The sequence below is a fragment of the Enhydra lutris genome, unplaced genomic scaffold (assembly GCF_002288905.1).
Source record: "Enhydra lutris kenyoni isolate GAN:26980312 unplaced genomic scaffold, ASM228890v2 scaffoldscaffold24, whole genome shotgun sequence".
Lineage (NCBI taxonomy): Eukaryota > Metazoa > Chordata > Mammalia > Carnivora > Mustelidae > Enhydra > Enhydra lutris.
Genome location: NW_019154108.1, coordinates 16087834 through 16302425, shown reverse-complemented (window position 1 = coordinate 16302425; position 214592 = coordinate 16087834). Strand labels below are relative to the sequence as shown.

General features: G+C 38.9%; 1 protein-coding gene and 2 pseudogenes across 4 annotated transcripts; 2 read left to right on the top strand and 1 right to left on the bottom strand.

Annotated features, from left to right (window-relative positions):
* Nucleotides 1–36291: 36291 nt before the first annotated feature.
* Nucleotides 36292–192449, bottom strand: LOC111150650 (centrosomal protein 350). Of its 4 annotated transcripts, none has more exons than XM_022508136.1 (38): nt 192221–192449; nt 167140–167225; nt 165942–165988; nt 163935–164046; nt 162542–162701; nt 158099–158712; nt 153365–153478; nt 149419–149532; nt 145578–145724; nt 143627–144285; nt 142752–142873; nt 137625–138682; nt 135998–136148; nt 134371–134543; nt 125414–125600; nt 122589–122813; nt 122073–122253; nt 118625–118735; nt 118039–118179; nt 116156–116292; nt 115239–115361; nt 105676–105845; nt 102498–102694; nt 101502–101686; nt 100919–101006; nt 92641–92787; nt 89432–89589; nt 79918–80117; nt 74398–74609; nt 71414–71558; nt 66495–66655; nt 63503–63639; nt 60758–60840; nt 57564–59560; nt 56319–56726; nt 56071–56217; nt 52949–53071; nt 36292–40194 (listed from the first exon to the last, which is right to left on the bottom strand). In XM_022508136.1, the coding sequence occupies exons 2-38, from the start codon at nt 167210–167212 to the stop codon at nt 40030–40032; spliced, it is 9372 nt and encodes a 3123-aa protein (XP_022363844.1). In that variant the 5' UTR covers nt 167213–167225; nt 192221–192449; the 3' UTR covers nt 36292–40029. The 4 variants fall into 4 exon arrangements, with proteins under 4 accessions (XP_022363844.1, XP_022363845.1, XP_022363847.1 ...); XM_022508137.1 differs by having other exon boundaries at nt 122073–122236; nt 122593–122813; XM_022508139.1 differs by having other exon boundaries at nt 122073–122236; nt 122593–122813; nt 153365–153463.
* Nucleotides 75167–75831, top strand: LOC111150619 (annotated as a pseudogene).
* LOC111150618 lies at nt 129197–129447 on the top strand (annotated as a pseudogene).
* Nucleotides 192450–214592: the final 22143 nt, after the last annotated feature.

Below are 214592 nucleotides of genomic sequence, written 5' to 3'. Positions count from 1 at the left end.
AAGTATTAGACAGTAAACAAAACCAAGACTCTATGGTCACCACTTCCATTGTACTGGGGACAGGGACAGAGAGAGGATATACAAGTAAATATAGATCTAATGGTGGCAAATGCCAAGAAGCACTATACAACCGGGTGAGACTACAGTGACAGAGGAAGTGCTATTTTATTGCGTAGAGTGTGGTCAGGGATGGGTTTAACCCTAGATTTACAGGGCCAGGCTCAGAAGTACAAGTGGAGGCCCACATATCATAAGTCCACATATTTAAAAATTACAAACCAAGTGAAACTGGTATGCACAATTCCTATCCTTTCATTGTGACAATATACCTTCATCATAATCTGGAAGGCCAAGTTTAAGTTTAGAATTCCCGACTCCACCAAGATGTGTGCTGGAATAGGGTGGCTTAGGTGGTAACTGGTCCCTGGCCCTCGACCTTCCCCCTACTCTTTGCACTCCAGCTCTGTCCTATACTTCAAGGGGCCATGTGCCCACCCCTGTCATATCTGGGTCTATGTGTCTGAGCTTCATCCACATCTCCTGCAAATAGCTGTTTATTGGTTCCTCAAGAGGATGGAAAGGTCAATGCAGTCTCTAGAAGCTGGCCTGGTGCCACAGGGATGGAGAATTCTAGGGTCTTGGGTACCCACAGGAGGATCTAAGGAGGGGTGAGGAGCAGGAGCTTGGGGTGGGCGCATCCCCTTGGCACATGGGCTTCTTGCTCTGTGGAAAAGGGTATGGTTAGAAGAGGGCCAGAGAGCTCGGAACCCAAGGTAGGGGCTTCTCTTGCCCCCAATCATTGTCGTCGTTGTCTTTTTTTAAAGGTTTTGCTTATTTATTCATGAGAGACAGAAAGAGAGGCAGAAGCAGAGGGAGAAGCAGGCTCCCCACTGAGCAGGGAACCCAATGCAGGGCTTGATCCCAGGACCCTGGGATCATAACCTGAGCCAAAGGCAGACGCTTAACCTATTAAGCCACCCAGGCGCCATGTTGTCCCCAGTCTTAAGGCACTTCTCATGAGGTAACATTTGAGACAAATGAAGTATGAGAGGAAGCGTGTGGCAGTCTGAGGTAAAGGCATTGCAGGCAGAGATCTGCCTGGAATGAGAGAGGGCTTCTGCTCCCTTCCCATATTCATAGTCTCTGTGCCCAAGGTCTTGAACTCCATAAAGAAATTGTATGTTGACCAGTTGAGGTGTTAGGACCTCCCCAAACTCCCACAGCGAGTTTCAGATGGTGATGCTCCCCCCACCCCCAGCCAGTCCAGGGAGCTTCTGCTACCCCATTTCCCTCACTCCTAGCAGCTCTTAGGACTAGGCTTGGCCCAGGCTTATCAGGATAGGGTCCTAGGAGTCTTTTGATTCCTGGGGTTGGAAGTATTCCAGTGGCTGGATAGGGGGCCAGCAAAAGTCAAGTGCCTTCAAACGTCTCTTTTGTTCAATAGTGCTGTAGTTATCTTCCCTAGAGGCCTGAGAATTAGAGAGGCAATATTGGCTGACCATGCTGAGCACCTGGGAAAGACATCCCAGACGAGTACACAAAGATTTGCTTGTTCACATATCTGTTTCAGAGCATCGGAAGTAGAAAAGAATACAAACCATTTGAATGAAGTAGAGAAAGTTTCTTTTCAAGGGGGTTAAAGAAATTAAGACTGAGAGTTGTGATATCCTGGAACAGGGATTTCCAATTCTTTTAAGTCTCGGAAGGCTTTGTTCAAACAGAACCTTGAAAGGAAGCTTGAACAGATAAAAGCAAGCTAAAGGGACCTAGAGCGATATCCACTTTCCGAGGTCTGGGGGGCTTCTTGGGAGCCTCAGAGGCTCTCTAGGCCACCAACTGAAAACCGATGGTCTAGAATTGAAAGCAGAAAACATAAGGATCATAAGGGACTTCTGGGATAAAAAGATGGCAAAGAAGGGAATCTACTCAACAGTGGGATGTGGAGGGGGAGGGAAAAGCTGACGAAAACATTGAAAGTGGAGGGGCAGGGCTTAGGAATTCCTACCCAGATCCCCTGCTCCCCTTCTTACATACAAGCTATAGGAGAGTGAGCCAAAAGGAGCCAGACGAGAGAGTAAAATAATAGTGTTAGATAATACTTTGCACCTGCTATTCTAACACTTACAGATGTTACTCATTTAATTCTCACACCAGCCCTATGAGGTTGATAGTCTTATTATCCCATTGATACAGATGAGGAGACTGAGGTAGAAGGAGCCCTGTTGACTTTCCCCACTTGTGACTCATTCATGTATTATGTATGAATAAAAGAGAGGGAATTTGGGAGTTTGTCAACCAAAAGTAAGACAGATGGTCAGAGGAATGCAGCTTATACACAAATAGAGATGATTACGGTGAGCAACAGGATTGTTTGGTACATGTCAGCCAGTAGCCAACCATTAGATGACTTTCCACTCACTCATTTGCACCAAGGAGGAGAGAGGGTGTGTGCAGCTGGAAGACAAGGGCCCAGCAGCAAAGACCTCTATACTTTGTCCCTTCAAAACTCACCTCTTGGTCTTATAGATGAACTGGTCCATAGCCGGGGTTGGTTAGAATACCAGTTTGGAAAGCATACGGAGAGATACTGAGAGTCTGCGTCAGACAGCTATGGCAGAAAAGAGAAAGCACATTCAAAGTGTTTGTTAATGGAAGGGCTGCCTACAGAGGTGTGTGCAGGGTAAAAGGAACTGACAGGAGGTGCCAGGTCCCCAGTGACTGAAAACAGCAAGAAGTCCTTTGAGTGCCAAGGAACTTGGTGATGGAACCTGTGGGAGCTGGAGTCAAGGAAGGGGGCGACCCAACCAGAGCTGGAATTGCCAAATGCCACCACTGCCAGGAACGCAGGGAAGTGGGGAGGAGAGCGGGGAGGCAGCAGGAGAGTTTCATTTCTACCTCTTCCTCGTCTAGTCCTCCACCAGCGCCTCCCATTGGCCAAACCCAACCAGCCAGAGGTGAGGGTGCCCTGACTGTAGTCCATGGAAATTGGCTTCCAAGACAAAAGGCAGGTTGGAAGAAGGTGGGGAATAGAAATACCCTCATATAGGGTCCCTCAAGGTGAGCCCTTGGAGGCCTTAGAGATGAGAATGGAAAACAGGAAAATCCTTGACTATCCTTCTGCGTGTCTCTTAGGTGGGAGCAAAGGGCTGGAGATCCATCTGACCACTGGAGCGAGGGTAAGCCAGCAGAAGAGGGTGGCTAAGCTGTCCCTTCCCAGCTCCTTCTTCATACTGTTCATACACCCCAGTTGCTTTCTTCTTATCTGTAGAGGAGACAGAGGCCCAGAGAAGTTGAGAGACTTGGTTAAGGCCACACAGCAAGTACGGGTTCCTAACCCTCCCAGGAACTTTCCAGGTTTAATCTGAAACTGACCCCTGTACTCGCAGGGCAGGGAGGGACCGAAGACAGAGGCAGGCCACTCCAGCTTGGCAGGTGGCAGTTCTAACAAGCCGAGGGAACCTCTATATGAGGCCTGTGTCGGGCAGCAAAAAGACTAATGGTTTCCTGCACTGCCTGCCAAATCTTTAAAGTACATAAAAAGGCCTTTAACTCGATTCAGTCACATAAACCGTGTAGGTATTCTTAACACCACATCCCTATCTCCAGGCTCTGTCCTTGGAGCAGCCTCTAGGAGTGGGAGAGGCAAGCTGAACCCATAGTCCAAGGATAGGGGAGGGGGTGAGGAGCCTCCAAGAGCTGGGGTCCAGCTTACAGGTCAATTAGCAGTTTTCGTCTTTTTCCAGCATGGCTGCTGAAGTATTGAGAAGGCGATGTGTGTCAATGGCATATCCGGGGCAGAACCCCACGTTCATGTACAGCTTCCCTTGTCCTGGGTCGCACGATGGCAGTTCAGTAGGAACGCCCCCCCCCACCCCTCTCCCAGCACACAGAAGGACAGACTAAAGTAGAAAGGAGATAAAAGGCTATAAACTCACGGCCTTGCTGTTTGGGCTCTCTGGCTCATGTCAGGAGTGAGAGCTTCTGGGAACCTGCAAGTCATCAAAGGAGGCCCGAGGTCAAAGGCAAGAAGACCACATTGCTGGCATGGATGCTTCCCGGCGCTCCCCTGGGAAGGCTTCCGGGGACTTTGCCAACTGTGGGATGCTGTGCAATTTATCTGGGAGAACTGTAGGTTTCTGGAGGAGGTATCTTAATTGGAAATAGTTTCTGCCCCGACTTCAGGGTGTGTCCTGTATTTCCTGTATGATAGATAAAAACACGAAACTATAAAGCATAACTAACACCAGCCCGGAGAAGGGACGGAACTTATGAACTTCTTGGTTTATGACAAAAGCCTTCTCAGAATTTGCCCGAAGAGAAGATACATACGATGACGTCATACGTGTTGGAAGGTGTGCGCATTGCATGTGCATGTGGAGGGAGGGCTGGAGGAGCAGGTGTGAGTCGGAAGAGAGGAGTCCCCTGGGTTAGCTTGGGGACACCCTCCTTCTACAGAATCAAAAGAGTTCAGGAACTCTTTTGGAAGACGCTGGGGTGTGGCAGTTGAGCACTAGGTCTCTGGAATTAAAACACTTGCGTTTCGATCCTTGGCAACTGCCTCCAGTTCCCTGAGCTTCAGTTTCCTCATCTGTAAAATGGGCACAGAGACCACGTGAGGTGCAGAGCTCTTGTCTGTGAAAGTGGTGGTGATTGTCTTATTTGGCTGCGGTTCCACTCGTCCTCAGACTAGTTTCATTAGTCCAAGGGGTAAAAATTTCTCCCCCTCCCAAGATTTTATTCATCTGTTTGACAGAGAGAGAGCACAAGCTGGGGGAGCAGCAGGTAGAGGTAGAGGGAGAAGTGTCTCCCCACTGAACAAGGAGCTGGATGTGGGACTTGATTCCAGAACCCTGGGATCATGACCTGAGCTGAAGGCAGCCGCTTAGCTGACTGAGCCACCCGGGCGCCCAGGGTTAAAAATTTCTATGTTAAGATTCTGTTCTGATTTCCCAAGTGCTTTTTAAAAAAAATGAAATAATTGAGAGATGAATAGAGAAGCACAGAGTATTTTTAGGGCAGTAAAACTGCTCTGTGTGATACTGCAATGGTGAATCCAGGGTATTACACATTTTTGAAAAACCATAGAATGGCTTTATTCTCTCAGCCTGGCGGTTTCCAGAAGACTAGGGCTGTAGTTCTGTGCTTTCATCTTTGAGGTCGGAGGCAAAAGACAGGAAAGACTTCTCTCCTGACCCTAGTCTGAGAAGTCCTGGGGAAAAACTCTGGCCAGGCTTGAGCTATGTGCTCCTTCCCAGATCATTCACTATGAACAGGGAGATGGTGTATGGCCACTGCCTCATCCCAGACGTCTCCATTCCTCTAGGTAGTTGGGTGAGCACAGGAATTGGCAGCCCCCACCAGAACTACATGTCTGAAGTAAGACAGGAGCAGTTTCTCCCATGAAAAGAATTACTGTTATCTGGGAAAGAGGTCAGATGGGGCTGTGCGGGAAAAAAAACAGATGATGATCACCACCAGGAGGCAGAGGTGTAAGGATTGAATAGGAGAATGTGAGAGTCTCGCACAGTGCCTGGGACAGTAGGGTGCAACTAGCAGTTCTAAAAAATACGGAAGGCTGAGGTCTGAGTACGTCTGGGGTCACACTACCTATGTCAAGATGTATCATGAATGTACTGGAGATTTTCAGGTGTCCAGATAAACTTGACTCAAGCCAACTGGGTGCAAAAATGGGGAGAAACAAACGTAAAGAAGAAAGAATTTCTTGCAAGAATTTGCCTGGGCCACAGTAGGCTCTTAGTGCCTTTTGTATGAATTGCCCAAAATTGAGTGTTTTTATGGTCTCAGGTGACTGTATCAGAATCCAGATATTACATTCTTATTTTATGATGGCCTTGCTATCAGCAAACATCCCTAAAGATTTCTTGAGGCCGCACCCTCCATCTTTAGGGAGCCGACTTGCTCCGTGCTCTTGCCCGTGGTTCAGCCCTGGTTTCCACCCACCTGCCCAGCCTCTTGAGAGGGTTCATCTGTTAGACAGATGGGCTTTCTAGATGGGTTACGTCTGGGCACATAATCACTGCATCTCTCTGAGTCCCAAGTTCTGCCATTCGGTGGTCAGCCCTGTCTCATCGGCAGCTAGGCACTATGACTTCCAGTCTGAAATGGAAGTTTGGGGATACCTGTGTGGCTTGGTCAGTTAAGCATCTCTTGATCTCAGCTCAGGTCTTGATCTCAGGGTCATGAGTTCAAGCCCCATGTTGGTCTCCAAGCTGAGTGTGGCACCTACTTAAAAAAATATTAAAAAATAATAAGGGGCATCTGAGTAGCTCAGTTGGTTTGCTTTCAGCTCAGGTCATGATCTCATGGTCCTGGGCTGGAATCCTGCACTGGGGTCCCCTTCAGTGGGGAGTCCGCTTCTGCCTCTGCTTCTCCTACCTCCCTGTTCATGCTCTCTCTGTCTCTCAAATAAATAAAAATCTTTTAAAAATTAAAATAAAATGGAAGTTTGAATGTGTCATCTGCTACTGTACTTTCATAAAAACATAAAATGGTCCATCAGCCACTTTTTGGGCCTGAATTTTCCCAACTGACTGTCGTGGTCTTCTCTTCCCGACTTTGCCTTACCATCTGGAACAAAAGTTACCCAGCTTCCTGTCCTTTCTGGTGACATATTAATCTTGTCCTAAGAACTAATCATACTTGTGACTGTCTACCTTACCCAGTTCCTGGTGGTGGGAGATGAGAGGAGATGAAATCTCTCTTCTCCTCTCTCGTCTTTGCATATCCCGGTAGACACTCAGCTGTGGGCAAGAAGAAAGGTAATGGTTCCCGTTCCAGCAGCCGTGAGTCCTTGAGCATCCACTGCGTAACCAGCAGGGTGCTGGGTCCTCAAACATGGTGATGAACAGAGGTGGAGGTACCAATCAGCTGAGGAAGAAGCAGCTTCAGGCTCCTCACGTGCCCAGTCCACGTGAGTACTGCGAATCGCAGAAAGATCGCGAAGCAGGCAGAGGAAACCTGGTTACCACCAGGAAGCATTTCTCTGTCAGTATGTCTACTAAATTTTCTAAGTGAGCTCCTAGAAGGGATTTCCATCTCCTAAGCTCTAGGAGCTTGTGGCAATTCCAGTGCTCACTCTAATAAATATTTGTTTATAGTTAATTTTATATTTATAATTATGTATTTATTTTCTTAACGAGGGCTCCCTGCTTCAGATGATAAAATCTTCCACCCCACAAAACCTGAACCTGCCCCTGGTGATGAGCCCAAGACACGGTCCTTGCTTTCACATTTCCAGTTTATTTTATTTATTTATTTATTTATTTATTTATTTTTAAAAGATTTTATTTATTTATCTGACAGAGAGTCAGCGAGGGAGGGAACACAAGCCGGGGGAGTGGGAGAGGGAGAAGCAGGCTTCCCGCCGAGCAGGGAACCTGTTGTGCGGCCAGATCCCAGGAGCCTGGGGTCATGACCCGAGCCCAAAGCAGATGGTCAATGACCAAGCCACCCAGGCACTCCAAGTTAACAGTTTAGGAGAAGAAACGCTGACCAAAGAGTAATACCAATAAATCTATAATTTTAAAGCATAAAAAGCTCATGAAGGAGAGGTATGGAGTATCCAGGATAAAATAATACAGAAGATATCAGAGAAGCTTCCCTGAGCCGAGAGCTAAAGGGTGAGTTGAGAATGAGGCGGGGGTGGGGGGTTTAAGATTTTATTTATTTATTTATCAGAGAGAGAGAGCAAGCAGGGGGAGCAGAAGGCAGTGAGAGGGGCAGGCTTCCTGCTGAGCAAAGAGCCCGATGTGGGACTCTGATTCGAGGACCTTTGGATCATGACCTGAGCGCAAGGTAGACGCTTAACCAACAGAGCCACCCAGACGCCCTGGTGGGAAGGGGATTCTTAATGTTGCCACCGCTCTGTCTCTTACCAGAGTCCCATCGCCACAGCCTAGATCTGAAGCAGCGATGCTGGACAGAGGCAGAGAGGTGGTAGCAGACTTCTCCCCAGACTCTCTCCTCCGGACCCTTTCCCAGAGCGCCTCCTTCCCTGCTTGACACATTCCCAGTGACTTCCCCTCCACTTGGAAAATCCACACCTGTCACTTAGACCCCAATCTGCTGCCCCTGCTGCTCTGCCCCTCACTGGCCATGCCCCACGTCTGTGCGCACTGACATACTTACTTTTGTTAATTTTCTATCCAGCGTAATTAACATATTGCATGATGTTGGTTTCAGGGGTACAATATGGTGATCCACCAACTGTCCTTACTCAGCGCTCACCTGTCCTTATTCAGCGCTCACCAAGGTAAGCGTTCGTTTCATCCCCTATGGACCCCTACTATGGTAACCAGCACTTTGTTCTCTGTAGTTAAGAGTCTGTTTTTTGGGGCGCCTTGGTGGCTCGGTGGGTTAAAGCCTTTGCCTTCGGCTCAGGTCATGATCTCAGGGTCCTGGGATCGAGCCCCGCCTCGGGCTGTCTGCTCAGCGGGGAACCTGCCTCTCCTCCTCTCTCTGCCTGCCTCTCTGCCTACTTGTGATCTCTGTCAAATAAATAAATTTCAAAAATCTTCATAAAAATGTTCAACAATTTACATTTCTATGGTTTATATTTCAAAGGAGATCTCAAATTTAAACCAAAAAAAGAGTCTGTTTTTTGGTTTGTATCTTTTTTTTCATTCGTTTATTTCCTAAATTCAACATATAAGTGAAATCATATGGTATTTGTCTTTCTCTGACTGACTTTTTTACTTAGCATAATATCCTGCAGGCCCGTCTATGCTGTTGCAAATAGCAAGATCTCATTCTTTTTGTGGCTGAGTAATATTTCATTGTGTATATATACACCTTCATTATCCATTCATCTATCGATGGACACTTGGGTTGCTTCCGTGTCTTGGCTAGTGTAAAGAAGACTGCAATAAACATAGGGACGCATATATCTTTTCAAATTAGTGTTTTCATCTTCTTTGGGTAAATACTCAGTAGAAGAATTACTGTATCATGTGGTTATTCCATTTTTTATTTTTTTTAAGGGGTCTCCATACTGTTTTCCACAGTGGCTTCCCCAATTTGCATTCCCTTCAGCAATGCACAAGGGTTCCTTTTTTCCACCTCCTTGTCAAAACTCATTATTTCTTGTCTTTTTTATTTTAGTCATTCTGACAGGGTGAGTTAATATCTCATTGTGGTTTTGATCTGCATTTCCTGATGCTGAGGGATGTTGAGCATCTTTTCGTGTGTCTGTTGGCCATTTACATGTCTTCTTTGGAAAAAATGTTTATTCAGCTCCTTTGTCCGTTTTTTTAACTGGGTTGTTTGTATTTTTGGTGTTGATTTGTACAAGTTCTTTATATATTTTGGATATCAAACCCTTATAGGATACATCATTTACAAATATCTTCTTCCATTCAGCAGGTTGCCTTGTCATTTGTTGATGGTTTCCTTTGCCGTGCAAAAACTTTTTATTTTGGTGTAGTCCCAATAGTATAATAATTTTGCTTTGTTTCCCTTGTCTGAGAAGGCATATCTAGAAAAATGATTCTAGGCTGATGTCAAGGAAATTGCTGCCTATGTTTTTTCTTCTAGGAGTTTTATGGGTTTTAGGTCTCAAATTTAGGTCTTTAATCCTTTTTATTTTTCTGTATGATGTAAGAACGTGGTCTAGTGGGGCGCCTGGGTGGCTCAGTGGGTTAAGCCGCTGCCTTCGGCTCGGGTCATGGTCTCAGGGTCCTGGGATCGAGCCCCACATCGGGCTCTCTGCTCAGCAGGGAGCCTGCTTCCTCCTCTCTCTGCCTGCCTCTCTGCCTACTTGTGATCTCTCTGTCAAATAAATAAATAAAATCTTAAAAAAAAAAAAAAAAGAACGTGGTCTAGTTTCATTCTTTTGCAGTAGCTGTCCAATTTTCCCAACACCATTTGGTGAAGAGAGTGTCTTTTCCCTATCGTATATTCTTACCTCTTTTGTCATAGATTAATTGACCATATAGGCATGGGTTTATTTCTGGACTCTCTATCTTATTCTCTTGATCTATGTGTCTGTTTTTGTGCCAGTACCATACTGTTTCAATGACTACAGCTTTGCAGTTTATCTTGCAATCTGGGATTAGGATACTTTGGCTATTGGGGTCTTCTATGGTTCTGAATTTTAGGATTATTTGTTCTCATTCTGTGAAAAATGCTGACATTTTGATAGAGATTGCATTAAATCTGTAGATTGCTTTGGGAAGTAGGGACATTTTAACAATATTAGTTCTTTAGATCATGAGCACGGACTATCTTTTCATTTGTTTGTGTCCTCTTCAGTTTCTTTTGTCAGTATTTTACAGTTCCGGAGGTACAGGTCTTTCATATTCCTTTGGATTTTTATATTACGAAATATCCCTTTTTATTGTAGTAACACTCTTCAACCTTGAATTTTATTTTATCTGTACATCTTTAATATACTCTCTATTGTTTTCTCTTGCTTCCTGTTTACATAGTGTATCTTTTCCTATTCATTTACATTCACGTTATTTGTGCCCTCATACTTGAGGTGTTTCTTGAGACAGCATAGAGTTGGGTCTTGCTTTTTATTCATTCTCACAATATCTGCCTTTTAATTGGAGTGTTTAGCCTTCATTAACATACAATACAATAATGGGGTGCCTGGGTGCTCAATTGGTTAAGCTGCTGTCTTCGGCTCAGGACGTGGTCCTGGGATCGAGTCCTGCATCAGGCTCCTTGCTCGGCAGGGAGCCTGCTTCTCTCTCCGCCTCTGCCTGCCACTCTGCCTGCTTGTGTGCGTTCTCTCTCTCTCTATCTGACAAATAAATAAATAAATAGAATCTTTAAAAATATATATACAATATTGAGATGGTTGGATTTATATTTATTATTTTGTTATTTATTTTCTGTTTTTCCTTCCTTGTTTTTTCCTTTGAAAGAGAGAGGAACACACAAAGGAGGAAACTTTCTAGCCCTCTTTGGACTATTTAAATGTTTCCTAGGCTTTTTTTTTTTTCTTCTGACTTCTATTTAATTTTTTGAAAGGCTTTATTTATTTGTTTGTTTAGTTAGTTAGTTAGAGAGCACGAGCAGGGGGAGGGGCGGAGGGAGAGGGAAAGAGAGAATCTCAAGCCGACTCACGCTGAGCCTTGAGGGGCTCCGTCTTACCATCCTGAGATCATGACCTGAGCCAAAATCAGGAGTCGGATGCTTGACGGACTAAGCCACCCAGGCTCCCCTAGACTTCTATTTTAATTGACCTACTGGCTTTTTGGCTCTATCTCTGGAATTTTCGGTGGTTGCTTTAGGACACTGGTTGTTAATGGGGAGGTACTTGCCCCCCGGGGAACAGTTGGCAGTGTTTGGAGACAGTTTGGGTTATCATAGCTGGGGAGAGTGGTGCTACTGGTGGTTAGTGGGTTGAAACCAAGAATGCTGCTCAACATCCTCCGGTACTCAAGACACCCCTGCCGCACACACCCACACTCCCCCCACACACACGCACGCACTCACACGCACGCACTCACACACACGCACGCAGTCATACACATCAAGTGAAGAAGGATCTGACCGAAAAGGTCAACACTACCACTATTGAGAGACACTGGCTTTTCACAGTTCGCTTAGAATCAGTGTTGTACCACTGCATTTAAATGCAGAAACTTTGCCCCTATATAAGGCCTTCTGCCATCCTACTGCTCTTTTCCTTTATGCCAGGAGTGGACAAACATGCGGTGGGTGAGCCAGATCCTGCGTGGGGCCGATGTTTGTACGTAGTCTTACTGGAGCATAGCCAGGCCCTCAGCTCACGTCTGTGGCTGCTTTCTCACTACAGTGCAGAGCTGAGTCCCTGTGACGGATCCTGTGGCCTTCACATCCACCATTTACTCTCTTGCCCATTACAGGAAAAGTGTGCTGTCTTATGCTTCATATTATATTGTCATGTGCATTAGTTATACCTACTTACATTGTAAAGCCCACAAGAAAATATTTCTTAGCATCAAATAGTCATACCTATTTTAAAGGAATTAAGAGGAAAAAATAGACTTTTCTATTTGTTGAGATGGTTCCATTTCCAAAGCTCTTCGTTCCTTCTTGGAGATCGGAATGTCAGTCTGGTAATGTTTTCCTTCAGCAGGAAGAGTTTCATCATTTCTTGGAGTCTTGAAGCTCTGTTGTCAATGAATTTTCTTAATTTTATCTGAAATTGGCTTTGGCTTCATTCTTGAAGGATGTTTGCATTAGCTCTAGAATTACACTTTTTTTTTTCTTTTTAGCACTTTAAAGCTGTTTCCATGGCTTCTGATAACAGCCATTCATGTCAGTGTTCCCTTGTATGCCGCATGTTGTTTTTTTCTTTCTTTCTGCTTCTCTTTTTGCTTTTGAATGGTTTGATGTGTCTAGGCATAGTTTTCTTCATATTTACCCTACTTCAGGCTCACTGAGCTTCGTCAATCTATAAATTTATGTCTTTTACCACATTTGGGGAGGAATCAGTCATTATTTCTTCAATTATTATTATTTTTTTTAAAAAGATTTTATTTATTTATTTGAGAGAGAGAGATCACAAGTAGGCAGAGAGGCAGGCAGAGAGAGAGAGGAGGAAGCAGGCTCCCCGCTGAGCAGAGAGCCCGATGCAGGGCTCGATCCCAGGACCCTGGGACCATGACCTGAGCTGAAGGCAGAGGCTTTAACCCACTGAGCCACCCAGGCGCCCTTCAATTATTTTTTTGTTTCATTTTCTCATTCTTTTCCTTCTATGACTCCATTTGTAAGTATGTTAGACACGTGTTCTATGAGTTCCACAGGTATCTGAAGGTCTTTTCTGATTTTTTTAAAAAAAATTTTTTCTTTCCCTCTCTGTTAATTTCTATTGGTCTAACTTTGAGTTCACTGATCTTTTTTTCAGTCATCTCCATTCTATTGTGAAGCCCATTCCATAATTCTTTTTATTTCAGATATCGTAATTTTTAGTTTACTTCATAGGTTGTAATTTTTTGTTCTAGAATTGCCATTTAGTTATGTTTTATGATTTCTGTTTTTCCCTGAGATTCCTTAACTTTCTATTCGTTGCAAGCGTATTTTTCCTTGCATCACCGAACACAGACGTACGGCTGCTTCAAAGTCTTGTTTCCTGATTCCGGCATCGGAGTCATTCGTGGTTGTTTTCTGTTGAGAATGGGCCACATTTCCTTGCTTCTTCGTATGTCAAATAATTTTGGATTATCTCCTGAACATTGTGAATATTATGCTTTAGAGACTCTGGATTGCTTGGAGGAATACAAAGAGTTGATTTTTGGATTGGATTTGTTGGGCTTTAGCAAGCAATCCGCTCAGCTAGACACAAACTACAGACACTTTCCTTGGGAATCAGCTCAAAATCAGTTTAGTTCCTTTGCTACCATTTGAATGTCTCCATGAGTTTTGAAGGAGTTCCTTCCATCTTCATTCCCCTGAAAATTTTTCTTTTGTCTATTGTGTCCTACTTCGGAAAAAAAAAAAAAAATGGGTCATTTGTATGGCATTAGGGGACTGGCAGGAGGAGTAGAGACGATGGTTGCAGAGAAGAACGCAGTGCCCTTTGTTCCGGTTCTTCTGTCGTAGGTGGCCAGGACCAAAGGTTGACCTCAGCATAGTTTCTGGGCCAGAGCATGACGTTGCCCATAGACCTCTGACTGCCAGCGGTTAGTCTCAAAACCACCTCTGTCTGTGTTTACACTGAGAGATGTGCCTTCCCCCCTCCCCTCCTGCAGAGAGGGCCAGAACATACACAAGACCCCTGGCACGCAAAGGCTCTGAAATGCTGGCACTTTCCCTCCTCTTCCCTTTCCTGGAAGCAGACAGGTTTGTTGGCTCCCGGAAGGCCGTGTTACACGGTGGCGAAAAAACACGAGCTTGGCATCAAACAGACCTGATTTGGACTCACAGTTCCTCAGCTGACCTGTGTCTGACCTCCTGCTCTCTGGTCCCTGCTTTCCGCTTTCTGCTGGGAGAATGCCCTCTCTCTCTCATCACAAGGAGGCGTATTTAATTTTTTATAAAAATTCTCCAAACTCCCTCTACTACAAGTCCTAATCCAGCAGAGAGCTTTCCCAGGAAACCTAAGTTAGATTACTTCCTGTCACTCTGGGGAATCCCAGAGAGAGGACACCCAGCAAGTGGCAGGGCAGGACCTGCCAGATGACAGCTGTAGACATTAGGGCTGGAGGAGCTCCCCAGGGAGAGCAAGCCAAGACCCAGATGATTGCTTCCTTTGTCTGAGCTTTTCTTGGGACTGGGTGGAGGTGGAAGGAATTGTTCATGCTTGGGAAGGGAGTGATCTCAGAGAGCAGAGCTGTGGCGGCACAGACACCTCCCCTGCACTCATCTCCAGCCGTCGGGGGATCTCCACGTTCAGTGGTCCCCTATTACAGGACGGACCCCACCCATCAAGAAATACGGGGCTCCACAGGCCACAGAGCACTTCCCCACGTGCTCTTCCCTTGGAAGGAAGTGGGCGGGGCACGCGTGATTGAGATGCAGAAGCTAAAGAAACTGAGGCTCCAGCCAACCAAGAACGTTGCCTCAGGTTATAGGTCAAGGACATAACATATCTCGGGGCCCAATCTGGATCCAAGAGATCCTTCACAGTCTCAGCATCAGGAGCAGAAGAGAGCCAGTGGAGGCCAGTTCCTCACACATTCCAAGAGAAACCATTCCATGTCTTTCTCTCTCTCCTCAAACCTCCGACACACCTCCCTCTCCACACACCCTCATGTGAGACTTCACTCCGGTCATTTGGGTGACAAAGTAGACGCCATCAGACAGGAACTCCTTTCACCCGCTATCAGACTACAAACTATCTTGCACCTGTGCTTTCTTTGTTTTCCTTCCAGCTCATTCCTCCCTTCTCCTGTGCACCGGGTCAGGCTCCTTCTTATCGCTCTTGCAAGGACTTTGCCCTTGATCCCCACCCCCACCCCCTTGCAAACCCAACTCCTGTCTACCAGATTGATTCTTTTAGCAAACACACATGCTCTGGGGCTCCCGCTAAGACCAAGAAAACAAAACTCCTGGATGAACCCACACCCTTCTCCCGGTACCGGCCTACTTCCTTCCTTCTCTTCGCAACCAGACTTTACGACAGAGTTGTCTGTGTTCACCGGCCTACTTCCTCGCCCTGCCCTTTATTCCTCAACCCACTCCAGCCTAGTCTCTGACCTCACCACTCTGCTGAAACTGCTTCTTAGGGTTGACAACAAGCTCAGTGTTGCCCCATCCAGAGCTCACACCTGTCTTCCTCTTACTCCACCTCATGCAGCCTTTGGCACAGCTGATGGCTCCTTTCTCCTCCTCCGGAATGATTTTCTCTTTGGCCACATGAACTCATCTTCTGTGGCTGCAGTAACAAATCATCACAAACTTAGTTTCTTTTTTTTTTTTTTTAAGATTTTATTTCTTTATTTGACAGAGATCACAAGGAGGCAGAGAGGCAGGCAGAGAGAGAGGAAGGGAAGTAGGCTCCTTGCTGAGCAGAGAGCCCAATGTGGGGCTCGATCCCAGGACCCTGAGATCATGACCTGAGCCAAAGGCAGAGGCTTTAACCCACTGAGCCACTCAGGCGCCCCACAAACTTAGTGTCTTAAAACAATGCAGATGGATAAAGAAGATGGGTATATACACAATGGAGTACTAGGCAGTCGTCAGAAAGAACCAAATCTTGCCACTTGCAGTGATGTGGTTGGAACTGGAGGGTGTTACGCTAAGTGAAGTAAGTCGGTCAGAGAAAGACAATCATATGATCTCACTCGCATGTGGAATTTAAGAAACAAAACAGAGGATCATAGGGGAACAGAGGGAAAAAATAAAACAAGAGGAAATCAGATTGGGAGATAAACCGTAAGAGACTCTTAACCCTAGGAAACAAACTGAGGGTTGCTGGAGGGGAGATGGGTGGGGGGACGGGGTGACTGGGTGAAGGACATTAAGGAGGGCACGTGATGGAATGAGCGCTGGGTGTGACATGCGACTGATGAATCACTGAACTCTACCTCTGAAACTAATGATATGCTATATGTTAATTAATTGAATTTAAATAAAATTTGAAAAACGTGAAATTTACCTTGCAGTTCTGTAGGTCAGAAGCCCAACACAGGTCTCACTGGCTAAAGCAGGTTCTGGCAACGCTGTGGTCCTTGCTAGGGGTTCTAGGGGAGACCCCGTTCCCTTGCTCATTCAGGTTGGTGGCAGAATTCAGTACTTGCCGTTGTGGGACCTGGGTCCTACATCTTTGCTACCTGCCTGCCGAGGGCCGTTCCTGTGTTCTGGAATTGGCTTCTCCACCTTCAAAGCCTGCAAGCGTGGATGAAGTTTTTCTCATGTTTCAAATCTCTTACACCTCTTCTTCCATCTCTCCAACCCCCTCTCCTGTCTTCCATTTTATTTTGAAAGACCCTGGTGGTTAGATTGGGTCTACCCACACAATCCAGAATAATCTCTCCCCTCAAACTCTTTACCCTTAATTTCCATCTGCATCATTCCTTTCGCCACATCAGGTAATATAGTCACTGGTTCCATGCATTAGGGTGGGGGTGTCTTTGGGGTCCACGGTGAGGCCCACCGCACCAGTCTCCTGGGCTTCTCCCTTCCCAGCCCTCCCTCACTCTCCTTCCCTGGCGCCTCCTCCGCCCGTGCCCCCTGGATGCTAGGAGTCTGCGGCGTCAGCTCTCAGCTCCCCTTTTCTGCTACACATTGTCCGTAAGCAAGTCCATCCAGTCTTGTGGCTTTGAAACACCGTCCGCAAACCAATGCTTCTAATGCTGTGAAAGCCCCAGCTTCACTCTTGAGTTCAAGATTCATCTCTCTGACTCAACATTTCCACTTGAACTTGGGACTGCCATCTCAAACTGAAACTCTGGGTTTTTTGTTTTGTTTTGTTTTTTGTTTTACGAAGCCTGAGACTTGGCCACGCCACGGAAAGCATCACATTAGCTTCTAGCTGAGACCCCAGACCTCGGAGCTGTCATGCTGGCGTTCTGTGTTTCATTCACCCCCTAGTGACTTAGCCAGGCTCATTGACATGCTCTGCCCTTCTCTGTGGTTCAGAACCAGCCCCATGCGGGGTGCCCCCACCTTCCACCGGCGCCGCTTCAATTTCCTCCCCGCCGAGTCCAGCCTTATCTCTTACCCCTGACCTCGTCTCCACACTGCAGCTAGGGAAAGCTTGAAAAATATGGCCAGACTGAGTCACATCCCTACTTAAGGTCACCCAAAGTCTTCTCAACATAGTTACGATAGAATCTGTGGCCTAAAGCCCCGCTTCTCAAAGTGTGGTCCCCGGACCGGCAGCATTGGCCCAACCTGGGAGTGTGTTAGGAATGCAGAATTCCAGGCCCCGCCTCAGACCTTCAGAATCTGAATCTGTGCCGGTGGTGTGTGGGCATATTAACCTCTGAGAAGTGCACGATCAGGTCCTCCTCTGCTTTTCTAACTTCTGTCTCCTGTCATTCTTTCCCTTGCTCACTACCTTTAAGTGACACAGGTGTTCTCTTTCTCATATTACGTCCAGTGCATGACAAACTCAGGGCCCTGGCACTGGCCAATTTCGTTTCTTGGAATCACCTTTTTCCTGATTTGTTATACAGCTGGTTCCTCCTAATTATTCAGGTCTCAGTATTTGTTTCTGTTTTTTAAAGATTTTTTATTTAGTTTATTTATTTGAGAGAGAGCATGCAGGAAGAGAGGCAGGGGGAGAGAGAATTTGAAGCAGACCCACCCTACCCCTCACCCCCCACATTGGAGCACAAAGCCTGACCCCAGGCTGATCCCAGGCCCCTGAGATTATGACCTGAGCTGAGCCGAAATCAAGAGTCAGGGGCTCAGCTGGCAGAGCCATCCAGGCGCCCCTTCAGGTCTCAAGTTTAATGTCTCAGAGGGACCAGCCTGCTGTGAGCAGTTCACCCTCCCTACCTCCCATCATTAGCCGCTCACTGTCCATTTACACTGTTCGATTTCTTTCACTCCCCTTATCTCTGTCCACAAGGCTCTGTTTATTTCATTGCTTTCTTGTTAAGTATCTTCCTTCTCTCCCCCTCCCCTACCCCAAGAAGGTGGGAGGAATGAAGTTGGGGATCTTGTCGGTCTTGCTCAGTCCTGTTACCTGCAACAGTGCCTAGAACAGTACCTGCCCCAGAAACACTCTCTGAACCAACTGTCAGCAGATACCGAGCCCTCCCTCCTATCCCATTCCCTTCTGTGCTTATCTTTCCAGGGTTTCTGTCTCAATCCGAGCTCTGGCCCGATGACAGATCGGGTAGCCAGAGTACCTGCTTCTTGGAATTCTCTAGATCTCCACAGAAATGGCTCTGGCTCTTCCTCGTCACCAGTCCTGAAGTGAGGTTTTTTGCAACACTCAATCTGTTAACGATGTTGCGGACGCCCAAGTGCAAGTAATAATTACACTTACCGGACAGCACTCACTCACGCTTTGCCCAGCACTGCTCTCAGCACTTGGCCCATTCTGAATAAGCTCATGGTTTCCTGTTACTCCTTACTGCCTTTATCTCCATTGCCCAGACGCCGCAAAGAAGGCCCAGAGAGATTAACGAGCAGGCCCAGAGTTTCACAATCAGGGGTTGGTAGCGGCAACATCCTTTAGACCCAGCCTGGAGAGACCTCTTCCCTGGGCCCCCACGCTTTGGAGCCGGCCCTGCCCCAGGGCACAGGATCTGTGGGGCTGAGCAGAAAGCCCCACAGCTCCCTTGTACACCACGCTTGGGCACCTGGGACTGTGCAAATCCTGGTCCAAAGGGCCACAAATCTGTTTCCAGGGCCTCTTCCCCGGGTTCATCTTTCTGAGAGTGGACGGCACCCCCCAGTGAGCCCAGATGGTGGCCCAGTGGCAGGTTTTTGCAAAAGGCCTGGGCAGAGCTCGAAATGTGCAAGCCCAGGGTCCACGTGCTTTGGGGAAGGCCCCTCAGGAGGGACGGCAGAGCAGGGCCTGGGACAGAAGGGGCCGCTCTCCCCGCAGCTCCTCATCCAGACAGAAGGCTCTGTGGACTTTGAGGATGTGAAATCCCCGGGCCTCCCAGGTCTTCATGAAGGTTCCTGTGTCAAGGTGGGAGGAGAGAATGTATTTTACTTGATGGTGTGTTAGCTGGATTGAACGTTTTAAAATATTTTAAATATTTAGACATGTGCTCTGTGGCCTCCATCTGTCCTCACACGAATGTCAGGGGTGGGTCTGAGCAAACCCAGGCATTCTGGCTCAGGGCTTATGTCCCAAGCCGTGCCTGGGAAGCCTCTGTGCTCTGAGCCATGCACCTCCCCAGAGGTCGGGACCCTCAACTCCTGGGGAGGCTTTGCCCAATGGCCGTCCCATCCTGCTTTCCAGCTGCTGCTCCCAGGGGAGCTCACACAGAGGTCATCAGTGTATCCAGCAAACCCTGCGATGCTCTCTTGTGGTGCCCCCGAGGCTGAGGGCTTAGGGAGGCCTGCTCTGGCTGGTGCTGCCATATGCCTTGAGTTCACATCCCAGCTCCACGGTTTATAAGCTGTGTGATGTTGGGCAAATTACATCTCCCTTAGCCTAGTCTGTGTTCTACCTTCAAAGATGAAATGGGGAAGTACATACTTGGTAACATTTATCCCCGTCATCATACCTTTTTCACCCTCTGCTCTGAGACCCAGGGCTGTGGGAAGCTGCCCCAAACCAACCTCAAGCTCAGAGCTGGCAGGAACCAAAGGAAAGGGGCAGCAGCGACCCCTCATGGTTAAGTCCTGGGTTCTGGGCACCCTGAGCTGGGAGGGGGGTGGGGCAGGTTCCCCTGCATTGCCCCAAAGCAGGATTCTGCGGAATGTCAGGAGCCACTGCAGGCCAGAACCCTCAGACCCAGCCTCTCTGCCTTGGGAAATCTTCTTCCCTTTCAAATTCTTCCCCCTAGTGAGCCGCGACGGCCTGTGACCTTCCCTTCACGCATGCCGATTGATCGTTGCGCCACACACACTCAGACACACAGTCCAATCCATAGACATGCAAATTGCTTTAGATGAAGTAATTTTTAGTGGCTCGTTAGAGATCATTGTTTGACAAGAGTTCTTTTAACTCATTATGAAACCCTCAAGTAAGATGTTACTAAGGGTGCGGTTAGCGAGGAAAGCACCAGGGATTTCTACAGAATAGGATGTTGAACCTGGCATTCCTTCCTTCGCCCTCTTTGGGCAGATGCGGGGTCAGCATTCACAGGAACTGAACTTCTGTGATCCTAACCGGGGCGCAGACACTCTCTGAAGGACCCACACCAAGCGCTGGCTGCAGACCCATGTGGTTTTCTCTCTTTTCTGCACCAACACCTGGAAGTCGGGCTTCAGCGGTCTGTTTTCAGGAGATAGTAAGCACCCACATTCAGGCTCTGAGAGCTGAAGCCGGTGGGCGCCTGCCGACAGGTACAGCCCAGGGCTCTTGATTCCCTTACTGGGATTCCAGGCCTCACCACTGGCTAGCTGGGTGAAACTGGGCAAGTGAATTACCCTCCCTAGGCCTCAATCATCTCGTCTATTAGATGGATCCTCTAATAGTATCTGTTTCATAAGGTAATTTTCAGATTAAGTGAATTAACATACATTAATGCATGTAAACACTTGGGTGCAGAACACACTTAGAATGGTGACTGCAGGAGTAAATACTGAGTCTTGTTGCTTATCATTATTATTAATCATCCAAGGGGACGAGGCCGGAGCCTTGGGAAATGATGCCACCACATGATATTTTTAACAAACACCCCAGTGATACTGACGCTGACCTAAGCGTAAGTGTGATGAGGACATGAGCCCAGGCTGTGGGGTGTGCAGCCTTGCTAAAGGGTTTGGTTCTATTCTGAACAAACAGGTTGGTATTTAAAGATTTTAATTTTGGAGCATCTGTGTGGCTCAGTCGATGAAGCATCCAGCTCCTGTTTTGGGCATGATCTCAGGGTCACGGAATCAAGCCCCACGTCGGCTTGTGGTCAGTGAGGAGTCTGCTGGAGAGTCTCTCCCTCTCCCTGTTTCCCCTGCCCTCCGCTGCCCACAATCTCTCTCTCTCTCTCTCTCAAATCAATCAATCAATCAATACATCTTTAAAAAAAATTTTTTTTTAATTTTGCCATAGGCAGGTCTTTGCAGTCTTACATAGGATGCGGTGACCTGGGGCCCGAGTTTGCCCTCCCAGCCTTACATGGGAGGAGACGGAACTCATTCTGAGTCCTGAGGAAGGGACAATGTCCAGGTGAAGGGACAATGACCAGAAATAAACATAGGATATGGCTTAGGATAAACATAGCATGGATTTGGGAACCAGACAGACCCAGGCGAGTCCAGGTCGTGTCACTCGCAAGCCCTGTGTTTTCGGACAAGGTCCTTAGGTTTGAAACATCAGTTTTCTGACCGGTGACATGGGGCCGGCCTCCAAGGCGGTTGTGAGGGCCACAGCCGAGGATCCGTGCCAAGCGCGCAGCACACAGCGAGGAAGCCTGTGCGCGGTGATTCCGTCCTGTCTCTCGTCGGGACTTCCGTTGCGGAGTCCGAGAGGCAAACAGTGGCTGTGAGGGTCGGGGATGTTGGGGATGGGGAGAGGCATTCTGAAGGAGACCGGAGCAGTGCAGGCGTGAGAGGAAGAGAGAGCAGGCTCTGGGCCCACGGTGCCGGCGGGGAACGTGAGTGTGGTAGCGCACACGGTGCGGTGAATAAATAAATAAATAAAATCTTTTTTTTTTTCCAAGATTTTTATTAAGATTTTATTTATTATTTGACAGACAGAGATCACAAGTAGGCAGAGAGGCAAGGAAGCAGGCTCTCCGCTGAGCAGAGAGCCTGACGCGGGGCTCGATCCCAGCACTCTGGGATCATGACCCGAGCCGAAGGCAGAGGCCTTAAACCACTGAGCCACCCAGGCGCCCCCCAAAAAAGAAAGAAATCTTGCCAGGTGCAACAACGTGGATGGGCCTTGAAGGTCTGCTAGGGGAAATAAGGCACATAAAGAACAAAAAACACTGCCGGGATCGCACTTATCTGGGTACTTGGAAAAACAATGAACAAACAAAACAAAAAAAACCCCTCAGGGATACCGAGAACGGATCTATGGAAGCCTGCGGGGCGGGCGGGGGGAGGGGTGGGCAAACCGGGTGAAGGGGATTAAAGGGCACAAACTTCCGGTGATGTCATGGGATGTGAGGGACAGCCTGGTGCCTGCGGTGGATAATCTTGCACTGCCACTCGGAAAGTGAATCTTAAAATTTCCCATGGCAAGAAAAAACATTTTTGCTGACTTTTTATGGTGACTGATGGTAGCTAGACTCCCCGTGACAGTCATTTCCCGACATACACGAATGCCGGGTCCTTCTGTGGGGACACCTGAACTAACCCTCTGTCCTGCATCAGGCCTCAGTGAAAAAGAAACAGGGAAGCAGAAGAGAAAAGGTTGGGTCAGAAACACGATCCAAGGGTTTTGCCCACCGCTCTCTAATTTACATCACGTCTGAGGCTTTCTGGTTTTTTCTTTCCGGTTCATGAGACTTGTCCTGACTTCAGCGCGCGGCTCAGCCCTGGGAAAACTGACAGATTCCAGGGGCTGAACTTCTCAGACTGGGGGTGGGAGCCCGGGTTGTGGTGAGTTACCCCAAGTATTACTGCCTCCCCGTGAGGCCTCTCGGGGGACCGGGCCGTCTCTCCTGAGGCCTCCCCCTACTCACGTTCACACCTGCTCCCGTAACTGCCTCCCTAGGGGGGCCAAGGAACGGGCAAGGGGACTCATTTGCTAAATGAGGTTAAGAATGGCCCTGATGTGGTCTCGCCACGTCTCCTCCTAAGAACACTGCTGGGATCCAGTCAGCCCCCTTTCTGTTTCTACCTGTGCTTTCCCTCTGCATGAAACAGCCTCCCAGATCTCTCCAAATGCTCAGGACCCACCCTTCCCGAAAGGTCTCTTAGCACCACAGACCACAACGGTCTCCCCCTACCCCTTTGAATAACCTGAATTCACAAGTGCCATGGGTCCCAGCCTTCCTCTGGGTGCGTAGCCAAAGTCCCTCCTGCCCTTACCACCCTGCGCAGTCCCGCAGCCTCACTCCAAGCCAGCCGGCCCCTTGCTACCCACTCCTCTCGCGTCCAGCTCACACTCTAGTCCGTGTTACTGTCGTTCCAGGCAGTGGCCCCGAATTCGCGGTTCTACTTCAGCACTTGCCAGGTTCAAACCCGTTCTGCACCCAGGGGCCAGAATGAGCTTTTTAAAAGTGTAGACCTGACCTTGTCTCTCCCCTGGGTACCATTCTCCAAGGCGACACACCGCACCTTGAATAAATCCCAACCTGTCACCCTGGCCTGTGAGGCCCTTTGTCACGTAGGCTGACCTCAGCCCACTGTCCCGTGCTCAGCACTGTCCTGTGCTCCCTGGGCCACACACACCTAGTCCTCATTCGTGTCTTAGGGCCTTTGTGTGACTGTTCCCTCTGCCTGGAACACGCTTCCCTCAGATCTCCTCACACATGGCTCCTTTTCTCATCATCAGGTCTCAGCTCAAATGCTGGCTTCTTGGAAAAGGCCTTCCCTGACCTTGGACACGTGTCTCATGTTCATCTGTTCTAGAGTCTTCCCACAGACTTCCCAAAGACTACCCTCTTTTTGCATTGGTTTATTTATTTATTGTCTGTCTTCTCCAACAAGCACGTAAGCAGTTAGAATGGGGGCCTTGATTTCTTGTCTTGCGTTGGCATCCATAGCGGAGAGGACAGTGCCAGAAAATAGTAGCTATTTGTGGAATGGATGAATGGAGAATGGACCTAGCCTTGGTTATTGCCTTTACTTAAGTAAATGGTGCCCTTTACTTAATTTTTTAAAAGATTTATCTATCTATCTGAGGGAGAGAAAAAGAGAGACCATATGTGTTGGGGGAGGGGCAGAAGGAGAAGGAAAGAGAATCTCAAGCAGATTCTGCACCGAGCACGGAGCCCAACGTGGGACTCGATCTCGTGACCTTGAGATCATGACCTGAGTCAAAATCAAGAGTCAGGTTGCACCACCCAGGCTGGTGCCCTTTACCTATTAACATGTGTGTGTTTTGTCTCCACACCCTAATCATAAATCGCACAAGAGAACTCTGAAAACCTTCTGGCTAATGAATGAGCTCAAGAATGATGGTTTCTCTAGTGCTTTGAAAGCTAGAGAAATGGGTCCATTTGGGGGCTGCTGGGCATGTGGTTGTGCCCAGGGGCAAAGGGATGGAGAAGGTGAGCGCTCAAGGCACGTCTTGTCACCACAGAGCGCCTGGAAGGGTGTTGGCCTGATGATGCAACGGGCCAGCAGGGGTTACCCAGTTACACCTTTATTTAGTCACAGACTCATAATTTTTCCAAGAAAGTCAGCAGCTCAGGATACGGCACTGCTGGCTGTGAAATAAATAGCCGAATTCCCACTCTTTCTCTTTACCCCCGGGACCTGCCTTCAGAAGCCAAAAATTCTAGATACCTGCTTTCTGAGTCTCTAACAATCTGAGGGAGGGCACTGTTGTCAGCAACCTATGAAGGGAAGTTCGCTGAGGACTTATGGAAATAATTTCAAGTATTTTAAAAAGTAACATATTAAAGGGTTATATTTTGCATTTTAGAACAGGGTACTGGGAGCTGCCACACTATCCAGCCGTCGTGACCTGGAGAGTCCAGGAGGAGCTGACACTTCGGAGTCATCGGCCAACACTGACCTTGTCCGCCTCGGATTCCTTGTTAAAGAGAAGGGTAAGTCCCTGTTGTTGACTTAGTTTTAACCAAGTATTCTGTTCCTGCCAGTCAAGTGCATACTAGCTGCTGCAGTTCTTAGTAAAATTTGCTTTCTTTTTTTTTTTTTTTTAATTTTACTTACTTGTCACAGAGAGAGAAAAAGCACAAGCAGGGGGAGCAGCAGGCGGAGGGAGAGGGAGAAGTAGACTCCCTGCTGAGCAGGGAGCCTGACATGGGGCTCAATCCCAGGACCCCGGGATCATGACCTGAGCAGAAGGCAAACGCTTAACCAACCGAGCCACCCAGGTCTCCCTAAAATTTACTTTTCATACTGGTTATTTCATACATTGAGATTCATAGCTCTTTTTTTTTAAAAACCAAAATGGATCTTTTAAAAAAGTTTTTATTTAAGTTTCAGTCAACCTACAGTGTAATTTTAGTTTCAGGAGTACACTATAGTGACTCAACACTTCCACACAAGGCCTGGTGCTCACCACAAGGGCCCTCTTTCGACGCCATCACCTAGTCAACCCACGCCCCCACCCGCCGCCCCTCTGGTGACCATCAGTCTGTTCTCTATAGTTAAGTCCATTTCTTGGGTTGCCTCTCTCTTTTTCCCTGTGCTTGTTTGTTTTGTTTCTTAAATTCCACATATGACTGAAATCATGTGGTATTTGTCTTTGCCTGACTTGGTTCGCTCAGCATAATTCTCTCTAGATCCATCCGTCTCATTGTAAATGGCAAGATTTCATTGTTGATGATGGCTGAGTAATAATATTCCATTGTATATATCTACACCACATCTTCTTTCTCCGTTCATAGCAGTGACTTTGTGTCCATTCACTTTGCTCTTGGAAGAGCAAAACTCTGGAAGGGTTCAGCTTCTTCACCAGAAACCACCAAATTCTCCTCTCCTATTCTGGATCTCCGGAATAGAAATGGTTAAAATACGATTTAAGGCAGACTCTCTGCTGAGGCATATTTTGGGCAATGCTACTTCCAGGAAGTAGAATGAACAAGATAATGCTCTCAAAGGCCAGAAGCCAGGATTATCCACACCGCGTTTCCCAAGGAATTCATGAGTCAATGCCCCTTCTGTCCCCTCTTCTCTGAGGAAACTCAACCTGGAGACTTGACGTAGGAATCTGGAGTTTTCATTCCATTTTGCTCATCTAATTGTTTGAATTCGTTTTCTCAAAATAGTAGCAATCATACTGACAGACCGGTCAGGGAAGTTATTTAGATAATTATTATTTAAAAAAATATTTTGACTGTACTTAAATTAGGTCATCACACATGCCTCTTTGTGCTGTGGAAACTCAGAATCCTGGAATGTGTTTGGGGCTACAAGAATGGTTTTGAGTTTCCTGACCTGCATTCTTCAGCGGGGAAGACAAGTTGCATAAAATGTGTTTTTTAAATGGTACTCTTGTTCCAAAACAAAAGCACAAGAAAATGTGATATCTGCTTGCAAAAGGCGCCAGTATCATGGCAAAAATACATTTGGAAAGGTCATAGGGTCACAGTCCCAAGAGAAATGCTGGCCCCCAGGGTATATTTGCCCACAAGCCGACCCACCGAGGCCACCAGTAAGTGATTACCACACAGTGATTCCTCTCCCCACCACTAGCTACCAACCTTCAAACCACATCTTTAGCCCTTTAAAAAAAATTTAAACATTTTTTATTAACATATAATGTATTATTAGCCCCAGGGGTACAGGTCTGTGAGTTGCCAGGTTTACATACTTCACAACACTCACCATAGCACATACCTTCCCCAATGTCCATCACCCAACCACCCTCTCCGCCCCCACCCCCGCAACCCTCAGTTTGTTTTATGAGATTAAGAGTCTCTTATGGTTTGTCTAGACTTTTTTTTTAAATATGCAGAATTACTAAAGTATTCTTAATTATGTTAAATGCACCACTTAAATTATGCCTGGCAGCAAAACGTTTTAATTACTTTGAGTCTAGTTCTAACTTGAAATAGAAAATATTTAAGTTGAAAAGCTGTGACCCAAATTTAGCTTCCATAGAAAATAGTACTAGAATAGTTATGAAGTTATAAGAGGAAAGGGGTTATAATTCCATCTAAATATGCCTGGGTGGTTTCGTTGGTTAAGCGTTTGCCTTTGGCTCAGGTCATGATCCCAGGGTCCTGGGATCAAGTCCCGCTTCAAGCTCCCTGCTCAGCGGGGAGTCAGCTTCTCCATCTCCCTCTGCCCCCCACCCCTGCTGTGTTCTTTCTCTCTCTGTCTCAAATGTATAAATAAATTTTTAAAATATTTAAAAACTCAATATGCCTTCTTCACATTTAGCAGGAAGTAAATAAAGAGATGCTGAATTTATCCTTTTTGGCGAGGCTTTACTTCTTGGTGGAGGGAATGTTAATTTTATTTTCAAGGTGATAGTTGTGCATAGCAAAAAAGGCTATTAAGCAACACGTGTACACACAGAAAACACAAATAGTCTTCAGCGCCATTTCTCTCTTCTTCCAGAGGCCCCCTGGTTAATCAATTCATTTCGGCATCTTTGCTCTGATCTTGACTTCTGTATTCAAGAAAATACGCTAATTTTTAATCACTAGTTTTATACTTTAGCTGTTGACTTCCTGTAGAAGTCAGAGAAAGAGAACCAATGAATTGTGTGTGGAGAGAGAACAGGGGACAGAGGGCATGCCTGGGAGGTGTGAGAGATTGAGAAAGGAATTGGCTCTTGTGATTTATAGGGGCTGACAAGCAGAGCAGACTGGCAGCTGGAGACCAAGAGAAGACCTGATATTGTGGCTCAAGTCCAAAGTCAGTCTGGAGGCAGAATTTTCTCTCCCCCGTGGTACCTCATTCTTATTAAGACCTTCACCTGATTGAACGAGGCTCACCACACTTTGGACGTTATGAAGGGGGTAACCTGTTTTATTTAAAACCTACTGGCTTAAATATTAGTCTCATATAAAAATACCTTCATAGAGACATCTATACCGGTGTTTGATCAAATATCTGGATACTATGGCCTGGCTAAAATTAATCATCATGCTTCCGTAGAGGGTAGGTGTAGGGTTAGCTCTCTTGATACCTCCCTTCCCTTTCCTCATCCTCTCAATTAAGTGATATCACAGTATTTACATTATTGTAACTATAAATATTGTTCCTAGGTGAACCAGGGAGTACATTATAATTGTTTCTTACTCATGCAATGCTTTGCTTTTCCTCCTTTTTTCATTACTCATTCTTTGAACCTATCACTCCATCTTTTCCTCGCTCTCCTATGGCTTCTCAATAAAATTTCATGTTGTTAAAACTTATGCTATTTGTTCCCCTCTCTTCCACCTCCTTGCTTCCTGGGGACATTCCTACTGGAGCTCTCTGTACAACCCCCCTCACCCCGCCTCTGATCTGGACCGATGTCTCTCTAGGTGTGCCAGAGAGCCGTCATCCCGGGAATGCCTTCCAAGTCATCCTGGGGATTTCCTTCACAGGCTTCTGGGTGGAGCCCCTGTTTCTGGATCTCAAGACTTCATCTTTCAGGGTTTATGCTCCCCACCCCCACCCCGAGAAAGGATGCGTTCATATTCTACCCTTGATTCAGGATTTGGCCAAGTGTAGACTTCTGGATGAAAATGATTTTCATTTGATATTTGAAAATTCTGCTGTGTTTTCTTACAGTCTCCAATGTTTCCGTTTAGGAGAGCGATGACATTTTTATTTCTAGCCCTTTTCTTTGCCCGCAGAGTTCTGATATCTCCCCAGGATAGGCGTTGCTGGGGATTGTTTCTCGTGTAGAGCCCCTCATTGGCCTGTTTCCAATGGCAGACTCACATAGGTTAAGTTCTGAGTTCTTTGCTTTGTCTAATTTCTTCCTGTTTTCTGTGTTTTTGTTAGATTCCAATTAATTAGATGTTGGGTTTCCTGGGCTGGTTCTCTAACTTCATCTGTTTCTCTCCTATTTTTATGTACCTTTTTGTTTTACCTTTTAGAATGTTTCCTCAACTTTGCTTTCTAACGTTCTACTGAATTTTAAATTATGGCTGCTCTAGTGTAATATTCAAGAGCTTCGTCTGGTTCTCCAATTCATTACTCCTTTGGAGTGTCCTGTTCCTATTTCGGGGACATGATATTGTGGAGCTGTCTGAGGGTTTTCATTTTAATTATGGTTTTTGTGTCTTGTGATTCCTTCTGTGCCATGCGTTGTTTTACCAGAAGCCTTGTTTATTTTTTTTTTCTCTTCTATTCGGTCTGGCTCCTCTAGGTGGCTCTCCTCAAATTTCTGGAGATGGCTGGCTGTTTGTTCACATCTGGGTGATGCGCTAACATGTGGATGAGTAACTCAGAGGACACGTGTAGGACATTTGCCTCGTCAGCTTCCCTGGAAGGAGATCAGGGAGCAAACCAACTTCTTCTCTATAGGAATTCCCCATGTCAGTACCTAGAGGACTTTCCTCCAAAGCCATTCTATTTTTTCAAAGGAGGGTCCTCCAGTCTTCTTCCTGGAGGAGGGAGTCCTAGATAAGCCTAGATCTTTCCATTCAATCCACAGACTTCAATTTTTATTGTCAGTGTGTTGCCTGTGGTTGTGTTTTGTTGTGTCTGGAGCCCTCTAGTTCAGGGACACTCTGGTTCAGTTTCTCCAGAGAATAAATGATTTCCTGAGAGCATTTGAGAGGGGATTGGCAGTGATCCGCATGCTTTGGAAAGGTATGGGTACCATGGAGGTCTAGGTGTTCCTTTCAGAATTCAGCCAAGTTCTCTCTTTTCATCCCTGTTGGGGGAGGCGGTCATGCACAGCTTCTCACTTCCTACAGGGTCACATAAGAATGAGCCTTGGACCTGGCACACTTCCTTAACCAAGAGATAGGGGGCTCACAGCCTGTGCTGGGCTTATTAGCTCCTATGGGAATCCATTTCCCTCCTCCAGACTCCCAGTGTGTGCTCCTTTGTTCTGCTTAAGCACATGTGACCCTGGCCCTCAGGCCCAGCCCCAGCTGTATTTCAGACCCCATGGGGTGGGTGCTGGTAACTTCCTGGGGGCACAGCATGGGGTCTGTGCAGTCACACCTCCCCCTTGGGCTTTGGAGTGCACCTGTTGGCCACGGGGAACCCACGCATAGCAAGGGGCTGGCTCCTGTGCCCTTCCTGTCCTCTCTGGCTGTAGGGAGATGCTGTCCCACTTGAGCCTGGGGTGCTGTTGTCTGTGCCCAGTGACCTCATCTCATGTCCCTGTTCTCTTCACTGGGTGCCACTTACCTGTTTTTTAACCTTGGCCAAGTGAAGGCTGGCCAGCCAGTGAATGGGGGCCATGTGTGGTGCTCTGAGCAGGGCTGCTGAGAACACTTCCTGCCGTGGCACAGTAGGAGCAGCAGGAACAGAAGAACGTGTCCCCCAGTCCCCATCCCAGACTGATGCTGGCTCCCCGGTGTGTGCCGAGGCTCTTGAGGTAGGTTAGGAACACTCTGGCCTGCCAACAGAGGCAAATGCAGCCCCAGAATCTCCCTGTGAACCTTGATGCGTTGACGAGATGTGTTGGAGTGGAAGTACAGGAGAGGAGCCCTAGAAGGAGTAGGAAAACCATGCCTGGGTCCAACTCGCCTGCTTCCCAGGGCACAGACCACGTCCCAGGGAGGTCCAGGTGCACACAGGGAGCCCCCATGCAGGGAGCTGGGCCAGGTCTGAGTCACTTGCAGGCCTCAAGTAAGACTTCTTCCCTCTTAACACAAAAACCGATGGCATTGCTGAACCCAAACTGTTACAACGAGGTCCTTCCCTGAACATAAAACACAAAAACTAAAACACGGACATGGATAAAAGCCAGGGGAGTTAGTGTGTCTGTTTGCTAAAGGAGCACTGAAACCCAAATGTCCAAGATCGAATGGCACAGTTAAGGATGGGGCCAAGTCCCTGTGTCCCCACCAGTGCCGAGCAGGCCTATAGCCCTGTCAGGATAAGAAAGAGAAAAGGACTCAGACTTCTATGGAACTTTCAGATACTGGTGCTCGAAGGACAATAATGACAGGTCCCCCGTAGCGGTGATGGTTAATTGATGACACCAAGGAGTTTGGGGACAAACGTAGTGACCTGTGGCAGCTGGATTCACATGCGCTTATGGGTGAGGCCCTTTGGGTCATTTTGGGTGCCAGTGATCACAGTTCCCACCACGGCGTGTTCTCGACATCGGCATTTGGGCCACATTTGCCACACAGCGTCGCTGCCCTCTGAGGGTGTGTGCCCCTTCACGGCAAACCGCGGGACAGCCACTCCTTCCTGCCACCTAAGTTACCCAAACCCCGTTGGAATATTCCATATGAGAAGTACCACATACCAAGTGGAAAAAAAAACAACCCCGCACATTAATTCAGGTCTAGCTGCAGGTGGAAATAAGACATAGCACTTTGTTGCAATTTAACGACTCAGTTTGGCCCCTTAAAAATGCTTCCGGAACCTGGAGGCCAGCAGCGGGCTGCTACATGTTGAAGGCTGAGGTGCCACCCTTGGCCCCTCAGAACCTCACGTCACTGCTGTCCCCTGGGTGGTGATAACAAGTGCACACGAGAGACGGCGGTGCTATTACTGGTCTGGCCAGTGTCGTCTTCTCAGTCCCTGAGCAGGATACGGATCCAGACCAGTCTGCATTCCCACAGAACGGCCTACAGCATACCCTCACTGTGCCTCCACAGGGAGACCTCAACCCCTTTGCCAAGATCTGTACATCTTGTAGATCTGTAAAAACCCAGTTACTCCCAGAGGGGCTCGTCATCCGCTAGGTTGGGGACAGCCTCTCTGCTGGCCTCACTCAGGAACAAGTTGGCCAGGCGCCATGTAGGGTCATGGGTACTATGACACACGGAGGCTGGGCCATCCACCCTGGGAAGGCTCAGGACCTGCTCGTCAGCGGCAGCTCCAGGGGGCCCAGTAGGTCCCATAGGCCCATCAGCAGAAGCACATTCCTGACAAGATGAAACAAAAGTTAGCTTCCTAGACCGTTCCTACCAACGAAAAGACACTCAACGACTGGCAGGCCTATGTGGCTATTTCAAAACACACACACATATGGATATTCCTTTGGTCCCTTTGGTCAAGGTTACCCACGCTGTGGCTCCCTTGAGGGGGGCCTCTGACGACAGCAGGTCCCGGAGGCCGTGCAGCATACAGGGCCCTGCCATCAGGCCAGGGAGCCCACCAGCCTTATGAGAGGTTTCCTCCGCTCCTCCCCGTGTGGACTAGAACCTGTGATAACAAGAGCCTGCTGTCGCGGTGCGTTGGTCCCGTGGGTCTTTGACCCATAAATTACTTGAGGCAGCTGCCAGGCATCCTCCCCTCTCATGGCGACTTCTAGCCCAAAGTTGGGCCTGACTGAAAACAGGAAGCCTGACCACGGAAGCCTGACAGCTTGTGGGACCCTAAGACCTCAGCTGCCCCTCCTCATGTGGGTCCCCGCTAATCCCACAAATAAAACAGGACAGCTTCAACAAAGCTCCATCATTAAATAAAACTAGGACAACCAAGGTCAAGCCCATGTAGGCCACAGGGGGCCAGGCGACCCCATAAACAAGGAGCTGCTCTGCCAGAGGTGGCTAACCAGCTGGGGACCACCGCTCCCCCTCCCTTTGCGAAGCAGGGCCACAGCTCAAAGATGTCCCAGCCACAGAGCTCAAAGCTCAAAGCCGGGAGAGTCGTCTGCGTCACTGTGGCCGCCTCCTCCAAGGATGACCACTTGTCAGCTGAGACCAGAGAAGGCTATCCTGCCCAATGGGGCGAACTGCGTTATGATGGCCGCCCAGACAATCCCTGAGCAAGTCTCCACTACTAGTTCATAGACTCGTGGGCCGTTACAAACCAGGGAGCTGCATGCAAAGTCTCCCCCTGTGTAGGGACAGAGACTGTGGCAACAGCTTGTGGACTGAAAAAAACAAAAAACCAACCCTATTCACCACTCATATTAATGCCTATAACAATCTTTAAAAAAATGAAAAACAACAACAACAAAAACACAAATGGAACTTATGAGCTCACCTAACATGCTTGGCAAACCACCATGACCCCCGTTGGGTCCACACAGGATGGAACACGAAGTCTACCTCAGATACAAAAATGGACCAAATCACAATGGCTCAGCCCCCAAAACCGAAGGCCAAAGGCAGCAACAGAGTTGTTGTGTGTGACTCCTGCCCTGGATGCAGACTGAGGAATAGACTAAGCACGGCCACGCCAGGCGGGCTTGGGCCTCACACACACGGCAGATGGACCCCATTGGACCACGAGTCCCCAGCGATGGTATCCAGTGGTGCCCACCACGTGGTGCCATCTAGACACAGAGACAATCATTGCCGCATGTCCAGATGGTCAACAGAGTTCCCGTCTGATCACGACACCACAGTCACAGCCCAAAGCAAATACAGTGCTGGACTTGTTCCTGTGAGCGAGCTGGGGCCTTCGTGTTCCCTACCACCCCAGACAGACCGGGGGCAAACACCGCAGTGAACAGCTTAAGCAACAGCTATGCAAAGGCCATAAAAACCCCCAACTTACCAGGCGGTGCCTCCGCTTAAGAAAAGTCAGTGAGCAGGGGCGCCCGGCTGGCTCGGTGGCTTGAGTGGCCAACTCCTGATGTCAGCTCAGGTCCTGATCTCAGGGTCCTGAGATCCAGCCCCACATGGGGCTCCGCGCTCAGAGGGGAGTCTGCTTGAGATTCTCTCCCTCTGCCCCTCCCCCTCCTCGCTCTCTCTCTCTTAAATAAATAAATCTTAAAAAAAGAAAAAAAGAAAAGGCATTGTACAGTTGCCAGTAGGCTCTGACCCATGATGGGCAATACTTAGGGGTGGGCGGAAGGCCAGGCAGCTGCCCAGTGAGGCTGCTCTGGCAGAATCCCAACCTCGGTATAAGCGACAATTCTTTTCTCCCCCTGGGACACGCTCTCGAGATGTGACTTGTCACCTGGGCCACAGTGGTGTCAGGGTACGGCCTCTCAGTCCTAACCTGGGGGCAACAGGTGTCTCACAACAGGGGATGTCAGGGAAATGGGGGAAGAGACGAAAGAGCATCCCTCAGGTTCTCCCGGTCGTGCTGGGACCTCCGACTCAAGTGGGTGATATTAGATCTGTGAGTTCATTCAGACCGTGACTTCGCTCCCCGAGTTGGATGACTGGGAAGAAGACTCGGGCTTTGGATCCCAAGGAGGCAGGAGACAAGAGCATCTCCGACCTCGGGAGGCACGTGGGAACGTTGACCTGTCCTCTGTTCTCTCCCACGGAAGCCTCCGCGGTGCCCAGTGCCACCACGCAGCACCGGTGAGCAGCACGGCCGTGGGGGCAGGAGGCGGACTCAGACCGTGCTGCATTTGTCATCCCTGAACAAAGATCCTTTTGTCTCACGTTCCCATTTTAATGGCTTGGCTGGTACACGACCACTTGGACTGTCCTCTAGACCAACAAGAATCACCAAACTCACTGGCCCAGGTAGCGATGGGCACCGGAACAGCCTATCTGCTGGCAGGACAGGCTGGCTCTTGTGTCATCGCCAAGGCCTCTAGCTCTGGCTACAGCATTACGGGGGAAGGAGAAGCCCTGTGCTCGTTGGGGTGGTTATCAGACTCATTGTTCTAGCTCTTCGGTTGGCTTCGGCCCCGCGCTGGAAGTTTCTGGTTGAGGACCATCCTCCAGAGAGGCCTGGAGACTGAACGGGGGCTGGTTCTCCCAGGGACTCTGGTAAATGTCTCAAAATGACAGGAAGGCGCTGTGAACTCTGTTCATATGTGTCGTTCAGGGGCCCATGGTCCCAGCTCCACCTACACGTTTGAGGTAAACCATGGTCCTTCCGGATTCGATGCACTTTGCCGGACATTCCAGTGGCTGAGCAGGGTAGGTGGGGTGGGCTGTTGGGAAAGGCAATCATACAGCTTTTCACCTCCTGCACAGTCTCCTAGAAGTAGCCTTGGACCTGGCACACTTCCTTAACCAAGAGATAGGGTGCTCACAGCCTGTGCTGGGCTTATCAGCTCCTGTGGGAATCCATTTCCCTCCTCCAGACTCCCAGTGTGTCCTCCTTTGTTCTGCTTAAGCACATGTGACCCTGGCCCTCAGGCCCAGCCCCAGCTGTATTTCAGACCCCATGGGGTGGGTGCTGGTAACTTCCTGGGGGCACAGCATGGGGTCCATGCAGTCACACCTCCCCCTTGGGCTTTGGAGTGCACCTGTTGGCCACGGGGAACCCACGCATAGCAAGGGGCTGGCTCCTGTGCCCTTCCTGTCCTCTCTGGCTGTAGGGAGATGCTTTCCCCCTTGAACCTGGGGTGCTGTTGTCTGTGCCCAGTGACCTCATCTCATGTCCCTGTTCTCTTCACTGGGTGCCACTTACCTGTCTTTTAACCTTGGCCTCACGTAGGCCAAGAGTGAATGGTGGAACAGTCCCCCTGCTTCACACCTTCTTCTGTGGCAGTCACTGCCTTCGGTTTCTGAGCTTTTCTGGGATTTTGGAGAGCACTGGCTAGTTCAGCATTCACTTCAGCAGGCACTGCCCACTGCAGATCTCACCGCTGTGGGCCCACCATCATTAGCTCCGCTGTCTACCAGTGCCAGCTACCATTTGCACATATTTGGATTCAAGGGAAAAGATATTTGGGGTTTTCCCCGCAAGGTTCAACCTGTCATTACTGTTGTGTCTACTTAGCACCACAGTATCTGGCACACAATGGGCACTCATAGATCTATTCTAGGAGTCAGAAGGATGTCTTAGAATCTGTAGCAATCTGGGGGTCAGTCCTCTTTGAGAATTCTTTTAATATTCACAGCTCTGTGGGGGTTAAAAGCACACCAGGGTTGGCCACCAGGAGGCTCCTAGAGCTAGAGCAATTCAGGCAAGACCATGGCGGCTACTTCCACTCTGGAGGGCTAGAGAGATTCATTCCCAAGGGCCTACGTTTCCATCTTGGAAATTGATTTATTCTTCTAGATCTCTAGCTCCATTCTTTTCCAAGCTTGTATTTCTAGAAATAAATTATAGCCTCCACACCTAGTCATCGGATGGCTGCTTTTTTGTGGCCCACTTAATTGCATGTGACTTTTCTGTGTGTTATTTTGCAAGGGTGATCAGAATAAGTCATCTGGGGGAAACGTTGTTTGCCATGAATTGCAGGCAAGAAGCCCATCAAGAGCGAACACAGAGTTATAATTTGCCAGGGAGCCATTCTCTGACCCATCCCCACCTGCTGGGTTCTTTTTATTATATATTCTCAAACCCTGCGCGTGCTTCGCGTGCTTCGTTTGCAGCACTTAACTGCGATTCGTCATGTATTGTTTTCGAAATTCTGTTTTGATGACTCTTTCATTAGACTTTCAGCTCCACGGGATCAGGGGCCACGGCTGTGGCCTCCCACTTCCTCCCCAGCACTCGGCACAGTGCTGAGAACGTGAAGGTGTGCTCCCGGATCGCACACACGAGCGACGAACGTCCAGGCTGTTCGGGTGTCTGGGGCGACGGCCTTTCCGAGCGGAGGGGACGGCCTCTCCCCTCAGTTCCCCGGGCTCCGCGGCCCGAGCGCACGTGCTCTGCGAGCCGGCACGCAACTTCACGGGGACTGGCTTCTGATCTCAACTCGGAAGGTGAAAAAAACGGAGACGTAACACAAACTTAATTTATAAATCAGTTTATTTACAGATTTTTATCTCTTCTTAAAGTACATTTCAGTTAACAAATCTATTTACACAGGTATACACGGGAACTCATCCCAGTTATTTTACAGATCATACTTACAAACCACACCCCAAGTCTTCTGTGCAAAGCTGCACCGGATGGGACCATTGGCTGAAAACGGCCTGATGAGCAGCTATTTACACATACACAGTAAACGGGTTTGTTTTTCATGTCTGCACGGTACAGTACACACACGGAGGCCAGGCCTCCCAGAGAACGCTTTGCAATGTGTTTACCCAGAAGGCTTTGCAAAGTCCGGAAGGAAAAGCTATTAAACACAGATAGGTTAATTAAAATGACAGTACCTCCTTTACATCAGTTTACATTGTTTTCTTCACATTTTTATAATACAAAGATATTTTATTGAATTGCTGCACAACCAGTTCAAGATGATTTGTAAACATGTAAATTCCTACAATTTGCATTAAACGTCATTGTAGTTTCTATCATTTGCTCTTTGAATTAATGTTTTCTTCACTAGTATTCTTAAGGTAGTAAAAGAAGATGTTAAGTTTGAACTTCTTGCAGAAAAGTTACGAGTCTCTAATGCTGTGCGAGGACACACTTTATTCAAGTATTGCAAAAAGCTAAGGCCACTTTTTTCAAGACAAGAAAGTGAACAAAATTGTTTTTATCAATAGGCCACAACACTCTAATGAGCATGAAATCTCTTTTGAAAGATAATTTCTCAGAGACCAGTAGTCACAGAAGGAATTTTCTTTTCTTTTGGGTAAAAGAAAAACCAATTACCTTCCTTATTAACTACTTTTGAGCTCTTCCCACTTTTCCCTAGAATAAAAATTCCTGTTTAGACCTGAAGAGGGAATCTATACCCTGTACTTGTTTAACCCAGAGGTCAGCACCCTGGGTAGCACAAATTATTTTGGACTCAGAACGAAATCTGAAGCCTCTATGTTGGTTTACTACTAAATTCTGATAGTGCTATTCTAAAAGATATTACTGCTGATGCAAAGATCTTTTTCTTAGAGGAATTATGAAGAAAGTGAAAGAGGATGGGAGCGTGGGGAGAAGGAACAAAGATTAGAAAGGGAATATTTAGATTCTTGGTTAAGAGGCAGAGCTTGATTAAAAAGATCCCAATATGGAACGAGTAGCTGGGGATCCACAGTCACCAGTCCTAATGCTAACACTAAACATCTTTTCAATTCTATCCAATAGTTAAAAATAATAAGAAATCTGCTAATTATAGATTCCTCTGTTTGCTGCTACCAAACTACGGACAACCATTTCTAACAAGGAGTAAGACGGACCGACTGCTGCCTCTCAGCCAGAGCCCGGGATTCTAAAGACGGGAGATGGCAGGAGCATGTGATGGGGGCCAATATGTGGTCCCGGCTATATCCTCACTACGGAACCCCAAGTCTGGAGAGCCGACTCCACACACTTAAATCTTTTTTTTTTTTCCTTTTCTGGAATCATAATGTCATAAAGAGTAAAGATTAATCTTCTTATTAAAAATTGATTTAGGTCCAAATAATGAGAATGTAGAAAAACAACCTATATTCCTATTATATTATTTTCATATTCACTTATAAAAAATTTATAGCAGCTGTAAAGTTTCAGTATCATAAGGACAATGTAATCCTACAAACAGCCAGAGGGTGTAGACAAGATGTTTTTCTGTCTTCCAAATAACACGAACTAAAAAGAAGGGCCTTTGCTTTTCCTTGGCCAACGTGAAAACAACATCTCCACACTACTGGTTAATAACCCCAAGAAACCCTAGCTCCTCTTAGTCGATCTGCTCATTATGGCTACAAGACGAGAGCTCAACAGCAAAAGCCCAGAAGAAATGCCGACAATGCATCAATCTGCGCATTTCCCGAGACCCAATCACCACATTTCAGTGCTTTCCTTATTCGTCAAGAGCTATCATACCAGTCATTGTGCAAAATGCAAATATTCCAATGATTATTTCGGTAAGTTTCTCATAATGACAAGATGAAACCAAGGAGGAATGGAAGTGTGCATAGTGACACATCTGAGACGCAAAGGCGGGTTGGGAGGAAAGATGCAGAAATGAACGAACGTGCACACTTAAAGATTATACCATCTTTGGGGTTTTTCTAACATATTTTGAAGCTATAACATTCCAGGATATTTGCAAAAATGAATCCAGTGGATGGATGTCTTATTATATCATGCTTCTAACCAGGACCTTCAATATTAAGGCATTTACATTCACGCCTAAGATTATCCACATTCTTCTAGATTACTTGAAGAAGGACAGGACTGATTAAGAGAAACCAGTCAAGAAGGCAGGGTACTGAGGTCCCAGAGAGCATCACATATGCTCTAATGTAGCAGCTGGAGTCTCTGTATTTGTTTTCAGGTACAGGTAATAGTTGTGAGAAGCAATGGTGCAAGAGAGGCAGAACTGAATTTTACAGTGTCTTGAAATATCTTATTCCATTCCTGCTATGGCAGGTGATCTTGGAAAAGCTCATCTTCTTTTCACAGAATTAAACTGCCTTCTTCGATATGTGTATGGGTTTGTTAAAACGGTAGATTTCCTGTGCAAAAGACTGTGAACCACAGAAGCTTCAAGACGGAAGTTTTACTATTACAAGAAGAATCTTTCACTTCTGAATAGGGACACACATTTTCAACTTAATAATTTATCTCAGAATAAATTTTAAAATGTTCCATAGCGTAGAACAAGCACACAAACAATAGACAATATCTTTTTGTCTTTGGTGCACACACTCATTTCCTAAATCATTCAAGTAACAGCGTCTCTGACTTCTTGGGGAGAGATGGGAGTTGAAAGTTTGAAGGCCAAAATGAATTATTTCCACTTCTGCCATGCCTGGATGCCTGAGATGGTCCTGAGGATCTGTGACTCTAGGAGCAGCTGGTAGAGGTTCAGAAGGAGTAAGAAAAGTGCAGGGAGAGAAGAAGGGGTAGAAGAACCAGCCCTGCATCAGTCCTTTGGGTCCAGTCTTCAGTGGGGGGCATTCTTTGTTTTCATGCCCACACAGAGAAAACTAAAAACAATGCAAAGGTTTAAGATTCTTTAGATGGTGCCCAGAAAGCAAGGCTACCATTGACTGCTGTTAACTCGACAGTCCACTTGGTGCTTCCCAACTGCAAAAATGGAAGAAAATGGTCTTCAAAAAGAACTGAAAGGAATTCCAGAATGTGAAATAGGCACACGTTCTTAGACTTGCCTATTTGGAAGTGGTGAGGGGTTTAATACTGTTTAGAGACTATAATGTCCATTTATGACTTTCATGGTGTAGACCAGGGTTACTTTTCAAAAAATGGTAAGACGCAGAATTCTATATACCTCTCCTGCCCGACTTCAGACTCAACCAAGTGTTAGCCTCATCTCAGCTAAGTCTGGTGTTTTCAGCCCGCATCTGAGACCCAGCAGGGGTGGTAACAAGAGGTGGAGGATTATACTGTGTGTCAACATCAGGAGTGCAGCCCTGCCCACCGAAAATCACCAACTAATCCAGCGGACAGTCTCTAAAGGCAAAGGCTGTCCTACCAGATATACCGCATTGTCCCATGAACTCCAAACCAGTAGTCTTTAAGGAAAGGTAACAAGTCCAGAAGCGCTCTTGCTATGATGGAGATGGGGTGTGTATCAGGAGGCAGAAAGGCCCAGGACTCATGTTAGCACTCAGTGTTCGGTTTATTTGCAAGATGTCACACAAGTAGCATTCTCCCCTGTTTCTCAGTGATCTGATTCAGAACATCAATAGTATCTCTGATCAAGGTCTCAAAGATCCCGTCGGCTAGCTGCATCTTCACGCACAACTCATCCTCGTCGTAGTTCACCCACTGTGCCTCCTCCTCATGGAGCTCCTGGACCTAGAATTTAGAGAACAGGAAGGTTAGAAAATTACTGTCACATGAAAGCTAGGAAATTGACTGTATTGATATTATCATTGTATATTCATATTAATCATAGTCCCATCCCACTCCCATGAGAATACAGCCCAAGGCAATTAGTCAGAGAAAAAGGTAGTTTTGAAAAGACTTGGGACACCTGGGTGGCTCAGTCGGTTAAGCCGCTGCCTTCAGCTGGGGTCATGATCCCAGGGTCCTGGGATCAAGCCCCGCATTGGGCTCTTGCTGACTGGGGAGCCTGCTTCTCCCCTGCCTGACATTTCCCCTGCTTGTGCTGCCTCTCTTCTATCTCTCTCTTCCTCTCTGTCAAATAAATAAATAAATAAATAAATAAATAAATAAAGACTCAACTGACAAATAAAAGTGGCTTCAAATCTGTCAAAATGGAATCTGACAATATTCCAGCATTTTATAGATATTAAGGTTTACAAGTATGTTGTTGTCTATGACAATATAGGCAAACATGTAAAGATTTAAGGGGGAGAGAAGCATGTAAATTATTAGATATATGGATTTACAAATATAAAATGCATATATCCAAAGAAAATACTGAATGTGATTCTAGAGTATTATAAATAAATGAATGGAGTTTAAATATTCATTAGAGTATTTTAAAAATACATTATTATTTATGACTTTATTTATTTGCCCAAGATTTTTTGCTTGTTTATAATTTTTAAAGACTGCTCGTAAAAGACACATAAGAGATGTACAGTACACAATGAGACCGTGTGTGGCACAGAGGCCAGGAGCAGAAAGTGGACTGTAAACCCCGATCTAGTGAGGAATTCAGTGAAGTCAAACTGCAGCGACAGAGGGTCTCTAACCAGAAGTCTAACTTGACGAAAAAGCCACGTGACCACAAATGCCAGGCCTGCTCTGATCATAGTCTCATCTTGAAAAAGGTAGAGGAAGCAAAGACTGGAACTGTACTCTGCTTCCTGTTATGAGTAAATGAGAAAACTCTTGGGGGAGAGAGAGCCCATGGCCCTGGAGTCTGAGAGCAAGAGAAGGAAGAACAGCTTTGTTCGACAGGTGCCCCTGGCCAGGGATGACAAATATATGACACAGTGGCTGCCACATGCTCTCTTGTGGACGAGGGTGTTTGAAGGATTTGCCAAATAGCCATTTCCTTTGTCCCCTAATTTATGATCCATGAACAGATATGCCACCAAAAAGGGCTCCATGGTCAAATAAGTTTCAGAAAACCCCACCTGGGAGGTTCACCTTGTACATTAGCTTATTAAATAGAAGTCCACCAGTAAAGAAACTTGTTTAATTCAGAGTTTCTATATTTATTTGATCAAAGAATCATTCTGTATGGATGTGTAAGGAATGTTATTAACGTACCAAGGAACTGGTGATGCTCTCCTGAAGGAGGTTGTAAACAACAGCCTAATGCAACACTTCTCAAACTGGTTTTGAGGGAGAACCGTGTTCTGGGAAAGCTAACAGGGGTGTCCCCAAAAGCTTTACTATCCCCATGAATTTTGTCCAAAGTTGCCCAGCTTTCCGTTTTAGAGGTTTTCTCCGCCTTTAACATTAAACCTTTTCTTTGAGCAAATTCCTCCCCACTGACAAAATTCAGGAAGCACAGTCCTGACGAAATCGTTGGTGGTCTCACAGGAGAATACAGACTTGGGACAAGATCCGCGGTCTCAGCGTGCAGACGACGGGCCTCACTGCGCCGTGTGAGGTTTAGCAAAAGCTTTGCTCCGCCTTAGAGCAAGAACCACTTTTCTCTCAGCTGGTGAGGACCAACATCATGCTTTCCGTTTTGCTTTGGCCATCCAAAAGCACAAAGCCCCAACTTCGAACTGCAAATGTAGCAATCAAGGGGTTCTCACAGCCTGCAGATCTGCCTCCATTTTCTTCCATTCTGGCTCCTGGAGCCTCTTCTGTCTTATTACACATTTCCCTTGCTCTTACCCATGTATCATACACGTATGGTAAGTTAATATATAGTATGTAAATAAATTACATTAAAAAGTCTAATTTTAGACTAATGTAATTTTAGTCTAATGTAATTACATTACATTAAAAAGTCTAACTTCATTTTCTTTTATTTTGACAGGGTATGAGGCGGGCAGGAAAGAGAAATGTGGGAAACTAAACGTGGCCAGATTTCAGCAAGCATGGGGCAGGGTCTTCCACCATATCCTTGCAGATAAGATGGGGAAACAGAAATAGGTCAGTAAAATGGATTTGTGCTTTTTTGATTAAAGGACAAAATTACCACCAACCTGCAAGGAAGTTTCTGCCTGAAAGACTCAGGAGCTTTTTCCTCTGTGCTCCCAATCCATCTTGCTGGTATTTCATTATTTGGCAAAACTGTACTCTATGTTTCCCAGTGACAAGGACGGTGCAAAGAGAATGTGTTAAATACCTGGCCCATGGATTTTTCAGTGAGCGCTAAAAGCTGTCTTTGGCTGTAACCAGTTCATCATTTTTGGCCATGACTTGGATGAATTTTAGAGGTAACACAAGGTTGAGAGAGAGAACTATGTTGGAAGAACGCACTCAAAAATGTATTGGTATTTTGGACATTGGGGAGGGTATGTGCTATGGTGAGTGCTGTGAAGTGTGTAAACCTGGCGATTCACAGACCTGTACCCCTGGGGCTAATAATACATTATATGTTTATAAAAAAATAAAAAAAAAATTTTTTTTAATGTATTGGTAGCTTGGAACAAAGGGCCAAATTTAACAAGATGATGGAAGAAAAGAATAAGGTCCTGTATTTGGGCCCCCCAAATAACTACAAAAGCTCTCTGGTTTTGAGGTTTTCCCAAGTTTTTCTGAGTCTCATGAGACTCATGTAGTCAAAAAACAAATGTGATTATAAGCTGCATTAATGGAAAAAGAGAGGAGGCTATATGACTGCACTAATAAATCAGCACATGAAATATCACATGGTTAATTCTGAGCATGGTGTCTAAAGGGGGACACTGAAAAAAGTAAAGTTGAAAATGTTGAAGGAACTTAAAAATACTATCAGACAAGAGCAGAGAATACCAACATTTAACAGGGAAGGAAAGACTTAGGTAGAACATGAGAGCTGCCTCAAAGGCATGCAGAAAGAATTAAAATTATTATAAAACCCCAAAGCTGTAGAAGTAAGTTCTAATTAGTTACATGAAAACCTTTTTAGGCTTACTATGAGAAAGAACTTTCCAACAGTAAGCAGACACTCAAGAGCTATCTACCTAGCATCTTATCAGATCTTACATTGTAAAGGAGATTCAGTCATTAGCTGGATGCTTTCACTCCAGGATTTGTGGTTTTAAGTGCAATTCTACCTACAGGAGAGAGATTTTCCAAGGCTACTGTGTATAAAGGATATACAAAAGTTGGTCTAACTTCTTATTCATTCCACACATACACACTTTGAGGATGCACTGCTAAAAATAGTTCGACATATGCTTAGCTCGCCTAAGTTACAAATTCAAGGATGTCCTTGTGAAGCGGTAACGGGACAGTGAATGGGAACTGGAGTTGAAGGAAAGATTTCTTTTCTTGGCTAATGGAGGCCTTTCTGTCTAAAAAACATTCTTTAAATTTTACTCACCTCAAATAACGCCACAGACACATGGACAGTTAGACTGATTAGGGACCTTCCCGGTCTGAGCAAGGACAGCTCAATCATACATTTTCTTTCTCTCTCTCTGTGTTTAAGTAGGCTCCATGCCCAATGTGGAGCCCAGTGCAGGGCCTGAACTCACCACCCCAAGATCAAGACCTGAGCTGGGACCAAGAGTTCCCTAAATTATTCTGCACGTTCGTACGGAGGAAGCAACCGTGTATCACGAAACGCTGAACACAGTAGTCTATCGCGTCACAAGTGCTAAGGTTCCGTGGGAGGGCACCCGCCCACGGTGTGGACACCGCCCGCGCCGCCACAGGAACGAAGCTCCCGCAGCCCCTCCGTGCTTCTCTGCATCATCCCATTATCTCTAGCGAATTTTTCCTGTCAGCATATTTCTTTCAAGCTACAAGACCCCTACCTTGTCACCATGACCCTCTCCATCTTTCACTTTACCAAAAAAACCGCCTTTGAAATATCCACTTTTGTTCTCACTAATCTCTCATTCCCTCTTGAAAGCTACTGAAACCCAGCGCTGACCTCGCACATCCCAGATTACTCACATTAATGGTAAGATCAGTCAAGACCTACATATTGCTAAATGCCACGGTAAATCCTCAGTTCTTATTTTACCTGACCAATTAGCTATAGCCCATGCAGTTAATTCCTCCTCCTTCCTGGAAACGCTTTCACCTGGCTTCCAAGACCCCACACTCTCCGGGCTTTCTTCTACCTCACTGGCTGCTCCTTTCTCGTTTCCTTTGTTGGTTCCTCCTCATCTTCTGAATGCCTGAAACACTAGAGTGTGACAGGAATCAGCTGCTGGACCTCCTCTCTATTAGTCTGCATTCTCTTGGCCACGTGGCTTTGACTGCCACCTCCATGTCCATCATCCCCAAATTCCTATCTCCAGCTCAGGTCTCTGGCCTGAGCTCCAGACTCATACATCCAACTGCCTACTTGGTGTCTCCACTTGGATGTTTATCAGACACCTCAACTTTAGTATGTTCAAAACAGAACTCTTGATTTTCCTTTCCAACCTGTTCCTCTCAGTCTTTCTCAAATCAGCAAATGGAATTCTATCCTTCCAGTTGCCCCCACCAAACCAATGGAGTCGTTCTTACTACCTTTTTTTTTTTTTTTTTTTTAAGATTTTATTTATTTGACAGAGATCACAAGTAGGCAGAGAGGCAGGCAGGGGTGGCGGGGAAAACAGGCTCCCTGCTGAGCAGAGAGCGTGATTCTGGACTCAATCCCAGAACCCTAAGACCATGACCCGACCTGAAGGCAGAGGCTTAACCCACTGAGCCACCCAGGCGCCCGTCTTACTACCTTTCTGTCTCTTACATGCCACATTCAATTTATCAGCAGTTCCGTTGTTCTATTTTGAAAATATGTCGAGAATCTGACCACTTCTCACCACCTCAATACCACCAAACTGGTTCTGGCCACTTATCACTTGCCTGGATTATTACAATATCCCACTGATCTCCTTGCCCCCAGCTCTGCTACCATTCCTTCAGTCTATTCTCAACACAGCAGCCACAGAGATCCTGTTAAATGTATGTCACATCACGTCACTCTTCTGCTCAATTGTTAAATGTCTGCCAGTCTCATTCAGGGTAAAACCTATAGTCTTTACAAGGGCCTCTTAGACCCTACATGATCTGGCCCTCTGTGCGTGCGTGTGCGCGCACGCGCGCACACACACAAACACACACACACACACACCAATACCTCTGAAACATCAACTCCTACTATTTCTGACCCCCCACTCTGCTCCATACCCAGTGACTTTCCCCCAGCGATCACGGCCCTATTTATCATTCCCAGAATGTTCTTCCCCTGGATGAGCGCTTGGCTCACTTTGTTTCCCTCAGTCCTTTAAACAAGTGTCATCTTCTCAGCAAGACCTCCCCCAGCCATCCGTTCTAAAACTGCCACCCCCAATATTCCCTTATTGCCTCTATATATTTAACTTATTTTATGTCTCCCTCAGTACAATGAAAGCTCCTTGCATTTTGTCTGCTTTGTTTCACTCATGTATTCCCAGTGCCCAGAGTATCACACTTGGCACACAGCAGATGTATAGGAAATAACCGACTGGATTAATCTGAACTGGCCACAGGTGCTCCTGGGAGCTAAGAGGATCCTTTTCAATAATGCTTTAACAGGCAAATATGTGAAGAGTTTCCTCTAGTTCTTTCTTAACTGCTGTGAAGCACAGTATTTATGCATACACACATCAGAGTCCCTTTTCCAATTAAACTGTTTTTACATGATTTAATTCTGTGCTAATAATCTTTTCTTTTATCACACAGGACGCATGTTGATGGTGATGAACCAGCGTGATGAAAGAAAATACTGGAATTGGTTAGAAAATTGTACCAAAAAAACTTGACAATATGGCTGACATACTATATGACCTAATATAGAAAGATGGAGTCACAACATTCTAGGATTTAAATCTACTAATATTGTTCGGATCTTTAGGTAGAGGTGACAGTGTCTCCTTGCTCTGAATCAAAGTGCTTTTTTTTTTTTTTTTTTTTAAGATTTTTATTTATTTGGCAGAGAGAGATCACGAGTAGGTGCGGGGTGGGGAGAGAAAGCAGGCTCCCCGCTGAGCAGAGAGCCCGACGTGGGGCTCGATCCCAGGACCCTGGGACCATGACCTGAGCCGAAGGCAGAGGCTTAACCCACTTAGCCACCCAGGCGCCCCCAAAGTGCTTTTATTAGGAATGCTAGACCAGGCACAGGTGGCAGATTTAAACTACCATAGTTGAAGGGCACATACATTTTTAATAAAAAGATGGACTTTTCACAACTTAAACCCAATATCTTCATAGTTATATATCTCATAGCACAAAGTCAAATTTCTGACCCAAGTTCTAACTGACATAATTTAGACTCTGGCTGTTTGCAGGCAGGGAGGGTGGGGATCAAGTAAGAAAATGATTGTATATCAATACAAATGATTATATTAATAATACCTAGTACTTTTAAGAGCTTCCTATATGCCACTTAGGACACTGAGTACCTCATTTGGTCATTACAACTCTCTGAGGCCGCCACGCTACAGATGGGGAGACTGAGACAGAGAAGTGACTTACCTAAAGTCACATTGTTAATAAGTGGGAGAGACAAGTTTGAAACCTTACAAGAGGTCTGATTCCACAGATCTTGCTCTTAACTGCTAAGCCATGTTTTCTCATTTTAGTGGCATTAACATCCACGGGAACATGTGAAGTTCATTACATCCAAACATACTAAATGAGACTCAGGAAGTTTCAGGACCTTTAAAAGCTTAAGATTCTAAGCAAAATTACCAACAATCAAAGCTCTAGAAGAATAAAACCCATCAATTTTAAAAGAAAAGATGGCTTCATTTTACCTATAGTATTGGGCTGACCAAAATATTAACCTCTGTCTTCTGCTCTTTTAAATTATATCCAAATATTACTTAGAAATAAAATTTGAAAAACTCCTATAGTACATTGAAACAAACCACCACCACCAGCACCGGCAGCAAACAGTAGAGTAAGATAATGCAAAAAACCTCTTATATAAACACAGAAATACTGGATAAAATATAACAAAAAATATTGGTAATGCATAAAGAAATCTTGAGAAAAGAGGAAAATCTTAAGTACTGGGACAAATAGGAATTTTAAAAAGCAGCAATTGTTACATCTACTTAGTGGAGGAATTAAGAGCGATGAAAGAGAGAACAGGGCCAAAGGTATGTCCAGAAAAGTGCCACAAGGAACTGGAGACCTGGGGAGAGGAAACATTCTAAGAGACAATAGCTGAGATTTTTCCAGAATTCAGTAAAGATATGAATCCATAGATTTAATAAGCACAGTGAATCCAAAGCAGGAAAAAAAAGAAATCCACATCTAGACATATCCAGAGAAACTGTAAAATGAACACATAAGAATCTTCCAACAGAAACCAAGAAGAAAAGACAGATTCCCCGTAAAGGACTGTCGGCAGATTTCTCAAGACCAACAACAGATGTCAGATTACAATAAAAAAGTACCTTCAAATTGCTCAAGTAAAAGAACTATCATCCTAGAATTCAATATTTATGTAAACTGTAATCCAAGAGTAAGAGCAGAAATAAAGCATTTGCAGACAAAGACCTTATATTAAGTTAGTGAGATTAATGAACTAATTCCAAGTATGTACTTTAGGAAGAAAAAAACTGGACTAAATTAAAGAGGGGGATGCAGAAACCGGTTTCTGTCCTGTTTTCGAATTTTGAAATATTTCATGATTAAACATGCAAAAGAGTGCCTGCTTCGACAACACATATACTAAACATGCGAGATATTTAGAATAGCCAATAAACAGGTAAAAAATTAACCATGTTAATGACAAAATTAGAGCAGAATGAGCTCATTCTTTTGGTAAAGATTTAAAAATCAGTAAACAGCTAGTATTGGCAAAGGCGAGAACCTCCACTCTTGTACTGTGCTAGTAAGTATGTATAATCGGTACAACCCTTTTGGAGAAGAATTTGACCACACATACAAAAGCCTTAATATTCTGCATATACTTTTAATCAGCAATTCTATTTCTAGGAGTTTATCTTAAGGAAATCATTGGAAATAAGTACAAAGATCTCATGCTGCAAGGTGTTTATTACAACACTGTTTAAAAGAGCAAAAAAAATTATTGACTGGTTAAATAATGGTACAACCATTCAATGGATTACTGTATTTCTAGGAAAATAGAATGGTATAAAGTTATTAAAAGTGATATAAAATAGAGGACCATTTAGTGACAAGATAAAAAAAATGTTCATTTTATTAAGAAAAAAGAATCAGATCACAATAAAGAGATGATCTCATTTATTTAAAAAAATTCTTTGTCTAAATAAGACCATACATCACAATATTAAAAGTTATCTAGATGATGAGATTATGATTTTCTTTCGATTTATTAGTATTTTCTAAATTTTCTAAAATGATCTTGATTATTTTATAATAAACATGATTCTTCTTTTGTACTAAGGGAAGAATTTTTGGTTCACATGTTATAAAATATTGTTTTGAGGGGCGCCTTGGTGGCACAGTTGGTTAAGCGGCTGGCTCTTGGTTTCTGCTCAGGTCCGGTCCTGAGATCGAGCCCTGCCACAGGCTCAGCACTCAGCACGGAGTCTGCTTAAGTTTCTCTTTCCCTCTGCTTCTGGCCCACCTCCCATGCTGGCATGTGTGATGTGTGCTCTCTCTCTCTCTCTAAAATAAATAAATCTTTTAAAAGAACTGTTGTTTTGAATCTCAATCTCTCTGAAGTGCAAAAACATCAAGATCTCCAAATGCGAGGCTGGCTAAATCTAATTGTGGGAGGGAAGTTTATTTAGTATTTCTTAATAATTAACTCAAGGAGCTAACAGTACCATTTAGCTGCATATTAAGAAGAGTGGGGGAAAAACTCTTGAAACAAGTTATATAGGCCCAGTTCTCTCTGTAGGAAGGTGAAATGTATTTTATGACCAGCAAAGGGGATATTCATGTAATATATGCGTTCCTGTTTCCCAACTCCGAAATCTCTTGAATTGTTATACACAGATGTGACCCTCACCCAAGCTATAATAATCTTATACAATAAAAAGTAATTTTTTTAATTTGAGAATTTTCTGAGAACTGCTAGAGAGACAGATGTTACTGTTTAAGTGACCCTATCTGGCACCATTGGAAGCCTCTGCCGTCCAAAGACAGTATATTGTTTGGTACATCTAACACAGAGCCACAAACCAATTTGCTTACTGTTCACTTGTGAGATACATTACTTGTCACTTCTGATTAATAATTCAAGTTAGAAGATGCCTCCATATTACTGCCTCCCGCTCCGGTGTATTTAATCCTTTCACTATTAAGATGACATTTCTATAATCGTGTGAAGGCAAAGCTGTCTGTAACTAGCTCGAGGCCATGTGTAGTAGGCCCTCATTCTCCGTGTCATTTTCAAGGGGCACACGATGCTAGTTTCCTCATTTACTTTGACACATACTCAAAAGAAACTTAGCTAAGAAGGTTTGCTTTAAAAAACAGCCACCTTTGCCATATAAGCTATATCTAGCTTATAATTATATACATATATAATTATATAGAATATTCCATATTCTATATATATTCTATATTATAATACATATTCTAGCTGGTCTGTTTTCCACCACACACTTAGTTCTTTTGAAGCATCTACTTGGGGAGGTAGAGATATAGATATAGACATAGATACATTTTTAAAATTTATTTTTAAGATTTATTTATTTTTATTTGGGGCAGAGGGAGAGGGAAAGAGAGAATCTCAAGCCAACTCCCCACTGAGCAGGGAGCCTGACACGGAGCTCGATCCCACAACTCTGAGATCATGACCTGAGCTGCAATCAAGAGTCAGATGCTTGACCCAGGCAACCCACTCTCCCAGCATTTTTAAAACTGGAAATCTGATCTTGTAATTTTTCTTTCTTAAACTCCTTGTTTTTACAATAAGATCCAAAATCCTTAACATGGCTTACAAAGCAATGGAGAATACAGACTCTACCTCTCCAGTTTTATCTCATGTCACCTTCAACCACTAACATTTCAGCTCAAATATGCTCCTCCTCATTTCAGGGCTTGGCGAATGTGGTTTGCTCCCCCTTAACTGTTCTTCGATCTTAGAATTCAGGTGATGCTTATTCATCTTGAAGATCTCAGATCAAATGTCCTCAGGGAAGCCTGCCCTGACCATCCTCATTAGATCAGTTTCCTCTGGCTTATGCTTTTACAACAGCTCCCATTCCTCTATTTTTATCGTTAAATTTAGAATTACACACGTGTGTAAATTATGTATCAATGGCTAGTTTCTGGCAGCAAAAAGCCATGAAGGTAGGCTCTACTCCTGTCTTGCTTTCTACCGTCACATCAGTCCTTCATCAGCACAGTTCTCCACTCAAATGTGTACACTGAGATGATTTATAGAGGATGTAATCAGTTTAATTGATAGAGGGAAAAATGAATGTTTCTTTTTTTTTTTTTTTTTTAAAGATTTTATCTATTTATTTGACAGAGAGAGACTGACAAGAGAGGGAACACAAGCAGGGGGAGTGGGAGAGGGGGAAGCAGGCTTCCTGCCGAGCAGAGTACCTGATGCAAGGCTCGATCCCAGGGTCCTGGGATCATGACCTGAGCTGAAGGAAGAAGCTTAACAACCGAGCCACCCAGGCACCCCTCTCTTTGTTTTTTTTTTTTTAAAGATTTTATTTATTTATTTGACAGAGAGAGAGACACAGTGAGAGAGGGAACACAAGCAGGGGGAATGGGAGAGGGAGAAGCAGGCTTCCTGCTGAGCAGGGAGACTAACGTAGGGCTCAATCCCAGGACCCTGGGATCATGACCTGAGCCGAAGGCAGACGCTTAATGACTGTGCCCTAAATGAATGTTTCTTGACATAGTTTTTTCATCTTTTTTTTTTTTTAAGATTTTTATTTATTTGAGGGGCACCTGGGTGGTTCAGTTGGTTAAGTGTCTGCCTTTGGCTCAGGTCATGATCTCAGGGTCCTGGGATCAAGCCCCAGGTCCAGGTCTATGCCCAGCAGGAAGTCTGCTTCTCCCTCTCCTTCTGCTCCTCCCCTACCCACCACTTGTGCTCTCTCTCAAATAAATAAAATCTTTTTTTTTTTTTAAGATTTTATTTATGTATTTATTTATTTATTTGAATGACAGACAGAGCAGTAGCGGGGGGAGGGGCAGACAGAGAGGGGCAAGCTGACTCCCCACTGAGCAGGGAGCCCCAGGCGGGGCTAACTCTAGGATCCTGAGCTCATGACCTGAGCCAAAGGGAGACACTTAACCAACTGAGCCACCCAGGTGCCCCTGATATGCTTTCTTAATTACTAAAGAAGTGCTGGAAGTAAAATTATGGAAATTAACCATAACTCAAACTTTAAGCCACTGTTGAAATAGGAGAACAAGTTCCTATTCTTGAGACGCAAGGATCTACAAAGAACTAGTTGGTTAAAATCTTGGCTCTCATTTGCTGGACAAGTCATTTAATATCTTTGAGTCTAAACTTCCTCATTTAGAAAACAGAATAACAGGAGTACTTCCTACCTCATATAATTACTATGTTTTATAGTTTGCCACTCTTTTCATGCATGAAAAAAGCCTGAAAAGGAATGGCAAGCTATAAAACACTAAATAAATGTTTACCTAGTGTAGCTGTTACTGAGCAAATGAAGCAATGGGAAGGCATATACTTGGGGAAAACGGGTTAATTTAAGTATTACACTCGTTTTCATTACATGAATATAAATATAAACAAGACAGAAAGTCCAGAATGAAAATGTTCGGAGATAAAACCTGAATGAAGTAACGAGTTTCCTAAAGTTTGCAATTAGTTAATGATCTTTTATGGAAGAAAGACTTTTCTTCCTTTCCTTTTTCATTCTTTTTTGTTTGACACACAGTTTTCTTTTTTTTTTTAAAGGCTGAGCATGGAGCCTAATGCAGTGCTTGAATTTACAACCCTGAGATTAAGACCTGAGTTGAGATCAAGAGTCAGGTGCTTAACCCACCAAGCCAAAACACCTTGATATACATTTTTCTAATGCTAAAAAAATATATCGCAAAATGGAATAAAAACTATCCAGCTAAAGCTCTGGATAATAATGATGACAAAATGGTAACAACTAATATTTACTGAGTTATATACAAGGAACTCTTCTATACATCCATTTAATCCTCTTAATAATTGTACTGGCAGATTACAGACAGGGAAATGAGACATAAAGAGGTTAGACAATTTGTCCAAGATTATGCACCAGGTAGGTGTCAGAAAAGGGATTTAAACTCAGGCAATCTGGACCCAGAATCTACACTGGTATTTTTTTACTGAGAGAGAGAAGGTGAATGAGAAAGAGAGGGAGAGAGAATCTGAAGCGACTTCACACTAAGCACAGAGCCTAACACCGGGCTCGACCCCACAACTGCGAGGCCATGACCTGAGCAGAAAAACCAAGAGTTGGACGCTTACCCTACTGAGCTACCCAGGCGCTCCCTTCCCCTTCTTTTTAGACTCTAAATACATCTCGATTTTAGAAGAGATAATAAAAATAAAAATATTTCAGTTATATGCACTGACCAGGATATGATCCACTCGATCTCTTTTCTTTCTTCCAAATTTCATCATCTTCTGCCAATCTGTTTTGTGGTTTGGCTCCTTTTTAAGACTAAACAACTTGAGTACTTCTGTGGCTATGAAGTTCTGTGAAAATAAGAGGACGGAATGAAACACAAACAACCAAGTTCCTGGGAATTAGTGCTCATAATGGAGATTTATGCTAAGAATATGACATTTATAATTAAAAAATCACAACAAATTCTTCCATTTACTGTTCCACTTAGCATTTTGAAGACAAAAGCATTCCAAATGCTCACACTTTATTCACTTAAAGAATTTTTGTTTTTACACAACACACAAAAGTAAAACCCACCGATGAATCTGCAAAGAAAAATCACTTTAGAGTCCCCTCTACCCAAGAGCCCACCATCAGCTAACTTCAAGCTGGCAAAACTACTAAAGGAAGCATAAAATAAATCTCTGCACCTGAAAACATCCCATATAAATGTTGGAAACAATGCCATGTGAGCAAAGTACAGGCTTTGGCTAAGACAGTTTATTCTGAAGCACCATGACTGAGTATGTTGAATTAAAAAAATACTAATCAACACTTCAGTATAAAAAGCATGATAATTTTAGTATCAATATTTAAACTATCACCCTTAAAAAAAAACTTTACAAAATGCCATTTCAATATTGAAATTGGTGGGTAGCATCATTGTGTGTTAAAGATATATGCATTCTGATGACTGTTGATATATATATTCTGTATCTTATTTCAACTTATTTGTTCTCTGTTATTAACAAAATAATTTGGGTTTTTACTACTTTTTGTGGTTGTTCTGTTAAAAAACAATGTTCCTAATGGGGGAAAAGATACATTTATGATTCAGAATCATTTGAGAAGATTCTCGAACCAATGTGTCCCCAAACTCTACCACCCCTCTCTCAAGGATGTAGCAATTTTGGAGGGCTGAAAGAATGCAGGACACCAGTGTTTTGAAAAAGCTCCCCAGGAGGTTCTGATACTCTATTTCTCAAAGTTGAACATAATTTTAAAGTCTTTTTTTTTTTAATGAATCAAATTAATCCTTGAAAACTTTTTTTGGGGGGGTACTACTTATTTCAATTTAAGCTAGGGCCAGCAAACTTCGGTAAAGGGCCAGACTATAAAAATTTTAGGCTTTGTGGGCCATGTGGTCTCTGTCACAACTACTCAGCCCTGCTGTTATAGCAGGAAAGCAGCCACAGACAATATTTAAACAACTGGGTGTGGCTGTGGTCCAATAAAACTTCATTTATAGAAACAGGTGGTAGGCTGCATTTGGTCTGTGGGCCATAGCTTGCCGAACTTCGAAGTAAGCATACATTGTCTCTCATAAACATCTGTTGATGTTCTATGAGTACAAAATATTTTCAAAAGCTCTCTATAGTTAATACTGTATTGTATATTCGAAAGTTGCTGCAACAGCAGATCTTAAAATTTTTCATCACACAAAAAACTTTGAAACAATATGTGATGATGGATGTTAACTAGACTTGTTATGGTGACCTTTTCATAACAGATACAAATATCAAATCACTATGCAGTACAGCTGTATAACATGAGGTTATAAGTTAATTATATTTGAATAAAAAAAGACTAAATTGCTTAGGCAATGCTTCCACATTATATATCAGAATATTGTGTATGTTCTTTACTGTATTTTTTAAAAATATTTTTATTTTTATTTATTTGACAGACAGAGGTCCCAAGTAGGCAGGCAGACAGGCAGGCAGAAAGAGGGGAGGGGGAGAGGCAGGCTCCCTGCTGAGCAGAGAGCCTGATGCGGGGCTCGATCCCAGGACCCTGGGATCATGACCTGAGCCAAAGGCAGAGGCTTTAACCCACTGAGCCACCCAGGTGCCCCTACTATATTTTAATAGACCACATACACTCCTAGATGACTAAGAAAATCCAGCAGTAAGATGAGTACAGGGAAGCCCTGAACAACATGGGTTTGAACTGTGTGGGTCCACGTATACACGGATTTTTTTCAGTGAATACATAACAGTACCATAAATGTATTTTCTCTTCCTTAAGATTCTCTTAATAACATTTCTTTTCCCTAGTTTACTTTAAGAATACAGTATATAATATATATACAAAATATGTGTTAACTATGTTATTGGTAAGCTTTCTGGTAGGCTATTCTGGTAGCTAAAGATTTTCAGTTGAGTAGGGGGTTGGCATCCCTAACCACCGACGATGTTCAAGGATCAACTATAGTTGGAGGTATGCTAGCTATAGGGAAAATGAGCTTTCCGTGATCAAATAAAGTCTGGAAAACACAACTCCAAAGCTTTGCTACTCAGAGTCGTTCTAGGGTCAACAGCATTCGCATCACTCAGGAGCCTGTTAAAAACACAGAATCTCGGGTCCTACTCCAGACCTGCTGAGTAAGAATCCCCATTTTAACAAAATCCCCAGATGAGTCATATTCACATTACCATTTGAGAGGCACTACACTGGAAATATAACCTTTGATATATTAAAGAAACATGTGAACAGGCAGAGATTTCTACCAATGTGACTCTAAAGTCTTGTTGGGAGTCACTGTAACTTCAGGGCACTTAATCTTTTCAGGGACTTCTTAGAAACAAATACTATATTTTATATATCATATTACTATCCCACATATTTCAAAGCCACATCACTAATTCGAAACCTCCAAAATCAGAGATGAAAAGGTTAACATCTGTCTAGGGCTGGCATTTTTTGATATATGACATGTTTTCAGGTATATTCCTAGAATACCTATCTCTAAATTGCCAAAAATTTACCTAAAACTCCAATGAATCACAGTAAGTTATCTCCCTATTTCCCAATTTTTCTTAAGTATTATAAACTATGTATATATAGGAAATGACTGTTCAAATTATGCTTTGCAAAATCCTGAGGATTCAGGATTCCCTCTCCCCCATCCCTCCACTGCTTATGGATTCAATGAATCAACAAACATTTATTTAATACCTCCTATGCGACAGGCCTTGAGGACAGAGGGCGAATAATACAAAAGGGTACCTGCTTTTATGGCATTTATAGATCTGCATAAATGAAGAGCAAGTCAAACAAAGGAGATACTTTCTAGTTTGCAGTTTACCTTGATTTCATCAAGGTTATTTGGGTTTTTCACTCGTCGGAAATAACTGGAGTTGATCCTACATGGCTTCATCCAGACAGGCTGATTTAAGTTGGGATCCTCTGCAAATATTTCCTCAAAAATCTCTTTTGTTAAGTCAAAAACCGCCTTGATAGGGAAAAATAAAACAATACAAGATGGCTAAGAATCCAAATTTCAGACAATGGAGATAAATTTAAAAATTAAAATTACCCTTCCATGTTACATACCTGTTTGTAGACCCTTTTACTAGTGCTTTCTAAATCTAGACCCTTACTGGCACAGCCAAGCAGTTTTGTAGGAATGCTAATGCTATGAAGATCATGACCTAATTCTTTCCATTTCCAGAGTTCTTCTGCTGCATTATGTACAAGAATTTCTACTTCCTCTGTAGTATGCGGGACTGCCAATAGTGTTTCACATGGCTTCTGGGGAGGTCTTTTAGGTTCTGCCATTAAAGGTACAATTGTTTCTTCTGCCTTATTTTTGGGGATCTTGTGAGAAGAGCTCAAACCAAAGTCTTCATCAAACCAGTCTTGATCATCTCCTAACACGCTCAGGAACTCCCGGCTGATCTCAAGTTCGGCAAGTCTCTTCGCAAGTTCTTCCTGCCCACTGGCACCAAATACTGGACTCTCCTACAGAAATGGAACCATTCAAAGAGAGCACCATTTAGTGACCTCAGATCACTCATTTGGGTTTGTTTTTTTTTTAAAAGATAAACCAAATATATTATTTATATTTTATTACTTCTCTATAAGCAAAACATTATGGTGACTACTAATCAACAATTTAAGAAAAAACTATCCTATATCCCATAATTGTGCTTACATAAGACTTAAAATTGAAATTTATAAAATGTTTATTGTTTTTTTCTTTTTGAATCATCATTATTTTGTTTCTGAGGGACTCTTGTCTGTGGGGTATGGAAATCTTATAGGAAATTTCTCACCTTTTGTGATTATCTGGCTCAAGTTACTCAAAATCATTACTTTTGCTCAACTGTCCATGGGCAACCTAAGTAAGCTGATGGTCTGAGTATATGTCATAGTGGATATATTTCAGTTTTACCAGAATCAACATCACAACTGGTAATATCCACAGGGTAACTGAGTAACTAGGTAGACAAATAATTTCACAGAAAAAAAGGAACTGGATTGAGAACCACTAGGAAGCTCCATGGAATAAATCTGTTCAGTGAATCTGAAAGGGACTCTAACCTGTGGAGAGCACCTGAGGGTCACCAATACAGCATAAAGCTGCTAGTGTTTGTGACAACCCTATAGTGACCACTCATGACGTAACAGAGGACAATTATACTTCAGACAGAAAAACAGCAACAAGGCCTTTAAGAACTAGTACATGATTTTTATCTAGTACATAACACATCACAAAAGAACCTATCAGGAGCTACAGAATTAAAATGTGCTACAAAGATAAAGTTAATTGACATTCTGTCTAGATAAAATACTTACAGGTCTGGGGCATATATCTGGTGAAGAAATCTCTTCTTTTTCATCTTCCAATTCAGACCTTAAGAAGCAAGCTGGAACACTTGATGACTGTTCCTCAAGATTTGGGGATAGGGCTTGGGGTGGTACTTTCTTTTGATCATCATCAAGAAGCTCCTGATTGCTAAGCTGGATTTTCTCATCCCTAGCTTTTTTGATTTCTTGTAGTTGACTGACTGTGTCCTTCACAAAGACTGTTAGTAAACTGTCTGTCAGTAAACTGACTTTTTCTAGCTGTTGCTTTGACTTTTCCCCCTCACTTTGTGATGACCTCAGCTGGGCTTCCAATTGGTTCTTTTCTCTCGTTAAAAGATCCAGAAGCGGAGTAGAAAGCTTTTCTGACACCTCGGGATATAGGTTCTCTTCCTTTTCTGTAAAATGCTGTTGCTTCTTTAACTCTTCAGAAAAGTTATTATCTAAAATATCACCTTCTACAACAATGGAAGCCTTTTCTGTGGCAGGAGAAACAAGGTCTTTGTTTTCCTTTGAGGAGATCGGTGAATCCACCAAAGACTGCTGGTGAACATGGGTTTCAAGTACCCCAGAAATGTCCTGAATGTTGTCTGTTTCTATTTTAAGGCTTCTATCAAGTGAGGCTTCTATATCATGCATACTAGGTAGAGAGTTCTCATCAAAATACTTAACTGCTTCCTTTTCTCTATCAAACTTTGAATCCAATATATCTTTCTGTTCGTGATTATAGTACTGATACTGTCCATCTGAGTAAGACTCTTCATCTTCATTTATGTCTACATAGTCCTCAAAGTTTTCTGGAATGTGAGATATTTTTTGAGGAGGAGCAAAAATACCATGTTTCTCTTTGCACACAAAGTATACAATCCCGTCATACGTTCCATTGTTATTTCCTTCAGCTTTATCCAACTCCACTCCAGCCCAAAATCCTTTAGCAAAACTAGTCACACCTTTGAATCGAAGAGTTCCTGGCTGAACATTGCCAATCAACACCCTATCACCAATGTGGAAATTAAGTAACTCATCTGCCACAGAAACTGAAATGAAGGAAGGGGATTCCATAATTCCCTGCTCATGCTCTACATCACCGCGCTCCTTACTTTTCATAAGCTCAGTAGGGGACTTGAGTTCCAACAGCCTCTCTGAGTGGATACTGCTATGAACAGAAAGGCTTTTCTCACTGAGGCACTCACTGATTTCGTCATCACTGCCAAAGCTAATGGCTCTACTTGTAGAGTTCCCGGCTGGCTGTGATTTGTCTCTGTGAGACTGAGAGTCTTTCCTGAGTGACAACAAAGATGACACCTGGAAGTCATCTTTGTACAATTCAGCTGAAATGTCTTTCTTAAAAGAAGACACTTCAAAATCTTCAGAATATGATATTTCTTTAGGAGCAAAAAGATGTTCTAACAAAGACAAGTCCCTTTCCTTTATATTCTTTTGCTCTGGAATGTCTTTTTCTGATTGGATGTTCAAACTATGATCCATATCTGGATCGGACTCTTTCTCTTTCAACTCCTTTCTGTGAAGACTTTCAATGGCTAATCTAACCAAGTCTTTCTGAACATTTACAGAATCTAAAGGAAGATCTTTCCTTGAAAGAATTTCAGATGAATCTCCCTGTTCCAGGTCTAGTTTCAGTAAGACATCAGACTTCCCGGATTGTTTCGAACAGGCATCTTCAATCACAGGCGCCTCCAGTTTTGTATAGTCTACTTCTTGTATTTCTGATTTTTGACTAGAGTCTTCTTGGGCATCTGACACATCCAGAATTCTACTAGGGGCATTCAATTCTTTGAGAAGAGGTAATGAAGGTACATTTTCTAGAGAATCTCCAGATTCTGCTCTGGTTCTTCTTGATGATCTAAGGATTGGAGATGAAGTATGAAAATGCTCTTCTGTCTGTCTATCCAACTCAATCACTCTCTTTGCATATGCAGATAAAGACCTTTCTGATACCGATCTCTCAGAACCTGCCAATGCAGCATCTTAAAGGAAAAGAAAAAATCATTATCAAAATTATTTAATTATAATCTTTCAACATCTAGAACCAAAGGCTAAATAAAAGCCAAATCTTTATGAGGAAAAAACTCTGGTCAATAACTATAACCTGTTTTGGTTACTATAAAAGTAAGTTTTTCCTTTAAGAGAACATATTGTACCAACAATAACCAGAACATTTAGAATGACTGAAAATTTAAAGTTTGAGATAATTTCTTAAATGTCGTCTTAACTTATAAAGTGAAGAAAAATGGCTCTAAGTTTATGAAGACATTGATTTGCATGATCATCCTGAAATCATGCAAAACCAGAATTGTACGATGGATATTACATATATATTTCATATAGGAAAACAATGAAGGAAGGACAAATATACTTCTATATATACTTCGAGAAGAATGGATTTTCCTGGAGACTTCAACTAAGCTCTCAAATGTAAAAAAAAAAACACAAGAAAAAAGAAAACTATTTTTGCAAATACAGCATTTTTAAATAAAGATTTATTTATGTGGGGAGAAGAGCGAGAGAGAGAGTGAACTCAAGTTGGGGGAGGGGCAGAGAGAGAGAGATAATCCTTAAGCAGACTCCCTGCTGAGCACACAGCCCAATGTGGAGCTCAATCCCAGGCAGCCCAAAAATAGCATTTTAAGAGCTAAAATTGCAGAAGAAAAAAAAAAAAGATGTGATGCGCTAACAAACCAAGAATTAAAAGTTTTTAATTCAAATCCCTATTTTGTCATTGCCTGTAAGTAGGCTTTTTTATGCATCAGTTTTATTTTCTCATTGAATTGTACTTTATTTTCAGTAATTCTTACCTTTCTTTGGATTAAGTTGAAAAAAATATATATGACCACTTAACTCTGAACAACAGTATAGGCTAAAAAATATATACTCAGTTATAAAATCTGATTAATGTTGCCAATGATACACTTAGCCATTTTAGATTAATGTCTTTATGCTTCATTTTTTAATCACAAATTTGGGACAATAAAGACTTATTCACAAAATTTATATATAACAAATAAATCACTTTAAAATATCAAAGTAACTTAAAATTTCAATAATTATTATCTTTAAGAAATTTATTTTTCAATCAAAAAGCTGTAGAGGTAGAGTTGTGTAGGCACTTGGATAAATCCTTAGTCTACGTAGACAAAGCACAATTATTTTTTCTAATTACATACCAACGTGTTCAGCAATGGACTCCAATGATCCTCTGGAGCGTTCTGACTCTGTTAGTGATTTCCAGTTCTTTGCTGTTTCGGATCTGAAACAGAAAATTAATGAGTAGAAATGTACCGCTGATACTATAATAACTGGTAACAAAAAGCAGTCAAGTCTTAAACAACAGTTTCTCCTTCACAGGAGGTGCCCTGCTCTGTCACTTTCATTAAGCCTGTTTTTGGCCCTTAACACTCTAATTAGATAATCCTGCTTCTTTTAGTGAGACAGAGACCACCAGCGTGAACTTTCTTACTGCCAAACTTCCCATCTACAAATATATCTATATTCGTAGCCTTTCTTCCCGTCTGCAAGAAAGAAAAAGGGGTGTCTTTCACCCTTATTCAAAGCTGATTATTTGAATCTCTTTCTTCCTAAAATCTCACACAGTTCCACAGTCTCAATAATGGTACTCCTCAATTATACATTCTCTTTCCTATAATCTTTGATCCTTCAACCTGGAGACTTTTCACCCTTAGCTTGTAAGGATGCTATGAGCCTCAAAATTTTGACCCTCAATTCTTCATTCTTCCACATCCTGCTGTTGTCTTCTCTTATTAAGTTAACAGGAAGAGCTAGCTACCTTCTTCATTTTCTTGCTTTCTCTTTATTTGTGAAGTCATAGTATTTGCCTTCTACTTCTGTCTCTTTTATAATGCCTTTAAATGCTATTTTATCATGTTTGGTACTTGGATCCCTCTTATTCTCTCTGAATGCGTATCTCCTTTGGGTGATATTGTTATATTTGTGGTTTCAACCACCATCTTTAGCTGACCATCCCCATATATCTCACCCTGGTATCTTTCCTGGATAATTTCCCTTAGGTGAACTATGGGCACCTCACAATTAGTATTCTAAAACCAAAATCATAAGCTTCCCATAAAAGAACATCTGATTCTTCCATTTAGGTTGATGGAACTTTGACCCAACCAACTACTTAAGAGAAAACCTGGGAGTCATTCTACATTTCTCCTGCTTCACTATGTAGCACTTTAATTAGTCAAGTCTACTTCTTAAATGTTTCTTAAGAAATTTTAAGAATAAATTCTTTTTTTTTTTTTAAGTAAACTCTACCCCTAATATGGGGCTCAAACTTGCAACCCTGAGATGAAGAGTTGCATGCTCTACTCTCTGAGCTAGCCAAACGCCCCCTACTTATTAAATATTTCTAAACATATCTCCTATCTCTGTTCTTATAACCACTTTTTATTTGAGGCTTGGCTTAGATTCCTGTTCTCCTTGCTTCTAAGCTTACTCTTTCCTATCTTTCCTTCACAGAGTAGTTATAGTCAGAAAGATCTCTCTGTGTGATTGCATTATTTTCTTGTTAAAATCCTCCAATAGCCTAGTTAATAAAACTATAAAGCATGCAATAGTATATTATGTAGAAATCTAAAAATAAGATTTACAGTTTATAATATAATGGAAAAATATAAATAAAATCTAAGCATAAGACATATTGTTGACATTTGCAATTTTCAGGTAGTTGGGTATATAATTTAAACTTCTTTTTACTGCTTCCCTCAGTATTCTAATAATAATAATAACAAATAATAATAATAGTAACTAATACATAGTGTTAATTGTATGCTAAGCTCTGTTCTAAGTTAAGTCTTTTAACTCTCATAACAAGTTAATTAGTCATGTTATTATAGGGATATAAATCCCTATTAAAAAAACCCGAAGCACAGACAAATTAAGTAACTTGTCTGACAAAACTAAATAGCTAGCTGGTATTGGAACCAGGATTCAAACTCGGGTAATGTGAAATTAATTATATTGAGTCTACATTACTTCTGTAACAGACAAAAAAAATCCCTAAACATTTTCTTTAAAAACCTTCAAAGTCTTCACCTCTTCTGAAAAGTGCAGGAGAAATTACTAAGAGTGAGTGAGTTCAAGATTTCACAGTTTGGTTTTTATTTTTCCAGTCTCTTCTAACTTTAGCAACATCTTAATATGCTCAATTTCTATGATATGCCAAACTCCTTACTGCTTTTGGTCATTCATGCAAGCCTTTCTCTCTCAAATGCCCCAATCTGTCAGTCCCCACTGACTGTCTACCCCCTACTCACTGTTCAAAATTTATTTTAAATATAGCAACCTGACTTTTTTAATGCACTTTCTCATATACTCGAGCATCACTACTTAATATCTTCTGTATTTGCATTAACTCGTTGCATAATATTCTATCCCTGGAAAGAACCATAATTTACTGGGCTAGTCACCCATTTTTGGACATAAAGATTGCTTCCAATGTGTTACATTAAGATAAAGGATGTTATGATAAACATATTCATGCAAATAGAGACTTCTGATAGCCTGTATTTTCTCAAGCTAGGTATTCAGAAGTGGAATTACTGAGTCAAAAGTTACAAATTGTCTTTTACTTTTGAAACACTGGCAAACTGCTTTTTAAAAGGTCTATATCGACTTAAAATGCTACTACTAGCAACACTGGAGGATATTATTTTCATTGCAACCACCAGATTTCAGAATTCAAAATATATTTTTTAATTTGTACCTTATTATACATTTGATTTGTGATTTGTATCATACATAACATATCAGTGAAAATATTAACCAGTATTTTTACTTCTACAATTTCACAGTTACTTAAAAGATAGCTTTACTAAAAGTCTTTCTTTATGCTTTACACAAACTTCTCAAACAAGGCAGAATATAGGTAAGTTATCACAAATTTCTACCTGTGTAATGGAAGGGGCTTGATCTTGGGTTTTTCAGAAGCCGAGGAGAGCGTTTTAATCTGAGGCTTGGCTGTTGGTGATGTTTCCAAATCTCGGCTAAGCTCTGCTTCAGTTTTCTTAATGAATTCATCATATGACTAAGTTTAGAAAAATCAGAGGAGTCACTATACAGAATTTTAAAAAACTATTTTAAATTAGAAAATAGTACATTTTACAGTAAAATATTAAAATAGAGAAGATGTAATGTAAAAATCTTCCTCCCAGTTACCAGTGTCCTGGGGCACCTGGGTGGCTCAGAGGGTTAAGCCTCTGCCTTCAGCTCAGGTCATGGTCCCAGGGTCCTGGGATCGAGTCCCACATCGGGCTCTCTGCTCAACCAGTTACCAGTGTCCTAAATCAATCAGGAAATGACAGTCTCCACTCTACAGAAATTTAATACCTATGAACCAATAATTCAGGTTCTGCCACATTAAAAAACTTCTTTAGCTGATCAGGTAATTATTCTTTAAAGGCTGTCCTAATACTTCCATGTTATTTTTAAGTTTAGCCACAATGCTGAGTTAAATGGCACCTTTTTAGGAATACAAATCCAAAGAATACTTGGGAATACAAATCCTGAGGAAGAAGGAAGGGTGTGGTTAAGAATATGATAGCTCAGAATTACAAAAAATGTTACCAGCCATTCCTATCCATTATCACTAGTGTATAATCCTAATTTGGACGAAATCTAAGGGAAGCCCTTCATCTACTATATTTCTTAATTTTCTGGCCTAAAATCCCTACTTTTACATCATTATCTGAGACTACAGCTGTTCTCTTTAACACTGAATGTTCAGTACCAACTCAATGTGTTGGCCCCAAATAGGCTGTCAACAAATATTACGACTGAATGGATGTACAGATACTATTCAACTGCTACAGGTCCCTAAAACTTGGGCTAAAATCGCTACTTTTACAACTTGCACTATCCATATTACCTTCCTCTGAATTCTGATCTGAAAGCTATACGTACATGAATGTAGCTGATTTATTACATCTGTGATTAAATAAAATCTGAAGGATTTTATATGAAATGCTATCTATTATGTATTTCTCCATCATATACTATAATTCTAAAACCTAAATACAGAAATTTCTTTTCCCTGTAAACCATTTAATAAAATGGTGGATGACATGGATGCTATGGCTCTTCTCTAGAGGTCTTTCTGGCTGGCGTTTCCATTAATGAACATTTTTGAGCAACACCTTTCAATCTAAGTGTATTTCATTTAATTTTCAATGGCTCCTCATGACCTACATTAGTGCTTTTAAATCCTGGGCTCCACCCTAGACCAATTAATACCTCTGGGAGGGAGCCTGAATATTTGTATTTTTCAAAAAGCTCCTCAATTAATTCTAATGTGTGGTCAGGCTTGAAGACTGCTGACTGGAAGGCCAAACTCATCAGTCTGACTCTAAGGTCCTGAACATGATCTTCATTTTTAAATTTTACCAATCCTTTCCAACATGATCTGGCCAGTGTGGTCATTCTACCTTAGCCACTTTTCCTACTTCTAAACATCTGTGCAAGTTACAATCTGTGTTCCCATCTCTGTATCATATATTCGTGTAACTGTCTATTTTCTCCACAACTGTTAATAGCCTTATTTTCTATGTGGAAGATAGTGCAGTATAATGGTGAGGGTACAAAATTTAGAATTAGAGATATATTAAAATCCTAGCTTTACCATTTATGAGCTGCGTGTCCCTCAGTATCAGGGAAACTGAGGAAACTCAGTTTCCTCGTCTGTAAGACAGGGACAGTAAAGCCATACATTGTTGCTTGAGGATAAATGAAGAACATGTGTGAAGTAATTAGCTGAGTTCTTGGCATACAAATAGGCATTTAAATATCTGATGATTAAACTAATAAAGGTAGGAGGAACACATATTTGGTGTGACCACAACAAGGATCATTAAAAAGACAGAAATACTGTCTAAATTTAATAAAATTTAGTTAAATAAATAAATAAAATTTAACTAAATTTAATAAAAAGTTTTCTAACATGTAGAGAACCTAGAGTCTAACAATGAAACCAACTGCCTTGAAAATTTGAAATTTCCTATTACTGGAAGTGTTCAGGTAGAAGCTGAATGGTCTTCTCTGGTGATGCCATGAGAAATAATTCTTGTGAGGAGCAGAAGTTTATATCGATCCTATGATGAATGTAGCAGTTTAGGAACATGAGGCTGGCAGAAACTATGCAAGCAACAGGGAAGCAACCAGAGACAGGGACATTCAAGAGGCTACACAGAGAGGTCATGAGGATCCAAAGAGCATGAAGCAGTTGGAATGGAAAATGATAAGCAAGAAGATTTATAAAAAAAAGAATCAAAGGGTGACTGAATGGATAGGACAAAATAGAATAAGGAAGCTATGAAAACCAGGTTTCCAGCCTGGGGCAGAATCAGGGAAGGCTGCTAGAGCTTAGGAGAAGAGTCAAGTTTAGAATTTTCATTTTGGAGCCATTCAAATAGTACAAAGAGTCACGTTAATAAACTGTGTGGCATGAAATATCACTCTGCTTAAAAAACAAGTTGTTTTTAAAAAGGCAGTAACAATTACTGATTATTTTTTGTAATTTTTTTTTCAGTGTTCCAAGATTCATTGTTTATGCACCATACCCAGTGCTCCATGCAACACATGCCCTCCTTAATTACTTACCTGATGATTCTCTGCTTCAGAGTGCATGGACATCAATATTTCACAGGTCTATTTAGAAAAAAAACCTTTAACACTTGATTTTAATATTTACTTAATAATTGATATAATATTTATTATTTTAACATTTAATTTAATGTTTTAGATTGTCGCAGATTTTTTAGAAAGGTTAAAATGTGGCACCAAACTAATACTGAAAAATTCTAACCCATGACTTTATTAACAACATTAAAAACAGACTTCACATACACATTAGCCTTGATATCGAACCCCCTTCCTCCTGTGTCTCACCTCTAACTGTTTGATCAGACTGGCTTCTTGGGCTTTCAATCTTTCCTTCTGCCTTTTTCTCTGTTCCTTCTTTAGCTGGTCCACAACTGATTTCCTCTTCCGCAGCTCATCCTTTAGGGCTCTGATCCTACCCTCAATGTCACTTTGGTCGGATGTTGTTTCTGAAAGAGATACAAAATCTCTTATTTAGTTTTAACTTAAGAATAGTTAATTCCGGGCACCCGCATGGCTCAGTCATTTAAGTGTCTGACTCTTGCTTTTGGCTTAGGTCACGATCTCAGGGTCCTGGTACTGAACCCCACATCACGTTCCACATGCAGGGAGCCTGCATGAGATTCTCTCTCTTCCCCTCTGCCCCTGGCCCCTTGCTCCCTCTCTTTCGCTCTCAAATGAATAAATAAATCTTTAAAGAACGGAGAGTTAATTCAATAGCTATTAATATTATTCATGAAAAGCTGCAATGTGATATTAAACTTGGATAAAGTCAATCTAACATTTAAAATTAAGGAATTTGAGCTTTTGAAAAAAATTTATTAGTGATTTACATTTCCTCTCCTTTCCCCTAAATCTCTATTGGGCGGGAGGGGTGGGGTGGAGGGGGAGGTTTCCACCTATTTTTTTCACTTTCTAATTATACTATTTGAAATTGCAAATAAATCTCAAGGTACCCCATCTTGGTGAGATAAGCAACTAGAAGTTGAAAAATTTTTAGGTTAATAAAATTTGGACATTTTTTTAAGGAACTATTTCCTGATGACAAGATAATCATATTTATCTGTCTTTCCCCTTAGTTGTTAACAGTTTTTAAGTCATATTAAAATCAAACTGATTTTCTGTCTTTTGTTGTTTTTAAAGTAGGCTCCACTCCCAGCATGAACCCCAATGTGCGACCTGCACTCACAACCGTGAGATCAAGACCTGAGCTGAGATCAAGAGGCAGATACTTAAGTAACTGAGCCACCCAGACACCCTGAAATTCTGTCATTTTATTTTTTTTAAAGATTTATTTTAGAAAGAGAAAGAGTGTGTATGCGAGCAGGGGGAGGGCAGAAGGAGAGGGGGAGAGAGAATCCCAAGCAGACTTCCCACTGAGTGCAGAGCTTAACTGCAGGGCTCGATCTCATGACCCTGAGACCATGCTCAGGGCCAAAACCAAGAGTCAGAGGCTTAACCAACTGAGCCACCCAGGTGCCCTGAAATTTTGTCATTTTAAACTATGAATCATCAGATGATGTCTTAATGCCACATAAAAGGGAACAGAGAAATTAAAAAGAAATATACTCTGCTGTAACCTTTCTTTAGAAGCTCTTAAAATATTTAAAATAAATGAAATGAAGCTAGTTACATCTTATTTTCTTCCCAATAGTTCCCTATACACACAAAGTAGATGCCCAGTCATAGCAAAATCATGAAAAAGACATTTCATTATAAGTACCACACACATGCTATGAAAATCGTATCATTTAAAGCTGCTGCTTAGGGAAACCTTCTTGGGTCCCCTCCCTCCTCAGCAGCTTTGTACCATTACTTTGCTATCGCTCAGTAAACCTTGATTTACTGCCCACCAAAAATTTAAATAATTAAATAAACAAATACGCTGCTTATTTCACTACATATGGAAATTACATAGAAATACAAATGACTATTCCTCACACTTCCTCCTAAACTCACGCAATGGTATCAGTTTCACACATTAATGCTGAGTGAGACATTTAATAGCAACAGAAATACTATTGTATATAGGCCTGAAGACTCAGATGTACATTACAACACTAGACCATAAATAACCAGATGTTTCTCAGGTTCTTCACATTAAATTGCATAAGAACTAATTACAGAATTTACTTAAATGCAACAGGATTATAGTCTTTTTTGATAGTATGATCCAATATCTGGATTAGAGATAATGAAATCTAAGTTCCTGTCACTTCTCTGCCGTTGACTTAAGGTACCTCAGTAAAGTCACACCCATTTTATACCAGTGGTGGCATCATACTGAGCCTGCAGCATGGGCAAAGCTTATTATTTACTGATTAACACTCACAAAATAACGTAATAATAAAGGCCATTTTCAACTCTGGATCTACTACTGGTCATCAGTAAGGTGTCTGCCCCCTACCAATTTCAAGCATTGATGTGCAAATTAAATAAGATGAATACAGCACACAGCACCTCAACTACCACAAAAGCTCAATAAATGGTGGTAGGATTCATATTCACCTAAGACCAACATTTTATGTAGCTGTATTTTAGGTAATCTATTTTTTGGTCTGAAACCTAAAAATGGTGGTGGTGGGGAGAGAGCAACTATCTCCCTTTCTTTTTTTTTAATTTCTGAAAAAAATAATCAATTGGTTTCAGGCTTAAAAGGTTCTGAACACTTAGCAGCAGGCTTTGTAGAGATTCAATTGATGATTCTAGTATAACAACTGGGAGTAGGATTGCAGGCTGACCTAAAAATTAAAACCTTTCTAAAATGAGGTATAAACCCAAACCTTTTCATCTTCTAAAACTGTGCTTCTTTTAGCTTGATAAGCTTTTATGTGCTTCTGAAACTTGAGACATTACTCTGATAAAATTGTATACAGGACCATTATACTTCCACAGACTTAGTTTCAACTTTGCCCCCCTCCCAAAATGATTATTTTACTATATTTTAAAAACTGCATATGCCAGCAGTGATTATTCTAATAAAAACATTTATCATCTATGGTTGTGAAGATTTAACAGTGGATGATGAAAAACTTGGGAGTTTTTAGATGAAAGACTTTGGAAAATGTTTCTATTTTTAAGTACTAAAGAAACCAAAAGTATACAAATGAAGGGTAGAAATTAAATAAAAGTCTATGAGAGTGAATGGGACTATATTCTATATCTGCCCAAATATAGTATTACTGCATAGTACTTACCATTAGTAACATCTAAGAGAATCTCTACATGAATTTATTGCCTTTACGGAATTCTCTCCTACAGGGATTTTTTGGGTAGTGCGGGAGAGGGGAGGGGACAGGTAAATGACACTTCAATTTGTTTGAACACATCAAGATGGAGAGAATAATCTAATTGAAAAAATTATGTGGCCTGCATTAATTTGGCTTGTAACAAACTCTCCTTCACGTAAGTGAGAAAGGCATTACATAACTCCACTACATTAAGACTGACCACAAAAAATGCAAATAATGATGTCATCAGTAACAGGTAGATGACATCCATAGTTAAAAAATCTCAGAGTGGGGCACCTGGGTTGCTCAGTGGGTTAAAGCCTCTGCCTTCGGCTCAGGTCATGATCCCAGTGTCCTGGGATCGAGCCCCACATTGGGCTCTCTGCTCTGCAGGGAGCCTGCTTCCACCTCTCTCTCTGTCTGTCTCTCTGCCTACTTGTGATCTCTGTCTGTCAAATAAATAAATAAATAAAATCTTAAAAAAAAAATCTCAGAGCTATTTCTCTAAACCTATTCTTACTTGAATTATGTTTTATCAATAAAATAGTGTCTTATTAACATTATCACTAATCCTTGCCCTGTAACTCATGCAAGGATGGTTATGCTCTTATTCTATGGAACAAATGGAAAAGATTATCCAATATGGGAAGGAAACTTGGAGAAAGTCACCACTGAGTAATACAGCCAAGATAAGAATCCACGCTTCCAAGTATGAAGTTTATGTCTACTGACATGTTACTCCACTGGCTGTACATTTTCACCAGAGTATGTGAAACCAAATGTATAATATAATAATTTTCAACAAATAAATATAGTAGACAACATTCTTCAACTGGGTTGACCTAGTAATTCCATTTCTAAGAATTTATTCTTATTGAAATACACAACAAGAAAATATACATGAAGATGTTCATTAGAATACTGGCAATTTTGAGAAACTCTAAATGATCATCACTAGGGAAATGGTTAAATATGTTATGGTATATCTACTCTTTGAGATATTATGCAGTTATTCAAAGAAAAAGAGTGGTTTATAAATATGGGTGATGGAAAATCCCATGATTTACTATTGTTTGAAACACTGAAAACTGGTGGTATAGAAAAGGATCAAAGACCAAAATAAGAATAATATATTTCACTTTTTTTCTATTAAGTGTCTACTCTCAAATGCACACTAAAAATGGCTCAAAAGGCATTCACTCAATACAGTAGCAATCATCCTTGGAACCCTACATAAACTGAGCACTGAGCACTACATAAACATAGATATGTTTCCCAAGATCAAATCTTACAGACTGAAGTCTTACAGAATAGAAGCTGTTCATTCGTTCATAATCTAATACCACAGAGTTTTATAGGAGCAGAGAGGTTACAGGAAAACAGACAATGCTCCCTACTGCCATTTGCAGTCTAGTTTCTACCTTTCCTCCTTTGAAACTTAGACTATCCTGCACCACCTTCCTATCTCTCCTCATGGTCATCATTAATTCATTCAAGAAATATTTAATAAATACCTGCTATTTGCAATGCAAAGTACCTGCTAGGTTCTAGTGCCATAACTTTTAAAAATATATAGACTTGCCTTTCTAGGAGTCTATATGCTAGTAAGGGAGACCTGCTGGGTAAAGTCTGGTTATAATTTATATACTGTCTGGTATAACAAGTTGAAGCACAGAGCACTCTGGGAACACATAAGCAGTATCTGGCACATGGAAAAAAAATTCAACAAATGTCTGATGAATAAAAGGCTGCCCGTTAGCAACCCAAGAATGTAACAGTTTGTCGTATTTTGTATAATAAGGGAAATAATTAATTATCAATGAAAAGCAATGAAATTATGTGATTTAATCTTGGCAAGCAAAAAGCCTTTACAAATGCAACAAAAGATAACATTATTAACAGATGGATAGACAAAGCTTACTAAAGAGGAATTCAAATATAATATGAATAAAACTAATTCCTTGTTATTAGTCTTACCTGACTGTGTCATAGATAATGACTCATCTGACCAACTGTAACAGTGCTGATGGGACTTGACAGGTAGACGATACTGTCCTCCAGTCCTATGACTTCCTTTGCTAGACTCCTGCTTTGACACAGATGTGCAGCTTTTGGGAGGTGACTGTTCAAACAGAAAACCAAGTGTGAACTGTTTTGTGAGACATTTGTAAAATCTATTTAACATTCGAGAAACCAAGCAGTTAAAGATAATATTTACAAAGAGTTTTAAGTAATTCTGTGACAATAAAAAGTAAAAACAGTTTACAAATTATACAAAGGATAAGACCTCAACGTTTTTTAAAGTCACAGAAAAAAGCTATATAAAGAAGTATGCTTTTTAAAAATGTTTATAATAAAGTAGGAGTGGCTACTGTTTAAGTGATATTTATCATCTTTTTTTTAACTAAAAAAATTCTAAATATGGTACAGGTATTTTTTCAGCATAGTATTTTAATTTCCTTCAGATGTATTCCCAGAAGTGGAGCTGCTGGATCATATGGTAGTTCTCCATTGACAGATAATGGATAAAGAAAATGTGTACGTATACATGTGCATGCATGCACAGACACATACACAAACACAGACACACACACAGAGGAATACTATTCATCCATAAAGAAGGAAGGAAATCCTGCCATTTGCAACATGGATGGACTTTGAGGGCACTGTGCTAGAAGAAATAAATCAGACAGAAAAAGACAAATACCGTATGATCTCACTTATATGTAGAATCTAAAAAAAAAACAACCAAACTCACAGAAGAGGTCAGATTTGTGGTTACCCGAGGTGGGGGGAATTGGAAGAAGGTGGGAAAAGGTACAAACTTCTAGTTATAAGATACATAAGTCCTAGGGATGCAATGAACACTGTGATGACTAATGAATGTTGCTGTACAGTACATGTAAAAATTGCTAAGACAGGAGCTTAAACATTCTCATTATAAGGAAAAAGACTTTATTTTTTTTGGTTACTATATAAAGTAAGGGATATTAACGAAACTTATTGTAATAATCATTTCACAATATATGCATGTCAACCCATTATGCTGTACACCTTAAACTTAAACAGTGCTGTGTATCAATTATATCTCAATAAAACTGAAAAAAAAACCTTAAAAATACTAAATATGTACTAGTTTTGTGGAAAGGAGGAAAAAAGAGGGGAAAGAAGAGAAGAAAAGAGAGCATAAAGACTGTCCACAGAGCATATTACAAAGGATGTAATTTCTACCCTGACATCAGGTGGAAGTGAGAATGCCAACTTTGCCATCTAGCTATCACCACTTCTTATTTCTGTGAATCTGGGCAAGTTTCCTACCCTGCTGAGCTTTGGAGTGGGGCTTAACACAGTATCTACAGAATTGTGAGGATAATCCACATAAGGCATTTAGCATATTAGTTGACACTTGGTAAGTAGCAATCAACAAATAGTAGTTTTTATTATAAAAACCACTTTAAGACACGCTAGTTTTAATTCTTTGACATATTTTCTTGAGAGGAAAAAAATAATTTTTAGAGCTTGATCAGGCGATGGTTATTCTAAATCTTAATCACAATGCTAGGTAGGATCTAATCAATACACAGGAAGTAATAATAAGATTGTGTAAAAAACATAACTTTGTTGTGAATTCCATGCTACAATTATATATACAAGCCTATTTTCACAGAACTAAGAATTTGCTAACATAATTTAATTAGAAGCCTTTTATAATCTAAAACCTCTGTTTTCAGGTATGTGCCCAAGACATTGGAATATTTTGCAACATAGCACGAAAACAGCTTCTTTGTTAGATCGTTGTTTTAAAAAAATGGTTTTCCCTCAAATCTTACAGTTGCATAACACACATGATTCTGACTGATTTTTTAATGGGAAAATGCAATTCATTCTTCATATCCACAATAAATTGAAGGTTCTACCAAAGGATATTCCATTCTGCATGTAAGTGTATTCCTTTTTTTAGACATAGAGAGACCTTAACAAAGTTTTTCACATAATATTTAATAATATGTTAATTCCTTTATATACTTTATAAAATCAAATTTAAAAACAAAAACACTTAAAAAAAAGAAAAACACTTAAGTTTCTAGCTTAAATTTTTATCAGATAGATTTTTTTAATGATGTACAGAATTAAGGACAATGTAGAAAACCTTATTCTAATAGTGACTATTACTCTAATTTGGAGTCAATAACCATTTCAGATCTGCTTTAAAGAGATGAAACCACTACTTTTATTCTGATTTATAAGGGCAGTTATTAACTAAATTACAGATAGGCACAATGGTATGGTTTAAGATCTTATTGTTTCTATTATATGACAGAATAGATTTTAATAAGAACTTGTGTCATTCCAATATATTATCTTTAAATTTAAATTAAACGTAAATTATTATTTTTTTTAAAGTTTTATTTATTTAAGTAATCTCTATACCCTATGTGGGGCTTGAATTCCTGACTCCAAGATCAAGAGTCACATGTCCTACTGCTGAGCCAGCCAGGTGCTCCAACCTTAAATTATCTTTCAAAGATTTTAGAAGTTCCTGGGGTGCTTGGGTGGATCAGTTGGTTAAACGTCTGCCTTTGGCTCAGTTCATGATCCTGGGGTCCTGGAATGCAGCCCCGCATAGGGCTCCCTGCTCAGCATGGAGCCTACTTCTCCCTCTCCCTCTGCAGGAACCCAGTGCTTGTGCTCTCTTCTCTCGCTATCTCAAATAAATAAATAAATAAAAATCTTAAAAAGATTTTTTAGAAGTTCCTATCCCCTCAATATCAATAGACTTAATAATAAATAATTTTATAACTGCCACTAAAACTAAGATTCATATATTTATAAATCTTTAGAATTCAATGAAAATCTTTACTCCTGTTCAAATGTCATATACGGTATGTTACAGGTATGGGCGATAGTCAACACTATCATGAATTGCGTAAGTTTTAAGGAATAAATATATATTAACTTACATGTTTACTAGGAGAGGTAGAAGATTCCAGTTCCTGTGAAAAAACCATTTCTTCAGTAAGTACACTATGATCTGGGCTCCCTGGCTGCTCCTGAACTACAGACGCAGACGGAAGATAGCCCACAGCAGCGCTGCCCAGCTCTTCTGGAATAGAGCTTTCACTGTGTCGGTGAGAGTAGGAAGGTAGTGGAGATTCTGCTTCACTTGTTATTTCTACGGAGAGAGTAAAAAGGAGAAAAAGTCCACAACCTTGGTCAAAAGAAATGTTCAACTGTTATATTTTTATTTGCTTTTGCCTAATTCCACTTGCTGCACTTATAGTTTTTAATCCCATCACTTAATGAATCATATTAGTATAAAATCTGTTAGTCTAAGAATTTGGGCTGACGCAAACTGAGAGAAGGGCTTAGTTGAAAGGAGAGGGAATTGCTTTACATCTTTAAAAGTATCTTTAATGTCTGGCCTAACAGAAGACAGTTGGATTCTCGTATCTGCTTCTGTCTGCAATCTGGGACTATATGTTGTTTTGGTAGAAGCATATGCAGAAAATCTGGCCTCACAAAGAATACATGTAATTAGAAAGGAAAGAGTATTCCAATAGTCTTTACAGATAATTGTGGGGATTCTTTTTTGATGTTACACCGAAACTTGACACTTGGTACTTTCTTACATGTTAGAACGTGGAATCTGAAATCCTATCAATAAACTTTGTGATCTGTTATATTACAATCCTTTGGTCAACTTTCTACTTTCAATGGATTTTTTGACTCATGCATGATTTTCTATATCATCACTGGGCATCTGTAAAACACTGCTTCACTGAGTCATGATCTTCCCAGTGTTGACACACTTCATCATACAATATGAAAAGATGATTCTGGGCCAAAACTCAGACTTGTAGACGCCGAGCTGCTCCACCACTAACCATGAGCATGGAAGCCAGAGCCACATCTCCCACATGGCTCCTCTGGCCAGCTGGACACCTCAGATGGGAGCTGTGCCTAGACCTGCGCCAGCAGCTCAGCCGCTGGCAGCGGCTCCACCATCTGCTGCTCCACACCAGCAGCCAGGTCTCATGGCCCAGATGGCAACCGCTGCAGCTGGCGTGGCTGTGGGCTCTGCTGTCGGGCACACGATAGGTCACGCCATCAATGCGGGCTGCGGTGGAGGAAGCAATGCTGAGTCTCCAAGGCCTGCATCACTTACCAGGAGCCTCAGAGAACCCAGCCAGCATACCAGCAGCCGCAGTCTGGCCCATGCCACTAGGAGAGAAACAGTTTCTGGAGCGTGACCACAACCAGGGAGACCCTGCGTTTTGTGCAGGTTTCAGCGAGGAGCTGCAGCAGCGCAGATGTGCAAATGGATTAACCTAATCGAGAAGTTCAGACTGAAGATGCGGAACATCATCTCTCATGACCAAGTTAATTTAACATAAAAATATGATTAATAGGGCGCCTGGGTGGCTCAGTGGGTTAAGCCGCTGCCTTCGGCTCAGGTCATGATCTCAGGGTCCTGGGATCGAGTCCGCATCGGGTTCTCTGCTCAGCAGGGAGCCTGCTTCCCTCTCTCTCTCTCTGCCTGCTTCTCTGTCTACTTGTGATCTCTTTCTGTCAAATAAATAAATAAAATCTTTAAAAAATATATGATTAATAGTGGATATATAAAGTGTAAAACACCAGTTAAATCTCTCCTTCATCATTAAACACAGTTTTCTTCAGAATTGGAATGAAAAAGGGTATTCTTACTATACAGAAGTTCACGGAGACGGTCTGAGTTTAGGGCGGGGCAGATGTCTGTGTGCCTCCTTAAGTCACCTTTTGTAATGTTCTCGTTTGTGAAATAATTAGAAGAGTGGTTTTCTCCCCCCACCAAGAAGTTGATTCTAATTAATATCATCACCCATCATATCAGGAACATCTTTTAAGTATTGGAAAGCAGTCCAGTTCACAATGGGGAAAAAAACATTTCCAAAATCCTAAACTTTCACTTGAAATCTTAAATTTTATCACTTGCAATAAATACTGTCACTTGTGCTCCTTTCTTGAAGAGTCAGAGTTACTTCATTTATTTCTGAGAAATTGTTTGCCAAATACCTAAGTAGCCATGGCTTTTAGTTATTTAAGTACAAAGGGTACTCCATGAAAAAAAAGGCTAATTCAGCTTGCGACTCAAATCACTGCATTAAGTGCTTTTCTTCAAGGCAACCACTGTCCTTCGGCACAGGCAAGTGCTTTATGCGTATTTCCTATTTCGTCACACAAAATATTACAAAGATATATACTCAAAGGTTGAGATTCAACAAAATTAGTATTTGTAAACGCTTATTTAAGGACCTCCTTCTGTAAAACTGGCACGTTATCCGTAGTGCAAAGTGGAGAAGAATACAATGATTACCACCACCGCTTGGCACCACTGCCTTGATTCTCGCTAAGTCATCAGCAATTTCGCTATTGTATTTGCTACATCGGTGTAATGGCAACATAGTGAAAAAGGCAAACAACATGTCAGTATTATTATAAAAAGAGTACTAACCTCCCAGATCCTCTGAAAGGATTTCAGAGACCTCCCCAGACTTTCATGGGCCATACTTTAAGAAACACTGCTCTAGGATTCATGCCTGGGATTGGAACCACAGAATTGTAGGATATGTGTACCTCACTTCTATTCTTTTACTGATTGTTTTTACTTCTTATTTTTATTTACTTATTTTGAGAGTGAACATGAGCATGAGAGAGGGGAGGGGCAGAGATTCTTCAGCAGGCTCCACAGCTGGTGCAGAACCTGATGTATGGCTCCATCTTAACAATCCTGAGATCATGACCCAACCCAAAACCAAGAGCAGGAGGCTCAACCAACTGAACCACCCATGTGGCACTCAATTATTTTTAATGCCTCTTTTTTCAACCTGTTTTTCAAACTAGGTTTAATAATTAATATATCAGCAGTTCCTTGTCCTACCTACATACCAACAAGTTTGATGGGTATTGTGAAAGCGCTGAATGATGGCCCTCAAAAAGATATGTTCCTGTGTCACCCCCCAGGAACCTGTGAATGTAATCTTATTTTGAAAAGAGGTCCTTGCAGATATAATTAAGGATCTCATAATGAGGCCGGCCAGGGGGGGCATCTGACTCTTGATTTAGGTTCAGGTCATGATCCCTTGGGGGATCTATGTTTAGCTCCCAGTCTGCTTGGGATTCTCCCTCTGTAGTCCCCGCCACCTCCTGCTCACATGCTTATATGTACGTGTAATCTCTCTCTCTCTGAGATAAATAAAATCTTTTTAAAAACAGTGGAAGGATCTCATGATGAGATCAGCAGCTCAAAGAAGGAAGAACTGTCTCCTGGAACCTTCAGACGGTACACAGCACTGCCAACACCTGCTGTCGTACTTCTGGCCTCCAGAAGTGAGAGAATAAAACATTTTTTAAGCTATCAAATTTTGTAGTAATTTGTTACAGCAGCCCTAGGAAATGAACAGAGGTATCAAATAGTATTTCTTTATGGTTTTAATGCCCTAATTACTAAAAAAGTTGAACATCTGTTCAGATGTTTATTGATAATTTGGACTTCCTCATTTGTGAATTATCTGCTCTTTTGCCCATTTTTTAAAATGTGTCTGTCATTTTATTTTGATTCATAGCAGTTGCTTGCATATTCTTATTCTACTCCTTTGCCAGTCCTATGTGTTGCAAATATCTTCTTTTATTTTGTTGTTTTACTTTTTTTATGGTGTATTAATGAACATAAATTCTAAATTTATTGAAGTCGAATTATTGATCTTTCTCTTTATGGTTTTGCTTTGTATAACACATTAAAGAAATCTTTCCCTCCCCTTGATGTCATATATGATGTCACATATTCTGTGTCATATATGATGTCATATATGGCATATCTGATGTCATATATGAGGTCACATATGATGTCATATATTCCCTCCCCTTGATGACATATATGATGTCACATATTCTCTTACATGGTCCTCTAAAAAGTTCTTTGATTCTAATTTTTAGATTTAAGTCTTTAAAAAAAAAACAACCTTTTAGCTGAGTCTTTTTCTTTTCTTTTTTTTTAAAAAGATTTTATTTATTTATTTGACAGAGATCACAAGTAGGCAGAGAGGCAGGCAGAGAGAGAGAGAGAGAGGAGGAAGCAGGCTCCCTGCTGAGCAGAGAGCCTGATGAGAGGCTCGATCCCAGGACCCTGGGATCATGAGTGAGGCGAAGGCAGAAGCTTTAACCCACTGAGCCACCCAGGCGTCCCCTAGCTGAGTCTTTCTAAACTGTCAATGTAGGGATCCAATTCACTTTTCCCTGTCCCCAAAATTTTATGAGAGTCTCTTTTATCACTGTTCTGTAAAGTTACCTGTGTCAGAAGCCAACTTTCCATATATGCAAGGGTCTTTTTCTGGGCTGTTTCATAGTCTATTTGTCTATCTCTGTGCAAATGAACCTGTTTTAATTATATAATTTTACAAGTTTTGATATATAGTAAAATAAGTTCTCCATTAGCAGTGTCTTTGCTTTTTGGTCCTTTGTTCTTTCATATAAATTTTAAAATGAACTTGTCAAACTTATGAAGAACTCTTGCTGAGTTTCTGATATAAATTGTCTTGAATCTATAAATAAATTCAGGCAGAATTAACATCTTTATGACACTGACTCTGTGAGTATGGAAAAGCTTTCTATATATTTTGGTCCTCTCTAATGTCTCCTAATAAATTCTAAAGTTTTCTCCATAAAGATCTTGTATATTTTTAAGTTTATTCCTAATACTTCATATTTTTTATTTCTATGATAAATAGTATCTCTTTTAAAAATCAGATTTTCTAACCAATTTGTGCTGCTCTATAGACATGTAATTGAATTTTGTTTATAAATTTTATATCCAGCAACCATGCTAAACTCACTTGTTAATTCTAATAACTGACATGTAAATGCTGGATTTTCTATATGCACAGCTTTAACATCTGTAATAATGAGTTTTGCTTCCTCCTTTCACTCCTTAGGTAAAAATAAAAGCATCTTTGTCTTATTTCCAAATTCAAAGGGAAAGTTTTCTATGTTTTATCATTAAGTATGGTACCTTGTTGTAGGTTTGGTTTTCGTTTTTGTTAATAGATATCCTAGATCAGGTAAACAAAGTTCCCTTCCATTGCTACTTTATCTAAAATTTGTTTTATTACAAATGCTTTTTAGATTTTATCAAGTCCTTTTCCAAATCTATCGAGATGTCTTGTAATTTTTCTCCTTTAATCTGTTTAAGTAATTTGCACCACATGATCGATTTTTTAGAATGTGTTAAACCCTACTTGGTCATGGAATATACCTATTTCTTCTAAGTTTTCAAGTATATTAGCATAAAGTTATTCACAATGTTCTCATATTTGCAATGTTGGTGGCATTTGCAATTGTATCGCCTTCTTCACACTTAATCATTCACCTTTTAAAACATAATGAAGTAAATCTTCCAGTTATCTTAGGCTTTGGTTTGTAGTTAGAACAGAGTTAGTATTTATTACCTTTCTGTTCTGTTCTCTCATCCTCAAGTTCTTTCTTAGGAGTTTTCGGTTTTATTAATTCTTTGTCCCAGGCAGCCAAAGCTTGTTTTTCCATTTGACGGATTTCTGCTTCCTCTGCATCCAAACGTCGCTTCCACTCAAGCAGCTCCTCTGCATGTTGTCGCCGTTGCATTAGTTTTTGCTCTCGTTTTGTCAGAAACCTATGGTCACACCATGAAAAACAGTCAGAGAACAAATCTATGGACAGAAATCACTCTGAGAGCTCTACCACTCATTGCCTTATGAACAATCTGTGTAAAAACAGGACATTCATACTACTCCTTTCAAAAACTTTGAAATAACAGAAGCTTTGATGATGAGTCAACATATTCAGAAAACAAAAGAATTTATGTTTTACTTGTAACTGTTTGTAAAGACAAGTTCAGAAAAGAAAATCTTCAGAATATCTGGACAGCCGTGGCTGATAAAACATAACTTACATATTCACTTCTCATAGGTGATTCTTTTCATAACAGAAGATATAAGGAATTTATTCTGAAGGTTCAGACCAGAAACACACAAATCCAAACCCAAAACAACAAAGACCAAAACAATAAGAAAAACAAATCTCAAAGCCCCCAAACAAGCAAGCAAACAAAAAAGACATGTTCATGTCCCTTTCTGACTCTTACTTTCAAATTCAGTCTAGTTTTATTTCAGGTATCACTACACCACTTTTTGGTTCCCACTGCCTGATAGATGCAATGTGAGGTGATAATTGTGGAGAGAACACTGAGCACCACAAGTCAGAGGCCTTATGCATATAAACATAACTAATTATTTACTTAGGTAAGAGGATGCAACAAATGCCTCAAATTTCTCAGTGTAACCCAATCGCTGAAATTAAATAGTCCAATATATCTTAGCTGCAAAGGGTTAAGAGAAATTACTGATTTAGGAAAAAGTTATCTAAGTAGTTAAAAAGCTACTACTAAACTCTCCTCATTTATAGATGCCAAAGATAATTAAAAGGTGGGCTGCTCCTATTATTGGTCTTAGATCTGTGCTGGTGGCTAATCAACAAAAATGCATTCACACATCTAACAAACACTTAATAAAAGGCACAAAAACTGTCATTCCACTTCTTGAACAATCAGCATATCAAATTAATGTGGAAACAAAGATAATCTATGGGACATTTGACAAGAGGCCCCAGGTTGTTAAGAAAAAAAAAAGAAGAAAAGCAATCAAAACAAACAAAAAGAACAGGGCATGCTCTATCAAAGAGTGCACTGAAAAAGGTGCAAAGTTACCTGACCAACTGGTTGTAGATATACAGCTGGAATTTGGGATGAAGGTTGGGAAAACAGACACTGAGAGAGGCCCAGTGGTGAGACGTAAAGACAGAGAAGAAGTAGTGAACAGGAGAGCAGTGTCTACAAAATAAGGAGGAAGATTTTAAAACCAAGAGATCAAGAGGCAGAAAGAATGAGAAAGGGAAAGCAAAAGGGCTGAGTGGAGAACTTTTAATACACTTCCTGAATAATATTATACGCTACTCAGTTAAAGCGAGTGTTATGCTCTATGTGACATATAAAACATGTATGACTATAGATCTTACCGACGATTTCTGAATAAACATGCCTTTCTTCTCAGATGTTGCTTAACCATCATCTATAGTTTCAGGCAGATTTGCTTGTATGTGAGTAAAGTTATGAGAAGTACAATATGGAGCTAAATAAGCTTTCCCATAAGCTTTAACATAGACTACAACAATTACGGCTGTGAACCTAGTACATCCGCAATTCTATACATGTAGATCATCCTGAGCAAATGATTTCTATATCCATACCTGGTCATATATTTTAAGTCTGAAGTTAAATAAAAAGCACTATGTTTGCTTTACCTAGCCTTTACCATCATGATCTAGCTTGAAAATAATAATTTAGAAAATAAATTTAGAGTTAAAAACACCTTGTTCACCTCTACAGCATGAAATTTACTGCCCATAGGACCTACCAAAGGTATCTTGCTTTATATTTACAAAGGCCCACTTTAATAAGATTGAAATACAATATCCAGTCTATAAAATATTAGAATGCATAATTAAGAATAAACTAAGCTAGTCATAATAAACACTCCTGGTTAAAAAAAAAAATCATGCTATGGATAGCTCAAGCATAAGGTTAAAAGAAGAAAATTTCACATGCTAAAAGTTATAAGTAGAAAATTCTCTTCTTCTTAAATAGTAAATCAATCATTTATATATATATATAAATATAAGTATATATATTTGAGAGGATAAATAAGTCTACTAATAGTTTGAAAGGTTAGTTCTCTTTGACAGAGCACGCTCCTGTTCACATGCACACAACAATAACCTGTAGATCAAGGCAACATTTTTTGCCTTGGAAGGGCAAGGAATATCACTATGTCAAAGAAGTGAGAAAATCTAGGTATAAATCCATCTATTCATTTGGATTTTTAAAAGTTTATACAATCTTGCCTAAACATGTATCTTTAGATACACAGACTACTTCAACGTCTGTTTCCTCATATACAACTGAATATTTCACCTCCCCTTCATTTACTTATATACACACACTCACACATACATACACATTCATATTTGGATTGCCTTGATTTTCTGCACTGAAGTTCAAGGAAAAACAGTTTTGCCAAATTTTAGTAAGACACTGCAATCTTCCTTGCCATTCTTTATGAATGTATAACAAACTTATTTTGATGCTAATTATCAAAATACTACACAAAGACAAAGGTACTTGGCAAAAGGTCCAAAAAATCTATTCATAATATTCAAATATCACCCACCCTCTTAAGTATAGAACTGCTAAATGCATGCATGACCTAGTACAAAAAGTAGAATAGTATTGGAACATGTGAAATAAACTGTAAAAAAATTTACAATTTAAATTTATCCAGCCCAATATAGAGACTAATAATTTTCTCTACCAGAACAAGTACTGACCATTTATTTTTCATTTGTAAGGATTAAGCATATTCAAAAGCTAAGTTAGAAACGAACAACAAAAAAAATAGCTAACAGAAAAAGGAAAGAAAATAGGTTAAGAAATAGTGTGAGAAAAGTTCAACTTAAAACTTCTTTCCAGAAACACACCTTCCTTATTTATATATATTCTAGAAATAGTGTCCTTTAAAAGCTAAATAAAATAAAGTTGAAATAAAAGCAGCAGTACTTCACACTGGAGTTAACAATCCTTCAAGATGGTGCAGAAATAAAATTGGTGAATGATAGAGAAATAAATGCCTACTAACAGAAAACACTACTAACAGTGTTTCTTCTAATGGTAACAGAACACTGGACTGGGGTAGGAGTAGACATAATAGATTTAATCAAGTATGTAAATCACTGTGTTCTTACAATGTTTAATCTTAAGAAATTCATGAGTAATTAGTTTTCTTTTTAAAAAATTTATAAAAGAGAAAGAGAGAGTGAGAGCATGTGTACGCAGGGGGAGGAGCACAGGGAGAGGGACAAGCAGACTCTGCTGAGCACAGGGTCCAATGCAGGGCTCAATCTCACCATCCTGAGAGCATGACGTGAGCCAAAACCAAGAGTCAGATGCTTAACTGACAGAGCCACCCAGCCAACCCTGGTTCTCTTTTAAAGTCACACTTTCATACTCTAAACTTGAGCTGTGCAACTATTCAAGCCCAGTAATCAGTTACTCAACACTTTTCCAATTTGAACAGATCCTATTAAGTCATCACTGTAGTTTAAAAAAAAAACAAAACTATGAGTTTATAACAGTCTTGTACCCCTGAAACAATAATGTTATATGTTAATTAAAAAAACAAACAAACAACTATGAGGTTGAAAGCCAATATGCTAACTTAACTCAACTTCAACTTTGGCTGGCTGATGTCCAGAGAGCAGAACCCTAGTTCTGGTTGTGTGTATGACCTGGAACAAGTTACTTATCTCCATGGCCTCAATTTCTTCCTGTGAAACCAAGGGACTACACTAGATGACTTCTCTAAAAGCTCTTTTAGGTCCAACAGTTTATAATGCTTTCTTTCTCCATTCAAGTAGCTCCTCACGCTTTTTTTAAGTTCTTCAAAACACTGCTAGACCATGTGACATAAATGAGAACTTTTTTTTTCCATTGAGTTAGTATAATTGTAGATTGTGTTCCAACATTATTATAAAAACCATGCTATCATTTGAAGGAGCAAAATTATGATGTAAATTTTAAATGAAATTTTGAGGTGTAAAATAATTTGCCTCTGAAAGACATTAAACAAAAGAAAAACCTAACACTTTAAATCATTTTAAAATTCTTTCTGGACCCAAAATTAAATCTATTATTATGATAAATAAAAACGAAACATAGTTTTATCTCAGGGACATGAGATTGAGACCCATTTTGGGCTCCACGCTCAGGAGGGAGTCTTCTTGAGATTCTCTCCCTCTGCCCCTCCCTCTACTTGCATGTCTGCACACACATGCAGGCACTCTGTAAAAAATAAATAAATCTTTTAAAAAGAAGATGTAGTCTTGCAATTTTTCCGAAACAAAATTTATTCTATTACTTAAAATTGTCTAATAATTTGCTTATACTTAAAATACATAATAATTTGAATATATTTAAACAAAATCCTAACCTAGGAACTAAAGAAAATAAAAATCATTATCAGGTTATTAGGATTTATTCAGCTACCACCCTTAGACTAGAACCTTCTAAGAAATTATAGTTCTAATTTAAGGCAGGAGTGCCTGGATGGCTCAGTCATTAAGCATCCAACTCTTGATCTCCACTAGGTCTTGAGCTCAGGGTCACCAGTTCAAGCCCCATTTTGGGCTCCATACTAGGCATGGAGCCTACTAAAACAAAACAAAACAAACCCCCCCCCAAAAAACCAGGCAAATTTTAATTTAAGGCAACAGTATTTAGTACATTTTTTAAAAAAATTTATTTATTTGACAGAGAGAGAGAGATCACAAGTAGGCAGAGAGGCAGGCAGAGAGAGGGAGAAGCAGGCTCCCTGCTGAGCAGAGAGTCCAATGCAGGGGTCGATCCCAGGACCCTGAGATCACGACCTAAGCCGAAGGCAGAGGCTTAACCGACTGAGCCACCCAGGCGCCCCTACATTTTTTAAAATTCTAACGAAAATGTCTTCTTTAGTGGAACATCAAAAGTGTTCCTCTGCAAATCCTTAACTTTTTAAACTCAAATTAATGAAGATTTTATTTTTACTTATTTTTTTTTAAAGATTTTATTTATTTATTTGAGAGAGAGACAGTGAGAGAGAGCATGAGTGAGGAGAAGGTCAGAGAGAGAAGCAGACTCCCCATGGAACTAGGAGCCCGATGCAGGACTCAATCCTGGGACTCCAGGATCATGACCTGAGCCGAAGGCAATCGTCCAACCAACTGAGCCACCCAGGCGTCCCAAATTAATGAAGATTTTAATACTGACCAGACAATACCACAAATATTGTTAGACAGAGCTATGTCATATAATATCTGTTTAACTTTATGATTATTTAAAACCAAATAAATTAATCTGCTCATTTAGTGGTTTCTAAGCTAACTGGGAATATTTTTAAATATTTAAATTTTAAGTAAATAAAATACTTAAATATTTAAAATGAAAGTGTGAGAAGTTTTGTGACTTCATTTTTCCATGCTAACTTGGTCTGCAATGATCAAACCAAAATATATCTTATGTGTGTGGGATTTTTTTGTTTGTTTGTTTCTTCTTATGCTATAAAGTACTTACTAATTCAAAAGTATATCTAACTCAGAACACTCATCCATCGAAAACCGACTTGAAATATTCTTTTCAGTAAAAATTTCTTCCTCTTCTGAACTTCCTTAGCAATTAACTTATATATACTTCTCTACAGGATTGATATTTTCTCTTTTTTCCACCTAGAGCATAAGCTTTTTAAGAGCGAGGTTTATGTTTGATTCACCTTCGTATCTCTCAGAACCTAATATACTCACACATTTCCCAGTAAATAATTGCTAAGAATAAGTATATATTTAATAATATGGAAGAACAGCTGCTATTCAATAAAAGAGAAAATGCACTGTGTCCTATTTTAACCCTTGAAGATAACTCCACCCTTTCTGTGTTTCATTTGCCCAGTACAATATTTTCTTGAAACAGAACTGGCAAATTAACAGAAAAAGTCAATTGCACAGTGTTTTCTTCATGAATACATGTTTCAGGATTATAAAAAATGCACTTATATTATAAATAATGCCCCTCACCATAACAAATAAAATTCAGATTTCATTTATCAACAGTACCAAAAAGATAGGGCTATTCAGTCTATGGCTTTTGCAAATATATATTCATTATGACTAATCTTTTTCACAACTTAAACTTCTTTTCTTTTAAAGATTTTATTTATTTATTTGACAGAGACACAGCGAGAGAGGGACCACAAGCAGGGGAATGGGAGAGGGAGAAGCGGGCTTCCCACTAAGCAGGGAGCCTGATGCGGGGCTTGATCCCAGGACCCCCGGATCACAACCTGAGCCGAGGGCAGATGCCTAATGACTGAGCGTACCACAGGCGCCCCACAACTTCAATTTCTTTTGCTTTTCACTACAGTGAGAAAAGGAATTTATAGATGTCAGACCAATAAAAAGGTCAGGAAAAGCCACAGATCAGAAATACAAACTTAACAAAGGCATCGCTGTCTCAATGAAACATTAAAAAAGGAAATCTTTCACTGTAGCCAAGAAAAGTTTGATAGTTTCAGAAAAATATTTGTCACAGAATTAGAGTTCAGAGGGTTAACAATAAGCAATAACATATAATGAAAAAGTTCTTCCCCAAAGTTAGCTAACCTTCCTGAGGGAGGACTGCTTTCTGACAGGTGTTTTCTATCAATAAAATAGTAATCTCTTGGAAGACTGCTTTTGCAAATCTGCACAACAAATAATAGTGTCTACTATCAAAGGTTCAAATGATTTTGTTTTTAGGTATCTACTGTAGCAAATGACTATAAAATTAACTCTGTTTACAGACATTTATTTACTGACATTCCAATATAATTGAAGGAAATCTAATTGTGAAGTTTTGGTGACCTGAATGGTATTTAAAAACCAGTTTTCACAATGTTTTGTTCTAGACATTAAAAAGTATCACGTAACAATACTCTAAATTTATAGTGCATCGCTAATTTTGAAAAATACTCCAGTTTATCCTCAAATTTCAGCACCATCATAAAACATTAAAAATAATTCCTTTGCCACTGCTGTCCCCACCCCATCCCAACCCACAGACACAACTGCATTGCTTCAAACAACAAATCAAGTCACTGAATACTTCAAAGCCCATTTCTTTGATAAATTGCTTAAATGGTTCCTGTAGTAGCTGACAAAGGAAGGTAGAACAATAATACAAAAATCCCATGTGTTTAATATTTCAGATTCTGATGGGGCGCCTGGGTGGCTCAATGGGTTAAGCCGCTGCCTTCGGCTCAGGTCATGATCCCAGGTCCTGGGTTCAAGCCCCACATCGGGCTTTCTGCTCAGCAGGGAGCCTGCTTCCTCCTCTCTCTCTGCCTGCCTCTCTGCCTACTTGTGATTTCTCTCTGTCAAATAAATAAATAAAATCTTTAAAAAAAAATATTTCAGATTCTGAGAAAATAATTAATAAAAGTTGGAACAAAATCAATACATGTAAGTCAATTTGTTATTTAGAATTTTTAAAGCTTTAACCAAATCTGAAATAAGCACCACGTAAACTGACTAATCTCATAAACAGATTTAGGATTGGCAGTTTCTTCTACAAATGTGATTAAAATTACCAGGATATTATTCATAAAGACCAGCAATGAAGACCTTACTTGATGAGCAAGGGATCAACAAAGAAATTACCCTTGAAGTGGTCTTTCCTCCAATATTTACCATTCAAAGACATTTGGAGGCATATATAAAATGTCAAGTCAGTTATAAAAAATCACAAGAGATTATTCTGAATTCAAACATCCATGAAGCAAAACAGTGTGCCTATACAGACTATGGGGAAATTTTATCAGGAAAGGAAGAAAGCATCTTTAGTCTACATTTCAATAAACTCCTATATGAAAAAGCCTTATTTAGTTTATCCCATGAAATCACCCAAAAGGAATATTTACATGTTTATAAATATTTGGTTTTACCCCCTTGTATTTATTTTAAAAATTTGTATTTATTCTTTAAAACTTATTTTCATAACCAATTTAGGTATTTTAAAGTCATGAAATGCAATTTAACTAAGCAATGAAGGGCCAATGTATAACACTGTACCTACAGTAAGTAAGGCCTGATTTACAACTGCTTGACTGCTCAGAAACTAATTAAACCGTAAGTTAATGTCACATAAATATAGAGCATTATTAAATATGGTAATGTGTGACAAAGGATATCACACTACAACTGGGGTTCAAACTGTTAACAAAATAAAATAGCAGTCAACAAAAAATTTTAATGGTTTTCTAGGAGCGCCTGGGTGGCTCAGTCATTAAGCGTCTGCCTTCGGCTCAGGTCATGATCCCAGGGTCCTGGGATCAAGCCCCGCATCCAGCTCCCCGTTCAGCAGAAAACCTGCTTTCTCCTACTCCCACTCCCCTGCTAGTTTTCCCTCTCTTGCTGTGTCTCTTTCTGTCAAATAAATAAGTAAAATCTTCAAAAAATTTTTTTTAATTTAAAAAATTTTTTCATTAACATATAATGTATTATTTGCCCCAGGGGTATAGGTTTGTGACTCATCAGGCTTACACATTTCACAGCACTCACCACAGCACATACCCTCACCCCCCCATTTTTTTAATGGGTCTTTCATATTTAAAGAAGGTAATGGTTATAAAGTCAAGGATAGGGTTCACGAGCAGATACTTCACAAGCGTATTCAATAAAATGTATACTCTCCCATAAACGTAACTTTATATGGTCAACATTGACATAAAACTGAGCTACATTTAAGTAGAAGTAGCTTTCTTTAAAGGAGCCTCTAAAATAATAATACTTAGAAATGTTTTAGAAGAATGGTCAGCCACCAAATCATTTAACATCCTAGGAGAATTTCAGTTTTTCTGGTTTCAAATGAGCAATCCACACCTACTTATAGATTAAAACTTCTATTTCACCTAAGATTGAGAGTGGTCAGAGAGCCACAAGATGATATCTCAGGATATACCACTAACTGTTTCCCCAAGTCAGTAGACATATTCTCAGATTTCAGAGACGGTATCAATTTCACACTTACTTTAGCTTTTAATAAAAGAAAGATGGGAACATTGTCTTGGGTATATGTGCCATTACTATGTTGGTTTTTAAAGTAAGAAACCTGACTGTATTAAAGACAAGAAAATTTGTTTTATAATAAGATCTATAGTTAACTGACTTCCAGGTTGATTTAACAATTCTGTTAAAATGCTACTGAATTCATAAAATATTACATTGTATCAGTCTAATCTAATTAAGTACATTAAAAATATTTGTTGCTACAATATTCAACATGAACAGGAGATATTTATTTAAAAAAATTACTTTTCATCCATGCGGCTTCTCATTTTTTTCAATTTCTGCATAATGCTGCTAGTTTCACTGCTGGAAATTGAAATGGGGGAAGGACTACGGGTCTCCAAGTCAGTTGGGCCAGGACTGGTTGCCTTATTATCCTTTGTATCATCATCACTATGAGAGTCCTGCAAATAAAAGAGGGTAAAATTTTATAATTTTACTGGAATTTAAGATCTCAAAATAACTTTAAACATTGTTGTTTCAAAATTAAGTTTATCCTCAAGACCATATTTGTAAAATAGCTGCAATTAAGGAATTACTTAAAAGATAAAGTTATATCACACATTTAAAAATGGCTAAAATACAGATTTTGTTAAATATATATTACATATATTTATATATAATCACAAAGTTATCATTTCTTTTTTTATTTTATTTATTTATTTGAGAGAGCGAGAACACAAGCAGGGTGGGGGGAGCAAAGGGAGCGGGAGAAGCAGACTCCCTGCTGAGCAGGGAGCCTGACTCAGGGCTTGATCCCAGGATGCCAGGATCACCACCCGAGCCAAAGGCAGACACTTAACTGACTGAGCCACCCAGGTGCCCCCTCAAAGTATAATTTGTTTAAAAGACTGAAAAAAATAAAAAAATCTTCTGCTACTAGCAATCTAGTATTTGACTATCCTAATTTCTTTTAAATTGAACCACTCAAAAGGAATATAAACACCATACACACACACACACACACACACACACACACACACACAGATACAAGAATGAAGGGAACACATAAACTTATTTAAATAATACTGAGGGATGGATCTTTTTTCTTTCCGATTCTAATGGGGGAAACAGTATTTTCTCAAGTTAAAAGGTTGAATGAAAACATTCAGAACTATTGGTTTAATTGCCATATTGTTTCTCATGAGCAAAAAATAACATTAAATGCTTAATGTTACTGCTTAACATTAATGCTTGTCTTTCCCACAAATAGTCATTTAGTCTCATAACTTTTCAGGAAGATGAGTAGGGACAATCATGACCATTTTTATTTTGTGAACAATACACATAGCAGAGGTCTTCTCCTTCCCTTTCTGCCTCCTAAATGATTCAATCCTAAAGGCATTAGATGGAACAGAGCAAGGGAGGGGAGGTCTATGCAAAGGCAGAGGTGGACAAGGGGACCAAAAGTGGTGTGTTCCCAATGAAGTGAGATGAAGAGGGCATCTAGTACAGGAGGGTTATTATTCAAGGGGAACAATGAGGATGTCCGCAGGGGAGTGGTTCTACATGGCATGTCACAAGTCCAAACAGAGTGAGGTGGCATTCCCAGAGAGTACAGAAAGGGTAAGGAGAGTACCGAAAAAGGGAAAGGAGATGGCGGAATAGCTTGATTTGGGAATCAGAAACCAGGGGCGGTGAGGATATCCACATGAGGAAAGGGGTGGCAGTGGTTATGGGAGATGGGTTACACAGAAGAATGATCAAATCATTATTTATATTAAGGGAGATGTTAACCAGTTGTCTATCAGAGATGGAAGTTTCAAAAAAGAGAAAACGAGGGGGTAAGGGGATGGGGTAACTGGGTAACAGGTATTAAGGAGGGCACATGATCTGATGAGCACTGGGTATTATACACAACTAGCGAATCACTGAACACTACATAAAAAACTAATGATGTACTATATGTTTGCTAATTGAACTTAATAAAAAAAAGGAGAGAAAACTAGAATGGAACTTATGGTGCTGGACTGGAACTGGAAGGATGGGTATGAACTCATAATATTACATACTGTATGTATATGAAATAAACATACATGCAAAATGAATTTTTTATTACATCTACATAAACATATATATTGTCTACATTTGTTGCTCTTAGGAGGACCAAAACCCTAAGAGTAATGAGCATGCTTAGCACCTGATCTTGGTTTCTGAATAACTCTCCTCCTTAGAGATCAGCTGATTCCAAGTCTGGGGCAGGGAAGGTACGAGATGACCCTGAGATGTCTTTTTGCAGAAAACATGGAAATGCCTCAAAGACTGACGGAGACATGTCAAAAGCACACAAAAACTTGAAAAGGCTCCTAATGGTCTGACTTGGGACAAAGCGAGCACCAAAAAAATGATAGTAACAGATTTAACACTAAATAAAACAGGAATATATAAGTCCATACTAACATAAATAAAAGAATAAGTTTAATGAAGAATAGAAACTTACATATGTAGTCCCAAAATAACTCATGCAAAGTAATTATTATTTACAAAGGGAAAGAAAGTAACTTTATAGTGAAGTCTGACAGTCACCACCTTAATCAACATCATCAGTAATGGGATAAATCAAAATAGGGCACCACCTGATTGAATGCAGTGAGAATATAGTATCATGTCCGTGATACTCCAGCTAAAATGCACAATCTGAACTTAATGATGAGGAAATATCAGACAAATCCAAGTTGACAAACATTCTACAAAATAACTGGCATGTAATCTTCCAAAGTATCAAGATCATGAGAGTCAAGTAACTTTTCCAGACTGAAGGAGACTAGAGAGATATGAGAACTAAATGCAATATGTGATTGTGAACTTACCTTCTGATAAAAGCACATTATTGTGATAACTGGAGAACTGTCACACTCTCAACTCAGGAAGATAGAGTTCTTTGTACAGTGTTGGAAATTTTCTATAAATTTGAGATTGTTTCAAAATTTAAGTTGTATTTTAAAAATCAAGGCAGAAAATGCCAAGATTTATTTAACTATACAACTATCCAGTGTGGATTCTAACACTACACTGACACTTTACAGTATCTCAGAATAGATCCAAATTTTGCTTTTATCTGAATACCTCCTTTGACTCTTATATCATATTAATACTGTATAGCTAAAATTAAATACTAAAAGCAAAAACAGTCTTTCTCATTAATTATCAGGAATATATCTGGATTGACAAGCAAGAACAAGGCTCTCTGTCCCAAATGAGTTTATAAATGGAAAACATTTTTTCAGCTATTATATGAACCATGTGTCCCTTTCAAAACCTGAATATTCTGTGGGAAAAAAAAATAAAAACTCTCACTATACATAAAGGCACATACATAGAACTTTATTCTAGTTCACCTATCAACTATCACAGTCCTGGGATGAACATATCCATCAGATGAGAAAAGTGAGGCAGAATTAGGCATCAGCAAGCAACATGAGGCAGAAAACGAATAGTAATTTTGTGTAATTTACCAATTTATTCTCTCCTGCCGACTTTAACTTCTCCTGTAACTTTATGGTGGTCTGTCGGATCCTTTCTATCTCCTCCTGCTGTTTCAGAATCAGTTGTCTTTCCTTCCGAGCTGCCTTATTGGCTTCTTGAAGACGTTTAATTTCTGCCTAAGATTTAAAGAATTAGGAGAGTGGCTGAGATCTGGAGGATACAAGTTCCAAGGTAGCATTTTAAGAAAGCCCAATCATCACATACATCAAAAAATAAATAAATTAAAGTATTCAAAATAAAATAGTATCGAAAAATTCTGAAGTACTGAAGGAGGAAAAGTCTCATAACCCCAACATGTTAAAATAATTTAACATGATCCCTTAATTTAAATAATTATAATTACAATAGACTGATAATTTTCTATTCCCCTTTAAACTTAAGATACTTCATATTTTTCACATTTTTCCATAGTGCTACTTGGTCTTTACACTTATTTAATAGTTGCATAACAAGTAGTTAATATAACAATTATTACTGGTTAGATGAACAAATCAAAGAGGATAAACCCTATGATGGCCCTTAAAATCACTTAAAGATTGCTTTAAAAAAAGAATGGTCTCCACCAGAAACATTTAAGACTATACTGCACCAAAGTCTCTCCACACAGGGTATTGCTAAGTTTTCTGTCACTTATTAATTAAAAGATGATATACTTCACAGTTAATAATTGTTCAAATTTAAGAGACTGTCCCTTTTTTTCATAAATTTATTTTAATCTGTGTTCCTGTCAATAATGTAAGCTTAATAAAGACAGTAAAAATTAGTGACTTATATTTTAGTCATGTTTGATTTTTGTAAACTATTTGAAAATGCAGAGAAGTGCACAAAAATACCTAATTTCTAAAATCTCATACTAGTACAATAATTGTTAATACTCTGTCATATTTTATCCTAGTTTTTATTTTGTGAAGAAATAAAACATTACAGATAAAACCAGTATGCAATCTCATATCCTCAGAGGTAATCACTACCATGGTATATATCTTTCCAGCACATTCTTTTAAAATTCTTCTACAGTTATTTGTACTTAACCTGCAAAAAACACACTGTTTGGTTTGTATGTTTTTAAGTATTTTATAAATAATATCACACACATATATTTTCAACCTTGCCTTATTTACTGGACATTGCTCTTGACACCTCTCTGTGTTGACTTACATCTAACTGTTGTATAACATTAGAGGCACAGAATATTTCATGTATCCATTACCCCTATGTGTGGATAAAGTTGTTGTTCATTATTCCAAACAATGCTACAATGAACAACCTTATAGTTTTTGTCTTGGCACATGTATGATTTTCTCTAGAGCAGCAGTTCTTGAAGAGCGGACCATGGACACTAGAGGATTCCCAAGGTCCTTACAGGGGATTATCAGAGTCAAATAATCTTTATAATACTAAGACACTAAATTGCCTTCGTTCACTCTCTCATGAGAATACAATGGCATTGTATGCTTTTAAAGAAAATAACTATCTTCCAAAAAAAATTAGTATTTAGATTTTTGCAAATCTATTGTCTGGCTTGATTTTTTGAAACATTATGCATCAGTCATTTGGAAACTGTCAGTTCACTGAGTTATGCAGATCTTTCAAATGTTGCCATATTTCATTATACAGTATAAAAAAAATCACATTCTTTCACATCACCAGAGATCTCAAAAGAAAAGTTCTTTAGCTTTAGGTGTTGGACAGAAATTTTCCAAAATTTTGACTTGAAAGTCTGAATTTTGTCACTGGCAACAAATACTGTTACAGCTGTTTTCTATAAAGTAAGAGGGACAATTTGTTCATTTTTGAGAAAATGACTGTCAAGTATACGAATCTGAATAGTTTGTCTCTGAATAATTCTTTCAAGGAAAAATGATATTCCATGAAAAAAAATGGTTAGGTCAGCTTGCAACTCAACTGCCCAAAGGCCTTTCCTTGAGTTAATCATGGTCCTCTGGTTTTCTGGCCAAAGTGCCTATTTGTGGGCTTCCTATGTCATGCAGAGTATGACAATGAAAGTACTCAAAGGTCAACACTCAGCAAAATTAGTAATTTTTACTACTTATCAAGACATTCTTCAGTGAAACTAGTGCTTTTTTTTTTAAGTTTTTTTTTTTTTTTATTCATTTGACAGATAAGAGATCACAAGTAGGCAGAGAGGCAGGCAGAGAGAGAGGAGGAAGCAGGCTCCCCGCTGAGCAGAGAGCCCGATTCGGGGCTCGATCCCAGGACCCTGGGATCATGACCTGAGCCGAAGGCAGAGGCTTTAACCCACTGAGCCACCCAGGCGCCCCTGAAACTAGTGCTTTTTGTTTGTTTCACTGTGTGTGGCACTGAAAAATATGATGATTACTAGTATAGTTTGGGACCACTGCCCTGATTTGTACTAAGGCACTGGCAGTTGTACCCACCACTGTTTTTGTTTGTTTGTTTGTTTTAATTTTGTTTATTCGTTTGACAGACTGAGATCACAAGTAGGCAGAGAGGCAGGCAGAGAGAGAGGAAAGCAGGCTCCCAGCTGAGCAGAGCCTGATGCGGGACTTGATCCCAGGACCTGAGATCATGACCTGAGCCGAAGGCAGAGGCTTAACCCTCTGAGCCACCCAGGTGCCCCCCCCCCATTGTTTCTGTACCACTTAGTACAAATGTTGAACATGAAAAGGGCAAATTCATAACCCACTATTAGGAAAACAGTTTTGACCTTCGTGACCCCAGAGCTCCACAAAGCACATTTTCAAAAGCTGCTATTAGCTTGGGCCTGAGTTTCTGAACCAAATTAATGTATAAATCCACCCAATCCAAGCCTAGAAAAGAAACTGTTTCACGGCGATTCTTTTTTTTTTTTTTTTAAAGATTTTATTTATTTATTTGACAGAGAGAGAGAGATCACAAGTAGGCAGAGAGAGAGAGAGAGGAGGAAGCAGGCTCCCCGCCAAGCAGAGAGCCTGACGCGGGGCTTGATCCCAGGACCCTGAGACCATGACCTGAGCCGAAGGCAGAGGCTTTAACCCACTGAGCCACCCAGGCGCCCCTTCACGGGGATTCTTGAGGAAAGATATTTGCTTTTCTTTTCAGAAAGCTGTAAGTTTATACAAACTGTTCACTTTAAAACGGTTAGGGGTATACGTGGATTATACTTTAAAACGGTTGTTTTATGTTATGTGAAATTTATTTCAAAAAAACAAAAAAAGAATACGACATAGGAAAATATGTTCTCTCTTGTTTTGGATACAGCTGTGCAAAGACATGTGGCCAAAATGGTTACAGAATCTCACTACTGGTCAAAATAATTCTTATGATACAACTATAGTAAATATCTTAGTACATATATCCTTCCACGCCAGTGATTTTATTTCTGTAGGGTCACTTCCCAGGGGTAGACAGTTAGATCAGAGTGGTTTTTGCACATTTATTTAAAAAAATATTCTGAAGTACTATAGGGGTATCTGGGTGGCTTGGCTGGTCGGGTGGCCAACTCTTGATTTTGGCTCAGGTCATGATCTCAGTGTCCTGGGATCGAGCCCCACATCAGACTCTGCTCAGCAGGGAGCCTCCTTGAGGATTCTCTCTCTCTCTATCCTTACTCCTGTCCCCTCCTCAGCTCACATGCTCATTCACTGTCTCTCTAAAATAAAGAAATAAATCTTTAAAAATAATTTATGAGAATGGTAGCATACTGTACATATTCTTTTGCATCTTGCTTTTCTTCTTTTTTTTTTTTTTAAAGAATTTATTTATTTATTTGACAGACAGAGATCACAAGCAGGCAGAGAGAGACAGGACCCTGGGATCATGACCTGAGCTGAAGGCAGAGGCCTAACCCACTGAGCCACCCAGGCGCCCCTGCATCTTGCTTTTCTACAAAAACCAGTATTACAATTTTTGATAAAGATCTACTGCTGTAACTATTCAACACGATAGTCACAGTTCCATAGCCATTTAAATTAAAAGTAAAATTAAAATTTCAGTTTCTCAGTTGCACTAGCCATGTTTTAAGTATCAAAAACTATATGCGGCTCGTAACTACTGTATTGGAGAGCAAAAATACAGAATGTTAAAAATTTCAGAAATCTCTGTTCAACAGTGCTGATATGTAATGCATTCATTTCCTGCAGTGTTGTACTTGCTTGCAGGAATATGCTTTGTTTTATCTATTCTCTTAATGAAAGGATTAAGCTGTTTCCATTTTCCCCTGTGTATGTGTGAGAACTTCTCAACTATATACAAAGACACAGAACTGCGGACTCAGACTGTATGTGTTGTCAACATGACTAGATACAGTCAAACTGCTCCAAAGTGGTTACACCAGTCACCACTCCTACAGGTACACAGACCTTAGGTGACAAAACTGGAGACTTAAAAGGCTTCCAACTCAGTCTCCCCTTCAAACCATTTGCCTGTTCTTAAGCAGCACAGACAGAAGGCTAAGGAGCTACATACCAGAAACCTCTCAGCAGCAAAGGAGATATCCCCACAGTCTTTCATGCTGGTTTACCTGGCTTTCAACTGAAATTCCTGGAAGATTACAACCTAGGGTTGATGAGAAGCAGGAGGAGACTGAGGCCTACCAACTCTGCAACCCAATACTAATCCAGCTTAGTTCCTTAATGGATTTAAGTGAACCGCTGAGCACTCTTAACAGCACAGCAGAAGAAAAAACAAGTTCTCTCTGGGGGGAGATAACATCATCTGGAGCCTCTGCAGTTATTTATACAGTAGCCAGCATTTAATAAAAAATTACTCTTAAGAGATTCTTTTTTCTTTTTTAAAAGATTTTATTTATTTATTTGACAGAGATCACAAACAGGTAGAGAGGCAGGCAGAGAGAGAGAGGGGAAGCAGGCTCCATGATGAGCAGAGAGTCTGATGTGGGGCTCAATCCCAGGACCCTGGGATTATGACCTGAGCCAAAGACAGAGGTTTTAACCCATTGAGCCACCCAGGCGCCCACTCTTAAGAGATTCTTAATAATAGAGAACAAACTGAGGGCTGATGGAGGGAGGTGGGTGGGGGCGGGCTAGATGGGTGATAGCTATGAAAAGGGTACTTGTGCTGAGCATTGGGTGTTGTTATACGTAAGTGATGAATCACTTTCCTCCTGAAACCAATACTGCACTGGATGCTACTAACTAGAATTTAAATTTAAAAAATGAAGAAAAAAACTATTAGACATGCAAAGAAAAAGAATCATATGATAACAGAAAATAGGAGCAAACACACAGATGTCCAAATATCTAGTTACCAGACAAGAAAGCTGAAATGACTATGAATAATGTGATCAAAAATATGGGAAAAAACAGAGGGGCATGTGGGTGGCTCAGTGGATTAAAGCCTCTGCCTTTGGCTCAGGTCATGAACCCAGGGTCCTGGGATTGAGCCCCACATCAGACTCTCTGCTCAGCATGGAGCCTGCTTCCCCCTCTCTCTCTGCCTGCCTCTCTGCCTGCTTGTGATCTCTTTCTGTCAAATAAATAAATAAAAATCTAAAAAAAAAAACAAAAACAAAACACCAGAACAGAAATACTGAAGAAAAGGTAAACAGAGAATTAAAATCTATAAAAAAGATGGAGTGCCTAGGTGGCTCAGTCAGTTAACTGTGCAGACACTTGGTTTTGGCTCAGGTCAGATCCTGAGATCAAGCTCTGCATTGGGCTCCACGCTCAGTGCAGTCTGCTCAAGATTCTCTCTCTTCGTCTCCCTCTGCCCCTCCCCCCAACTCTTGCACTCTCTAAAAATAAAATCTTTTAAAAAGCTATCAAAAAGAAGAAAAGAGATATTATAGAACAAAAGAAAAACACATTAAGAACTCATTGGATGACTAACAAGACACATGACAGAGCAGAATATACAACTAATGAATTTGAAAACAGATCAACAGAAACTCTCTAAATTGAGAGCATGCGGGGGTTTTGTTTGTTTGTTTCTAGAGAGTGATATAAAACCAAAACAGAGCAGAAGAGAAATACAGTAAATGGTCAGAAGGTCTAACATATCTCTACTTGGAGTTTCTGAAGAAAAGCAGAGAGAGAGTGAGGCAAAACACATGAAAAGATTATTTTCAAAAACTTAAATACAACAAACAACAAATTCAAGATGCTTAGTAAATCCTAACAGTATGAGTAGGAAAAGAAATCACACCTAAGCACATCTGAAAAAAATCTACAAATTTTTAAAAATCATAAAACAGCCTTCAAAAAATTAAGACAACTGACCTCTCCATAAAAACACTGGAAACTAGTAGACAATAGAAAATATCTTTTAAAATGCTGAAAGAAAATAATTCTATGCCTAATAAAAATATCTTTCAAGGGACACCTGGGTGGCTTAGCTGGTTAAGCCTCTGCCTTCAGGTCAGGTCATGATCTCAGGGTCCTGGGATCGAGCCCTGTATAGAGCTCTCTGCTCAGCAGGGAGCCTGCTTCCCCCTCTCTCTCTGCCTGCCTCTCTACTTGTGGTCTCTCTAATACATAAATAAAATCTTTTTAAAAAATCTTTCAAAAATGAAGGTAAAACAAGTAAACTTTCAAAATAACAAAAACTAAATGGGCTATCAGCAGTCATGCAGTAAAATAGATTCATCAAAATCCAAAGGTTTGTTCTTCAAAGCACATTATCAAGAAAAGTGAAAACATGGGGTGCCTGGGTGGCTCTGTGAGGTAAGCATGGGACTCTTAATTTTGGCTCAGGTCATGATATCAAGATCATGAGATCAAGCCCCATATTGGGCTCCACAACTGACACAGAGCCTGTTTAAGATTCTACCTCCCCTCTCCACTCCCATCCCCTCACCAGCCCCTCTTTGCTCACTCTCTCTTTAAATAAATAAATAAATAAGAAAGTGAAAACACAACCACACAGAATGAGAGAAAATACTGGTAAATCTAGCTTTTAGTCTACTTTACAAACAGAAAGCTATTGTAATGTAAAAAGTTACTTATTTTAACTAAGAAATTTTTAAGTTATTTTGAAACCAATTTTCCTGGATAAAAAAGATACAACTTCTTTGAAAAAATTCCAAATTTCTATTTTATTTTTTAAAAATTATTATGAGAGAGTGAGAGAGGAGAGGGAAGGGCAGAGGTCAAGGGAGAGAATCACGAGCAAACTCTGCACTGCACGTTGAGTGGAGCCAAATGCGGGGCTGGATCTCACATCCCTGAGATCATGAACTGAGCCAAAATCGAGAGTCAGATGTTTGATCAACTGAACCACCCAGGTGCCCCCAAAATTCCAAATTTTTAAAGTTCATACAATCAGTGATGTTTCCTTGGGGTGAACGTATATTAAAACAAAACAAAACTACTTGAGCAATAATCCAATCTATAACTTAAATGATTATATTCCCACAGATCATCCAACATAGGGTCAGTAGCTTGCATGAGATCAATAAAGGAAAAGAAAACTAGAATCCACTGAATACTTACTAGGCACTGTGAAAACATTTTACACGTTACCTCATTTTAATCCTCATAACCACCATATGAAGTATTATCTTACTCCTACAGGTGAGGAAATTAAGTCTCAGAGAGTTACTTAAACTTGACCATTATATTACACAGCTGTAAGTGACAAAGCTAGAATTTAGATAACAGCTAACATTCATTGAGCATTTACCACCGTGCCAAAATCTACTGTAAATTTATTATATGTATTAACTAATTTATTCTTTCCAAAGATCCGACAAAGTATGTTATCATTATTATCCTTGGTTTAGAGAGAAACTGAGGCACAGAGAAATCAGGTAACTTGTCCAAGATTATGAAAATAATAATTGGTAGATTTAGGATTTTAACCCTGGCAATCTGATTCTGGAGCTTGAATTCTTAACCACTAAACCATGTTACCTCTCCCAGATTCCAACCTGAGGTGTTTGAGTTCACTCAGCCAAAATATTCATCAATTTGTAATGAGTATGTCCTAAAAATCTATTTGGGAAAAATACTGACTAAAAAATTAATCCAAAGAGACTCATTTACAAATAACTTAGTTTTTAAATATGCATTTCACACTATTTAACAAAGGAAGGCAGGTTCAACTCTACATTATATTAAGTTAGTAGTGACACAAATTAGAAATATAGCAGACTACCAAGAAAGCAATCTCTGTAACTACTGTAGTATAGGCAAAGACAGTGGCAAATATCACATAAATCACACTTAAGGTGATAATAAGAAAAAGAGGTCAGGCAAAATAATAGATTCCACCATCTAACTTGCCTTAGGAGAAATTCTCTTAAAGACTGTTTTTCTTCTAACATACCTTCTCTTGCTGCAACCTTAAAAGCAAACCACGCTGTTTCTTCCGAAGTGGGGGCATTTTATCATCTTCTCCTTTGTCTCGTAGATGTCTGCAAATATTTCACATTGAGACAGAGTTGATTAAATTTCTATTATAATGTCAAGAATTCTCTACCACTGAAAAGTCTCTGAAACAATTTAACATTTTCAAACATGGAAAACATGCAGCAAAGCCTACCCCATCAAATATTTTATTGCACATATAATATATGCAAACTCTAGACTGTGTCCTTTGAAGATACAATTGCTTTGAGAAATTTACAACACGGTAAAGGAATTAAGTATAAATAGTAATATGAGAGTCAGGTGATAAAAAAGAAATGCAAAGAGAATGTTATGAGAAGGAGGTCTGAACAGCAACAGGATTCAAAGACGACTGCCATATTTCTAGGTTAAGAAACTGGACTGGTGAAAAAAAAAAAAAAGAAACGGGATTGGTCAAATTAAATTAAATGAAGAAACAAAAACAGATTTAAAGACAAAGCATTTCCTTGGATAGAAGAAGAAATTGGAAAGCGAAAACTATGTTCACTGAAACAACTTACTTTTTCTGATGCTCTAGCCAGGCTAATTCAGCCTTAGTTTTCTCCTTCAAGGCCTTCTCACGGAGACGCAAGAGTGAAGACTGGTGAGCCGCCCTCATTTCCTCTTCTTTCATATACTGTCGAACCATCTCCATAGTAAATTTAGAAAAACTATCTTGTCCTCCTGAGAATGGCATGCTCAGCTCCTAAAGTGGAGATTGTATTTCAAGTTTATCATTACCTAAGCCTTTGGAACTTAAAATTAATTTTGTTAAAAGAGGCATGTGGGCGCCTGGGTGGCTCAGTGGGTTAAGCCTCTGCCTTCGGCTCAGGTCATGATCTCAGGGTCCTGGGATCGAGGCCCGCATCGGGCTCTCTGCTCAGCGGGGAGCCTGCTTTCTCCTCTCTCTCTCTATGCCTGCCTCTCTGCATACTTGTGATCTCTTTCTCTCTGTTTCAAATAAATAAATAAAATCTTTAAAAAAAAAAAAAAAAAGAGGCATGTACTTATAAAATATATGTATAAAAAAAGGATGCTGACCATGTCAGAGAACTCACTTCAAAAAAGGCACGAGAGGGAGTAACACTCATCAGCTAATTTATTCAGCCAATGAAGTTTTAACAAACAACTACATAAGCCAGGTATTGTCCCAGGGGTATAAAGTTGGGTAAGAACTGTCCCTGTTGTCCAGAAGGCTAACAATTTAGCAAGGTGATATGGACTTTTAAAATGGAATAAAATGTAAGAGTGAAGCAAATGAAACATTAGAGACATAACACTGGCTCTAATCCTGAAAGGCCTTCTCCATTACTCCAAGGAGTAAGTCTATGTTGTACTTTGTAAAGGAAGCAAAGCCAGATTCTATAGCAAAAATTAGTATAGCTATAAAATTGCTATCTTAGGAAAATCATTCTGGTAGATGACACCTGAGTTCAAGCACAAAACGTATGGTCCTATTTTTGAGAGAACATATCCACAGCTCTTTATGAAGTAATCACAAGTAAACTGAAGCACACCTTGGCAGAAGACAGTGTTGTCTTTTCTGGAGAGGTTTCATCATCAGAGTCATCATGATGGCCTCTCTTCTTTTCCATGTTAAACCTGCGATGACTCTCAGAAGGTAGTAAAGATCGAAATGATTTTTCTTCTATTTCGTCTTCTGTCATAGATTCATCGAATTTCAGGGAATATTCTGTTGCAACAGAAGTAGAATCTAAAAGAATTTGGAACAAGTAGATTTTATCATTGTAATGGTTTTCAGTAAGTATTCATTAATAGCCCTTGCTGTCTCTGTTATGGGACAATCTAATAAATTCAGGGAATTGATGGCTAACAATTAATAGGCATGGCAATAAAAATTCACTGAACTATCCAAAAATATGAGTACAAGATACATGGTAAAAGTGTAATACACTATATATAAATAGCTCTAACAAACCAATTAGAAAACTAATAATCCTATAGAAAAATGAGAAATAGTCATGATCAAATGCATCACAAAGAGAATATGAATGGTCAAAATAAAGTAAAAAAAAAAGTTTAACATTATTAGCAAAGAAATGCATATTAAAATTTTTTTAGAATTCATCAATACCATGGTAATTTAAAACATGATGGCTCTTGTGTGCCTCTGACATACACTCCTCACCTCCAATCCTTTTCTTATTTGGTCAGCCTTACCTTCCAGTACTATAAGACATTCCAGGTTCATTTTGTATTTTCCCTGTCCAGTCCTAGAATCAGTCATTTCTCCAAAGAGCTCTCATCTAATTTCTTTCATTAGAGAGTATTTAGAAACCACAATTATGGATACTGGTTATTCTTTTTTTTTTTTTTTTTAAGATTTTATTTATTTATTTGAGAGAGAAAGACCAGAGTGAGAGAGAGAGCATGAGCAAGGTGTGGAGGGTCAGAGGGAGAAGGAAAAGCAGGCTCTCAGCCAAGGAGGGAGCCTGATGCAGGGCTTGATCCTAGGACCCTGGGATCATGGCCTGAGCCAAAGGCAGATACTTAACCGACTGAGCCACGCAGGCACCCTGGCACTGGGTCACTCTTGTTACTACTAGAGCATCATGGTTTCTTCCCTCTGTCAGTGGCCAGAGCTAGATGAAGTATACATGTATACTAACCAATGTACAAACACACACACACAGTAGTTCCTGTATCCATCCATCCATCCAAAGATGGATTCAGACTGATGTCACTGACTCTAAACCAGCACCACAGGGTTCATTCCAGTCTTCCTTTCTTGTGTATCTAATATCCTTCTCCACCGAGAAACCTGGCTCTTACCAAACAACATCAATTTACTTATTTGTTCAACCCCAATACATACGTAAGAACTGTTTACCTGTACCCCTGTGAAAAGTTCATTTACCAATTAGAATACACTGTTTAATAAAAGAAATCAGACTTAAAAAAACACATACTGTATGATTCCAGTTACATTATTTTCGAATAGGCAAAGTGAAAGTCCAAGTACAGAAAGCCCATCAGGGGATGCTTGGGGCTGTCCTGAGGGAGGGCAGTTGAATGCAAAGGGTCATGGGAAAATGTGGGGGGTAATATATCCTAAATCTTGAGTCTGACTGTGTACACTATGTAGCCTTTTGCAGCTTGCTTCTTTTGCTTAGTAAAATTCACTTAAAATTCATCTGTTACGTTGCATGAATCAATAGCTTGTTCCTTTTAATCACTGAATAGTATTCCACTGTACAGATGAACCAGTTTGCTTATCCATTGCTTCTAGTTGTTAGCAATAATGAAAAATGGTGCTATGAACATTAGTGTATGGGCTTTTGTGAGGATCTATGTTTTCAATTCGTTTGCCTAGGCATGTGATTGATGGATTATTATAAGACACTGAAAATGTCTTACAAAGCAGCTGTACCATTTTGCATTCTCATCAGCAACGAATTCAAGTTCCCATTGCTCTGCATCTTTACCGCCACCACTTTGTTGTCAGCTTTTTGGATTTTAGCCATTCTAACAGGTATGTTGTAGTATATCATTGTGATTTTAATCTTCATTTCCCTAACACATGATATTGAACACCTTTCCTAAATCTACTTGCCATGTGCATAGTTCCTTTAATGAAGTGTCTGTTCAGATCTTATGCACATTTTTAAATAGGGTTGATGATTTTCTTGTTATAATTCTGGATATAAGTCCTTATGTGATTTACAAATATTTCTAACAGTCTCTGGATTCTCTTTTCAACTCTCTTAACAGTGTTTTTCACAGAGCAGTTTTTTAATTTAAACAAGCATAGCTTATCAATTTTTCTTTTTCAGAGATTGTAGTTCCAGTGTTGTGTTCTAAGAAGTCACTGCTAAACAAAAGATGAGTTGGCTTTTCTTCTACATACAGGTTTTTAAAATGGTGTCGTTTCTTTGGCTCTTGGTTGTCCTGTGGACTTTAGTTGCCTTAGCTCTCCAGACCCCTAACTTCACTTCTTCCACGAGAGAAGACTACTGGGCTCCACGGCACACAGCCTAGAGACTGCCTTCAGGAAGTAAGCTGGAACAGTCATAGTGCACCTCATCTGCTTTTCATCTCTCATGAATCAACAGCATTCACTGCCTGATGTTCAATGTCTTAAAAATAGTTATTTCATATGTTTTGTCTGATATTTGTTTTAGGAGGGAGGGTAAATCTGGTCCTGTTCCTCCATTGTGGTCAGAAGTAGAAGTTCAAGTAATTTAATTTTATATTGTTTAAAGAAGTGAAATATATCAAAAAGTCATAGCTTTCAGATTAGTCACTTGACAGTGATAAATCTGCAGTTATTGGAGCCAGGCACCATGACAAACAGCTTGAGAACAACATTAAGTCACGGATGGTTACTATCCTGAGACTCAAAGACACTTTCAATAAATTTGTCTTCACTATTTTAATTACAAGCACTATTATTAAGATAAAATTTTACAGAGATTAAATTCATCCTGTAGGAGAAAATTAACAGATAATTTCTTTGTTTTCCTGTATCCTTCATTTCTCTCATTATGTGGAAGTTGTCATCATGAAGTCATTATAGCTTTGAAATAGTTTCACCTAGATACACTTAATATCAGATTCAAATACATAAACACACACACACTACCATGGTCTAACTAGCTCAGTGACAAATATCTCAAAGGGTTCTGGAAGCCTCCCCAAATAAGTAACTATACATACACATGCAAGAAACATTACCTTTCTCATCAGGAAGAGACGGCACACTGTCACTTCGCAGAGAATCATCTACAGCAGTCTGAACCTGTTCATCAATAGAACTCTCCATCTTTTCACCATGAAGTTTCCTCTCATTTTCCTTAGAAGATGGAACTGAAGGGCTTTCTTGACGGCTGCTACCACTACTACTTCTGTTTATAGATATTATAGAAACAAACAAAAAAAAGTGATAAGGTTCGGAAATTCAAAGTAAATTTATTTGGCAAGGGGAATGTGCTTCATGATCAAGATATGAAATGATGAAAAGTAACATAAAACATAAAATGCAAAGTGGACAGAGATCTGAGAAGAAACTGTTGTAGAAAAGAGAATGGCTTCACTCTTAAATAGTCATGAAAAGCAAGCACTAATCCCAGGCTATCACTTCCCCTTTTCCTTTCATTTTAAAATCAAAATCAAGGAAAAGGGGCCTCTATTTGGCTGTTTGAACTTCCTTACTTTTCATCAACATCACAATTAATCACAATCAGCTTAATTCCAACTACTCTACTATAATCCTTCTTTCAAACTCAACCTACACTTGAAATCCCAAATCCAATGGATAATTTTTCTGCAATATTATATGGTCTTAATCTCTACCTCCTTTTTTAAAAGCTCCACTAGCTTTATAAAGCAAATGTAGTAAAATGTTAATATCAGTATGATGTGGATAAAAAATATTTAGGAACCTGTATTATTCTTGCAATATTTTTGTAAGCTTGAAATTATATAAAAATTAAATGTTAAGAAAAAGACTTTTCTTTCTTACACCCCTTTCTACCCTCACCAGCTTTTCTACCTCCTGAAACAGTTTTTCTGTTTCTTTCATGTCCTTTGAATTTTCCTGGCTTTCCTTAAAACGATGGTGATTCCCAGAGTTTTGTTGTTGGTCCCATTCTCTTTTTTGCTACATACTGTCCCTTGGCAATCTTATGCATCTCTGTAATTTCAACTACTATCATTCAGATTGAGCCTTAAATCTGTATCAACTAGTTCTGCCTTCCCCTGACTTTAGTTAGCCTCAAATTTCCAAATGCTTAGTGAATTTGTTTTCTTTTTTTCTTTTTTTTTATTGTGTTCAGTTAGCCAACATATAGTACACCATTAGTTTTCAATACAGTATTCAACGATTCATTAGTTGTATATAAGGTCAGTGTTTTCCTTCCTCCCCCTTTGCTTTCCTTAGTTTATTCATTCATTTAAATATACACAGAAAGAGAGAGAGCCAATTACAAGCCATGTCTTAAGATCCTCTCCATAAGCTATGTCCTCTTCTGAAATGCCTTTCCTTCCCTGCCTACCTATTTAAGACTGTTCTGCCTCCCTGATTTAAGACTCAGTTCAAGTATCATTTCTGTAAAGTGCTCAATTACTCTACTTAGCAATTATATGCCAATCATTCACTCAGTAAACATGCAGTAAACTGCCTATTGCATGCTAGGTATTTTGCTAAGTTCTGGGGACAGCAGTATAGTATGGTCCTCACTAGGATGGCTATAGTAAAAAAGAGAGACAATAACAAATGTTGGTGAGGATGTAAAAAAAAATTAAATTTTTAGTAGGAATGTGAAATGGAGCAGCTATTTCCAAAAAGTTAAACAGAGTTATTTTATGACCCAGCAATCTCTCTTCTAAGTGTATACCCAAAAGAAATGAAAATGTATGTCCACACAAAAACTTGTATATACAGGTATGTAGCAGCACTATTCATAATAGTAAAAAAATAGAAGCAATCCAATGTCAATCAACTGATGGTAAATAAAATGTGGAATATCCATACAAGAGAATATTATTTGGCCATATAAAGGAATAATATACTAATATGTGATAGATAAACCTTAAAAACATTATACTAAGTCAAAGAACCAGTCACAAAGGACCACACATTGTATGATGCCATTTATATGAAATGTCCAAAAGAGACAAATCCACAGAGAACAGATATACAAGGTAGATTAGTGGTTGCGAGAAGCTGGAGAAGAGAGAGCAAAAGAAATGACTAATGGGTATGGGCCTTCTTTTTGGGGTGATGAAAATGAAGACCTTAAAGAATTTCTAGTGTACTCCATAACTGACAAGTAAAGTAACAAGAGACAGAAGGTGGTAAAGGCTCAAACAGTTATATATGGAGTGCTATGGGAGAACGCAGAAGGGATATCTAAAGCAGACTAAGGGTAACACTGACTCGTGGAGGGGAGTAAAAGTAAATTAAATGAAATAGAGGGGGGAAGTTCTAGAAAGAAGGTATATCTTAGAGAAGTCCATGATGGCAAAGGAGTAAGAGACCTTAGTTTTGTCTGGTCCCAGGAATTCAGGTAGGTAGCTATTAAATCATTCTGAATACCTGCGAATTCAACTGAAGATCTAAGAAAAGAACAGCTACAAGTCCACAAACAGAAAAGCAACCACTTTCTGCAAGAATGATAAGACAGAAAAACTCACCTCAAAAAAGAGAACAAGAGGCAGTACTGAATTCCAGGGACCTAATCAGTATGGATATAAGTAAGACGTTGGAACTGGAGTTCAGAATAACAATTATAAAGATATGAGCTGGGCTTGAAAAGAGCATAGAGAACACTAGAGAATCCCTACCTGGAGAAATAAAAGAACTAAAATCTAATCAAGTTGAAACAGAAAAGACTATTAATGAGATGCAATAAAAAATGGAGGCTCGAGGCGCCTGGGTGGCTCAGTGGGTTAAAGCCTCTGCCTTTGGCTCAGGTGGTGATCCCAGGGTCCTGGGATCGAGCCCCACGTCAGGCTCTCTGCTCAGCGGGGAGCCTGCTTCCCTTCCTCTCCCTGCCTGCCTCTCTGCCTACTTATGATCTGTCTGTCAAATAAATAAATAAAACCTTTATAAAAAAATGGAGGATCTAACTGCTAGGATGAATTAGGCAGAAGAGAGAAATAGTAATATAGAAGACAAAATGATGGAGAATAAAGAAGCTGAGAAAAAGAGAGATAAACAACTATTGGATCACAAGGGGAGAATTTGAGACATAAGTGATAAGCAAAACAGCATCAGAATAATTGGGATTCCAGAAGAAGAGGAAAGAGAGAGAGTGGGGCAAAAGGTATACCAGAGCAAACTAGAGCACAGAACGTCCCTAATCTAGGGAAGGAAAAAGGCATTCAAGTTTAGGAGGCACATGAGAATCCCCCTCAGAATCAATAAAAAAGGTCAACACCTCAACATATAATAGTGAAACTTGCAAATCTCAGAGAAAAAGAGAAAATTCTGAAAGCAGCTCAGAACAAGAGGTTCGTTACCTACAAGGGTAGGTATTTGACTGGAAGCAGCCCTATCCACAGAGACCTGGCAGGACAGAAAAGTCTGGCGTGATAAACTCAGGGTGCTAAATGAGAAAAATACGCAGCTAAGAATACTTAATCCGTTAAGGCTGTCATTCAAAATAGAAGGAGAGATAAAAAGCTTCCAGAACAAACAGAAACTTAAAGATTTTGTGATCACTAAACCAGCCCTGAAAGAAATATTAAAGGAGATCCTTTAAGTGAAGAGAGAGCCCAAAAGTAACATAACCAGAAAGGAACAAAGAAAATATACAGAAACAGTGATTTTACAGGTAAGACAATGGCACTAAATTCGTATCTTTCAATAGTTACACTGTAAAGGGGCTAAATGCTCCAATCAAAAGACATGGGGGGAGGTGCCTGGGTGGCTCAGTGGGTTGGGCCTCTGCCTTCGGCCAGGGTTATGATCTCGGGGTCCTGGGATCGAGCCCCGCGTCAGGCTCTCTGCTCGGCGGGAAGCCTGCTTCCCCCCCTCTCTCTGCCTGCCTCTCTGCCTACTTGTGATCTCTCTCTCTGTCAAATAAATAAATAAAATATTAAAAAAAAAAAAAAGACAGAGGGTATCAGACTGGCTAAAAAAGCAAGACCCATCAATATGTGTCAATGAGAGACTCATTTTAGACTCAAGGACACCTCCAGATTGAAAGTGAGGAGCTGGAAAACCATGTATCGTGCTAATGGACATCAAAAGAAAGCTAGGGTAGCAATCCTTATATCAGACAAATTAGTTTTAAACCAAAGACTGTAATAAAAGATGAATAAGGACACTATATTATAATTAAAGGGTCTATCCAATAAGAAAATCTAACAATTGTAAATATTTATGCCTCTAACATAGGAGCAGCCAATTATATAAACCAATTTATAACAAAAAGAAATACATCAGTAATAATACAGTAATAGTAGGGGGACTTTAACACTCCACTCACTGGAATGGACAGATCATCTAAGTAGAAGATCAACAAGGAAACAAGGGCCTTGAATGACACACTGGACCAGATGGACTTCACAGATAATATTCCAAGGATTCCATCCTAAAGCAACAGAATATACATTCTTCTTGAGTAAACATGGAACATTCTCCAGAAAAGATCACATACTGGGTCACAAATCAGGTCTCAACCTGTACCAGAAGACTGAGATCATTCTTTGCATATTTTCAGACCACAATGCTTTGAAACTGGAACTTAATCACAAGAGGAAATTTGGAAAGAACTCAAACATGTGGAGGCTGAAGAGCATCCTACTAAAGAATAAATGGGTTAAAAAAAAAAGAAGAAGAAGAATGAGTGGGTCAACCAGGAAATTAAAGAACAATTTTTTTAGCAAAGGTGGTCCTAAGAGGGAAGTATATAGCAATACAAGCCTTTCTCAAACAAGAAAAGTCTCAAATATACAACCTAACCTTACACCTAATGGAGCTGGAGAAAGAACAGCCAATAAAGCCTAAGTCCAGCAGGAAAAGAGAATTAATAAAGATTAGAGCAGAAACCAATGAAATAGAAACCAAAAGAACAGGAGAACAGATCAATGAAAGCAGGAGCTGATTCTCTGAAAGAATTAATAAAATTGAAAAAAACCTTAGACTTATAAAAAAGAAAAGAGAAAGGACTCAAATAAATAAAATCATGAATGAAAGAGGAGAGATCACAACCAATACCGAAGAAACACAAACAATTAAGAACAGTTAAGAACAATTAAGAAGTAAGAACATACTATGAGCAATTACATGCCAACAAATTAGGCAATCTGGAAGAAATGGCTGCATCCCTAAAGACATATAAACTACCAAAACTGAAACAAGAAGAAAGAAAAAACCTCAACAGACCCATAACCAGCAATGAAATAGAAGCAATAATCAAAAATCTCCCAACAAACAAGAGTCCAGGGCCTGAAGGCTTCCCAGGGGAACTCTACCAAACATTTAAAGAAGAATTAATACCTATTCTTCTATTCAAACAACAGAAATGGAAGGAAAACTTCCCAACTCTTTCTTTGAGGCCAGCACTACCTTGATCCCCAAACCAGACAAAGACCCCCCCCAAAAAGGAGAATTACAGACCAAAATCCCTGATGAATGAGGATGCCAAAATTCTCACCAAGATACTAGCCAATAGGATCCAAAAGTACATTAAAAGGATTACACACCACAACCAAGTGGGATTTATTACTGGGTGGCACAGGTGGTTCAACATCCACAAATCAATTAACATGATATACTACATTAATTAAAAAAAAAAAGGAGGGGATAAGAACCATATGATCCTCTCAACAGATGCAGAAAAAGCATTTGACAAAGTATAGCAGTTTTTCTTGATTGAAACTTTTCACAGTGTAGGGACAGAAGGAACATACCTCAATATCATAAAAGCCATCTATGAAAAGCCCACAGCAAATATCATTCTCAGGGTGGAAAAACTGAGAGCTTTTCCCCTAAGGTCAGGAAAACAGCAGGGATGTCCACTATCACCACTGTTGTTCAACACAGTGCTAGAAGTCCTAGACTCAGCAATCAGACAACAAAAGAAATAAAAGGCATTTGAAGTGGCAAAGAAGAAGTCAAACCCTTACTCTTCGCACATGACATGATACTCTATGTGGAAAATCCAAGACTCCACCCCAAAATTGCTAAAACTCATACAGGAATTCAGCAAAGCGGCAGGATATAAAATCAATGCACAGAAGTCAGCTGCATTTCTATACACTAACCATGAAACAGAAGAAAGAGAAATTAAGGAGTTGATCCCATTTACAATTGTACCAAATACCAAGATACCTAGGAATAAATCTAACCAAAGAGGCAAAGGATCTGTACTCAGAAAACTAAAGAACACTCATGAAAGAAATTGAGGAAGACACAAAGAAATGGAAAAACCTGCTATGCTCATGGATTGGAAGAACAAATATTCTTAAAATGTCTATGCTACATAGAGCAATCTATATAATCAATGCAATCCCTATCAAAATACCATCATTTTTTTTTCACAGAGCTGGAACAAATAATCCTAAAATTTGTACGGAAGCAGAAAAGATAGCCAAAGCAATGTTGAAAAGGAAAGCCAAAGCTGGTGGCATCACAATGCCGGACTTCAAGCTCTATATCAAAGCTGTAATCATCAAGACAATGTGGTACTGGCACAAAAATAGATACATAGATCGGTGAAACAGAATACAGAACCCAGAAATAGACCCTCAACTTTATGATCAACTAATCCTAGAAAAAGTAGGAAAGAATATCCAATGGAAAAGGACAGTCTCTTCAACAAATGGTGTTGGAAAAACTGGATAGCCACATGTAGAAGAATGAAACTTGACCATTTCCTTACACTATACACAAAAATAGACTCAAAATGGATGAAAGACATAAATGTGAGATGTCAAAATCCTAAAGGAGAACATAGGCAGCAACTTCTGTGCAATATCTCAGCCACAGCAACTTCTTGCTAGACATGTTTCCAAAGGCAAGGGAAACAAAAGCAAAAATGAACTACTGGGATATCATCAAAATAAAAAATCGTTTGTACAGCAAAGGAAACAGTCAACAAAACCAAAAGACAACCAACAGAATGGGAGAAGATATTTGGAAGTGTTTATCAGATAAAGGGCTAGTATCCAAAATCTATAAAGAACTTATCAAACTCAACACCCATAGAACAAATAATCCAATCAAGGAATGGGCAGAAGACATAAACAGACATTTCTCCAAAGACAACTTACAAATGGCCAAGAGACACATGAAAAAAGGCTCAATATCACTCACCATCAGGGAAATATGAATCAAAACCACACTGAGATACAACCGTACAACTAAGAATGGCTAAAATCAACAAGTCAGGAAATGACAGATGTTGGCGAGAATGCGGTCAAAGGGGAATCCTAACCCTCTTATCTTACACTGTTAGTGGGAATATAAGCTGGTGCAGCCACTCTGGAAAACAGTATGGAGGGTCCTGAAAAAGTTGAAAATAGGGCTACCCTATGATCCAGCAATCACACTACTGGGTATTTACCCTAAAGACACAAATGTAGTGACCCAAAGGGGTATCTCCAACCCAATGTTTATAGCAACAACGTCCACAATAGCCAAACTATGGAAAGAGTCCAGATGTCTACTGACGGATGGATGGATAAAGATGTGGTATAATATATATACAATGGAATACTACGCAGCCATGAAAAACCAAAATCTTGTCATTTACAAAGACATGAATGGAAGGTGAGAAATAACTCAATCAGAGAAAGGCAATTATCATATGCTTTCTCTGACAGGATGAATTTGGGAGGCAGGGCAGGGAGCTGTGGGGGGAAGGAAGGGAAAAAAGAAGTAAGATGGGAAGAGGGAGGGAGACAAACCATGAGAGACTCTTAATCTCAGCAACTGAGGGTTGCTGGAGGTGATGGGGGTGGGAGGGATAAGATGGCTGGGTGAGGAACGCTGGGGAGGGTATGTGCTATGGTGAGTGCTGTGAATTGTGCAAGACTGATGATTCACAGACCTGTATTCCTGAAACAAACAGTACATTACATGTTAATTTAAAAAAGAAAGAAAATGTGGTATATACATACAATGGAACACTACAAGCCATCAAAAAAAAAAAAAGAAATCTTGCCATTTGCAATGACGTGGATGGAACTAGAGGGTACTATGCTAAGTGAAATAAGTCAATCAGAGAAAGACAATCATCATATGATCTCACTCATAAGTGAAATTTAAGAAACAAAACAGAGGATCAGAGAGGAAGAGAGGGAAAAATAAAACAAGATAAAATCAGAGAGGTGACAAACCATTAAAAGACTCTTAATCATAGAAAACAAACCAAGGGTTGCTGGAGGGGAGGTGGGCAGGAGGATGGGGTAACTGGGTGATGGACATTAAGGAGGGCATGTGATGTAATGAGCACTGGGTATTATATGAGTGATGAATCACTGAACTCTAAATCTGAAATAGTACATTGTATGTTAATTAATTGAATTTAAATTTTAAAAAAGAGAAGGTATATCATATGTAATGGCACAAAAGAGAGAGAGCATGGCTCTTTTTTTAGAGAATTACAATAGAGTAGTTGTAATTAGTAGAATAGGGTAAGAGGGGAAATGCCAAGAGAGAGGGCTAGAGATGGACCAAAGCTTCAATAATAAAGGAACTTTCATGCTGTACTGAGTGGCTCTAAAGGAATACTGAAGGTTTCAACAAGGTGAGTAACAAATTGGCTGCAAATTTTAGAAAAATCACTCTAGTTACCATGTGGTTAGTGAAGAGATTGGGGAATGGTTTGAGAAAACTATGAGGAATCCCCTATAATGACCCATCTGACAGCCTCAATGAACTGTGTGTCAGGAAGGTTAAATGAAAGTCGTATAGTTCCAGAGATATAATAGGTACTTAATGCCCCACACTAATGTTTTTTAGTCTCATGATTTAATTTTTTAAATGAGGTTTCACTTTGACAATGTAGGTATCCTACCATAAGAATGCTGGAAAAGGGGCTTCAAAAATCTTCTAATCCAAGGACAGAACCATAATTGAAAACTACAGATGTTAATACCATGCAAGAACCAATGACAAAGTATTCGATCCTCTTTTGTAATTATAAAAATTAGTACATACAGTAATGTCAAGAAATATGGATGTTATCAAAGCAATGCACAATAAACAAAGGCCTTGGAGCCAGATAAACCAAGGTTCAATTCCTTGGTACGCTACTATCTAAGTGACCTTGAGTGAGTTTCTTAGCAACTGCATGAACCTCTGTTCCCTTCTATAAAATGAGGTCGGTTATCTTAGAAGGTTGCTGTGAATATTAAATGCAGGAAAAAGAGGGGCACCTGGGTGGCTCAGGGGGATAAGCCTCTGCCTTCAGCTCAGGTCATGATCTCAGGGTCCTGGGATCGAGCCCTGCATCAGGCTCTCTGCTCAGCAGGGAGCCTGCTTCCCACCCCCGCCCACAACCTGCCTCTCTGCCTACTTGTGTTCGCTCTCTCTCTGTCAAATAAATAAAAAAAAAAAAAGAAAGAAAGAAACTGACACGGTGCTTGTAAAAGGCAGGCTCTCTAGGAATGGTAGTTACATTACTACATAGAACAATTATTTTATAAATCAGTTAATCAAATAAGGGAAGTGAGAACTTTGAAGGAAAGACACTATTTCATTTAAAGAAATGAGATTAAGAAGTAAAAAGAAAAAGCACTGTCTAAGCCATTCACCACACTTTACTAAATCAAAGTGTTTTCACCTTCGATCATGATTCTTGTATCTTGAAGACTCAGAATAACTATCGTATGAAGGGGAATACTTCTGATGTTTTGAATCAAGGGTCCCTTCTTTACTCTGAGAGGCTGAAACAGATTGACTTTTCCTGCAAAGAGAATAAAAACTGATTAAACATTTAAAGTCTCTCATAAGAGAAGGATTTTAAATGCCATTTAACATTGAGATAAAATCTTGAATAGAAATTATGAAATAGCTATGACAAAGTTTTTAAGAAAGGCATTCACTCATAGAAAAGAGTATCTTTTGCTCTGTGAGAAATAAACACAAATCACCCCAAGTATCAGTAAATGTGAATAGGGACTTAAAATCTATGAATTAGAGACAGTCCAAATGTGATGTAAAAAGAGACACACAAACATGATCACATCACCCAGGCTGCCTAAAAAACTGACTCTTCATTGTTCCAAGAATAAACTCCAAAATCCTCAAGGTCTGCAATGTCCTACCGTCATCTGATCCGTGCATCATCTCCTACCATTCTCCCCTTTGTTCTCTGCCTCGAGTCACATTCTTCCCTCATTTTCTCCTCTTACATTTATATGTACCGACCTGCCAATCTTTATCTGCTTTACATCACTGACTCCTTTCCATCCAGTGGATCTCACCATAAGCTTTCCTTCCCCAGGAAACCTTTCTCTAATGGCGCTGTACCCCCAGGCTATTCAAATTCCTTTGTTTTAGATCTCTGAGATGTACGTTCTTTTCTCTCATAACACATGTCTCAGTGTGTAAGTGTTCATTCACTTCAGTGAATATTTGATTACAGTATCTATCTTCCCCACCACACTGTATGCCCATAACTATACTCCTAGCGCCCACGACAGGGCCTGGGACATGGTGGATACTCATTGCATAGTTGCTGAATGACTGAGTATTAACCTATCCATTTCAGCTCTGGTCCTCAGCTGTTTCACAAAGTCTGGAGCATGCTGTCGTTGGTGGTCGTATAGCGTTGTCAGGGGAGCTCCGGAAGCAGTGATGGCATCTGAGATATGAGTTCGAGTCAACTCTGCCATCTAAATAAGAACACACACAAGGCAAAAGTAGATGTGAAAAAAAAAAATCACAGAAAACTGAGAAGGAGCATAGTGTCTTCGAAAGATCACTGGATTAAGAGCAAGTAAATTCCGCCATAAGAGGTAAAACACTGGGGGTAAGTCATTTAGATTCTTTAAGTCTCACAAAGCTTCCTTATAAAAATAAAAAGTTGGATGGACTACCTGATTTCTCAGTTTCATCTAGCTATAGCAACCTATAAATTAAAACAAAATCTCCAAGTAATATAATAAGCCATTATAAACCAAAAATAAATCTTCTATAAGAATCAACTCAATTTCTACTTCCTATATCTGTTTTGACCTACAATGGGAGGTATTTTCCCTATTCACCAGTACTGCAACTGCTGCCTCTATTATGCATTTGGTGTTCATTCAATCACTGCCTTGACAACTTGAAGTGTGTTTGAAATCTTTGTTAATGTTGTCTAAAATTTTCTTAAAAGAGTCTATGCACAATCCCATAGTACCCAACCCAGGAGGTTCCTGGTCTTTTAATATTAATAACAAAATCATTTCACAAACAATCCTAAATTGTACCTGCTAATATAAACTGAAACTAAAACTATGGACTATAATATCCCGTACACAGACAACAGTAAAACTATTTCTGGCTTTGTTCTTGGTACAGTAAAAGACAAGACACTAACATCACTGTAGGTAGAAAGGAACCATCTTCATACAAAGCAGATAAATGGTCTCCTGGGACCAAAGCTGGGGACAGAACGGATAGGTGTATGAAGAAACTTTGTAGTGACGGAAATACAGTTGCCTTCTGAACAACATGGGGATTAGTGGAGCCAATTCATTAAGCAGTCGAAATTTGTGGATAACTTCTAATTCCCCCAAAGCTGAACTACTAAATAGCCTATTGTTGATTAGCAGCCTTATCCATAACATAAACAGTTGATTAACACATATCTTATACATCATATGTACTTTATACTGTATTATAATAATAAAGTAGGCTAGGGGCACCTGGATGGCTCAGTCAGTTGGGTGTCTGCCTCCAAGGTCATGATCCCAGGGTCCTGGGATCGAGCCCCACATCAGGCTCCCTGCTCGACAGGAAGCCTGCTTCTCCCTTTCCCACTCCCCCTGCCTGTGTTCCTTCTCTCTGTCAAATAAATAAATAAAATAATAAAATCTTTTAAAAAATAAATAAAGTAGGCTAGAGAAAAAAAAATATTAAGAAAATCCTAAGGAAGAAAAGTTACATTTATAGTACTGTACTGTATTTGTCAAAAAAATTTTTGCATATAAGCAGACCCTCACAGTTCAAGCCCATGTTGTTCAAGAATCAACTGTATTCTATTTCTCAATTACGGTGGTGTTTATAGGGATGGACAGAGAGATAAAAAAAGACAGAAATATAGAGATATAGATATCTACATCTAATTAGATACCTATATATTTGTCAAAACTCATCAAACAATACACTTAAAATGGATATATTTTATAGTCTGTAAATTATACATCAATAAAATCAGTATATTTTTAAAAAGCCCACTCAAGGACAGACATTTAGAGTTCTCCATTTTTTCTGCCTCTGATCACTCACATGTAAAACCTACTGCCTCAAGTCAACAGCATTTGGCTCCCACTGAAAGTCACTAATCAAAAGTACATATTTGCTAGATGTTAGAAACTGCAAAGACCAAATCTACTCAGACTGACTAAAAGAAAAGGGTCTCTCAATGGCCTTACTTCACAGATTTGGCGAGCCACGTCTGTGTTGAGGCGAGCAGTGTCTGCTTGGTGAGTGGCTATTTTACAAGTTGCTTCCTGTAGGACCTCCGCTACTTCCCTTTGTGATTTGACCACCTGCTGTAAGGATTCTGCATGGACCTGAAAATAAAAGAAAGTAAAAAGAGAACTTCTGTTATGTCTCAGTCTCTCCCCACTCCAAATTAGCTTTAATTTTAAAATTGTTTTATGGCGCAAATGCCTTATAAAACAAAACGTGTAGATTTCATGTCTTGAAATCTAGAGTTTAGAGTCTCAAAATTACTGCTGGAGTTTAATCTTTAACTCCACCATTCACGAGTTGATGTTTCCTTAGACAATAAATACTATGTACCTCAGCTCCCACTTCTCTAAATTGGGGATAAATCTTAACTCACAGGATTGCTACCAGAGTCAAATGACATGAAATTAACCCAAATGGCATAATGTACTAAAGCATTATTATATCTTTCCTTTTTCACTCCTAGATAATTAAAAGAAAACTGAAGTGACTCCAAAGATACAAATTTAGATTTACAGAACCAGTGCATGCTGCAAACGTAAGTACCTGAGCTGCTTTGTTTCGGGTTTCTTCTAATTGTCTCTGACATTCCAAAGCCTCTTGTTCAGCCTTCAATTTCAAAAGGGCCAAGTCTCTCTCATGGCGTTGCTGCTGTGCCTTCAAAATAAAAAAATGATCAACTATTAATTCTAAGATACTACACCAGTTTAACACAGTGACGATATTACCCATAAATACTACTCTTTCTTAACGAAAGTTTTTTGAAGCAACCTGTTAGAACTTCAAGGAAAGACAGCAAATAGAATAGCCCTAAACTGTTATCAAAATATTTAATGATCACCTACTATGTGTCAAATAATGCAGTAAAATAAAAAATTTCCAAGGCACACAGGACTAAGAACTCATACAAAAAAGCTAGTTTTAAAGCAAAAGCTGCAGTGCCTAACTCTATAAGAGAGACTAAAATGTCCTATGTATAAAAATAACGGTAACACTTCGCAACTCAGAATTTTAGGACTCCTTTATTCTGGCTTTACAGGAGTAGTTTCATGAAAATATTGCCCCAGAAAAGGTCTCCTCACCAGGACCTTTTCTTTCCACTATTTCATATAACATTATCAATCAATTTATATTTTTTCATTTCTTCTGGAATTGTACTAAATACAGGTTTTCTAAAGGTGGAAAGACTGTATATAAAGTTATATAATGCCCTGTATAAATCTGGAAGCCCAGAATTATAATGTATCCCTAAAATGTAGAAAATCTCAGTGCTATTTTGGATTTCAAGGTAATGGCCACTGCCATGGGGTCAGTTCCCTAATCCAGTGATTTTTTTTTTAAGATTTTATTTATTTATTTGACAGACAGAGATCACAAGTAGGCAGGGTGGGGGGAGGGAGCAGGCACCCTGCTGAGCAGAGAGCCCGATATGGGGCTCGATCCCAGGACCCTGGGATCATGACCTGAGCTGAAGGCAGAGGCTTTAACCCACTGAGCCACCCAGGCACCCCAATCCAGTGATGTTTAACCAAGCTCTTTTCAGTCCCTCCCCAGTCTCCATCAGGAAGACTTGGAAATGTTAAGGGAGTTTTTGCTGTCCTGATGACCGGACAGCACTACTGTTGTTTATTGGGAGAGGTACAGGAATGCTCAACTCCTTGCAAAGTATGGGATAGTTCCACATGAAGAATGGTTTTAGTTATTTTGGGAAGAACAAATGCAAAACAAAATTGAGAAAAAATTATTTACAACCGCATCAGGAGACATAAAATATTTAAGAATAAATTTTAAAATGTATAAGATCTGTACACTGAAAATTACATTGCAGAGAGAACTATTTTTAAAAACCTAAATAGAAAAAGGTATCATGCTCATATTGTTAAGATGTAAATTAGAAAATGCCATATTGTTAAGATGTAAATTCTCCCCCCAAACTGATCGACTGAATCAATGCCAGTCATATCAAAATCAACAAAAATAAAAAATCAGGCCCCCCCTCTTTTTTGGTAGAAGCCAACAAACTAATTCTAAAAGCTATAGAGAAATGCAAAAACCTAGAATACCCAAAACCACCTTGAGGAAAACAAAACTGAAGTAATTACACCCTGATTTCATGACTCACTCTAAGAACATAGTTAAACAGTATGGTACTGGCATTAAGGATAGGCATATAGATCAATGTAAAAGAACAGAGTCCAGAAATAGACCTCCATATAAGTGATTACTTAATTGTTGGTAAAGGGGCCAAGATAATTTAAGTCTTTTTACGAAAATGTTGACGGAACAAATGAAAATCCAGATGGAGGAAAAGATGAACTCTGGTCCCTTCTTCACACTCCATAAGTAAGTAGATGGCTCACACACTTAAATATAAAAGCCAAAACTATAAAAGCTTTTTAGAAAAACATAAAAAAAAAAATCTTTGTTAAAGTATCTTAACATCTTAGGGTAGGCAAAGATATCTTAGAAAACAAAATGAACAGAAAAGAAAAAAATGAAAAACTGGATTTCATTAAAATGAAAATATTCTGCACTCAAAAAAATACAGTTTAAAAATGAAAAGACAAAATTTTTTTTAAATTAAAAGGCAAGCTAAGGACTGAGAAACAGTATTGAAATATATCTGAAAAGGACTTGTTTCTAGTTTCTATATGTAAAGGACTTCTATACAATCCTGTTATGAAACAGGCCAAAAATATGAAAGACATTCACAAAGATGATATAAGAATGGTTAATAAGCACACAAAAAGATTATCAACCTCATGAGTCATAAAAGAAATGCAAATTAAAACCACAATGATACTAGTTCACACTCACTAGAATGCCTAGAATACCAATGACAGCAAAAATGTGGAGCAACTGGGACTCTCACAGATTGCTGTATAAGATAATACAAACACTCTGGAAAATAGTATAGCAGTTTCATATGAAGTTAAGCATATACTTTTACTTGACCCAAGCAATTACACTCCTGGGTATTAAAGCAAGAAAAATGAAAACACACGTTGAATACAGAGTTGTAAAAATATTCATATTTTTATGAATATGAATTCATATTCATAACAGAAATATTTATAATAGCCCAAACTGGAAACAATACAAATGTACATCAAGAGGATAAACTGTGTTACACTGATCAATGGAATATTACTCAGCAAAAAAATAGCATGAACAAAACAATGGATACAATATGGATGAATCTTAAAAACATCATGCCACATAAAATGAGCTAAACACAACAAAGTACAAAGGACAGTTCCATTATGCCTGTTCTAGAACAGGCAAAAAATACTATCGTGATTAGGAATCAGAATGGTAACTGCCTCTGGGAGAGCAAATTAACTGAAAAGATCGTCCATGGGTGAACTGTCTGAAGCGACAGAAGTGTTCTGTATTTTGATTAGGATTGTGGTTACATTGATCAAAACTCATCAAACTATGCACTTAAAATCTGTGTATTTTATTATATGTAAATACTAATTTTTTTTGTTTTTTTAAAGATAGCAACAGCAACTCCACATAAGAACACTGCTTCTACCTTTATTGGATTTTTGTTAGCTAAGGAAAAGTCCACATTATCCTGGCTTTATCAAATACCTGGAACTCAGAAACTTTTCTTTTTGGTACAAATAAAGCATTAAAAACAAAACAATAAAAAGTCAGTCATCTCTGACTTGTCAGCAAAAGAAAATATTGAGAATTGCTCGATTAGCTGATTTTCACAGTCATTTAAAAAAACAGAGGAAGAGGAAAATGAAATATTTGAGAGACAATGACTGAATTATTGTTCTGCTACCAAATATTCTATGTTTAACTTTTTTAGTACTCTATATGACAGTTTTCCCCAGGGCTATTTATAAGACTATTTTTTTCTACTAGGCAAGTAAAAGTTTTATGTGCCAGTTTTGGTTTTTCACCTCATCATTGAAACTATTTTAAATACCAAAGAAAAGAGGAAAAGCACAGAAAGCTAAAGAGAAAATTCCACAAATACCTTTATGATCTGAGCCAGAGATACAGTCTCCTGCTGAGCAAGTGATATGCCTCTAACTCTTTCCACATCCGACAGCTGGCGCACCGACTCCTCAATGGCACTCAGGTAACTGAGTTCTGCCGCCATACGGTGCTGGAGGCCAGCAGGAGAAAAGCGCTTAGAACCTGGAAGGCATAAGTGACTGTCAAATGTAAGAGAAACGACCTCTCAGATTTCTGAAATTCATTTTTCATCTTAAGAACCAAAACGAGTTTGCTTTCCACTGCAGGAAAGACTGACTTCTTATTAGCACAGTGTACATTTTCCAGGTGTGTTCTGACTTGGGCTGGCAACGGGAAAAATCACCACTGTTGAATGTTTCATGCTTTTCAGTATTTCTTTTCCTGCACAATTCTGAATACTTCAAAAAGTAATCACATTCACTTGATGGGATAACATCTTCCTACAGTTTGACTGAAAGAAAAGGGATTTTAAGGGACTGAAGTCGTATCTTGAGTGACAACTGCACGGATCTACTTGCCTGATGTTGAGGCCGTCTCTGCGGTTGTTCTGCCGGCAGCAAGGTTCATATCGGTAAAAGATGCATTAGGCTTAAATCCTGCTACAGATGGAGGCGTTATTACCGAGGATTTAGATCTTTCTAATGAAGTTCCTGGAAGGTCAAACTGCAACAATTTCTGAGAACTTGGAGACAGGGGAGAAGTTGGAGTTTTCTGAGATCTTCCCTTGTCTGATGAGACACTAGAAGTTTTGTTTCATATAAAGACGTTAGAAAAAGGAAAACTACTTCAAGAGCCAGCTAAACAATTCATAATAACAGCATGTGTTACATTCTTTATTGACATTTAAAAGGCTGTGTGACTCAGGCATTTAATCATTCAAACGTAGTCGCCATGTTGAATGAATGACCGAGTACGGCTCTCATTGCTAGACTTAAAATGGTGAATTAGCTAGGCATAAACCCTGCCCAAAATAATAAAACAAAAAAGGAGCTGCAATTAAACTGGCACTTAACTCTTTCTTCTACAATGTACATATATAATGAATCACTTATTACAGTATGAGGCAAAACTTTTTAAAATACATAGACCTCGGGACGCCTGGGTGGCTCAGTGGGTTAAGCCGCTGCCTTCAGCTCAGGTTATGATCCCAGCATCCTGGGATCGAGTCCCACATCCGGCTCCTTGCTCAGCAAGGAGCCTGCTTCTCCCTCTGCCTCTGCCTGCCACTCTAGCTGCTTGTGCTCACTCTCGCTCTCTCTCTCTCTCTCTGACAAATAAATAAATAAAATCTTAAAAAAAAAATAAAATACATAGACCTCATACAGCAATAAAATTATAGCCATATATAAAAGGTAAGGTCAAGCCTATCATTTAAAAAATGCCTTAAAATCTATCTCTGAAAGAGAATAAAGTACCATTTTGTATTAAACATTAAGAAATGACAAAACCCACTATTTCGTTATTCCTCTTAACCCAAAAATTCACAGCAAAAAATTATTTTCCTACTAACCATCTCTAAGTACTTTATAGGTACTCGTTTGTTTTCACCTACTTTTAATGTTATAGTTCTTTCCTGAACTTTCTAAAAAGAAGTAATGTCTCATAAGCAGTCTGGAATAACTCTTAATGTATTTATTTCAATACAAGGCACATGTCTAGCTCCTCTCTGCGAAATTAGACTCCTTAAAGTTACTGATTCTCATAACAAAAAGATGCAGCCATGCACTAAACATTAATTTATTGAATAAATTACTTGAAGATACTTCATAAAACATGTTAGCACAGTTAACGCATTTCTAACATAATAAAACAAGTTTACTTTTAGCTTTAATAAAACCAGGAGATAGTTTTCAAAGACAGACATTTCTCTTAAACCCAGCATATAAATATTTGAATAAAAGTAGTCTTGAGAGGCACTCACTTGTTTACAGTGACCTTTAATTTACTATTGATGGTTTAGAGAACTACTATTTCCAATAGTCTGACAACCTCATTTATGGAATAGAAAACGAATTTATTACTTCTTTTACTAGATTTCCAAGAAAGAATTCCAACACAATACCAAAATCAAGTATGCCTGAATCTCACTTTTGGTTTTACAAGCTGAATTTGTATTTGCTCTGCAGAGAAGATTCACCTAGACTAGCATTTCCAAAACTATGCTTCCAATGATGTTAATAAATTTTCCAAAAAATAAAAAGGACAGAAAAGTAAAGAGCTTGGGGACAGAGAATGGCTATAGCCAAATAAGTAAAGAAAAAAATAAGTTAAATATTGTTTTAAAAATCTGAGCACTTCTTCATCAAAGCCTCATATCATAGGTGAGGAAGGTGGCAGGGGAAGTCTATTCTATAATACGGGACATTTATCAAACTTATTTGGCTGTGAATTCTTTTTTAGAAATGTTTAACTTTGTTGATTTTGCCAAATAAATCATCAGAATATCTCTAAAGAAAGGTAAAGTTTTCCGACAAAAAAAATTAAAATTAAAATTAAAATTTTAAATATAGTAATAATGGTATTAACAATATAAGATTTACAACATGAACGCATTAAAATTAATTATCTGTATGTGACACCATATTAGAAAGAGCAAACAGTTAGTTTTAAAGAAAAAAAGAATGTCTTCTCGGAGCTTAAACTTCCAGAAGGACAAAATTAGTGCAACACATAAAAAGCCATGCAGACAAAAGAATAGAAACTGCACATGAAGCAATCACAAAAGATCATATATAAGCAACAGGCTCAGTGTATAATACTGTATGATATTAAAAAGAAGGGGGAAAGATAGTATGCAAGCTCTCTGTAAACAATATGAGAGTGAGATTTCAAAATCTGCTTGAGTCATCAAATAAGTTGAGAGAAAAGTTCACAGGAAGAAAGGTAATGAGACAAAAGGATGCTATATAGGTGTGTTGAAAGGGTGGATGAACAAAGATGAGGAGAAATGTATAGAGAAAAGAAATGAAGCAGTCTGTGGTAGCCTAGTGAAACACTTCAAATAAAGTTAAGTTCTTGGGAATTCATCTACAGAGAAGCTGTGAGCTCCCAGGGTAGCCTAAGGAGAGCAGTTGGTTGGTCAGAGGATTGATTCAAGACAACAATGGTAATGGCAGTTAAAATAGAAAGGGGGATTATGCTAGAGGCAAAGCATTCCCGAGAGAGGCTGTAATAGTTTAGGTGAGAGATGACCATATTCTAAAATATAAAGACCCCAACTATGAACAAAACCCCAAAGTCTCTTCAGAAAATACAGCAATTTATTGAATGGATTCTCTGAACATCAATGATGCTATAACTTTAATTAAGTATCAATTACAGGTATAAAATATACATTACCTTACAGAATGCCCAGAAAGATCTTCCAAAATGCTATCAGTGTCAAGAGTCTGTTCATAATCTTTAACAGAAAGTTTGCTACTGGTCCCAGATTTCTTTCCCTGATGAGAGTCACGTTCCGAGCCAGAGTGTACTTTCTCCTCATCAATGAGTGAGTTCTGAACATTTCCAGTGATTGAATCCAGCCCTATAAAGCAAATTTCTTATAAAACTGATTCCCAATGTCAGAAGCTACCAAGAAATAATTGATACCTGTATTTCAAGAAAGTAATACAATGTACATATCAGACTTCTTTTAACGTTATTTTTCATATATAAAATAAAGTAGTTCATCCTTCTGTTTCCATTTAAGAAGAATAAAGTTTCTTCCATTAACATCCCCCCACTTGCTGCTAAAAAATAAACTGCTAAATCGAATGGTAAAAAAGACAAGCATATTAAGTAAGAATGAAGTACTATTCTGTCCCTATGAAAAGACTTTTAAAGATAAAACCCAGAGCTGGGAGAAAAATAGTATCGAAGGCCAACTGAAGTACACAATCATTCAGAAAAACTTTTTGACAAGAACTACGTAGCCAGATTCATAAAACTTCTCATATTCTCTCAGAATAATCTTACTTCTAGGAATATCTTAAGGAGATTATTGAAATAAATAAAAATTATGTATAATATTGAAGGTATAACTTTAAAAATTTTGACCTGAATCTCCAACAATTGAAGAGTTGTCTAAATTACATAGAAAACAGTAACTTGATCATTAATTAACTAGCACTTTGTAATTTAAAATGCACTCATTTTAACTGTACAGTTGGTTAAGCAACTGCCTTCAGCTCAGGTCATGATCCTGGAATCTGGGGATGGAGTCCCACATCGGGCCCTCTGCTTCTCCATATGACCTTTCCCCCTCTCATGCTCTCTCTCTCACTGTCTCTCTCTCAAATAAATGAATAAAATCTTTAAAAAAAAAAAAAGGGGCCTCATGACTCTTAGTCATGACTAAGACTCTAGTGCAGCCTGATTTTATGTTTCAACAGCAACATGAGAAAACACTTGTTACATTTAAAAAAACAGAAAAAAGAAGAGCATATACACTTTAATGATAGCAAAAATTTTCTAATATAGATAGATGGTTAAAGATCCAAAGAAAATGAAAAAGGAAACAATTACGCTGCACACCCATGTTCACAGCAGCATTATTCACAGTAGCCAAAAGATGGAAGCAGCCCAAGTGTCCTTCAACAATGAATGAATAAACAAAATGTGGTATTTACATACAATGGTATGTTATTCTGTCTTGAAGGACATACTTTTTATTTTTTTTTTTTTTGAGAGAGCACACATGCATGTGTGCGCAAGAGAGGTGAGGGAGGCAGAGGCAGAAGAGAGAGAATCCCAAGCCAAGGTGCTGAGCATGGAGCCCAAAGCTGAGCTTGATCTCAAAACCCTGAGATCACAACCAGAGCTGAAATCCAGAGTCCAATGCTTAACTGACTGAGCCACTCAGGTGCCCTAAAAGGAAGGACATTCTGACACACACTACAACACAGATGAATCTTTGAGCACATTATGCTAAAATAAGCCAATCACAAAAGGACTAAATTGTATGATCATACACTTATATGAAGTACCTAGTGTAGGAAAATTCATAAAGACACAAAGTAGACATTTGTTACCAGAGGCAAGGGGGGGCGGAAAATGAGAGTTATTACCTAGAGGAATAGAGTTTCAGCTGGGGATAATGAGAAAGTTTTGGGGATAGACAACAGTGACAGCTGCACAACATGAATGTACTTCATAACACCGAACTATACACTTAGCAACCGTTAAATTGCCTCGTCAAATTCAAAGACAAAAAAGTAGAGTGGTGGCTGCCAGGAGTCCAGTGAGGAGGGAGGCAACACGAGGAATGGGAAGGCACTGTTTACTTAATGGGCCCAGAGTTTTACTATGGGAAAATAGAAAAAGTTCCAGAGATGGATATGATAATGGTTGCAAACAGTGAAAAACAAATCAAAACAAAACAAAAAAACCCAACCCCTCAATGCCACTGAACTGTACAGTTAAAATGGTTAAAATAAGGGGTAGAAGGTATTTGCAAAGGATATATTCAATAAGGAGTTAATATCCAAAATAGATAAGAGAACTGACACAACTCACCACCAAAAACCTCCAAATAATCTTAGTTAAAAATTTATTTAAATAATCTTACTTAAAAATTTAAATCTTATTTAAAAATAATCTTATTTTTAAAACGCCTATTTAAAAATCTTATTTAAAGGGGCGCGTGGGTGGCTCAGTGGGTTAAAGCCTCTGCCTTCAGCTCAGGTCATGGTCTCAAGGTCCTGGGATCGGGCCCCATATCGGGCTCTCCGCTCAGCAGGAAGCCTGCTTCCCCTTCTCTCTCTGCCTGCCTCTCTGCCTACTTGTGATCTCTCTCTGTCAAAATAAATAAATTAAAAAAAATTTTTAAATCTTATTTAAAGAACCTGAATAGACATTTTTCCAAAGAAGGCATACACATGGCCAACAGACATGTGAAAAGATGCTCAATATCAGTAATCAGCAGGGCAATGGAAATCAAAACCGCAATAAGGTATCACCTCACACCAGTCAGAATGGCTAGCATCAAAAAGATAAGAAATAACAAATGTTGGTCAGAACATGGAGAAAAGGAAATCCTTCTGCACTGGTGAAGGAAATTTAAATTGTAACAGCCATTGTGGAAAACAGTACAGAGGTTCCAAAAAAACAAAAACGGAGATACCATTCGTACAATCTAGTAATTCCACTACTGGGTAATTATTTAATACTAATTTGAAACACTAATTTGAAAAGATATATGCACCCCGATGTTTACTGCAGCATTATTTAAAATAGCCAAAATATGGAAGCAACTTAAGTGTCCATCAGTAGATGAATGGCTAAAGAAGATGCATTGTACATACATGCACACACACAAAAACACACACACGGAATATTATTCAGCCATAAAAAAGGTGAGCTCTTGCCATTTGTGACAACATGGATTGATGTAGAAGGTATTACACTAAGTGAAGTAAGTCAGAGAAAGACAAATACCTTTTTATTTCATATGTGGGAATTTAAGAAACAAAACAAATGAAGAAACAATAAAATAAAGCAGAAACAGATCCACAGATACAGAGAACAATCTGGTGGCTGTCTAAGGGGAAGCGGGGTAGGTGGACGGGCAAAATGGGTGAAGGGGAGTGGAAGGTACAGGCTTCCAGTTATGGACTAAGTCACAGATATGAAAGGTACAGCACAGGAAAAATAGTCAACAGTATTGTAATAGCACTGCATGGTGACAGATGGTAGCTACGCTTGCAGTAAGCATAGTATAATTATAGTTGTCAAATCACGATGTTCTACATTTGTGACTGTGTGTCACCTATACTTCAATTAAAAAAAAAGTGTTTGGGGGCACCTGGGTGGCTCAGTGGGTTAAAGCCTCTGCCTTCGGCTCAGGTCATGATCCCAGGGTCCCGGGATCGAGCCCCATATCAGGCTCTCTGCTCAGCGGGGAGCCTGCTTCTCCCTCTCTCTCTGCCTGCCTCTCTGCCTACTCGTGATCTCTGTCTGTCAAATAAATAAATAAAATCTTAAAAAAAAAAAAAGTGTTTGGGTGGCTCAGTCAGTTAAGCATCCAACTCTTGATTTCAGCTCAGGTTTTGATCTCAGGGTTATGAGTTCAAGCCCTGCATGCTGGATGTGGAACCTACTTTAAAAAAAAAAAAAGTGTGGTGATGACCTCCCCATGAGAATATGCTCCTCACAAAGGACCTCCTCCACCTTTCCAGAAGAGGAGAAGAGGAAGCATAAGAGGAAGCACCTAGTGCAGAGCCCCAACTCCTACTTCACGGAGGTGAAGTGCCCAGGGTGCTAAAAAATCACCACTGTCTTTAGCCACGCACAAACGGTAGTTTTGTGTGTTGGATGCTCCACTGTCCTCTGCCAGCCTCCAGGAGGAAAAGCCAAGGATTACAGGAAGCTCCTTCAGACAGGGGCAGCAATAAAAGCACCCTGAAACAAGATGAATGGGAAACTATCCCAATAAACAGATTTTGGATTAAAAAAATAGAGAAAACAAAATCAAAGAAAGAAAATAATATTTAAAATGGCAATTTTTATATTGGGTGTATTTTACCACATAAAAAATAAACAAATAAATATACTCTGCTATAGTGACAGTAATTGGATAACAACTTTTCATTAAAATTTAGTTTAGGGGCGCCTGGGTGGCTCAGTGAGTTAAAGCCTCTGCCTTCGGCTCAGGTCATGGTCTCAGGGTCCTGGGATCGAGCCCCACGTCGGGTTCTCTGCTCAGCATGGAGCCTGCTTCCTCCTCTCTCTCTCTCTGCCTGCCTCTCGGACTATTTGTAATCTCTATCAAGTAAGTAAAATCTTAAAAAAAAATTTTAGTTTAAAAAAGGAAAAATGAAAACAGTCATAGCATATGAAAAAATAAACAAAGAAATGAAAACCACCTCAAATAAGATACCATTTTTCATTATCAGATTAGCAAGTATTTTTAAAATAATAGTCTTGAGTGTTATTCAGCACACAGAGAAAAGGATACTTATACACAGTTTCCAAGGGAGTGCAAACTGGTATTTTCTTAAAATATACAACTTAAAATATACATAAAATAATTTTTGATCCCCCTTGACCCAGAAATTTCATCTCATTCATAGTAATTCATCCTAGTAACCTACGTAAAGATGTGTACCATGAATTAGATATGCTGAACGCATTACCACAAAAAGGTGGGGAGGGGGAGACACATACAAATAATCTAAATGATTATCCATCAGTTTGAATGGACTCTCTAATCTAAAACCTATTTATAATCCCTAGACTAAAAGCAAGTTATCAATACTGGGTATCTCTAATTTTTTCATAATAAAAATGCATTTCTTTACTCATTTAATATTAGCCTTTTTTAAAAGATTTTATTTATTTATTTGATAGAGAGAGAGATCACAAGTAGGCAGAACAGCAGGCAGAGATGAGGGGAAGCAGGCTCCCCGCTGAGCAGAGAGCCCGATGCAGGGCTCGATCCCAGGACCCTGAGACCATGACCTCAGTCAAAGGCAGAGGCTTAACCCACTGAGCCACAAAGGTGCCCCCATTATTAGCCTTTGAAAAGAAATACACAATTTAAAAATTGTTCTTCATTTCAAACAACCAAAAATTGTAGACAATACAAAGGACTATGCAAAAAGAACTAAACTCCAACCAAGGGACCTATACACAAAGGAAATATGTGCCACCACTTTAAAAGATTGCCAAATGAGGGGCGCCTGGGTGGCTCAGTCTGTTAAGCATCTGCCTTTAGCTCAGGTCATGATCCCAGGGTCCTGGGATTGAGCCCTGCACTGGTCTCCCTGCTCCAATAGAGTCTGCTTCTCTCTTTCTCTCTTCCTCTGCCTCTGTGCATGCTCACGCTCTCCCTCCCTCTCAAATAAATAAAATCTTTAAAAATAAATAAATAAAAGATTGCCAAATGAAAGTATATTTATAGGTTCCAAATTAAATTAAGATAAAAAGTTTTTTTCTTATGATCACCACTTTAATCTACCAACTACTTGCAGCCACGTTGGGAAGTTTTTATACAGAGCAAGCAGATGCTACTTCTCACCACCAGATGGAGTATATACAACAAAAATTACATTAATTTTAGAATTAGGGATAAAGGAGAAACTAAGTTTTAGATAATGCTGTATAAAGTACAATACATAGAAATTTTTTAAGGCATTATGAGAGGGGATTAGGGAAATGGAAAGCCATAAAACACTACCTACACTTCATCTAATTATGTTTTAGATAACAATTTTTAAAAACCTATATTGAATCATATTGCTTATAGATATATATTCAACATATCATGATATTTTAAGTTGTACAGTATATTATAGTAGAAGATAAACTAGGTTTAAGAATCAGAAGTCATAATCCAGGGTGTGCCAGTAACTAGTTGGTAACCTTAGGTTTGACACTAAAAAAACAAAGCAAAACAATTGCAAAGTAAAAGAACTGAGTTAAGTTCAGCATTTCCCAAAATACGTTCAGCTGAATTCGAATGCATTAACATGCTGATGGAAGAAATGACTCTGTGGTCAAATAAATTTGGAAAATACTTCATACCGCAGCCTCATCCTCACCCTAAAATAAACAATGCATGTTAGCATATTAGGAGTATTGATAAATCCTGCAGAAAACAAGCTGGTCTCACTCTAAAAGCATTTCCCAAATTTATGGAACCATGGAGCTCTTCTCTACTCAGAACACTTAGGAAAGTGCTTATTCAAATGAAACAGTATTTCACAAGAAAAGACAGACATTGGGAAGTGCTATCAGAATGATGTCTAATTGCCACCAAAACTTTCAGAACAATCTGCAAGAGAGTTAATGATTAAGTAATAATTTCTCCTAGCACTCTCATAATGGGAGCACAAAGTGGCATTAGCTTTCTGAGGGGTTATTTGGCAAGGTGTACCCAAATTCTGAACATGACATACTCTTTGCCCCATTACCTCATTCTAGAATTTCACCTTAAAGGAAAAAACCAGATTAATGCATAAAGATACATTTATAAGGATATTCAATGCAGCAGTGTTCATAATGGAAAAAAAGAAATACAATAGCCTAAAAGTCCAACAATTTGGTAAATAAATCATACCAAAATAATAAAACACTGGCTAGTCTTTACAAGGGTGAGTCATATTTACTGACAGAGAAAGAGATCTATAACCCACTGACAGAACAAAAGAGCATGTAAACAAATGTGGTCCCTCATGTAACATTTCCTTTTACATATGTCTACAAATTATATGGAAGGATTCTTACTAAAAATCTTAACATTTCACAGTCAACAGAATGTCTATTACTAAAAAAAAACCAACAACAACAAAAAAACATGGGAAAAGAAAACAAGTGTTGGTGTGAATGTGAAGAAGCTGGAGCCTGTGTGCATTACTGGTGGAAAAGTAAAATGCCAGAGCCACGATGGAAAACAGTACGACATTTTCTCAAACAGTTAAACACAGACCATTTGATCCAACAAATGCATATCTGGCTATATATATATACAAAAAACCTGAAAGCAGGGACTCACAACAGTTGTATGTATACCAATGCTTATGTCAACATTATTCACAATAGCCAAAAGGTGTAAACCAGAATGTCCATCAAATGATAAATGGATAAACAAAATGTGATGTATTCACACGACAGAATATTATTCGGCCTCAAAAAGGAAAGACATTCTCATGTAAGTCAACACACAGATGAAACTTGAAAACATTATGCTTCTGAGCCGAACTAAAGGACAAATTTTGTATGATGCCATTATGTAGCATCTAGAAGTATCTAGACTAGTCAAATGCATAGAAGGTAGAACAGTGGTTTGCAGGGGCTGGGGAATGGGAGGAAGGAAGAGTTAGTGGATACGGAGTTTCAGTATGGGATGATGAAAATGTTCTGGAGATGGATGGTAGTGATGGTTGCACAGCAGTTGAATGTTTTTTAATGACAATGAACTGTACAATTGAAAATGGTTACGATGATGGGGCACCTGGCCTCTGGCTCAGGTCATGATCCTGGAGTTTCCCGGGATAGGGTCTCACATCAGGCTCCCTGCTCATCTGGAAATCTGCTTCTCCCTCTGACCCTCCCCTCTCTTGTGCTTTTTTTTTTTTTTTTTTTAAAGATTTATTTATTCATTTATTTGACAGAGAGAGAGAGAGCATTAGCAGGGGGAGCAGCAGGTAGAGGGAGAGGGAGAAATGGACTGTCCACTAAGCAAGGAGCCTGACATGGGGCTCGATCCCAGGACCCTGGGATCATGACCCGAGCTGAAGGCAGACGCTTAACCGACTGAGCCACTCAGGTGCCCTGTGCTCTTTCTCTCTCTCAAATAAATAAATAAAATCTTTAAAAACTAAAATGGTTAAGATGATAAAGTTTATGTTATGTAAATTTTACCACAATTGTTAAAATAAAACAAAGTTCAAAAAACATTAGCATTCGTTATTTTCAAGTAGAGGGATTATAGGTGATTTTAATTTTTAAATAGTTTTTTTTTTTTTTTTTTTTTACTGATTTCTACTCCCCTTGTGGTTTGTTTTGTTAAGTCAATGAACAATTTTTACAATTAGAAAAAACAATTTGGGGAGCAAAATTATTCCCTAGGGATCATCCTTTGAGTGTAAGAGGCTTTTCCTAATTACTGTATCTTCTTATGTCTAGGCTTACAGAGCAAATTATAGCCAAGAGTAGAACTGAAGGGACTGATAGATGTTCTCGTCAATCATTCAAAAATACTTAAGAGTGCCAAAGGGCAGCTACAGTGGCCAAATACTGGCATGTATACATTCTACCTATTAATTTCACATATACTTCCCAAAATTACCACACAAAGCACCTACTGATACCATTTACTGATATCATCTTTATTTTAGAGATAAGAAAATTTGAGTACTTTTAATTATGCTTGAAATGTACAGGATATACTCTAAAGTTTTTTTAAAAGCAGTTGCAAAACTAAATGATTTCATTTGTTTTTGAAATAAAGGGGTGTGTGTGTGTGTGTGTGTGTGTGAACATGGTTTTATGTATACATTGGGAAAACAGGCACAAAAATGTTAATAGTAGTTATCTCTCAGCAGGGGGATCAGTGGGGACTTAAACTTCTTTTACAACTGTTTATCCATAATCCTTAATTTTTTATCATTGCAAATGTATTCCTTTTGTATTAAGCAAAGGATTTATACTGTTATATATCAGGAAGGTACTGTTATAGTGATAAATATGAAAACTATCACATTTTATCATAAAGAAATTCATCTAACTTCTTATGGAATCAAATTATAACTTTAGATCACTACCACAAAATGATTGGTAAAAGAAAAAAAATCACCATGTAGAATTCCTCTTACATTCTATCTTTTCTTTTTTTCCTTTCTTCCCTTTAGAAGAAGTAGATGAACGAGACGACGCAGCGGACTGGGCCCCTGACGAGTGCTGGGAGGTAACATCCACAGAGGACAGATCGTAGGCAGACTTTCTGCTAGAATGGTCCTCCTGAATGCCCAAATTGCTACCACCGATACTGTCAAAGAACAAGCAATAGTGGTTAAAGAACAAAATAAAAGTCTTAAAACACAGGTAGAACTATGGATATTTTAAAATCTATTTAATCACAAAGAGGATATAACTATAATTGAAGATGCCTTCCACTTTTCTTTTTTGTTTTCTTACAATCATAAGCTTGGATTGTTCCCTATGGCTCAATTTATTATTGAGAAAAATCTAAAGGGAGTTGTCTACTGAAGTAAAAACCAATAAAAAAATGGATAATTCAGACACATAGAAGAAAAAATATAATGCTGGAAACTAGAAAATAAGGCCTCAACTTCCATTCAAATTAATTGTTTAATGTTATAATTATTTTCCACCCAATAATATGTTCTTCAATCTAGACATAAAATACAATAAATCATCTTGATTGGATATTAAATCTTTAGAAATTTTGATTAAAAAATTTAATCTTTTCTTTAGAGTTCGAAAGTTAAAACTATACTTTTCCCACTTTATCTTGAGTAACATTTATTTTCATAAGTTTAACCAGACAGAACTAATTTTCAAAAGATCACCCAATAATTTTATATAGATTATAATTTGTAATTTGTGAAGAAAATTACATTGAATGTGAGTAATGACAGATTACTTCATATGGTAACAAAATTTAGGGAGGAAATTCTCTCTAGCGAAGTCCGATTCACTTACTGTATGACTCTGTACAAGTAACATAACCTGGATGCTTCAGTTTCCTCTCTGAGGTAACAAAAATACTTAAAAAAATACTTAAAAAAATACTTAAAAAAAAACGGTAACAAAAATACTTAATGCGTCAGGCTATTATAAGAATGAGTAAATACAAGCAAAGTCCCCCTCAGTCCTCTCAGTGCCTTGTACATTTTGTCCAACAAATATTAATACTGTAATACTGTTATTTTTCAAAGACTTGAAAAAGTTTAGATGTTCTCCCGATTAGGAAAAAAAATGTACTGATTTACTTGGGAGCACGGAGTCAAGGATCTACCGATGTCATCCTCAATTCTATCACAGAAAACCATTACTTAATCTTATATTAGCATACCATGGGAGTTTCCCAATACCATCCTCTACCAGGGATTCACAGATTGACTTAAGAGTGTATAATCTGCTTATTGTGTGCCAGTCCGTGTTCTAAGTGCTTTGTATTTCACTGAATATTCATAACACTCTATGACGCAGGTATGATTATTTTCCCCATTTACAGAGAAGGAAACTGAAGCACAGGGGGTTAAGTAATATGCCCAAAGACAAACAACTACTATCAGAAGAGCCAGGATTTAAAGCCAGACAGTCTGGATCCAGAGCCCATGTTTTTAATAAGCTCTATGCTATGCAGCCTCTACATGTATCCTTAAACAAACAAAACTGACTCATAGTCACACCACAGTTCTCATTTGTAAATTTTCCTCACTCCTTGGATTTTATCCCATGTCAACATATCCTTACTTAGGTTCGAGAGCTGATTTTCTTTCTGTCAAAGTCCCACTCCCTGGAGAGGAGACAAAATCATCTTCATACGAAACACTGCTTACAGGGGTTGTGATGGTATTTAAAGGCCGTGATGCTGAGGTTCCTCTTTCCAACCTATCTTCAAACCCTGTCAAAAGTAGTTGTTGAAACGTCCTTAAAACAAAAATAAAAAGACTACAAGCAAAGCATTCCACAATATGCAGATTAACATGGATTTAGGAACATTTTAGTTGGCGTTTTTAATGCTTCTATTCAATCTATCTTTATATCTAACATTTTTAACTTTTTAGTAGGGAAATTTTCAAACATACAAGAAAGAAAAAATAGCATGATGAAACCAAGGTATACACCACCTGGCTTTAACAATTATAAATACATGACCAATCTAGTTTCAACTAAATTTCCTATTCTCCACACTTCTCACTCCCCTCCCAGACTACTTTGAAGCAAATCCAAATAACATATCATTTCAACTCAAAATATTTCAGTATAATTATAAAATCTTCATGAAAATCCAGTAAGATTTAAGAAAAAAAATACAATTCTTAAAAAAAAAAAAAATGAGGATGTTGATTTAACAGCACTTTGCTTTCAACTTCTGCTTTTCAGTTTTTTTAAAACTTTAAAATTACCACCTATAGGAATAAGTGTAACAGGAGATTGATGGCATGGTTAGGTCTGCACAAGATCAGAACAAAGTAGCTAAATACAAATCCTAGGAAAATGCACCGCCCAGTTAAGCATAAAATGAAAAGATGAAATCAATTCATTTATCAAGTAAGTTGTTCACTGTGCAGAATGAAAATAAAAAACCACAGAGTATTAATAGCTGACTTAAGGCTCAGCCTCATTCTCCAACCTGGAAATTCTAAAGTTATGTTAGCATAAAATGGGTAGAACCCACCTAGAGTACGAAGAAGAGAGAAAGTGACTTGAAGGAATTACCATAGAAAAGGAAACCTGTATTGCAGGATTTCAGAGATAAGAAAGAAACTTTAGAAGTCAGTTGTTTCATGATCCAAATACACGTAGCTACATTTCTGTTCAAAGTCTAATTTTTTTCAGATTTTTTTATTTAGGTAATCTCTAAACCTAATGTGGGGTTCAAACTCACAACCCCAAGATCAAGAGCAAAGTCTGACTATTTTTAAAATTAGTTTTGACAAGTAGTAATAGTTTCCATATTAGGATGTTACTACAGTTGCCCCCTCTCAATTCTTGACCATTATATTCCCAATTACTCACAATCGCTGTATTAATATACTTATTTTCTATCTAAACACATAACGATGGTCACAGAAAATCTAGCACACACTTGGCACAGACCAATCCTGAACACCACAAATGAATTTCTCTAAAATTAGAACAAAATTTCTACAACTATCAATTATTGGTTCATGACAATAACAACCAAAAAGAAATGTTAATGATGAAATTACAGTACTTTAGTTAAAGCTTACAGATAATTTAGATTGATAAATCTCTTATCCTCATAAATGAACAAATCAAAATTTGTACTTAAGTATTACCCTGTACAGAATTATTAAATGATTTATCTTAAGATAACATACAAATAAGCACAAGGCTTACTTCTTTTTCTCACCTTTTCCATACAACTGATACGACTTTGTAAAAATATTAATGACACTATGTGGACTTCCTTTTGCCAATTCTTCCCACGGTCCTTTGCTTTGTGTACCACCTATGTGCCCAAAAAGCGGCAAGAATTTTTCAGCTTCCTTCTGAAATTCTTTGATGGGTTCATAACCATTTCTTTCTCCAGCACAAAATTCCTTTTCCTTTAAGATTTCTGCTACCTTCAATGGGGGCTGTCCATTTTGGCCTCCCTCTTCTTCAGAGAGACTCCCCTCACTAAGAAGAGGCCCTTCACTGACTGAATCTGTGCTAGAACCAAGAGACAATTTGGCTTTGTCTTGAGAAGCTTGCATATCAGAACTAGAAGAGTCAGTCTGCCTTTTACACAACTGTGCCAGGAGCCCTTCTGGCTTGGGACCAGGGGATCTCATTCTGAATCTTGATATGGCACTATGAGGTCTTATCATTTCAGGAAGCTTTTTAAATTCACTCAGGTTGCCTACACCAGGAAGATCATCATCAAAAGTTGCATGAGATACACAGGTTCCTATCATCTTTTGAATTCGGGCAGAGAAAACATCTTCAGGATCCTCTTTCACAGGTGGACTTACAGCCTTGGTCCACAGTCCCTCTTCTTGGGGTGTTTGCTGTACATCATACTCAGCGTTCCATACTGACCCATAGTTTATGTGAGCCCCAGCTAATTTCTTGGCTTCACTTTCAATCCTGCTGGACAGAGAAGCAGCTGTTGCTTTCAAGGCTTCAATACGATCCAGTTTACTCTTATACTGGCTGGCACTAGGTTTTAACAAGGCATCTGGATGAGCAGCTGGTGAGGTCAGATATGGTTGAGGTGTAAAAGTTAATGGCCCTGAGGCCATAGTATGATTCTTTCTGGTTGGTAAAATAGATTCAAAATCCTTATGCAAAATTCCTACATGCTCTAGACTCAAGAGATGGGACAGTAAATTTCCGGCTGTTCCAACAAGAGGCTGTGGTTGAGGATTCTGGACTCGTGGGCTTAGTCTGTCAGGCTGTACCCATGTAGGTTCCATCAAGTCCCTTCTGGAAATGAAACTCATAGTACGTTAGTTAACACAGTAACTCATCATTAAGCCACCAGCTTTTTTTTAACCTTTTTTTTTATAAGAGTAATACACATTCACCACCGGAATCAAAAAGGACAGGTAAAGAGGATAAAAAAGATAGAGATCACTCATAGTTGAACAATGAGAAAGCGGCACTACTAGTATTTCATTTAGAATTATAACTTTCCAAAGTATTTCTATGTGTGTGATGTGTTTTGGCATTGTTATTTTCATAAAAATGGAATGCTATCATGTAAACTGCTTTCTTCAACTAACACATATTTTTAAACTATTAATTAAAGAGAAGTCTGTATAACCTTTAAAACTCTGTGAACAAAATTCTTTACAACATTGGCTTTACCCGTTTCTTTTAAAAGTAAGGTTATACAAGGGTGCCTGGTGGCTCAGTCAGTTAACCGTCTGCCTTTGGCTCAGGTCATGATCCCAGGGTCCTGGGTTCAAGACTGACATCCAGCTTCCTACTCAGCAGTGAATCTGCTTCTCCCTTTCTCTGTGCCCCTCTGCCCCTACTTGTGCTCTCTTGCTTGTGCTCACTTCCTCTCAGAAATCTTTTTAAAAAATTAAAATTAAAAAAAAATTAAAATAATGCTCTATAAAAGAGAAATGCTTGAGACTGCTAAATACTAACATAGGCATCATATTCATTATTCCAATCAACAAATATTTAGTGAATATTTATGTTTAATATTGTACATACTGAAGAAATAAGGAGATTATTACAATCTCAATTTAAAAAAATTAACAGGAGCGCCTGGGTTGCTCAGTGGGTTAAGCCTCTGCCTTCAGCTCAGGTCATGGTCTCAGGGTCCTGGGATCAAGCCCCGCATCGAGCTCTCTGCTCAGCAGGGAGCCTGTTTCTCCCTCTCTCTCTGCCTGCCTCTGCCTACTTGTGATCTCTGTCAAATAAATAAATAAATAAATCTTTAAAAAAATTAACAAATATCAACGAGTATCAATGCACAATTATGAATACCAATTTTATATATACAATACAGAGTAGGGTGTTCATTAAGTTTAAAAACAGAATAAAGACGTCCCAGATGGCATTATATAAATAACATATGTTTCTAGACCATGGACACCCCGTATATTAAGGGATATTATAAAAACATGAAAGGTCAATATTAACTATTAAGTAGATGCTTATTAAAAAACAACATGAGAGGCGCCTGGATGGCTCAGTGGGTTAAAGCCTCTACCTTCGGCTCAGGTTATGATCTCGTGGACCTGGGATCGAGCTCCACATCGGGCTCTCTGCTCAGGAGGGAGCCTGCTTTCCCCCCACTCTCTCTCTGCCAGTCTCTCTATTTGTGATCTCTGTCTGTCAAAAAAATAAATAAATCTTTAATGAAAAAAACAAAAAACATGAGATTCTGTCCTTGGTCTTGTCCATTATTTTTGGATGATGACAAAGATATGCTTATCAAATTTGCAGATGACATAAAGCTAGGAGGCATGGCTAACCTAAAAAATTATCAAATTATGATTCAAAGTGACTTGGACAGGCAGCAACCTTGACCAAACTAGTATGGATAAATGTGAAGTCTTACCAACTAAATTCAGAAGAATCACCTAGAGGAGGGTAACCAGAGTGGTAAGAGAATTGGAAAGCACATCACGCAAGGTTTGGTTGGAAGTTATGCTGTACTGTCTTTTGTTTTGAAGTGTTGCTAAGAAAATAGAATGAACGAAGACTAGAACATAGACTCTATGCCACAAAATATAAAGTGTGAGGTTATTAGGGCTCAAAACTAAGCTGCAGTAATGGGAATATAAAGGAAGTTGTAAATATAAATGATATTGTTGAATAAAAATTCAAGACCTTTAAATTCAAGTATTTAGAATGCCAATTATGTGCCAGGCACTATGTTGATACTAGAGGAACAGGGGAGACAAAAATCCAGTTAATCCAGTTAAGACTTAATCCTTAATCTTTTGTTTCTCAAGATCTAGCGGGGATAAGAGACTAATAGTTAAAATACAATGCCTTGGGGCGCCTGGGTGGCTCAGTGGGTTAAGCAGCTGCCTTCGGCTCAGGTCATGATCTCACGGTCCTGGGATCGAGTCCCGCATCAGACTCTCTGCTCAGCAGGGAGCCTGCTTCCCTCTCTCTCTGCCTGCTTCTCTGTCTACTTGTGATCTCTGTCAAATAAATAAAATCTTTAAAAAAAATAAAATAAAATAAAATACAATGCCTTAAGTACTATATAAAGATATATAAAATTCAATAGAGTGTGTATAGAAAATAATAAACTCTGCTAGCCAAGGAAAGTGGTTTTTGAGCTAGATCTTCAGGTTCTTCAAGGTCAGATACATTGTAATTTAGAGTTTCTCAGGTAGCTAATGAAGAACATGGGATATGAAGGGCAAGGAAAAGAAAATGATGCTTCCAAGCATAAAGTAACTGAGATATGTTGAAACTACTAACAGAAATGGGGAACCTAAGAAATGGGTGGAGGGGAAAGTGGAGGCAATAGATTATATCTCATAAGTTAAAGAAATATGATATTAAAAAGAAAAGGAAAGGAACATGTGCAAGTTAATAAAATATTATAGATCTGTTTTACATTTGGTTTGTTTTTAAGACTGGATAACTTATTTAGAATTAGAAGAAAATTCAGGGAAGGGTAAAATAGAAGACAGGAAGCCAGCAAAGTATGTCTGACAATAATAACGGGACTGAAATGAACTGGAAAGTACACCTACCTAAAGGTATTCAAATGAAAAGAAAAAAAATTTTTTTTAAGATTTTTTACTTATTTATTTGACAGAGAGAGAGACACAGCAAGAGAGGGAACACAAGCAGGGGGAGTGGAGGAGAGAGAAGCAGGTGCCCCGCTGAGCAGAGAGCCCGATGCAGGGCTCAAACCCAGGACCCTGGGATCATGACCTGAGCAGAAGGCAGACGCCTAATGACTGAGCCACCCAGGTGCCCCTCGAAAAAGTTTTTAAAGTTTAGTTATGCTTGAAATTTGAAAGATATTTACAACCTTAAATAAATCATATGAAACTTAGTAGGAGGCAGTGTGTAGACTGGTTAAAAGTACAGATTTCTGGAATTAGACTGCTTAAGTTCAAATCCCTCTCCACCAGTAATGTTTTGACCTTTGAGAAAGTTAAACTCAAGACCTCAATTGACTCTTCTATAAAATGGGAATAACAAGAGTACCTAGCTCAAGGAATTACCAAAATTAAGTAAGAGAACATACACAAAGTACTTAGATAAGTGCCTGGAAACTAACAAGTACTCAATAAATGTTGGCTATTTTTATCAGTATTCTTATTCTTTGCGGGGGGAGGGGGGGGTGCCATGTGTATTAACCCCTAATTAGAAAGTGATTTGATTTTTATTTGTGTGTTCTCAAAGAAGAGTTTTAAAAGCTTTCTCTTCCCAAAATAGTTAAAGTATTTAAAACCGTATCATCTCATAATCACCTCAAATTCCACACCGTTTACTTTTACTTCATTGCAAACAATATATTACAGCAAGAAAAATTTTTTCTTAAGAAAAGTTAAGGTAATATAGTCCTTGATCAGCAATCTAGCCCTTGTTCCTAGCCTCTGTTCATATGTTCACACCCATATCCAAATACAGCTTTCGAAAGGTACCATGATAATCTGGGAAGAGTCACATGAAGAAATTTTGATTAGTAATAGCTACAAACATGCCTTTTGAAAATTATTCACCACAAATACTTGAAAATATTAATTTCACTGTGATTCATTCATCTAACACAGTGTGTGTTTAGTCCAGAGAAAGCAGGAGTGCTTCCAACTCCCCTGAGAGGGCTGACGTTGACATTGGATAGAAAAGGACAGGTAAAAGTGGAACAGCAGAACAGGGTATGCATACGTATAGTTGTACACCATGCTTAAGTACCATCAGAAGATACTAACCGATTTCTAAATAAACTTCTTGCTCACGTAAAAGGCCAGTCAACAAAATTCACTACACATCAACCACTATACTAAATTTCATGGAAAAAAAAAAGAACCTTAATCATCTTTCATTCTCTCCTTTTTACCTTGCAAGAGGTTGTGGAGGTTCTGACAGAGACATGTCACTACTGGAAGATGCACTTAGGGGACGTTCCTGTACTTTGTTTTCTTTGTCTGATTCTCCAGAAGGCTGATACCCTGGTCTGGTCTAGGAGAAAAGGACATCAAATTTACGTGACTCCTATCACAAAGACATACTAAGGGATTACATAACACAAACACTAAGTCACTTCAGCTTTACAAAGATCATGAAATGTGGGGGCTTTTTCTCTTAAAATTGGTTCAAATTTAGTCTGTTTTAAGCAGCTATTACAATTAATAGCAAAATTACGCCTGAAATCCAAGAAAGGCACCTAATACCACATAATTTCAAGTTTATAAACTCTTTTTAAACCTCAGTGTTTTCACCTAGAAATACTAGTAGCATTTACCTTCTCAGGGTTATGAGGATTTACTGAACCTTTAGCCTATAATGCCTTTAAAACAGTCTGTGGTACACAGTACATATTCAACATTATTCTTAAAAACAACAGCAATCCTCATAAAATTATCACATACAGTAGGATATTCTCTAATTTCAGCACAGATCACAAAAATAGGCTTTTATTAAGATAATCTAACCTTCTGCTCAGTAATACAATGAAAACTAGGCAAGGACTTAACAGTAGTGATGAGAGGAACAGAGATCGGCAACAGTCACTCTAGGAAGTGCTAACTGAGCACTTGTTTTCAATCGTGTTTATCCAATTACTCTCCAGATACAATAAATTTCACGAAAAGGTCAACATTATTACAAAGTTTGAGCATATGCCTGAATATTACGAATGACAAAAACAAAATGACAAATAAGTTTTCCCTCATCATGAATGAGTTCCTTTCGCATTCCTGACACAACTATTACCTGTGTTTCCTGCGTAACATGTGGATGAGGCGGCTCTTCGAGCAAGGTCTTTTCTAGTAGCAGTTTGGAGTAAGTATCCTGCAGTCGCCTAGTTACTGATGGCTCGGAAGGAGGCACGTTTTTTACTTTAGTAAAGGCTTCTTTCTGTTTCCGATAGAGCTCCTGTAATCGTTTGTTCTTCTGCTCGGTGGCCTCCTTTTGAGCCTTCTTCTCTTCATTTTGCTTCCTTTTCCTTTCCTCCTGCTGTCTAACAATGTACTGTCGTACTTCATCTGTGTCATAGTGGCGCTTTTTGGAAATAACAGGGGGATCTTCATTAGCTGTTATTTTGTCAGGTTTTCTTTTTATGGGGCTGTGACTTCTAGGAGCTTGTACTGGGGCTGATGACTTCTGATTCTGTAACTCTCCTGTCTCTTGTCTTGCAGCCTGAACTGTAGAATCCAGCTGTAGGTCATCAAGAATTCCACGAATTTCAAGAGGTAAAAAATCCTTATTTAAGGCAGTATTTTCCTCCTGTTTATTATCTGGAAGAGATGGAGCTAATTTCTTTGTATTATTTTCAGACCGAGCTCTACTTCTCGAACGTTCTGAGTTTCGTGGAAGATGTCTATGTGAAACATCCAATCTGGGATCAGATTCTGCTCTTCCAATATGGCCCCCTGCAAAGTATGAACTGTTAGCGATGTATTAAAATCCTATATTCACTCCTAAGATTTATCGTAGTGAGAGAAAAAAATTAGAGAATTTCACTTTATCTTAAACTCAAATTTAAATATCCTATGAAATTGTTTAAAGAATATTATAGAAGGAAAGAAAACTGTTTTTTAGAAGAGAATAATTTCACCCTTTAAAAAGGACTATACATACTTGGCATTTAAAAAAGGGATTTTAACTATTTCTGAAATAAAGATAGCCCTTATTGTTGCCGTGAATATTTAACTATTAATAGAGAGTTACTATTTCTCTCCCATGCAAATATTTAATGTCACTATCTCTCTCCATCCCTAAACCCCTAAAACAGGTGTTTAAAAACCAACAATGTTATGCTGCCACAACTCTCCAATAAATAACAGAAAAGAAATTAAATATATAGAAAAGCAATCATTTTATAATCTAAATGTCTGCTGATGTGACTTAATTTTAAACAGAGAACGGGTGTGAGTTTATTTACAAGCTAGAGGAGAGTGAAGAAGAATAAATGCAAAGTATATATTGACTTCTATATATACCTAAATATAGTTGTAATTGCATTTCTTACTGAACCCATTCTTAGAAGCTCAAATTAATTGAAGCAAATTTTATTACTGGCAAGGAAAGCTGGCCTGTAGGTATTTGTATTTCATTTCCCAAAATTAGTGTTCGTGAAAAAAGTAACTAGTTATTTCAAAGAACATTTAAGATACTTCAAAAAGAGAAAAGCAATGCACTTGAGGGTCAAACCAAAGAGTTGTAGACCCTAGATCAAATTTTGCCACCCACTTAATGTATATACTCTTGAGAAAAATCACTTCTCTCTTGGGGCCTATTTCCTAATCTGTCAAACAGAAAAACCCAATATTGTGAATGTGTGCCTATGTTGGTGTATACAGGGATAAGACAGATGGGACTTAATTCCCTTAAGCTCTCTAAAAGTCTAAGAAAATCTAATTAAATGATGCTTTTCTATTCCCATGGCAGCTAAATGTAGTTAATATAACAAACAGAACTCTTAATAAAAGTCGCCATAACATCTATATATGGAAATTATCGATAGACAAGCCCAACAGAACATTTCTTCTTTTGTAAGCTACATCCACAATTATAAACCAAATTCTTTTTTTTAATAAACCAAATTCTTAAAGCATTCTCAAAAGAGTACTTTCACCTTCTCTAAGAATTTACACAAGCAATTTTTAATTGCTCTTCTCAACAATTTTAATTATTGAAACGATTTAATAATTTAATTACTCACCCGATTTAGCACTTCTTTCTCTTCCGCTTCTGTCACTTGATGCTGTTCTTCGCTCTTTTTGCTCCACTCTGGGTGCAGGCCCCAGGATCTTCTTTACTAGTTTTTGTCCATCTCGCCAAGAGGATGTACTTATCAGACGACTGCTACCTAAAAAATTATATATACATAGTGGGTTGAATTTAAAACTTCAAAATTATCTCTAACAAATTTATCTCTAACAAATTTATCTAGTCAACCATACAGGTTTTGTAATTCATTTTATGCTTATCTTATGCCAAAGTCAAATGGTTTACAATCTAATTTTTAACACAATGTCCTGAAAATCAAGTATCAGTTTGTTTAAATCTTGATTTATCCACACATCTCAAATAAGTGTAAAATGCTTTGAAAGTTAAATACCAAATATTAACAACTCCCAAAACCTCAAGTAGAGCACTGAATCCAACAGTTTGGGCACAGAACCAAAGTATGTCTTAATTGTAGTAAGGGTTTGGTTTACCAATTGTACCATTTTACATAGTAAAATGCATGTTTGCTTAATGAACAAATGACTTAATCTAAGCATAGGAAAAAAATCCAAAGAAACGTGTAACAGTTAACAGTGATAACCTTTGAAGAGGATAGTATTATAGGGAATTTCACATTATATTTTATAGATACATACCAGAACTACATATTACCTTTTTATACATAAAACAATGATACTCAAAAAGCAAGTATCATCATTTTAAATTGCCCTCTTTATAAAAGTTCATAAAAATAAAAGTATGGTCCAATAAATATAGCTGTTGACTAAGAGAGAAACTTTTCACTTATTACTTTCAAATTGTAAAAAAATTAAAATTAGACCATATACTCCAACATAAGTGGAGTACTGTGTGGCTACTTTAAATTAAAATTTCCATAAGAAATTAGAAAAATGTTCTTGTGGTAAGACGCTAAGAGAAAAAGATAAAATGTTATGACTATAACGATTACGATCACCTATTATGATTTTAAAACTACTATAAGGAAATAACAAAATACTAGTACTTTAAGTGAGGATAGTGGTTTTCTCTGTTTTCTTCTATTTTTCAAGCTTTCTATGATGCTGTTTTATTGTATTTATAACAAAAGACATCCTATTTAGAGTTATTTTAAAAAGGCTTTCAATTTGCGCACCTGGGTGGCTCAGTCTGTTAAGCATCTGCCTTCGGCTCAGGTCATGATCCCAGGGTCTTGAGTCCCACATCAGGCTCCCTACTCAGCAGGGAGTCTTCTTCTCCTTCTCCCTCTCCCCACCACCCACTCCCTGCTTGTGTGCTCTCTCTCTCACCCTCTCAAATAAATAAAATCTTTTCAAAAAAAAATAAAAAGGCTTCAATTTAAAAGTTTAAGTTGAAAGTACAGTTTTAATGAAAATATCCCATATAAAGAAACATGAATCACAAATGTGTGTGTGCTACTTACTTTGTTTTTGCACCTTGTTATTAACCTTAAATGATCTATTTAAAATATTTAAACGGCTTTAAGTCTATTGCTGAATCTATTTACAAGAAACTTTATGTTCTTAAGCAAAATGAGAGAACAGGCTTCTCTTCAATTTCAGCTTAATTTTCCGAATCAAAAGCAAGCAACCACAAATATACTGGGTAGTTATTTATAAATGCTGGCTTCTGTATATCCTGTGTGATTATTTCTAAATCCTGGCTTTCTGGAATAGTCTCATGCAGTCACTGGTAGAAAAAGAGGACTTTCAGTATAGATAAGCTATTATTATAATTTTAGCACACTTAATGACTCTCTCTTAGTTACTGCACAGTGCATACATGGGAATTAGCCTACCACAAAACTGGATAAATACAATACAAGATCACTATTTATAAGTTACAGCGGTCTCAATACTTCATTTCAAACTATGCCCCTGGCAAGAATATCAAATAATACATGAAAAATATCACTTTTTTTCATGTAAAAACTAGTTTATATTCCAATAATTCATGTTCTTATAAAATTTTATTTTTGGGGGTGCCTGAGTGGCTCAGTCACTTAAGCATCTGCCTTTGGTTCAGGTCATATTCTCAGGGTCCTGGGATCAAGTCCCATGTTGGGCTCCCTGCTCAGCAAGGAGTCTGCTTTTCTCTCTCCCTGCTTTGCCTCTCCTCCCAGCTCGTGCTCTCTCCCTCTCTCTCTCAAATGAATAAATAGAATCTTTCTAAAAAAATTTTTTTTTAAATTTTTTATTTGTATGTCATTCTGACATCTAGAGTTAACAATGAGTGTCACAAAATATGTTATTTGACATTCTAAAGATTAGTCTATGATCAGAAAAACAAGTGCCTGCTTAAAAACCAGTGTCCCATCACTCCTGCTCTGTGTCCTCGTAAGACCTTGTAAAGTCACTATGATACATTTATCACATTTCATTATAGACGTATTTACTGTTTTCCTGACAAGACTGTAAGTTCCAAGAAGGCAGGGGCCACATGTATGCTGCTTAGTACTGTATGGCCCAAGCTTAGTATAGCACAATGCTTCACATACAGCAAGTGCTCACTAATATCTGCATGATGAATGAATGTAAGAATCACTGATTCTGAATGTCTCCAAAATGAAAGTGACAAATTCCGAACTTCTACCACTCTCTCAGCCCAAATTATCCACTAACATGAATAGGACAGCTAAATAACCCTTTTCAGGATAACCAGAAATAATAATTATTATTAATGGAATCATACCTAACATCTGAGTGCTTACTATGTGTCAAATACTGAGTTCCTTTAGGTATTAACTATTTTAGTTTTCACAACAACCCTGTGAGAGAAGTACTATTGCTTTCCCATTTTACATAGGGGGGAACCAAGGGACAATAAATTTCACTAACTCACCAAAGGAACAAAGCTAGATATGACAGGACTAGGCTCTAAATCCAGGCAACCTGAATTGGGCCTGGAGTGTTAATCACTATAAAACTAAAGAATTCTCCTTTTCGGGGCACCTGGGTGGCTCAGTGGGTTAAAGCCTCTGCCTTCGGCTCAGGTCATGATCCCAGGGTCCTGGGATCGAGCCCCGCATCGGACTCTCTGCTTGGCCAGGAGCCTGCTTCTCTTCCTCTCTCTCTGCCTGTCTCTCTGCCTACTTGTGATTTCTGTCTGTCAAAAAAAAAAAAAAAAAGAATTCTCCTTTTCCCTGTCCTAATCTATTTAGAGTCTGGCCTGACCACTACCGGTGTGGGCTGCCATGCTTTTCTTCTGCAACATTTATTATCTTATAAGTGAAGGGACTTAGTGACAGTTAGAAGCAATCCCTTTATATATAAAAGTTCACTAAATAAAAATCATTATCTTCAATCTAGTTAATTTCAATTAAAAATAACGATACAGGGTGCCTGGGTGGCTCAGTGGGTTGGGCCGCTGCCCTCGGCTCGGGTCATGATCTCAGGGTCCTGGGATCGAGTCCCGCATCGGGCTCTCTGCTCAGCGGGGAGCCTGCTTCCTCCTCTCTCTCTCTGTCTGCCTCTCTGCCTACTTGTGATCTCTGTCTGTCAAATAAATAAATAAAATCTTTAAAAAAAAAAAAATAACGATACAAAAATGGGGGCAAGAGATGTGTTCAGTATTACGGTGAACATAAGGTTTCATGGGTAAATACTGACATGAAAAGTTATCAAACTAACATTCTAACTATGTACATCTTATTCTATGTCAGTTACACCTCAATAAAACACATATACGAAATAATGATACATAAAATGTACTGAATTTTTCTATGTGCCATTTGGTTAACAAACAATTATTTCCATATAGGATGCCATTTCAGTATTATGTAATTTTAGGGTGGACATGATATTGAGAAAACTAACCTGTTTTGCCTTCTGGACTTGATAACTGTGTTACCTTTTGGACTTTACGTACTGGCTTAACCACTTTCTTCTCTCTACTTTTTTCAGCAGGTTTCTCTTTCGTAGAGATGTCATCTGAAAAGCAGAAACACTTACAGTAAATGCCTTAATGATTTCTACCCACCCACTCATCCTCTCCCCAGTAGAAAAAATCAGTATAAAGTATATGATTCAGGTAGGGAGGAAAAAAACCTTCGCTGAGGCTATTTCTGTGACCCATAAGCTACCAATGCCAACTCCTTAAATGGAAGGGTCTAAAGATTACCGCTACCCATACTACTGGGTTCTAATTCTTTATTTTTTGTTTCTCATTTTTGTTTTGTCTTGTTTTATTTTCAGAAAACCCTTGAGAAATTTACCTCACTTTCATGAACTGGAAGAAGCTATAAAAGTAATGCTTTCCAAGCCAGGGTCATATCATTTATACTCTCACAGGTGAGCACTTTCACAGATTTCTATTTCACTTAATAATTCCTATGTAGGGGCATCTGGGTGGCTCAGTGGGTTAAAGCCTCTGCCTTTGGCTCGGGTCATGGTCTCGGGGTCCCGGGATTGAGCCCCATGTCAGGCTCTCTGCTCAGCAGGGAGCCTGCTTCCCCCTTCCCGTCTGCCTGCCTCTCTGCCTACCTGTGATCTCTGTCTGTCAAATATATAAAAATAAAAATCTTTAATAAAAAAAATTCCTATGTAACTGAGATATTCATGAACTTCTAGAATAAAACTTTATAAAATGGGGCGCCTGGGTGGCTCAGTGGTTTGGGCCGCTGCCTTCGGCTCAGGTCATGATCTCAGGGTCCTGGGATCGAGTCCCGCATCGGGCTCTCTGCTCGGCAGGGAGCCTGCTTCCCTCTCACTCTCTCTGCCTGCCTCTCTGCCTACTTGTGATCTCTGTCAAATAAATGAATAAAATCTTAAAAATTAAAAAAAAAAAAAAAACTTTATAAAATGCTCAATGTAATATTCCGAAATAATGCCAAGGTATTTCACATAGAAATTACTAGTCACTGATTTTTTAAATTCCAACATAGGGGAAGAGACTAGCTACACACATAAACTTAAAAATCAACCTCAATTACAGATCTGAAGAACTGTTAACTTAAAATACATATAGAGCTCTGCATTCCGGGCAAAATGGAAGTGTGAGTAAAAGCCCTAAAGCAGGTGTATATCTGAGAAACAGCAAGCTGGCCAGTGTGAGTAAAATGAATAAAGAGAAAAGTAGAAAGAACTAGAGTCCAAGACATAATTGAGGGCCAGATTGTGTTGGGCTTTACAAGTCATCCTAAGAACTTCAGGTTTTACCTAAGAATGAGATTGAGAGGTTTCTGGAAGTTTGGGGGCAACGGAGTCATATGATCTAAATTAAATTTTAACAATCTTCCTCTAGCAGCTGTGATGAGAACAGATGCATTAGGACAAGGAGAAGCAGAAGACCAGTGAGAAGGCTACTGCAATAATCACGCAAGAGACTCATGGTGGCTTAGACCCAGGGAGTAGTGACAGAGGTGGGGAAAATCATTATATTTTTAAATATATTTCAATAATATGAAATATAAGGTCTGTGAGAAATATGGGAGTCAAGGATAACTGAAGATTTGGGTCCTATCCCCCTGACACTAATACATTATCTGTTAACTAACTGAATTTAACTTAAAAAAAAAGATTTGGGGCCTAAACAAATAGAAAGATAGGATGGAGGGACTATCAGAGAAGTAGGTTTAAGGGGTATATCATGACCCCATTTAGTTAGCTCCATTTTAAATAAAGTTTGAGAAACCCATTATACAACCAAAGGGAGATGGGAGTTAGCAGCTGGATACAACAGAGTTCAGAGAACTCTAGTCTAGATACATATATTTAAGAATCATTGACAACAGGGGCACCTGGCTGGCTCAGTGGGTTAAGCCTCTGCCTTCAGCTCAGGTCATGATCCCAGGGTCCTGGGATCCAGTCCCACATTGGGCTCTCTGCTCAGCAGGAAGACTGCTTCCCTTCCTCTCTCTCTGCCCGCCTCTCTGCCTACTTGTGATCCCTGTATGTCAAATAAATATATAAAATATTAAAAAAAAAAAAAAGAAGAAGAACCATCGACAACAGAAAATATTTAAAGCCCTGAGACTAGATGAGCTTGCCTACTGTGTATGTAAATAAGTAGCAGTAGTAGTAGTAGCAGTAGTAGAAGGAGAAGTAGGAGAAAAAGAAGAAAAAAGGTGAGGAAGAGGAAAAAAAGGACAGATCCAAATACTGAGACCAAGGCGTGGCTATGATTAGACATTAGGGAGTTGATTTGGGGGGCTGAAAAGCAGCACCCAGACTCAGAAGGAAAACCGAACATTTAAGGTATCCTAGATGTCAAGTAAAAAGTTTCAAGAAAGAAGTGACTGATCATGTCTAATGCTGCAGAGAGATCAAGAGGCAACTGAGAATTGAACACTGGATTTAGCAATGCAGAAGTCACTGATGACCCTAAAATTAGCAGTCCACAGAGAAGCTGTAACAAAACTAAAGAGAGCAGGGCCAAAACAGGGGTTCTTTTATGATGGCTGAGATAACAGCATGTTATCAAACAGTGTGTTGATGGGCATGACCTTGTAGAGAAGGAAAACTTGATGATGTAAAAGAAAGGAAATAAGGACAAAGTAATGTCCTTAAATACACAAGAGTAAATGGAATCTAAAACACAAGTAGATGGGTCAGTCCTAGCCAAAAGAACAGAGAAAGTGCAACCACCATGAGAGAGAAGGTAGTCTTTTTTTTTTTTTTAAAGCTCGTTCCACACCCAGCATGGAGCCCAAAGTGGGTCTCAAACACACGACTCTGAGCTCATGACCTGAGCCAGATCAAGAGTCAGACACTTAACTGGCTGAGCCACCCAGGCACCCGAGAAGGCAGTCTTAATAGACCTCTTGAAGAATTCCTTGGTGTACATCATTCTACTAGTCTGTAAAGATACTGACCTATGAAAGTACACTGTTATTATCCCTACCTTACAGATGAGAAAACAAAAGAGGAGGGGTTATGTAACACTGGTAATACACGCAGGTAATAAGAGGCAGAGCTAGAATTTGACTCAACTTGTAAGTTGATTCTAAAATCTTTCCTCTTAACTATTATATTATACTCCCTTTCCACTTGAGGAAAAAAATTCTAAATACAGTGTTCCAATAATAATAGTGGGAAAACTGGACTGGACACTTAATACCACAAAACTTACTATTAAAATCTCTATGGGGGTTTAATAGAAAAATCTCTGGCTTTAGAGTCAGACAGAGTTGGCTTTGAATCTTGGCTTCAATTTTCATCTCCCCTATACAACCTTGGGAAAATTACTCTGTGAGCTTCCATTTCCACAACTACGAAAAAAAACACAAAAGTCTAAGAATGCAGCACCTTGTCCCCAATTACACCAAGTGTTCAATAACGAGTAACATTATTATATGACCTTCCTATTTCCCTCTTCCAGACTTTCATAAGTCCCTCCTATTTCCAATTCTGTAAATGTATTCCTTTCCTATAATGTTTTTCTTTCTGCATTTTGCCCTCATGTTCATATCATCTTATCTGCTGCCTGCCAAATTACTGACCATCTCAAAGATATCAGAGGTCTAGTAGAAATAAACTTCAACTAGATTCAGCTATGTTTCCTTCAAATCAGACAGGCCTGACTTTGAAAGTCCCTTTGGTTAAAAATAGCCTCATTTCTCTCTCATCAGACATGTATACTAATTTTAATCCTGGAGCAGAGCCTAGAGGCTAAGAGAGCCTTAAGACTGAAACCACAACTACTTTAGTATACCATGCAGTTAAAAAAGGGAAATATCTTTAGTTTGGTGACAGTTTTATGTTTAAATATGTTAGACAGCATACATGATAAAATATGCAAAATCTAAGAAAGTTCTACTCTCACCTGCAAAGTGAAGTGCTAAGTCTCGATACAGTTCTCTACTCATGTTTTGAAATTCGGCCTCCTGCCACACTTTCCCATCAGGTGTTCGTATCTTGGTCTCTGAAGGATTGAAGCCTAATTTATACCAACAACACAGAACATTCTTTATCAAAACTGCTTTATAAGTTGTTTTACTTTTTAAAATGAGATGTAATTAACACACTATAAAAATCACTCTTTTAAAATACACAGTTCAATGGCTTTTAGTACATTCACAAAATTATGGACCTACCCCTGCTCTCTAATTTCCTGCACCCATTAGTAGCCACTCCTTCATGCCTCTCTTCCCTGGCAACCACTAATCTACCTTCATGGATTTACCTATTCTGGACATGTCATACAAACAGAGTCATACAATGTGGCCTTTTGTGTCTGCCTTCTTTCACTTAGCATAATGTCTTCATTGACTGTGTAACATGTATCAAAGCTTTATTCCTTTTTATTACTCAGTGATATTCCATTGTATAATATACAAATGCTGTTTACCCACTTATCAGCTGATGGACCCTCTAACTGCTTCTACTTTTTGGCTAGTATTAACAATATTGCTATGAACATTCATGGACAAGTTTTCCAGTGGACATATGTTTTCAACTCTCTTGGATACTATACCTAGGAGTGGAATTGCTGGGTCATACGGTAACTCCATGTTTAACTTTTTGAGGACTGTCAAACCATTTTCTAAAGGGGCTGCACCATTTGACATTCTCATCAGCAATGTACAAGGGTTCCAATTTCTCCACATCCTCATCAACACTTGTTATTGTCTCTTGTTTTTATAAGAGGATCCTAGTGGTTGTGAGTGGTATCTCACTGTGGTTTTGATTTGTGTTTCCCTAATAACAAATGGTATTGGGCAGCTACATAAGCTTTTTAAAGGATTCATAATTAGCTGCCACATAATGTACTGACAAATACTGTTTAGAAAAAGCAAGCTTCAGTGAGATGAAGCAATATACATTTGTTCAAAAAGATTAGAAATAGAGAAGCACTAAATTAAATGATAAGTGAATGCCATTCATAAATTATGGACTTCAGAGACAGAACTACTCTTCTCAGGACTAAGAAAGAGATAACACTAATTCTTCTTTCTTTGAAGATAGGCATTAATTGCTACTATATGTCTGATTTTGCCTGTGGCTGAACAAACAGAAAAGCTGCTATCTACACAAGCAAAACACACCCAAAGTACGGAAAACAGGTCTTGAACAGTTTGTTCAATTTCTCAACAAACATTACACATGTGCTATTTCCTAGGGTTTAATATTCTGATTTTCTACTTTGAATTTATCTCTACTCTTTAAGAAATACACTAAACTTGGAATGTTATTTTAGAAAATAATACAATAATGAATATGGATGATAACCACAGTAGTATTTATGTTTTCAGGTGGGCTTAACTTACCAAGGAACTGGCAGCTAATAAATATTTGTAAAATTGAATCAGTATAAATAACTAGACTGGGGTCAGAAATTGGTAAAAGCACTCTAGAAGTGTTAAATAAAATGTACTAAATTGATTGCATGTCTAATAGAAATTCATCTATTCAGCTTTTAGGCACAATAGCATAAGCTTAATTTCACCTGACATTTGTGGCAAGGTAACATGATCATGCCTATACAAGGAAAAAGTTTATAAATGTAGTGTCCAGTCTGTTGCAAGTGACAGTCTGTAATAAAAAAATATGGCAATCCCACGCCAATCTCTCTCTCAACTTTTCATCACTAATACCCCCAACTCATGTCTCTACATTCAACGCTTTTTTTCATCTCTCCTCTTAAGAAAACATTTACCTCTATGGGAGCCTTTCTTTGTATTTGCATCTTTACTTATAAATTAACTTGAAGAAGCTTTCAATATCTACAATAGTTTCTTTTTCTGTAGTCTCCGTTTCCCACTTTCCAGAGTCTTTCCAGTCTCCGTTACCCACTGTTACCCACGGTGCAGGATCTGGTGACCCTTGCATTGTCAGAAGGCCGAGAGTAGTAGCCTAATGCTACGTCACAGCGCCCATGTCACTCACTTCATCTCCTCACACAGGCCTGCTGTAACCTCACAGCATCAAAAGAAGGGACAGGACAGTATACAACTTTTATTACAGTGTATTGTTGTAATTGTTTTGTTTTATGATTAGTTATTGTTGTTAATATATTACTGTATCTAATTGCTAAACTGAACTTTAACATAGGCATGTATGTATAGGAAAAAAGTAGTATTTATACATTTCAGTACTGTCTGATTTTAGGCATCCACTGAAGGTCTTAAAATGTACCCCCCAAGAATGGGGAGGACTACTATATTTCCATTCTTTGTCCTCTTTTTTTCTTACTAGCTGAATTTATTGAATAGAATAAAAGAGTTACTATGCATTTATGTTCAAGACACTATACTAGGCTCTGAAATAAAATAAGGATGACCAATATAAGGTCTTAAACTTCATGGACATTCAGAGCAGGAAGAAAAATGTATGCAAAAAACTTAAGTATATAAAAAAAATCATATAAACACTGTTTGTGTTCACTACCTCAAGTTTTAAAGCAGAACTGTAGAACACTTTCTATGTCTTTAAAGAAAGAAAAAACATACATGAAAAACCAAGGTTTAGAACAGGCTTAGTATACTAACAACAGTACTAAAAAAAAAAGAAAATAAACACACACACACACACACTGTTTGTGTATGCAAAAATTATCTCTGGAAGGATATATAAATTGTTAACACAAGTAATCTCCAGAACGGAAACCAGGTAGTTGGAGCACAAGAGCTTTTCAAGGTACACCCTCTTCATCTTTTGAGTTATGAACCAAGTGAATTTATTATGTATTTGAACAAATGACATTGAAATGTCATTTAGAATACAGCATATTAAGATCCTTTTAGTTTACACTGCCAAAAAGTTGACAAAAAATAATTTCTCATTTCATTCACAGCAATAAATCCGTTGCTCAGGACACTGGAAACTATGCTGTTACGATTTCTTAAATGTATGCTACATTTCATAAATTAGCCCCCCAAAAATTCTATTTGTAAAATATTTTAATACAAAAACTAACAGGTAAAATTAGTAAGTCAAAGGCATATGGGCAATCCAGTTACCAACTCAAAGGAAATTAAGATTTTAAGATTTTCACTCCAGTTCTTAGGGCTGTGTTTTGTTTTGTTCTATTTTTCATTTTTACAAATTATTAAATAAAATGGATTTAAGTTGGCCATCTTAACTTTCCCAAAGTGGAATAACTTTTGGAATTTCAGAACTTTGATTTCTAGAATAAACACACCTTACCTGTACAATCTTCATTTAATGGATCTAACATTAGTATAGCAAAAGTTCTGGATAATCACTACCTCAGAACCAACAAGAACATTTTGACACCGCCATTAGCTATTTGCTCTGTTAAGGGAGGACAACTACTACATGGTACACGAATGACTAGAAGGATATGAAATAATTTAATTAACAATACATTAGATCAACCCTGGATAACAGCAAGTTTTCAGTATTCTAAAAGTAACTGCTCACAATTTTATCACAAATTAGCAAGAATAAAATGCAAATTGCCATCTTTCACCTAATTCACAATGAATATCACTAGCAAAACGTGATAAACAACATAAAATAAACAGGTAATTGCTCTAACTGTACTTATAAAATTTCTTCCGGAGAAAAAGACTAAAACACCTTAGGACTATAAAGAAGTGCCAAGCTGGTCAGAGAAAAGCTGGACTTGGTAGAAAAATACAAAACAAAATTAACTATAGCAAAAACTGTCCTAGTTTGTTAACAACTTAAAATTAACAGGAAAAAATGAATCTTGACAATATTTTCATCTTTATACACTTATCTAGAAGAACTTAACTATGAAAAGTATCCACAAAAGAAAGGCTAATATAGCACAAGTCTTAATGACAAAAGTCTAACAGAGACTAATCTAGTCAATTAATCAACTCCTTATATTAAAAACTTTACATGAACAACCCTGAAAATAATTTCAGAAACATAAAAATTCAAACTCCTTAAAACCACCATCTATAAAAACTTCAGTTGCCTACAAATCAGAAATTCTCTTGGAAAAACATTGGAAATTCTCTTGGAAAAACTCAATGAAAATCTATCTATATTGGCATAAATCTGACTTATTTTTAAAATAGTTTTTAGGTATAAATCTGATCTAAATATTTCTCAAACATGGGTGGAAAACAGTTATTGTCAAACCTCAAAGCTTAAAGCAACAATAGGATCAAAATATCAGTGTCAAAATATTCTGTAACCAAATATAACTGGAATTGAGTAAATTATCTTTTAAATATTTGCTTTTGAAGGAATCCCTAACAGCAATCCAAATATAATGGCAGAATAAGAGTAATATACTTCCAGTTCTCTGAAAATGGTACTAATTCTTATTTTCTCTTCTGTTCAACTTATTAACTGTTCAGATCGGGGTTCTTAACCTGTAAGAATCTCCTGATGGACTCGTTAAAAATTCCAGTTCTGAACTCTATACCCAGAAATTCTGATTCAGGTCCGCGTAGCATCCAGGAATCTGCATTTTTAACCTGTACCTTGAATTGATTTCTTAAGCATTTGATTTGAGAATCACACACTGTTCTAAGGACAATCCTCTCTACTCAAATATATCCTAGGGAGAACGGGAGACAAGAAGGCAAGAAGACAGAAAGACACAATGATTACAAACCTTTGTATGTTGGAGCAGGCGGTGCTGTTGCCACTTTCCTGACTTTTGCTGTCACTGAGTTATCAACATTAACAACCATTACTGGATGGTCAATATGACCCAGATTCTGGCCACGGCCATTTGTTTCTTCTGACTGTTCCCACTGTTTTCTAATTCGCTCCTTGAGTTTTTCCAATTTGACATCATGTTGTCGCTGCTTTAGGATATCTAACCTTTGGGAATTAGAAGTACTAGTAGAGGACGGAGAAGAGTCAGTTATCCGTAACACTTTTGGATCAACATCATGGCCCATGTTACTTACAGAAGCCTTCTCATTTCCTTTTGTTCTAGTAGGATTTTCTTCCTCAGTTCTCAGAGGAGCTGCCATCTTAATCAAACATTCAGAATTTTGCAGTGCATCAACTGCTGGTCGATCATTTAAAAACCTAACCACTGTATCATTGATGACAGATGACTCGGAGCTCTCAAAATCATAGCAATGTATATTCCGCTCTTCTCGATTGCACACCAGCCGATTCCTGTTCTCAGGCTTTTCTTCATTAACATCCACACAATATACATGCTTTGACTCTAGAAGGCTAGGATTTATACTGGAAGTTGTACCATGGATTTCCCTATTATTAAAAAATAATCAGTTTTGAATAAAGATTTCAAAAACCAAACTCCACCAGTCATACAAACTGAAGGGAGAACTCTAAGCTAGTATTAGAGACCTGAAAAAAGCTTTGGAATTCCAGTAGGTTCAATAACAAAATAACCATTACTAATATTAAGACTCAATGTTTAATGCCCCGCTATCAAGTTAGATGGCAAATAACCTAAATCATTACTTTCCATATTATAAACTAAGAAATACCCAAAAGATGTATGGAGAGATTCCCTTAAGAAATCCCAGAAAAGGGGCACCTGGGTGGCTCAGTGGGTTGAAGCCTCTGCCTTCGGCTCGGGTGGTGATCTCAGGGACCTAGGATCGAGCCCCGTATCAGGCTCTCTGCTCAGCGGGGAGCCTACTTCCCCCTCTCTCTCTGCCTGCCTCTCTGCCTACTTGTGATCTCAGTCTTTCAAATAAATAAATAAATAAAATCTTTAAAAAAAAAAAAAAAAAGAAAAAAGAAATCCCAGAAAACAGGATTACAGGGGCGCCTGGGTGGCTCAGTGAGTTAAAGCCTCTGCCTTCGGCACAGGTCATAATCCCATGGTCCTGGGATCGAGCCCCGCATCGGGCTCTCTGTTCAGCGGAGATCCTGTTTCCCCCTCTCTCTCTGCCTGCCTCTCTGCCTACCTGTGATCTCTGTCAGATAAATAGATAAAATCTTTGAAAAAAAAAAAAGTAAGAAAATAGGATTACAATTTGACTTTGGATACAATGGACATCTGTTACCAAAATGTATATTTGATTTCTCTATGGACTCTATTTTTTTCTCTATGAAATCTTAAATACAGGGAAAAAATGTCTCAAATTTTGTATTTGTCACTTCTAAATGATGTACCAAATTAACAAACAGATTGCAAGCAGAAGTAAAGTGGAGGTATAATAAATATTTTCCTCCAAATAAATGTAGTTAGTAAAGTGAAGCGTCTCTGAACAACAGAACACTTTTTTGGTAGCTTCAAACTATGTAAAGCACATCTAGGAATTGTAAAATAAGCAAAAACTCAGCATTGCCAAAGTACATATCACAAAGTCCATATTCTCTACTTATAAAAACATCAGCAGAAGTCTTCCTTCAGAGGTTATTTTTATTTTATTCTATTTATTTGTACTTATTTATTTATATTTTATTTATATGATCATTCTAATAAGTTATATTTTAGAAACAGAAACAGTTTATTAAAAGGGAAGTTAATGAAGACAAGTCTCAGCAGTAAGAAGAGCACATGATTTATGAAAAAATACCCAAGAGAATTATAAAATTGAAAATAACAATCTGGATCTGCAATGTCTGAAAGAGTAGATATCAGCCATATGTGTGAGCACTTGAAATGTGAATAGCCCAAATGGGAGATATGCTAGAATGTAAATTACATACTAGATTCTAAAGACTTAGAATGACAACCGAAAAAGAATATAAAACGTCTTCATGTCTAGGTATGGGACTACTAAAAAAGCTAAATATGAGGGCACCTGGGTGGCTCAGTGGGTTAAGCCTCTACCTTCAGCTTAGGTCATGATCTCAGGGTCCTAGGACGTAGCCCTGCATTGGGCTCCCTGCTCAGCAGGGAGCCTGCATCTCCCTCTCCCACTCCCCCTGTTTGTCTCTCTCTCTGTAAAATAAATCAATAAAGTCTTCCAAAAAAAAAAAAATTAAATATGTGTGGCTAACATTAACAATTCTATTATATACCACTGATCTAGATGTTTCATGTAAAGGCATAAAACTCTAAATATCACAATAATTCTTAAAGCCATAATTCTGTTATAGTGTAATATGATAATTACATCTATTGTGAATCTGTGAGTATGTGCATTTTTCTAAGGAGATAGTCTACAGTTTTCATCAAATTCTCATTGGAATCCGTGACCCAAAAACCATTAGACCCTGTTCTGAATGGCTGATTATTAAACAAGATGGGGGCTGAGAACTGACTCCTGTAGCTTCCACTAGAGATCAAGACTAAATTCAGTTATTTGCACTACCTTTACCAGACCATAATAATTCATAGTTAAAATGATTTAGGTATAAAATTAGCACATGTAAAGAATAAAATAAAGCACAAAAAGGTAGTTTACATATCATGTAACAATCTTAAAAAGGGAAGAATTGATCCTGAACCATCAAAAAAAAAGTAATTTCACAGTTTTTCATTAACTCATTCATTAAATATTTACTGAATCCATATAAGAGTGTTTATTACACAATTCTTTCAACTTTTCTGTAAGTATGAAAATTTTCATAAGTATTAGGAAAAATAATTATGGAATACTTAATAAAAGACAGGCATTAAGTTAATGTTTTAAGATTAAGACAGATTTACAGCTTTACATAAGCTAATATAATGGAATCAAAATATAATGCAGCATGAAAATGCTTTAACAGAGGAAGTTATATAGTATTACAAGAGCACACAGGAAGGATTTAAATAGGCTGTGGGAATGGAATGGGATAAAAACAGATCCAGCAATGCTTCATACAGGTGCTAACAATGAGTTTTAAGTGATAGAGTCAGCCAGATGAAGGATGTGTCCTTCACAGCTATCCTACAGGTATTTCTTTAAATCCTAAAAGATATATAGTTTACAAAATTTTAAATATCAAGTAGTATCCTTTGCAGGAAGAATACCAGAATATGAATCAAGAGTAATTTATAGTTTCAATTCTGATGGTGATGTTTCTAGGCAAGTTGCTTAATATTTGTGTGGTTAAAGACTTCTAAACTCTGATTATTTTTCACATTTTTTTCTTTTCTTTCTCCTTTTACTAAACTATGAACTTTTACCCAGATTAATTCCCTGGCCTTCTCTGTCTCTTCACCATTTTTATCACTTTAACACCAGTGAAAATTTTCCAAAACTCCCAAATTCCCAGCCCTGACCTTTCCACACACATTCCTGCTCAAATTTTCATATGCCTACTGAATATTTTCACCTAGATATTTCAAAATTATATCAAATCAAATACTGATATTATGAACTCATGATCTACCTCCATCTCCCCAATTCTTTATCTCAAATTTAGAGTACAAATATATACCCAGTAGTATCTAGCACCACCATGATACTCGACTTACTGACTGATATTTTATAACACTAAAAATGTTAATAAATGAAGCAAAGAAATATAAGGTCCAGTGTTTATTACTTAATATTATTTGCTATACTGAGAGCATTACCACATATTTTATAACATTAGTAAAATGCTTCTCAAATATAAAATTCTATCATTTTATCTACTGAAAATTCTAAATCATCAGCTAACAAAAATACACATCATTTGATATTATCCATACTATCAAAATTCATACATCAATCCTGAACATCTGACAATAAGTTGCTGACGGGAGCCACAAACAACAAAGTGAAACAATAAAACAACTCACATTCTCACTAGGAAAGAAATTTTAGGTAACTGATTAATGCTACCAAAACAAAAAAAAAAGAAGAAAACTAAGCTATAAAAAGTTCATTATGCACAACACCTAATCTGAGAAATTAAGAAAAAAAAATCTGTACTTCCAGAGACTGAATAATCTGTCTACAGGAAACATATATATTACAATGGTGGTCGCCTGAGCCACTACTTCTTCCCCCCAAATATTCAATCTGTGAAAGAGTAGAAAGTTAGTATTTCAGAATATAAAACATTTTTGCTTTATCTTTTTGGAAAATGAAAAAGGTAGTAATATTAGAGCCAGAGTGCTATGAAAAACTCAGAAAAGAAACCATAATCCTTTTGTAAATATTACAGGCTAATCCTATTTAATAATTTGTTTTTAATCACTAACCTGTAAGAAACCAAAGGTTCACGAAACTCCACACGGTTATTTTTCTTTACATTACTCTCCAAGGTGGTAACTCTGAGAGGACTCCGAGATTTCTCTTTTCGTGATTTAGAAGATTTAGAAGTTGGAGCATTAGCCCAAGAATCATCCAGGTATCTACCATCTGAAGAAAAAGAAAATCTGTAAGAACATACGACTGCCTCTGAATTTGACTAGTATTTGTGAAAATAACAGGTTATCTATCATTTCTGGCATCTTTAGTTGGATATTATATAAGTAGATAGGAAACATTCAGGTTAAATTATTTACTCAATCTATAAAGAAAAAACTATTCTGAACAAACAATGAAAAACTCCAAATACAAAATTATTTTTTGTTAAAGGTTGACACTCACTTAAAAAAAAGAATTATCAAGTACAATGCACCAGATTCACAGGTTAAAAAAAAATTAGTTGTACTTTAGTACTAACCTCTAGGTTTTAGACCACTAATTAAGGAACTACAAAATTACATACATGACAGGTAATCAAAGAAAGTATTTGCATTTTGTCAATTTATGACAGTATCTGTTAGATATTCCAATTATGATTTAAAACTCCCTAAAATATGTAAAATTCACTAAGTCAACTAAATCTCAACGTTGATAGATCTGTGAATTTAAAGACATATATAATTTCAAACACTTAAAATCAAATTCTCATCACTAAAAACCAATGAAAAGTCACTGTCAAAGGTGGTGTAGTAATGCTAAAGTCGCTGATGAAAAGATGGTGAAGGGGCACCTGGTTGGCTCAGTCGTTGAGAGTGTGCCTTCAGCTCGGGTCATGTTCCCATAGTCCTGGGATCGAGCCCCATATCAGGCTCCCTGCTCAGCGGGAAGCCTGCCTCTCCCTCTCTCACTGCCCCCCTCTGCCCCGCTTGTGTTCCCTCTCTCACTGTCTCACTCTTTGTCAAATAAATAAAATCTTTAAAAAAAAAAAAAAAAAGAAAAAAAGAAAAGATGGTGAAAACATGGGGCACCTGGGTGGTTTAGTCAGTTAAGCATCCGAGTCTTGATTTCAGCTCAGGTCACGATCTCAGGGTTGTGAGATCGAGCCCCATAATGGGCTCCGTGCTTAAGATTCTCTCCCTCTGCTTCTGCCCCTCCCCCTGCTCATTCTCACTCTCTAAATAAACTTAAAAATCTTAAAAAAAGAAAGATGTGAAAACATCATCTACAGTCACTGAACATGAGATTGCTTCATGACTACTCAGTACCAAAGACAAAAAACCTAAATGTTGATGAGGTATCATCTCTGATTAAAGAGCTAGCAAATATGAGGGACTATATAAAGAAATTAAACTGAAACAAAATTAATATCTATATTTGTATCTTTGCAAGTAACTTTATACATACCTTTTCTACTTATTTTTCGGGTAGCACTTGCAGATTTCTTGGTATCCATGACAGAATCAAACACAGCTGTACTTGTAGGGGTTACTTCTAATTTGTTTTCAATGTGTCTCAGCTAAAGTTTAAACACCATCACAACAAAGAGGTTAATTCTGTAAATAAACCAGCTACTATTTATTTACATAGTTAATTTTTTATTTTTTACTTTTTTAAATGTAAACTCTATGCCCAATGTGGGGCTTGAACTCATGACCCTGAGATCAAGAGTTGCATGCTCTACTGATTGTGTCAGCCAGGCGCCCCAATTTACAGTTATTTAAATTATATTGTCCAGTACTTTTCTCCAAAGTCAAAACAACTCAGGAATGCCTTTTTTCAATATTAATTTTTTTCATTACTTGCTACTTCACCTATAGTAAGAAGTGGTACAATGCTGCCCAAATTTGGACAAGAAAATCAAAAAGATTCTGAAGAGTATCAAAAAGTTTCATTTGTCTTTTTGACCTTTTTTTTTATTGATGATTTTTTTTTTTAAGCAAGCAGTACATTTTCTGACATTATAGGTCACATATCATTATGCTATATATCCTGTGGACTAAAATTTAGAACTGTTCGAACAGTTTATATTATAGGCATAACAGTCTTATGCCTATAAGTTTCACAATAAAGATAAAATTAGTAAGATAAAAAACTCAGGTTTCCATACACTTTACAGTGTAAGTGAATTTCTGATAAAACCACCAATGTTCTTAAATTATTTAATAAAGCATTTTTCCCTAATTATATGCTTATAAGAGAAAACTTGGAAAACAGAGAAAAGGCATAAAAAATGAAATTAAAATCGTCAAAATCCCACCACATAGAGATAAACACTTTGTATAAAATTCTAATTTATCTTCTCTCAGATTTTTGTGGTACAATGTACTCAAAAGATGAAATAAATCTTCATAATCTGTATCAGGCTTTTTCTCCCATTTATATTATAAGCCCCCTTATCATCCTTAAAAATAATTTCTAAAAACACAATAGTTTTGAAAAATGAAAATTAACAGTTCAGCTCCAAATTAGGTTAACTCTAAATTAAACTGGGGATAAAAACTATTCCTACATTGTAGATACATAATGCTCATGTAGAAGAGAGAGAGAATATATATAATGTGCATTTGACCCTACATTATGACCAAATCTAGGTTTTGATACCTTTTCCAGATCCATTTTCATACCAGTTCAAAAGATTAGGGGGCAGAAAATACCATATTCATAACGTAAAGAAATAGGTGACTCAAATTCAGGTAGGAAAAAAAGGAAACAAGAAAGGAGATATTAGGAGAGTAATTTTTCTAGAGAGCAAATGAAAATGAAAAGAAAAAGGAAAGAATCTCCCCTCAAAGAGACTATGTATCAGCTTTGCGCAGTGGCAGTATTGTAGCCAATGAGGTTTATCCGAGGCGCGATTATTGCTAATTGAAAGAGACTATGTATCACTTGCCAAATTTGGATGCCTAAACTCCAGACAAGACTGGACAGAACACAAAAGAAAGCAGGTTACCCATAGTGATTCTTCAGCTGTATTGAGAGAAAGCAGTCTGCCATTGCCACAAAAGAGGTCACTCCTAGTCCATTAAAGAAGCTGTTCCTTTCATTTCCTCTCTGATTCTGAGCTTTCTACACAGACATAACCCCACATTCCCAAATTCATTTTGTTTTAAATCTTCATTTCAATAAGCCAAATGAACAAAGTCATTAAAGGAAAATAAATAGTACAAATCACTTTAATATTTATATGCCATAGTATTAATGTTCCTGACACCTGAAGTAGTGTCTTGATTATCCCTGTCCTATTTAATAGTCATCCTTAATGTTCATTTTGTAATAAATGGTACTAAACTTCTTACTAAATTCTTTATTTTCCTATGAAAAAGTACTACAGAAAAAAACTTAATCTATTCAATTTTAACAGGAAATCAATTTTAAACCAGAAAGAAATAAATGGAAACTCTAACTACTTACAGCAGCCTTAGTCTGAGAAAGTGCGTCCCACGATGTGGTTCTATCTGCTGGGAAACAATGATATTTACTGAATCAGAATCTCTAAAGTGGTCCTCAAAATCTGCATTTCAGTAAGCTCCTAAATGCACTCAAAATTATGAGAACCATTTTATTAAGCAGAACTATTTCTCAGCAAATGCTTTATTATATTGAACCAAAACATGGTACTTGGGCGCCTGGGTGCCTCAGGGGGTTGGGCCTCGGCCTTCGGCTCAGGTCATGATCTCTGGGTCCTGGGATCCAGCCCTGCATCAGGCTCTCTGCTCAGCGGGGAGCCTGCTTCCACTTTTCTCTCTGCCTGCCTCTCTGCCTACTTGTGATCTCTCTCTGTGTCAAATAAATAAATATCTTTAAAAAAAAAAAAGGTAATTTTCCCATTCTATAAAGCTAAGCTTCCTAGTATATGATTTAGAGTTGTATTAGACACTGATCCTATTAATTCTTAGGACAACATCCCCATTCACAGCCCCATCAGACAACTCCAACAACAGGCAGTATCCTCAATTTACCCCAGTGACCTAAACACGAAATTTTGTATTGTAGTGTATTTCACAGTCATGATGTTTAAGAGATTAAAAACTACTCCAGACCTCAATCTACCAATAGAAACAAAGGTAAAATCGAGTCTTTCAGATAAGAGCCCTTCAAATAGTACAAGGCCACCTAGTTCCCTTAAATCATCTTTCTCTAGGATAAACAATTTCATTCCCTCCAAATGTTCCTCATGTGACATGACTTCCAGATCCCTCATAAACCCAATAATCTTCCTCCAGATATACTCTAGTTTGTCAATGCACCTCAAAATATATCATGTCCTAATTAAAGTAACCCTTGATGCATCATTAAAAAAAAAAATAGTTCAATGAGACTTTCCCTTTTCTTATCTGTGATTTTTCTTTTCTTATCTTCACAGTCTAAAACCGTAGTAGGAGCTATATTACAACATTTGTTGACATTAATCAGAATTTCCAAGAAACTGTGTAAAACTAATTCTATATATACTGGTTCTTTTTTATGTTTTCCTTTATAAGTTTGTCATAGGACACCTCTGAAGGTGAGGTACCTTGCATATTTAAAGCAAACTGAACCTAAAAAATTATCCACTTTATAAATCAAAGGCAGGCATTAAGTTCTAAAGTTTAAAGAAAATAAATCATACCTTGAACAGTATCCTTGCTTTGAGAGTTCCTTGGATTTGGTAAAGGCACCTCTTTTGATTTGCTGCTCCTCATCCTGCCACTTTACCTACAATCATAGCATCAGCATTCATTAAACATCAATATTATGGTATTAGTAAAGAAAATACTCTCATTTACCTTAACTTTCATGGAAGTCAGAAAAAGATTTATCTAAATTATTATCAACTCTACAAGTTATCTTTATGCCTTCTAGAGTCCCTTATAATCTACTAACTTTATTTTTCCTTGGAAAACTAAATCATTAAGAAGTCTATCATGACCACCTCACACCAACTAGGATACCCAAAAACAAACAAAGAAACAAAACAACAACAGAAAATAACAAATGTTGATGTGGAGAAACTGTAACTCTTGTGCACTGTTGGTTGGAAGGTAAAATGATACAGGCTCTATGGAAAACAGTATGGCAGTTCCTCAAAAAATTAAAAATAGAATTAACCACATGATCCAGCACAAAACAAATGAAAACAGGGTCTCAAATAGACATTTGTACATCCATGTTCATAGCAGCATTGTTCACAACAGTCAAAAAGTGAAAGCAACAAAACTGTCCACCAACAGATGAAAAGGTACATAAAATGTGGTATATACATACAATGGAACATTATTCAGCATTAAGTGGAAAATTTTGCCATATACTATAATACAGGTGAACTTGAGACATCAACTAACTGAGACAAACCAGTTACAAAGCCGAATACTACATCATTCCACTTCTATAAGACACCTAGAGTAGTCAAAATCATAGGGAAAAAACACAGTGGTTGCCAAGAGCTGGGGAAGGGGGGGGAACAGGGAGCTATTGCTTAATGGGTACAGAATTCAGTTTTACAAGACAGAAAGTGATCCAAGACGGATGGTGATGATGGTTGCACAATGCTATAATTTTCTTTATAAACATATAATGTATTATTAGCCCTAGGGGTACAGGTCTGTGAATCACCAGGTTTACACACTTCACAGCACTCACCATAGCACATACTCTCCCCAATGTTCATAACCCCACCACCCTCTCCCTCCCCCCCTCCCCGCCCTCCTCAGTTTGTTTTGTAACATTAAGAGTCTATTATGGTTTGTCTCCCTCCCTATCCCATCTTGTTCCATTTATTCTTTTCCTACCTCTCAAACCCCCCACATTTCATCTCCACTTCCTCATATCAGGAAGATCATATGATAGTTGTCTTTCTCCGATTGACTTATTTCGCTAAGCATAATACCCTCTAGATCCATCCACGTCGTTGCAAATGGCAAGATTTCATTTCTTTTGATGGCTGCATAGTAATCCACTGTGCATATATACCACATCTTCTTTATCCATTCATCTGTCGATGGACATCTAGGTTCTTTCCATACTTTGGCTATTGTGGACATTGCTGCTATAAACATTCAGGTTCACGTGCCCTTCGGATCACTATGTTTGTATCTTTAGGGTAAATACCCCCCAGTAGTGCAATTGCTGGGTCATAGGGTAGCTCTATTTTCAACTTTTTGAGGAACCTCCATGCTGTTTTCCAGAGTGGTTGCACCAGCTTGCATTCCCACCAACAGTGTAGGAGGGTTCCCCTTTCTCTGCATCCTCGCCAGCATCTGTCATTTCCTGACTTGTTAATTTTAGCCATTCTGACTGGTGTGGGGTGGTATCTCATTGTGGTTTTGAATGCTATAAATTATTTAATACCACTAAATTATACACTGAAAATGGTTAAGGTGGTACATTTTATGTTGTGTATTCTATCACAAAAAAAAAAAAAGAAAAAATTATATCATGACTCAAAGAGAAAGATCATCTGCTTATGCTGACTAGAGAGCTTGGTAATAGTCATTTTTTCCTATGAATATAGAATTATTCTGTTATAAAACTCACAAAACACTGAAAGTTTGGAAAATACAGGCAAGGAAACTCATCCCTAGTCCCCAAATCTTAAAATGATCATTAAGCTATTTTGCATAGTTTCTTTTTCCTAATTTTCTTTTTTTTACTCTAATTTGTGTAAAGAATAAAAAATTTTTATTTTTGTGTCCTACTGCTAGATGTTTTTAAATATATTCATAAATTCTATGATACTCCTTTCTTCAAGTAGACGTTAATTTTTCTTCCATTAAGTGTAAGCTGGTCTTAGGGATACACTTTTAACAACTCAAATGTCATGGAAGTGTCAATATGTGACTTTTAAGTGTAGGTCACAAAAGGCATTGCTTATTCTCTGGAGTTACACAGCAACAGATTACCAGTACAATATCCTGCCTTATTTTCTCTATTACAAGTAACACTGAAATGAACATATTTGTATCTGTGAATTTTTGCTTATTTATCTAGAACAGGATCTACAAAGGGGATCTACAAAAAACAGGGGATCCTACAAACAAGATCTACACAAAAATGAACTAAAGAATGTGAAGAACACGCTGCTCTTGAGATCCAATGTTAAACTGTTTTCCAATTTATAATTTACAACTGTTCTTATTTACAATGAGCCTACCAGTTTCATTAACCTCTTTTAATATTGAGCATTATATCTATTCTATTTACCTTTGCTCATTTAGTAGGAAGAAAATGGTTGTTTTAATTTGAATTCAATAAACTGCTAGGATAGATCTGCTAGGACAGATCTCTGCCATAAATCTCAATCTTAGTTCTTCATGTGTGAATTATCTTTTCATGTCCTTTGCCCATCTATCTACCAGGATCATCATGTTTTTCTTATCAATTTGATGAGTTCTTTACATTATGAATATATGATCTTTGTCACATTTGATAAAAATAATTTTCTTCAACCACTGTTTTCAAAGGCAGTTCAGTATGTTGTATATTAAAGAACCTAATTTAAATTTAAGGAAAAGATGGGGCATCTGGGTGGCTCAGTCGGTTAAGCCACTGACTTGTTTTTGGTGGGGGTCATGATCTCAGGGTCATGGAATCAAGCCCCATGTTAGGCTATGTGCTCAGCATGGAGTCTGCTTGAGACTCTCTCTTTCCCTCTCCCTCTGCTTCCCCGCATGCTTGTGCTCTCTCTCTTTCTCTCTCTAAGATAAATAAAATCTTTTTTAAAGATTTAAAGAAAATTTAATTTTAAATTTAAAGAAAATTTTAAAAGAAATTTAAAGAAAATTTAAATTTAAAGAAAAACCTACCTACTAAAGAAATTTAATTTAAATTTAAAGAAAATTAAAGAAAATTTTAAAGAAAAACCTACCTACTAAAATGCAAATTAAAAGAAAAAATTTAAAGAAATTTAAAGAAAATTTAAAGAAATTCAAATTTAAAGAAAATTTAAAGAAATTCAAATTTAAAGTTAAAGTTTAAATTTAAATTTAAAGAAAATTTAAAGAAATTTAAAGAAAAACCTACCTACTAAAATACAAACACATAAAACTGAAGGCATAATTAATTTTTAGGGGAGTTAGTTTCACCCACAGTAAATAATCATTTTAAAATTTCTTTTAGGGCACCTGGGTGGCTCAGTTGGTTAAGCAATTGCCTTCAGCTCAGGTCATGATCCTGGAGTCCCGGATCAAGTCCTGCATCGAGTTCATTGCTTGCGGGGAGTTTGCTCTCCCTCTGACCTCTCCACTCTCATGTTCTCTCTCTCTTATTCCCTCTCTCTCAAATAAATAAAATCTTTAAAATAAAATAAAATAAAATTTCTTTTAAAAAAACTTCAAAAATGTTCTAAAAATAAAATTTATCATAAATTATACAATATGTCTCTAAGAAATGTCAATCTAAGTTTTAGAAAGATACAAATGATAGAAAATTAAAATCAACATATATGCCAATAGTTTAAAATTTTTCCAACCATAAAAACTTCCAACAGTGATGCCCACATAGCTCAAAAAATTAACTCATTTTACTTTCCTTCTCATAAAGATAATTTGGCCTAGTGAACTATCAAAATAACAAACATGAGCTATTCCATATTTACTAAATAATTTGTCAACCATTTGGCAAAAGTTTTGAGCAAAACTCTCTTTGCTTTGAAACTAAAATAAATGCTAAAATATATAGTAATTCTCAATTTCCCAATGAGGAGAAATATACCAAAAATCGCATATATGTCCATAATCTCTATATTCTGGGGCCAGTGCTGATAAGAAATGCATTTATATCTACTTCAAAATAAAAACCTTCTTAACGGTTAATCATCATCAAATGCAAATGACTCAATTATTAGGAGTGTGACATTTATGTAAAATTTCATCTTATAAATTATAGTATATTCACCATTTAATATGAGGATGAATTAGAACTACATGCTCCAAATATGTTAGGTGAAGAATGCCAGAAACAAGTATACATGCTGCATAATTCCATTCTATAAAGTATCAAACAGGCAAAAGTAATCTATGGTGTTAGAATAGTGGTTACATACAGTTTGGGCAGGAGGGTGGTGACTAGAATTGGAGCAAGGAAGGGCCTTTGAGGTACTGATAATATTGTTTGTTAATATGGGTGCTGATTACATCAGTGTGTTCAGTTTATGAGACTTCCATCAAGCTGTACATTTACATGCTTTTTCAATGTACATAATACAGCAATTAAAAGTATTTTCCAATAACATGCCTGATTTGGGTTTATAATTATAATTCACTTCTATAATATGCCCAATCTCATGAATGTCAGTTTTACAATATCTTATCTTTCAAAATCCCAGGTTATCCTATACCTAAGAAGTATTATTAATAGAATCTATTAATCTAGGGTTCTTTAATATACAACATACTGAACTGCCTTTGTTAACAGTGATTGGAGAAAATTATTTTATCAAATGTGACAAAGGTATTATGTTCATAATGTAAAGAACTCATCAAATTGGTAAGAAAAACATGATGATCATGGTAGGTAGATGGGCAAAGGACATGAAAAGATAATTCAGACAGGAAGAACAGAATAGAATAGAATTCTGTTATAAATAGAATCTATTTAAGTAGGACAGTTCTTTATGGTTTTTTTAAAGATATTATTTATTTACTTGACAAACAAGAGATCACAAGTAGGCAGAGAGGCAGGCAGAGAGAGAGAGAGGAGAAAGCAGACTCCCCAGTGAGCAGGGAGCCCGATATGGGGCTCTATCCCAGGACCCTGAGATCATGACCTGAGCCAAAGGCAGAGGCTTTAACCCACTGAGCCACCCAGGTGCCCCCAGTTCTTTATATTTTTATCTTTATATAAGAATATATATGTAAAAATCACCATTTTCTCTAAAAATAGAAAAATTAAGGAAAAAGTACACCGAAAAAAATCTCCTCATAGAAAGAAGAATCTAATCTGTCAAAACTCTTACTATCTTTAAAGTATAAATCTCAATCTATAAAATGCCTTTTCTAACCACTTTGAGATGACTAAATCAAACAGATTAAACTTATTCAAGATCATTTACTGGGAAATAATGAAACTTACCTTCCCAGTTAAATGTTTTAATAGGCAACATGACAACTTTATTCTATAGCCATATGGGAATTTTGGCTTTATTGGATATTTGTGCATTCTCTTTGCCTAATCTCTCAAGAATTAAGAAAGGCAGACAAAAAACTACCATGACTACTTTTTGTCTCCTTCTCTTCGTATTTCTTAAATTAATGTTTACATAGCTTGATAGGATTATTTAGTACATAAAGGTTCATGGTTGTTATATTGTCATGTGGGTTTTATATTTCTTGAATAAAAAATGACAATCATTGTCTGTAGAGAACTATACTTTAGTATTCAATTCTATTTTGTATGCTATTAATAAAAAGCAAGTATTGCTTTATTCTATTATACCTGCTGTATCCTTTCCATTCTATGCTTTCTGGGACACTTTATTTTAGACGTATCCTGGATACAGAAAATAGAACTTTTTAATCCAGTGTAATAATCTTTGTTAAGACTAAGAATAGGGAGGGGCGCCTGGGTGGCTCAGTTGGTTAAGTGTCTGCCTTCAGCTCAGGTCATGATCCCACGGTCCAAGAATCAAATCCTGCATCCCAAATCAGGTTTCCTGCTCAGCAGGGAGCCTGCTTCTCCCTCTGCCACTCCCCCTGCTTGTGCTTGCTCACATGTGCTCTCTCTCTCTCTCAAATAAATAAATACTTAGGGAAAAAAAAGACTAAGAATAGGGAAAATAAACTTGCATATCAATCACCTCATGCTAACATTTTTTTTTAAAGATTTATTTATTTATTTGACAGAGATCACAAGTAGACAGAGAGGCAGGCAGAGAGAGGAGGAAGCAGGTTCCCCACTGAGCGGAGAGCCCAATGCGGGGCTGGATCCCAGGACCCTGAGATCATGACCAGAGCCAAAGGCAGAGGCTTTAACCCACTGAGCCACCCAGGCGCCCCCATGCTAACATTTTTTGAGTATCTACTTGTGCAAAGTATCGTGTGTTATAGAAAAGAAGATGAGGGGCGCCTGGGTGGCTCAGTGGGTTAAGCCGCTGCCTTCGGCTCAGGTCATGATCTCAGGGTCCTGGGATCGAGTCCCGCATTGGGCTCTCTGCTCAGCAGGGAGCCTGCTTCCCTCTCTCTCTCTCTCTCTCTGCCTGCCTCTCCATCTACTTGTAATCTCTCTCTCTGTAAAAAAAAAAAATAAAATCTTTAAAAAAAAAAAAAAAAAAAAGAAGATGAAATGTCCCTGACTGACTCTCCAACCTCACAATCCAGTGTAAGTATTCTTAACCTAGGGATCCACGAGTGAAATTCAAGGAATTTATAAACTCTCTAAAATTACTGTATGTTATCACCTATGTATATTTTCCCAGAGAGAGATGTCATGGCCTTCATGACATTCTCAAAGAAGTTCAGTAATCAAGTAGGTGGGGTAAACATATACATAATATAACTGAGAAATATAATAATCTGGACAATACCATAAAACATGTACAATTATCACAAAAGGAAACATTGATTCAATGGGGGAGATCTGTTAAAGCTTCTTGGGAGTATATCCTTAAAGACACCATATTAATTAGGATATGTCTATTATATATTTGGTATGAAGAAAAAGAAGGGACAGAGACTATTTTGCATTAGGAGGCCTCAGCATACCATGTTCGTAAAAGTTAAGTGTTCTGTTATCTAGTAATAAGTCTGTGACAACCCTCCACTTCTACAATGGCAGAGAGCCATGGTTTTCTTATAAATGCTTCTGAGAGTTAGACTAGATCATCTCATTAAGCTGACATTTTAGAAGTTATTTTATGAATTGTATTAATATAGCTAAAAACCATACTGTCAATAACTATGACATTCACAAAAGGGTTAATAAACTTGCAACAGCATGTCAGATTGCTTTATTTTCTAAGACTTGTTATCTGTGAAAGTCCAAATTTAAATGACTATCAATCATCCACAAATTACACTTTCTTCTTTACTGTGTTTTAAGATACTATAGTTAAGGCATACAAAAAAGGTATAAGAAATAATAATATACATCTATGTACTCATCTCTCAGTTGAAGAAATAAACTACTGAAATTTGGCTGAAGTCCCCTAATCTCCATCTCCCCCCATCCAGAAGTAATAACCACTATCCCAAACTCAATGCTTATCATGTACATCCTCCTTGCACTCTGAACATTTTCCAAAATACAAATGGCAATCCTTCCTATTCAGCACAAAACAAATTATCTCAAAGTGTATCTTTAAAACACTATGTTGTATACCTGAAACTAATGTAACATTGTGTGGCAACTAAATATATACATATAATGTTCCCAAAAAGATTAAATGAAACTGTGTATGAATGTATTACAGATGTCAATGACTGTGTCTGCCCAAATACAGCCCCTCTCTGAAGAACAAGCACCCCCATTCCCATCCACAACCCCTCACTGCCCCTATCGCTGACTGAAGAACAGTGAAGAACGAACTCAAGAATGGCCTATCCAGTCCCTGGCAAGAAGAGATCGAAGAATTTTAGAATGGAATGTTAAGCAACTGAGTCAATGAGCTGTGAGGAGTCAAGCTGAAAAATCATGATAAAAAGCAAGATGGAGATCAAAGAAAAACAAATGAGAGATCATGTAGATTCCCAAAAAAAGGAAAAAGTGGCCTTGTTCTTAGCCATTTTGTAGTTCCCATAATATCACTACCTCATTTTTTGCTCCTGCATTCCTTGAGACCTCTCTGCAGTCTTATAACAAACTTCCTTTTATTTCTCTTTATTTAAGGAGAAAAGGGACAAAATCCTAAAATTAAAAAGAGGATTCCATGAAATCATTCATTTCAGCCTTTAACTCATATAGAGGAAATAAGTTAAGAGAAATACATGTGAAATATATTTCAAATATACTATAGAGGGGCACCTGGGTGGCTCAGTGGGTTAGGCCTCTGCCTTCAGCTCTGGTCATAATCCCAGAGTCCTGGGATCGAGCCCCGCGTCGGGCTCTCTGCTCAGCGGGGAGCCTGCTTCCTCCTCTCTCTCTGCCTGCCTCTCTGCCTGCTTGTGATCTCTCTGTCAGGTGAATAAATAAAATCTTTAAAAAAAAAAAAATACTATAGAAAAAATACATTAAATACATTGTTTAAAAAAAGAGAAAGAAAATACAGAAAATTTCTATGACAATTCTTTTGAGAGAGGGTTATCTCAGGTCACCAGAAAACATTTTTTTAAATCTACTAAGAAAATTTCCCTTTTTTCTTCAAATTCATTTTCTTATAAACAGTCCTTCAACTAAAAAGTCCATACTTTCTATACTTGCTTTTTCTCTCCCCCCCCCCTCCCCAGAGAGACAGCATGAGCTGGGAAGGTGGGGCACAGGGAGACTGAGAGCATCTCAAGCAGGCTCCACACGCAGTGTGGAACCTGCAGGGCTTGATCTCACAACTCTGGGATCATGACCTGAGCTGAAATCAAGAGTCCGATGCTCAACCAACTGAGCCACCCAGGTGTGCCAAAAGGTCCATTATTTTCTAAAGTCTGAAAAATTACTTTTCCTGATTTATAAGTTTCTTTTATGAAGGTCTTAAAACTAAGTTTAAACATTATATACATAAGACTATATGTATACATATATAGTCCATCTGTCCAGAAAATCCAGGAAATATACCTTTGTATATTTTCCAGCTGGGTATTATAACTCTATTACATTTGTGGTTTTAAGCTTCCATCTTGAAATACTCGCTACTTTTGGGATCAGTCACACTTGATTTTTTTTTTTCCTTAACTGATGGCTTCTCTACTTTTGCCCAATTCATCAACAGTAACATTTCCAAAGGTTCCATTCTTAGTCTTCTTCTTTCCTAGCTCCTTCTTCCCAGGCAATGTCACACACTTTCGTGGTTTCAAACCTATTTCTATCCTAGGTCTTTCTCTGAATTGTGGACCCAAGTTTTCAGTCTATTAGATAGTCCACCTCCAAATCCTACTGCCACTTCGAATTTATCAAGTTTAGAACCAAATTCATTATTGTCTATCTTCAAAATCTCTCCTCCTAAGTCTTCTCTTAGCAAATGGGGTTATCATGCACCCAGTTTATCTTTGCCATTTCTGCCTCTCCTCACCAGCATTTATTGAGTTACCAAGTCAGTACTATCCTTAAGATATTTCTCTCATAAAATAGGCCTCCATAAAGCTGTTGAAAAAAAAATTTTTTCAGGATATTTCTAATTCCTCTCTTCCTTTCTCTCTCTTCCCCTGACCTCTGTTCAGAGCATTTCTTTAGCCTAAATTGTGGTAAAAGCTTCCTAAATTATTCTGTTCCTAATCTATTCTCCATATAGATTATCCACAATTATCTTTCTGAAAACAGAATCTAGCAATTCTGCTTTTATAGCTCTTCAGTGACTATCACCTATGGGCTAAAATTCCAAATTCCTTAGCATGATGGAACTTGGGATCCTCCACCTTAGCTTACAGTCTTAACCCCCTTGCTATCTTCACTGTATACTACTTATTCTTGTCAAAAAGACATAGCTAGGGGCGCCTGGGTGGCTCAGTGGGTTAAAGCCTCTGCTTTCTGCTCGGGTCATGATTCCAGGGTCCTGGGATTGAGCCCCACATCGGGTTCTCTGCTCAGCGGGGAGCCTGCTTCCCTGCTCTCTCTCTGCCTGCCTCTCTGCCTACTTGTGATCTCTGTCTGTCAAATAAATAAATAAAATCTTTAAAAAAAGACACAGCTAGGGACGCCTGGGTGGCTCAGTTGGTTAAGCAGCTGCCTTCGGCTCGGGTCATGATCCTAGCGTCCTGGGATCGAGTCCCACATCGGGCTCCTTGCTCGGCGGGGAGCCTGCTTCTCCCTCTGCCTCTGCCTGCCACTCTTTCTGTCCTTCCCCCCCTCCCTCCCTCCCCCCCCCTAAAAAAAAAAAAAAAATTAAAAAAAAAAAAAAAAAAAAAAAAGACACAGCTAGAGTGCATTCCCTAAACATGCAGAAATTTTCATTACCTCCCTATCTTCTTTTCCTAAATTTTCTCTAGCAATAATAACCTTCAAGTCCAAATGTTAATGCCATCTATCATAAATCTTTCCCCAACCGTTCCTTAACTGAATTACTACTTCATCTGTTTCCCTAATAGCATTCTGTTAACTTTTTTTTTTTTAAGATTTTATTTATTTGTTTGTCAGAGAGAAGAGCACAAGCAGAAGGCGCAGCAGGCAGAGGGAGAAGCAGGATCCCTACTGAGCAAGGAGCCAGACATCCTGAGCCAAAGGCAGATGCTCAACCGACTGAGCAACCCAGATGCCCTCCTTTTCCTTTCTTAGGGGTATTTTCCAGCCTGGCTTTTTAAACCATCTCTTCTGCTTCTGTGATTATGTTTCTTGTTACTTCTGTTGATTTATCCCAGTCCCTCCCGTTTGTCCTTTCACTGTTGCCTTTGATTCCTCTATTCTTTTCTGTTTAAGTTGAGATCATAACAGCTTTCAACATTGCCATTTGTTTTTCTGTTCGTGGAAGGTCTGTGTTGATGGAAAGGTAAATAAGATGTAGTCCTTAAGGACCATACAAACTTGTGGAAAGACTGATAGACATGTGATATTTGAAACTTTATTAACTTTACCACATTGTATACTATTTGTTCATGTGTGTCACGACATTGTGAATGAGCATTAAGTGCTCAAGGAATGTTTACTGAATTAATGAATGAATGAATGCTCTGTGTGTGTGTGTGTGTGTGTGTGTGTGTAAAATGATAAGGGCTCTAAAAAGGTAACAGTGCAGGACACCTGGGTGGTTTAGTTGGTTAACCCTCTGCCTTCAGCTCAGGTCATGGGCCCTGGGATTGAGCCCAACATTGTGGGGCGGGGGGGGGGGGGGGGGGGGGGGGTAACCATGAAGGCAGCTAATAGTTAATAATCATACCTACCATTTTCTGTGTTCCTTCTGTGTGGGCCAAGTACTGTATTGTTTTCCACATCTTATTTTCAGTCTCCATCACAACCCACAATCCTCTCCCTTATTTGCCTTTTACTCCACCCCTTTACCTAAATCTCTGTTCAATGCAACTGGAAATCTTTATTCTTCTCTGTCCCCCCTTCCCTTACATACTCTCACCACAGGGTAGGATAAAAGTGCACAACGCACCACTCCCCCACCATTTCCCCTATGCATTAAAACCCCTTATTTACCCTTTTCCCTCCTCCCATTTCTTCCCACTCCTTTTCTAGCAAAAAAAGAGAGCCTTTTGCTCTCTGTGACCCTAAGAACATACTGCACAGAGAAACTGCCCCCATGTGGACCTGGCTCCACTCTGGGGTTTCTCTTGTCCTCTTCTGCTCTTTTCCTGATGCTCTTTTTCTCAGTGGGGTGTGTGTAACAAAACAGCCATGAGCTTTTGGGGACCTTTAACATTTTCTTTTTTGTTTATAAAAACACTAAACACTGAATTCCAGAAAACCAAAAATTCTCTCTCCCTACCAAGGGAAGGGCATATCTTCTGCTCCATACCTTTTTCTGTTTTTCTTTTTCTTGCTAATGCTTTTAAAAAGAAGTGAGTTTTTTTATATAAAGTTTTTAAAGTGTGAAAGAGAAGTATTTATATATCTATTTTACTGATGAAGAAACAGTATCAGACAGACCATGGAAACAGTCCAAGGTCATTCAGCGACAGATCTGGAAATTAAATCTAGATCTTTCTCTCTCTCAAACCTCTGAAAGCCTCTAATGAGCATTCACATGATGCCTCTTTGAATATGCAAACTCAACCACCATTTATAACATTATCCCCTGTCCTCTCACATAACTTCATTAGAAGGCACTTGGCTTTCTCACCTCAATTCTATCCTCTCCAGAACCTCTGTTCCATTAACTTCAATGCACTTTAACTTCTTTAGAGAATGCTCATTTAACCTACATGTCTTGACTGTTATTAAACTCACAGGAAAGGACAGGATTTCCTCACATTTGTCTACAGATGAAGCATTCTATTCCACCCTCCTTTCTAAACGGCAGGTAAGATGTTTCAGCAACCTCCTTGGTGTTGCACCAAACTGTTCTTCCACACTTACTTTTCCTCAATCTGACCCATGCCATCCACTCGTTTAACAAATATCTGCTGAGGGCCATGCATGCAGTAGGAATGAAAAGTACTAAGCAACTGGGGATATAGCAGTGAAAAGGAACATGGCCCCCACGTGAAAGAAATCTAAAGGGTTACTCAGAAGTAAATATTCCACAATAATATTGATATTCAACAAATATTACAAATGGGTTGAAAATAATTAAGGGTAAAAAAGGAAAGTGCCATGAAAGCATGTAACAGAAGGAAATTCATCTAAACTAGGAAGTGGAGAGGAAGGTGTCATCAAATCTAAGACCTAAAGGATGAATACAGGTGGGCAAGAAAGAGCTTTCCAGGCAGTAGAAACAATATTTGGAATGGCCATGAGACAAAAAAGACACAACATGGTTTAAGAAACCAAAAGGCCCATGTGTCCGAAAGGAAAAATGTCAAGAGATGAAGCTGGAGAAGGAAAAGGACAAGATCATGTGGGGTTTCCAACATGATTTGTTTTTAAAGGATCAATTATTGGGGCACCTGGGTGGCTCAGTCGTTGGGTGTCTGCCTTTAGCTCGGATCATGATCCCAGGGTCCTAGGATTGAGTCCTGTGTTGGGCTCCTTGCTGGGTGGGAAGCCTGCTTCCCCCCCTCCCACTCCCCCTGCTTGTGTTCCCTCTCTTACTGTGTCTCTCTCTGTCAAATAAACAAATAAAAATCTTTAAAAAAAAAATCAATTATTGCCCACTCCTCTCTTATGACCATAGTTTCAAGAAGTCAATAAGAGAATCTGTATCACTCCATTGCATTTTGTCTCCTTACTGTACTGCAAGCTTCTTAAATTTCAGAAAACTTAAGAATACATTTTGTTTTTTAAATTAGAGAGAGGGTGGAGGAGCAGGAGAGGGAGAGAGAGAATCCCAAGCAGGCTCATTCCCAGTGCAGATCTCAACACAGAGCTCTATCTCACAAAACCAAAATCATGACCTGAGTTGAAATCAAGAATCGGACACTTAACTGACTGAACCACCCAGGCAGCCCAAACTTAAGAATACTTTTATTACTCATTTAAGTGACTCAAGAGTTTCATTCTAGTGTCCATTTTACAGTGAGTGAGTTTAACTGGCATCTTGTAGAGAAACAAGTTGTTTCATGCAAAAAAGTCAAAAGGATAAATCAACAATGCTGCTTTGTTCAGACTAAAGTCAAATCACGGGGACTAAAAAAAGAAACTATATTTGACATGGTTCTATTTACATTACATAAAGTATGAAATGCTCAAAACAATTAAAAAAAACTTCCTAAAGTTAGCTAAGGATGACTCTAACTCGTCAACAGAAAACAAATACAATTTCACTAAAGCTATAAAAATGATATTAAAAAATCTGGTTAGGATGAAACATAAAAAGCAGAAACACCTTATACCAAACACGAATGCAACTTTAAAAAAACTATTTATTTGCTAAGAAACAAAGAGCCTAAACTTCGAAGTATCACCCAAATACCTCATAAGGGAAGCACAAAGGCTCAGGGAAAACTAACAGTCAAGAAATTTAAAAAAATTACATTTACCATTTAACTTCCCCACTTATCATGCAGGCTAAGAGTTTATAAAGGGGAAGAACTGGAAAAGAATACAAAAAGTAACTTTCAAAGGAAAGAAGCCATGTGAATAATTCATCTGTTTTAAGATCTCCCAGTTCTTTCAAATTCTTTCAAGAAATTTCAACAATCAGTTACATTTTCCCCTGTGTGTATGTCTAGCCTCCTCCTCTCACCAAGATTCTTCCTATCAGCACGTATACTTAATCTTCTTTCTTAAAACTACACTAAAGTCCCACAACCCAGCACCCTCTCTTTTTCCTTTATAAACTTCTCAAAAAAGTTGACTGAATACACTCAGTCTCCATTTACAAATATTTTTCACTCACTTCTCAATTTTTCCAACGTGGCTGGCACCCCCATTTCTCCATAGCAGTTCTCAGTAAAGTCACCAAAGATCTCTTCATCTCTAAATCTAACGGCCATTTTCTTTTTTCTTTTCTTTTCTTTTCTTTTTTCTTTCAATGCAGGGCTTGAACTCATGACCATAAGATCAAGACTTGAGCGGAGATCGAAGGTCGGATGCTTAACCGACTGAGGCACCCAGGCACGCCTAAGCATTTTCAAATGAAAACTCCTCATCTTGCTTGGCCTCTTGGCAGCCTTCATCACAGTTAACTACTCTCCTGAAGCACTCATTTGTCTTGGCTTCCATACGCTATACTCTGGTTTTCCATCTTCTCTCTAGTTCTCTATCTTAGTCACCTCTGCTAGCTAGTCCTTTTCTCTCAAATCTAGAGATTCAAACAGATTTGACCATGGCCCTTTTCTAACACTATACTCTAGGTGACGTCACTATGCCCAAGGCTTCGAATACCACGTATATGCCAATGACTGCCAAACTCTAGCCCAGATCTTATCTCTGATATGCTAACCCACATATCAAACCTTATTCAGAAACCTCAAAAGCACACCTTACTCACCATCTCCAAAAGCCAGCTTATGATTATTCCCAAAAAACAAGCTTGAGGTATTCTCTCAGTCCAGACGTATGAGCCAGATATATCCATAAGAGGTGATTATAACTACATGACCTCTAAGGTCCTTTTTCTATAATCTATACCACCACTTCCAAACATGGTCCAGGGATCTCTAAGGGTCCACCTTTCAGGGGAAGTCTATGAAACCAAAACTATTTCCATAATGATATTAAGACATTACTCCTCTTTTTCACTTTCATTCTGAGTATGTGTAGTGCAGGCTCCTGAAGGCTGCATGATATAAGTTATCAGAACAGATGGAATGCAGAAGGAGATAGGAGAACCCAGACGTCTTCTATTAAGCTAGACATTAAAAAGATTTAGAAAATGCCCAACAATGTCACTCCTTTCACTAAATGTTTTTGTTTTGGAAAATAGCTATTTTTCATTTTAAAAATGTTACCTGTTTATTTTAATATGGATTTATTTTAAATAAATTAATAAGTATATTTAAAACTTCCATATCAGGCATCTTTTCCAACCACAACGCTAGGAAACTAGAAATCAACCACAAGAAAAAATCTGGAAAAAAATATACAAATATATGGAGGTTAAACAACATGCTACTAAAAAAATTAATGGGTCAACCAAGAAATCAAAGAGGAAATCAAAAAAATACATAGAAACAAATGAAAATGAAAACACAACCATCCAAAATCTCTGGGATGCAGCAAAAGATATTCAAAGAAGGAAATTTATAACAACACCAACCTACTACAAGCAGCAGAAAATTTTCAAATAAACAACCTAACCTGACACCTACATGAGATACAAAAAGAACAAGAAACAAAACCCAAAATCAAGAGAATGAAGGAAGGATAGAGCAAAAATAAATGAAATAGAAACTTAAAAAAAAAAAGAAAAAAAAAAGCAAGATCAATAAAGCCAGGAGCTCTGGTTCTTTGAAAAGATCAACAAAACTAATAAACAGTTAGCCAGACTCATTAAGAAAAAAGAAGAGAGGACTCAAGTAAGATCAGAAATGAAAGAGTAATGCCAACCAACTCTAGAATTATAAAGGATTATAAGAGAATATTATGAAAAATTATATGCCAACAGATCAGACAACCTGGAAGAAATGAATTCCTAGAATCTTATTAACTTCCTAAAACTGACTCAGGAAGAAACAAAAAATTTGAATAGATCTATTACCAGCAATAAAATTAAATCAGAAAAAAAAAAAAAAACCACAAACAAAACAAAAACAAAACTGCCAACAAACAAAAGTCCAGGAACACATGGCTTCACAGGTGAATTCTACCAAATATTTAAAGAAGAGCTAACACCTATTCTTCTCAAACTATTCCAAAAAATTGAAGAGAAAGGAAAGCCACCCTGATACCAAACCCAGATAAAGACACTACAAAAAAAAGAGAACTACAGGAAAATATCTCTGAACACAGATGCAAAAATCCTCAGCAAAATATTGGCAAACTGAATCCAACGATACATTAAAAAAAAAAAAAAGTTCACCACAACCAAGCAGGATTTATTCCTGGGATGCAAGGGTGGTTCAATATTCACAAATCAAACCAAAGAGATACATCACATCAACAAGAGAAAGGATAAAAGCCATATGATTATTTCAAGAGACGCAGAAAAAGGATTTGACAAAAAATGGTGTTGGAGAAACTAGTCAGCTACATGCAAAAGAATAAAACTGAGCCATTCTCTTACACCACACACAAAAATAACAACTCAAAATGGATTAAGGATCTAAACATGAGATGTGAAATCATGAAAATTCTAGAAGAGAGCACAAGCAGTAGCAACATTTTACTAGGTAGGTCTTCTGAGGCAAGAGAAACAAAAGCAAACACAAACTACTGGGACTACACCAAAATAAAAAGCTCCGAGCTGCTAAGGAAACCACCATCAAAACTGAAAGACCCCTGAATGGGAGAAAATATATCCAAGTGACATATCCAAAAGAAAGGTTGGTATCCAAACTACAGAAGGAACTTATACAACTCAACACATACACAAAAACAAATAATTGATTAAAAAATGGGCAGGACAAATAATACATTATATGTTAATTTTTTTTTAATTGGGCAGAAGAGGAGGGGCACTTGGGTGGCTTGGTCGGTTAAGCATCTGCCTTCAGCTCAGCTCATGACCCCAGGGTCCCAGCTGAGCAGGGAGCCTGCTTCTCCCACTCCTCCCCACTCATGCTCTCTGTTGCTTTCTCTGTCTTTCTCCCTCTCTCTCAAATAAATAAATCTTTTAAAAAATAATAATAAAAAAATAAACTTTAAAAAATTGGGCAGAAGAGGGGACTCCTGGGTGACTCAGTCCATTGAGTGCCCAACTGTTATTTTCAGCTCAGGTCATGATCCCAGGGTTGTGAGATGGAGCTGCACATTGGGCTCATGCTGCATGTGGAGGCTGCTTAAGATTCTCACTCTTGGAGCACCTGGGTGGCTCAGTGGGTTGAGCCTCTGCCTTCAGCTCAGGTCATGATCCCAGGGTCCTGGAATCAAGCCCCGCATTGGGCATCCTGCTCGGCAGGGAGCCTGCTTCCTTCCCCCTCTCTCTCTGCCTGCTGCTCTGCCTACTTGTGATCTCTGTCTGTCAAATAAATAAATAAAATCTTTAAAAAAAAAAAAAAAAGATTCTCACTCTCCTTCTCCTTTTGCCCCCCAGCTTTGTCCCTCTCTAAAAGAAATTTATAATAAAACTAAAATAAAAAATGGGCAGAACACACAAACCAGACATTTCTACAAAGACGACACACAGATGGCCAAAGACACACATGAAAAGATGCTCAACATCTCTCACCATCAGAAGAATGCAAATCAAAACACAACGAGAGGTCACCTCACACCTCTCAGAGTGGTGAAAATCAACCATACGAGAAACAGATATAGAGAAAAAAGAACCCTCACTGTACTGTTGGCAGGAATGCAAACTGGTGCAGCCACTATGGAAAACAGTATAGAGAGTCCTCCAAAAATTAAAAATTCAGCTACAGTATGATCCATCCAGTAATTCCACTACTGGGTATTTACCAAAGAATATAAAAACAGTAATCTGAAAAGATACATGCACCCCTATGTTTATAGCAGCATTATTTACAATCACCAAAATATGGAAGCAGACCAAGTGTGTGTGTGTGATGGAGTATTAGTCAGCCATGAAAAAAAATCTCGCTCTTTGCAACAACATGGATATATCTAAAGCATATAATGCTAAGTGAAATAAGTCAGAGAAAACCATACGATATCACTTATATGTGGAATTTAAGAAACAAAACAAACAGGGTAAAAAAAGAAACAAAAAAACAGACTCTTAACGATGGCAAACAAACGGGTGGGTGAAACAGGTGAAGGGGATGAAGAGTACACCGATCATGATGACTGTGACTACCGTGCAGAACTGCTGACTCACTGTATCGTACACTTGATACCGATAAAACACTGTATGTTAACTATACTGGAATTAAAATTTTTAAAAAACTAGTAATGTTTAAAACTTCTAACATAGTAAATACCAATAGATATAACCCACGTAAGCAAAGCCCTTTGAAGCTTTTAATAAGTCAAGAGTATGAAATGGTCTGGACACCAGAAAGTTTGAGAAATGCTGATCTATACTTATGGTATACACACAAATAAGATACAAGATGGCATTTTATGAAATAGCCAATTTTCAAGTATCTTCTAGCAGCAAATTCTCCCTTTACATTTATTGACCGGGCTCTCATTCAGTCACATAGATTTGACTCAATTATTTATTGGGCTCCTACTATGTGTCTGGTCCTGGAGACAGAGATGAAAGAAATTACTTTGTTTTGGCTCTCCCAGAGAACGTTTACCATGCCTTTGCTACATTCAGTTCTCTCATCTTTATCAGATCCTATGTAACAACTACAGTTGCCTGAAAGAATGAGAAAAGACAACCCTGCAACAGTCATACTATCTCATCTAAATATAAAATGGACAAATGTAGTAGGGACCACGCTAGAAAAAAAAGAGAAAACATTTCAGCTCTAGGTCAGACCTATTACACTGTTCCAAGTAAATTCTCAGAATAATCAACACTCGCATAATATAGTATAATACACAAATACAAATGGTCTGAGAATTCAGCCTCACCTCTCTTTACATTTTAAATACAAAAATCAGGGGCACCTGGGTAGCTCAGTCGTTAAGCTACTGCCTTCAGCTCAGGTCATGATCCCGGGGTCCTGGAATCGAGCCCCGCATCGCATCAGCCTCCTTGCTCAGCAGGAAGCCTCCTTTTCCCTCTCCCATTCCCCCTGCTTGTGTTCCCTCTCACTTTCTCTGTCAAATAAATAAATAAAATCTTTAAAAAATAAAATAAAATACAAAAACCCCAACAACTACTTTTACAAATGCAAGGCTGATCTACTGTAATCTAAGAAATCCAGAAGAAAACTGTGTAACATTTGGTACCAGTTTGGCCTTTGGAACATAAGTGGCAGGTGAGGATCACAAAGAACATAATATTCCCCACCGACAGGAGACGAGCTATACCTGACTATAGGTGACCCTAGTCTTTTACTTAAGAAAGAAAAAGTAACAACAATGAACAAGACCAGGAACAATGTTGAGGGTGCAGGGGGAGTCCTAGAAATACCAGCCTATACTTTGCTTACCTACCATCTAGTTATCCTGAATGCTTACACTTCCAAATTAATTTCAAGGAATATATGTCTATAAAAGTGTCTCACAGTTCACAAGTCAGGATTACTTTTTTGCCCTAAAGTGTAAAATTCACTTATAAATAGATATATAGATATGTATATGTATATATCTATTATAACCCTATGAAAAATATATTTCTTACTGTGAGGGTCCTAGTCAAAAGAGTTGGAGAGGTTCCCGCGCCTTTTCAGTTCACAGAGCTCCCAGTGTCTCAGTAAGTTTCTCAGGGTGCCCCCAAGCACCAAAAAAATAGATAGCAGTTCCATTTATTAGATCCATACAATCAAATAAGGCTTTGTGTTCTAACAACTTAGTAACAGTTTGAAAAATACATATACATTGAAAGGGATGTTTTATTACTATATAACCACAATGACTTATTAATGGGATGTGTGCACCAGCTATACATTACACAGCTTCCCAAACCTTGAAATCACTTTGGACACTGCCAACTTTCATTTATCATTCACACTGAGTTTTGCACAGTACTCACAGTACTTGCTTTTTATCATAGCAGCCCCGCAAACGCAGCTTTTTGAAGACATCCCGTCATCCGAAGAAATGTAGCACGATCTCACAGTCACTGCCTCAAACTAATAGTTTGAGCAGTGTCCCACAGATGTCAAATATCACACAGATATCCCACAGCTGTCAAATATTACTGTGTTTCCCTCGAAAATTTTTAAATATTCCACAGTACCTGTGTGAGTTCACTACAGTGCTCCAAGGCACCTCATGGCACAGCCTAGGAATGCTGGGTTTAAGGAACACTGATCTAGCCTATGTACTTACTTTGTAAATGAAGAAATGACACTTAAGATCACAGAGCTAGTAGGAAATAAACACTTTTAAGTTTAACCTTCCGTCAACAAAAGATTTTGAAAGAGAATCTCATTGTGGTATCATGTTGATGAAATCTACAGATCTCTGAAAAACAAGTAAATTTGAAAATGTATTTATATGACTAGATAATAGAAGAAACTGTTTCAATGTTTTTTTAGAAAAAGATGTTTCAAAAATTATAAAAGTGGGACTTTTAATAAACAATACAAAAGTGTCTAAAGTAAAAAAAGGAAAATCATCCACTCCTACAGGGATAACACAGCTAACTGTTAAACATCTATCCTTACAGACTCTTTCCTATGCACACAAAAAGTTGTAATAAAATCAAACTAAATTTCTTTGCCCATGTGTTTATTTCAAAACTGAATCATATTCCACAGTGTTATGCAATTATTTTTCTCACTCAATATTTTATCATGAATATTCTTCTATGTGAGTACCTAATAGTAGTTGCAAACACTTAAACATGTATTGGTGCTTACTATGCTTACTTACAGCTGAAATAGCAACTCATTTAATTCTCACAACAGCCCTGTCGGGTGAGAACTGTAATTATACCCACTTTATAGATGAGTTTAAGTAATTTGCTAATGGCTGCATCTAATAAGTGATACAACTGGGATCTGAACCCAGAAACTTAGTTGCATGGTCCCTGCACTCAATGAGACAGTCAGCTGCTTCTCATGAAGAGAGCTATCTCTCAACCTGTTAATAAGTGCATAGTACTTCACAGCATAAATATACTATAATTTCAGCTATTCCCCTACCAGATGGGACATTTAGAACACTTTTTGTTTACAAATTCTACTGGCATTCACTTATAATAACGTGAAAATGAACATTCTTATAGATTTGCTCTTGTTCTTTGTGTTAAAATTTCTGTAAGATAAACTCCCAAAAATGAAATGATGAAATGTGTGCCCTTTTAATTCTGAGAAGTAACACCAAATTTTCTTCCAGAATATTGTCCTAGCTGTACCAATTTATAGTCCCAGTGACACAGGGGAGGGTTGAGGTCCATTTTAAAGTTAATATTTTTGATTCATGGAGAGATCTACTTTGAGTTTTCACTCTGATGTAGAATGAATAGATTGCCCAGCTGGTCACAATCATGGTCTGATTTGATCATTATAACTGATCATTATAATTTGATCATTATAACCTGACATTAAACAAGCGAAGACTTAGCAGTCTTCTACAGTGAATTCTTCATCCAGTTATGAAACCACTTTGGGTGAGATATTTCCCCTATATGATACTGTTCACTTATGTGTAAAACATGGGAATTGGACTAGCTGGCCTTTAAGACTTAAAACTCCCAATGCTGTAATTAAGAAGTGACTTAAAGTTATTAAGAGCCTATAATTATAGTACTAATTAGGTCAGGGTCTTAAACCTTCTATTTTCTTTAAATTATAGTAACTATTGCCAGAACACCTAGGCAAATCATTAAAATATCCAATAAAGTTTTCAGGATCCACCTGTGGCTTTTTAATCGCAGGCTTTCATTCCCTGCTACCTAGCCAACTGGAATATACCTCTGGAGTATATGCTTAATAAGAGATGACGTGTGCCTAGGAACATGAACCAGTGTTTCGTTTTGTTTTCTAAACACTATGCCAAGACCCCTCTTTAGTCAATTTATTCAACTAATACTTACTGATTAGTTTGCTATATGCTAGCCACTGGGCACACAATAGTTAACAGAGGATCTCTGCTATCGTGGAACTTACAGACTAAATGAGGAAGGCAAATAACCAACCAAAATAATCACTAGTAAACGTAAAGTTATACCTGTGACAATAATAAACAAAAAGCTATTAGGGCAGAGAAAAAAATGCTATTCAATCTTTTGATTGTGTTTTTGGACTATCTGTGACACTAGAAACTGTTTGAGATAGAAAGAAAATGTCAATAAAGAAAATTATTTCACAACTTTCCCATGCTGCAAAAAAGAGCAATCACAAGTGTAGATGGCAAGTTAACTTTTTAAATAATCAGCTCTACAATAAAATCACCAAGATGCTACTACTCTTCAGTTATGCTACCAAGTGGACCACATACTGGTTTTTCATAACCAAGAGTATAAATGATTTTAATTACCAAAAATGACAGAACTAAGAGTATCCAAACAGAATGAGAGACGACAGATCAACCACAATTTCTTAAGAACACCGTTCAAGCAAAAAGTATATATAGCCGTAAAGCCATCCACTATAGTAATTCATGACTTGCTCATAATTAACAAAAATTATTGAAGGTATTTGTTTTTAAAGAACAACAATCATCAGCATAAAGGAGTTAGTGGCATATCAAAAGGAGCAAAAATAGAATTTTTTTTTTTTTTTTTTTAGATTTTAAAAATCCATGGTCCCGAAGTATATTAATATTCAATTTAAAAATAAAACTAAGGGCGCCTGGGTGGCTCAGTGGGATAAGCCGCTGCCTTCGGCTCAGGTCATGATCTCAGGGTCCTGGGATCGAGTCCCGCATCGGGCTCTCTGCTCAGCGGGGAACCTGCTTCCCTCTCTCTCTATCTCTCTCTCTGCCTGCCTCTCTGTCTACTTGTGATCTCCCTCTGTCAAATAAATAAATAAAATCTTTAAAAAAAAATAAAAATAAAAAAATAAAAATAAAACTAATTCTACAATGTTAACTAGAATTGTGGTGATCATTTCACAATACATATACACAGAACCATTACACTGTACAACACCTAACACTAATGTGTCAATTATACCTAAATAAAAATAAACAATTCTAGATCTGCAGAAATAAGAGCATCATTCATATAAATGAACTTCCTTGCATGTCAATTTCCACAACTGCAAAACAAAAATATTTGCCAAACCTACTTCGCACTGCTATAAAGACTAAATAAAATACCGTATGTGGTGATACACCAAAAAATGATGTCAATTATTTTAAACTGTTGCTTTCTTGCTGCCACTATAACACAGCAATTTAACAAATAAAATTGGTTAGACAGGGATTCCACCTCCTTTCTTCTGTCCATGATACAACAGAAGTGTTATAAAATGGGCAAAAGACTGGCAATCAAAAGCATTAAAAAAAAATTCACAACTTCGTAATTCATAAATTGATTACCCCACAGGTTGATTGTTTTTAGTAACACTCTTACATAATAATCTGTCTCAGAGAATTAGAGAAATTATCTCCCATATGTATGTATTGTTTAGTTATTAGACCTCACCATCATTACAAACACACAAGTCCTGCTACTATGAAAAAATGAGATACATGTATTTATCCACACACACAAGGTATTTTAAGCTTGATGTTTATCTTCTGATCAAGGCATCTTAAATTCAATGCAATGAGGCATGAGTGCTTCACATCTACTTTATTACACTGGAGTTCGTCAAGTTTGCACACCAATACTAATTCATATTACATATCCATGGGTTTGAAGCAACTTCTACCATTGGTCTAACAACCAATCCCCCAAAGTCACAATCTCATGTTATTAGCAGCACACTGCCTTGTTTAAAAACAGTATTTTAAACTAAGAAATGTTTAAAGTGGAGAGCAGCTTTCAGGATTTTACCACTGCTTTTACAAATCGTTTCAAGCTGTTGCTAGGCTGGCCTAAGATAGCCTTTCCTTTAAAACCTTCAAATACAAGACAGGAGGAGGCATCGTTAACATGGCAACATAACCATTAACGACTTTTCCAAATTCAAAACAAGGATCACCATCAAAACAAAACAATTAAAACAATCAGGTGGAGTGCATGGATACTGACTGCTACTCCTGACTCCCTGTCCTTTATGAAGGATCTTTTCCTTTATGGAAGATTTGCTGCTACACTAAAACCACATTTAAAATCGTATACCTATATGCAACTTCCTATCTGAAAACTACAAATCCAGCGAAATTCCAAACCGTATTTGTGACATTAGCTAAATATTATTTACCATGTTGGTAAATACATTTTAAAAAGAAGGCGAGGAAAATACTGACAACGTTCAAAGCGTAAAGCTTTTTAAATCCCCCACTAAATCATTTGTGAATAAATCGGTAGACTACATTGAGCAGCTGCTTGACTGGCGCAGACCAAAGTTTGCCCTATACTTGAGAATGTTTATCCTCACCAAAAAGGAACAGAAACCAGTCATCCTTGCCACTGGAGCCAGTTGCCCGGAATTTCCTAAAATATGCCTGATCCGCAAGTGAAGAAGGAGCACTTCTCCGGAGACCAAAGGCGAGAGGTACCTTAATCTTTCGCAGACGAGAGGAGGGGCGGGGAGCGGGGAGAGCCCTGGCAGGTTAAGGAAGGAAATTCGTCTTCGGCAGACACCGGTGGGACCTGAAATCCAGGTCTCAGGATGGCCCTCCCCGCAAAGGCTCAGGACCTAGGGAGGTTCCCCAAGGGGGACGCCAGGCAGGGCCAGGGCTCCCGGCGCCCCACCCCGCCTCTCTCGCCGCCACCGGGGACCCGGGACCGCGGACAGAGACAGCAGAGGCTAAGCGAGTGTCCGCGGTCCCAACCATGTCCTCCCGCGGCTCACCTGAGAGTGTCGCCTCCGCCCTCGGCTCCCACGGTGCATCCCGCGGGGCCTGGCGGAGGGTGCAGTGATGCCGCCCCGACCGGCCCCAGGGCTGCCGGGCCTGGCCTCCCCGCTCCGGGGACGCACCGGGTGCCCGCCTCGCACCGGCTCCCGGGATCCGCCGGGCTGCAGAGAAGGGAGAGGCGGAAAGGCTGCCTCCCCTCCCCCACAGCAAGCCTCCCCCTGAGCTGCGGCTCTCTGCAGTTCCCTCTGGCGCAGGTCCGGCCCCGCTCCCCCGCCCGGGAGTCACTTCGGCAGCGGCGGCCCAGTCGCCATTACAGCCCAACAACTGACACGGAGGAGGAGCGGCGCCGGCGGCAGTGGCAGTGGCGGCCGCGCGAGGCAGGGCGGGAGCAGTCGGGCCCGGGCAAACCTCGCGAGAACTGTCCCCAGACGGTTCGACAGGAATACAACCTTCGGTTAGGACCATGTTGAGTGAGGCTGAAAGGCTGAGAGAGAGCTAAAACGAAGAAAGGTCATTCGAAAGCGCCATGTTTAGTGTGGCGAATGTGTGCCTCGCAAGACTCGGGAGGAGCCAGAGTAGATCCGCAGCGGAGACCTCCCCCCCACCCCCACCCCCACCCCCACCCCGCTGCCTGCCCTCCTCCTTCCGACGCTAATTGGGCCTTCTGGCTTTGCAATTCGTACCCGGCCAAAAAAGAAAAAAAAACAAAAACAAAAAACACAAGGTGGGGGTTGACCAGGGTGAACTCAGAAATCGAAATTGCTGCTTCTCAGAGTTTACGATGTTTCACCAGTTGTCGTCCAAGTAAATCTTCTTTACCCCAGTCAGTTTCAGAGTCATTGCAGCTCTGCGGCTGCTGCAGTTACCCACTGCTGTCAACTGTGGCGGTTTTATTCGCGAGAGTTACAGTTCTGTTCAGCATGCAGTACCTAATGGCTAAAGATTCAGGAGCAAGTAAAACGGAGTTTCCTCCCGTTAGGTATAGGCATCGACAGAACGGTGTTTTGAGAGACGCTCTGTGATCAACATATCTTCTAATATCTTTATCCTCTTCCCCCAGTCTCCGCATGGTGAATTCTATCGTGTGTCGGGACTTAGCTTAAATGACCTGCCTTCTGCAAATATTGCCACCCTCCGCTAGGTGCTCACTTCACACAGGCTCTCTGCCCATCACCTTCCTCCACCGCCTGAACTCCTCCGACAGCTATTTATCCAGAGGCAGTTTCTCATCTTTAAGTATCTTGAAGACCCTTTTGTCTCTCTGTACTCCAGTAGGGCCTAGGTCAGTAACTAGGACACTTAGGTGCTCGATAACTGCTTGTTGAGTGGATCTCATAGTAGAAGCAGGAGGCAGTAACTGCTCCCTCTTTGTAGGGCCTTTAGCTGTGCCTGAGTAGGACGTAAGTGGATGTAAAAAATCCTGCACATATGTAAAATGTGTACTGTGACTCTAGGTAGCTATGCTGGAGGGAAGAACAGGAAATGTGGGTATCCCAAAGGTGCGGGTGGTAGCAAGAAAAACAACATAAGGAAAGAGTTATTTAGTTGTTTTCCCATCCATTCCGTGTAAAGGAGTGGGATAGATGATTTTCATATGTTATTTCGCTGAATTTATACAACCACCCTATTAAGTATTATAAAACTTTTTTCAGAGGAGGAAGTGGATTGAGAAAAGCTAAGCAACTTGCCCGATATTATACCATCGGTAAAGGGCAACTATGAGATTTGAAGTCTCCCTTACTCTAAAGCCTATTTATACTTCTCCACCCCCATGCTGCTTCCTGGGTAACAGAAAACACCAAAAGTTCCTGTCACTTTGCGGAGAGCAATGTTATCCTCATATCAGCCTATGCACAATTTCCACCTCTCGTCTCTTGTGCTGATCCCTGCCTCTCCTTTGCCTCCCAAACACCTCAAACACAGCCATCTTTCTCCTTTTTGATGTGCCATTAATTGTTTATACCCTACACATTAGCTCTTGAAGCATTTAACCATATTTGACTGTAATGAATATTAAATTGCAATTTTTAAAAAAGATTTTATTTATTTATTTGACAGAGAGAGAGAGAGCACAGCAGGGGGAGCAGCAGGCTGAGGGAGAGGGAGAAGGAGGCTAATAGAGCAGGGAGCCCAATGTGGGGCTTGAAAACCGGGACTCGGGGATCATGACCTGAGCTGAACACAGACGCTAACCACTGAGCAACCCAGATACCCAGACACTGCCCCAAAAATGGCAATTTTTGAGTGAGATCCTAAGACTAACTGATAGCAGCAAGTAAATTATGAAACAGACATCCAAGCAGCAAATTTGCAAAGAAATACTATGTCACCAGTTATGCAATTCTTGGCCCCTCTCTCAAGACCCTTCAGCCTGGTCAGTGATATGAAAGGCTTGAGAGATTGTAGACTCACTCAATTTGAGGGGAGGATTTTTGGGGAGAATAGGCAGAGGGGTGCAGAGGTAGCTGCTTCTTTACCTCAAACTAATGAGAAGGGCTTTGAGGAGACATGCAAAGCTTGATGTGTGCACCAGAATCTGGAAGCCAGAGAAACCAGAGGCTGGATTCAGCTTGAAAAAGGTATAGGAACCTCCGCAGCCAAGTAGAGAATGGTACCCACCAAATTAAGTATTCCTGCTCCAAAAGAGGAGGCAGATAACTGAACCTGAAGTCAGAACTCATGTAAATAGTGCCCTACTGTTTGAGTTAAGAAAAGGTGGAGAGGGGTTCCTGGGTGGCTCAGTGGGTTAAAGCCTCTGCCTTCGGCTCAGGTCATGATCCCGGGGTCATGGGATTGAGCCCCCCATTGGGCTCTCTGCTCAGCAGGGAGCCTGCTTCCCTTCCTCTCTCTGCCTGCCTCTGCCTACTTGTGATCTCTGTCTGTCAAATAAATAAATAAAATCTTAAAAAAAAAAAAAGAAAAGGTGGAGAGATCTACACTATTTGCCTGTACATGTATAAGTTATCTCTACATAAATGGAGAAGACGTTGCTAATATTGGCTGTGTAGAAGGAAACTGATGACCGTGAGTAAGAGAGAGATTTATCAGTTGTACTCTTTAATATTTTAAGAATTTTGAACCAGATGAAAATACTAACCATTTAAAAATAAGAATTTAAGGGGCGCCTGCGTGGCTCAGAGGGTTGGGCCTCTGCCTTCGGCTCAGGTCGTAGTCTCAGGGTCCTGGGATAGAGCCACACATCGGGCTCTCTGCTCAGCGGGGAGCCTGTTTCCCACCCCCCCACCCCCGTCTACTTGTGATCTCTCTCTGTGTCAAATAAATAAAATCTTAAAAAAAAAAAAAAGAATTTAAAAATAAAGATTAGGTATATTCCTTAAAAAAAAAAAAAAAAGTTAAAATTGAAGGGATCCTCCTAGAAGGGTGGCCTGCCAGGGTGAGTGGAACCCAGAGAAAGAGTATTTGCCTGGGGGCCGAAGACGAAGAGATATTGGGAGTGGCCAGCTGGAGGAGGGGCAGTCACAGGAGCATCAATAACAACATTCTGCAGGCAAGACTGGAAGGATCAGAAATGGGGAAAGGGGGAAAAGGAGGAGGAGATTTAAAACCCTAAGGAAACTGGTATAGCCACTGTGGAAAAGAGTAACGAATGAAAAATAGAATGATCATGTGATCTAGTAATTCTACTTCTGGGTATTTATTCAAAGAATACAAAAAAACTAATTTGAAAAGACATGTACACCCCTACGTTTATTGCAGAATTACATACAGGAGCCAAAATATGGAAGCAGCCCAAGTGTGATCTGCTTATCCAATTCCTATCCACATCTTCTTATCCACTGATATATGGATAAAAAGATGTGGTTTACATACAGTGCAGTATTATTCAGCCATAAAAAAAAGAATGAAATTTTGTCATTTGCAACAACATGGATGGATCTAGAGAGTTTAGTGCTAAGTGAAATAAGTCAGAGAAAGACAAATACCATATGATTTCACTCATTGTGGAATTTAAGAAGCAAAACAAACGAACAAAGAGAAAAAAAGAGAGACAAACCAAAAAAACAAACTCTCAGCTATGGAGAGCAAATAGATGGTTACCAGAGGGGAGGTGGGTTAAGGGGAATGGGTGAAATAGGTGAAGGGAATTAAGAGTCCATTTATCATGATGAGCACTGAGTAATGTATAGAATTATTGAATCACTATATTGTACACCTGGAACTAATACGACACTATGTTAACTATACTGGGTTTGAAATAAAATAAAAATAAATAAATAAATATAAAAATACCACCACCAAAAAAATAACAACAACAATAATAATAATAAATAAAAAGCAGTAAGGCAACGTGGTCCACCTTTGGAACATTGAATAAAAAAACTTTATTGCACAAAAAAAAAAACTTATGCACAAAATAATTGAAGATCAGTAGCAACGGTTCAGAAAGTTCAGTGATTTTAAAATAGCCAAACTGGGACACCTGGCTGATTCAGTCAGTGGAGCAAGTGACTCTTGATCTCAGGGTTGTAAGTTCAAGCCCCATGTTGGGATAGAGATTTCTTAAAAATTAAATCTTTAAAAAAGAAAAACCCTAAAAACCAATTTTTTAAAATGGCAACCATTTGCCACAACATGGATAAAACTTGGGGACCTTATGGTAAGTGAAGCAAATCAGACAGAGAAAGACAAAAATATACACATATATCAAATCTTTAAGCTGTACCCCTAAAACTAATATAATGTTTATATCAATTACATCCCAAAAAAAAATAATTTTTAAGAAATTCAAATGGTAAGATGTTCTAATCACTAGCAATCAGAGAGAGACAAAATATAACCACAATGAGCAACCCTCTCCCACCAGATTGGCAAAATTAAAAGGTCTGATAATACCACATGTTGACAGTGACGTAAAGCAATGGGAATTTTTATGCACTTCTGAGAGCTGTGTAAATTGGTATAATGGTTTGGGAAAACAGTTTGCAGTGAAGTTGAAGATGTGCCTATGAGCTAACAATTTCACTGCAAGTGGTCCACATTCTCAAACTCATTGTTACTGGACCACAATAAAATGAAGAGCTTGTCCAAGTATTTAAATCAAAAGTGTCACTAAGCACTCTTCAGGTGAGCTGACACTTTTTTTGAGGTAAGGTTTTGTTGATGAAAAGAGTTGGTATACTGATTTATATTCTTTTTTTATTTTATTTTATTTATTTATTTGACAGAGAGTAGCCAGAGAGGCAGGCGGGGGGGGGTGGGGAGCAGGCTCCCTGCTGAGCAGAGAGCTCAATGCGGGGTTCAATCCCAGGACCCTGAGATCATGACCTGAGCCAAAGGCAGAGGCTTAGCCCACTGAGCCACCCAGGAACCCCTTACTGATTTATATTGTGACCCACGCTCCCATCTCAGATTTGTATTAAGTAGGTAACTAACATAAGTAAACTGAGGTGCACAAGGAGACGAATACAAGAATTTTTATGGAAGCATTGTTTATAATAGAAAAAATAAAAAATAATATGCCTGTCAGTAAGAGAATGGGTAAGCAAGCAGAGGAAAATTAAACACTGAAACAGCAAATACAATGAAAATAAGTTAAAGAATAAATCTCACAGAGTTTTTAAAAGGGAAATTACAGGGCCACCTGGGTACCTCAGTCGATTAAGCACCTGCCTTTGGCTCAGGCCATGATCCCTGATTCGGGCTCCTTTCGGAGCGGGAAGTCTGCTTCTGCCTCTCCCCCTACTACCTCCTCTCGCTCGCTCACTCTCTCAAATTAATAAAAACAAACCTTAAAAAAGTAAAAATTAAAAATTAAAAGCAAATTACAAAAGGAGATACACAGTATGAAACCTCTTCCAGAAAGATTAAAAACACGTGCAAGTATTGGTAAATGCTATTTAGGAATCCACACAAATGTAGCAAAATATTTTTAAGTGCCCAAGAATAAAAAGGAGTAAATTCAGAGGTATAATTACGTCTGAGGTAGCAGAAGGGGAATTAATATGTGGAATGGGTGAACACGAGACACTTAAACAGTATGGTAATGTTTTATTTCTCAGGCTAGGTGTGGATGTTTATATTGTTATCCTTCTTAGCTTTTGTGTAGCTAAAATATTAAATATTATATTTTAAACATAAAAATAGGGTGCCTGGATGGCTCAGTTGGTTAAGCGGCTGCCTTCAGCTCAGGTCATGATCCCAGGGTCCTGGGATTGAGTCCCACATCAGGCTCTCTGCTTAGCAGAGAGCCTGCTTCTGCCTCTCCCTGTTACGCTCCCTGCTTGTGCTCTGTCTCTCCCTCTCTGTCAAATACATAAATAAAATCTTTAAAAATAATAATAATAAATAAATGAGAGTTTTCAAATACATGTAGGGAATAAGAAGAACAGCCAAAATGGAAGAGTAAAAGATATATATAAAACTATATCATATATTTTATATATTTTAATATATAACATAAATATAAATATACATTATATATTATCATATACCATAAATGTACACTTTAAAATATTAATATTAAATTAAAAATATTAAAAAGTTTAACAAAAAAATCTTAAAATTCTCATTCCAAATAATCTATGAATAAATTAACATTGTTTTTACATAAACCAGTTGCTGAGAAAGAAAACCTTGGGATAAAACAGAAAAGAAACTTTCATATTTGAGTAGCAGAGCTTTGTTAATCCAACCTACATATCTCTGTGTCTCTCTCTTTACACACACACACACACACACACACACACACACACACACACAGGCACACACTGGTTATGTCATTCACTTTTATTTTCACATTCGTTTTAGGCAGGAGGGACACTACACTTTACAATGACCAGTAACATCGGAAGCCAGTCAGAATGGACCAGGGTTAGAGACTTCCCTTTCTGGCCAGAATAAATGCCTTAGTTGTTAGATCTTGGGAGTGAGTTTGCTGAGGTACAGCAGCTATTTAGCAACTGGTACAGAACTATTTTTTTTTTAAGTTTTTATTTAAATTCCAGTTAGTTAACCTACAGTGTAATATTAGTTGCAGGTGTATAGTTTAGCGAGCAAAGGCTTATGTACAACAGCCGGTGCTCATCACAGGTGCCCTCCTTAATCCCCATCAGCTGTTTCACCCATCCCCCCCATTCACCTCTTCCCCTGGTAACCATGAGTTTGTTCTCTGTAGTTAAGACCCTATTTCTTGGCTTGCCTCTCTCTCTGTTTTCCCCTATGATCATTGGTTTTGTTTCTTCAATTCCACGTATGTGTGAAATCATATGATATTTGTCTTTCTCTGACTTTATTTCACTCAGCATAGTACTCTCTAGCTCCATCCATGTTGCAAGTGGCAAGATTTCATTCTTTTTTATGGCTGAGTAATATTTCATTATTTATCTATACCGCATCTTCTTTATCCATTCACCATTTGATGGACATGTGGGCTCTTTCCATAATTTGGCCATTGTAGATGTTGCTACTATAAACTTCAGGGTGCATGTATCCCTTCGAATTAGTATTTTTTGTATTCTTAGGATAAATACCTAGTAGTGCAATTACTGAATCATAGGGTAGTCCTAGTTCAACTTTTTGAGGAAACTCCACACTGTTTTCCACAGTGGTTACTCCATTTTGCATTCCCACCAACAGTGCAGAAGGGCTCCCCTTTCTCCACATCCTTGCCAACACCTGTTGTTTCTTGTGTGGTTGATTTTAGCCATTCTGACAGGTGGGGGCTGGTATCTCATCACACTTTCGAATTGTATTTCCTTAATGATGAGTGATGATGAATATCTTTTTATGTGTCTGTTGGCCATCTGGATGTCTTCTTTGGAAAAATCTCTATTCATGTCTTCTGACCATTTTTTAATTGGGTTATTTGTTTTTTGAGTGTTGAGTTTTATAAGCTCTTTATATATTTTGGATACTAACCCTTTATCAGATATGTCATTTAGTGCAGAACTATTTTAATATTTAAACAACCAAACCAGTGCAGACTAAATGTCACCTAAGAATTAGTTATGATATTATTACAGGATTTGCAGTGGGCTTTGAACCACTGGTTTAATCAGCCTTATAACCCTAAATGAAAAACACGCAAAAATTTGCTGGTGGTAAGAACACGCCGGACCATCCCAGCAGAGTCTATATTTTACTGGACAAACCTGTAGGTATAAGTGTATGCTTAACAACATATGTTTCTCATGCTTGATACCATTCAGTCTGTCCTGAGACCATGATTCAACTCAGCAAAATTTTCCTGAGATTTTGAGATTCTTTGAGAGGGCACATGATGAAGCCTCATTGCTGCCAGAAATACGTAATGTGGAATGTACCTGAAAGTTCTTTGAGGATCCAATCATTCATAGTCATAGATAATATGACATAGATAGCAAATAGTGTTTGAAAAAGAGGAACTTGGGATTTGAGCTCATTTGTGACTCAGAATCTCATTCCTCTTCGGTGTAAAAAGTTACCTGACCATTGCAAAATGCCATAGCTTGAAAGAAAAGAAATTCCAACAAAATGAGGTCTAGTAAAACTAAAACAGAGCCTTTTACTCCACTTACTTAACTTGCAACCTCCTAAATAAATATTAAAACAGATTGGTTCTGCTTTACTCCTAGGTAAAAGGTTTACCCTTATCTGGGAAAGTCAAGGCACCACCCTTAAGAAAGAGATTAGAGAGATTTTCAATGAATTAAGCAGCAAACAACCCTAAGTCAGCACAAACTTATATTTAGATGGTCTGGGAATTTGTTTTCTAACATTAAAAATGATCCTAAAACTCTACACCAGGGGTGACTAAGTGTCTCAGTTGGGTAAGCATCTGATTCTTGATTTTGGCTCAGGTTATGATCTCAGGGTTCTGAGATCAAGCCTCACTTGGGCTCTGTTCTGAGTGTGGAGCCTGCTTAACATTCTCTCTCCCCACAAAAAATTAAAAAAAAAAAAAAAAAAGATTCCCTTTCTCCCTGCCTCTCCCTCCCATTCCTGTGAGCGTCCGTTCTTTCTCACCCACAAAAAAAAAAAAAAAAAAAACCCAAAAAAAAAACCCACTCGAAATAATCTATAAATACAACTAATATTGACTTTACACAAACCAGTTGTTGAGAACGAAATCTTTGTGGTAGAATACCGCAGGGCTTATAAGGGCTTGAATCTTTCATATCGAGTAGCAGGGCGTTGTTGATCCAACCTAGATCTGATTCCACATCCTCTATTCACACTGACTTGTCCTGTGATTCTAGAACAAGGAATTTAACCTGGATGGATCTAATAATGTTAGTAGGGATTCTGATTTTAGGGTACGTATATTTCTCTGGAGGTATAGGACATGGCTTGACGATGTACTGGGACTGTAGGACAGACAGTTAAATCCTCAGTAGGATCTACACTTTCTCCCACCCTGTTTTTAAGTTATTCATTCATACTGGTTGGTAAAGGTAGCTAGAATTTGGGAAGTACATCCTGTATTGTGTCAAGTTAACATGGAAAAGATAAACATGTCCTTCACAAAGGGCATGCCCCTTCTTCATGATCACAAGTAAAACAAACTTGTTTTAAAAGCCCAGACTGGGGTGCCTGGGTGGCTCAGTTGGTTAAGCATCCCAACCGTGACTTCAGCTAGGGTCATGATGTCAGGATCCTGGGACAGAACCTGCATTGGGTTCTGTACTCATGGTGGAGTCTGCTTGGGATTCTCCCTCTGCCCTTCCCCCTGCTTGTGTGTGCTCTCTCCCTCTCTTTCTCTTTAAAATTAAAAACAAAACAAAACCAAAAAAAAAAAACATAACAGACTCTTTATAGAGAAGAAACTGGTGGTTACCAGAGGGAAGGTCGGCGGGGAATGAGGGAAATAGGTGAAGGGAATTAAGAGCACACTTACTTTGATGTGAGCATTGAATAACTGTATTGGACACCAACTATATACTGTTCAATAAGTATATTGTACACCTGAATCTAATTTAACAGTATGAAATTAAAAAAATAAAAAATAACATAAATAAATAAAACCTGTTTAACAGAATGCTGTGCCTTTAGTTCTAACAGTTAGTGAAAAACTCACAGAATGGAGAGACGGACAAATTCATTCTACCAAGCTGGTGCAACCACTCTGGAAAACAGCATGGAGGTTCCTCAAAAAGTTGAAAATAGAGCTACCTTACGACCCAGCAATAGCACTGCTGGGTATTTACCCTAGAGATACAAATGTAGTGATCCGAAGGGGCACATGCACCCAAATGTTTATAGCAGCAATGTCCACAATAGCCAAACTATGGAAAGAACCCAGATGTCTATCAACAGATGAATGGATAAAGAAGATGTGGTATATATACTCAATGGTATACTATGCAGCCATCAAAAGAAATGAAATCTTGCCATTTGCAATGACATGGACAGAGCTAGAAGGTATTATGCTTAGCGAAATAAGTCAATCGGAGAAAGACAACTATCATATGCTCTCCCTGATATGAGGCAGTGGAGATGTAAAGTGGGGCGTTTGAGGGGTAGGAAAAGAATAAATGAAACAAGATGGGCTCGGGAGGGAGACAAACCATAATAGACTCTTAATGTCACAAAACAAACTGAAAGTGGCTGGGGGGAAGGGGGTAGGGAGAGGGTGGTGGGGTTATGGACATTGGGGAGGGTATGTGCTATGGTGAGTGCTGTGAAGTGTATAAACCTGGCGATTCATAGACCTGTACCCCTGGGGCCTAATAATACATTATACGTTTATAAAAAAATAAAAAATAAGAAAATTTTAAAAATTAAAAAAAAAAAATTCTACCAATGAAATAGACTAGGAGGACTAGGTAAAAATTTAAGAAAGAACAAAGCCTACTTCTTAAATATCTGATTGTTCAGAGTAGCTTTTGGGGGATTGAATTATCTGGAACATTTCTTCAAATCCACACCTCACTTTTGATGGTTAATCTCTCCCTTACAATGAGCACTGAAATGCTGGGGGAATAGAGCCAAGCAATGGGGTTAGTGAGTTTCTTCCTTTTTCTATTTCTGATAAGGTCAAAAGCAAAGTAGGATTTAGAACAAACCTGAGGCTGATTTTTTTTTTAATATACAGGCTTTAAATCATAGGTTAATTTATTGTAGTAATTGTGAGACATTGGAAACAGTGGTACATCCCAAAACACTTTTTTTTTTTAAAGATTTTTATTTATTTATTTGACAGACAGAGATCACAAGTAGGCAGAGAAGCAGACAGATAGAGAGAGGTGGAAGCAGGCTCCCTGCAGAGCACAGAGCCCGATGTGGGGCTCGATCCCAGGACACTAGGACCATGACCTGAGCCGAAGACAGAGGCTTTAACCCACTGAGCCACCCAGGTGTCCCCCAAAACACGTTTTTTAATAAAAGTGTTGTTGAGTGTAAAAATGCTACTTGCTTAAGTGATGTCTGCAGTCTAACTTTTTTTTTTTTATTAACATATAATATTTTATTAGCCCCAGGGGTACAGGTCTGTGAATCACCAGATTTACACACCTCACAGCATTCACCATGCAGTCTAACTTTTATGTAAATAAAAAAATAATTCTAGACATATTCTCTCATATTTACATACAAATATATAATAGTACATAAAAATAATAGACTCTGGTGTTGGGGAGTGGGTCTGGATTAAGTGAGGCTGACTTTTTTTTTTTTAAGATTTTATGTATTTGACAGAGATCACAAGTAGGCAGAGAGGCAGGCAGAGAGAGAGGAAGGGAAGCAGGCTCCCCGCTGAGCAGAGAGTCCGATGCAGGGCTCGATCCCAGAACGCTGAGATCATGACCTGAGCTGAAGGCAAAGGCTTTAACCCACTGAGCCACCCATGTGTCCCGTGAGGCTAACTTTTGATCATTATGTTACTATGATTTGCTTTCATCTTCTTAGGATTCCTCAATAAGATTTGTGAATGAGACAACCAATATGTCTAAATCTAAGTCCCAAGTCTTTCCTATTTCCCCCAAATTAAGTTTTATGGTTGTTAAGAACAAGAGTACTTCCGAAACGGGTGAATTTGAAAATTTTTAAGCTTTAAAAATTCTACTTTCCTATTTTTACCTCCACGCACCTTCAAAGACTAGTCTCATTTAATGTTGAGTGCCTAATACTAAAAAGATTTTAGTATTTTCCCTGTTGGCATTTCTTTTAAATAGCTTAGCTAAAAGGCATGGTAATCCCTTTACTGTACAAAGGCCCCCCCCCCTTTTTCTCAAAACACTCTTAAAGAGAAGACTGTCCCTTTTTAGAGCATCTCTCTGTTTCGATGCTGTTTTATGGACCAATAATACAAATGAAACATGCAGTGGAACATTGCAGAGCAAGACAGCTGCAATGAAAAAAAAAAGGTGCTGAAGAATGTAAGTCAGAATAAGGTTACATGTAACCAACCCAGGTTATATTTTGCAAGGGGTGAACCACCCTATTTACAAGCTGTGGAAAGTTTTAAACTCTTGACAGGAGATTTTCTGTGGCCCTTCCAAAAATAGAAAAAGGCAGCTGGGTGCCCAGTGTGGAAGAAGACCCACAGGTTATAATGGGGTTTATCAGCCTGTAAAAAACCCTTCTGGAATCCCAGGATTGGGTGCTCCCCACCTGTTGAAACAAGAAATAAAAGCATGTGAGCATTTGGTTACAAACCCTACTGCCCGAACAAAATGTTATAAGGGGGCAAAAGCAGCTGGAGCTGCCAGACAGAAAAACTGACAGGCAGGAGTGAGAGCGCTGGGGAAGAGAGAGCTGGTTTTGGAAATATACAAGGGATCACATAGATTAAGCATGAATGGAAAATTTATGGAAACATATATGCAGTTCTAACACAGGCCAATGATTATTTTACATATATAAGTGGTTATAACTAAAACATATGCATTTTTTTAAAGATTTTATTTATCTATTTGACAGAGATCACAAGCAGGCAGAGAGGCAGGCAGAGAGAGAGAGAGAGGAGGAAGCAGGCTCTCCGTGGAGCAGAGCGACTGATGCGGGGCTCGATCCTGAGATCATGACTTGAGCCGAAGGCAGAGGCTTTAACCCACTGAGCCACCCAGGCGCCCCATATGCATTTATATAACTAATTTTATACAGCACATATAAATAACTCTTGTACGACATTTGGTAACCTTAGTTATTTTTACACATTGTCTTGCTTAATTCTCACCAAAACCTGTGGGGTATCACCACAATCGCTCTCTCACAGATGAGGAACCTGAAGCCGGAAGCCATGATGTGGCTTACTTTTGGTCGCTGGCCGAAAAGTGGAGGAACTACATGTGAAACATCCATTTTCTGAGTCCCTGGAAGGTGTCCCTGTTCCAGTACACAGTGAGGCTGCTTTAAGAAGTTGGAACCTCTTTAGAAGAAAGCACTGGAAGTCATCCCTGGGTGGCTCCGTTGGTTGAGTGTCTGCTTTTGGCTCAGGACATGTTGCCAAGGTCCTGGGATTGAGTCCCACAATGGGCTCTTGCTCAGCGGGGAGCCTGCTTCTTCTCCTGCCTGTGCCCCTCCCCTCCATGATTTTCTCTCTTTGTCCAACTCTCTGGTAACCTTTTAACCATACCACACAGGTGGTAAAAGAAAGTATGTATATATCTGTGGATGTTTATATGCACCTCTCTGCCCTAAATTAGCCTGATCGCCCATCAGTAACCTTAATCCTGAGCTCAGGCCAAAATGAAGGAGAAATTGATGAATTCTCCATTTTGAAATGTATTAGAGTTCACACGCAGTTAATATTACCAAACTTTATTTTTGTCCTGTGATTAGTTTACTTTTAGCACAAGCATTTGATATTAGTATATATAAATATAACAATCAATATTTGTGAATTTTTTAAAAAAGGGTTATTTATTTGTTTATTTATTTTAGAGAGAGAGCACAAGCGGGAAGAGCAGAGGGCAGAAGAGCCTGACATGGGCCTCTATCTCACAACCCTAAAATCATGACTTGAGCCAAAACCAAGAGATAGTTGCTTAACCAACTGAACCACCAGGCACCCCGTGTTTGTGATTTTTGTCAGAAGTAGTAATACCAACTCCGAAAAGTTTGTGTTCATGAAGCAGACTATAAAAAAATCTAAAGGAGTTTAGAGATTAGGACGAAAGTCAAAGTAACATTCTTGAAAGGACGACAAACAAGAACCATCCTCTCCCCTCATAATTTGTTCCCATAGAAATTACAGAATTTTCAGGGACAGTTCTGAGTTGAGTGGGAGTAAGAAGTGTAGAATAATCCCTTAACTTTTCCTGTTCATGCCCACCTTACCGAAAATAATGTAAAACACACACACACAGAATAACCATTAGGACGTTGGACACTAACTGACATAATTTCATATGGTTCTATATTAGATGCCTAACATAGGTTCTACTAAATAATCTAAACCTAATGTGGATACTTTTTTGAATCTGGGATAATTTATTTTTGAATCACCTCTTAAATTTCTCCCATGAAAAGCAACCATGACTTCCAACAAAAGCATTTTCATTTAACTGTTTACAGAAGATAATATCAGTTTTAAAAGTACATTTAATACACATTTACACCAATAAATGTTTCTTGGATCTGGAAAGCTGACCTAGTGATAGGAACAGAAAAGTAGATTAGATTCCTGAAAGAAATTTCTGGTTCCATCACCAACTCATTGTACATACTTAAACAAGTTATTTAATCTCTTGGTATCTTAATTTCTCCACCTATAAAATGGGGGTAATAATATTTGCTATTAGATAATGTCAGCAAAGCACTTGGAGAACCTCAGATGAAAGGCGCCACAAGTATTTCACTATCTTAAGCATGACCTCATACTGTCTGAAAAATGGACTTTACCAGGCTTGCTGATTATCCCAGCACCTTAATCCTAAACTTCTCCTATTCAGCTGCTTTCTGGCTTTACACATTTCTAATTATACTCTTTATGTATTTCGACTTCATTGTGCTGTTTGTATTTTTTTTTAAGACTTTTTAAAAAATTTATTTATTTGACAGAGAGATCACAATAGGCAGAGCAGCAGGCAGAGAGAGAGGGGGAAGCAGGCTCCCTGCTGAGCAGAGAGCCGTATGCGGGGCTCGAGATCCCAGGACGCTGAGACCATGGCCTGAGCCAAAGTCAGAGGCTCAGCCCACTGAGCCACACAGGTACCCTGCTGTTTGCATTGTTTTGAGGAGAGTTGATGCTTTGAAGAAACCATGAGACCATGCTTTAATTTGGTTGGTTTGGGATTTGTTTGTTTTAACTCCTGTGATTATGTTTAAGATTTGAAACAAATATAGAGCATTGAACAGCTTTCTAATTATGGGAGACAACTATAGCTATGTGACTTACATTGACCTTATCCGACCATCCCACTTGTTTGTGTTATTTAAAGGTAATTTTTAGGACGCGCATATATATTTATACTCCTTCCTGAACACTTCTTGAGAGATTTAAGGTAGATGTTGAGACGCTGTAAATTTTGATGTTTCTGCCACTTTCCTAGAGGAATGAGATAACATGATATAAAGGCAAAAGACTAGTTGCTTGAACTAAATCTGAGCTTAACCTATAGTCCAATCATCTAATATGCATAGTTCTCCTCGGGGGAAAAAATGGCAAAGGTCAATAGTTACTTCCAGAACAACCACATGACTCAAAAAACGTAGAGCTGCTGACTCAGTAACAATTAGTATTCAGAGGTGAAGTCAGAGATAGAAAGTTGGCTGCATTTCCTGAACAGAAAAACACTTCGTCTCCTCTGTGTCTGTCATCTTGTGTGTCCAAGGCCAATACAAATATTCAAAAGAGTGAAACTTTGGTCTTTGGAACCTACCAGCGAGTGACAGAAGATCTAATTCTTTGGGACAATTTTCAACGAGAAAGATTTCATTTCAAACCTGCCCAGGAAGATGTTTTATTTCAAAGAGCGAGTATTACACTACACAACCACATTTGAATCATCTGTTTTACAATGGACAGAGAATGAACTGCCTGAGATAAAGACTCTTTCAGAGAAGCCATCGAACAAAATACTTAGGGCTTTACAGTATTTTCAGATATTAGAACCTTTGTCAATTTGTAGCATTGGCATTGGGAAAGATTTTAAATATCTAGTTCCATGTACATTCAGGTTAGGAAATCAGAACCCCGGCCTGCTTTTGTTATTAGAAAGGTATTCTAACAGAGCTTCAAACCTTTCTGCCAGTTTTTCTCTCTCTAGAGAGGTATAAATTTCACCAGATAATGAAGCGAGTCTGTAAGTCAGGCACTACATTTCCCTAACTTATATCCATCTTATGTTTATGGTTTGTAAGATATGGTTTAACATTTCACTTAAAAAGTGGAGATTATGGGGGCACCTGGCTGGCTCAGTCAGTAGAGCATGTGACTCTTGATCTCAGGGTTACAGTTTTGAACCCTATGTTGGTTAATTTTTAAGATTACTTAAAAATAATTTTTAAAGTAGATATTATCATGGGATAGAATGTAGTATGATGGTTAAGAATGCAGGTTCTGGGGTGGCTCGGTGGGTTGGGCCTCTGCCTTCGGCTCGGGTCGTGGTCCCGGGGTCCTGGGATCGAGCCCCACATCGGGCTCTCTGCTCAGCGGGGAGCCTGCTTCCTCCTTTCTCTCTGCCTCTCTGCCTACTTGTGATCTCTGCCTGTCAGATAAATAAAATAAAATCTTTAAAAAAAAAAAAAAAGAATGCAGGTTCTGAAGTCAGATGGGCTGAGTTCAAAAATTCTATCTACAATAGGTAGGAGTGTCTTTGTGTCTTTGTTTTCTCATCTATAACAAGGAGATAGTATGTACTTCAAAAGACTATGAAAACTAAATGAGATACCATATATATGGTGCTGTCATGGTGCTTGGCACAAGTGGTCAATAGTGGAGTGTCATTCACTCCATCTATACACTAAGTTTAGAGTGTGGCACAGGTTGGGGTCTCTGAGAAGCAGACTCAGACAGAATTTAGTGTGCTGTATGTTTACCAGGGAATGCCCTTGGTATGAGCACCTATGGAGAGGAGGCGAAGGAAGCAGGACAGGATTGAGGGGGGCGTCACACTATAATACAGGTCCCATAGCCTCAGCTAACTCCATGGGAAAACTCTGGAGTGAAGATGGTCTATCCAAATTGCACTGTGTTGGTCTTAGGAGCTTGAGCCTTTATACTCCCTTTATCAGTCATTGGATGCGTACCACTCTCCCCCTAACCTGGCATGACCTTGGGCAAAATGGCTCCGTGCTGCTGAAGTAATCCAGGAAGTGGCTGCCAGGGAAGGCTGTTCACTGACTGCATGCCCAGCCCTGGGTGCAACACAGTCACCTTTACAACACAGGATACTCTGCGCTGCACTTGGAAAAAAATCTCAACCAATTACAATTGCTTGAATAAAAGTGAAGTCTTTTTTTTTTTTTTTTTTTTTTTAGATTTTTTAAATTTGACAGACAGATCACAAGTAGGCAGAGAGGCAGGCAGAGAGAGAGAGGAGGAGGAGGCAGGCTCCCTGCCGAGCAGAAAGCCCGACGTGAGGCTCGATCCCAGGACGCTGAGACCATGACCTGAGCCGAAGGCAGAGGCTTTAACCACTGAGCCACCCAGGTGCCCCAAAAGTGAAGTCTTTAAGGATAAAAGTGGGATAGTGAAGCTGAATTAGCCATGAAAAGATGGGAGAAAATGTCTCTGTGTGTGACAGGAAGCTTTCTCATTCTTCATAATGACAATAAATATATGTAAAATGAAAAATAATTAAAAATTAAATAAATTTTATTAAAATTATTTTAACAATTATCTAATAATTTAAGAAATAATAAATTAAATAAATGCTTAATAATAAATTGTTATAAATCATTAAAATAATTAAAAATTAAATAATAATAAAATAGATATATATTAAATAAATAAATAATAAATAAAAAATATAATACCACCTTCTCTAAAAATCTGGATTCTGGTTAACTAGGAGACCATTAAGGAACTGTGATGTGGGTTTGTAATGAAGGTGTAAGCTAGGAGAAAGCCCAACTACTCTGCATAATAAGGGTTGCTTAGGAGGGTGGAAATAGAAGCCAGCCGGCTGATGTCACACAGCAGAGAGGAGAATTAATGGTAAGAATTTAAGTGAACAGAAGTGGTTAACATAGTACCCTTTGTTGTTCTCCGGACTTTCTAAGTGCTCTGATAGATCAACTGACTTAATCCTCACAACACTATAAGACAGTATTTATGTTATTTTCCCCATTTTACAGATGAGAAGACTGAGTCAGAGAGAAGTTAAGTAATTTGCCAATGTCATTGAGTGAGGAAGGTGTGGAGTTGGGATTTGAACTCAGGCAGTCCAACTCCAGACTCCAGACTGTAGGGGGGTGTGCTCTTAGTCAAAATTTCCCCTCCGTTCCTGTGCAATTACCAATGTCTCTGATGCAAAGAGACTCTTTTTCAGCAATTCAAAGAGGTGTCATTTTGCATCAAGACTGTGAGGACAAAGACTGAGGCGGTATGGTATGTAGGGACAGCTAACACCTAGGTTACATACAGGTATTTCAAAAAGGACCCACTGTGAGTCCACACTACAGGCCTTGAGTTCTAGAAGCAGGATGCTGGTGTAAGCAAGTGTGAGTCAAATTCTTCCTACGCAAAATTCTTTAAACTCCTAGTTTGGGCAATATTGGATTCCATAAAGCTGGACAAGGAGGAAAGAAAGACAGGGGTTTAAAGGAGAGCCACAAATAAGAACCTTCAAAATGAAAAAATACTCTAACCTGTAGAGAGCCTGAATAGATTGGGGAGAAATACCGTATGTGGGGGTTTTAGAGACTATGTACATCGTGGTTGACAAGAGATGTTTTAAAGTTAGACTGCCTAAATTCAAGATTGTCTAAATTCACATTTCTGCTTCACCACTTTTTTCATGGGTATTCTTGAGTGTCACTTTACTTTTCTGTGCTTCAGCTTCCTGTCTTTTAAATTGGGATAACTATTACCTCCTGGAGCTATCATGAGACTTGAGCCCGTTAATACATGTGAAACACTTGAAACAGTGTTTGCAGCTTTAATAAACACTTAGCAAGTAGTTGACAAAAAATAAGAAAGGGTAACAGACAACTTGACACATATTCAAATATTAAGACCTTTATGTAGATCTTTTCTATCTATATGGTAGATGAAATGAGAGAAGTCCACTTAAACTATGAGAGATTGAGAGATTTTTAAAAAATTGTCCACCAAGAATAACTACTGAGTGAATGTTCTCTGTAAAGGGCTCTATAGCATGGAGAAGATTCTCAAGTTTAGCCCAAGAATGGTACTCTCTAAAATTGGGGTTGGCGGGGAGAAACTTAAAAAAATCAAATTTGAATCAGGTACATAGTTTCCCACCACCACACTTGCCCAAGACACAGTCTGAAAACTAAAGAAAGCCTAGTGTTCTTATGAGGGACTTATAACAAATTAATGGTAGCCATTGCATATTAAGATAGCACCTGAAGTTTTGACAACTGTTCTTTTTTCAGCATAAAAAAACACAGAAGCAATAGGAAGAAACCAGCACACTTTTGTAGCAGAGCCACATAAATGACTTGCTTGGGTCAAATTCATCTAGACAGAGCCATGATCAAGACCCAGATTTTAAAATTTAATAGTGTTTCCATCACCTTTTATTTCATTTTTTAAAAATCTTTTAAAAAAATTTTATTTATTTGACAGACAGAGATCACAAGTAGGCAGAGAGGCAGGCAGAGAGAGGAAGCAGGCTCCCTGCCGAGCAGAGAGCCCGATGCAGGGCTCGATCCCAGGACCCTGGGATCATGACCCGAGCCGAAGGCAGAGGCTTTAAACCACTGAGCCACTCAGGAGCCCCTTTTATTTCATTTTTTAAAGTGAAAATGAAATGAAATAACCAGCATCATGTCATATAAAGGTCTTCATAGATTTGAAGATGTTTTTAGTTGTGCCTTATCTGCCTTATCTGCCCACTTGGTGGCCTGACTTCAGGAGAATGCCATTCCCCATTCCCACTTCATGGTCCCTGTTAAAGGAGTGACCTAGGCAGCTATGTTTCATTATATATTTTTTTCGGGGTTCATCCATACACTGAATTGAGCCAATCAAGTTCACCCTCTTGACGTAGTTAAATCACAAAGGCGAGGTTATAAGGTGAAGCAAGCCGGAAGTAGAGAGGCAGAGGAAATGGCAGCTGAGCTGTCCGTCAACAGTCCTCTCATCACCAGCCTCTGAAGTCTTGGAGGCTGCAATGCATTCTTACAACACCCTCCTCTTCTCTTCTGGTTAGACAGGGTATTTTACAATCAAACAATTCCTGACGAAATATGTGTCTATCTCTACTTCAAACTGCTAAAAGTCAACAAAGACATGCAGAGGTAAGAGTTTAGTTTACCACTGCGTGCTCAGTATTTGGGGGAAAGAAGATATAGGGACTAAATTGATTGAAGAGGTATTTTTAGTAGTAGAACACTTTGAAAAGTCCTCTGTGAGGTATTTCCTCTAACATTCAATTAACCATACTTTGTCATTTCTACCTAAATATTTTTTCTTATCCTTCTTCTCTCCACACCTATAGCCATCCCTTATTCGGACTATACTTCCCTCTTAGGCAATATAAGAAGACGTAACGAAAACTTGCTTTTTAAAGGAAACTCAAATTTCAAATCTCAGCATAAAGACCTCATGGCCTTCCAGTTTTGTCTCTTACCATTCACCTTCCCCTTGGAGAACCCTCACTAATAATTCTTGCTTCCACCAGAAAAGAACCAGTATCCCATGGCATCAGTCCTCTTCCTTAAATTACTCATAGCACTACTGAAATGAGGCTGGAGTAGTTACATAGCTTTACCTTTTTTTTTTTTTTTTAAGATTTTATTTATTTGACTGAGAGAGAGAAGAGGCAGAGAGCAAGCACAACCAGGGGAAGCAGCAAGTAGGGAGAAGCAGGCTCCCCACTGAGCAGGAAGCCTGGTGCCAGGCTCTATCCCAGGACCCTGGGATCATGACCTGAGCTGAAGGCAGATATTTAACCCACTGGGCCACCCAGGTGCCCCGTGAAAGAGTTCTACAGCTTTAGAAAAAGGCTCAGGAATAACAGAAAAAGAGCAGGTGAAGTACTAAGATGCGACTAAACCTATTTCAGCTAATTAGGCAGGATGTGCAATTTTTATTCAACAAATATCTGAGCAGTCTGCCTAAAAAACTGAGTCCGAAGAACAAATAAACAAGAATTAGCAAAGCATAAAATTGGGGAAAGGGAGAGGGCAAGAGAGGAGGAAATATTCCAGACGTGTCTAGAACTGGGCAAAAGACAATGGTACAATATGTAAATGGTGAAGGGTTTCTGCCTATATATACTCAGGTGACAGGCTATCTTCCCTACAATCCCCAAGAGGATGCAAGCATGTCAGGACTTCTCTGAATCCAGGCCAAAGAGAGAAATATATTCAAGGCAGGAGTTTCCTTTTAGTCGATGACAACCTTCTTGGCTTGTTTTCCAACTCAGGACTCACATCTTCTTCCCAGGTGGATAATGCCAGTAGAATCCTCATATTGTAAGATTTTACTCTATGACCTTGATAGAGACAGTGTAGCAGAACAGTCCATTATCAGTCACTAGAAATGCTTCCTTACATTGCCAACATAAAGGCCACTTTCCAAAGACCTAAGATCAAAGGGAAACTGGATTTTGTGTCTTTAGGTATTAACTAAGGGCATGAACTATGCAAAGAAGTTACAGTTCTCTTCATAGAATAAAAATCAAGTTTACTTCCTACCTTTGTTTTGAGAACTAGAGTTAGAAAAATTCCCTAAAGATAAGAAAGTCATTAAAGGAAGGGAAGCAAATTAATTTCTAGAAATCTCTAAGACCAGTACTGTGTTGTGGTTTTCCCTGGGCCAGTGTTGCCACCCAGAGTCACAATGTGCTTAATTGCTAGAAACCCTAGCTCCTATTTTCAAGCTGATGACTTACTAAATTTTCCCTCCCAAAAGGGTGATAACATAAACAGAAAATAGAACGTTTCAGGCAACATCATAAATACAGATGTTCTCGGGATGCCCTGGTGGCGTCTGACTCTTGATCTCAGCTCAGGTCTTGATCTCAGGGTTCTAAGTTCAAGCCTGACATTGGGTTCCATGCTGGGAGTGGAGTCTATGTAATGAATAGATAAATACACACATACATACATAAATTAAATCAAATACAGGTGTTCTTGAGCTTACATTCTCAGCGGGGACAAATACTGGTTCTTGGAGGGCAAAAAAATCTTATCTTCTTATGTATAAAGGACAAAAATAAATAGTCCATGAACAGATACAGTGTATATGTGTGGTATTAGAATTTCCAGGGGGTAGACAATTAGAAAAAACAGTATCTTAATAAGGCTCTTTACCAAGGTAAGAAGAAAAAATTTGAGCAACACTGCTGTAGA

Bases quoted from the DNA above. Each gene is read 5' to 3' on its own strand.
- LOC111150650 (XM_022508136.1), bottom strand. From the start codon at position 167,212: ATGAGGAGCAGCAAATCAAAAGAGGTGCCTTTACCAAATCCAAGGAAC. The intron at 149,533-153,364 runs GTGAGAGTAGAA...TCTGCTTTTCAG, and splicing joins CTTAGCACTTCACTTTGCAG to ATGACATCTCTACGAAAGAG. The intron at 125,601-134,370 runs GTAAGAGGAATT...TTTGCTTTATAG, and splicing joins AAAAAAAGAAAAGATAGAAT to GGCTGGATTCAATCACTGGA.